This window comes from Scyliorhinus torazame, chromosome 1 (genome assembly GCF_047496885.1).
Source record: "Scyliorhinus torazame isolate Kashiwa2021f chromosome 1, sScyTor2.1, whole genome shotgun sequence".
NCBI lineage: Eukaryota > Metazoa > Chordata > Chondrichthyes > Carcharhiniformes > Scyliorhinidae > Scyliorhinus > Scyliorhinus torazame.
Genome location: NC_092707.1, coordinates 414,515,730 through 414,803,470, shown reverse-complemented (window position 1 = coordinate 414,803,470; position 287,741 = coordinate 414,515,730). Strand labels below are relative to the sequence as shown.

General features: G+C 53.0%; 3 protein-coding genes across 5 annotated transcripts; 2 read left to right on the top strand and 1 right to left on the bottom strand.

Moving 5' to 3' along the window:
- The first annotated feature begins 62,767 nt into the window (after positions 1-62,767).
- LOC140411822 (interleukin-17F-like) lies at positions 62,768-68,715 on the top strand. The gene is made up of 3 exons (XM_072500778.1): positions 62,768-62,857; positions 66,343-66,569; positions 66,948-68,715. The coding sequence occupies exons 1-3, from the start codon at positions 62,825-62,827 to the stop codon at positions 67,183-67,185; spliced, it is 498 nt and encodes a 165-aa protein (XP_072356879.1). The 5' UTR covers positions 62,768-62,824; the 3' UTR covers positions 67,186-68,715.
- A 46,342-nt stretch (positions 68,716-115,057) lies between these two features.
- On the bottom strand, positions 115,058-163,939 carry mcm3 (minichromosome maintenance complex component 3). 3 transcript variants are annotated; one of them, XM_072515129.1, is made up of 17 exons: positions 163,763-163,939; positions 160,006-160,118; positions 156,331-156,539; positions 153,249-153,379; positions 147,327-147,565; positions 147,006-147,114; positions 146,337-146,490; positions 145,493-145,624; positions 143,334-143,542; positions 141,694-141,868; positions 138,575-138,701; positions 126,369-126,519; positions 121,282-121,422; positions 119,494-119,588; positions 119,014-119,126; positions 117,354-117,444; positions 115,058-116,517 (listed from the first exon to the last, which is right to left on the bottom strand). In XM_072515129.1, the coding sequence occupies exons 1-17, from the start codon at positions 163,829-163,831 to the stop codon at positions 116,319-116,321; spliced, it is 2,457 nt and encodes an 818-aa protein (XP_072371230.1). In that variant the 5' UTR covers positions 163,832-163,939; the 3' UTR covers positions 115,058-116,318. The 3 variants fall into 3 exon arrangements, with proteins under 3 accessions (XP_072371230.1, XP_072371240.1, XP_072371248.1); XM_072515139.1 differs by lacking the exon at positions 163,763-163,939 and adding an exon at positions 160,212-160,428; XM_072515147.1 differs by lacking the exons at positions 156,331-156,539; positions 163,763-163,939.
- A 4,851-nt stretch (positions 163,940-168,790) lies between these two features.
- LOC140411705 (membrane progestin receptor beta-like) lies at positions 168,791-222,601 on the top strand. Its single transcript, XM_072500736.1, has 2 exons — positions 168,791-168,894; positions 221,394-222,601. Exon 2 carries the CDS (start codon positions 221,403-221,405, stop codon positions 222,486-222,488), a length of 1,086 nt encoding a protein of 361 aa, XP_072356837.1. The 5' UTR covers positions 168,791-168,894; positions 221,394-221,402; the 3' UTR covers positions 222,489-222,601.
- Positions 222,602-287,741: the final 65,140 nt, after the last annotated feature.

Sequence of the window (287,741 nt, the reverse complement as noted above, 5' to 3'; positions counted from 1 at the left end):
GTTGGGTGAGTGAGGGAGTTGGGTGATTGAGGGAGTTGGGTGAGTGAGGGTGTTGAGTGAGTGAGGGTGTTGGGTGAGTGAGGGTGTTGGGTGAGTGAGGGTGTTGGGTGAGTGAGGGTGTTGGATGAGTGAGGCAGTTGGGTGAGTGAGGGTGTTGGGTGAGTGAGGGTCTTGATTGAGTGAGGGTGTTGGGTGAGTGAGGGAGTTGGGTGAGTGAGGGAGTTGAGTGAGTGAGGGAGTTGGGTGAGTGTGGGTGTTGGGTGAGTGAGGGAGTTGGGTGAGTGAGGGAGTTGGGTGAGTGAGGGTGTTGAGTGAGTGAGTTGGGTGAGTGAGGGTGTTGAGTGAGTGAGGGTGTTGAGTGAGTGAGGATGTTGGGTGAGTGAGGGTGTTGAGTGAGTGAGAATGTTGTGTGAGTGAGGGAGTTGAGTGAGTGAGGGTGTTGGGTGAGTGAGGGAGTTGGGTGAGTGAGGGAGTTGGGTGAGTGAGGGAGTTGTGTCAGTGAGGGTGTTGAGTTAGTGAGGGTGTTGGGTGAGTGAGGGAGTTGGGTGAGTGAGGGTGTTGGGAGAGTGAGGGTGTTAGGTGAATGAGGGAGTTGGGTGACTGAGGGAGTCGGGTGAGTGAGGGTGTTGGGTGAGTGAGGGAGGTGGGTGAGTGAGGGTGTTGGGTGAGTGTGGGTGTTGGGTGAGTGAGGGTGTCGAGTGAGTGAGGGTGTTGGGTGAGTGAGGGAGTTGGGTGAGTGAGGGAGTTTGGTGAGTGAGGGTGTTGGGTGAGTGAGGGAGTTGGGTGAGTGAGGGAGTTGGGTGAGTGGGGGAGTTTGGTGAGTGAGGGTGTTGGGTGAGTGAGGGAGTTGGGTGAGTGAGGGTGTTGGGTGTGTGAGGGTGTAGGATGAGTGGGGGAGTTTGGTGAGTCAGTGTGTTGGGTGAGTGAGGGAGTTTGGTGAGTGAGGGAGTTGGGTGTTGTGTGAGGGAGGGTGTTTGGTGTGTGGGGGTGTTGGGCGAGTGAGGGTGTTGGGTGAGTGTGGGTGTTGGGTGAGTGAGGGTGTTGGGTGAGTGAGGGAGTTGGGTGATTGAGGGAGTTGGGTGAGTGAGGGTGTTGAGTGAGTGAGGGTGTTGGGTGAGTGAGGGTGTTGGGTGAGTGAGGGAGTTGGGTGAGTGAGGGTGTTGGGTGAGTGAGCGTCTAGAGTGGGTGAGGGTGTTGGGTGAGTGAGGGAGTTATGTAAGTGAGGGTGTAGCGTGAGTGAGGGTGTTGGGTGAGTGAGGGTGTTGGGTGAGTCAGGGAGTTGGGTGAGTGAGGGGGTTGGGTGAGTGAGGGTGTTGAGTGAGTGAGGGAATGGGTGAGTGAGGGTGTTGGGTGAGTGAGGGAGTTGGGTGTGTGAGGATGTTGAGTGACTGAGGGTGTTGGGTGAGTGAGGGTGTTGGGTGGGTGAGGGTGTTGGGTGAGTGAGGGTGTTGGGTGAGTGAGGGAGTTGGGTGATTGAGGGAGTTGGGTGAGTGAGGGTGTTGAGTGAGTGAGGGTGTTGGGTGAGTGAGGGTGTTGGGTGAGTGTGGGTGTTGAGTGAGTGAGGGTGTTGGGTGAGTGAGGGAGTTTGGTGAGTGAGGGTGTTGGGTGAGTGAGGGTGTTGAGTGAGTGAGGGTGTTGGGTGAGTGAGGGTGTTGGGTGAGTGAGGGAGTTTGGTGAGTGAGGGAGTTGGGTGAGTGAGGGAGTTGGGTGAGTGAGGGTGTTGTGTGAGTGAGGGAGTTTGGTGAGTGAGGGTGTTGAGTGAGTGAGGGTGTTGGGTGAGTGAGGGTGTTGGGTGAGTGAGGGTGTTGGGTGAGTGAGGGTGTTGGGTGAGTGAGGGAGTTGGGTGATTGAGGGAGTTGGGTGAGTGAGGGTGTTGAGTAAGTGAGGATGTGGGGTGAATGAGGGTGTTGGGTGAGTGAGGGTGTTGGGTGAGTGAGGGAGTTGGGTGAGTGATGGTGTTGGGTGAGTGAGGGTGTTGGGTGAGTGAGGGTGTTGGGTGAGTGAGGGAGTTGGGTGAGTGAGGGTATTGGGTGAGTGAGGGTCTTGAGTGAGTGAGGGTGTTGGGTGAGTGAGGGAGTTGAGTGAGTGAGGGTGTTGGGTGAGTGAGGGAGATGGGTGAGTGAGGGTGTTGGGTGAGTGAGGGAGTTGGGTGAGTGAGGGTGTTGGGTGAGTGAGGGAGTTTGGTGAGTAGCGGAGTTGGGTGAGTGAGGGTGTTGGGTGAGTGAGGGTGTTGGGTGAGTGAGGCAGTTGGGTGAGTGAGGGTGTTGGGTGAGTGAGGGTCTTGAGTGAGTGAGGGTGTTGGGTGAGTGAGGGAGTTGGGTGAGTGAGGGAGTTGGGTGAGTGAGGGAGTTGGGTGAGTGTGGGTCTTGGGTGAGTGAGGGAGTTTGGTGAGTGAGGGAGTTTGGTGAGTGAGGGTGTTGAGTGAGTTAGGGTGTTGGGTGAGTGAGGGAGTTGGGTGAGTGAGGGAGTTGGGTGAGTGAGGGTGTTGGGTGAGTGAGGGAGTTGGTTGAGTGAGGGAGTTGGGTGAGTGAGGGTGTTGGGTGAGTGAGGGTGTTGGGTGAGTGAGGCAGTTGGGTGAGTGAGGGTGTTGGGTGAGTGAGGGAGTTTGGTGAGTGAGGGCGTTGGGTGAGTGAGGGAGATGGGTGAGTGAGGGAGTTGGGTGAGTGAGGGTGTTGGGTGAGTGAGGGAGTTTGGTGAGTAGCGGAGTTGGGTGAGTGAGGGTGTTGGGTGAGTGAGGGTGTTGGGTGAGTAAGGGAGTTTGGTGAGTGAGGGAGTTGGGTGAGTGAGGGAGTTGGGTGAGTGAGGGAGTTGGGTGAGTGAGGGTCTTGGGTGACTAGGAGAGTTTGGTGAGTGAGGGTGTTGGGTGAGTGAGGGTGTTGGGTGAGTGAGGGTGTTGGGTGAGTGAGGGAGTTTGAGTGAGGGTGTTGGGTGAGTGAGGGAGTTTGGTGAGTAGCGGAGTTGGGTGAGTGAGGGTGTTGGGTGCGTGAGGGTGTAGGATGAGTGGGGGAGTTTGGTGAGTGAGGGTGTTTAGTGAGTGAGGGTGTTTGGTGAGTGAGGGAGTTGGGTGAGTGAGGGTGTTCGGTGAGTGAGGGAGTTGGGTGGGTGAGGGTTTTGGGAGAGTGAGGGTTTTGGGTGAGTGAGGGTGTTGAGTGAGTGAGGGTGTTGGGTGAGTGAGGGAGTTGGGTGAGTGAGGGATTTGGGTGAGTGAGGGTGTTGAGTGAGTGAGGGTGTTGGGTGAGTGAGGGTGTTGGATGAGTGAGGCAGTTGGGTGAGTGAGGGTGTTGGGTGAGTGAGGGTCTTGATTGAGTGAGGGTGTTGGGTGAGTGAGGGAGTTGGGTGAATGAGGGAGTTGAGTGAGTGAGGGAGTTGGGTGAGTGTGGGTGTTGGGTGAGTGAGGGAGTTGGGTGAGTGAGGGAGTTGGGTGAGTGAGGGTGTTGAGTGAGGGAGTTGGGTGAGTGAGGGTGTTGAGTGAGTGAGGGTGTTGAGTGAGTGAGGGTGTTGGGTGAGTGAGGGTGTTGAGTGAGTGAGAATGTTGTGTGAGTGAGGGAGTTGAGTGAGTGAGGGTGTTGGGTGAGTGAGGGAGTTGGGTGAGTGAGGGAGTTGGGTGAGTGAGGGAGTTGTGTCAGTGAGGGTGTTGAGTTAGTGAGGGTGTTGGGTGAGTGAGGGAGTTGGGTGAATGAGGGTGTTGGGTGAGTGAGGGAGTTGGGTGAGTGAGGGAGTTGGGAGAGTGAGGGTGTTAGGTGAATGAGGGAGTTGGGTGACTGAGGGAGTCGGGTGAGTGAGGGTGTTGGGTGAGTGAGGGAGGTGGGTGAGTGAGGGTGTTGGGTGAGTGTGGGTGTTGGGTGAGTGAGGGTGTCGAGTGAGTGAGTGTGTTGGGTGAGTGAGGGAGTTGGGTGAGTGAGGGAGTTTGGTGAGTGAGGGTGTTGGGTGAGTGAGGGAGTTGGGTGAGTGAGGGAGTTGGGTGAGTGGGGGAGTTTGGTGAGTGAGGGTGTTGGGTGAGTGAGGGAGTTGGGTGAGTGAGGGTGTTGGGTGTGTGAGGGTGTAGGATGAGTGGGGGAGTTTGGTGAGTCAGTGTGTTGGGTGAGTGAGGGAGTTTGGTGAGTGAGGGAGTTGGGTGTTGTGTGAGGGAGGGTGTTTGGTGTGTGGGGGTGTTGGGCGAGTGAGGGTGTTGGGTGAGTGTGGGTGTTGGGTGAGTGAGGGTGTTGGGTGAGTGAGGGAGTTGGGTGATTGAGGGAGTTGGGTGAGTGAGGGTGTTGAGTGAGTGAGGGTGTTGGGTGAGTGAGGGTGTTGGGTGAGTGAGGGAGTTGGGTGAGTGAGGGTGTTGGGTGAGTGAGCGTCTAGAGTGGGTGAGGGTGTTGGGTGAGTGAGGGAGTTATGTAAGTGAGGGTGTAGCGTGAGTGAGGGTGTTGGGTGAGTGAGGGTGTTGGGTGAGTCAGGGAGTTGGGTGAGTGAGGGGGTTGGGTGAGTGAGGGTGTTGAGTGAGTGAGGGAATGGGTGAGTGAGGGTGTTGGGTGAGTGAGGGAGTTGGGTGTGTGAGGATGTTGAGTGAGTGAGGGTCTTGGGTGAGTGAGGGAGTTGAGTGAGTGAGGGTGTTGGGTGAGTGAGGGAGTTGGGTGAGTGAGGGAGTTGGGTGAGTGAGGGTGTTGAGTGAGTGAGGGTGTTGGGTGAGTGGGGAAGTTGGGTGAGTGAGGGTGTTGGGTGAGTGAGGGTGTTGGGTGAGTGAGGGAGTTGGGTGAGTGAGGGTGAGTGAGGGTGTTGAGTGAGTGAGGGTGTTGGGTGAGTGAGGGTGTTGGGTGAGTGAGGGAGTTAGGTGAGTGAGGGTGTTGGGTGAGTGAGGGTGTTGGTTGAGTGAGGAAGTTGGGTGAGTGGGGGAGTTTGGTGAGTGAGGGAGTTGGGTGAGTGAGGGTGTTGGGTGAGTGAGGGAGTTGGGTGAGTGAGGGTGTTGGGTGAGTGAGGGTGTTGGGTGAGTGAGGGAGTTGAGTGAGTGAGGGTGTTGTGTGAGTGAAGGAGTTTTTCTGAGTGAGGGTGTTGGGTGAGTGAGGGTGTTGAGTGAGTGAGGGTGTTGTGTGAGTGAGGGAGTTGGGTGAGTGAGGGTGTTGGGTGAGTGAGGGTGTTTGGTGTGTGGGGGTGTTGAGTGAGTGAGGGAGTTGGGTGAGTGAGGGTGTTGAGTGAGTGATGGTGTTGTGTGAGTGAGGGAGTTTGGTGAGTGAGGGTGTTGGGTGAGTGAGGGTGTTGAGTGCCTGAGGGTGTTGGGTGAGTGAGGGTGTTGGGTGAGTGAGGGTGTTGGGTGAGTGAGGGAGTTGGGTGATTGAGGGAGTTGGGTGAGTGAGGGTGTTGAGTAAGTGAGGGTGTTGGGTGAGTGAGGGTGTTGGGTGAGTGAGCGTGTTGGCTGAGTGAGGGAGTTGGGTGAGTGATGGTGTTGGGTGAGTGAGGGTGTTGGGTGAGTGAGGGTGTTGGGTGAGTGAGGGAGTTGGGTGAGTGAGGGTATTGGGTGAGTGAGGGTCTTGAGTGAGTGAGGGCGTTGGGTGAGTGAGGGAGTTGAGTGAGTGAGGGTGTTGGGTGAGTGAGGGAGTTGGGTGAGTGAGGATGTTGGGTGAGTGAGGGAGTTGGGTGAGTCAGGGTGTTGGGTGAGTGAGGGAGTTTGGTGAGTAGCGGAGTTGGGTGAGTGAGGGTGTTGGGTGAGTGATGGAGTTTGGTGAGTCAGGGTGTTGCTTGAGTGAGGGAGTTTGGTGATTGAGGGAGTTTTGTGAGTGAGGGTGTTTGGTGAGAGAGGGAGTTGCGTGAGTAAGGGTGTTGGGTGAGTGAGGGTGTTGTGTGAGTGAGGGTGTTGGGAGAGTGAGGGTGTTGGGTGAGTGAGGGTGTTGAGTGAGTGAGGGTGTTGGGTGATTGAGGGAGTAGGGTGAGTGAGGGAGTTGGATGAGTGAGGGTGTTGAGTGAGTGAGGGTGTTGGGTGAGTGAGGGTGTCGGGTGAGTGAGGCAGTTGGATGAGTGAGGGTGTTGGGTGAGTGAGGGTCTTGAGTGAGTGAGGGTGTTTGGTGAGTGAGGGAGTTGGGTGAGTGAGGGTGTTGGGTGAGTGTGGGTCTTGGGTGAGTGAGGGAGTTTGGTGAGTTAGGGAGTTTGGTGAGTGAGGGTGTTGAGTGAGTGAGGGTGTTGGGTGAGTGAAGGAGTTGGGTGAGTGAGGGAGTTGGGTGAGTGAGGGTGTTGGGTGAGTGAGGGAGTTGGGTGAGTGAGGGTGTTGGGTGAGTGAGGGTGTTGGGTGAGTGAGGCAGTTGGGTGAGTGAGGGTGTTGGGTGAGTGAGGGTGTTGGGTGAGTGAGGGAGTTTGGTGAGTAGCGGAGTTGGGTGAGTGAGGTTGTTGGGTGAGTGAGGGTGTTGGGTGAGTAAGGGAGTTTGGTGAGTGAGGGAGTTGGGTGAGTGAGGGAGTTGGGTGAGTGAGGGAGTTGGGTGAGTGAGGGTCTTGGGTGACTGGGGGAGTTTGGTGAGTGAGGGAGTTGGGTGATTGATGGTGTTGGGTGAGTGAGGGTGTTGGGTGAGTGAGGGAGTTTGGTGAGTGAGGGTGTTGAGTGAGTGAGGGAGTTTGGTGAGTAGCGGAGTTGGGTGAGTGAGGGTGTTGGGTGCGTGAGGGTGTAGGATGAGTGGGGGAGTTTGGTGAGTCAGGGTGTTGGGTGAGTGAGGGAGTTTGGTGAGTGAGGGAGTTTGGTGAGTGAGGGTGTTTAGTGAGTGAGGGTGTTTGGTGAGTGAGGGTGGTGGGTGAGTGAGGGTGTTGGGTGAGTGAGGGAGTTGGGTGAGTGAGGGAGTTGGGTGAGTGAGGGTGTTGGGTGAGTCAGGGAGTTGGGTGAGTGAGGGGGTTGGGTGAGTGAGGGTGTTGAGTGAGTGAGGGAATGGGTGAGTGAGGGTGTTGGGTGAGTGAGGGAGTTGGGTGTGTGAGGATGTTGAGTGAGTGAGGGTCTTGGGTGAGTGAGGGAGTTGAGTGAGTGAGGGTGTTGGGTGAGTGAGGGAGTTGGGTGAGTGAGGGAGTTGGGTGAGTGAGGGTGTTGAGTGAGTGAGGGTGTTGGGTGAGTGGGGAAGTTGGGTGAGTGAGGGTGTTGGGTGAGTGAGGGTGTTGGGTGAGTGAGGGAGTTGGGTGAGTGAGGGTGAGTGAGGGTGTTGAGTGAGTGAGGGTGTTGGGTGAGTGAGGGTGTTGGGTGAGTGAGGGAGTTAGGTGAGTGAGGGTGTTGGGTGAGTGAGGGTGTTGGTTGAGTGAGGAAGTTGGGTGAGTGGGGGAGTTTGGTGAGTGAGGGAGTTGGGTGAGTGAGGGTGTTGGGTGAGTGAGGGAGTTGGGTGAGTGAGGGTGTTGGGTGAGTGAGGGTGTTGGGTGAGTGAGGGAGTTGAGTGAGTGAGGGTGTTGTGTGAGTGAAGGAGTTTTTCTGAGTGAGGGTGTTGGGTGAGTGAGGGTGTTGAGTGAGTGAGGGTGTTGTGTGAGTGAGGGAGTTGGGTGAGTGAGGGTGTTGGGTGAGTGAGGGTGTTTGGTGTGTGGGGGTGTTGAGTGAGTGAGGGTGTTGGGTGAGTGAGGGTGTTGGATGAGTGAGGCAGTTGGGTGAGTGAGGGTGTTGGGTGAGTGAGGGTCTTGATTGAGTGAGGGTGTTGGGTGAGTGAGGGAGTTGGGTGAATGAGGGAGTTGAGTGAGTGAGGGAGTTGGGTGAGTGTGGGTGTTGGGTGAGTGAGGGAGTTGGGTGAGTGAGGGAGTTGGGTGAGTGAGGGTGTTGAGTGAGGGAGTTGGGTGAGTGAGGGTGTTGAGTGAGTGAGGGTGTTGAGTGAGTGAGGGTGTTGGGTGAGTGAGGGTGTTGAGTGAGTGAGAATGTTGTGTGAGTGAGGGAGTTGAGTGAGTGAGGGTGTTGGGTGAGTGAGGGAGTTGGGTGAGTGAGGGAGTTGGGTGAGTGAGGGAGTTGTGTCAGTGAGGGTGTTGAGTTAGTGAGGGTGTTGGGTGAGTGAGGGAGTTGGGTGAATGAGGGTGTTGGGTGAGTGAGGGAGTTGGGTGAGTGAGGGAGTTGGGAGAGTGAGGGTGTTAGGTGAATGAGGGAGTTGGGTGACTGAGGGAGTCGGGTGAGTGAGGGTGTTGGGTGAGTGAGGGAGGTGGGTGAGTGAGGGTGTTGGGTGAGTGTGGGTGTTGGGTGAGTGAGGGTGTCGAGTGAGTGAGGGTGTTGGGTGAGTGAGGGAGTTGGGTGAGTGAGGGAGTTTGGTGAGTGAGGGTGTTGGGTGAGTGAGGGAGTTGGGTGAGTGAGGGAGTTGGGTGAGTGGGGGAGTTTGGTGAGTGAGGGTGTTGGGTGAGTGAGGGAGTTGGGTGAGTGAGGGTGTTGGGTGTGTGAGGGTGTAGGATGAGTGGGGGAGTTTGGTGAGTCAGTGTGTTGGGTGAGTGAGGGAGTTTGGTGAGTGAGGGAGTTGGGTGTTGTGTGAGGGAGGGTGTTTGGTGTGTGGGGGTGTTGGGCGAGTGAGGGTGTTGGGTGAGTGTGGGTGTTGGGTGAGTGAGGGTGTTGGGTGAGTGAGGGAGTTGGGTGATTGAGGGAGTTGGGTGAGTGAGGGTGTTGAGTGAGTGAGGGTGTTGGGTGAGTGAGGGTGTTGGGTGAGTGAGGGAGTTGGGTGAGTGAGGGTGTTGGGTGAGTGAGCGTCTAGAGTGGGTGAGGGTGTTGGGTGAGTGAGGGAGTTATGTAAGTGAGGGTGTAGCGTGAGTGAGGGTGTTGGGTGAGTGAGGGTGTTGGGTGAGTCAGGGAGTTGGGTGAGTGAGGGGGTTGGGTGAGTGAGGGTGTTGAGTGAGTGAGGGAATGGGTGAGTGAGGGTGTTGGGTGAGTGAGGGAGTTGGGTGTGTGAGGATGTTGAGTGAGTGAGGGTCTTGGGTGAGTGAGGGAGTTGAGTGAGTGAGGGTGTTGGGTGAGTGAGGGAGTTGGGTGAGTGAGGGAGTTGGGTGAGTGAGGGTGTTGAGTGAGTGAGGGTGTTGGGTGAGTGGGGAAGTTGGGTGAGTGAGGGTGTTGGGTGAGTGAGGGTGTTGGGTGAGTGAGGGAGTTGGGTGAGTGAGGGTGAGTGAGGGTGTTGAGTGAGTGAGGGTGTTGGGTGAGTGAGGGTGTTGGGTGAGTGAGGGAGTTAGGTGAGTGAGGGTGTTGGGTGAGTGAGGGTGTTGGTTGAGTGAGGAAGTTGGGTGAGTGGGGGAGTTTGGTGAGTGAGGGAGTTGGGTGAGTGAGGGTGTTGGGTGAGTGAGGGAGTTGGGTGAGTGAGGGTGTTGGGTGAGTGAGGGTGTTGGGTGAGTGAGGGAGTTGAGTGAGTGAGGGTGTTGTGTGAGTGAAGGAGTTTTTCTGAGTGAGGGTGTTGGGTGAGTGAGGGTGTTGAGTGAGTGAGGGTGTTGTGTGAGTGAGGGAGTTGGGTGAGTGAGGGTGTTGGGTGAGTGAGGGTGTTTGGTGTGTGGGGGTGTTGAGTGAGTGAGGGAGTTGGGTGAGTGAGGGTGTTGAGTGAGTGATGGTGTTGTGTGAGTGAGGGAGTTTGGTGAGTGAGGGTGTTGGGTGAGTGAGGGTGTTGAGTGCCTGAGGGTGTTGGGTGAGTGAGGGTGTTGGGTGAGTGAGGGAGTTGGGTGATTGAGGGAGTTGGGTGAGTGAGGGTGTTGAGTAAGTGAGGGTGTTGGGTGAGTGAGGGTGTTGGGTGAGTGAGCGTGTTGGCTGAGTGAGGGAGTTGGGTGAGTGATGGTGTTGGGTGAGTGAGGGTGTTGGGTGAGTGAGGGTGTTGGGTGAGTGAGGGAGTTGGGTGAGTGAGGGTATTGGGTGAGTGAGGGTCTTGAGTGAGTGAGGGCGTTGGGTGAGTGAGGGAGTTGAGTGAGTGAGGGTGTTGGGTGAGTGAGGGAGTTGGGTGAGTGAGGATGTTGGGTGAGTGAGGGAGTTGGGTGAGTCAGGGTGTTGGGTGAGTGAGGGAGTTTGGTGAGTAGCGGAGTTGGGTGAGTGAGGGTGTTGGGTGAGTGAGGGAGTTTGGTGAGTCAGGGTGTTGCTTGAGTGAGGGAGTTTGGTGATTGAGGGAGTTTTGTGAGTGAGGGTGTTTGGTGAGAGAGGGAGTTGCTTGAGTAAGGGTGTTGGGTGAGTGAGGGTGTTGTGTGAGTGAGGGTGTTGGGAGAGTGAGGGTGTTGGGTGAGTGAGGGTGTTGAGTGAGTGAGGGTGTTGGGTGATTGAGGGAGTAGGGTGAGTGAGGGAGTTGGATGAGTGAGGGTGTTGAGTGAGTGAGGGTGTTGGGTGAGTGAGGGTGTTGGGTGAGTGAGGCAGTTGGATGAGTGAGGGTGTTGGGTGAGTGAGGGTCTTGAGTGTGTGAGGGTGTTTGGTGAGTGAGGGAGTTGGGTGAGTGAGGGTGTTGGGTGAGTGTGGGTCTTGGGTGAGTGAGGGAGTTTGGTGAGTGAGGGAGTTTGGTGAGTGAGGGTGTTGAGTGAGTGAGGGTGTTGGGTGAGTGAAGGAGTTGGGTGAGTGAGGGAGTTGGGTGAGTGAGGGTGTTGGGTGAGTGAGGGAGTTGGGTGAGTGAGGGTGTTGGGTGAGTGAGGGTGTTGGGTGAGTGAGGCAGTTGGGTGAGTGAGGGTGTTGGGTGAGTGAGGGTGTTGGGTGAGTGAGGGAGTTTGGTGAGTAGCGGAGTTGGGTGAGTGAGGTTGTTGGGTGAGTGAGGGTGTTGGGTGAGTAAGGGAGTTTGGTGAGTGAGGGAGTTGGGTGAGTGAGGGAGTTGGGTGAGTGAGGGAGTTGGGTGAGTGAGGGTCTTGGGTGACTGGGGGAGTTTGGTGAGTGAGGGTGTTGGGTGATTGAGGGTGTTGGGTGAGTGAGGGTGTTGGGTGAGTGAGGGAGTTTGGTGAGTGAGGGTGTTGAGTGAGTGAGGGAGTTTGGTGAGTAGCGGAGTTGGGTGAGTGAGGGTGTTGGGTGCGTGAGGGTGTAGGATGAGTGGGGGAGTTTGGTGAGTCAGGGTGTTGGGTGAGTGAGGGAGTTTGGTGAGTGAGGGAGTTTGGTGAGTGAGGGTGTTTAGTGAGTGAGGGTGTTTGGTGAGTGAGGGTGGTGGGTGAGTGAGGGTGTTGGGTGAGTGAGGGAGTTGGGTGAGTGAGGGAGTTGGGTGAGTGAGGGTGTTGGGTGAGTCAGGGAGTTGGGTGAGTGAGGGGGTTGGGTGAGTGAGGGTGTTGAGTGAGTGAGGGAATGGGTGAGTGAGGGTGTTGGGTGAGTGAGGGAGTTGGGTGTGTGAGGATGTTGAGTGAGTGAGGGTCTTGGGTGAGTGAGGGAGTTGAGTGAGTGAGGGTGTTGGGTGAGTGAGGGAGTTGGGTGAGTGAGGGAGTTGGGTGAGTGAGGGTGTTGAGTGAGTGAGGGTGTTGGGTGAGTGGGGAAGTTGGGTGAGTGAGGGTGTTGGGTGAGTGAGGGTGTTGGGTGAGTGAGGGAGTTGGGTGAGTGAGGGTGAGTGATGGTGTTGAGTGAGTGAGGGTGTTGGGTGAGTGAGGGTGTTGGGTGAGTGAGGGAGTTAGGTGAGTGAGGGTGTTGGGTGAGTGAGGGTGTTGGTTGAGTGAGGAAGTTGGGTGAGTGGGGGAGTTTGGTGAGTGAGGGAGTTGGGTGAGTGAGGGTGTTGGGTGAGTGAGGGAGTTGGGTGAGTGAGGGTGTTGGGTGAGTGAGGGTGTTGGGTGAGTGAGGGAGTTGAGTGAGTGAGGGTGTTGTGTGAGTGAAGGAGTTTTTCTGAGTGAGGGTGTTGGGTGAGTGAGGGTGTTGAGTGAGTGAGGGTGTTGTGTGAGTGAGGGAGTTGGGTGAGTGAGGGTGTTGGGTGAGTGAGGGTGTTTGGTGTGTGGGGGTGTTGAGTGAGTGAGGGAGTTGGGTGAGTGAGGGTGTTGAGTGAGTGATGGTGTTGTGTGAGTGAGGGAGTTTGGTGAGTGAGGGTGTTGGGTGAGTGAGGGTGTTGAGTGACTGAGGGTGTTGGGTGAGTGAGGGTGTTGGGTGAGTGAGGGTGTTGGGTGAGTGAGGGAGTTGGGTGATTGAGGGAGTTGGGTGAGTGAGGGTGTTGAGTAAGTGAGGGTGTTGGGTGAGTGAGGGTGTTGGGTGAGTGAGGGTGTTGGCTGAGTGAGGGAGTTGGGTGAGTGATGGTGTTGGGTGAGTGAGGGTGTTGGGTGAGTGAGGGTGTTGGGTGAGTGAGGGAGTTGGGTGAGTGAGGGTATTGGGTGAGTGAGGGTCTTGAGTGAGTGAGGGTGTTGGGTGAGTGAGGGAGTTGAGTGAGTGAGGGTGTTGGGTGAGTGAGGGAGTTGGGTGAGTGAGGATGTTGGGTGAGTGAGGGAGTTGGGTGAGTCAGGGTGTTGGGTGAGTGAGGGAGTTTGGTGAGTAGCGGAGTTGGGTGAGTGAGGGTGTTGGGTGAGTGAGGGAGTTTCTTGAGTCAGGGTGTTGCTTGAGTGAGGGAGTTTGGTGATTGAGGGAGTTTTGTGAGTGAGGGTGTTTGGTGAGAGAGGGAGTTGCGTGAGTAAGGGTGCTGGGTGAGTGAGGGTGTTGTGTGAGTGAGGGTGTTGGGAGAGTGAGGGTGTTGGGTGAGTGAGGGTGTTGAGTGAGTGAGGGTGTTGGGTGATTGAGGGAGTAGGGTGAGTGAGGGAGTTGGATGAGTGAGGGTGTTGAGTGAGTGAGGGTGTTGGGTGAGTGAGGGTGTTGGGTGAGTGAGGCAGTTGGATGAGTGAGGGTGTTGGGTGAGTGAGGGTCTTGAGTGAGTGAGGGTGTTTGGTGAGTGAGGGAGTTGGGTGAGTGAGGGTGTTGGGTGAGTGTGGGTCTTGGGTGAGTGAGGGAGTTTGGTGAGTGAGGGAGTTTGGTGAGTGAGGGTGTTGAGTGAGTGAGGGTGTTGGGTGAGTGAAGGAGTTGGGTGAGTGAGGGAGTTGGGTGAGTGAGGGTGTTGGGTGAGTGAGGGAGTTGGGTGAGTGAGGGTGTTGGGTGAGTGAGGGTGTTGGGTGAGTGAGGCAGTTGGGTGAGTGAGGGTGTTGGGTGAGTGAGGGTGTTGGGTGAGTGAGGGAGTTTGGTGAGTAGCGGAGTTGGGTGAGTGAGGGTGTTGGGTGAGTGAGGGTGTTGGGTGAGTAAGGGAGTTTGGTGAGTGAAGGAGTTGGGTGAGTGAGGGAGTTGGGTGAGTGAGGGAGTTGGGTGAGTGAGGGTCTTGGGTGACTGGGGGAGTTTGGTGAGTGAGGGTGTTGGGTGATTGAGGGTGTTGGGTGAGTGAGGGTGTTGGGTGAGTGAGGTAGTTTGGTGAGTGAGGGTGTTGGGTGAGTGAGGGAGTTTGGTGAGTAGCGGAGTTGGGTGAGTGAGGGTGTTGGGTGCGTGAGGGTGTAGGATGAGTGGGGGAGTTTGGTGAGTCAGGGTGTTGGGTGAGTGAGGGAGTTTGGTGAGTGAGGGAGTTTGGTGAGTGAGGGTGTTTAGTGAGTGAGGGTGTTTGGTGAGTGAGGGAGGTGGGTGAGTGAGGGTGTTCGGTGAGTGAGGGACTTGGGTGGGTGAGGGTGTTGGGAGAGGGAGGGTGTTGGGTGAGTGAGGGTGTTGGGTGAGTGAGGGTTTTGGGTGAGTGAGGGTGTTGAGTGAGTGAGGGTGTTGGGTGAGTGAGGGAGTTGGGTGAGTGAGGGAGCTGGGATAGTGAGCGTGTTGAGTGAGTGAGGGTGTTGGGTGAGTGAGGCAGTTGGGTGAGTGAGGGTGTTGGGTGAGTGAGGGTCTTGAGTGAGTGACGGTGTTGGGTGAGTGAGGGAGTTGGGTGAGTGAGGGAGTTGGGTGAGTGAGGGAGTTGGGTGAGTATGGGTGTTGGGTGAGTGAGGGAGTTGGGTGAGTGAGGGAGTTGGGTGAGTGAGGGTGTAGAGTGAGGGAGTTGGGTGAGTGAGGGTGTTGGGTGAGTGAGGGAGTTTGGTGAGTAGCGGAGTTGGGTGAGTGAGGGTGATGGGTGAGTGAGGGTGTTGGGTGAGGAAGGGAGTTTGGTGAGTGAGGGAGTTGGGTGAGTGAGGGAGCTGGGTGAGTGAGGGAGTTGGGTGAGTGAGGGTCTTGGGTGACTGGGGGAGTTTGGTGAGTGAGGGTGTTGGGTGAGTGAGGGTGTTGGGTGAGTGAGGGTGTTGGGTGAGTGAGGGAGTTTGGTGAGTGAGGGTGTTGGGTGAGTGAGGGAGTTTGGTGAGTAGCGGAGTTGGGTGAGTGAGGGTGTTGGGTGCGTGAGGGTGTAGGATGAGTGGGGGAGTTTGGTGAGTGATGGTGTTTAGTGAGTGAGGGTGTTTGGTGAGTGAGGGAGTTGGGTGAGTGAGGGTGTTCGGTGAGTGAGGGAGTTGGGTGGGTGAGGGTGTTGGGAGAGTGAGGGTTTTGGGTGAGTGAGGGTGTTGAGTGAGTGAGGGTGTTGGGTGAGTGAGGGAGTTGGGTGAGTGAGGGATTTGGGTGAGTGAGGGTGTTGAGTGAGTGAGGGTGTTGGGTGAGTGAGGGTGTTGGGTGAGTGAGGCAGTTGGGTGAGTGAGGGTGTTGGGTGAGTGAGGGTCTTGATTGAGTGAGGGTGTTGGGTGAGTGAGGGAGTTGGGTGAGTGAGGGTGTTGAGTGAGTGAGGGTGTTGGGTGAGTGGGGAAGTTGGGTGAGTGAGGGTGTTGGGTGAGTGAGGGAGTTGGGTGAGTGAGGGTGTTGAGTGAGGGAGTTGGGTGAGTGAGGGTGTTGAGTGAGTGAGGGTGTTGAGTGAGTGAGGGTGTTGGGTGAGTGAGGGTGTTGAGTGAGTGAGAATGTTGTGTGAGTGAGGGAGTTGAGTGAGTGAGGGTGTTGGGTGAGTGAGGGAGTTGGGTGAGTGAGGGAGTTGGGTGAGTGAGGGAGTTGTGTGAGTGAGGGTGTTGAGTTAGTGAGGGTTTTGGGTGAGTGAGGGAGTTGGGTGAGTGAGGGTGTTGGGTGAGTGAGGGAGTTGGGTGAGTGAGGGAGTTGGGAGAGTGAGGGTGTTAGGTGAATGAGGGAGTTGGGTGACTGAGGGAGTCGGGTGAGTGAGGGTGTTGGGTGAGTGAGGGAGGTGGGTGAGTGAGGGTGTTGGGTGAGTGTGGGTGTTGGGTGAGTGAGGGAGTTGGGTGAGTGAGGGTGTTGAGTGAGGGAGTTGGGTGAGTGAGGGTGTTGGGTGAGTGAGGGAGTTTGGTGAGTAGCGGAGTTGGGTGAGTGAGGGTGTTGGGTGAGTGAGGGTGTTGGGTGAGTAAGGGAGTTTGGTGAGTGAGGGAGTTGGGTGAGTGAGGGAGTTGGGTGAGTGAGGGAGTTGGGTGAGTGAGGGTCTTGGGTGACTGGGGGAGTTTGGTGAGTGAGGGTGTTGGGTGAGTGAGGGTGTTGGGTGAGTGAGGGTGTTGGGTGAGTGAGGGAGTTTGGTGAGTGAGGGTGTTGGGTGAGTGAGGGAGTTTTGTGAGTAGCGGAGTTGGGTGAGTGAGGGTGTTGGGTGCGTGAGGGTGTAGGATGAGTGGGGGAGTTTGGTGAGTGATGGTGTTTAGTGAGTGAGGGTGTTTGGTGAGTGAGGGAGTTGGGTGAGTGAGGGTGTTCGGTGAGTGAGGGAGTTGGGTGGGTGAGGGTGTTGGGAGAGTGAGGGTTTTGGGTGAGTGAGGGTGTTGAGTGAGTGAGGGTGTTGGGTGAGTGAGGGAGTTGGGTGAGTGAGGGATTTGGGTGAGTGAGGGTGTTGAGTGAGTGAGGGTGTTGGGTGAGTGAGGGTGTTGGGTGAGTGAGGCAGTTGGGTGAGTGAGGGTGTTGGGTGAGTGAGGGTCTTGATTGAGTGAGGGTGTTGGGTGAGTGAGGGAGTTGGGTGAGTGAGGGAGTTGAGTGAGTGAGGGAGGTGGGTGAGTGTGGGTGTTGGGTGAGTGAGGGAGTTGGGTGAGTGAGGGAGTTGGGTGAGTGAGGGTGTTGAGTGAGGGAGTTGGGTGAGTGAGGGTGTTGAGTGAGTGAGGGTGTTGAGTGAGTGAGGGTGTTGGGTGAGTAAGGGTGTTGAGTGAGTGAGAATGTTGTGTGAGTGAGGGAGTTGAGTGAGTGAGGGTGTTGGGTGAGTGAGGGAGTTGGGTGAGTGAGGGAGTTGGGTGAGTGAGGGAGTTGTGTGAGTGAGGGTGTTGAGTTAGTGAGGGTTTTGGGTGAGTGAGGGAGTTGGGTGAGTGAGGGTGTTGGGTGAGTGAGGGAGTTGGGTGAGTGAGGGAGTTGGGAGAGTGAGGGTGTTAGGTGAATGAGGGAGTTGGGTGACTGAGGGAGTCGGGTGAGTGAGGGTGTTGGGTGAGTGAGGGAGGTGGGTGAGTGAGGGTGTTGGGTGAGTGTGGGTGTTGGGTGAGTGAGGGTGTCGAGTGAGTGAGGGTGTTGGGTGAGTGAGGGAGTTGGGTGAGTGAGGGAGTTTGGTGAGTGAGGGTGTTGGGTGAGTGAGGGAGTTGGGTGAGTGAGGGAGTTGGGTGAGTGGGGGAGTTTGGTGAGTGAGGGTGTTGGGTGAGTGAGGGAGTTGGGTGAGTGAGGGTGTTGGGTGTGTGAGGGTGTAGGATGAGTGGGGGAGTTTGGTGAGTCAGTGTGTTGGGTGAGTGAGGGAGTTTGGTGAGTGAGGGAGTTGGGTGTTGTGTGAGGGAGGGTGTTTGGTGTGTGGGGGTGTTGGGTGAGTGAGGGTGTTGGGTGAGTGTGGGTGTTGGGTGAGTGAGGGTGTTGGGTGAGTGAGGGAGTTGGGTGATTGAGGGAGTTGGGTGAGTGAGGGTGTTGAGTGAGTGAGGGTGTTGGGTGAGTGAGGGTGTTGGGTGAGTGAGGGAGTTGGGTGAGTGAGGGTGTTGGGTGAGTGAGCGTCTAGAGTGGGTGAGGGTGTTGGGTGAGTGAGGGAGTTATGTAAGTGAGGGTGTAGCGTGAGTGAGGGTGTTGGGTAAGTGAGGGTGTTGGGTGAGTCAGGGAGTTGGGTGAGTGAGGGGGTTGGGTGAGTGAGGGTGTTGAGTGAGTGAGGGAATGGGTGAGTGAGGGTGTTGGGTGAGTGAGGGAGTTGGGTGTGTGAGGATGTTGAGTGAGTGAGGGTCTTGGGTGAGTGAGGGAGTTGAGTGAGTGAGGGTGTTGGGTGAGTGAGGGAGTTGGGTGAGTGAGGGAGTTGGGTGAGTGAGGGTGTTGAGTGAGTGAGGGTGTTGGGTGAGTGGGGAAGTTGGGTGAGTGAGGGTGTTGGGTGAGTGAGGGTGTTGGGTGAGTGAGGGAGTTGGGTGAGTGAGGGTGAGTGAGGGTGTTGAGTGAGTGAGGGTGTTGGGTGAGTGAGGGTGTTGGGTGAGTGAGGGAGTTAGGTGAGTGAGGGTGTTGGGTGAGTGAGGGTGTTGGTTGAGTGAGGAAGTTGGGTGAGTGGGGGAGTTTGGTGAGTGAGGGAGTTGGGTGAGTGAGGGTGTTGGGTGAGTGAGGGAGTTGGGTGAGTGAGGGTGTTGGGTGAGTGAGGGTGTTGGGTGAGTGAGGGAGTTGAGTGAGTGAGGGTGTTGTGTGAGTGAAGGAGTTTTTCTGAGTGAGGGTGTTGGGTGAGTGAGGGTGTTGAGTGAGTGAGGGTGTTGTGTGAGTGAGGGAGTTGGGTGAGTGAGGGTGTTGGGTGAGTGAGGGTGTTTGGTGTGTGGTGGTGTTGAGTGAGTGAGGGAGTTGGGTGAGTGAGGGTGTTGAGTGAGTGATGGTGTTGTGTGAGTGAGGGAGTTTGGTGAGTGAGGGTGTTGGGTGAGTGAGGGTGTTGAGTGACTGAGGGTGTTGGCTGAGTGAGGGTGTTGGGTGGGTGAGGGTGTTGGGTGAGTGAGGGTGTTGGGTGAGTGAGGGAGTTGGGTGATTGAGGGAGTTGGGTGAGTGAGGGTGTTGAGTGAGTGAGGGTGTTGGGTGAGTGAGGGTGTTGGGTGAGTGTGGGTGTTGAGTGAGTGAGGGTGTTGGGTGAGTGAGGGAGTTTGGTGAGTGAGGGTGTTGGGTGAGTGAGGGTGTTGAGTGAGTGAGGGTGTTGGGTGAGTGAGGGTGTTGGGTGAGTGAGGGAGTTTGGTGAGTGAGGGAGTTGGGTGAGTGAGGGAGTTGGGTGAGTGAGGGTGTTGTGTGAGTGAGGGAGTTTGGTGAGTGAGGGTGTTGGGTGAGTGAGGGTGTTGAGTGAGTGAGGGTGTTGGGTGAGTGAGGGTGTTGGGTGAGTGAGGGTGTTGGGTGAGTGAGGGTGTTGGGTGAGTGAGGGAGTTGGGTGATTGAGGGAGTTGGGTGAGTGAGGGTGTTGAGTAAGTGAGGGTGTTGGGTGAGTGAGGGTGTTGGGTGAGTGAGGGTGTTGGGTGAGTGAGGGAGTTGGGTGAGTGATGGTGTTGGGTGAGTGAGGGTGTTGGGTGAGTGAGGGTGTTGGGTGAGTGAGGGAGTTGGGTGAGTGAGGGTATTGGGTGAGTGAGGGTCTTGAGTGAGTGAGGGTGTTGGGTGAGTGAGGGAGTTGAGTGAGTGAGGGTGTTGGGTGAGTGAGGGAGATGGGTGAGTGAGGGTGTTGGGTGAGTGAGGGAGTTGGGTGAGTGAGGGTGTTGGGTGAGTGAGGGAGTTTGGTGAGTAGCGGAGTTGGGTGAGTGAGGGTGTTGGGTGAGTGAGGGTGTTGGGTGAGTGAGGCAGTTGGGTGAGTGAGGGTGTTGGGTGAGTGAGGGTCTTGAGTGAGTGAGGGAGTTGGGTGAGTGAGGGAGTTGGGTGAGTGAGGGAGTTGGGTGAGTGTGGGTCTTGGGTGAGTGAGGGAGTTTGGTGAGTGAGGGAGTTTGGTGAGTGAGGGTGCTGAGTGAGTTAGGGTGTTGGGTGAGTGAGGGAGTTGGGTGAGTGAGGGAGTTGGGTGAGTGAGGGTGTTGGGTGAGTGAGGGAGTTGGGTGAGTGAGGGAGTTGGGTGAGTGAGGGTGTTGTGTGAGTGAGGGTGTTGGGTGAGTGAGGCAGTTGGGTGAGTGAGGGTGTTGGGTGAGTGAGGGAGTTTGGTGAGTGAGGGAGTTGGGTGAGTGAGGGAGGTGGGTGAGTGAGGGAGTTGGGTGAGTGAGGGTGTTGGGTGAGTGAGGGAGTTTGGTGAGTAGCGGAGTTGGGTGAGTGAGGGTGTTGGGTGAGTGAGGGTGTTGGGTGAGTAAGGGAGTTTGGTGAGTGAGGGAGTTGGGTGAGTGAGGGAGTTGGGTGAGTGAGGGAGTTGGGTGAGTGAGGGTCTTGGGTGACTGGGGGAGTTTGGTGAGTGAGGGTGTTGGGTGAGTGAGGGTGTTGGGTGAGTGAGGGTGTTGGGTGAGTGAGGGAGTTTGGTGAGTGAGGGTGTTGGGTGAGTGAGGGAGTTTGGTGAGTAGCGGAGTTGGGTGAGTGAGGGTGTTTAGTGAGTGAGGGTGTTTGGTGAGTGAGGGAGTTGGGTGAGTGAGGGTGTTCGGTGAGTGAGGGAGTTGGGTGGGTGAGGGTGTTGGGAGAGTGAGGGTTTTGGGTGAGTGAGGGTGTTGAGTGAGTGAGGGTGTTGGGTGAGTGAGGGAGTTGGGTGAGTGAGGGATTTGGGTGAGTGAGGGTGTTGAGTGAGTGAGGGTGTTGGGTGAGTGAGGGTGTTGGGTGAGTGAGGCAGTTGGGTGAGTGAGGGTGTTGGGTGAGTGAGGGTCTTGATTGAGTGAGGGTGTTGGGTGAGTGAGGGAGTTGGGTGAGCGAGGGAGTTGAGTGAGTGAGGGAGTTGGGTGAGTGTGGGTGTTGGGTGAGTGAGGGAGTTGGGTGAGTGAGGGAGTTGGGTGAGTGAGGGTGTTGAGTGAGGGAGTTGGGTGAGTGAGGGTGTTGAGTGAGTGAGGGTGTTGAGTGAGTGAGGGTGTTGGGTGAGTGAGTGTGTTGAGTGAGTGAGAATGTTGTGTGAGTGAGGGAGTTGAGTGAGTGAGGGTGTTGGGTGAGTGAGGGAGTTGGGTGAGTGAGGGAGTTGGGTGAGTGAGGGAGTTGTGTCAGTGAGGGTGTTGAGTTAGTGAGGGTGTTGGGTGAGTGAGGGAGTTGGGTGAGTGACGGTGTTGGGTGAGTGAGGGAGTTGGGTGAGTGAGGGAGTTGGGAGAGTGAGGGTGTTAGGTGAATGAGGGAGTTGGGTGACTGAGGGAGTCGGGTGAGTGAGGGTGTTGGGTGAGTGAGGGAGGTGGGTGAGTGAGGGTGTTGGGTGAGTGTGGGTGTTGGGTGAGTGAGGGTGTCGAGTGAGTGAGGGTGTTGGGTGAGTGAGGGAGTTGGGTGAGTGAGGGAGTTTGGTGAGTGAGGGTGTTGGGTGAGTGAGGGAGTTGGATGAGTGAGGGAGTTGGGTGAGTGGGGGAGTTTGGTGAGTGAGGGTGTTGGGTGAGTGAGGGAGTTGGGTGAGTGAGGGTGTTGGGTGTGTGAGGGTGTAGGATGAGTGGGGGAGTTTGGTGAGTCAGTGTGTTGGGTGAGTGAGGGAGTTTGGTGAGTGAGGGAGTTGGGTGTTGTGTGAGGGAGGGTGTTTGGTGTGTGGGGGTGTTGGGCGAGTGAGGGTGTTGGGTGAGTGTGGGTGTTGGGTGAGTGAGGGTGTTGGGTGAGTGAGGGATTTGGGTGATTGAGGGAGTTGGGTGAGTGAGGGTGTTGAGTGAGTGAGGGTGTTGGGTGAGTGAGGGTGTTGGGTGAGTGAGGGAGTTGGGTGAGTGAGGGTGTTGGGTGAGTGAGCGTCTAGAGTGGGTGAGGGTGTTGGGTGAGTGAGGGAGTTATGTAAGTGAGGGTGTAGCGTGAGTGAGGGTGTTGGGTGAGTGAGGGTGTTGGGTGAGTCAGGGAGTTGGGTGAGTGAGGGGGTTGGATGAGTGAGGGTGTTGAGTGAGTGAGGGAATGGGTGAGTGAGGGTGTTGGGTGAGTGAGGGAGTTGGGTGTGTGAGGATGTTGAGTGTGTGAGGGTCTTGGGTGAGTGAGGGAGTTGAGTGAGTGAGGGTGTTGGGTGAGTGAGGGAGTTGGGTGAGTGAGGGAGTTGGGTGAGTGAGGGTGTTGAGTGAGTGAGGGTGTTGGGTGAGTGGGGAAGTTGGGTGAGTGAGGGTGTTGGGTGAGTGAGGGTGTTGGGTGAGTGAGGGAGTTGGGTGAGTGAGGGTGAGTGAGGGTGTTGAGTGAGTGAGGGTGTTGGGTGAGTGAGGGTGTTGGGTGAGTGAGGGAGTTAGGTGAGTGAGGGTGTTGGGTGAGTGAGGGTGTTGGTTGAGTGAGGAAGTTGGGTGAGTGGGGGAGTTTGGTGAGTGAGGGAGTTGGGTGAGTGAGGGTGTTGGGTGAGTAAGGGAGTTGGGTGAGTGAGGGTGTTGGGTGAGTGAGGGTGTTGGGTGAGTGAGGGAGTTGAGTGAGTGAGGGTGTTGTGTGAGTGAAGGAGTTTTTCTGAGTGAGGGTGTTGGGTGAGTGAGGGTGTTGAGTGAGTGAGGGTGTTGTGTGAGTGAGGGAGTTGGGTGAGAGAGGGTGTTGGGTGAGTGAGGGTTTTTGGTGTGTGGGGGTGTTGAGTGAGTGAGGGAGTTGGGTGAGTGAGGGTGTTGAGTGAGTGATGGTGTTGTGTGAGTGAGGGAGTTTGGTGAGTGAGGGTGTTGGGTGAGTGAGGGTGTTGAGTGACTGAGGGTGTTGGGTGAGTGAGGGTGTTGGGTGAGTGAGGGTGTTGGGTGAGTGAGGGAGTTGGGTGATTGAGGGAGTTGGGTGAGTGAGGGTGTTGAGTAAGTGAGGGTGTTGGGTGAGTGAGGGTGTTGGGTGAGTGAGGGTGTTGGCTGAGTGAGGGAGTTGGGTGAGTGATGGTGTTGGGTGAGTGAGGGTGTTGGGTGAGTGAGGGTGTTGGGTGAGTGAGGGAGTTGGGTGAGTGAGGGTATTGGGTGAGTGAGGGTCTTGAGTGAGTGAGGGTGTTGGGTGAGTGAGGGAGTTGAGTGAGTGAGGGTGTTGGGTGAGTGAGGGAGTTGGGTGAGTGAGGATGTTGGGTGAGTGAGGGAGTTGGGTGAGTCAGGGTGTTGGATGAGTGAGGGAGTTTGGTGAGTAGCGGAGTTGGGTGAGTGAGGGTGTTGGGTGAGTGAGGGAGTTTGGTGAGTCAGGGTGTTGCTTGAGTGAGGGAGTTTGGTGATTGAGGGAGTTTTGTGAGTGAGGGTGTTGGGTGAGTGAGGGTGTTGGGTGAGTGAGGGAGTTGGGTGAGTGAGGGTATTGGGTGAGTGAGGGTCTTGAGTGAGTGAGGGTGTTGGGTGAGTGAGGGAGTTGAGTGAGTGAGGGTGTTGGGTGAGTGAGGGAGTTGGGTGAGTGAGGATGTTGGGTGAGTGAGGGAGTTGGGTGAGTGAGGGTGTTGGGTGAGTGAGGGAGTTGGGTGAGTGAGGGTGTTGGGTGAGTGAGGGTGTTGGGTGAGTGAGGCAGTTGGGTGAGTGAGGGTGTTGGGTGAGTGAGGGTGTTGGGTGAGTGAGGGAGTTTGGTGAGTAGCGGAGTTGGGTGAGTGAGGGTGTTGGGTGAGTGAGGGTGTTGGGTGAGTAAGGGAGTTTGGTGAGTGAGGGAGTTGGGTGAGTGAGGGAGTTGGGTGAGTGAGGGAGTTGGGTGAGTGAGGGTCTTGGGTGACTGGGGGAGTTTGGTGAGTGAGGGTGTTGGGTGAGTGAGGGTGTTGGGTGAGTGAGGGTGTTGGGTGAGTGAGGGAGTTTGGTGAGTGAGGGTGTTGGGTGAGTGAGGGAGTTTGGTGAGTAGCGGAGTTGGGTGAGTGAGGGTGTTGGGTGCGTGAGGGTGTAGGATGAGTGGGGGAGTTTGGTGAGTCAGGGTGTTGGGTGAGTGAGGGTGTTGGGTGAGTGAGGGTGTTGGGTGAGTGAGGCAGTTGGGTGAGTGAGGGTGTTGGGTGAGTGAGGGTCTTGAGTGAGTGAGGGTGTTGGGTGAGTGAGGGAGTTGGGTGAGTGAGGGAGTTGGGTGAGTGAGGGAGTTGGGTGAGTGTGGGTCTTGGGTGAGTGAGGGAGTTTGGTGAGTGAGGGAGTTTGGTGAGTGAGGGTGCTGAGTGAGTTAGGGTGTTGGGTGAGTGAGGGAGTTGGGTGAGTGAGGGAGTTGGGTGAGTGAGGGTGTTGGGTGAGTGAGGGAGTTGGGTGAGTGAGGGAGTTGGGTGAGTGAGGGTGTTGTGTGAGTGAGGGTGTTGGGTGAGTGAGGCAGTTGGGTGAGTGAGGGTGTTGGGTGAGTGAGGGAGTTTGGTGAGTGAGGGAGTTGGGTGAGTGAGGGAGGTGGGTGAGTGAGGGAGTTGGGTGAGTGAGGGTGTTGGGTGAGTGAGGGAGTTTGGTGAGTAGCGGAGTTGGGTGAGTGAGGGTGTTGGGTGAGTGAGGGTGTTGGGTGAGTAAGGGAGTTTGGTGAGTGAGGGAGTTGGGTGAGTGAGGGAGTTGGGTGAGTGAGGGAGTTGGGTGAGTGAGGGTCTTGGGTGACTGGGGGAGTTTGGTGAGTGAGGGTGTTGGGTGAGTGAGGGTGTTGGGTGAGTGAGGGTGTTGGGTGAGTGAGGGAGTTTGGTGAGTGAGGGTGTTGGGTGAGTGAGGGAGTTTGGTGAGTAGCGGAGTTGGGTGAGTGAGGGTGTTTAGTGAGTGAGGGTGTTTGGTGAGTGAGGGAGTTGGGTGAGTGAGGGTGTTCGGTGAGTGAGGGAGTTGGGTGGGTGAGGGTGTTGGGAGAGTGAGGGTTTTGGGTGAGTGAGGGTGTTGAGTGAGTGAGGGTGTTGGGTGAGTGAGGGAGTTGGGTGAGTGAGGGTTTTGGGTGAGTGAGGGTGTTGAGTGAGTGAGGGTGTTGGGTGAGTGAGGGTGTTGGGTGAGTGAGGCAGTTGGGTGAGTGAGGGTGTTGGGTGAGTGAGGGTCTTGATTGAGTGAGGGTGTTGGGTGAGTGAGGGAGTTGGGTGAGCGAGGGAGTTGAGTGAGTGAGGGAGTTGGGTGAGTGTGGGTGTTGGGTGAGTGAGGGAGTTGGGTGAGTGAGGGAGTTGGGTGAGTGAGGGTGTTGAGTGAGGGAGTTGGGTGAGTGAGGGTGTTGAGTGAGTGAGGGTGTTGAGTGAGTGAGGGTGTTGGGTGAGTGAGTGTGTTGAGTGAGTGAGAATGTTGTGTGAGTGAGGGAGTTGAGTGAGTGAGGGTGTTGGGTGAGTGAGGGAGTTGGGTGAGTGAGGGAGTTGGGTGAGTGAGGGAGTTGTGTCAGTGAGGGTGTTGAGTTAGTGAGGGTGTTGGGTGAGTGAGGGAGTTGGGTGAGTGACGGTGTTGGGTGAGTGAGGGAGTTGGGTGAGTGAGGGAGTTGGGAGAGTGAGGGTGTTAGGTGAATGAGGGAGTTGGGTGACTGAGGGAGTCGGGTGAGTGAGGGTGTTGGGTGAGTGAGGGAGGTGGGTGAGTGAGGGTGTTGGGTGAGTGTGGGTGTTGGGTGAGTGAGGGTGTCGAGTGAGTGAGGGTGTTGGGTGAGTGAGGGAGTTGGGTGAGTGAGGGAGTTTGGTGAGTGAGGGTGTTGGGTGAGTGAGGGAGTTGGATGAGTGAGGGAGTTGGGTGAGTGGGGGAGTTTGGTGAGTGAGGGTGTTGGGTGAGTGAGGGAGTTGGGTGAGTGAGGGTGTTGGGTGTGTGAGGGTGTAGGATGAGTGGGGGAGTTTGGTGAGTCAGTGTGTTGGGTGAGTGAGGGAGTTTGGTGAGTGAGGGAGTTGGGTGTTGTGTGAGGGAGGGTGTTTGGTGTGTGGGGGTGTTGGGCGAGTGAGGGTGTTGGGTGAGTGTGGGTGTTGGGTGAGTGAGGGTGTTGGGTGAGTGAGGGAGTTGGGTGATTGAGGGAGTTGGGTGAGTGAGGGTGTTGAGTGAGTGAGGGTGTTGGGTGAGTGAGGGTGTTGGGTGAGTGAGGGAGTTGGGTGAGTGAGGGTGTTGGGTGAGTGAGCGTCTAGAGTGGGTGAGGGTGTTGGGTGAGTGAGGGAGTTATGTAAGTGAGGGTGTAGCGTGAGTGAGGGTGTTGGGTGAGTGAGGGTGTTGGGTGAGTCAGGGAGTTGGGTGAGTGAGGGGGTTGGGTGAGTGAGGGTGTTGAGTGAGTGAGGGAATGGGTGAGTGAGGGTGTTGGGTGAGTGAGGGAGTTGGGTGTGTGAGGATGTTGAGTGTGTGAGGGTCTTGGGTGAGTGAGGGAGTTGAGTGAGTGAGGGTGTTGGGTGAGTGAGGGAGTTGGGTGAGTGAGGGAGTTGGGTGAGTGAGGGTGTTGAGTGAGTGAGGGTGTTGGGTGAGTGGGGAAGTTGGGTGAGTGAGGGTGTTGGGTGAGTGAGGGTGTTGGGTGAGTGAGGGAGTTGGGTGAGTGAGGGTGAGTGAGGGTGTTGAGTGAGTGAGGGTGTTGGGTGAGTGAGGGTGTTGGGTGAGTGAGGGAGTTAGGTGAGTGAGGGTGTTGGGTGAGTGAGGGTGTTGGTTGAGTGAGGAAGTTGGGTGAGTGGGGGAGTTTGGTGAGTGAGGGAGTTGGGTGAGTGAGGGTGTTGGGTGAGTAAGGGAGTTGGGTGAGTGAGGGTGTTGGGTGAGTGAGGGTGTTGGGTGAGTGAGGGAGTTGAGTGAGTGAGGGTGTTGTGTGAGTGAAGGAGTTTTTCTGAGTGAGGGTGTTGGGTGAGTGAGGGTGTTGAGTGAGTGAGGGTGTTGTGTGAGTGAGGGAGTTGGGTGAGAGAGGGTGTTGGGTGAGTGAGGGTTTTTGGTGTGTGGGGGTGTTGAGTGAGTGAGGGTGTTGGGTGAGTGAGGGTGTTGGGTGAGTGAGGGTGTTGGGTGAGTGAGGGAGTTGGGTGATTGAGGGAGTTGGGTGAGTGAGGGTGTTGAGTAAGTGAGGGTGTTGGGTGAGTGAGGGTGTTGGGTGAGTGAGGGTGTTGAGTGACTGAGGGTGTTGGGTGAGTGAGGGTGTTGGGTGAGTGAGGGTGTTGGGTGAGTGAGGGAGTTGGGTGATTGAGGGAGTTGGGTGAGTGAGGGTGTTGAGTAAGTGAGGGTGTTGGGTGAGTGAGGGTGTTGGGTGAGTGAGGGTGTTGGCTGAGTGAGGGAGTTGGGTGAGTGATGGTGTTGGGTGAGTGAGGGTGTTGGGTGAGTGAGGGTGTTGGGTGAGTGAGGGAGTTGGGTGAGTGAGGGTATTGGGTGAGTGAGGGTCTTGAGTGAGTGAGGGTGTTGGGTGAGTGAGGGAGTTGAGTGAGTGAGGGTGTTGGGTGAGTGAGGGAGTTGGGTGAGTGAGGATGTTGGGTGAGTGAGGGAGTTGGGTGAGTCAGGGTGTTGGGTGAGTGAGGGAGTTTGGTGAGTAGCGGAGTTGGGTGAGTGAGGGTGTTGGGTGAGTGAGGGAGTTTGGTGAGTCAGGGTGTTGCTTGAGTGAGGGAGTTTGGTGATTGAGGGAGTTTTGTGAGTGAGGGTGTTGGGTGAGTGAGGGTGTTGGGTGAGTGAGGGAGTTGGGTGAGTGAGGGTATTGGGTGAGTGAGGGTCTTGAGTGAGTGAGGGTGTTGGGTGAGTGAGGGAGTTGAGTGAGTGAGGGTGTTGGGTGAGTGAGGGAGTTGGGTGAGTGAGGATGTTGGGTGAGTGAGGGAGTTGGGTGAGTGAGGGTGTTGGGTGAGTGAGGGAGTTGGGTGAGTGAGGGTGTTGGGTGAGTGAGGGTGTTGGGTGAGTGAGGCAGTTGGGTGAGTGAGGGTGTTGGGTGAGTGAGGGTGTTGGGTGAGTGAGGGAGTTTGGTGAGTAGCGGAGTTGGGTGAGTGAGGGTGTTGGGTGAGTGAGGGTGTTGGGTGAGTAATGGAGTTTGGTGAGTGAGGGAGTTGGGTGAGTGAGGGAGTTGGGTGAGTGAGGGAGTTGGGTGAGTGAGGGTCTTGGGTGACTGGGGGAGTTTGGTGAGTGAGGGTGTTGGGTGAGTGAGGGTGTTGGGTGAGTGAGGGTGTTGGGTGAGTGAGGGAGTTTGGTGAGTGAGGGTGTTGGGTGAGTGAGGGAGTTTGGTGAGTAGCGGAGTTGGGTGAGTGAGGGTGTTGGGTGCGTGAGGGTGTAGGATGAGTGGGGGAGTTTGGTGAGTCAGGGTGTTGGGTGAGTGAGGGAGTTTGGTGAGTGAGGGAGTTTGGTGAGTGAGGGTGTTTAGTGAGTGAGGGTGTTTGGTGAGTGAGGGAGGTGGTTGAGTGAGGGTGTTCGGTGAGTGAGGGACTTGGGTGGGTGAGGGTGTTGGGAGAGGGAGGTTGTTGGGTGAGTGAGGGTGTTGGGTGAGTGAGGGTTTTGGGTGAGTGAGGGTGTTGAGTGAGTGAGGGTGTTGGGTGAGTGAGGGAGTTGGGTGAATGAGGGAGTTGGGATAGTGAGCGTGTTGAGTGAGTTAGGGTGTTGGGTGAGTGAGGGTGTTGGGTGAGTGAGGCAGTTGGGTGAGTGAGGGTGTTGGGTGAGTGAGGGTCTTGAGTGAGTGACGGTGTTGGGTGAGTGAGGGAGTTGGGTGAGTGAGGGAGTTGGGTGAGTGAGGGAGTTGGGTGAGTATGGGTGTTGGGTGAGTGAGGGAGTTGGGTGAGTGAGGGAGTTGGGTGAGTGAGGGTGTTGAGTGAGGGAGTTGGGTGAGTGAGGGTGTTGTGTGAGTGAGGGTGTTGGGTGAGTGAGGGTGTTGAGTGAGTGAGAATCTTGTGTGAGTGATGGAGTTGAGTGAGTGAGGGTGTTGGGTGAGTGAGGGAGTTCGGTGAGTGAGGGAGTTGGGTGAGTGAGGGAATTGGGTGAGTGAGGGTGTTGAGTTAGTGAGGGTGTTGGGTGAGTGAGGGAGTTGGGTGAGTGAGGGTGTTGGGTGAGTGAGGGAGTTGGGTGAGTGAGGGAGTTGGGTGAGAGAGGGAGTTGGGTGACTGAGGGTGTTGGGTGAGTGAGGGTGTTGGGTGATTGAGGGTGTTGAGTTAGTGAGGGTGTTGGGTGAGTGAGGGAGTTGGGTGAGTGAGGGTGTTGGGTGAGTGAGGGAGTTGGGTGAGTGAGGGAGTTGGGAGAGTGAGGGTGTTAGGTGAATGAGGGAGTTGGGTGACTGAGGGAGTCGGGTGAGTGAGGGTGTTGGGTGAGTGAGGGAGTTGGGTGAGTGAGCGTGTTGGGTGAGTGTGGGTGTTGGGTGAGTGGGGGTGTTGAGTGAGTGAGGGTGTTGGGTGAGTGAGGGAGTTGGGTGAGTGAGGGAGTTGGGTGAGTGAGGGTGTTGGGTGAGTGAGAGAGTTGCGTGAGTGAGGGAGTTGGGTGAATGGGGGAGTTTGGTGAGTGAGGGTGTTGGGTGAGTGAAGGGAGTTAGGTGAATGGGGGTGTTTGGTGAGTGAGGGTGTTGGGTGAGTGAGGGAGTTGGGTGAGTGAGGGCGTAGGGTGAGTGAGGGTGTAGGATGAGTAGGGGAGTTTGGTGAGTCAGTGTGTTTGGTGAGTGAGGGAGTTTGGTGAGTGAGGGAGTTTGGTGAGTGAGGGTGTTGGGTGAGGGAGGGTGTTTGGTGTGTGGGGGTGTTGGGTGAGTGAGGGTGTTGAATGAGTGAGGGTGTTGGGTGAGTGGGGGAGCTTGGTGAGTGAGGGCGTTGGGTGAGTGAGGGAGTTGGGTGAGTGAGGGTGTTGGGAGAGTGAGGGTGTTGGGTGAGTGTGGGTGTTGGGTGAGTGAGGGTGTTGGGTGAGTGAGGGAGTTGGGTGATTGAGGGAGTTGGGTGAGTGAGGGTGTTGAGTGAGTGAGGGTGTTGGGTGAGTGAGGGTGTTGGGTGAGTGGGGAAGTTGGGTGAGTGAGGGTGTTGGGTGAGTGAGGGTGTTGGGTGATTGAGGGAGTTGGGTGAGTGAGGGTGTTGGGTGAGTGAGGGTGTTGAGTGAGTGAGGGTGTTGGGTGAGTGATGGTGTTGGGTGAGTGAGGGAGTTAGTTGAGTGAGGGTGTTGGGTGAGTGAGGGTGTTGGTTGAGTGAGGGTGTTGGGTGAGTGAGGGTGTTGGGTGAGTGAGGATGTTGGGTGAGTGAGGGAGTTGGGTGAGTGAGGGAGTTGGGTGAGTGAACGGGTTGGGTGAGTGAGGGTGTTGGGAGAGTGAGGGTGTTGGGTGAGTGAGGGTGTTGGGTGTGTGAGGGTTTTGGGTGAGTGAGGGTGTTGAGTGAGTGAGGGTGTTGGGTGAGTGAGGGAGTTGGGTGAGTGAGGGTGTTGAGTGAGTGAGGGTGTTGGGTGAGTGAGGGTGTTGGGTGAGTGAGGCAGTTGGGTGAGTGAGGGTGTTGGGTGAGTGAGGGTCTTGATTGAGTGAGGGTGTTGGGTGAGTGAGGGAGTTGGGTGAGTGAGGGTGTTGGGTGAGTGAGGGAGTTGGGTGAGTGAGGGAGTTGGGAGAGTCAGGGTGTTGGGTGAGTGAGGGAGTTTGGTGAGTGAGGGAGTTTGGTGAGTGAGGGTGTTTGGTGAGTGAGGGTGTTTGGTGTGTGGAGGAGTTGGGTGAGTGAGGGTGTTGAGTGAGTGAGGGTGTTGGGTGAGTGGGGGAGTTTGGTGAGTGAGGGTGTTCGGTGAGTGAGGGAGTTGGGTGAGTGAGGGAGTTGGGTGAGTGAGGGTGTTGAGTGTGTGAGGGTGTTGGGTGAGTGAGGGTGTTGGGTGTGTGAGGCAGTTGGGTGAGTGAGGGTGTTGGGTGAGTGAGGGTCTTGAGTGAGTGAGGGTGTTGGGTGAGTGAGGGAGTTGGGTGAGTGAGTGTGTTGGGTGAGTGAGGGTGTTGGGTGAGGGAGGGTGTTGGGTGAGTGAGGGAATTGGGTGAGTGAGGGAGTTGGGTGAGTGAGGGTGTTGAGTGAGTGAGGGAGTTGGGTGAGTGAGGGTGTTGAGTTAGTGAGGGTGTTGGGTGAGTGAGGGAGTTGGGTGAGTGAGGGTGTTGGGTGAGTGAGGGAGTTGGGTGAGTGAGGGAGTTGGGAGAGTGAGGGTGTTAGGTGAGTGAGCGAGTTGGGTGAGTGAGGGAGTTGTGTGAGTGAGGGTGTTGGGTGAGTGAGGGAGTTGGGTGATTGAGGGTGTTGGGTGAGTGAGGGAGTTGGGTGAGTGAGGGTGTTGGGTGAGTGTGGGTGTTGGGTGAGTGACGGAGTTGGGTGAGTGAGGGTGTTGGGTGAGTGTGGGAGTTGGGTGAGTGAGGGAGTTGGGTGAGTGAGGGTGTTGGGTGAGTGAGGGTGTTGGGTGAGTGAGGGAGATGGATGAGTGAGGGTGTTGGGTGAGTGAGGGTGTTGAGTGAGTGAGGGTGTTGGGTGAGTGAGGGTGTTGGGTGAGTGAGGGAGTTAGGTGAGTGAGGGTCTTGGGTGAGTGAGTGTGTTGGGTGAGTGAGGGTGCTGGGTGAGTGAGGGTGGTGGGTGAGTGAGGGTGTTGGGTGAGTGAGGGTGTTGGGTGAGTGAGGGAGTTGGGTGAGTGAGGGAGTTGGGTGAGTGAGGGTGTTGGGAAAGTGAGGGTGTTGGGTGAGTGAGGGTGTTGGGTGAGTGAGGGTTTTGGGTGAGTGAGGGTGTTGAGTGAGTGAGTGTGTTGGGTGAGTGAGGGAGTTGGGTGAGTGAGGGAGTTGGGTGAGTGAGGGTGTTGAGTGAGTGAGGGTGTTGGGTGAGTGAGGGTGTTGGGTGAGTGAGGCAGTTAGGTGAGTGAGGGTGTTGGGTGAGTGAGGGTCTTGAGTGAGTGAGGGTGTTGGGTGAGTGGGGGGAGTTGGGTGAGTGAGGGTGTTGGGTGAGTGAGGGTCTTGAGTGAGTGAGGGTGTTGGGTGAGTGAGGGAGTTGGGTGAGTGAAGGTGTTGGGTGAGTGAGGGAGTTGGGTGAGTGAGGGAGTTGGGTGAGTCAGGGTGTTGGGTGAGTGAGGGAGTTTGGTGACTGAGGGAGTTTGGTGAGTGAGGGTGTTTGGTGAGTGAGGGTGTTTGGTGTGTGGGGGAGTTGGTTGAGTGAGGGTGTTGTGTGAGTGTGGGTGTTGGGTGATTGGGGGAGTTTGGTGAGTGAGGGTGTTGGGTGAGTGAGGGTGTTGAGTGAGTGAGGGTGTTGGGTGAGTGAGGGTGTTGGCTGAGTGAGGCAGTTAGGTGAGTGAGGGTGTTGGGTGAGTGAGGGTCTTGAGTGAGTGAGGGTGTTGGGTGAGTGGGGGGAGTTGAGTGAGTGAGGATGTTGGGTGAGTGAGGGTCTTGAGTGAGTGAGGGTGTTGGGTGAGTGAGGGAGTTGGGTGAGTGAAGGTGTTGGGTGAGTGAGGGAGTTGGGTGAGTGAGGGTGTTGAGTGAGTGAGGGAGTTGGGTGAGTGAGGGTGTTGAGTTAGTGAGGGTGTTGGGTGAGTGAGGGAGTTGGGTGAGTGAGGGTGTTGGGTGAGTGAGGGAGTTGGGTGAGTGAGGGAGTTGGGAGAGTGAGGGTGTTAGGTGAGTGAGGGAGTTGGGTGAGTGAGGGAGTTTTGTGAGTGAGGGTGTTGGGTGAGTGAGGGTGTTGGGTGAGTGAGGGAGTTGGGTGAGTGAGGGAGTTGGGAGAGTGAGGGTGTTAGGTGAGTGAGGGAGTTGGGTGAGTGAGGGAGTTTTGTGAGTGAGGGTGTTGGGTGAGTGAGGGAGTTGGGTGATTGAGGGTGTTGGGTGAGGGAGGGAGTTGGGTGAGTGAGGGAGTTGGGTGAGTGAGGGGGTTGGGTGAGTGAGGGAGTTGGGTGAGTGAGGGAGTTTTGTGAGTGAGGGTGTTGGGTGAGTGAGGGAGTTGGGTGATTGAGGGTGTTGGGTGAGTGAGGGAGTTGGGTGAGTGAGGGAGTTGGGTGAGTGAGGGTGTTGGGTGAGTGAGGGAGTTGGGTGAGTGAGGGTGTTGGGTGAGTGTGGGTGTTGGGTTGGTGAGGGAGTTGGGTGAGTGAGGGTGTTGAGTGAGTGAGGGAGTTGGGTGAGTGAGGGTGTTGAGTTAGTGAGGGTGTTGGGTGAGTGAGGGAGTTGGGTGAGTGAGGGTGTTGGGTGAGTGAGGGAGTTGGGTGAGTGAGGGAGTTGGGAGAGTGAGGGTGTTAGGTGAGTGAGGGAGTTGGGTGAGTGAGGGAGTTTTGTGAGTGAGGGTGTTGGGTGAGTGAGGGAGTTGGGTGATTGAGGGTGTTGGGTGAGTGAGGGAGTTGGGTGAGTGAGGGAGTTGGGTGAGTGAGGGTGTTGGGTGAGAGAGGGAGTTGGGTGAGTGAGGGTGTTGGGTGAGTGTGGGTGTTGGGTGAGTGACGGAGTTGGGTGAGTGAGGGAGTTGGGTGAGTGAGGGTGTTGGGTGAGTGTGGGAGTTGGGTGAGTGAGGGAGTTGGGTGAGTGAGGGCGTAGGGTGAGTGAGGGTGTAGGATGAGTAGGGGAGTTTGGTGAGTCAGTGTGTTTGGTGAGTGAGGGAGTTTGGTGAGTGAGGGAGTTTGGTGAGTGAGGGTGTTGGGTGAGGGAGGGTGTTTGGTGTGTGGGGGTGTTGGCTGAATGAGGGTGTTGAATGAGTGAGGGTGTTGGGTGAGTGGGGGAGCTTGGTGAGTGAGGGCGTTGGGTGAGTGAGGGAGTTGGGTGAGTGAGGGTGTTGGGAGAGTGAGGGTGTTGGGTGAGTGTGGGTGTTGGGTGAGTGAGGGTGTTGGGTGAGTGAGGGAGTTGGGTGATTGAGGGAGTTGGGTGAGTGAGGGTGTTGAGTGAGTGAGGGTGTTGGGTGAGTGAGGGTGTTGGGTGAGTGGGGAAGTTGGGTGAGTGAGGGTGTTGGGTGAGTGAGGGTGTTGGGTGATTGAGGGAGTTGGGTGAGTGAGGGTGTTGGGTGAGTGAGGGTGTTGAGTGAGTGAGGGTGTTGGGTGAGTGATGGTGTTGGGTGAGTGAGGGAGTTAGTTGAGTGAGGGTGTTGGGTGAGTGAGGGTGTTGGTTGAGTGAGGGTGTTGGGTGAGTGAGGGTGTTGGGTGAGTGAGGATGTTGGGTGAGTGAGGGAGTTGGGTGAGTGAGGGAGTTGGGTGAGTGAAGGGGTTGGGTGAGTGAGGGTGTTGGGAGAGTGAGGGTGTTGGGTGAGTGAGGGTGTTGGGTGTGTGAGGGTTTTGGGTGAGTGAGGGTGTTGAGTGAGTGAGGGTGTTGGGTGAGTGAGGGAGTTGGGTGAGTGAGGGTGTTGAGTGAGTGAGGGTGTTGGGTGAGTGAGGGTGTTGGGTGAGTGAGGCAGTTGGGTGAGTGAGGGTGTTGGGTGAGTGAGGGTCTTGATTGAGTGAGGGTGTTGGGTGAGTGAGGGAGTTGGGTGAGTGAGGGTGTTGGGTGAGTGAGGGAGTTGGGTGAGTGAGGGAGTTGGGAGAGTCAGGGTGTTGGGTGAGTGAGGGAGTTTGGTGAGTGAGGGAGTTTGGTGAGTGAGGGTGTTTGGTGAGTGAGGGTGTTTGGTGTGTGGAGGAGTTGGGTGAGTGAGGGTGTTGAGTGAGTGAGGGTGTTGGGTGAGTGGGGGAGTTTGGTGAGTGAGGGTGTTCGGTGAGTGAGGGAGTTGGGTGAGTGAGGGAGTTGGGTGAGTGAGGGTGTTGAGTGAGTGAGGGTGTTGGGTGAGTGAGGGTGTTGGGTGTGTGAGGCAGTTGGGTGAGTGAGGGTGTTGGGTGAGTGAGGGTCTTGAGTGAGTGAGGGTGTTGGGTGAGTGAGGGAGTTGGGTGAGTGAGTGTGTTGGGTGAGTGAGGGTGTTGGGTGAGGGAGGGTGTTGGGTGAGTGAGGGAATTGGGTGAGTGAGGGAGTTGGGTGAGTGAGGGTGTTGAGTGAGTGAGGGAGTTGGGTGAGTGAGGGTGTTGAGTTAGTGAGGGTGTTGGGTGAGTGAGGGAGTTGGGTGAGTGAGGGTGTTGGGTGAGTGAGGGAGTTGGGTGAGTGAGGGAGTTGGGAGAGTGAGGGTGTTGGGTGAGGGAGGGTGTTTGGTGTGTGGGGGTGTTGGCTGAATGAGGGTGTTGAATGAGTGAGGGTGTTGGGTGAGTGGGGGAGCTTGGTGAGTGAGGGCGTTGGGTGAGTGAGGGAGTTGGGTGAGTGAGGGTGTTGGGAGAGTGAGGGTGTTGGGTGAGTGTGGGTGTTGGGTGAGTGAGGGTGTTGGGTGAGTGAGGGAGTTGGGTGATTGAGGGAGTTGGGTGAGTGAGGGTGTTGAGTGAGTGAGGGTGTTGGGTGAGTGAGGGTGTTGGGTGAGTGGGGAAGTTGGGTGAGTGAGGGTGTTGGGTGAGTGAGGGTGTTGGGTGATTGAGGGAGTTGGGTGAGTGAGGGTGTTGGGTGAGTGAGGGTGTTGAGTGAGTGAGGGTGTTGGGTGAGTGATGGTGTTGGGTGAGTGAGGGAGTTAGTTGAGTGAGGGTGTTGGGTGAGTGAGGGTGTTGGTTGAGTGAGGGTGTTGGGTGAGTGAGGGTGTTGGGTGAGTGAGGATGTTGGGTGAGTGAGGGAGTTGGGTGAGTGAGGGAGTTGGGTGAGTGAAGGGGTTGGGTGAGTGAGGGTGTTGGGAGAGTGAGGGTGTTGGGTGAGTGAGGGTGTTGGGTGTGTGAGGGTTTTGGGTGAGTGAGGGTGTTGAGTGAGTGAGGGTGTTGGGTGAGTGAGGGAGTTGGGTGAGTGAGGGTGTTGAGTGAGTGAGGGTGTTGGGTGAGTGAGGGTGTTGGGTGAGTGAGGCAGTTGGGTGAGTGAGGGTGTTGGGTGAGTGAGGGTCTTGATTGAGTGAGGGTGTTGGGTGAGTGAGGGAGTTGGGTGAGTGAGGGTGTTGGGTGAGTGAGGGAGTTGGGTGAGTGAGGGAGTTGGGAGAGTCAGGGTGTTGGGTGAGTGAGGGAGTTTGGTGAGTGAGGGAGTTTGGTGAGTGAGGGTGTTTGGTGAGTGAGGGTGTTTGGTGTGTGGAGGAGTTGGGTGAGTGAGGGTGTTGAGTGAGTGAGGGTGTTGGGTGAGTGGGGGAGTTTGGTGAGTGAGGGTGTTCGGTGAGTGAGGGAGTTGGGTGAGTGAGGGAGTTGGGTGAGTGAGGGTGTTGAGTGAGTGAGGGTGTTGGGTGAGTGAGGGTGTTGGGTGTGTGAGGCAGTTGGGTGAGTGAGGGTGTTGGGTGAGTGAGGGTCTTGAGTGAGTGAGGGTGTTGGGTGAGTGAGGGAGTTGGGTGAGTGAGTGTGTTGGGTGAGTGAGGGTGTTGGGTGAGGGAGGGTGTTGGGTGAGTGAGGGAATTGGGTGAGTGAGGGAGTTGGGTGAGTGAGGGTGTTGAGTGAGTGAGGGAGTTGGGTGAGTGAGGGTGTTGAGTTAGTGAGGGTGTTGGGTGAGTGAGGGAGTTGGGTGAGTGAGGGTGTTGGGTGAGTGAGGGAGTTGGGTGAGTGAGGGAGTTGGGAGAGTGAGGGTGTTAGGTGAGTGAGCGAGTTGGGTGAGTGAGGGAGTTGTGTGAGTGAGGGTGTTGGGTGAGTGAGGGAGTTGGGTGATTGAGGGTGTTGGGTGAGTGAGGGAGTTGGGTGAGTGAGGGAGTTGGGTGAGTGAGGGTGTTGGGTGAGTGAGGGAGTTGGGTGAGTGAGGGTGTTGGGTGAGTGTGGGTGTTGGGTGAGTGACGGAGTTGGGTGAGTGAGGGTGTTGGGTGAGTGTGGGAGTTGGGTGAGTGAGGGAGTTGGGTGAGTGAGGGTGTTGGGTGAGTGAGGGTGTTGGGTGAGTGAGGGAGATGGATGAGTGAGGGTGTTGGGTGAGTGAGGGTGTTGAGTGAGTGAGGGTGTTGGGTGAGTGAGGGTGTTGGGTGAGTGAGGGAGTTAGGTGAGTGAGGGTCTTGGGTGAGTGAGTGTGTTGGGTGAGTGAGGGTGCTGGGTGAGTGAGGGTGGTGGGTGAGTGAGGGTGTTGGGTGAGTGAGGGTGTTGGGTGAGTGAGGGAGTTGGGTGAGTGAGGGAGTTGGGTGAGTGAGGGTGTTGGGAAAGTGAGGGTGTTGGGTGAGTGAGGGTGTTGGGTGAGTGAGGGTTTTGGGTGAGTGAGGGTGTTGAGTGAGTGAGTGTGTTGGGTGAGTGAGGGAGTTGGGTGAGTGAGGGAGTTGGGTGAGTGAGGGTGTTGAGTGAGTGAGGGTGTTGGGTGAGTGAGGGTGTTGGGTGAGTGAGGCAGTTAGGTGAGTGAGGGTGTTGGGTGAGTGAGGGTCTTGAGTGAGTGAGGGTGTTGGGTGAGTGGGGGGAGTTGGGTGAGTGAGGGTGTTGGGTGAGTGAGGGTCTTGAGTGAGTGAGGGTGTTGGGTGAGTGAGGGAGTTGGGTGAGTGAAGGTGTTGGGTGAGTGAGGGAGTTGGGTGAGTGAGGGAGTTGGGTGAGTCAGGGTGTTGGGTGAGTGAGGGAGTTTGGTGACTGAGGGAGTTTGGTGAGTGAGGGTGTTTGGTGAGTGAGGGTGTTTGGTGTGTGGGGGAGTTGGTTGAGTGAGGGTGTTGTGTGAGTGTGGGTGTTGGGTGATTGGGGGAGTTTGGTGAGTGAGGGTGTTGGGTGAGTGAGGGTGTTGAGTGAGTGAGGGTGTTGGGTGAGTGACGGTGTTGGGTGAGTGAGGCAGTTAGGTGAGTGAGGGTGTTGGGTGAGTGAGGGTCTTGAGTGAGTGAGGGTGTTGGGTGAGTGGGGGGAGTTGAGTGAGTGAGGATGTTGGGTGAGTGAGGGTCTTGAGTGAGTGAGGGTGTTGGGTGAGTGAGGGAGTTGGGTGAGTGAAGGTGTTGGGTGAGTGAGGGAGTTGGGTGAGTGAGGGTGTTGAGTGAGTGAGGGAGTTGGGTGAGTGAGGGTGTTGAGTTAGTGAGGGTGTTGGGTGAGTGAGGGAGTTGGGTGAGTGAGGGTGTTGGGTGAGTGAGGGAGTTGGGTGAGTGAGGGAGTTGGGAGAGTGAGGGTGTTAGGTGAGTGAGGGAGTTGGGTGAGTGAGGGAGTTTTGTGAGTGAGGGTGTTGGGTGAGTGAGGGTGTTGGGTGAGTGAGGGAGTTGGGTGAGTGAGGGAGTTGGGAGAGTGAGGGTGTTAGGTGAGTGAGGGAGTTGGGTGAGTGAGGGAGTTTTGTGAGTGAGGGTGTTGGGTGAGTGAGGGAGTTGGGTGATTGAGGGTGTTGGGTGAGGGAGGGAGTTGGGTGAGTGAGGGAGTTGGGTGAGGGAGGGGGTTGGGTGAGTGAGGGAGTTGGGTGAGTGAGGGAGTTTTGTGAGTGAGGGTGTTGGGTGAGTGAGGGAGTTGGGTGATTGAGGGTGTTGGGTGAGTGAGGGAGTTGGGTGAGTGAGGGAGTTGGGTGAGTGAGGGTGTTGGGTGAGTGAGGGAGTTGGGTGAGTGAGGGTGTTGGGTGAGTGTGGGTGTTGGGTGAGTGAGGGAGTTGGGTGAGTGAGGGTGTTGAGTGAGTGAGGGAGTTGGGTGAGTGAGGGTGTTGAGTTAGTGAGGGTGTTGGGTGAGTGAGGGAGTTGGGTGAGTGAGGGTGTTGGGTGAGTGAGGGAGTTGGGTGAGTGAGGGAGTTGGGAGAGTGAGGGTGTTAGGTGAGTGAGGGAGTTGGGTGAGTGAGGGAGTTTTGTGAGTGAGGGTGTTGGGTGAGTGAGGGAGTTGGGTGAGTGAGGGTATTGGGTGAGTGTGGGAGTTGGGTGAGTGAGGGAGTTGGGTGAGTGAGGGTGTTGAGTGAGTGAGGGAGTTGGGTGAGTGAGGGTGTTGAGTGAGTGAGGGTGTTGGGTGAGTGAGGGTGTTTGATGAGTGAGGGTGTTGGGTGAGTGAGGGAGTTGGGTGAGTGAGTGTGTTGGGTGAGTGAGGGAGTTGGGTGAGTGAGGGAGTTGGGAGAGTGAGGGTGTTAGGTGAGTGAGGGAGTTGGGTGAGTGAGGGAGTTGTGTGAGTGAGGGTGTTGGGTGAGTGACGGAGTTGGGTGATTGAGGGTGTTGGGTGAGTGAGGGAGTTGGGTGAGTGAGGGAGTTGGGTGAGTGAGGGTGTTGGGTGAGTGAGGGAGTTGGGCGAGTGAGGGTGTTGGGTGAGTGTGGGAGTTGGGTGAGTGAGGGAGTTGGGTGAGTGAGGGTGTTGGGTGAGTGAGGGTGTTGGGTGAGTGAGGGAGTTGGATGAGTGAGGGTGTTGGGTGAGTGAGGGTGTTGAGTGAGTGAGGGTGTTGGGTGAGTGAGGGTGTTGGGTGAGTGAGGGAGTTAGGTGAGTGAGGGTCTTGGGTGAGTGAGTGTGTTGGGTGAGTGAGGGTGCTGGGTGAGTGAGGGTGGTGGGTGAGTGAGGGTGTTGGGTGAGTGAGGGTGTTGGGTGAGTGAGGGAGTTGGGTGAGTGAGGGAGTTGGGTGAGTGAGGGTGTTGGGAAAGTGAGGGTGTTGGGTGAGTGAGGGTGTTGGGTGAGTGAGGGTTTTGGTTGAGTGAGGATGTTGAGTGAGTGAGGGTGTTGGGTGAGTGGGGGAGTTGGGTGAGTGAGGGAGTTGGGTGAGTGAGGGTGTTGAGTGAGTGAGGGTGTTGGGTGAGTGAGGGTGTTGGGTGAGTGAGGCAGTTAGGTGAGTGAGGGTGTTGGGTGAGTGAGGGTCTTGAGTGAGTGAGGGTGTTGGGTGAGTGGGGGGGGTTGGGTGAGTGAGGGTGTTGGGTGAGTGAGGGTCTTGAGTGAGTGAGGGTGTTGGGTGAGTGAGGGAGTTGGGTGAGTGAAGGTGTTGGGTGAGTGAGGGAGTTGGGTGAGTGAGGGAGTTGGGTGACTGAGGGAGTTTGGTGAGTGAGGGTGTTTGGTGAGTGAGGGTGTTTGGTGTGTGGGGGAGTTGGGTGAGTGAGGGTGTTGAGTGAGTGCGGGTGTTGGGTGATTGGGGTAGTTTGGTGAGTGAGGGTGTTGGGTGAGTGAGGGTGTTGGGTGAGTGAGGGTGTTGGGTGAGTGAGGGTTTTGGGTGAGTGAGGATGTTGAATGAGTGAGGGTGTTGGGTGAGTGAGGGAGTTGGGTGAGTGAGGGAGTTGGGTGAGTGAGGGTGTTGAGTGAGTGAGGGTGTTGGGTGAGTGAGGGTGTTGGGTGAGTGAGGCAGTTGGGTGAGTGATGGTGTTGGGTGAGTGAGGGTCTTGAGTGAGTGAGGGTGTTGGGTGAGTGAGGGAGTTGGGTGAGTGAGGGTGTTGGGTGAGTGAGGGTATTGGGTGAGTGTGGGAGTTGGGTGAGTGAGGGAGTTGGGTGAGTGAGGGTGTTGAGTGAGTGAGGGAGTTGGGTGAGTGAGGGTGTTGAGTGAGTGAGGGTGTTGGGTGAGTGAGGGTGTTTGATGAGTGAGGGTGTTGGGTGAGTGAGGGAGTTGGGTGAGTGAGTGTGTTGGGTGAGTGAGGGAGTTGGGTGAGTGAGGGAGTTGGGAGAGTGAGGGTGTTAGGTGAGTGAGGGAGTTGGGTGAGTGAGGGAGTTGTGTGAGTGAGGGTGTTGGGTGAGTGACGGAGTTGGGTGATTGAGGGTGTTGGGTGAGTGAGGGAGTTGGGTGAGTGAGGGAGTTGGGTGAGTGAGGGTGTTGGGTGAGTGAGGGAGTTGGGCGAGTGAGGGTGTTGGGTGAGTGTGGGAGTTGGGTGAGTGAGGGAGTTGGGTGAGTGAGGGAGTTGGGTGAGTGAGGGTGTTGGGTGAGTGTGGGAATTGGGTGAGTGAGGGAGTTGGGTGAGTGAGGGAGTTGGGTGAGTGAGGGTGTTGGGTGAGTGAGGGAGTTGGGTGAGTGAGGGTGTTGGGTGAGTGTGGGAGTTGGGTGAGTGAGGGAGTTGGGTGAGTGAGGGAGTTGGGTGAGTGAGGATGTTGGGTGAGTGAGGGTGTTGGGTGAGTGAGGGTGTTGGGTGAGTGAGGGAGTTGGGTGAGTGAGGGTGTTGGGTGAGTGAGGGTGTTGGGTGAGTGAGGGAGTTGGGTGAGTGTGGGAATTGGGTGAGTGAGGGAGTTGGGTGAGTGAGGGTGTTGGGTGAGTGAGGGAGTTGGGTGAGTGAGAGAGTTGGGTGAGTGAGGGAGTTGGGTGAGTGATGGAGTTGGGTGAGTGTGGGAATTGGGTGAGTGAGGGAGTTGGGTGAGTGAGGGTGTTGGGTGAGTGAGGGTGTTGGGTGAGTGAGGGAGTTGGGTGAGTGAGGGTGTTGGGTGAGTGAGGGTGTTGGGTGAGTGAGGGAGTTGGGTGAGTGAGGGAGTTGGGTGAGTGAGGGAGTTGGGTGAGTGAGGGTGTTGGGTGAGTGAGGGAGTTGGGTGAGTGAGGGTGTTGGGTGAGTGAGGGAGTTGGGTGAGTGAGGGTGTTGGGTGAGCGAGGGTGTTGGGTGAGTGAGCGAGTTGGGTGAGTGAGGGAGTTGGGTGAGTGAGGGAGTTGGGTGAGTGAGGGTGTTGGGTGAGTGAGGGAGTTGGGTGAGTGAGGGTGTTGGGTGAGCGAGGGTGTTGGGTGAGTGAGGGTGTTGGGTGAGTGAGCGAGTTGGGTGAGTGAGGGAGTTGGGTGAGTGAGGGAGTTGGGTGAGTGAGGGTGTTGGGTGAGTGAGGGAGTTGGGTGAGTGAGGGAGTTGGGTGAGTGAGGGAGTTGGGTGAGTGAGGGTGTTGGGTGAGTGAGGGTGTTGGGTGAGTGAGGGTGTTGGGTGAGTGAGGGTGTTGGGGGAGTGAGCGAGTTGGGTGAACCGTGCTGGGAACAGAGTTCTTGTGAGCTGCATAATAAGGAAAGTGGAGAGAGTTTTAAACTGAACAGTGGCAGATAGGGATCAAATTAGGGAAGATGTAAACCAAAGAGTAGAGACAAGGCAGGAGAGAATGATGTAAATGTGTTAGAACTAGTTGACTGAAGGTTCACTAGACTAATACCAGAATGAACGGGTTGTCTTCTGAGGAAAGGTTGGAGAGGTTTGGTTTGTATCGACTGGAGTTATGTGAGTAAGATGTAACTTGGTTGAAACTTTAAGATCCTGAGGGGTATTGACAGCGTCGATGTGGAGAGGACGTTTCCTCATGTGGGAGGATTTGAAACTCGTTTAAAAATAAGGGATCGCTCATTTAGGGCAGCGGTGAGGAGAAATATTTCTCTCAGACAGTTGAGAGTTTCTGGAACTCTCGTCCTCAAAAGGCAGTCATGATGTGGAGATGCTGGCGTTAGGCTGGGCTGGGCACCAGTCTTACACCAGGTTAAAGTCCAACACGTTTGTTTCAAACACTAGCTTTCGGAGCGCTGCTCCTTCCTCAGGTGAATATTTCTAAGGCAGAGTTTGATAGATTCTCGATTGACAAGTGGGTGAAAGGTTATTGGTGGGTGAGGCAGGAATCCTGAGTGTCTCTCTGCTCAAACATGATCTCATGCGATTTTCCAACTACTGCTCCGAATTTGTATATATGTTGACCCGTTTACTTTCTGTGCTTTGCCACGAGCTTGCAACACGCAAAGCACATCTCCGTCTTTGATGTAACGTCACGGTGACATCCTGGCTGCCTGGCAGATCACTCTGTAGTTCAGCTTTCTTTCTAAGAATGTTATTGTCAGGTGATGGCAAGAGGTGAATCAGCAGATTATTCTGGGCCAATGCCCAGACATGGGCAGCTTGTTACAAATCGAAGATAACGGCACAAAGTATAAGTGAAAGGTGTGCTGTAGATCAGGTACAGCACCAAATGCTCATCCACAGATTGAAGCTAAACAAGTTTCGCCATTAACTCTCTCAAACCTTTCCAGAACTTTGTCCAGTTCTTTCACATTCTCCCCTCACCTCCTTGGCTCCACTGAACACTGCCTTCGCGTCAGAAGCCGCTTGTTTCGGGTTTATTCTTGTTTTTATATTCAAACTGCACGGGGACATTGATACGATATGGAAATTCAGTGCCAATCATGATTAGGTGAGAGCGCCGCCCACTGTGACCCAGCTCTCCACTTTGGGCGAGTTGGGCAGAGGGAGAGACACATGGATACGTAGAAGATAGGAGCAGGAGGAGGCCTTTTGGCCCTTCGAGCCGGCTCCGCCATTCATCACGATCGTGGCTGATCATCCAACTCAATAGCCTAATCCTGCTTTCTCCCCATAGCCTTTGATCCCATTCTCCCCAAGTGCTATATCCAGCCGCCTCTTGAATATATTCAATGTTTTAGCATCAACTACTTCCTGTGGTAATGAATTCCACAGGCTCACCACTCTCTGTGTGAAGAAATGTCTCCTTATCTCTGTCCGAAATAATTTACCCTGAATCCTCAGGCTGTGACCCCTGGTTCTGGACACACCCATCATTGGTAACATCTTCGCTGCATCTCCCCTGTTTGTCCTGTCAGAATTTTATAAATCTCTTTGAGGTCCCCTCGCATTCTTCTGAACTCCAGCGAGAACAATCCCAACCTCGTCAATGACAGTCCCGCCATCCCTGGAATCACTCTGGTAAACCTTCGCTGCTCTCCCTCGAGAGCAAGAACATCCTTCCTCAGAGAAGGAGACCAAAACTGCCCACAATACTCCAGGTGTGTCCTCACCAAGGCCCTGTACAATTGCAGCAACATATCCCTGCTTCTGTACTCGAAACCTCTCGCAATGAAGGCCAACATGCCATTCGCCTCCTTTACCACCTGCTGTACCTGCATGCTTACCTTCAGCGAATGGTGCACAAGGACACCCAGGTCCCGCTGCACACTCCCCTCTCCCAATTTACAACCATTCAGGGAGAAATCTGCCTTCCTGTTTTTGCTTCCTCACACTTATCCAAATTATACTGCATCTGCCATTGATTTGCCCACTCGCCCAACCTGTCCAGATCTTGCTGGATGTGGAACAGTATCAGGAAGTGCAGACACCACCACCTTCTCAAGAGCGATTGGGGATGGGGAACAAATGCTGGCTTCGCATCTCTGGAAGAATAAACACAAGGGGCGGGATTCCCCCCTACCCGGCGGGGCGGTAGGGTCCCGGCGCGACGGAGTGGCGTGAACCACTCCGGCGTCGGGCCGCCCCAAAGGTGCGGCTGCTGACGTCATCCCCGCGCATGCGCGGGAGGGGTTCACCTACGCGTCGGCCATGGCGGAGGCTGATGGTCGGCGCGTCGGAAAAGAGTGCCCCCATGGCACAGGTCCGCCTGCGGATCGGTAGGCCCCCATCATGGGCCAGGCCACCGTGGGGACCGCCCCCCGGGGCCAGATCGCCCCGCGACCCCCCCGGACCCTGAAGCCCGCCTGCGCCGACAGGTCCCGCCGGTAAGGGACCTGGTTCAATTCACGCCGGCGGGACTGGCATAGAGGCAGCGGGACTTCTGCCCATTGCGGGCCGGAGAATCGCTGCGGGGGGGAGGGGGATGGGGGAGGGGGCGCCGACCGGGGCTGCACGATTCCCGCCCCCGCCGAATCTCTGGTGCCGGAGAATTCGGTGGCCGGTGGGGGCGGGATTCACGCCGCCCCCCCCCCCCACCCCCGGTGATTCTACGACCCGGAGGGTGGTTGGAGAATCCCGACCCCAGTCCTTTGAAAAGTCCAGGGTCAGGGCAATTGGGCGATGGGGGAGCTGACTGGAATTGGCTGTTGGTTTCAATATGGAACCTGGAGGAACACTCATTCCTCCCAGCTCCACAAAAAAGCTCAGCAAAGAAATAAACATCTCAGGAGGTAGCCGCTAGTGGTCCCTTTAAGGACCCCTGGTCTGGCTGTCAACCACTTGACGAAAATGGTTGTGGTGTCTACTGAGTACCGTTCACTCGGTCACGGACGGGTTTTGGAAATTGGGCCTCACCCTATTCACAGAGACAAAGAGACCAACCCTGATCTCAGTCACACATGCTGGAGTGCTACAGAGCAGTCCTAACCAACCACGGGGTGGGGCTGAGTGTGGGCACATCATTGCATTGGACCATCAGTGACCCATTTAACGCCAATCCGGTTTCTAGGTCACAGAGCAGATCGCAAAGAGGCTACCTTGACAATATTGTGAAGTAAGTCAAAATGCTGCAGATGTTGGAAATCTGAAAGAAAAACAGAAAATGTGGAGAGCCCGGCAGGGTGTTGGGTGAGTGAGGGAGTTGGGTGAGTGAGGGAGTTGGGTGAGTGAGGGTGTTGGGTGAGTGAGGGAGTTGGGTGAGTGAGAGAGTTGGGTGAGTGAGGGAGTTGGGTGAGTGAGGGAGTTGGGTGAGTGAGGGAGTTGGGTGAGTGAGGGAGTTGGGTGAGTGAGGGTGTTGGGTGAGTGAGGGTGTTGGGTGAGTGTGGGAATTGGGTGAGTGAGGGAGTTGGGTGAGTGAGGGAGTTGGGTGAGTGAGGGTGTTGGGTGAGTGAGGGAGTTGGGTGAGTGTGGGAATTGGGTGAGTGAGGGAGTTGGGTGAGTGAGGGAGTTGGGTGAGTGAGGGAGTTGGGTGAGTGAGGGAGTTGGGTGAGTGAGGGTGTTGGGTGAGTGAGGGAGTTGGGTGAGTGAGGGTGTTGGGTGAGTGAGGGAGTTGGGTGAGTGAGGGAGTTGGGTGAGTGAGGGTGTTGGGTGAGTGAGGGAGTTCGGTGAGTGAGGGAGTTGGGTGAGTGAGGGTGTTGGGTGAGTGAGGGTGTTGGGTGAGTGAGGGTGTTGGGTGAGTGGGGGTGTTGGGTGAGTGAGGGAGTTGGGTGAGTGAGGGTGTTGGGTGAGTGAGGGAGTTGGGTGAGTGAGGGTGTTGGGTGAGTGAGGGTGTTGGGTGAGTGAGGGTGTTGGGTGAGTGAGGGAGTTGGGTGAACCGTGCTGGGAACAGAGTTCTTGTGACCTGCATAATAAGGAACGTGGAGAGAGTTTTAAACTGAACAGTGGCAGATAGGCTCAAATTAGGGAAGATGTAAACCAAAGAGTAGAGACAAGGCAGGAGAGAATGATGTAAATGTGTTAGAACTAGTTGACTGAAGGTTCACTAGACTAATACCAGAATGAACGGGTTGTCTTCTGAGAAAAGGTTGGAGAGGTTTGGTTTGTATCGACTGGAGTTATGTGAGTAAGATGTAACTTGGTTGAAACTTTAAGATCCTGAGGGGTATTGACAGCGTCGATGTGGAGAGGACGTTTCCTCATGTGGGAGGATTTGAAACTCGTTTAAAAATAAGGGATCGCTCATTTAGGGCAGCGGTGAGGAGAAATATTTCTCTCAGACAGTTGAGAGTTTCTGGAACTCTCGTCCTCAAAAGGCAGTCATGATGTGGAGATGCTGGCGTTAGGCTGGGCTGGGCACCAGTCTTACACCAGGTTAAAGTCCAACACGTTTGTTACAAACACTAGCTTTCGGAGCGCTGCTCCTTCCTCAGGTGAATATTTCTAAGGCAGAGTTTGATAGATTCTCGATTGACAAGTGGGTGAAAGGTTATTGGTGGGTGAGGCAGGAATCCTGAGTGTCTCTCTGCTCAAACATGATCTCATGCGATTTTCCAACTCCTGCTCCGAATTTGTATATATGTTGACCCGTTTACTTTCTGTGCTTTGCCACGAGCTTGCAACACGCAAAGCACATCTCCGTCTTTGATGTAACGTCACGGTGACATCCTGGCTGCCTGGCAGATCACTCTGAAGTTCAGCTTTCTTTCTAAGAATGTTATTGTCAGGTGATGGCGAGAGGTGAATCAGCAGATTATTCTGGGCCAATGCCCAGACATGGGCAGCTTGTTACAAATCGAAGATAACGGCACAAAGTCTAAGTGAAAGGTGTGCTGTAGATCAGGTACAGCACCAAATGCTCATCCACAGATTGAAGCTAAACAAGTTTCGCCATTAACTCTCTCAAACCTTTCCAGAACTTTGTCCAGTTCTTTCACATTCTCCCCTCTCCTCCTTGGCTCCACTGAACACTGCCTTCGCGTCAGAAGCCGCTTGTTTCGGGTTTATTCTTGTTTTTATATTCAAACTGCACGGGGACATTGATACGATATGGAAATTCAGTGCCAATCATGATTAGGTGAGAGCGCCGCCCACTGTGACCCAGCTCTCCACTTTGGGCGAGTTGGGCAGAGGGAGAGACACATGGATACGTAGAAGATAGGAGCAGGAGGAGGCCTTTTGGCCCTTCGAGCCGGCTCCGCCATTCATCACGATCGTGGCTGATCATCCAACTCAAAGCCCAATCCTGCTTTCTCCCCATAGGCTTTGATCCCATTCTTCCCAAGTGCTATATCCAGCCGCCTCTTGAATATATTCAATGTTTTAGCACCAACTACTTCCTGTGGTAATGAATTCCACAGACTCACCACTCTCTGTGTGAAGAAATGTCTCCTTATCTCTGTCCGAAATAATTTACCCTGAATCCTCAGACAGTGACCCCTGGTTCTGGACACATCCACCATTGGGAACATCTTCGCTGCATCTCCCCTGTTTGTCCTGTCAGAATTTTATAAATCTCTTTGAGATCCCCTCGCATTCTTCTGAACTCCAGCGAGAACAATCCCAACCTCGTCAATGACAGTCCCGCCATCCCTGGAATCAGTCTGGTAAACCTTCGCTGCTCTCCATCGAGAGCTAGAACATCCTCCCTCAGAGAAGGAGACCAAAACTGCCCACAATACTCCAGGTGTGGCCTCACCAAGGCCCTGTACAATTACAGCAACATATCCCTGCTTCTGTACTCGAAACCTCTCGCAATGAAGGTCAACATGCCATTCGCCTCCTTTACCACCTGCTGTACCTGCATGCTTACCTTCAGCGAATGGTGCACAAGGACACCCAGGTCCCGCTGCACACTCCCCTCTCCCAATTTACAACCATTCAGGGAGAAATCTGCCTTCCTGTTTTTGCTTCCTCACACTTATCCAAATTATACTGCATCTGCCATTGATTTGCCCGCTCGCCCAACCTGTCCAGACCTTGCTGGATGTGGAACAGTATCAGGAAGTGCAGACACCACCACCTTCTCAAGAGCGATTGGGGATGGGGAACAAATGCTGGCTTCGCATCTCTGGAAGAATAAACACAAGGGGCGGGATTGCCCCCTACCCGGCAGGGCGGTGGGGTCCCGGCGCGATGGGAGTGGCGTGAACCACTCCGGCGTCGGGCCGCCCCAAAGGTGCGGCTGCTGACGTCATCCCCGCGCATGCGCGGGAGGGGTTCACCTACGCGTCGGCCATGGCGGAGGCTGATGGTTGGCGCGGAGGAAAAGAGTGCCCCCACGGCACAGGTCCGCCTGCGGATCGGTGGGCCCCCATCATGGGCCAGGCCACCGTGGGGGCCCGCCCCCCGGGGCCAGATCGCCCCGCGACCCCCCCGGACCCCGAAGCCCGCCTGCGCCGACAGGTCCCGCCGGTAAGGGACCTGGTTCAATTCACGCCGGCGGGACTGGCATAGAGGCAGCGGGACTTCTGCCCATTGCGGGCCGGAGAATCGCTGCGGGGGGGGAGGGGGATGGGGGAGGGGGCGCCGACCGGGGCTGCACGATTCCCGCCCCCGCCGAATCTCTGGTGCCGGAGAATTCGGTGGCCGGTGGGGGCGGGATTCACACCGCCCCCCCCCCACCCCCGGTGATTCTACGACCCGGAGGGGGGTTGGAGAATCCCGCCCCCGGTCCTTAGAAAAGTCCAGGGTCAGGGCAATTGGGCGATGGGGGAGCTGACTGGAATTGGCTGTTGGTTTCAATATGGAACCTGGAGGAACACTCATTCCTCCCAGCTCCACAAAAAAGCTCAGCAAAGAAATAAACATCTCAGGAGGTAGCCGCTAGTGGTCCCTTTAAGGACCCCTGGTCTGGCTGTCAACCACTTGACGAAAATGGTTGCGGTGTCTACTGAGTACCGTTCACTCGGTCACGGACGGGTTTTGGAAATTGGGCCTCACCCTATTCACAGAGACAAAGAGACCAACCCTGATCTCAGTCACACATGCTGGAGTGCTACAGAGCAGTCCTAACCAACCACGGGGTGGGGCTGAGTGTGGGCACATCATTGCATTGGACCATCAGTGACCCATTTAACGCCAATCCGGTTTCTAGGTCACAGAGCAAATCGCAAAGAGGCTACCTTGACAATATTGTGAAGTAAGTCAAAATGCTGCAGATGTTGGAAATCTGAAAGAAAAACAGAAAATGTGGAGAGCCCGGCAGGGTGTTGGGTGAGTGAGGGAGTTGGGTGAGTGAGGGAGTTGGGTGAGTGAGGGTGTTGGGTGAGTGAGGGAGTTGGGTGAGTGAGAGAGTTGGGTGAGTGAGGGAGCTGGGTGAGTGAGGGAGTTGGGTGAGTGAGGGAGTTGGGTGAGTGAGGGAGTTGGGTGAGTGAGTGTGTTGGGTGAGTGAGGGTGTTGGGTGAGTGAGGGAGTTGGGTGAGTGAGGGAGTTGGGTGAGTGAGGGTGTTGGGTGAGTGAGGGAGTTGGGTGAGTGAGAGAGTTGGGTGAGTGAGGGAGTTGGGTGAGTGAGGGAGTTGGGTGAGTGAGGGAGTTGGGTGAGTGAGGGAGTTGGGTGAGTGAGTGTGTTGGGTGAGTGAGGGTGTTGGGTGAGTGAGGGAGTTGGGTGAGTGAGGGTGTTGGGTGAGTGAGGGTGTTGGGTGAGTGAGGGAGTTGGGTGAGTGAGGGTGTTGGGTGAGTGAGGGAGTTGGGTGAGTGAGGGAGTTGGGTGAGTGAGGGAGTTGGGTGAGTGAGGGTGTTGGGTGAGTGAGGGTGTTGGGTGAGTGAGGGTGTTGGGTGAGTGGGGGTGTTGGGTGAGTGAGGGAGTTGGGTGAGTGAGGGTGTTGGGTGAGTGAGGGAGTTGGGTGAGTGAGGGTGTTGGGTGAGTGAGGGAGTTGGGTGAGTGAGGGAGTTGGGTGAGTGAGGGTGTTGGGTGAGTGAGGGTGTTGGGTGAGTGAGGGTGTTGGGTGAGTGAGGGTGTTGGGTGAGCGAGGGTGTTGGGTGAGTGAGCGAGTTGGGTGAGTGAGGGAGTTGGGTGAGTGAGGGAGTTGGGTGAGTGAGGGAGTTGGGTGAGTGAGGGAGTTGGGTGAGTGAGGGTGTTGGGTGAGTGAGGGAGTTGGGTGAGTGAGGGAGTTGGGTGAGTGAGGGTGTTGGGTGAGCGAGGGTGTTGGGTGAGTGAGCGAGTTGGGTGAACCGTGCTGGGAACAGAGTTCTTGTGAGCTGCATAATAAGGAAAGTGGAGAGAGTTTTAAACTGAACAGTGGCAGATAGGGATCAAATTAGGGAAGATGTAAACCAAAGAGTAGAGACAAGGCAGGAGAGAATGATGTAAATGTGTTAGAACTAGTTGACTGAAGGTTCACTAGACTAATACCAGAATGAACGGGTTGTCTTCTGAGGAAAGGTTGGAGAGGTTTGGTTTGTATCGACTGGAGTTATGTGAGTAAGATGTAACTTGGTTGAAACTTTAAGATCCTGAGGGGTATTGACAGCGTCGATGTGGAGAGGACGTTTCCTCATGTGGGAGGATTTGAAACTCGTTTAAAAATAAGGGAGCGCTCATTTAGGGCAGCGGTGAGGAGAAATATTTCTCTCAGACAGTTGAGAGTTTCTGGAACTCTCGTCCTCAAAAGGCAGTCATGATGTGGAGATGCTGGCGTTAGGCTGGGCTGGGCACCAGTCTTACACCAGGTTAAAGTCCAACACGTTTGTTTCAAACACTAGCTTTCGGAGCGCTGCTCCTTCCTCAGGTGAATATTTCTAAGGCAGAGTTTGATAGATTCTCGATTGACAAGTGGGTGAAAGGTTATTGGTGGGTGAGGCAGGAATCCTGAGTGTCTCTCTGCTCAAACATGATCTCATGCGATTTTCCAACTCCTGCTCCGAATTTGTATATATGTTGACCCGTTTACTTTCTGTGCTTTGCCACGAGCTTGCAACACGCAAAGCACATCTCCGTCTTTGATGTAACGTCACGGTGACATCCTGGCTGCCTGGCAGATCACTCTGTAGTTAAGCTTTCTTTCTAAGAATGTTATTGTCAGGTGATGGCGAGAGGTGAATCAGCAGATTATTCTGGGCCAATGCCCAGACATGGGCAGCTTGTTACAAATCGAAGATAACGGCACAAAGTCTAAGTGAAAGGTGTGCTGTAGATCAGGTACAGCACCAAATGCTCATCCACAGATTGAAGCTAAACAAGTTTCGCCATTAACTCTCTCAAACCTTTCCAGAACTTTGTCCAGTTCTTTCACATTCTCCCCTCACCTCCTTGGCTCCACTGAACACTGCCTTCGCGTCAGAAGCCGCTTGTTTCGGGTTTATTCTTGTTTTTATATTCAAACTGCACGGGGACATTGATACGATATGGAAATTCAGTGCCAATCATGATTAGGTGAGAGCGCCGCCCACTGTGACCCAGCTCTCCACTTTGGGCGAGTTGGGCAGAGGGAGAGACACATGGATACGTAGAAGATAGGAGCAGGAGGAGGCCTTTTGGCCCTTCGAGCCGGCTCCGCCATTCATCACGATCGTGGCTGATCATCCAACTCAATAGCCTAATCCTGCTTTCTCCCCATAGCCTTTGATCCCATTCTCCCCAAGTGCGATATCCAGCCGCCTCTTGAATATATTCAATGTTTTAGCACCAACTACTTCCTGTGGTAATGAATTCCACAGACTCACCACTCTCTGTGTGAAGAAATGTCTCCTTATCTCTGTCCGAAATAATTTACCCAGAATCCTCAGACTGTGACCCCTGGTTCTGGACACACCCACCACTGATAACATCTTCCCTGCATCTACCCTGTCCAGTCCTGTTAGAATTTTATAAATCTCTTTGAGATCCCCTCGCATTCTTCTGAACTCCAGCGAGAACAATCCCAACCTCGTCAATGACAGTCCCGCCATCCCTGGAATCAGTCTGGTAAACCTTCGCTGCTCTCCATCGAGAGCTAGAACATCCTCCCTCAGAGAAGGAGACCAAAACTGCCCACAATACTCCAGGTGTGGCCTCACCAAGGCCCTGTACAATTGCAGCAACATATCCCTGCTTCTGTACTCGAAACCTCTCGCAATGAAGGCCAACATGCCATTCGCCTCCTTTACCACCTGCTGTACCTGCATGCTTACCTTCAGCGAATGGTGCACAAGGACACCCAGGTCCCGCTGCACACTCCCCTCTCCCAATTTACAACCATTCAGGGAGAAATCTGCCTTCCTGTTTTTGCTTCCTCACACTTATCCAAATTATACTGCATCTGCCATTGATTTGCCCGCTCGCCCAACCTGTCCAGATCTTGCTGGATGTGGAACACTATCAGGAAGTGCAGACACCACCACCTTCTCAAGAGCGATTGGGGATGGGGAACAAATGCTGGCTTCGCATCTCTGGAAGAATAAACACAAGGGGCGGGATTGCCCCCTACCCGGCAGGGCGGTGGGGTCCCGGCGCGATGGGAGTGGCGTGAACCACTCCGGCGTCGGGCCGCCCCAAAGGTGCGGCTGCTGACGTCATCCCCGCGCATGCGCGGGAGGGGTTCACCTACGCGTCGGCCATGGCGGAGGCTGATGGTCGGCGCGTAGGAAAAGAGTGCCCCCACAGCACAGGTCCGCCTGCGGATCGGTGGGCCCCCATCATGGGCCAGGCCACCGTGGGGGCCCGCCCCCCGGGGCCAGATCGCCCCGCGACCCCCCCGGACCCCGAAGCCCGCCTGCGCCGACAGGTCCCGCCGGTAAGGGACCTGGTTCAATTCACGCCGGCAGGACTGGCATAGAGGCAGCGGGACTTCTGCCCATTGCGGGCCGGAGAATCGCTGCGGGGGGGGAGGGGGATGGGGGAGTGGGCGCCGACCGGGGCTGCACGATTCCCGCCCCCGCCGAATCTCTGGTGCCGGAGAATTCGGTGGCCGGTGGGGGCGGGATTCACGCCGCCCCCCCCCCACCCCCGGTGATTCTACGACCCGGAGGGGGGTTGGAGAATCCCGCCCCCGGTCCTTAGAAAAGTCCAGGGTCAGGGCAATTGGGCGATGGGGGAGCTGACTGGAATTGGCTGTTGGTTTCAATATGGAACCTGGAGGAACACTCATTCCTCCCAGCTCCACAAAAAAGCTCAGCAAAGAAATAAACATCTCAGGAGGTAGCCGCTAGTGGTCCCTTTAAGGACCCCTGGTCTGGCTGTCAACCACTTGACGAAAATGGTTGTGGTGTCTACTGAGTACCGTTCACTCGGTCACGGACGGGTTTTGGAAATTGGGCCTCACCCTATTCACAGAGACAAAGAGACCAACCCTGATCTCAGTCACACATGCTGGAGTGCTACAGAGCAGTCCTAACCAACCACGGGGTGGGGCTAAGTGTGGGCACATCATTGCATTGGACCATCAGTGACCCATTTAACGCCAATCCGGTTTCTAGGTCACAGAGCAGATCGCAAAGAGGCTACCTTGACAATATTGTGAAGTAAGTCAAAATGCTGCAGATGTTGGAAATCTGAAAGAAAAACAGAAAATGTGGAGAGCCCGGCAGGGTGTTGGGTGAGTGAGGGAGTTGGGTGAGTGAGGGAGTTGGGTGAGTGAGGGTGTTGGGTGAGTGAGGGAGTTGGGTGAGTGAGAGAGTTGGGTGAGTGAGGGAGTTGGGTGAGTGAGGGAGTTGGGTGAGTGAGGGAGTTGGGTGAGTGAGGGAGTTGGGTGAGTGAGGGTGTTGGGTGAGTGAGGGTGTTGGGTGAGTGAGGGAGTTGGGTGAGTGAGGGTGTTGGGTGAGTGAGGGAGTTGGGTGAGTGAGGGAGTTGGGTGAGTGAGGGTGTTGGGTGAGTGAGGGAGTTGGGTGAGTGAGGGAGCTGGGTGAGTGAGGGTGTTGGGTGAGTGAGGGTGTTGGGTGAGTGAGGGAGTTGGGTGAGTGAGGGTGTTGGGTGAGTGAGGGAGTTGGGTGAGTGAGGGTGTTGGGTGAGTGAGGGTGTTGGGTGAGTGAGGGTGTTGGGTGAGTGAGGGAGTTGGGTGAACCGTGCTGGGAACAGAGTTCTTGTGAGCTGCATAATAAGGAAAGTGGAGAGAGTTTTAAACTGAACAGTGGCAGATAGGCTCAAATTAGGGAAGATGTAAACCAAAGAGTAGAGACAAGGCAGGAGAGAATGATGTAAATGTGTTAGAACTAGTTGACTGAAGGTTCACTAGACTAATACCAGAATGAACGGGTTGTCTTCTGAGAAAAGGTTGGAGAGGTTTGGTTTGTATCGACTGGAGTTATGTGAGTAAGATGTAACTTGGTTGAAACTTTAAGATCCTGAGGGGTATTGACAGCGTCGATGTGGAGAGGACGTTTCCTCATGTGGGAGGATTTGAAACTCGTTTAAAAATAAGGGATCGCTCATTTAGGGCAGCGGTGAGGAGAAATATTTATCTCAGACAGTTGAGAGTTTCTGGAACTCTCGTCCTCAAAAGGCAGTCATGATGTGGAGATGCTGGCGTTAGGCTGGGCTGGGCACCAGTCTTACACCAGGTTAAAGTCCAACACGTTTGTTTCAAACACTAGCTTTCGGAGCGCTGCTCCTTCCTCAGGTGAATATTTCTAAGGCAGAGTTTGATAGATTCTCGATTGACAAGTGGGTGAAAGGTTATTGGTGGGTGAGGCAGGAATCCTGAGTGTCTCTCTTCTCAAACATGATCTCATGCGATTTTCCAACTACTGCTCCGAATTTGTATATATGTTGACCCGTTTACTTTCTGTGCTTTGCCACGAGCTTGCAACACGCAAAGCACATCTCCGTCTTTGATGTAACGTCACGGTGACATCCTGGCTGCCTGGCAGATCACTCTGAAGTTCAGCTTTCTTTCTAAGAATGTTATTGTCAGGTGATGGCGAGAGGTGAATCAGCAGATTATTCTGGGCCAATGCCCAGACATGGGCAGCTTGTTACAAATCGAAGATAACGGCACAAAGTATAAGTGAAAGGTGTGCTGTAGATCAGGTACAGCACCAAATGCTCATCCACAGATTGAAGCTAAACAAGTTTCGCCATTAACTCTCTCAAACCTTTCCAGAACTTTGTCCAGTTCTTTCACATTCTCCCCTCACCTCCTTGGCTCCACTGAACACTGCCTTCGCGTCAGAAGCCGCTTGTTTCGGGTTTATTCTTGTTTTTATATTCAAACTGCACGGGGACATTGATACGATATGGAAATTCAGTGCCAATCATGATTAGGTGAGAGCGCCGCCCACTGTGACCCAGCTCTCCACTTTGGGCGAGTTGGGCAGAGGGAGAGACACATGGATACGTAGAAGATAGGAGCAGGAGGAGGCCTTTTGGCCCTTCGAGCCGGCTCCGCCATTCATCACGATCGTGGCTGATCATCCAACTCAAAGCCCAATCCTGCTTTCTCCCCATAGGCTTTGATCCCATTCTTCCCAAGTGCTATATCCAGCCGCCTCTTGAATATATTCAATGTTTTAGCACCAACTACTTCCTGTGGTAATGAATTCCACAGACTCACCACTCTCTGTGTGAAGAAATGTCTCCTTATCTCTGTCCGAAATAATTTACCCTGAATCCTCAGACTGTGACCCCTGGTTCTGGACACATCCACCATTGGGAACATCTTCGCTGCATCTCCCCTGTTTGTCCTGTCAGAATTTTATAAATCTCTTTGAGATCCCCTCGCATTCTTCTGAACTCCAGTGAGAACAATCCCAACCTCGTCAATGACAGTCCCGCCATCCCTGGAATCAGTCTGGTAAACCTTCGCTGCTCTCCATCGAGAGCTAGAACATCCTCCCTCAGAGAAGGAGACCAAAACTGCCCACAATACTCCAGGTGTGGCCTCACCAAGGCCCTGTACAATTGCAGCAACATATCCCTGCTTCTGTACTCGAAACCTCTCGCAATGAAGGCCAACATGCCATTCGCCTCCTTTACCACCTGCTGTACCTGCATGCTTACCTTCAGCGAATGGTGCACAAGGACACCCAGGTCCCGCTGCACACTCCCCTCTCCCAATTTACAACCATTCAGGGAGAAATCTGCCTTCCTGTTTTTGCTTCCTCACACTTATCCAAATTATACTGCATCTGCCATTGATTTGCCCGCTCGCCCAACCTGTCCAGACCTTGCTGGATGTGGAACAGTATCAGGAAGTGCAGACACCACCACCTTCTCAAGAGCGATTGGGGATGGGGAACAAATGCTGGCTTCGCATCTCTGGAAGAATAAACACAAGGGGCGGGATTGCCCCCTACCCGGCAGGGCGGTGGGGTCCCGGCGCGATGGGAGTGGCGTGAACCACTCCGGCGTCGGGCCGCCCCAAAGGTGTGGCTGCTGACGTCATCCCCGCGCATGCGCGGTTGGGGTTCACCTACGCGTTGGCCATGGCGGAGGCTGATGGTTGGCGCGGAGGAAAAGAGTGCCCCCACGGCACAGGTCCGCCTGCGGATCGGTGGGCCCCCATCATGGGCCAGGCCACCGTGGGGGCCCGCCCCCCGGGGCCAGATCGCCCCGCGACCCCCCCGGACCCCGAAGCCCGCCTGCGCCGACAGGTCCCGCCGGTAAGGGACCTGGTTCAATTCACGCCGGCGGGACTGGCATAGAAGCAGCGGGACTTCTGCCCATTGCGGGCCGGAGAATCGCTGCGGGGGGGGAGGGGGATGGGGGAGGGGGCGCCGACCGGGGCTGCACGATTCCCGCCCCCGCCGAATCTCCGGTGTCGAAGAATTCGGCGGCCGGTGGGGGCGGGATTCACGCCGCGCCCCCCCACCCCCCCCCGGCGATTCTACGACCCGGAGGGGGGTTGGAGAATCCCGACCCCGGTCCTTAGAAAAGTCCAGGGTCAGGGCAATTGGGCGATGGGGGAGCTGACTGGAATTGGCTGTTGGTTTCAATATGAAACCTGGAGGAACACTCATTCCTCCCAGCTCCACAAAAAAGCTCAGCAAAGAAATAAACATCTCAGGAGGTAGCCGCTAGTGGTCCCTTTAAGGACCCCTGGTCTGGCTGTCAACCACTTGACGAAAATGGTTGCGGTGTCTACTGAGTACCGTTCACTCGGTCACGGACGGGTTTTGGAAATTGGGCCTCACCCTATTCACAGAGACAAAGAGACCAACCCTGATCTCAGTCACACATGCTGGAGTGCTACAGAGCAGTCCTAACCAACCACGGGGTGGGGCTGAGTGTGGGCACATCATTGCATTGGACCATCAGTGACCCATTTAACGCCAATCCGGTTTCTAGGTCACAGAGCAAATCGCAAAGAGGCTACCTTGACAATATTGTGAAGTAAGTCAAAATGCTGCAGATGTTGGAAATCTGAAAGAAAAACAGAAAATGTGGAGAGCCCGGCAGGGTGTTGGGTGAGTGAGGGAGTTGGGTGAGTGAGGGAGTTGGGTGAGTGAGGGTGTTGGGTGAGTGAGGGAGTTGGGTGAGTGAGAGAGTTGGGTGAGTGAGGGAGTTGGGTGAGTGAGGGAGTTGGGTGAGTGAGGGAGTTGGGTGAGTGAGTGTGTTGGGTGAGTGAGGGTGTTGGGTGAGTGAGGGAGTTGGGTGAGTGAGGGAGTTGGGTGAGTGAGGGTGTTGGGTGAGTGAGGGAGTTGGGTGAGTGAGAGAGTTGGGTGAGTGAGGGAGTTGGGTGAGTGAGGGAGTTGGGTGAGTGAGGGAGTTGGGTGAGTGAGGGAGTTGGGTGAGTGAGTGTGTTGGGTGAGTGAGGGTGTTGGGTGAGTGAGGGAGTTGGGTGAGTGAGGGTGTTGGGTGAGTGAGGGTGTTGGGTGAGTGAGGGAGTTGGGTGAGTGAGGGTGTTGGGTGAGTGAGGGAGTTGGGTGAGTGAGGGAGTTGGATGAGTGAGGGTGTTGGGTGAGTGAGGGAGTTGGGTGAGTGAGGGAGTTGGGTGAGTGAGGGTGTTGGGTGAGTGAGGGTGTTGGGTGAGTGAGGGTGTTGGGTGAGTGGGGGTGTTGGGTGAGTGAGGGAGTTGGGTGAGTGAGGGTGTTGGGTGAGTGAGGGAGTTGGGTGAGTGAGGGTGTTGGGTGAGTGAGGGAGTTGGGTGAGTGAGGGAGTTGGGTGAGTGAGGGTGTTGGGTGAGTGAGGGTGTTGGGTGAGTGAGGGTGTTGGGTGAGTGAGGGAGTTGGGTGAGTGAGGGAGTTGGGTGAACCGTGCTGGGAACAGAGTTCTTGTGAGCTGTATAATAATGAAAGTGGAGAGAGTTTTAAACTGAACAGTGGCAGATAGGGATCAAATTAGGGAAGATGTAAACCAAAGAGTAGAGACAAGGCAGGAGAGAATGATGTAAATGTGTTAGAACTAGTTGACTGAAGGTTCACTAGACTAATACCAGAATGAACGGTTTGTCTTCTGAGGAAAGGTTGGAGAGGTTTGGTTTGTATCGACTGGAGTTATGTGAGTAAGATGTAACTTGGTTGAAACTTTAAGATCCTGAGGGGTATTGACAGCGTCGATGTGGAGAGGACGTTTCCTCATGTGGGAGGATTTGAAACTCGTTTAAAAATAAGGGAGCGCTCATTTAGGGCAGCGGTGAGGAGAAATATTTCTCTCAGACAGTTGAGAGTTTCTGGAACTCTCGTCCTCAAAAGGCAGCCATGATGTGGAGATGCTGGCGTTAGGCTGGGCTGGGCACCAGTCTTACACCAGGTTAAAGTCCAACACGTTTGTTTCAAACACTAGCTTTCGGAGCGCTGCTCCTTCCTCAGGTGAATATTTCTAAGGCAGAGTTTGATAGATTCTCGATCGACAAGTGGGTGAAAGGTTATTGGTGGGTGAGGCAGGAATCCTGAGTGTCTCTCTGCTCAAACATGATCTCATGCGATTTTCCAACTCCTGCTCCGAATTTGTATATATGTTGACCCGTTTACTTTCTGTGCTTTGCCACGAGCTTGCAACACGCAAAGCACATCTCCGTCTTTGATGTAACGTCACGGTGACATCCTGGCTGCCTGGCAGATCACTCTGAAGTTCAGCTTTCTTTCTAAGAATGTTATTGTCAGGTGATGGCGAGAGGTGAATCAGCAGATTATTCTGGGCCAATGCCCAGACATGGGCAGCTTGTTACAAATCTAAGATAACGGCACAAAGTATAAGTGAAAGGTGTGCTGTAGATCAGGTACAGCACCAAATGCTCATCCACAGATTGAAGCTAAACAAGTTTCGCCATTAACTCTCTCAAACCTTTCCAGAACTTTGTCCAGTTCTTTCACATTCTCCCCTCACCTCCTTGGCTCCACTGAACACTGCCTTCGCGTCAGAAGCCGCTTGTTTCGGGTTTATTCTTGTTTTTATATTCAAACTGCACGGGGACATTGATACGATATGGAAATTCAGTGCCAATCATGATTAGGTGAGAGCGCCGCCCACTGTGACCCAGCTCTCCACTTTGGGCGAGTTGGGCAGAGGGAGAGACACATGGATACGTAGAAGATAGGAGCAGGAGGAGGCCTTTTGGCCCTTCGAGCCGGCTCCGCCATTCATCACGATCGTGGCTGATCATCCAACTCAATAGCCTAATCCTGCTTTCTCCCCATAGCCTTTGATCCCATTCTCCCCAAGTGCGATATCCAGCCGCCTCTTGAATATATTCAATGTTTTAGCACCAACTACTTCCTGTGGTAATGAATTCCACAGACTCACCACTCTCTGTGTGAAGAAATGTCTCCTTATCTCTGTCCGAAATAATTTACCCAGAATCCTCAGACTGTGACCCCTGGTTCTGGACACACCCACCACTGATAACATCTTCCCTGCATCTACCCTGTCCAGTCCTGTTAGAATTTTATAAATCTCTTTGAGATCCCCTCGCATTCTTCTGAACTCCAGCGAGAACAATCCCAACCTCGTCAATGACAGTCCCGCCATCCCTGGAATCAGTCTGGTAAACCTTCGCTGCTCTCCATCGAGAGCAAGAACATCCTTCCTCAGAGAAGGAGACCAAAACTGCCCACAATACTCCCAGTGTGGCCTCACCAAGGCCCTGTACAATTGCAGCAACACATCCCTGCTTCTGTACTCGAAACCTCTCGCAATGAAGGCCAACATGCCATTCGCCTCCTTTACCACCTGCTGTACCTGCATGCTTACCTTCAGCGAATGGTGCACAAGGACACCCAGGGTTTTGGAAATTGGGCCTCACCCTATTCACAGAGACAAAGAGACCAACCCTGATCTCAGTCACACATACTGGAGTGCTACAGAGCAGTCCTAACCAACCACGGGGTGGGGCTGAGTGTGGGCACATCATTGCATTGGACCATCAGTGACCCATTTAACGCCAATCCGGTTTCTAGGTCACAGAGCAGATCGCAAAGAGGCTACCTTGACAATATTGTGAAGGAAGTCAAAATGCTGCAGATGTTGGAAATCTGAAAGAAAAACAGAAAATGTGGAGAGCCCGGCAGGTCTGACAGCCTGTGGAGAGGGAAGCAGAGTTAAGGTTCCGAGTTCACTTCAGAACTCATTCATACACTCAAAACGATAGCTCTGTTTCTCTCTCCAGAGGCCTTGTTGGGTTTCCCCACATTTTCCGTCTATTATTAAAAATGTTGTGCCCAGTTTTGAGGAGGACATTGGAAATGGTGCCAAGAGAATTTGCAAAGGTGAGGAATCGGGGTGACAAGTTTTAGTTCCGAAGCGACACTAAAGAAACTGGGGAGCATGGCACGGTGGCGCAGTGGTTAGCACAGCTGCCTCACAGCGCCAGGGACCCGGGTTCGATTCCAACCTTGGGTGACTGTCTGTGTGGAGTTTGCACTTTCTCCCCGTGTCTGCGTGGGTCTCACTCCTCACAAAACCCTGAGACTGGCAGGGTAGGTGGATTGGCCACGCTAAGTTGCTCCTCCATTGGGAAACAAAGTGAATTGGGTACTCAAAATGTTTCAAAATAAAAAGAAAGCAGGGTTCTCTCACTGGGACATAGAAGATAGAACATTACAGCGCAGTACGGGCCCTTCAGCCCTCGATGTTGCGCCAATCTGTGAAACCACTCTAAAGCCCATTTACTCTATTCCCTTATCGTCCATATGTCTATCCAATGACCATTTGAATACCCTTAGTGTTGGCGAGTCCACTACTGTTGCAGGCAGGGCATTCCACGCCCTTACTACTCTCTCAGTAAAGAACCTACCTCTGACGTCTGTCTTCTATCTATCTCCCCTCAATTTAAAGCTATGTCCCCTCGTGCTAGACATCACCATCCGAGGAAAAAGGCTCTCACTGTCCACCCTATCCAATCCTCTGATCATCTTGTATGCCTCAATTAAGTCACCTCTTAACCTTCATCTCTCTAACGAATACTCTAAATGCGGCCGTACCAGAGTGCTGGAAAGCTGCAACATGACCTCATGGCTCCGAAACTCAATCCCTCTACCAATAAAAGCTAACACACCGTACGCCTTCTTAACAACCCTCTCAACCGGAGTGGCAATTTTCAAGGATCTATGTACATGGACACCGAGATCTCCCTGCTCATCCACACTACCAAGAATCTTACCATTAGCCCAGTACTCTGTCTTCCTGTTATTCCTTCCAAAATGAATCACCTCACCATTTTCTGCATTAAACTCCATTTGCCACCTCTCAGCCCAGCACTGCAGCTTATCTATGTCCCTCTGTAACTTGTAACATCCTTCCGCACATTCCAGAACCCCACCGACTTTAGTGTCATCTGCAAATTTACTCACCCATCCTTCTATGCCCTCCTCCAGGTCATTTATAAAAATGACAAACAGCAGTGGCCCCAAAACAGATCCTTGTGGTACACCACTAGTAACTGGACTCCAATCTGAACACTTCCCATCAAAAGCTCGAGAGGAGATCCGATCAAGATGCTGAAGTGCTACGACAATCATACGTGAGGAAAAATATTTCAATTTGTCCTGAACCAGGGGCCATGAATTTAAGATTACCGTAATGGGACAAAAGATGAGGAGAGTATGTATCAGCATATGAGGCCTCGGTTTAACATTTCACCTGAAAAGATTACATCGCCCACAGCCAATTTTCCCTCAGAACTGTACTGATGTATCAACTTAGATTTTGTACTCGCGCCTCCGAAATGGGGTTGAGGACATGCAAATGCAGAGAATAGGAACAGGAGGAGGCCATTCGGCCCTTCAAGCCTATGAGGGTCAGTGCATGACGGAGGTGCTCCTCAACGTCCATCAGAAGGCCCCTCTCCCCATCGCCGTGCAAACCCTGCCCCCCCCATCAGATAATATTCTGCCTTTGTGTTTTTGCTGCCACAATGGATAACAGTTATCCTCACATTTGTCCACAATTTACTGCAGCTGCCATGTATTTGCCCACTCAGCCTGTCCAAATCCCACTGAAGCATCTCTGCATCCTCCTCACAGCTCACCCTCCCACCCAGCTTTGTGTCATCTGCAAATTTGGAGATATGGCATTCCTTCATCTAAATCATGAATATATCTTGTGAATAGCTGGGGGTCCTAGATTCGAACCCTGCTGTCCCCCAGTATACACTGCCTGCCATTTGGAAAATGACCCATTTATTCCTACTCTTTGTTTCCTGTCTGCCAACCAGTTTACTCTCCGTCTCACCCCACTACCCTCAATCCCATGCGCTTTAAATTTACTCGCTAATCTCTTATGTGGGATTTTGTAGAAATCCTTCTGAAAGTCAAAATATACCACACCCACTGGCTTCCCCTCATCAACTCTACTAGCTACATCCTCGAAGAATTTCAGTCGATTTGTCAAGCATGATTTCCCTTTTGTAAATCCATGCTGACTCTGTCCGATCCTGCCACTGTTTTTTAAGTGCTCTGCTATTAAATCTTTGATAATGGATTCTAGAATTTTCCCCACTACCTACGTCAGGCTGACTAGTCTATAATTCCCTGTTTTCTCTCTCTCTCTCTTTTTAAATAGGGGAGTTACGTTATCTGCCCTCCAATCTGCAGGAACTATTGGGGAGTCTATAGAATCCCGGAAGATGACCACCAATGCATCCATTATTTCTAGAGCCACTTTCTTAAGTTCTCTGGGATGTAGATTCTCAGGCCCTGGGGATTTATCAGCCTTCAATCCCATCAATTTCCCCAACACTATTTGATGTCCTTCCATTCCTCCCTCTCACTAAACCCTGCATTCCCCAACATTTCTGGTATCTGATTTGTGTCCTCATTTGTGAAGAGAGGTCGAACGTATGTGTTTTGTTGCTCAGCCATTAATAATAATAATAATAATAATAATCTTTATTGTCACAAGTAGGCTTACATTACCACTGCAATGAAGTTACTGTGAAAAGCCCCTAGTCGCCACATTCGGGCACCTGTTCGGGTACACAGAGGGAGAATTCAGAATGTCCAATTCACCTAACCTGCACATCTTTCGGGACTTCTGGGAGGAAACCGGAGCATGCGGAGGAAACCCACGCAGACACGGGGAGAACATGCAGATTATGCACAGACAGTGACCCAAGTCGGGAATCAAACCTGGGCCCCTGCGCTGTGACGCAAAGTGCTAACCGCTGTACCTCCGTGCCGCCCTATTTTCCTAGTCCCCTATTATACATTCCCCTGTTTCTGACTGTAAGGGACCTACATTTATCTTCACCAATCTTTTTCTCTTCACATACTTATAGACATTTTTTGAAAATAAATTTAGGGTGCCCAATTATTTTGTTTCCAATTAAGGAGCAATTCAGCGTGGCCAATCCACCTAGCCTGCACGTCTTTTTGGGTTGTGGGGGTGAGACTCCCCGCAGACACGGGGAGAATGTGCAAACTCTCCACGCACAGTGACATGGGGCCTGGGATCGAACCCGGGTCCTCAGCGCCGTGAGGCAGCAGTGCTAGCCGCTGTATCACCGTGCTGCCATACCTCTGGAAACCTTTACGGTCAGTTGTTATTTTCCCGCAAGCTGACGAGTGACAAACATGTGAATCAGGGACCGTAACGTCACCACTTGACGCCTGTGGTTCGGAATAGCCAGGGTCATCAGATAGCAGTGGGGTTTAGAAATGTTGATAAATCTGCCTCTCTTGCCTGATGAAACCTAATTAAATGAGCACAAATCAGGGTCAAATCTGGGACACTAGTAGTCCGTGCAATCCGAACAATGCATCAATGATTCCTATTGCTCAGTATGAGGTTGCATAAACCAAACAGCATGTGTCCCAATGAAACAAGGCAACCATCAATACTTCCAGACGCGAGCTGCAAAATGCTAATGAATCATTTTCTGCTACCCGGTCACACCGGTTGCAGTGCAGATCCAGCCTCTGTAAAGTAGGTTAGATGTGGTTTCCAGATAAGTTGTGCTGTAAAATCATTAGAAAGAAGAAGGAAAGTCCATAAGCCTGGAGAACCTGCCAGAATCAACCACCTGACTCAGTCTTTCAGTGATATCATTTTCCGTGTGAAGAGGTAGGAAACCCCTGAGCCTATGCCAGTAACCTGCGGCAAACCACAGGTGGATGTTGCCCTGTATAAAAGAGGCCGACTCCAGGCACAAGGGGCAATCAGATTCGAGAGCGATCACAGAGCAACACAGTCCGGTTCGAGTTAGAACGACTCTGCGAGATAATCCTGCCGAAAGCCAGCAAGAAACGAGAAGATGCTCTGCAAATTCAGACCGAGATCCCTGATGGTGAGTAAATGGATGTTAAAACAGGATGTATGAGTGGCAGATTGAGGCAGAAGTGTCAGGAGCATGTTTTGGGTAGGCAATTCCAACCATGGACAGCCACCGAAACATTTGGGGCAGCACGGTAGCCTTGTGGATAGCACAATTGCTTCACAGCTCCAGGGTCCCAGGTTCGATTCTGGCTTGGGTCACTGTCTGTGCGGAGTCTGCACGTCCTCCCCGTGTGTGCGTGGGTTTCCTCCGGGTGCTCCGGTTTCCTCCCACAGTCCAAAGATGTGCGGGTTAGGTGGATTGGCCATGATAAATTGCCCTTAGTGTCCAAAATTGCCCTTAGTGTTGGGTGGGGTTACTGGGTTGTGGGGCTGGGATGGCGGTGTTGACCTTGGGTAGGGTGCTTTTTCCAAGAGCCGGTGCAGACTCGATGGGCTGAATGGCCTCCTTCTGCACTGTAAATTCTATGATTCTATGATTATCGTTCCTGCGTTGTGCAGCTGACTGAGATTCTACAGATTTGGCTTTCAATTAACAGCCAGTAAAATATTTCAATTATCAGATTGTGAGCTGAGGACTGACATACAGTTGTCGAGTGGTGACATCGGCTGGTGCTCCAACCAAAACGGCACTCCGATTTCACATGGTAGTGTTTTATTCAAATGTCCAATAATTTGAAAACATTCAACAGGGGCCGGCATTAAGTATGAAGTTAATGTGACAAGCCCCTAGTCACCACAGTCCGGCACCTGTTCGGGGAGGCCGGTACGGGAATTGAACCCGCGCTGCTGGTCTTGTTCTGCATGACAAACCAGCTGTCTGGCCCACTGAGCTAAACCGGCCCATTTGTTGATTAAATGGGTGGGTAGAGTGTACATGGCTGTGCAAAGAGATTAAATGGGTGTGTAGAGTGTACATGGGGTGTGCAAAGAGATTAAATGGGTGTGTAAAGTGTACATGGGCTGTGCGAGGAGATTAAATGGGTGGGTAGAGTGTACATGGGGTGTGCAAAGAGATTAAATGGGTGTGTAAAGTGTACATGGGCTGTGCGAGGAGATTAAATGGGTGGGTAGAGTGTACATGGGGTGTGCAAAGAGATTAAATGGGTGTGTAAAGTGTACAGGGGCTGTGCGAGGAGATTAAATGGGTGGGTAGAGTGTACATGGGGTATGCAAAGAGATTAAATGGGTGTGTAGAGTGTACATGGGGTGTGCGAGGAGATTAAATGGGTGAGTAAAGTGTACGTGGGGTGTGCAAGGAGAGGGCAGCACGGGAGCACAGTGGTTAGCACAATTGCTTCACAGCTCCAGGGTCCCAGGTTCGATTCCGGCTTGGGTCACTGTCTGTGTGGAGTCTGCACATCCTCCCCGTGTCTGCGTGGGTTTCCTCCGGGTGCTCCGGTTTCCTCCCACAGTCCAAAGATGTGCAGGTTAGGTGGATTGGCCATGATAAATTGCCCTTAGTGTCCAAAATTGCCCTTAGTGTGGGGGGGGGGTTACTGGGATAGGTTGGAGGTGTTGACCGTGGGTAGGGTGCTCTTTCCAAGAGCCGGTGCAGACTCAACGGGCCGAATGGCCTCCTTCTGCACTGTAAATTCTATGAAATGAGTGTAAAATGTACATGGGGTGTGCAAGGAGATTAAATGCAGGCAACACAAAGTCACACTAACAGCAAAAAGGCAGAAAGCCAGAGAATCTATTTTTGCTCATTGAGGGTTAAACATTGGCCAGGACACCCGGGTAGCATGGCTGCAGTGGCCTTGTGATCTTTCCCATCCGTCTGTCAAGCCATTCAGGGGCATGGCTGAATCGCTCACTGAAAAGGCAATGACCATCTCTGACAGTGTCACGCTCTGGTGTCAGCCGACATGATGAGCTCAAGGTGCTGGTGTGCTCCCAACTGAGCAAATGCCCAAGGAAGTGAGGGAATTCTCATACAAGATATCCCTGCAATTGGTGGAGGTGTGTGCATGAGTGGTTATTTAGTGAGTAAACTCAATTCACCTCCGGATTATGGCCCTGGCAGACAGAAGTGCCTGAACACCAAACCAATGTCTTTAGGAAGGGTTTTTAAATAAAGGGCAAGGTTTTATTGATGATTAGATTGCTCTGCACCCACTCTACATGTTGCACCTGAAAGGTTAAAGAGCAGGGCTGTGAAATAAATTGTGATTGTGCCAGTGCAGTTAGACACCGAGGTCGAACGCGTTCTTCCCTGTTGCCCTGTTACCGCACACGGTGCCCTGTGTAATTGGCACTGCCATTATCCAGTTCCACAATGACTGGCTCTTCAGTGAGAGAGGGGAAAGAACCAACTGGGAATGAACAATAACAACACGGTGAAAAGTCTGACCCAAGAGACGGAGGACTGTTTATCAGCACAGCTTCCGATTGCAAAAGTGAAAAGACACTTACAGGTTTTTTTAAATTTGTTTATGGGACGTGGGCATCGCTGGCCGGGCCAGCATTTATTGCTCATCCCTGAGGGCATTTTAGAGTCAACCACATTGCTGTGGGTCTGGAGCCACATGTAGGCCAGACCGGGTAAGGGCGGCAGATTTCCTTCCCTAAAGGACATTAGTGAACCTGATGCGTTTTTATGACAATCAGCAATGGTCTCATGGTTGCATTTTAGACTTTTAATTCCAGGTTTTTATTAATTCAAATACCACCATCTGCCCCGGTGGGATTCGAACCAGGGTCTCCAGATCACTTCCCTGGGTCTCTGGATTACTCGTCCAGCGACAACACCTCTACGCTACCGCCTTCCAAAGTTCAATGCCCATGACTTTCAAAAGGAAAAGAATTCCAGTGATATCATAGATTATCATAGAATTTACAGTGCAGAAGGAGGCCATTTGGCCCATCGAGTCTGCACCGGCTCTTGGAAAGAGCACCCTACCCAAGGTCAACACCTCCCCCCTATCCCCATAACCCAGTAACCCCACCCAACACCAAGGGCAATTTTGGACACTAAGGGCAATTTATCATGGCCAATCCACCTAACCTGCACATCTTTGGACTGTGGGAAGAAACCGGAGCTCCCGGAGGAAACCCACGCAGACACGGGGAGAACGTGCAGACTCCGCACAGACAGTGACCCAAGCCGGAATCGAACCTGGGACCCTGGAGCAGTGAAGCAATTGTGCTATCCACAATGCTACCGTGCTGCCCCTATAAAGAAAGAATAGGGACAAAGGAGCTACCATGTGATGGGCCAAATGGCCTCCTTTTGTTTTCTGGTTAACAAAGTGGGCAGTGAGCGAGGAGGTAAGATCTGTAAAAGGTGGAAACCGAGCCAATGCTAAAAGACGAGCACAAAATAGTGGATATCCTGAAGGATCGTTTCCTCCAATAATTCACAAGGCAAGACTTGAGCAACGTGTGATCTCAGAGATGACAAACTGAGGCAGACGCCCTGGTCAGGCTAGATGTGCTGAAGGTGAATTCATTCCCAATGATTGATGCTTTCTTTAACAAAGGTCTGGTTTTCTTCAGGTCTCTGCAGTGGTGTGCATCGTTGTGCTCACCATCCTGGCAGCCACCACCTCTGCAGCAAAAGGGAGGTATAGGGAATCAAAGACGGAACGTCCATGTTTGAAGAGAGCCACAAGATACGTGCTGGACTCGGAGAACATCAAACTGCTATTTCCCCCTGTGCCACACCACTGGAAAACCTATAATGGTGGCTTCAATAATCGCTCCCTGTCCCCCTGGATTTACAAGTAAGTTCAACCTGTTTCCCTCGCCTCTATCCTATTCTCAAAATGCCACCTCCCCCATCAAAGCTGTTTACCCTCACCCTTATCCCACCTCTCATGACGGTATCGCTGCCTAACTGCCTCTTTCCATCTCACTGCTCCATCATGCTGTGCCACTGACGGGCAATTGTTTGTGTTTAAGGTTCCTTGCTGTCTGGGTGTTGCTGGCCTCATTCTCTTGTCAGTGTGGGGTTGTGATAAGTAGCCCCTTTCCATTCAGGAGGTGCCAAATTAAGCCGTGTAACTGGCATTCCGCCCCCGGACGGCTCTGACCAGCAAACGAAGCAGAGAATCTGCCAATGCGTTGTTTTACTATTCACCCTTTCCTTTCTCTTGTTTCAGGGAGGACTATGACGACAATCGCTACCCTCGCTCCATCTTTAAAGCTGAATGCGTGAGTCAGCACTGCCTGAACAGCAGAGGGTTACAAGATCTCAGTCTCAACACGCACCTTGTCCGACAGGATATGATTATTCTGAAGAGGAAACATGAACCTGATTGCAAGGTCACCTTCCATGCAGAGAAGATGATGGTGCCTGTCGCTTGTGTCTGTGTCCGCCCGGATGTTGTGACTGTTTAAAGAGATTAACATAGCCCCAACCATTTTAAGCAAAGCCCAACTGAATATGCTCTTTATTATTGTTAATCCCCAGTTCAGAGCGAGTAAGGAGAGCATCCAAATCAAGGGCCATCAGAAAGTCATCAGTATTGTTTTGAGGCACTAGCTTGTACACACTCCCCCTCCCCCCTCCCACCCCACCCACCCCCAGATTAACAGGTTTTGACAGAAATAAACCTCCTGATGGACTTGGCCCCTCAGGAGACTTATACTCAGTCAGAGAGGTAAATGTTCCATAAACTCCAGTTGTTGGGATGCTGGTGTTTTCCAAATCTTTTATTCCCCCGTACGATAAGGAAACTCCCTGAAAATGTCATACCCGGAAAAATATTCAAGCAATGTTAAATCCTCGGTGTATTAGGTTAACCCGGGTGGAGGCAGGATGCTTTCTTCGCTCTCTCCACACCCAAATTATTGTGACAGATGGTGACTGTGGGGAATCATTTCCCTCAGTCTGATATAACCTGTGTTAGAATCAGCTCTGGTGCCTTTCTCTGACCCAGTGGGAAAGAGCTGGGGTCCTGATCCAATATTCATTCTGGGAGCACTGCCTGTGCTCCGTCCTCTTCTGGAGATAATCCCTCTATTTACAGAATGGATCTTCACCTGTCCAACACCTTTCAAAGTCAGATCTCTTTTTAATCCAGATTAGGCAAAGCAAAGGTATGCGTTTGCAATATTTGGGATCTTGCTGTTTGTGGTTCTCAGCTGCTGTGAGGTCTCCCACTGGCTAACGGTGTGTGTGTGCAGTGGTCAAAGACACAGCAAGCCGTTCCCTTGGAGTGGTGGCTTCTCAGGGTAAGCACTGAGCGAGGGGCTCCCTGTGTCTTCTCCACATTGCCGACATGGTAGCACAGTGGTTAGCACAGTTGCAGCGCCGCTCCAGGGTCCCAGCTTCGATTCCCGGCTTTAGGTCACTGTCTGTGCGGAGCCTGCACGTTCTCCCCGTGTCTGCGTGGGTTTCCTCCGGGTGCTCCGGTTTCCTCCCACAGTCCGAAGGTGTGCAGGTTAGGTGGACTGGCCATGCTAAATTGCCCTTAGCGTCCAAAAAAAAGGTTAGGTGGAGTTACTGAGTTAAGGGGTGGAGGTGTGGGCTTAAGTAGGGTGCACCAAGGGCCGGTGGAGATTCGATGGGCCGAATGACCTCCTTCTGCACTGTTTATTCCATGATTCTCCCGTGCAGCTTACAGAATGACGACATAACATTCTATGAATGAAATAGGGAAATGGGGCGCGACTTGCGAATGTGCTGGATGCACGCCAATCATCCAGGAACAGGACAGAGAAGCGAGCTTGGTGTAAACTGGGTTTTTGTTTGGACACGGCAGGGGCTGTGGAAAAGTAACCAGTTCTGAGTGTAGCAGATGACCAAAGTACTGACTATGTCAGAGGCAAGGTGGAACTTGATGGTACCTCGCCTGTGTTAGCTTGCGCTGAAATATTTGAATATTTGCTTTGATTGAGCTCCTTGTGGCTTTGCATTTTTTGTGGAAATCGGGGGGGGGGGGGGGGGGGGTGGGTGGGGGGGGGGGGGTGGGGGGGGGTTGGGGGGGGGGTGTTAAGACTGTGGTTGGCTGAATTTGAGGATTGCTTCCTCTGCCATTTCTTCCATGACTGGCAGACAGCCGCGGGAGCAGTGACAGCGGTTCCAATTCACCCGGCCGGTGCCAGCTTGCCAACAATCAATTAACCGCAATATTGGATCAGCCGCATTCTAATAATTCTTTGAATAGTTTTGATAGTTGTTCAGTACAAACCGCAACTCCTCAGGCTGGTGGGGCGGCGCAATCCCGATACTGGCCCAGCATGATTCGCTCGGTGTAACAGCGTGCCCCAGCGGTCAGAGCTTTGTTAGGATGGGGAGGGGGTTCTGCGAGCGATCTTACCGAGCTCCCAAACTGCACTCTGAGTTGCCACGATCGGGAAAGTAATGGAAAGTTGGAAGTAAGCACATTCGACCTCAGCAAATGAATTAATGTCAGGTTGCATGTTCAAGCTGAATTGTGAGAATGTATTAATCGTGTTAATTTATTAAGTTATTTTTATATATTTATATAAGGATAAAATATGCCTCATCTGTGCATTTTGATTTTAAATAAAGATTCATGTATCAATATTTCACTGGTTCTGCCTTTGAGCATTTGAATTCACCACCAGGGTAAAGAAATTAATCCAGACTGACGCACGCCCCTCGTCACAAACTAAACACAGAAACACTTTTTACAACTGACCTCTCCTAGTAACAATCCAATGGACAGCCAACAATCCCAGACAGTTCGGGGTCTGCCAGTGAGAGATCTTTATTCGTTCATGGCTGGGCTGGGCCAGCGTTTATTGTCCATCCCTGAGGCCAATTAAGAGCCAACCACATTGCTGTGGGTCTGGAGTCACCTGTAGGCCAGACCGGGTAAGGACGGCAGATTTCCTCCCCTAAAGGACATTAGCGAACCAGATGGTTTTTACGACAGTCGACAATGGTTTCATGGTCATCGTTAGACTTTTAATTCCAGATTATTTCTTTTAAAAGATAATTTATTGAAAGGATATCCAGAAAATACACAAAAATACAAAAACAGGTACAGTTAATATCACAAAACAATACTGAATAATCCACAACATATTAACAGAGCACAAAACACGAAAGCAATGTAACACATCTGAAACACCCCATATATACAAATAACCCCCCAAAACTTTGAAAGCAAAATAAAGTACTCCCTACCCCATAATAACCAATCTTTACTGTACCCCGTCACCCTCCCCCACTTCCCCCCTCCCCCGCTGATATTCTAATACTTCTTGGAAAAGTCGATGAACAGCTTCCACCTCGCGGAGAATCCCTCATCTCTACTTCTAATGGTGAACTTCACTCTCTCCAAATGAAGAAACTCGGCCCTGATGGGTCCGTTAGCAGCGACACCCCCAATCCCATCCCGTCCCTCGGCTGACCTATTTCCCTCTGTTGCAGCCGTTTGTTTCCTCAGTTGGTGAGTGAGTATCCTGCCAGCCTTCTCTCCATATTCGTACACAAACCCTCTACCACTGTGCTGTTATCTCACTGCCTTCCCCGGAGTGACCAGATTAAACTCCATCTGGAGCCTCTGGCGCTCCTTCAACAACACCTCATCATGTAATTCCAGATAACTGAAATCGAATGCCAAGATCGCCTCCACCAATCCTGTTTCCTCCTCTCGTTCCACCCTCAGTCTGTGGGCCTGGATCGAGAGGAGTTCTTCCCTAACCACAGCCTTCAGTGTCACCCACAGCACCCTGGCAGAGACCGTTCCCGTGTCGTTCTGATCCACATAGTTACGGATAGCCCCTTCCGACCTCTCACATATTCTCCTCTCCGCAAGGGAACTAACGTCCAGTCTCCACTGGGATCTGCTTTTCCTCCCGCAGGTCCACCCAGTGCGGAGCGTGCTTAGACACCACGATTGCCGAGTACCCTGTCCCCGCTGTAGAGGGTTCCATCTCTGCTACTCCACTACTGGGCCGATATCTGGGGTTTGAGTATCTGTGTGTGTCTCTCTCCAGCTGGCACTGAAACTTCAGAGGCCAGGGGATGCCGCACTGGGACACCTCCACGGAAGAGAGCACTGAATCAAGCCTGTCGTTTATCCCTAACCGGAAGCCTGAGGCTTATATCACACAGATATCCAGACCCCCACCAATGCCCAGGTGATTCTCTCTCTTGCCGGTGGTACAACACCCACCCGATTCCTACTTCGCTGGAGTAGCTTTCCCAAGAGAGAGAATAGGACACTGCTGTTTATTACCTAACCAGCAGCCTGTCCTGAGTGAACGGGTTCGAATCGTTCAAGATGACCCCAGATTCTCGACCCCGGAATTAAGGTGAGGAATATCTTAACAATGACTTGGTCAGAGATCGCTGGTGAGAGATTGAAGAATTTAAACGACTCCAATTATCAGCAAATCGAGGTTTATTGCAAAACCCAGGTCAAAATCATCAAACAGAAGAAATTATAATAAAATCTTAAGCTCTAACACAAACTAAGTCTATTCAGGAAGTACTATAACGGACACAACGTAAAATCTTATTGTTACACAAGTTTAGCAATGGCACAAAACACAAATCAAGCCCCCTGCCCCAAAGTCTCAACCACTATCAAAGTCAAGGGAGTTTTGCAAGCTGCTGCAGGGTACTTACGGTCACAGGCTGCAGGAGGTCAAGTCAAAGGTGGAGAGGTCAAGCCAAGAGACCCTCAATCGAAACACAGCCCCTTTTATATCCGTTTTACCTGGCTTTTTCCTGTGTTCGGCCAGCCCCTTTTGCATTGAATTGGTAAGGTTTAAAGTTCCCGCTGGTCCCGCCCCCTTTGAGCCGGTCAGACCTGTCGAATTCTGGGTTCTCCTTGCAGGTCCGCTCCTTCCAGCCAGGCAGACCTGTCCCGATTTGAATTTGGCGCCGACTCCGCCCCCTCCACCCAGTGAGTTCCTGCCGGTGGCTTCTGTCAGGATTGGAGTACCTCCCCCAGGTCCGCCTCCAACTTGTTTTTTTCTACCATTTATCTTTCCGGGCTTTTCCAGCGCAATATACTAAGCCCAGGCAGTCTGCTCTTTGAGATAACAAGGTTAAGCTCCCTTGTGAAGATTTTCAAAGTCTTCCATCTGCTCCGGTGATCGCTGCTATTCTCACCTTGCTATGTTGATGGGGTGTTGATTGGATTCTGTTCTGGTGGAGGCAAAGTCATTTACATCTGATGGGGCTATGACCATCCCATTGTCCTGCTTGCAGGCAGGCCCCCTGTGTATTCCCGTGCCCCTTTGTCTGTGTTTTAATCTTATCTAGTTGTCTGGCTCCTTCTTCCTTGTAGCTCCTGGGGTGGGGGGGTTTGGAAGTATCCATACACCTACCCAGCTCAGCAGGCCAAGCCTGCTGGGAAATTTGGTTATGTTCCAGTCTCTGGATTTTACTCTTGAACAGTCCAAAAAGGGCCGAATTGCCCGAAAACCTTACACCGCCACTGGTGAAATCAACGTCTTATCTAAAACAAAAAGTCTATCCAAGAATAACACTTGTGAACGTGTGAAAAGAAAGAAAACTCCTTCATCCCAGTCCTCCAAAAGTGCCATGGGTCCACGCCGCTCATAAGCCGCATGGATCTCTCCAGCTTCCCAGCCGCTATCCTCCCGGATCGAGGGCATGAGCGGGTCCCAGACTGTGTTGAAGTCCCCCCCCCCCACCCCCACCGAGGATCAATCTGTGCGTATCCTGATCTGGCACAATGGACATTAACCTCGTCACAAAATCCACATCGTCCCGGTTTGGGGCGTACACATTGCACAGTACCACCGGGGAACCCCCCAACCGCCCACTCACCAACAGAAATCTACCACTCGGATCAGCAGTGAACTTATTCATTGAGAAAGACACCCTCTTACTTATTAACACAGCACTCTGTGTGCACGATCAACCTTGGGGGGGCTGAAAATATTCTCACCTCCCAGCTCCTGCAGCACCTGTGCGATGTACTCTGGAGATTGCGAGCCCCGGTCTTCCGGTTGCGGCGATGCGGAGCTAAGCCGCACATTTCGGCAGCTCCTGCTAGAACGGACTTTTGGTCTCTCCGGAAGAGCCCCAACGGCACTTTTTTGATTCCATCCCGTGTGGGAAGGTGAAGTAAGGTCTCCCTTCCATCGTGTATGGAGGGGACTGGAAGTGGAGTGACAAAAAAAAGAGGCTTTGGAGCAGCGGCAGAAACGAGGGGGAGAAAACAAGATGGCGGAGGGTGGAGATCGAGCAGCATGGGAGCCGGACCAGCAGGAGTTTCTCAGACGCTGTGTGGAGGAGCTTAAAAAGGAGGTGCTGGCGCGCCGATGCTGTTGGCGATTGAGGGGCTGAAGGAGACCCAGAAGGCCCAGGCGGTAGAGCTCCGAGAGGTGAAGGAAAAAACTAATGAGAACGAGGACGAGATCTTGGGCCTGGCGGTGAAGATGGAGGCGCACGAGGCGCTGCACAAGCGGTGGGCCGAGAGATTCGAAGTCCTGGAGAAAAGATCGCGGAGGAAGAATCTCCGGATTCTGGGTCTCCCCGAAGGAGTGGAGGGGGCTGATTCTGGGGCGTATGTGAGCACGATGCTCCATTCGCTGATGCGTGCGGAGGCCTCTCCGAGCCCCCTGGAGCTAGAAGGGGCTCACCGGGTCCTGGCGAGGAGACCCAAGGCTGGCGAGCCGCCAAGGGCGATAGTGGCGAGGTTCCATCGCTTCGCGGACAGAGAGTGTGTCCTGAGATGGGCCAAGAAGGTACGGAGCAGTAGATGGGAGAATGCGGTGATCCGAGTCTACCAGGACTGGAGAACGGAGGTGGCAAACAGGAGAGTTGGCTTCAATCGGGCCAAGGCGGTGCTGCATAAAAAAAGGGTGAGGTTCAGAATGCTGCAGCCAGCGTGGGTCACGTACCAGGACCGACACCACTATTTTGAAACGCCAGAAGAGGCTTGGACCTTTATCCAAATGGGAAAATTGGACTCAAACTGAGGGGCTGTGGTAGTGGGGGAGATGTTGACTGATACAGGGTTGTAAATATGGGTAAAGAATGTTTTACGGGTGGGACAATGGATGGGGATGGGGGAACAGTTTTTGAATGTAGGCGTCAGTGCTGGAGGGAGGTGAGACTCGGGGATGGGGGAATTAGGATAAGGCCGCAACAGGAGCTGCGCCACAGGGGGCGGGGCTGGCTTAGGAAACCAGGGCAGATGGTGGAATTAGGCTTTTTCCCACGCTAGGGAGGATGGGGATGGAGGAGCGCAAGGAGGAGGGATTTCCACACGGGGGGGGGGGCGGGTCAACAGGAAGGCGGGGGAAGCCGGGGTCAGCAGGAGTCAGCTGACTTACGGAAGTATTATGGGGGGAGCAAAAGAGCTAGATTTGGATCTAGCGGGGAGGGGGGGGGGGGAGAGGGCGGGGAACAATAGGGTTGCTGCTGCAATGGCCGAGGGGGAACTGAAAACGGAAGAGGTGGTCGGGGCGGGGGTTCCCCGTCTGGGGGACTGGAGGGAGCGGGAGACGCGGGCACGGGACTGGCCTAAAGTAGGAGATGGCTAGTCGGCAAGGGGGGGGGGCGCCCACCAATCCGGCTGATCACGTGGAATGTGAGAGGCCTAAATGGCCCGGTTAAGAGGGCCCGAGTGTTCGCGCACTTAAAGGGACTGAAGGCAGACGTGGTCATGCTTCAGGAGACACATCTGAAGGTGGCAGATCAGGTCAGGTTAAGAAAAGGATGGGTGGGACAGGTGTTTCATTCGGGGCTGGATGCGAAGAATAGAGGGGTGGCAATACTGGTGGGGAAGCGGGTGTCGTTTGAGGCCAAGAACATAGTGGTGGACAACGGAGGCCGATACGTGATGGTGAGTGGTAGGTTGCAGGGGACGGGGGTGGTATTGGTAAATGTATACGCCCCGAATTGGGACGACGCTGGATTCATGAAACGTATGTTGGGGCGTATTCCGGACTTGGAGGTAGGAAGTTTGATAATGGGTGGGGACTTCAACACGGTGTTGGACCCAGCACTGGATCGCTCCAGATCCAGGACCGGAAAGAGGCCAGCTGCAGCCAAGGTGCTCAGGGGGTTTATGGACCAGATGGGGGGAGTAGTTCCGTGGAGATTTGCCAGGCCTTTGGCCAGAGAATTCTCTTTTTTCTCCCATGTACACAAGGCCTACTCCTGGATAATTTTTTTGTTCTGGGCAGGGCATTGATCTCGAAAGTGGAGGGGACGGAGTATTCGGCCATAGCCGTCTCAGACCACGCCCCGCACTGGGTGGAATTAGAGCTGGGGGAGGAGAGGGACCAACGCCCGCTGTGGCGGTTAGATGTGGGACTGCTGGCAGACGAGGAAGTGTGCGGGAGGGTGCGGGGGTGCATCGAAAGGTATCTGGAGGCCAACGACAACGGGGAGGTGCAGGTGGGAGTAGTATGGGAGGCGCTGAAGGCGGTGGTTAGGGGAGAGTTAATCTCCATCAGGGCTCATTGGGAGAAGAGAGAGGGCAGGGAAAGGGAGAGGTTAGTGGGGGAGATTTTAAGGGTGGATAAGAGATATGCAGAGGCCCCTGATGGGGGACTACTTAGGGAGAGGCGAAGTCTCCAGACGGAGTTCGACCTGTTGACCACAGGGAAGGCAGAGGCACAGTGGAGGAAGGCACAGGGGGTGATGTATGAATATGGGGAGAAGGCGAGCCGGATGCTGGTACATCAGTTCCGTAAGAGGATGGCAGAAAGGGAAATAGGTGGAGTCAAGGATGGCAGGGGAACTACGGTGCGGAGTGCGGTGAAAGTGAATGAGGCATTCAAGGCCTTCTACGAGGAGCTGTATAGGTCCCAGTCCCCAGGGGGAAAAGAGGGGATGTGACGATTCTTGGACCAACTGAGGTTCCCGAGGGTGGAGGAGCAGGAGGTGGTTGGTTTGGGGGCGCCAATTGGGGTGGAGGAGCTGGTTAAAGGACTGGGGAGCATGCAGGCAGGGAAGGCCCCGGGACCGGATGGGTTCCCGGTGGAGTTCTATAGAAAGTATGTAAATCTGTTCGCCCCGTTGCTGGCAAGGACTTTCAATGAAGCAAGGGAGGGGGGGACCCTGCCCCCGACAATGTTGGAGGCGACGATCTCTTTGATCCTGAAGCAGGATAAGGACCCACTGCAATGCGGGTCGTATAGGCCGATCTCGCTCCTCAACGTAGATGCTAAGTTGTTGGCAAAAGTGTTAGCTACGAGGATTGAGGACTGAGTCCCGGGGGTGATTCACGAGGACCAGACGGGATTTGTAAAGGGCAGGCAGCTAAACACCAATGTGCGGAGGCTACTGAATGTGATTATGATGCCATCGGTGGAGGAAGAGGCGGAGATAGTGGCAGCTATGGACGCGGAGAAGGCCTTTGACCGAGTAGAGTGGAAGTATCTCTGGGAAGTGTTGAGGAGGTTTGGGTTTGGGGGAGGGTTTATTAGTTGGGTTAAGCTCCTGTATAGAGCCCCGGTGGCGAGTGTGGTCACGAACCGGCGGAGGTCGGAGTATTTCCGGCTGTATCGAGGGACGAGGCAGGGGTGCCCCCAGTCCCCTCTGCTGTTTGCATTAGCAATTGAACCTTTGGCCATGGCGTTAAGGGAGTCGGGGAAATTGAAGGGGGTGGTCCGAGGGGGAGAGGAACATTGAGTGTCGCTGTACGCAGACGACCTGTTGCTGTATGTGGCGGATCCAGTGGAGGGGGTGGTTGAGTTCATGCAGATCCTAAGGGAGTTTGGGGACCTCTCGGGCTATAAGCTCAATGTGGGAAAGAGTGAGCTCTTTGTGGTGCATCCAGGGGATCAGGGAAGAGGGATAGACGACCTACCGTTGAGGAGGGCGGAAAGGAGCTTTCGATACTTGGGGATCCAGGTAGCTCGGAGCTGGGGGACATTGCACAAACTTAATTTGACGCGGCTGGTGGAACAGATGGAGGAGGACTTTAAAAGGTGGGACATGTTGCCACTCTCGCTGGCGGGCAGGGTACAGTCGATTAAAATGGTGGTCCTCCCGAGGTTTCTTTTTGTATTCCAATGCCTCCCAATTGTGATTACCAAGGCCTTTTTTAAGAGGGTAAGCAGGAGCATTATGGGATTTGTGTGGGCGAGCAAGACCCTGAGGGTAAGGAGGGGGTTCCTGGAGCATAGCAGAGATAGAGGAGAGTTGGCGTTGCCGAATCTGGGTGGCTACTACTGGGCAGCCAACGTGGCGATGATCTGTAAGTGGTGATGGAGGGAGAGGGGGCGGCGTGGAAGAGGTTGGAGATGGCGTCCTGCAAAGGAACGAGCCTGGGGGCGCTGGTGACGGCACCGCTGACGCTCTTGCCAACAAGGTACACCATGAGCCCGGTGGTGGTGGCAACGCTAAAGATCTGGGGGCAGTGGAGACAACATAGGGGCGCGATGGGAGCCTCGGTGTGGTCCCCGATCAGAGATGACCATCGGTTTGTCCCAGGAAGGATGGACAGGGGGTTTCAGAGCTGGCATCGGGCAGGGATTAGAAGAATGGGGGACCTGTTCATCGATGGGACGTTTGCGAGCTTAGGGGCGCTGGTGGAGAAATTTGGACTACCCCCGGGAAATGCCTTCAGGTACATGCAAGCGAGGGCGTTTGTGAGGCGGCAGGTGAGGGAATTCCCGCTGCTCCCGGCACAGGCGATTCAAGACAGTGTGATTTCGGGTGTATGGGTCGGAGAGGGCAAGGTGTCGGCGATATACCAGGAGATGAAAGAAGAGGGGGAGGCTTTGGTAGAGGAGCTGAAGGGTAAATGGGAAGAGGAGTTGGGGAAGGAGATTGAGGAGGGTCTATGGGCTGATGCCCTAAGTAGTGTTAATTTCTCTTCCTCGTGTGCCAGGCTTAGCCTGATACAATTTAAGGTGGTTCATAGAGTGCATATGACGGGGGCGAGTCTGAGTAGGTTCTTTGGGGTGGAGGACAGATGTGGGAGGTGCTCAGGAAGCCCGGCGAACCATGTCCATATGTTTTGGTCATGCCCGGCACTGGATGGGTTCTGGAGGGGAGTTGCGAGAACAGTATCTAAGGTGGTGAAAGTCCAGGTCAAGCCAAGCTGGGGGCTAGCACTATTTGGAGTAGCAGACGAGCCGGGAGTGCAGGAGGCGAAAGAGGCCGGCATTCTGGCCTTTGCGTCCCTGGTAGCCCGGCGAAGGATCTTGTTAGGGTGGAAGGAGGCGAAGCCCCCCCAGCGTGGAGGCCTGGATAAATGATATGACAGGGTTTCTCAGGTTGGAAAGGATAAAGTTCGCCTTGAGAGGGTCTGTGCGCAGGGGTTCTCCAGGCGGTGGCAACCGTTCCAAGACTATCTCGCGGAGCGTTAGATGGAGTTCGGTCGACAACAGCAGCAACCCGGGGGGGGGGGGGGGGGGGGTGGAGACGGACGACATCTCCTTCTGGGGGGGGGGGGAGGGGAAGAGGGAGGATAGGGCGGGGGGGGGGGGTTTCTCCGGGGGGGCATCTGAGCAAGAAAAACATAAACGATCCGGAAATCTGATATGTACGGGGGGAATCCAATGTACAAAGTTCTGTATCATATTGATTTGCCATGTTTATGGCTTGCTATGCGAGGTTTTTCTTCTTTTTTGTTACGGGGGGGGGGGGGGGGAATAAAAGAGATTGCGAGCCCTCCAGCCCCTTCAGCAGGCTCACTATGCAGATATTTTGCCGACACCTTCGATTCTCCAACTCGTCCACTCTATCCCTCGCCTTTCTGAAGGCCGTCAGCCATCCAGGAAAGCTCTGCTTCCACTGAGGCCAGCCGGTCCTCGCGGTCAGCGACAGACTCCTCCGTTTCCTGGACCAACGCGCCCCGAACCTCCAAACGCCGCTCAGCTCTCTCCACAGTTCCAACCTCTGCTTCCGGAACTGAGCAGTGGAGCATTGGGCCGGAAGAGCCGACTCCCAGGCCGCCGCCACCATCCCACCTCCAAGGCCGCTATCCAGCACCTCGCAATCGGCTGGCAGCCGCTTCTTTTCCCCCCCATTGCTCTTTGCCGCGTGCCTTCCAGATCCGGCACAAAAAACTGCCATCACCTGCGGGTATCGGGACCACATTCAAAGGTCCGACTGGGATTAATGAGTCACCAGGTGCACGTCGCTTAGCGCATGATCGTCACTGGAACAATTCCAGGTTTTTTATCGAATTCAAGTTTCACCACCTGCCACGGCAGGATTCGAAACCGGGTCCCCAGAGCATGTCACTGGGTCTCTGGATTACTACTCCAGCAACAATACCACTTCACCACTGCCTCCGCATAGCGAGCTGCCTTCTTGAGCTGCTGCTGCTCCCAGAGGTGTAGGTACACCCATTGTGCTGTTAGAGAGGGAGTTCCAGGATGTTGCCCCAGCGACAGTGAAGGAACGCCGATATATTTCCCAGTCAGGGTGGTGAGTGACTTGGAGGGGAACCTCCAGGTGGTGGGGGTTCCCAGGTATCTGCTGCTCTCGTCTTTCTAGATGGTAGTGGTCATGTATTTGGAAGGTGTTAACAATGGAGGCTTGGTGAGTTGCTGCAGTGGGTCTTGTCGATGTTACACACTGTAGCAAAGATGCACCAGTAGTACCTGAGCTGCCAATTAAACAGGTGATGGATGGTGTTGAGCTATGTTTAAAAACATTTTTAGAGTATTCAATTATTTATTTTCCAATTAACGGCCAATTTTAGTGTGGCCACTTCATCAACTGAAGTTAAAAAACTCACCACTATTCTTATAATTCCCCCTATACCAAAAAGGGCCGACATTCTAAATGGTGAACAGGGATTCTCACTCCCCGACTCCGATGCAGACTTTGGTGGGTGCTCTTCGGGTCAAACTATATTTTCAAGTTATCCCCCGGTATAACCCATATCTTCATAGACAAATTTTATCTACTTACCACTTAGTAGCATCGATCCTGGGTCCCGCATTGCTAAGTAAGTAATGTAGACTTTGTAATAACCACTGTTTCAGGTTAAAACTTTAAGTTATTTTATTATTATCTGGTTTCTTTTAAAAGATGCAATCTCTGTCTTTACAGAAAAGTAAAAAGATCTTGCTTCTGGATTCTCCTGGTTGGTTGAAAAGACCTTCAGGTCCACCTTGACAATCTCTCTTCTATAGCTTTTGGTCTTCCTCAAATGGATTCGCTGTTCTGCTCGGTTGATACGTTCTATTCTTCCCATGACCGAGCTATGAGAGCTGACTCTGCTGGCTGGCCCCTTTTTTAGGGTTTATATACCTCTAGTTTATATGACATTGTCGTAAAGTAACTTTATTTACTCTTGATTGTACAAGATACCTTTAATCTGAATTGTTTCTAACACAACTATGTAATCATATTGAGCATGACTTCAGCTCATCGAACTCCAATTACATTGTTTCCTTTGTGATGTTCAAAATTGCTTTGATCCCAGATGGGTGTTACGTCTGGTTCCTATCATTACTAAAGTTGCTTTATTATCAAATAGTGCCCCCAGCTCAGAATTATGACTCAGATTTGGGGATAACCTGTGTTCCTGTGGACACATTGTCTCCAGTTTCCCATATTCACCTGGTGTCAGCAGAATTTCACACCTAAACATGCGTCACCCAATTCAACTGAAATTCCTAGCCATTCTTTTCTAGCTGCTTACTAAAACAATTAACTTCAAAGCAGGTGCAAAATATTGCTTTTTTCCATATAACTAAAAGTTCAATCTGCTTTGACTTGTAAGACATGCGTCAGTTTTACAGCTTGAATAGTCACAGGCTGTTTTCTTAACGTCTGTTTGATAAAGGCTTTCTGCATTTCAAAACCTTCTTTTGCAGCTCCTGTTAACCCTTTGTGGGATTTTTCCCTACATTCTCTCATGTACCCTCAGGTCAGGTATTGCCAGACTTCCATGTTTCAAATGACATATTTTCCCAATTTTTTCTTTTACACAACCCTGCACATCAGTTGGGTTGTGAGGGTGAGACCTATGCAGACATGGGGAGAATGCTCAAACTCCACACGGAGAGTGGTCCGGGGCCGGGATCGAACCTGGATCCTCAGCACTGTAGCCACCTAAATTGGTCAACTCCCGATTTAAAATGGCGAACGGCAAAGGCTGATGGGAAAGTCAGCCAACAAGACAGAAACCAGCAGCTGTAGGTTTGCTGTGTATTTACCTCTGCAAAAGCCAGACAACATCGATACCAGCGGCCATCAGCATAACAAAGTAGCAGCCATCTGCACACTGATGAGCAATCCCCGGGAACAATAAGTAACATTTTGGACACACAAAGCAAAGCCAGACTCCTCGGCGCCAGCAGGAGCCAACACAAAGGAGGTGAACGAGCACCTCGAGACCGCCCATCGAACAGGGAACCGCTCCAGTATTGGAGAAAATCAAACCAAGCGATTTGGGACAAAGTCCAATCACTTGGGACCAGGTACAGGGTCCGCCCCGAAAGGCGGGAAGCCCCTGGGGATTATAAGAGTTGAGCCCCAAGTTCAAATCGCTCTCTTCACCTCTTCGTCCTGCCCGGGTCACCCAGCAACACGAACCAACATTGACCGTGACTGGTGCAGTGATCGTCGACTGACGTAAGTCTTAATTCAACGCTCGCTACGAGATAGGCGCTCCTAGCTACCAATCCGTACCAACTTCGAATCCCGCAGGCTCAGAACCCGAACGAAAGGCCATTTGTTCCCCTGACCTAGTGGGCCAGTCCGAAGTTAAGTATAGGCCTGTTAGTTGTAGAAGTAGCTTAGACGTAGAATTTGTGCATGAGTAGCGATTACTGTGTATAATAAATGGTCTTTGATTTAAATCTTACTAATCGGTGTATTGGGTTATTGATCATTACTCGGACTTGAACCTCGTGGCGGTATCATAAAGATACCTGGCGACTCGAGAGCAAAGGTAATAAAACAGAACAATTGAACCAAGGAGAAAATCAGCAACATTATTTGGTGACATCTGACGGGACCCGATCTAGAAGTGGAAAACCACTCCGGGAGAACCCGGAATTTGAATTAGAGTTCCAATTGGAAACAGAAAACCACAAGCGTTCAAGCAGTTCTGATCAATACTCATAATTCGGAAGTGTGTGTATGCATGCGTAACTAACAGGTAAAACTGATAGATTTTTTGTTGCAACAAAACTGTCGGAAGTTTGTATTTCAGAAAGTAGCGAAAGCCGTACCCGTATTAACAGCACCGCCTTAATACCCCTGTCCCAAATTTGAAGAGCAGCATTCGGATTAATACCCCTGTCCCAAATTTGAAGAGCAGCATTCGGATAGGAAAGATGGCAATGCAGCGCCTAATGAACCCCGAGGAATTTGCGGTCGCAGCGACCAGCAGCAGTAGAGTGGGACAGTGTCCCATTTGGGAGGAAGAGATCAGGAAATATCTCAATGGGAAAGGATGGCCCCTTTGGAATGAATTCTGTAACAACGAGGAAACAGGTCCCGGGAGTATAGGACATACTTGGTGGGAGAACCTGACCGAGATCCACAAAAAGAGCTTAGGGAAAGCTCGCAAGCCGATGGCAATCGTGTCCTGCTTGGCACAATTGCGAAGCACAGAGGAGGTCGTTAGGACGCTCTGGAAAGAAGTTGAGGGCATACATCGAATGAGCAAGGTCGATGTAAGCAAGGTAGAAAAGGAGAATTTGGAATTAAGAAGGAGGTTGGCAGCAAAAGATGGAGAGGTGGAAGATACCAAAAGGGCTCACCAGTCTTGTCTGGCGCACTTAAGCAGCTTCCAGTCTCAATATGAAAAGGCCTATCAGGACACGCAACGGGCAGTCCTGGTACGAGAAGAAACAGAAAAGCAGGTCGAAGCATTACAGAGACAGTGTAGCGATCTAAAGCAGCATTAAGAGCACTCCATGCTGCCACCACAGAACAAAGACAAAGCACACTAGATCACGCAAAGTGCCGGAAGCAGATTGCATAGCTGCAATCGCTGCTTTCAGTTCAGAAAGGCTTCCAGGAAACCTTTGGAGCGAAATTAGATCAGGAAGACGGCCCTGATTGGGAAGAATTGAATGAAACAGTGCAGAGATATGTTCAGGGAACATGTGCGCAGGGAAAGCCCCAAAAGAGGAAAGCGCCCCAACCCCCCACAGAGCAGATAGGTCACTCTCCAATGAACCCAGTCACCACCCACCGCACAGCCACATCGGACGATGCGGAATTTCTATACTCCACCCCCTTAACAGTGATCCAATTATGGGACGCGTGCGATAAGATCACACCGTTCCTCCCCACCTCAGACCCCCACCATTTCTTTGCCAGTCAAGCATCAGGTGACCATGTACGGCCTGGATGAGCGAGAGCATGTAAAGCTCACAGTTTTAAGTTTAGACCCTTCAGTAGCAGCAGCCCTTCCCGACCCACAGAATGTAGGAGGAGGCATCCTTGCAGAAATGCATACCGCGATCCTGGATGCGATCGGGTATAACCGGGGTGACCCCATAGATGGCCTCAACAAATGTAGGCAAAAGAAATCCGAGCACCCCGCAGTTTACTGGACGCCTGTGGATCCACTTTGCAGCAGTCTTTGGAGACTTAGACCGTGCCCATTTGTCCCCAGACAACATGGCCAAATGGACCCGCACCCTTATCTCCCATGCCACAGAAACAGGACAGAAAGCTTGCACGAGTTATGATCCCTCAGAGGAGGCCCATAACGAGAAGTGGGTCGTGAAAAGATTGTCCCGTGCTTGGGAGCAATCTATACAAAGCAAACCCGCAGTCAGGAATCCCGAAGAAAAGCAGGCCGACGCAGATATACAGGCAGTAAAAACACACCAGAACCCCGCATGGGTGAATGAAGGAAAGAACAGCCCCCCATCCAAGTCACAGGAGTGTTACAACTGTGGACAGTTGGGACACTTTGCAAGAGAGTGCAATGCCCCATGAACGCCACAGAGAGCCCAGCAGACGGGCACTCTGAGTAAAAAGAAGACAGAGCCTATTCATAGTGTTAGCACCCGTTCAGATCAGACGGACTTGACCGGAACGGACTGACGGTGTACGGGCTCCCCCAGTTGGGTCTGCGACACCCTTTGGTATAGGTTCCGACGATCGGTAGTTGCAGCGAGAATTCGGGGACAGCCCATCGAATTTCTCTGGGACACAGGAGGGTCCCGCACCACGATAAATTCCTCCACCCTGTTTCAAAAGGACACGTGGCCCACTACAACCACTATCACCCTCAGCGGCTTTACAGGCCACTCACAGCAGGGACACATCACAGCCCCTGTACCCATTCAAATCGGAACCATCACCACCAAGCACCCCGTTGTTTTAGTTGACCTGCCCCACACAGCAGAACACATTCTAGGAATAGACTTCATGAATTCCCACAACTTATCATTTGATCCAATCAACCAGTGTGTCTGGAAGATGGCAAAATCCGCAAGAGCCCCCGCAACGCTCAACATAGGAGAGTACGCGAACAAAATTAGCGCCGTAGACGAATTTTGGTTCATCCCGACCACGCTTAGTACGGACAAGCAGGTTAGGGCAGTTCTACAAAAGAACAGGGCAGCATTGGCGACCCACAAGCACGACTGTGGACGGTTGACTGGCTCCGTACAAATAACAAGACCTGACTCTAGACCCCCAAAACAGTATGGATTTCCCCAAGAGGCAGAGGGAGAAATCTCAAAGGTAATAGAAAGCTTATTAGAGCAGGGTGTACTTAGATCAGTAGCCTCCACTAATAATGCCCCGATTTGGCCAGTGAGAAAGCCCGATGGATCATGGCGACTGACCATCGATTACCGGGAACTCAACAAAATCACCCCCGCAGCAGCCCCCACAGTAGCAACAAGTCCCGAGACCATGCTCAAGCAGGGACTCAATTCCCGATTCTTTACGGTTTTGGATGTCAGTAATGGATTCTGGTCCATTCCATTGGCAAAGGCGTGCCAGTACAAATTTGCCTTCACCTTTAAAAATCAGCAGTACACGTGGACATGCCTTCCACAAGGATTCCACAACTCCCCCTCCATTTTCCACCAACAGCTGGCAAATGGTTTAGCCAAATTCTCTCGCCCCGAATGTCTGGTACAGTATGTAGACTACCTACTACCGCAGACAGACACCAAGGAAGAGCACATCAAGCTTCTGTCCGAACTCCTGGAACTCTGACACTCAATTGGTTGTAAAGTCAACCCCAAAAAGGCCCAGATTTTGGAAGATAAGGTGATATATTTGGGAGCAATTATCACACATGGTAAACGCGAGATCGAACATAAAAGGATTTACTCGATTGCTAAATTGCCCCTTCGCCAGAACGTTTCAGCCCTCCGGTCGTTTTTTGGACTGGTTGGCTACTGCCGAAACCACATTGACGGTTTCGCCAGCAAGGCAGCGCCCCTCTCAGACCACCTAAAGAAAGGAGCCCCCTGGGAGTGGCTTCCGCAGCATACGGATGCTGTGGACGCTTTAAAACAGGCACTCATAGCAGCCCCCGCACTACAAGTTCCAGACCCGCTTTCCCCTTACGCTTTAGAGGTAGCAACCACAGACCGCACCCTTTCGGCCGTGCTCCTCCAGGAACGGCACAACCAGTTAAGGCCCGTAGCTTACGCCTCCAGAATTTTAGATGCTGTGGAGCAGGGATTGTCAGCCTGTGAGAGGCACCTGCTCGCAGTATTTTGGGCAGTGCAGTATTTTTCATACATTACCGGACTGAACCCCATCACAATTCTCACCGAACACCCAACTTTTACTGGACGGACGACTCAAGGACGGTACAGTAAGCCAGATTAGAGCAGCGAGATGGACCCTTCTCTTGCAGGGACGGGACATCACTGTTAAATGGACAAAGACGCACACCTTTTTAGCCGACAACTTACAGTACCCCGGAACCCCCCCATGAATGCAAAATTATCTCTCCACACCACGACACAGGCCCCTTTATTGCTAAGACACCCCCCAGGAAGATAGGTAGTTCAACCCAGAGCCCCCAGCACACAGACACGTGTGAGCCCATAAAGATCTATGTGGATGGATCTTCCACAGTATTGGATGGGAAGTGCATAACAGGTTGCGGTATTTATGTCGAAGACGCGCAGGGACGCGCCCCACAGGAAATATCGTTAAAGGTTCCAGGCCACTTAGGCGGGCAGGCAGCAGAGCTTGCGGCCATCGTGTATATAGTGGAACACCCAGATTCCTTCCCCAGCCCAGCAGACATATACTCGGACAGCCTCTGTCTGCAACAGCCTCATGGTATTCCTGCCCCTGTGGAAAGCAAGAGGATTTGTTTCCGCAGACGGAAAATCCCTCCCCTCAGCCCCATTGCTCCGTCACATTTTAGAGACAGCACAGAAGAGGGCTTTGGGATAGTCAAGGTTCGTAGTCACCATCATTCCTCCCCCCCTGGAAATGTGAAAGCCGACGCACTGGCTAAGGCAGGTTCCAGGCATGGATATTTTTGGACACCCCCCGAAAGCGCACCAGTGAGTGCAGTTCAGGTCTCACAGACAAAGATCGAGGATCTAGTGGAGGCCCAGAAGCAGGACAGCAATCTCAGGGAGATTGTAAAAGGGAAATATCCAGCACCCTATGAGAGGTTCAAAAATGCACTGACCACACATGACGGTGTGGTGTTAAAAGACACTCTCTATGTGGTTCCTGAACAGGACAGGAATCAACTGATTTGTTTGTTCCATGACGGTCATGGACATCAGGGAATCGATCCCACTACAGCCCATCTCAAGCAGCTTTGTTGGTGGCCGAATTTAAAGGATGATGTAAACCACTACATCGAGAATTGTCTTATCTGTGCCCAGAATAATCCGGACAGACATGCCAAAAAGGCTCAACTCAGCCACACCCAACCCGTTAATGGCCCCTGGACTAACCTCCAGATCCATTTTATAGAACCATTGCCCCCTTGCAGGAATGGCTATGAATATGTACTCGTGGTGATTGACACATTTACAAAATGGGTGGAAGCATTCCCAGCCCGCACCAACACTGCAAAAACCACAGCCAAGATTTTGACCCACCACATCTTTACAAGATGGGGACACCCCTGCAGCATTGAATCTGACCAAGGCTCCCATTTTACGGGACGTGTCATGCAGAACGTCCTCACAATATTTGGCATCACCCAAAAATTGCACATAGCATACCACCCACAGTCGAGTGGTATCGTGGAGCGCATGAATTGGACCCTAAAATCCACCCTCAGAAAAATGGTCTAGCAAAACAACACCACTTGGGACTCAGTCCTCCTTTTCGCGCTGATGTTTTTGCGTAACACAATTTCAACTTCCACAGGTTACACCCCACACACCCTCATGACCGGACGCCCCATGAAAGGCACAGAATTTTTGTTAGGTTTAGACTTGACCAGCCCCGAGGTGACGGCCCTCACACACGAGAAAGCAGTAGAGCAATTAGTGGAGAATGTTAAAACGGCTCAGCTAGCAGCCGCAGTGAAATTGGGCACCAGAAAGAAACAGAGCCAGGCTTGTTTCGACAAGACAGTGCATGCGACTGAGTACAGTATAGGATAGCAAGTCATGCTCTCCATATACAACCCCAGCACATTCCTGTCACCAAAATACTCGGGTCCGTACTCCATTGCGGACAAAGTAAGCCCTTCCGTATATAAAATAAAGTATCCCAACGGTAAGACTGCGTGGTTCCATATCAACCAGCTGAAGGTATACGGAACACACTCACACCACTTCATGCTCAACGCAGCACACCACACCCCGCCAACAGCCAATGTAACCCTACCATCCCCAACACGTCCAGCCCAGCCACGGACTCGACCTCGACTCCACCCCCGAAATATACACTCCGCCCCGGAACGCCCACAGACTGCAGCAGCAGAGACAGCGACTGTGACTCGGACGATAGCCACAGCACGCCCCCCTACTATCCCCATGCAATAGGACCCACACCCAGCAAGTCCAACTACGATCCGAGTGATTCCTTCATGATCACTTTCCAAAACAAACCTCACCACCGACCACCGAACTACCATGACGACCGCGATTCTGTCCCCACACAACTAGACACCAACTATTGGCACCGAGATAACTCGTTCCGACTCGTCCGCAACGACGAGAGCGACCCCACCTCACACCATGCAGCCCTGATACACTCAAGAGTTTGGCACCCGGGAGAAGATGATGACCTTGTGTCTGACTCCCAAAACAAGAACCCCTTTGCGACCCTGTTCGCAACCGATAACTGAGGTGTCCAGATGATGTTTTAAAAGGAACCGCTTGGGAGAAACGGTGTCCTTTCTGATGGAACCTGCCGCATGTTTTATGTTGTTTGTTAAATGTTGTTTGTCAGACCGAAAAACAATTCACGGCCCCACGCCTTTTCGGCCGAAACCTCTGAGGACTGAGCCCACAGAGATTTGCTATTGGCCAGACGCTAGTTCAGCGGAACTAGTTTGTCTGCAGAGACTTGTTAAGGTCCCAGACGCCAGTTCAGTGGATCTCGTCTGTCGACGGTAACCCAGACCCCCGTTCATAACTGCTCTTCTGGTTCAAGGAAGGAACCAATACGGCAACCCCACCACGATGACTACATTTCTTGCCCGTTCTTGTCGGTTGTTCAAGCAGTGGAGAAACGGCTTGGGACCCGCCCTGGCTGGGAACCCCCCCTCTGGTCAACTACGCTCGGGTAGGGGGGGGACACGGCATTGGTAGCCGTCCTACCCGGGGACTCCATCCAACTCGTACCCGTCACGGCCAATACCCACCTCATTTTGGAAATTTTAGTTCAAAAAGTTGTTTTGTTTTGTTTCAGGTAACTCTTAGCTTGCCAACCACATGCTATTTACATCCTGAAACATTTGGATGGTAAATTGCACAGTCTGCGAGACGGCTCGCACTGGTTCATTATTTGGAAGTGTGTCTAGTCCAAAATTCGTTTTTTGAAAAAGAAATGAGGCAGTCACACATAGTGACCAATTATAAAGGGAGTAATTGGCACTAAGGGACAGGCAGACTATCGTACAAGATATTAAACAAAGATAGTTACAGACACTATGCTTGTTTCCCCAGAACTCCAGAAGCTCCAGGACCGGAGAAGAGAAGGAAAGAGAAGAGCCACGAGGACTTCCTCCACATGGGTCATCACCATAATAATGAACATTTGGTTGCGAGTGAACGCGAACCCAATGACCTCAAGCCCCCCAGCCATTAATGTTTCACTTCCCCACAGTACCCAGCGCCCAGTCACCAGCGACGCCACACCATCTTGGTGTGCCAGGTTTATAACCTGGTACTCTCTGTCATATGTAATAGAAACCTTACTAGTATTAGCGATACTCTGCTGCATCGTGCAGACTATGCGTCTCAGGAAATGGAGAAGGAGAGCCTACCGCGCTCGAACCCCGGTATATAGGATCAGATCCCCTATTTTCGGATACGACCAGACCCCCGACCCCCGCGATCTATAATAAAGAGCATTCATTTGCGGTTTTATTGTAAATAAAGAAATGTAAAGAAATGTTCATGACCAAATTGTACGATCCTGAGCTTGACTGCCAAGCCAGGAAAAATGTGTATAAACTGCTATGATTCTGTTTGTATGGTTGAGGAAGGTAGAATAATGAAATGTTTAAGTGAGTGTAGTGTATTAAGAATAGTTAGAGGTTCCCATTTTTATTGTTTTGTAATGCATGTCCCTGTTTGACATAGCGCCCCTTAGAATTGTCAGTAAAAAATTTTTTGCATAGTTATGGTCAGTGTAGAGGCCATGAAAGAAGTGCCCCCCAGGTCAGGGAATGGAAATCAACATAGTTATGTGATCCTTCACACTTCGCGTTAGGATCACAAGGAGGGAATGTAGCCACCTAAATTGGCCAACTCCCGATTTAAAATGGCGAACGGCAAAGGCTGATGGGAAAGTCAGCCAACATAGACAGAAACCAGCAGCTGCAGGTTTGCTGTGTATTTACCTCTGCAAAAGCCAGACAACATCGATACCAGCGGCCCTCAGCATAACAAAGTAGCAGCCATCTGCATACTGATGAGCAATCCCCGGGAACAATAAGTAACATTTTGGACACACAAAGCAAAGCCAGACTCCTCAGCGCAGCAGGAGCCAACACAAAGGAGGTGAACGAGCACCTCGAGACCGCCCATCGATCAGGGAACCGCTCCAGTATTGGAGAAAATCGAACCAAGCGATTGGGACAAAGTCCAATCACTTGGGACCAGGTACAGGGTCCGCCCCGAAAGGCGGGAAGCCCCTGGGGACTATAAGAGTTGAGCCCCAAGTTCAAATCGCTCTCTTCACCTCTTCTTCCTGCCCGGGTCACCCAGCAACACGAACCAACATTGACCATGACCGGTGCAGTGATCGTCGACTGACGCAAGTCTTAATTCAACGCTCACAACGAGATAGGCGCTCCTAGCTACCAATCCGTACCAACTTCGAATCCCGCAGACTCAGAACCAGAACGAAAGGCCATTTGTTCCCCTGACCTGGTGGGCCAGTCCGAAGTTAAGTATAGGCCTGTTAGTTGTAGAAGTAGCTTAGACGTAGAATTTGTGCATGAGTAGCGATTACTGTGTATAATAAATGGTCTTTGATTTAAATCTTACTAATCGGTGTATTGGGTTATTGATCATTACTCGGACTTGAACCTCGTGGCGGTATCATAAAGATACCTGGCAACTCGAGAGCAAAGGTAATAAAACAGAGCAATTGGACCAAGGAGAAAATCAGCAACAGCACCATGAGGTGTTGAGCTTTCAGTGTTGTTGGATCTGCACTCGTCAGAGCATGTTAGAAGTGTTCCATCAGACTCCTTACCTGTGCCATGGCGAGTCAGGAGGTGAGTTACTCGCCACAAGATTCCTAGCCTTTGACCAGCTCTGGTAGCCACAGTATTTACTTTGCAGGTCAAATCAGTTTCTGATCAATGTTATCCACCAGGATGTTGATTGTGGGGGAATTCAGCGATGGTGATGCCATTGAATGTCAAGGGGCGATGGTTAGATCCTCTCTTGTAGGAGATGGTCGTTGCCTGGCAGTTTGGGTCTTCTTCTTAAGCTATCAACGACTGAAGCCATCCAGCGTCCATCCCTCTTTCTTCAGCAAGTACACCGCAGTAACGATCAACTTTCAAAACTTCACAAGTCTCTTCATGGAGATGCGCTTAATGCCTTCCATGGTGAGCCAGGCAATGGCTGGCCGGCATAATGATACCCTGGGTATTGTCCCAACGCTCTTCCTGTGCCACTTTGCTCTGCCTTTACTCAGTCACTGGTCACATTTTCTTCTGTCGCACATGGCCCACAGACCCAGACCTTGCGGCATTTGGAAGTGGACTGTATCATCTGACGAGTTGCGAATGGTGCTGAACATTGTGCTGTAAACTGCGAACATCCCATATCTGACCTTATGATGGAAGGCAGGTTGTTGATGAAGCAGCTGAAGATGGTTGGGCGGAGGACACTACCCTGGGGAACTCCCGCAGCGATGTCCTGGAGCTGAGAGGATTGATCTCCAACCATCACAACCATCTTCCTTTGTGCCGGGTACGATTCCAACCAGCGGAGAGTTTCCCCCGGATTCCCATTGACTCCAGTTTAGCTCGGGCTCCTTGATGCCGCACTCGGTCAAATCCTACCTGATCACCAAAAGCAGTCATTCCCATATCACCCCTGGAGCTCAGCTCTTTTCTCCATGTGTGAGCCAAGGCTGTAACAAGGACAGGAGCTGAATGGTCCTGGAGGAACCCAAGCTGAGCGTCAGTGAGCAGGTGCCACTGGCTGGCCCTGTCGAAGACATCCTCCACCACTTTATTGATGATTCGGAGCAGACAAAGGGAAGTTAATTGTTCAGATTGGCTTTATCTCGGTTTCTTTGTGGACAGGTAGATACCAATGTTGTGGTCGTGCTGCAATAGCTTGGTTGTGTGCATGGCTAGTTCAGAGCATGTGCCTTCAGTCCTATAGTCTTTGCTGTAACCAATGCATTCGGATGTTTTTGATATCCCATGCAGTGAATCAATTTGATTGACGTTTGGCATCTCGGAGGCCGGATCCTCATAAGGAGGCAGAGATGGATTATCTGCTTTGCACTTCTGTCTGAAGATGGTTGTAAATGCTTCTGCTTACTGATGTATTGTCACTTTAATCACAGTGATTACATTTAATTTTCAATTTTCTTTTACCCTTACCTGCAGTAGAATGAGGATTTGTCTTATGTCATGCCATAAGATCATAGCCCCAAATTAGGGGCATTGTGAACTTTTAATGTGTTTGAAAAAAAGAGCTACAAGTTAAAGGTGGCTGCGAATTCTGAGAAAGTAACTCAGTGACTGCCTGGAAGACCCAAGAGAGACCATGGTACCTTTTTCAGACAAAAGCACTTCAAAGGAAGAGATGTGATGCAAAAGCTGAACTGTAATCTCCTGTGGAGATAATGGAAGCGGATTACCATCTCAGCAGAAACCATCTCCTGTGGGTTACATCCCAGACTGTGGACATTATGCAAGTTGAAAGAAAGCAATTCTGGGTGAAAGATATGTTTATGTTTATCTCTGCCCAGGAATACACAAGAAAAGGGTTAAAATAAACAACTGCAACCCTGGTCTCTGTGTGTGTTTGTCTAGTGTTCCAGTTTTACTATACTAGTGTGTGCTGTAAAGGTCACAGCTGAAGAACATCCACTCGACACTTCTGCGTTTGAAGGTTAAAAATACTCAAGTCACAACCCAGCAAATCCTCTCAGTCACAGAATAACAGAAAAACACAATGCCGAAGAGGCCCTTTGTAAAGGGTGCCATCTCCGCTACTCCACTACTGGGCCGATATCTGGGGTTTGAATATCTGTGTGTGTCTCTCTCCAGCTGGCACTGAAACTTCAGAGGCCAGGGGATGTCGCACTGGGACACTTCCACTGAAGAGAGCACTGATTCAAGCCTGCCGTTTATTCCTAACCGACAGCCTGAGCCTTATATCACACAGATCTCCAGACCCCTACCAATACCCAGGTGATTCTCTCTCCTGCCGGTGGTACAACACCCACCCGGTTCCTACTCCACTAGAGTAGCTTTCCCAAGAGAGAGAATAGGACACTGCTGTTTATTTCCTAACCAGCAGTCTGTCCTGAGTGAATCGCTCAAGATGACCCTCGATTCCTGAACCCGGAATTAAGGTGAGGAGTATTTTAACAATGACTTGGTCAGAGATCGCTGGTGAAGGATTGAAGAATTTAAACGACTCCAATTAGCATCAAATCAAGATTTATTGTAAAACCCAGGTCAAAATCATCAACAGAAGAAACACAATAAAATCTTATGCTCTAATATACACTATGTCTATTCAAAAGTAATATAGCGGACACAACGAAAATTCTTATGCTTACACAGGTTTTAGCAATATCACAAGGCACAAAAACAAGTTCCCTTCCCCAAAGCCTCAACCACTATTAAAGTCAAGGGAGTTTCGTAAGCTGCTGCGGAGTACTTACGGTCACAGGCTGCAGAGGTCAAGTCAGGGGTGCAGAGGTCGAGCCACGAACGAAGAGACCCCTACTCGAAAACACAGCCCCTTTTATATAGTTATACCTGGCTTTGTTCTGTGATCGGCCAGCCCCTTTTGCATTGAAAAGGTAAGTTTTTAAAGTTCCCGCTGGTCCCGCCCCCTTTGAGCCGGTTAGAGCTGTATGTTTCCGGGTATTCCTTGCAGGTCCGCTTCTTCCAGCTAGGCAGACCTGCGCGATTTGAATTTGGCGCTGGCTCCGCCCCCTTCTTTCAGTGAGTTTCTGCCGGCAGCTTCTGTCAAGCTTGGAGTACCTCCCCCAGGTCCGCCTCCAACTTGGTTTTTCTGCCGGTAGCTTCTGTCAAGCTTGGAGTACCTCCCCCAGGTCCGCCTCCAACTTGGTTTTTTTCAGACCTGCGCGATTTGAATTTGGCGCTGGCTCCGCCCCCCTCCTCCCAGTGAGTTTCTGCCGGTAGCTCCTGTCAAGATTGGAGTACCTCCCCCAGGTCCGCCTCCAACTTGGTTTTTCTCTACCGCTGATTTTCTAGGGGCTTTTCCAGCGCAATATGCTGAACTCAGACAGTCTGATTTCTAGGATAACGAGGTTAGGCTCTTTTGTGGAGAATTTCAGTGTCTTCCAGCTGCTCCGGAGATGGCTGCTATTCTCACCTCGCTATGTTGATGGGGTGTTAATTAGATTCTGCTCTGGTGGAGGCCAGGTCATTTACATTTGCATGGGGCTATGACCATCCCATTGTCCTGCTTGCATGCAAGCCTCCTGTGTATTCCCGTGCCCCTTTGTCTGTGTCTTGATGTTATCTTGTTGTCTGGCTCCTTCTTCCTTGTAGCTCCTAGGGGGGGTGTTTGTGAATATTCTCTCTCTATGTCCCTACTCAGCTCAGCGGGCCAAGCCTGCTGGGAAAACTGGTTCTGTTCCCTTGGCTGGAAAGTCAGTTTACAGTCTCTGAGTTTCTCCAAAAGGGCCGAATTGCCCGAAAACCTTACAGATGCCCCTTCGATACGTCCCTACCTGCTTGGACCGTATCGACACAGGTGAAGGGCAATTGTTTCCCTTTGTGTGGACCGTAGGTCCCCCCCCCCAACAACATGCGAAACTACAAGTCCCAAGACAGTTCCCTTAATCTAGGCTACCCCTGATTTTAATGAAAGGAAAAGACAAGACCATACTTAATTCAAGCAGACAGTAACATATACACATTTCACCGGAACCCCAAACGTAAGGGTCCCTGTACATATATCACAATCAAGTACACATTTCACCGGAACCCCAAACGTAAGGGTCCCTGTAACCCGCGAATCCATACAACTATTTATAATTGCATCTGTTTATTTCACCAAGGATCCTCCTTTCTTGGCTGCACTTCGCTTCTTCCCGATGAGGGCTCTTCATTTACTCTCCATCGTCGATACCTGCAGCTGAGAGGTTTAGTCCAACTGAGGCGACAGCACAATGTACCCCCTGTACAACATTTCCTTTGTGGGGCAAACATTAAACCATTCTCAGGCCCCCCCCTGGTGGTGATCGGACAGTTGTGAGGGTCGATCGGTTGGGCTGTGGGCAGGGGTCGCTTTACCTGAACCAGCAGTTCGGTAGCTTCTACAGTCATCCCTTCCCTGGGCGTTACACATCCCTCCCCACTGTGGTCAATTTATCCCGTTCCCTGGGTTCTGCCACCACCTTACAAAAGTGATTAATGCCCCTTGTGGGCATGCCTTGGTAGATCCCCATGAACACAAATAAATGCCCTGGTCAGAAGCCCACCCCTTATCCCCGCAAACGGTGATCCTACCCGGTGACCCCGTGATGGTCCGGTAGGTGTTGTCCAGTCCGTTCCCAGTCCGAGGACCGATCCCTCATGTCCAGCATCCCCCTCACAGGTTGAACACTCCCGCCTGCCCTCAGTCACCCTAACCCGGTCAGTCGAAGGACTCTTCTGTCTCGCCTCTGCGGAGTTCTCCCGGTCCCATCATCGCCAAGATCATCAAACTCCACATCGTCCGGTGTCCCATCTGTAAAAACCAAAACACATTCTTGCCTCTACAGCCCTACCTACCTTAAAGTGCATGGGTTCTATCCAGTGGCAGCAGCAGCTCCCGCTTTGAAGTTGCCGCAGCCTGTCTGGGATTCTGTGTTTACAGCCCGGCTGCACCAGGGTCCTAGTGCCTGGTGCTTCATCATTATACCCTTGCACCAGGCGCTTCTGTGTTCCCACGATCCTAAATACTTCACACACAACTACACACTAATTAGAACTAGCAGGGGGAAAGAAAAAGGAATATGATATATACAATGCCACCCGTCTCCGGGTGGCCAAATTAAAACTGTGCCCCGCTAAACTGGGGCAGTCCACCTGTTTGGTCCAACGGCTCGGGCCAGACCGTCCCCTCCCGGGGGTTCGGGCTGCCCCTTGCCTCTCCTTTCCCAACAGGGTTCGGTGATCCCTCATCGCTCCCTTCTACTCGGGCCCCCTTACTGCGGGACCGGGTGACAGGGAGGTGTGATGGGGACCATCTTACCGGGGGCTTGGAGACCCGATTTCTCCTTCGTCCCCTGACTGGTTCCCAAACCCAAGGTGATACCTCCACTTCCTCCGCCTCCTTAGCCTCTATACTAAGGCAGGCCACCTGACCCACAGGTAAGGGCTTGGGAATCGTTCCTGTCCCTGGGCTGGGTGCTTGCAGCACTGTCGGTCTCTTTGGGACTGCCCCTTCGGGACAGCACCTTGTCACCGGTTGTGTGACCGTGGAGTCAGGGACCTCCCCCACCGTCGTTAATTCTACGGGGGGTTTCTCCACTACCACCCCCCCGTCTTCCCCCCACCTTGCTCTTTTTTGTCCTTATGGGGTGGAACAATTTAAATTGACTGATGTGGCGTTCGCATGGGTCCCACCTTAAGGGATTTAAACTGCAAATAGCCCCTGAGGCAGCCTCCAGAATGGGACCCTGCACCTGGACCGGACCAGGGTCTGGGGCTAGAACTACCCCTGCGCTCCCTTTTTCCTGAGGCTGCTCCCTGGGTAGTCATACGGGTTCTTGTGGTGTGGGTGCGGGCAGGCCCTGGCCCGTTGCCATTGCCACCTGTCCTGAGCCTTGCAAAAGGGCTAAAATTTTACTTATCTCGATGGTTCCCGGGGCAGCTGCTCCTACCGCCGGGGTCTGACTCTCTACTGCGGGAGCCCTCTCCTGCTTGCTAGGGTTTCTACATTCCCTCTTGAAATGCCCGGCCTTCCCACACCCATAGCATACCGGTTTCTCGTCGGAGGTCCGGGTGCCCTCATGCTTCCACTCTCTCTTAGGGGCTGCTGGCGCGATTTCATGCACCCTACCCTTAAGGGGCTTGTCCTCACCCCTCTCCCCATTACGATATGCGAGGGTAAGTTTCCTAAGGACCTCTGCCTCATTAAGGTCCGGACTCTGCGGGTCGAACCAGTGTTCGGCCTTTGCCCTAATGTGAGGGAGACAGTTAGCTACGAGGGTCTTCAGCCAGTGGGCTGTTCTCTCATCTAAATTCTGCCTATCCGCGGGAGCCCCACACGCCTCCACATAGACAGTCCACAGCCTGTCTGCGAACATAGTGGGAGATTCCCCTGGTTGCTGCTTGGTTTCCCCCACCCTCATGAAAGGGCTCCCCAGATTCAAGCCCATTGCCTCCAGAACAGCAGTCTGTGCTGCCGCCCAGGTGTCAGGTCTTCCCCCATTCCCAGAGGTCACTGTCCTGCATAGCTGGGCATCTAGGGTTATCAGGAGCATCTTTATTTGCTCCCCTTCGTCGCAGTCATTGATGTTGGCAGCCTGTTCCACCTCCATAAAATGCAGCGACGGATCCCCCTTTGGAGTTAGTCTGGGAACGTGGGCCACCATCCCCCTGAGCGCGGATGCCCCATGAGGAACGATAATGTCGCCCTCAACCGGTCCCCTGTTTGCCATCCCCGCCGGGGGACCATACCTTCTTTGTCTGACAGGGCACATCCGCCCTTCCTGGGGTTCCTGCTCCTCCTCCCCACTGTCCAGCTCTCTTGCCCCGTTGGGTAGCCCCCCTGTCCCCGGGCTAACTACCCATATAGGAGACGCCGCTATCTGGGGATACACCACTGACCCCCCTTGGACCTGCCCCTGACCGGGCGGTCCAAACCCTACCTGCTGACCCGGCCCCATCACCGGCATCCCAGGCAGCGGTCTGTCCCCATCCCATGGGGACCCACATACGAAACCAGGCGGACACGCCGCCAGCTGGGGGTACCCTGCCGACCCCCCTTGGACTTGCCCCTGAACGTGCAGTCCGATCCCCCCCTGCCGACTCGGACACAATCCCGGTGCCTCAGGAGGCGGTCTATTCCCCTTGGCCTTTGGGGAATCATCCGCTGCGAGGAGCACCTTGCCCCTAGGGAACCCCCCTGGACCTACCAGGTGTATCTGTCCCCTGAACCTGGACAAGGTCTCCTCCAACTCCGTTATTCGTGCCTGGCACGGCCCATGGGCACAGTCCCCTACTTCCTCGCGAGCCACTCGGTACGCTGCCTGGATGTCCCGGAACTTCCCCTCCAGCTTCCTACACTGCTCTGTACTCCGAGCATAGAGTTCCTGGAGCCTCCGTTCCTTTTCTTTACCCTCCACTATCTGGCAGTGGAGATAGTCCTTCTCACACCGGTTAGACTCGCTTTCCTGTTTCATTTCTGCCATTTCTTCCCGCAGTCGTTCCGCTACACTCTCACTGTCCTGTTTAATTCCTGCCAATTCCTCCCGCAGTCGTTCCGCTGCGCTAGCGCTGTCCCCTGCGCTGGCCCTCACTTCTCTCAACTCCTGCTCTAACTCTTCGACCCTATCCTCTGTCTTGACTACCTGCTCGGACAGGCAAACCAGCCAAACTGCCTTCTCCAAGTGCCTTTTGTGCGCCTTACTGTCTGTCCATGCAGCCGCTGCCATTACCGGTTGCTCCGCATTGATCAATTCTGAGACCCAAGGTTTGGTGAGGTTGACCTCTTGCCACAAATATGAGGATATTCTCTCCTCCATTTTGCTTCGTTCCCTCACCCCCTCTGCCAAGTCACATACTCCAAACCACCGGGCTCCTGCCCCGGTCGCCATTGTAAAGGGTGCCATCTCCGCTACTCCACTACTGGGCCGATATCTGGGGTTTGAATATCTGTGTGTGTCTCTCTCCAGCTGGCACTGAAACTTCAGAGGCCAGGGGATGTCGCACTGGGACACTTCCACTGAAGAGAGCACTGATTCAAGCCTGCCGTTTATTCCTAACCGACAGCCTGAGCCTTATATCACACAGATCTCCAGACCCCTACCAATACCCAGGTGATTCTCTCTCCTGCCGGTGGTACAACACCCACCCGGTTCCTACTCCACTAGAGTAGCTTTCCCAAGAGAGAGAATAGGACACTGCTGTTTATTTCCTAACCAGCAGTCTGTCCTGAGTGAATCGCTCAAGATGACCCTCGATTCCTGAACCCAGAATTAAGGTGAGGAGTATTTTAACAATGACTTGGTCAGAGATCGCTGGTGAAGGATTGAAGAATTTAAACGACTCCAATTAGCATCAAATCAAGATTTATTGTAAAACCCAGGTCAAAATCATCAACAGAAGAAACACAATAAAATCTTATGCTCTAATATACACTATGTCTATTCAAAAGTAATATAGCGGACACAACGAAAATTCTTATGCTTACACAGGTTTTAGCAATATCACAAGGCACAAAAACAAGTTCCCTTCCCCAAAGCCTCAACCACTATTAAAGTCAAGGGAGTTTCGTAAGCTGCTGCGGAGTACTTACGGTCACAGGCTGCAGAGGTCAAGTCAGGGGTGCAGAGGTCGAGCCACGAACGAAGAGACCCCTACTCGAAAACACAGCCCCTTTTATATTGCTTTACCTGGCTTTGTTCTGTGATCGGCCAGCCCCTTTAGCATTGAAAAGGTAAGTTTTTAAAGTTCCCGCTGGTCCCGCCCCCTTTGAGCCGGTTAGAGCTGTATGTTTCCGGGTATTCCTTGCAGGTCCGCTTCTTCCAGCTAGGCAGACCTGCGCGATTTGAATTTGGCGCTGGCTCCGCCCCCTTCTTTCAGTGAGTTTCTGCCGGCAGCTTCTGTCAAGCTTGGAGTACCTCCCCCAGGTCCGCCTCCAACTTGGTTTTTCTGCCGGTAGCTTCTGTCAAGCTTGGAGTACCTCCCCCAGGTCCGCCTCCAACTTGGTTTTTTTCAGACCTGCGCGATTTGAATTTGGCGCTGGCTCCGCCCCCCTCCTCCCAGTGAGTTTCTGCCGGTAGCTCCTGTCAAGATTGGAGTACCTCCCCCAGGTCCGCCTCCAACTTGGTTTTTCTCTACCGCTGATTTTCTAGGGGCTTTTCCAGCGCAATATGCTGGACTCAGACAGTCTGATTTCTAGTTTAACGAGGTTAGGCTCTTCTGTGGAGAATTTCAGTGTCTTCCAGCTGCTCCGGAGATGGCTGCTATTCTCACCTCGCTATGTTGATGGGGTGTTAATTGGATTCTGCTCTGGTGGAGGCCAGGTCATTTACATTTGCATGGGGCTATGACCATCCCATTGTCCTGCTTGCATGCAAGCCTCCTGTGTATTCCCGTGCCCCTTTGTCTGTGTCTTGATGTTATCTTGTTGTCTGGCTCCTTCTTCCTTGTAGCTCCTAGGGGGGGTGTTTGTGAATATTCTCTCTCTATGTCCCTACTCAGCTCAGCGGGCCAAGCCTGCTGGGAAAACTGGTTCTGTTCCCTTGGCTGGAAAGTCAGTTTACAGTCTCTGAGTTTCTCCAAAAGGGCCGAATTGCCCGAAAACCTTACACCTTCAGCCCATCGAATCTGCACCAACACAAGAAAAACACCTGACCTCCCTACCTAATCCCATTTGCCAGCACTTGGCATAACATTCAAGGCTATGGGCCAAATGCCCATCCAGGTACATTTTAAAGGATGTGAGGCAACCCGCCTCTACCACCCTCCCAGGCAGCGCATTCCAGACCCTCACCACCCTCCCAGGCAGCGCGTTCCAGACCGTCACCACCCTCCCAGGCAGCGCGTTCCAGACCGTCACCACCCTCACAAAATGCAGGACCAAGAATCTCCAAACCAATTGCTCAATTGCCAAGGTCCGTGCTACTAGGATCACCCAACTTAACGCCCGCAACATTTCATTTACTGCTCACAGACAAGCCGATGGCTGGTTTGTATATATTTTTAACCTTTATTTTTCGGCACACTTCCCATTTCTAATCTCTGCCCGTGATTCTCCGACCGCATTGGGTGGTCAAGATTAGTGCAGGGTGGCCCTCTGGCCCTCCCCCTGGAACGTGGGCACCTTGGCACTACCACCCTGACACTGCCAAGGTGCTTGGGTGCGACTGCCAAGCCAGCAGGAGCACTGCCTGGGTGTCAGTGCCAGGGTGGCACTGCCAAGGATCATGGGGCAAGGGGAGCCATCACCATGAAACAAGGGTGGAGGGGAATTTAAAGGGCAGAGGCAGAAGTCGGGGGTGGTTTTGGGGGGGTCTTAAAAGGGAGGGGGTGCTATAAAGCGGGCTTGGGGAGCCAAAGGGGGACCACCAGGTACCCGGTAGTGGGATGTCTGCATTTGGGGGGGGGGGGGGTTAGTGTCCATGTGTGTGGGGTGGGGGTGGCATTGTACATGGATGGGGGCTGAAGCACACTTAGAGATCGGGGCACCTTTCAAAATGGCTGCCTGATCTCAGAGTTCAGTGTGGGCTAAACTGGTGAGAAACATCCCAGGGTCCAGAAAAGTAACTAAGTGTCCTTGAATCGCGGTGGGGAACTCGCCGGCAGAGCCAGCGGGAAACTCCCTGAAAACCCGCCACAAATTAACTGAGAATGTTTTGGGAGAATTGGGCCCTGTGTAAATGTTGCGATTCCGTTATTTTTCTTTTCACGGTGATGCGCTATCAATTACGACGAAACGAGGGTAGAATGTAATCGAGGCTTTGTTACACAGAGATGTGTGGCCTCCTACAGCAGCTTTCGAAATGGCTGCAGTTCGGAGAGCACACACATTTATACTCCGCCTCCTGGGCGGAGCCAGCAGGCAGGGATCTACCCCCGTACCTGTAGTACAGGGGCCTTACCTTAATACCCATATATACAATATAATACATCAGTGGTGACTACCACATTCACCCCCTGTTAAAAATGAGTCCAGCGGGGGTGGTGGAAAACTATATACATACAGATTGTATTTTTTAAAACCAGAGGTTACAAATTTAGACGATCGGGCGCCTTGATCTGTCGTTGAGAGCGCCGCAGTGCTGGTGGCGACTCAGGCGTCAGCTTGGTCTTCGGTGACTCCGGGAGCGTGTCGACATCCTCCTCATCCCCGGGCGGGAGCAGGGGGAGGACGGATTGTCCTGGAGCAGGGGCTGCGGTGGGGTGCGCAGGGGGAGGGGAAGGTGGCGCCAAGGCGGGGGGGGTGGGGGGACGGGACCCAGCTGGTGCCATTTCCGAGGGAGACTGTGTCTTGGCAGCCGTCGGGGTACGCTGCGTAGGCGTACTGCGGGTTGGCGTGGAGTAGCTGTACTCTCTCAACCAACGGGTCCTCCTTGTGGAGCCGCACGTGCTTGCGGAGGAGAACGGGTCCTGGAGCTGCCAGCCACGTTGGGAGTGAAACCCCGGAGGTGGACTTCCTGGGGAAGGCAAAGAGACGTTCATGGGGGGTTTCGTTAGTCGCGGTGCACAGGAGCGACCGAATGGAGTGAAGTGCGTCGGGGAGGATCTCCTGCCAGTGGGAGGCTGGGAGATTTCTGGACCATAGGGCCAGCGGGACGGCCATCCAGACCGTCCCATTCTCCCGCTCCACCTGCCCGTTTCCCCGGGGGCTGTAGCTGGTCGTCTTGCTCGAGGCAATGCCCCTGTTGAGCAGGTATTGGCGCAGCTCATCGCTCATAAATGAGGATCCCCGGTCGCTGTGGCCCCCGGCATGGGATGGCGAAGGGGAATCGTGAATACTCGTCGACCACATTAAGAAAGTACGTGTTGCAGTCATGGAGGGGAGGGGCCGTTTGAAGTCCATGCTGAGGCGGTTAAAGGAGCGGGAGACCTTCACCAGGTGCGCTTTGTCTGGCCGGTGGAAGTGCGGTTTACACTCCGCGCAGACCTGGCAGTCCCTGGTGATAGCCCTGGCTTCCTCGATGGAGTAGGGCAGATTGAGGGCCTTAATGAAGTGGTAAAAGCGGGTGACTCCCGGGTGACCGAGATCGTCGTGCAGGGCCCGGAGTCGGTCCACTTGCGCGCTAGCACATGTATCTCAAGACAGGGCATCGGGGGGCTCGTTGACCTTACAGACGCGATACAAAATCTCGTAATTGCAGGTGGAGAGCTCGATCCTCCACCTCAAGATTTTATCATTTTTGATCTTACCCCGCTGAGTGTTGTTAAACATGAAGGCAACCGACCATTGATCAGTGAGGAGAGTGAATCTCCTGACGGCCAGGTAATGCTTCCACAGCTTCAACGATCGCTTGGGCCTTCTTTTTGACGGAGGAGTGCCGAATTTCAGAGGCATGGAGGGTGCGGGAAAAGAATGCCACTGGCTTGCCAGCCTGGTTGAGGGTGGCGGCCAGAGCGACGTCTGATGCATCGCTCTCGACTTGGAAGGGGAGGGTCTCGTCGACCACGTGCATCGCGGCCTTGGCGATGTCGTCCTTGATACGGTTGAAGGCCTGGTGAGCCTCGGCCGTCAGTGGGAAAGCGGTGGATTGAATGAGTGGGCGGGCCTTGCCCGCATAGTTTGGGACCCACTGGGTGCAATACGAAAAGAACCCCAGGCATCGTTTGAGGGCCGTGGGGCAGTGGGGAAGGAGGAGATCCATGAGGGGGCGCATGCGATCGGGGTCGGGCCCTAGAACTCCGTCTGAACCATAAAGCCGAGGATGGCTAATCGGTTCGTGCTGAACACACTTCTCCTTGTGGTAAGTTAGGTTGAGGAGTGTGGCTGTGTGGAGAAATTTGGAAAGGTTAGCGTCGTGGTACTGCTGGTCGTGGCCGCAGATGGTGACGTTTTCCAGGTACGGGAAAGTGGCCCGCAGCCCGTACCGGTCAAACATTCGGTCCATCTCCCGTTGGAAGACCGAGACTCCGTTAGTGATGCCGAAGGGAACCCTAAGGAAATGGTAAAGGCGGCCGTCTGCTTCAAACGCAGTGTATGGGCGGTCCGCCTTGCAGATGGGGAGCTGGTGGTAGGTGGATTTCAGGTCCACTGTCGAGAAGAACCGGTACTGTGCAATCTGATTGACCATATCAGATAAGCGTGGGAGGGGGTGCGCGTCGAGCTGCGTGTACCGATTGATGGTCTGACTGTAGTCAATGACCATCCAGTTTTTCTCCCCGGTTTTCACCACTGCCACTTGGGCTCTCCAGGGGCTGTTGCTGGCCTCGATGATACCTTCGCCCAGCAGTCGCTGGACCTCAGACCTGATGAAGGTCCTGTCCTGGGTGCTGTACCGTCTGCTCCTGGTGGCGGTGGGTTTGCACTCCGGGGTGAGGTTTGCAAATGGGGAAGGCGGATCAACCTTAAGGGTCGCGAGGCCGCAAACAGCAAAGGGTGGTAGGGGCCTGCTGAATTTCAGGGTTAGGCTCTGGAGGTTGCACTGGTCCAGGCCGAGTAGCAAGGCAGCTCAGAGGTTGGGGAGGACGTAGAGCCGGAAGCCGCTGAACTCCACACCATGGACGGTGAGGGTGGCGATGCAGTATTCCCGGATCGCCATGGAGTGGGATCCGGAGGCCAGGGAGATTCTTTGGTTAGCGGGGTGTACTGCGAGAGAGCAGCGCTTTACCTTATTGGGGTGGATAGGATGGCAGAAGGCAGGATATCTCGTGCCCGTCGACCTTCACCTTTGTTGAAGCGGTCGCGAGGTTGTGCGGTCGAGACTGGTCGATCGTGACCGAGGCGAGACGCGGCTGGTCGTCGGCGGGTGCAGGCGATGAGCGGCCCGGGTGCCCGACGGGCAGGGGTCCTGAGGGGGGTAAGATGGTTGCGCCCACGGGCCGCACGTGATCTGGGGCAGGCAAGATGGCGGTGCCCATTGGTTCTGAGCCAAGCAAGATGGTGGCGCCCATGGGCCGCATGTGGTCTGAGGGGAAGATGGCAGCGCCCACTGGCCGCACGTGGGGGGGGGGGTGCCGGGACAATAGCGGCGATTGAGCAGGCCTGGCACACTGCAGCGAAATGTCCCTTCTTGCCACAGGCCTTGCAGAGCGCGCTCCTCACCGGGCAGCGTTGCCGGGGGTGTTTTGTCTGTCTGCAGAAGTAGCACTTGGGTCCCCCGGGGTTGGTTGGCTGCCGCGGGCCCAGGCGTGGGGTTGGCTGAGGGTGGTCGCTGATGGGGTCCACGATGGGGGGTGGCAGCTGGCGGGGTCCACGATGCACAGGGGGGGGGCGTGCGGTAGGGGGCATAAGCCTGGACGTTGCTTGAGCGAGAGTGCGAGTTTCATGGTCACCGCGAGGTCAAGCGTGGCCCCTTCTAAGAGGTGCTGGCGGATGTAGTCAGACCCTATGCCCGTAACGAACGCGTCTCTCATTAGCAGGTTCGAATGTTCAGTGGCCGAAACGGCCTGGCAGTCAGTCTCTCGGGCGAGCAGGGCACGCCAGAAATCTTCCACAGACTCACCGGGAAGTTGGTGCCGCGTGGACAGGAGGTGGCTGGCGTAGATCTCGTTGGTCTGCTAAGCGTAATTCTCCTTCTGTAGCGCCATGGCCTCTGCGTGGGTCGGCGCGTCCTGGACGAGGGGAGAAATGTTGGAGCTCAGCCGCGTGTACAGAATCTGGAGCTTCTGAGATTGGGTCTGGCGCAGACCCGGTGTATGCTTCAAGCAAGCCAGCCAATGTTGGATGTCCTTTTTGGCGTTGTCTGCTTGAGGATGCAACTGCAGGCGATCCGGCTTGATGCGGAGGTCCATCTCTGAAAAATCTGTGTAATAAATTGATGCACTATCAATTACGACGGGACGAGAGTAGAGAGTAATCGAGGCTTTATTACTCAGAGATGTGTGGCCTCCTACAGCAGCTTTCGAAATGGCTGCAGTTCGGAGAGCATGCACATTTATACTCCGCCTCCTGGGCGGAGCCAGCAGGCAGGGATCTACTCCCGTACCTGTAGTACAGGGGCCTTACCGTAATACCCATATATACAATATAATACAACAGTGGGGACTACCACATACAGTTCATTAACCAATAAACTCACTCTTTCTTTAAGTCAAGGAAGCCTGGTTCAATTGGCTCCTTTTTAAAAAACATTAATACGTCCAGACTGGGAGAAGGTATCCAAGAGGAGCTGGATCCTCTGTAAATGAACCTTGTTGCAGCAAACCAAGGATGTTGAATAAAGAAGGGAAGCCTGTCCCCCCCCCCCCCGGGAGAACATCAGCTTGAGGGGGGGGGCTTCCCCCAGGGACGGACCGTGACACTCGCTGCACCTAAACGCCACTACTTTCGTCCGCCTCTCGGGCAGATAGAAACTGGCTGCAGCTGGGGCAGGTAACGTGCAGGCCACGGGCTGTGTGAAGTGAGGTGGAAATTTAAAAAAGTGAGATTGCAAAGCAGTTATTGAGATGCAGCAGATTTAGGAAGTGGAGTTCAATGATTGTGATGACTGTGATGCAAACCATCACAGTACCTGTCTGTGAGCACGTAAGCTTGTGTCACTATTCGGCACATTTATAAGGTAAGAACCCTCATTTCTGGTGCATTCGTAAAGAGCCTGTCTATTCTTAGTCTCAAATATCAAAGGGGAGAAAAAGGTTCAAGATAACCACCAAGCCCAATGACTGCATGAACGCAGATAACAGCAAACAAGATCAGCCTTTGATAACATGATTAAACTCACAGAGGTAAAGTCTAAATTCATTAAAAGGCAGTAGCAAATATCTGAGGCCATCTTACAAGATCAAAGTTGCCTGCTGCATCGGACAGAAATGCTGCAAACGATCTAAACGCCACATTTCAGCCCAAGTGCTTTTGTTCTACCTGCTTACATATTGGCAGCAGGGTTTGCACTGTGCTCAACAATCTACGTGTGTTTCCATTCTTCAATCGCCCGTCCCTGGCAAGCTCCTCATTCCCTGCACACCTGCTCAAAAAGTTGGAGGGAGCTCGGGAAGGGGATAATGGAAAGGAGTAGCCCGTCAAGTTTGCCTTCGTTTGGGTCTGTTCGCTAAAAAAGGAAAGTTTGGAGGAGGCGATGGACTTGAGTTAATCCTCGGGAGATACAGGTTCAAATCCCATCATGCCAACGACTGGAATTTAAAATCAATTAATTAATAGATCTAGAGCATAAAAAAGATATACCCCAGTAATGACTGGCACGGTAGCTCCTGGGTCCCAGGTTCGATTCCCGGCTTGGATCACTGCCTGTGCGGAGTCTGCACATTCTCCCCATTTCTGCGTGGGTTTCCTCCGGGAGCTCCGGTTTCCTCCCACAAATCCTGAAAGACATTCTGAATTCTCCCTCAGTATAGCCGAACAGGGGACGGAATGTGGCGACGAGGGGCTTTTCACAGTAACTTCACTGCAGTGTTAATGTAAGCTGACTTGTGACAATAATAAAGATTATTATTAAAGAGGAAACATTCGTTTGATAGAGTCAAGTATTGCTGAAAAGGGGCAAATGTTGTGGAAGCTTTTTGTCTTGAATCCATCAGGACATGTTCTTTCTGTCTGCAAGGCCCTGCAGATTAATATCGCACGCACACGATTAATATCGCACACACACGATTAACATAGCACGCACACACGTGACATGGTGAGTGCAACGGATAATCTTCAATTGGTTTTGAGTCCACTTCTTAGCACAGCCACTGTTTAGTGAATGGACTCCTATCTAATGTCCTGTCCTTTGCAGAACTCGTCAGCTTTTCAATAGAATGATTTCCTCACTTTCTTACTCTTTTCCTTTTTAAATATCTGTCGTAACCTTGGGCTGGATTCTCCGCCGTCGGGATTCTCTCCTGCCGGGATTCACCGCCGTTGGGATTCTGTCCCGTCGGGATACCCTGCTGCCTTAATTCTCAGCCGTCGGGATTCTCGCCTGACGGGATTCTGCGCTCTCGGGATTCCCCACCGTCGGGATTCTGCGCTCTCGGGATTCCCCACCGTCGGGATTCTGTGCTCTCGGGATTCCCCACCGTCGGGATTCTGTGCTCTCGGGATTCTGCGCTCTCGGGATTCCCCGCCTTCGGGATTCTGCGCCCTCGGGATTCCCCGCCGTCGGGATTCTGCGCTCTCGGGATTCCCCGCCGTCGGGATTCTGCTCTCTCGGGATTCCCCGCCGTCGGGATTCTGCGCTCTCGGGATTCCCCGCCGTCGGGATTCTGTGCTCTCGGGATTCTGCGCTCTCGGGATTCCCCGCCTTCGGGATTCTGCGCCCTCGGGATTCCCCGCCGTCGGGATTCTGCGCCCTCGGGATTCCCCGCCGTCGGGATTCTGCGCTCTCGGGATTCCCCGTCGGGATTCTGCGCTCTCGGGATTCTGCTCTCTCGGGATTCTGCGCCCTCGGGATTCCCCGCCGTCGGGATTCTGCGCCCTCGGGATTCCCCGCCGTCGGGATTCTGCGATCTCGGGATTCCCCGCCGTCGGGATTCTGTGCTCTCGGGATTCTGCTCTCTCGGGATTCTGCGCTCTCGGGATTCCCCGCCGTCGGGATTCTGCGCTCTCGGGATTCCCCGCCGTCGGGATTCTGCGCTCTCGGGATTCCCCGCCGTCGGGATTCTGCGCTCTCGGGATTCCCCGTCGTCGGGATTCTGCGCTCTCGGGATTCCCCGTCGGGATTCTGCGATCTCAGGATTCCCCGCCGTCGGGATTCTGTGCTCTCGGGATTCTGCTCTCTCGGGATTCCCCGCCGTCGGGATTCTGTGCTCTCGGGATTCCCCGCCGTCGGGATTCTGTGCTCTCGGGATTCCCCGCCGTCGGGATTCTGCGCTCTCGGGATTCCCCGCCGTCGGGATTCTGCGCTCTCGGGATTCCCCGCCGTCGGGATTCTGCGCTCTCGGGATTCCCCGCCGTCGGGATTCTGCGCTCTCGGGATTCCCCGCCGTCGGGATTCTGCTCTCACGGGATTCCCCGCCGTCGGGATTCTGCGCTCTCGGGATTCCCCGCCGTCGGGATTCTGCTCTCTCGGGATTCCCCGCCGTCGGGATTCTGTGCTCTCGGGATTCCCCGCCGTCGGGATTCTGCGCTCTCGGGATTCCCCGCCGTCGGGATTCCGCGCTCTCGGGATTCTGCTCTCTCGGGATTCCCCGCCGTCGGGATTCTGCGCTCTCGGGATTCCCCGCCGTCGTGATTCTGTGCTCTCGGGATTCCCCGCCGTCGGGATTCTGTGCTCTCGGGATTCTGCTCTCTCGGGATTCCCCGCCGTCGGGATTCTGCGCTCTCGGGATTCCCCGCCGTCGGGATTCTGCGCTCTCGGGATTCTGCGCTCTCGGGATTCCCCGCCGTCGGGATTCTGCGCTCTCGGGATCCCCGCCGTCGGGATTCTGTGCTCTCGGGATTCTGCTCTCTTGGGATTCCCCGCCGTCGGGATTCTGCTCTCTCGGCATTCCCCGCCGTCGGGATTCTGCGCTCTCGTGATTCCCCGCCGTCAGGATTCTGCGCTCTCGGGATTCCCCGCCGTCGGGATTCTGCTCTCTCGGGATTCCCCGCCGTCGGGATTCTGCTCTCTCGGGTTTCCCCGCCGTCGGGATTCTGCGCTCTCGGGATGCCCCGCTGTCGGGATTTTCCAGTCGGGATTCACCACTGTCGGGGTTCCCCGCCATCGAGACGGTCTTCTGTCGGGATTCTCTCCTGTCAGGCCTCTCCGCTGTCAGGATTCTCCGTTGCACCAGGAGCCCGGGGATTTCTCGACGGCGTGGGGCTGCCCACAATGGGATATCCCATTGGCCAGCTGGCGAGACGGGGAATCCCACCCCCTTACTATGTTTTTTAAATATTTCTAGATTTCTCTCATACTCAATAGCTCACTCCACGATCTCCTCTCAATTCTTCAACCCGAGCAGCCGGCCACTTCATTTAACTTCTTTGCAATATCATTCCTTGTCCACAAATGCAGCAAATCATTTTAGCCAGAATGCTCCAGGACAACCTAACATTCTCCACCTTTTGGGTCGTCAGCAGCAAGTGACCAAAACTGGAGAGAAGCAGTGGGGTAGTGGTATTGTCACTGGACTAACAGTTCAGAAACCCAGGACCATGCGCTGGGGACCCATGTTCGAATCCTGCCACTGCATTCAATTAAAAATTTAATTTAAAATACCTGGAATTATAAGTCTAATGATGACCATGAAACCATTGCCGATTATCATAAAAACCCATCTGGTTCACTAATGTCCTTTAGGGGAGGAAATCTGCAGTCCTTACCTGGTCTGGCCTACATGTGACTGCAGGCCCATTGCAATGTGGTTGGCTCTTAACCTCCCTCAGTGAGGGGCAATGAATGCGGGCCCAACCAGCATCGCCCACATCCCATGAATAATAAAAAATTGGAAAAAGGGTAAGTTGTTTCTCCATCTGTTACCGTTGAGGGTGTATTTTTCAGAATGAAAATGGAAGAAATGTCACGAGTGGGAGAGGGCCCAGAGTAACCAACCACCTAGGAATCATAGAATTTACAGTGCAGAAGGTGGCCCATCGAGCACTTGGAAGGAGCATCCGACCCAAGCCCACACCTCCACCCTATCCCCGTAACCCCACCTAACCCTTTTGGACACTGAGGGCAATTTAGGCTGGACAATTCACCCAATAGTCAGCACCTGCGAGAAGGCGCCCGGGCTCTCGACCAGGAGACACCCGAGACTGGTTCAACGCAGGATCCCCCCCTTGACCGCAAACGCAAGGCGTTCCTGAACTGGCCGTTCCACCAAAACCCGAGTGAGAGGAAACAAGACGACGGGCAATGGAGGGCCAAGGAGCAACAAAGGACCCGCGACCTGAAGAACAGATGGTGCGTGGAAAGAGGGCAGGAGACTCAGCAACTCACCAACAACCATGGTGCGCGCGGCTTCGTCAGCACAATCCAAACCATCTCCGGTCCTGGTACCCAGGGACCCTCCCCACTGAGAGCCAAAAACGGAGAGGGGCTCATCAAAGACAGAGGGGCAGCCAATGCCTGTTGGAGCGAGCACTTAGAGAACCTCCTCAATCAGGACATGGACTTCGACGCAAGCGTCCTCGATCCAATCCCGCAACACGCTACCCGCCACTATCTCAGCACAACCCCAACTCGCCGTGAAGGCAAAAAGCCATTCAACAGCTGAAGAACAACAAGGCCTCTCTGGGGCAGGTGGAATCCCCAGAAATATTAAACTACGACAAGAATCCACAACCACATCACCCTTCTCTGGGAGGATAGGAGCATGCCGGGTAATCTCAGACATGTTAATTGTGGTCATCTTCAAGAAAGGAGACAGGTCCAACTAAGGAAATTACAGAGGGATTTCCTTATTCGCATCCACGGGAAAGGTCTTCATGAGTCTCCTTCTCAACTGCCTCCACCCAGTGGCTGAAGAGTTCCTCCACGAGTCTGAGGTTCAATGGACATGATCTTCAGCATGTTAAAATCCAGGAAAAGTGCAGGGAGCAGCATCAACCTCTACACATGGTTTTTAATCTCGCAGAGTCCTTCCACTCTGTCAACCCGGAGGGATTGTGGAACCTGCTCCTCAAATCCAGCTCCCACAGAAATTCGGCACCATCCTCCCCCTGCTCCACGATAACACGCAAGCCGCGATCCTCACCAACGGAACCACTACCCAAAACGTGCGCAAACTGGGGTCAAACAGGAATCGGCCGTCACACCAAAGCTCTTCTCCATCTTCCTCGCAGCAGCTCCCCACCCAGTCACCCTGAAACTCCTCGCTGTAGTGGAGCTTACCTACCCGACAAGCGGGAATCTGTTCAACCTCCGACGCCTCCAGGCCAGAACCGAGACCATCCCAACCTCTGCCATCGAGCTGCAGTACGCAGACGATGCGTGTGTGTGCACACACTGAGGCCGAGCTACAAACCATCGCCGACACATTCACCTGGGTATCTGAGAGAATGGGCACCAGATTAAACATCCGGAAAACAAAGGTTCTCTACCAGACGGCTCCTGCCGCACGAAACTGCCCCCCGAACATCAGGGTCCACGGTGAGTCCCTGGACAATGTGGATCATTTCCCATCCATCAGGAGCCTTATCTGGGCGCGACCATGCATCGATGATTAAATCCAGCATCGACTCCAATGCGCCAGTGCAGTCTTCAGATGCCTGAGGAACAGAGCATTCGAACACCTCAATCCAGCACCAAGCTCATGGTCTACAGAGCAGCCGAGGTCCCCGGCCTCCTGTGTGCATCAGAAACACGGACAATGTACAGCAGACACCTCAAATCCTTGGAGAGATATCGCCAACGTCGCCTCGGCAAAATCCTGCAAATCCACTGGCAGGACAGGCGTACCAAGTCTCCTAGTATTGAGCCACTGGTCACACTAATCAGTTGTGATGGGTGGGCCTCATTGCTCGCATGCACAACCCAAGACTTTCAAAACAAGCGCTCTACTTGGAGCTATTATAGCAGGAGGGCAGAGGAAATGCTACAAGGATACTCTGAAAGGCTCCCTAAATAAATGCAACATCCCCATCGGCAAATGGGAATGGTCTGCCTTAGAACGCACAAACTGGAGAAATACCATCCCGCCGAGGGCAGCAACCACCTCGAGCGTCGCATTGGACTACTCGTCACCACAGAACCCACCTCCCCGGATTGGAAACAATCCTTCATGCCGAGGGACAAGAGCAAAGACCGGGTGTAGTATTGAGAGTATGTCAGAAAGGTACCGCGCAATCATGGGTCATTTTAAACTACATAGATTAGACAAATCAGTTTGGAAAAGGTAGCCAGGATGATGAACATAATTTTCGGAACAGTTTCTCAGAGCGGCACCAGAGAACAGGCTAAACTCAGTCTGGTGTTGTACATTCAGGATTAATTAATGCAAAGGCACCATTATGAAAAATGAAATAAAAATCGCTTGTCACAAGTAGGCTTCAAATGAAGTTACTGTGAAAAGCCCCTAGTCGCCATATTACGGCGCCTGTTCGGGGAGGCTGGTACAGGAATTGAACCGTGCTGCTGGCCTGCCTTAAAAGCTAGCTATTTAGCCCTGTGCTAAACCAGCCCCTTCGGTAGCAATGATCATAATATGATTGAACTTCACATTGAGTTTGAGGGGGAGGGGACTGGATCTAATACTAGTGTTTTAAACTTAAATAATTATGAGGACATGAAGGCAGAGCAGTTTAAACTGAACTTGGAAATTAAGTTGGGAGATAGGGGAGTAGAGATGCAATGACACAAGGAGATATTTCCAAATACTCAAGCGATAACATCCCAGTAGGAAAGACTCCACAAGGGAAGGTCAAAGCATCGGTGGATAACTGAAGTTAAAGATAGTATTAAATTGAAAGGAAAAGTGCATAATTTCCCAAATGAGGTCAGCAGATCGAACAAAATATATATATATATATAAATATATGCAAAGAATGACTAAAATATTAATAAGGAGGGTGAGATTAGAGTATGAGAGAAGTCTAGCTAGAAATATAAAAAAGATAGTAAGAGCTTCTATAATTATTTATGGAAAAAGGTGAGTACTGGTCCCGAGTGACAATGAGGAATTAAACACAGAAGCGAAGGAAATAGCAGATGAAGTGACAGATAATTTGCATCTGTCTTTATTATAGCAGCTACAATAAACATCCCAGAAATTATTAATTTGTAAAGGCAGTAAAAGGTAGGGACCCGAAACAATATCACCAGGGAAAGGGGACAGAGAACATTATTAGAACTACGAGTTGACAAGTCACAGATCCTGATGATCTCATCCTCTGGTCTAAAAAGCAGCTGCTGCGATTGTAGACGCATTGATTTTAATTTTCTAAAAATTCCCTAGATTCTGCAAATATTCCTTCAGATATGAAAAAGCAAATGTGCCTCCTCTATTCAAGGGGAGACAGAAAACAGGAAACTACAGACCAGTTAGCTTAACATCTGCCATAAGGAAATTGCTGGAATCCATTCAGGTTAGTCTGGGGCACTTGGAAAATCTCAATGCAGTTAAGCACAGTCAACCTGGTCGAATCCTTTAAGATCCTGATGGGTATTGACGGCCTGGATGTGGGGAGGATGTTTCCTATTGTCGAGAACTAGGGATCACTGTTTAAAAATAAGGAGCCATTCATTTTTTTTGAAAAGTTTTTCCATTTTATGGCACTGGCAAAGAAAATCTCAACATATGCAGGTACCGAGGAGGGCACAGATGCAGAGGGCACAGATTGAGGATTAGGGGTAAACCTTTTAGGACTGATGTGAGGAGAAATTTCTTCACCCAGAGAGTGTTGAATCTGTGGAACTCACTACCACAGAAAGTAGCTTGAGGCCAAAACGTGTAATTTCAAGAAGGAATGAGATTTCGCTCTTGGGGCTAAAGGGATATGGGGGATGGCGGGGTCAGGATACTGAACTTGATGCTCCGCCATGATCGTGATGAATGGCGGAGCAGGCTCGAAGAGCCTCCTCCTAGGTTTCCTCATTCAGCTGCAAGTTCCCTGGTGTCTGATTCAATTCCAATAAGCTGTTTCGAAGTCTCCCTCACATTAGTTTTCAGGTAGCACTGGTCCTTGGCGTTCAAAGATTTGCTGATGTGTTTTTTCTGTTTTATGCTAACCATTTGCATCACGAGCTTCCCACAACTCTACTCCTCTTTCACCTCTCCCCGCACAGCAGATCTCTCACCCTGAAACCATTGCAAACGTATCTGGTGCACAGCTCGGAAAGCTCATCGTCTTCTGACTCTTGTATGCAACCCAACCCATAATTATTTTCCAGGAAGACTTGATGCTTTGAAAAGCTGCTGCTCCGAATACTCTCGCCAGCTCTATTTGGTGCAACTGACTGATCCAGTGTTCCACCTTCATAAAGTTGGCCACCACCCAACAATGACACTCAAAAAGAAATAATCCAGAACTAACATTTTTGGTGATGAGAAACAAAAAAATTGCTATTCCGCACTCTGCGTACCTTCGCCAATTACTCAAGACAAGTTTTGGACCTTTCACTGACTCATAGCATCAAATTGAACATTTAGAAAATGTGTTTGATTTCAGATGAAAGGTTTCCCAATGTGTCTCCCATGTGCTTGAGGAATTGTGAGATTTGTGACAGCTCTGTCAATTCTCCTCTCATTGCAGAACATAGGGATCGAGTAATTTGGACGTTCTGAATTCTCCCTCAGTGTACCCGAACAGGCGCCGGAATGTGACGACTAGGGGCTTTTCAGTGACAATGTAAGATTACTTGTGACCATAAAGATTGTTATTATGCTTGCTATAATCCAGCAACATTCCTGCTTTTCCAAAAGGAAGTGAGAATGAAGCGTCACCAGTAGAATGGCAGGATTCCCAAAACCTGGAGAAGTTAGAGAACACCATTGGTCATGACATGGAGTTTGGCCTGAGATTTCCCTCTTCTCACCCTGCTCAATGTTAAGTTTGATCATCTGCGAGGACAGCTGCTCTGAAAACATAACTCCAAAATAGAAAAGCAAGAAAAAAAAGACCAAACCGCACATTACAGATGAACTGTGAAGAGGCGAATCAGTATAACCCAGGCAGAATTCAGCAAAGTAGAACAGAAAAACAAGGTCAATAAACCTTGCTGCCGGAGCGAGACACACATTTATTTCCATCGTGTTCTTGCACGCTGCTTTTGCAAATAGAATTTCTCATATTGAAACCGGACATAGCAACTTCTTGTTTGAACAAAATAGCCTCCACAAAGAACAAAAAAAAGAGCAAAAACTCAGCTTTATTATAGAAAAACACAAGACGTTTGTCAGAAAACAGTCAATACAAATTTAGCAGGTGGCAAATTTCCTCATTCGCTCGCCCATCCTGCAGTGTGAATTCACCGTTTGGTTCAACCGAGCGTGGCATTCATTGCTGAACACATGTTGAGGTTAGTTCCTATAGTTAGAGAGTATTCAATAACATCTGGCCAGTAAAGTCAGGGTCTCTGCTGCCAATGGATGCTGAGGAAGCTAGATGGGTTACATGGACCTCCTGCAAAGATGTGCCTTCCATGTAAAATAACCCACTACCGAAGAGCAGGGGGGGGGCAGGTCAATCAGGTACAAGTGAAAAAGTGCTGCCACTCTGCTGGATGCAACGCGCTAATGCAAGCTAAACACAAACCAAACACATCAGATAGCAGAATTCCACTTCTCCAGCGTCCAAACCTGCAGACTGATCCCACACACTGCAGACTGATCCCACACCAGTGGGTGGGTAGCTGGCGATCGGGGGTGTGTGTGTGTGTACGTGTGCGTGTGTGGTGTCCTACGCAATAACATCCAATTTAAAATATCGACCAAGAGAGCAAGACAACATTTACAAAAGAACAAAACGCAGCCTGTGGTACATGCATCATTATCAATAACCCAGCGTATAGCACCTCCATTTCAATGCAGATTAACATCAACCCCAGCCACCCCTTCCCGACCACAAGACCAGCTCTGATATAGTTGCTGATTGTTACAAAAAAATAAACTCAAGCATAATCTTCTGTCAAAGGCGTATGCCACCCACCCTCCCCGCCCCAAACTCTGGTTCAACGCTCCAACATTCGGCTCAAATGTTCAGTCTAATGTAATCAGTCAGTTTCCACTGCACTTGGCCACAGCCCTTAACCCAATTAGCTTGTCCACAAAGGTCAGAGAGTATTACTTTCTTCAATTAGTCAAAGCTCAAAGGCATTCATCTGTAATTTAATCTCCTCAGTCATTATTCACAATATTAAACATCAAACAAGGTGCTATGTGGTGGTGAGTTCAGACTCGGGTTTGAAGAGGTGATGTGGGGAAAGTGAGGTAACCAGGGGCTGGAAGGATATTGCAAAAGGCTAATTTATACACAAAGAAATTGGGTGCATTAAACGGTAGCATGTTCTTTCATCACCGGCTACAGTTTTGAAAGAGTCTTAATGCAGTTTGATAAGACTCAGGTCACACACACAGTGTCCCTTTCCTAAGTCGACAAACGGCACCTCATCAGATGAGAAAGATGATGTGATCGGACACCATGATCTGGTTGTCCTCTTGCATCTTGTCCAGGGCAGTCTGCACCTCCACATCGGAGAATGGCTCCTTGTTATCTTTGTTGATTGATGCCATCAGGGTCTGCATCCCGAGGGACTGCGCATGCGCAGACTTGAAAGCATCCAACAGAGCAGCTTTGAATTCTTTCAACCTGCGCCAGGATTAAAGACAGGGTTAGAGCCACAGGGAGCATAGATACCTTCACGGTAATCAAAGACCAGTCATCCAATCCAGACCCCACCCCCCCAACCCTGCCAATTCTTGTGTTCTCATATTCACAAACTAAAGGTGCTGAGAGAGGAGCTACATTAGGCCCAGCTTGTTCAGGTTCCAGCTGCCTGATGCTGAATTCTCAATTCAATTATTTCAGTATTACACTCTGTGCGCTATGATGTGATCACATGATCCCATAACTTGGACAGAGAAACCAGAGGGCAAGTCCCCTTTCTGACACGATGGCAAAAGGACTCAGGCACAACTGAGTCTATAAGATCTGTAAACAGATTCTATCCAATTCTATTTCTCTTTGTCAGTTGCCTCCAATTTTCAATCTCTCCTCCCAGCTGACTTGTCCAAAGTTATATTCCCTCTGCAATTAACCAATACCCTAACGAATCAACATGTTTAACTGGAGGTTACATTGGTCCCCAGTGTTCATTCATTCAGGCCGAGACAAACACCCTCCTGTTTAAGATTACGTTGTACCTGCCCAAGGCAACCCGGAATGTTCAAAGAACTGCAGCAGTTTGTCGAAAACCGGTGGAAACAACAAGCCACTTCCAATCACTTACCCATATTCCCGAACACCCGATAAGCCAGCGCAAAATACTCTAAACCTAAATAGCACAAAGCTGCTCCATATTGTTCACAGCGGAGGGAAAAACGGAATGGAGAGAAGTGACTGCGCATCCAGAGACTGCATTGCTCCAAACTGGATACACAGCTGTAAAGCGGAGAATGAGGTTTCAGCCTGCTCGTAAGACTCACCTCTGGTCACTCAGCACAGGCTTCTTCACAGCTCCGTCATCGGTATCCATCCGCTCCTCTGCTTCCGGGGTCTTTGGAGTGCGGGGTGGGACTGAGGGGGGGGGAAATAACATCAGATTGTTTTACCAACTTTGTTGCATACGGTCCCCGTCTAAAGCAGATGCTGGTCATGTCTTAAATAACCGCTTCCTTGTTTGGGATGGTAACATACACACCCCTGCAGAGGCTTTACATGTTCCAAGTTCCTCATCGGAGCTGCAGCCGACAGGGTCTGCGGCAAAAGGGGGGAGACCATACAGCCGACTGACCCTGCTCCGCCATTCTATACCACCAGGAAGCGTGGACTTTAACTCCACTTTTCTGTCCACTCCCCATATCTCAATTCCAAGACACCAAAAATCCACAACCCACTGAGGTAAGAGAATTCCAGAGACCGAGTGAATCCTCCCAAGATTCTCCCTTTACCCCAAGGCTGCTTCCCAGCGTTCTCCCCAGCCAAGGCAATTTTCTCCCTCTCCTTTAATCTTTCATGCGATGGTTGCCCATCCCTAAGTGTCCTTGAACTGAGTGGCTTGCTGGGCCATTTCAGAGGGCAGTTTAAGAGTCAACCACAGTAGTGGTGAGTCTGCCCAGACCAGGCAGGGACCGCAGATTTCCTTCACTAAAGGACATTAAGTGAACCATATGGAGGCTTACAACAGTCGACGATGGTCGTCAAGGTCACCATTACGGAGACTAGCTTTAAATCCCAGATTCATAATGGGCGGCGCGGTGGTTAGCACTGCTGCTTCACAGCGCCAGGGACCCGGGTTCTATTCCGGCCTTGGATTACTGACCAACAATTTGGGGGGTCTGGCCCAGGGCTCATAACAAGTTTGAAAGATGTGGTCAGAGTTACATCATTTAAATTGGGCACCCATACTCCAGGGAAGAAACAGAAATCTTCAAACTCAAACACTCACGCTCTCTCTTTTTTTCTTCTTATAAATTTAGTATACCCATTCATGTTTTCCAATTAAGGGGCAATTTAGCGAGTCCAATCCGCACATCTTTGGGTTGTGGGGGCCGAAACCCACGCAGACACGGGGAGAATGCGCAAACTCCACACGGACAGTGACCCAGAGCCAGGATCGAACCTGGGACCTCGGCCCCGTGAGGCGGCAGTGCTAACCACTGCGCCACCGTGCTGCCCTCAGTCACGCTATCACAAGTTTCAATTCATTGAAATGCTTCATGGAAGGGGCATTAATAACCAGCGTAAATCTCAGACTCAAGAGTTTTTGAACTATCCACAACTGTGCAGGAACACATTCTTTCTGTAATTTCTTCGTTCCCATTATGGATCCATTGCCGTGGCTCAATTGGATTTCTAATTTTAGATAACTGCGCTACCACATTTATTAGTCAATCGCCACTATTTAGGATATTGGTTATTATCTCAAAGTGTAAACCACTAATCCAACCGCTCAAAGTTACAATGACCAACTGTCAGCCTCTTGTGAAAACAAAACTGAACAGGAAGTTAGTCAGTCTCTCCACTAAACACACGGCTTTCACACACCGCGCGGAGAGTCAGCAGTAAACCCACTCACTGCCGTCGCCCCCAGACATACTCTGCACCAAGATCAATCTTCACAAGAGCCCGAATACGGGGACTTACTATCGGGAGTCTCTCCCTCAGCATCACTGAAGTCGTAGGGGTCATACTGCTCGCCCTCCTTCAGCTCCCGTCTCCGCTTCCTGCCTTTGCCGTCTTCAGTTTGAGCTTTTCGCCTATGGGGAGGGAGCAGAGTGTCAACGCAATGGATCGCGAACAAGGAACTGTCCCCCAGTCAGTGTCCTCGCCAACGGAGGTAAGGCGGTGGGTGGCGATTATTAGTGAGAGAAGAAAACATGGGCATCGATCCTCAAGCGAACGATCACATTGGTCTTGCACCAGCCTGAAAAACGGCCATTTTGTTAACATTTAGATTGCCGAGCGGGGAGTCATTTCATTCTTAAACTCAAGGCTGCCTTCACAGGGTGGAGCCTCTCCAGGAACAGTCAGCTCCTGCACAATGTAGCAGCCGAGGACAGGAAACATTCCCATCAGTGACTGGGACACCTTGTCATTGACACGCACAGGCACTCGCACCCTTACCTCTTCTTGCTGTCTCCATCCTCCTGGCTCATCTCTTCCTCCTCAGTTTCGACATCACTCTCCTCTTTATGCCGTTTCTTCCCTTTCTCCAAAACCTAAACAAAACAAACTAACGTTAGAGCTCCGTGACTTGTTGGAAACGTTACAGCGGGGCCTCCTTTGCAGTCAGGAGTACGGCTGGGTAGACAGTGTGTTCAGCCTGCTCCTGTTAACATGAAGCAGCAAGCCATGGAGAGGAGAATAGTGGCCATCTCTCTAGCATGCTCACACGCAGCTCAATGGTTCGACCCAGATCCTTCTTCCATAATGATGGCACGATGATGAAGCAGCACGTGCTGCTCCCAGACATGCACCAACTCCCTCTATTGGCACACCACCAGCCTGTTGAGCTGAGCTTATTGGGACAGGATAAAAAACTCCACTGATGAGATTCTGAACCATGTTCTATCTCCGCGTGCTGCAAGAATAAACCCCAAATGCTTCTGTATTGTCAGCTACCATCTTTACAAAGAAACAGAGCTACTTTGAAGCCAAAACAATTGATTGGCCCCCCCAACAGTGGTTTTGGAACAGGGCATGTCTGACTGAAGTGGCAGGTCTGACAGAAACACTGGGCCTTTGCACAGTCCCAGAAGTTTAAAATTTCCATTGGAACCAGGGTGCCCAACCATCCCGGACTTCAGGGACTGTCTTGTAATTGTCATTTCCACCCTGGGAAAAAGCCTCCGACTGTTCACCCTCTCTATACCCCTCATAATTCTATAAACTTCTATCAGGTCGCCCCTCAGCCTCCGTCTCTCTCCAGGGAGAACAATCCCAGTTTATTCAATTTCTCCTCATAGCTAATACCCTCCAGTGCAGGCAACATCCTGGTAAACCTTTTCTGTACTCTCTCCAAAGCCTCCACGTCCTTCTGGTAGTGTGGGGACCAGAATTGGACACAAGTGTTCCAAATGTGGCCTAACTAAATTTCTATGGGTTGGGTGTTTGTCCTGCATGTGTCCTGCAGGGCGGGGGCACCGCACGATGCCAGCAGTATCAGACATGGTCAGTTAGAACCCCACCCACTCCCACGGCACCACCACCCCCTGCCTTCGGCCAAGAGCTCCTATTTTTCCTCACCCGCAGTCAGTCACCTTGGGTGGAACCTGCGCGGGGAGGAATTTCCTAGTCTGGGAATCTCCTCAGGCAGATGCAAGATACTCCGATCTCAACCCAATATCACAAACTCTTACAACGGGAACTAGTGTTCGAAAAGAGAAATCAGAGATTTAAACTTAGGGTGAGAATGGATGGCTGGACGCAGACAGCCTCTTGGGATTCCATTGACAAACAGAAATAGAACCATCGGCAACGTTAACCTCAGCGACGGGGCTTAAATCATTAGAGAAAGGTGGTTGTTGATCACGTGATCTCAAGACTCATTCACACGACGTGTACGTGAACCTCAAACTGCGTCAGTGAGAGGAAAAGCAGAGTGCGAGCATTTATAGATCGCAGATTGCTTCACTTGGCAATTGTACGGAGAGCATTTACCCGTTTTGACTGAAGTGTCTCTACTGAAATGAGTGCACATGATTGGACTAGGGTCACCTTAGCACTAGATTATAATAGGCCCAGTTACTGACTGCCGTTCAAGAAGATCATGGCTGGTCTGATCTTGGCCTCAACTCCACCCTGCTGTCTGTTTTCGATCTGTATGTTATCAGCACAGTCGGAGACAAAGGCCCCAGTAACGGTGGAGCGCACGGTTAGTCTGTGCTACCCGCCCGCACACCTCATTCTCACCTTCTTGAAATACGCAAACTGCACCAGCTCAATTGCTGCTTCGGAATCTTGCAGGTCGATGGTCTTGCTCATGCGAGCTTTGGCATGAGCCGTGGACAGTCTGATCAAGGTTTCCAGAGTTCGGGCTGTGACAGGTGAAGTCTGAAGGTGTGTTGGGGGGGGTTGGGGGAGGAGGAGGAAAACACAACTCGTTACAAAATCCTCAACTAGATGGCAACATTAAATCAGTGCAGGAGCGACTTCCCCACTGAGCAGAACCTCACCACTGTGTCGAACACAGGCCGACTATTTACGCAGGGGCGGTTAGGTTAGATGGAGGAGGAGGAAATTAAATGCGCTGACATTTTACTTTGAAACCATTCACCTTTTAAGTCGAATGGGAACAAAGCAGCTTCGCAACCACAATTCTTTAGAAGGGTGGTTTGTACCCGATCTTAAAAGGGTGAAACTCAAGATTGCTGTCACCAATCTGTTACTGACACAGAGGTATTGACAGGCGAGCAGGAGCAGCCGTCCCAACGCCAGTTTAACACCAATGCAGATGGCTCAGGATCCCTACCCCATGCTCCATCACCCATATGGCCCCCAGTGCAAGCAGCCCATGGCCAAATATCTGGCTGTGCAGTCAGGATGTGCTGTGATCACATGAGTAGGCAACGTGTGACTGAATGGTCACTTGCAACTCCATAAGACATAGGAGCAGAATTAGGCTACTCGGCCCATCAAGTCTACTCCGCCATTCAATCATGGCTGATATTTTCTCATCCCCATTCTCCTGCCTTCTCCCCGTAACCCCTGATTCCCTTATTAATCAATAACCTTTCTATCTCTGTCTTAAAGACACTCAGCGATTTGGGGCGGGATTCTCCGACCCCCCGCTAGGTCGGAGAATCACCGGGGGCTGGCATGAATCCCGCCCCCGCCGTGTCCCGAAGTCTCCGCCACCAGAGATTCGGCGGGGGCGGGAATCGCGCAGAGCCGGTCGGCGGGGGCGGGAATCGCGCCGCGCCGTTCGGCAGGTCCACCCCCGCCGATTCTCCGGCCCGCGATGGGCCGAAGTCGCACTGCTGGAATGCCTGTCCCACCAGCGTGGATTAACCACCTTTTGAACAGCGGGACAAGACGGCGCGGGCAGGCTCCGGGGTCCTGGGGGGACGCGGGCCGATCTGGCCCCGGGGGGTGCCCCCTCGGTGGCCTGGCCCACCGATCCACGGGCGGGCCTGTGCCGTGGGGGCACTCTTTATCTACCGCCTTCGCCATGGTCTTCACTGTGGCAGAGGCAGAAGAGACCCCCTCCCCTGCACATGCGCGGGGATGACGTCGGCAGCCGCTGACGCTCCCGCACATGCGTCGCCCGGTGAAGACCTTTCGGCGCCGGCTGGCGTGGCGCCAAAGGCCTTTCCCGCCAGCTGGCGGAGCGCAAACCACTCCGGTGCGGGCCTAGCCCCTCAAGGTGAGGGCTTGGCCCCTAAAGGTGCAGAGACCACCGCACCTTTGGGGCGGCCCGACGCCGGAGTGGTTCCCGCCACTCCATCCCGCCGGAACCCCCCCGCCCTGCCGGGGAGGGGAGAATCCCGCCCCTTGTCTCCACAGCCTTCTGCGGCAACGAGTTTCACAGATTCACCACCCTCTGGCTGAAGAAATTCCTACTCATCTCTAGGATCGTCCCTTTAGTCTGAGATGGTGTCCTCTGCTTCTAGTTTTTCATACAAGAGGAAACATCCTCTCCACGTCCACTCTATCCAGGCCTCGCAGTATCCTGTAAGTTTCAATAAGATCCCCCCCTCATCCTTCTGAACTCCAACGAGTACCGACCCAGAGTCCTCAACCGTTCCTCATACGAAAAGTTCTTCATTCCAGAGATCATTCTTGTGAACCTCCTCTGGACCCTTTCCAAGGCCAGCACATCCTTCCTTAGATATGGTGCCCAAAACTGCTCACAATACTTCAAATGGGGTCTGACCAGAGCCTTGTACAGCCTCAAAAGTACATCCCTGGTCTTGTATTCTAGCCCTCTTGACATGAATGCGAACATTGCATTTGCCTTCTTAACTGCTGACGGAACATGCACATTAACCTTAAGAGAATTGTGAACAAGGACTCCCTAGTCCCTTTGTGCTTCTGATTTCCTAAGTATTTCCCCATTTAGAAAATAGTCTATGCCTCCATTCCTCCCTCCAAAGTGCATAACTTCACACTTTTCCACACTGTATTCCATCTGATGCATGTAGAAATGGTACAGCAGTTATCATGGGGGATTTTAATCTACATGTCGATTGGTTTAACCAGGTCGGTCAAAGCAGCCTTGAGGAGGAGTTTATAGAATGTATCCGCGATAGTTTCCTAGAACAGTATGTAATGGAACCTACGAGGGAACAAGCGGTTCTAGATCTGGTCCTGTGTAATGAGACAGGATTGATTAATGATGTCATAGTTCGGGATGCTCTCGGAAGGAGCGATCACAATATGGTGGAATTTAAAATACAGATGGAGGGTGAGAAGGTAAAATCAAGCACTAGTGTTTTGTGCTTAAACAAAGGAGATTACAATGGGATGAGAGAAGAGCTAGCTAAGGTAGGCTATGAGCAAAGACTTTATGGTGAAACAGTTGGGGAACAGGGGAGACCCTTCAAAACGATTTTTCACAGTGCTCAGCAAAGGTTTATACGAACGAAAAGGAAGGACGGTAGGTAGAAAGAGGGAAAATTGACCGTGGATATCTAAGGAAATAAGGGAGAGTATCAAATTGAAGGAAAAAGCATACAAAGTGGCAAAGATTAGTGGGAGACTAGAGGACTGGGAAATCTTTAGGGGGTAACAGAAAGCTACTAAAAAAGCTATAAAGATAAAGAAAATATATAAAACAAAAAAGAGTGGCTAAGGTAAATATTGGTCCTTTAGAGGATGAGAAGGGGGATTTAATAATGGGAGATGAGGAAATGGCTGAGGAACTGAAAGGGTTTTTTGGGTCGGTCTTCACAGTGGAAGACACAAATAACGTGCCAGTGACTGATCGAAATGAGGCTATGACAGGTGAGGACCTTGAGAGGATTGTTATCACTAAGGAGGTAGTGATGGGCAAGCTAATGGGGCTAAAGGTAGACAAGTCTCCTGGACCTGATGGAATGCATCCCAGAGTGCTAAAGGAGATGGCTCGGGAAATTGCAAATGCACTAGTGATAATTTACCAAAATTCACTAGACTCTGGGGTGGTCCCGGCGGATTGGAAATTAGCAAACGTGACACCACTGTTTAAAAAAGGAGGACGGCAGAAAGTGGGTAATTATAGGCCAGTGAGCTTAACATCGGTAGTCGGGAAGATGCTAGAATCTATCATCAAGGAAGAAATAGTGAGGCATCTTGATGGAAATTGTCCCATTGGGCAGACGCAGCATGGGTTCATAAAGGGGCAGGTCGTGCCTAACTAATTTAGTGGAATTTTTTGAGGACATTAATAGTGCGGTAGATAACGGGGAGCCAATGGATGTGGTATATCTGGATTTCCAGAAAGCCTTTGACAAGGTGCCACACAAAAGGTTGTTGCATAAGTTAAAGATGCATGGCATTAAGGGGAAAGTAGTAGCATGGATAGAGGATTGGTTAATTAATAGAAAGCAAAGAGTGGGGATTAATGGGTGTTTCTCTGGTTGGCAATCAGTAGCTAGTGGTGTCCCTCAGGGATCAGTGTTGGGCCCACAACTGTTCACAATTTACATCGATGATTTGCAGTTGGGGACCAAGGACAATGTGTCCAAGTTTGCAGACGACACCAAGAGGAGTGGTAAAGCAAAAAGTGCAGAGAATACCGGATGTCTGCAGAGGGATTTGGATAGGCTAAGTGAATGGGCTAGGGTCTGGCAGATTGAATACAATGTTGACAAATGTGAGGTTATCCATTTTGGTAGGAATAACAGCAAAAGGGATTATTTAAATGATAAAATATTAAAACATGCTGCTGTGCAGAGACCTGGGTGTGCTAGTGCATGAGTCGCAAAAAAGTCGGTTTACAGGTGCAACAGGTGATTAAGAAGGCAAATGGAGTGTTGTCCTTCATTGCTAGAGGGATGGAGTTTAAGACTAGGGAGGTTATGCTGCAATTGTATAAGGTGTTACTGAGGCCACACCTGGAGTAGTGTGTTCAGTTTTGGTCTCCTTTTCTGAGAAAGGACATACTGGCACTGGAGGGTGTGCAGAGGAGATTCACTAGGTTAATCCCAGATCTGAAGGGGTTGGATTACGAGAAGAGGTTGAGTAGACTGGGGACTGTACTCGTTGGAATTTATTGGGGGATCTTACAGAAACAGATAAGATTATGAAGGGAATAGATAGGATAGATGCGGGCAGGTTGTTTCCACTGGCGGGTGAAAGCAGAACTAGGGGGCATAGCCTCAAAATAATGGAAGTAGATTTAGGACTGAGCTTAGGAGAAACATCTTCACCCAAAGGGTTGTGAATCTATGGAATTCCTTGCCCAGTGAAGCAGTTGAAGCTCCTTCATTAAATGTTTTTAAGATAAAGATAGATAGTTTTTGAAGAATAAAGGGATTAAGGGTTATGGTGTTCGGGCCGGAAAGTGGAGCGGAGTCCACAAAAGATCAGCCATTATCTCATTGAATGGTGGAGCAGGCTCGAGGGGCCAGATGGCCTACTCCTGCTCCTCGTTCTTATGTTCTTATCTGCCAATTCTTTGCCCACTCTCCCAGCCTGTCCAAGTCCTTCTGCAGCCCCCCTGCTTCCTCAATACTACCTGTCCCTCTCCAGACCTTTGTATCATCTGCAAACTTAGCAACAGTGCCTTCAGTTCCTTCTTCCAGGTCATTAATGTATATTGTGAAAAGTTGTGGTCCCAGCACCGACCCCTGAGGCACACCACTAGTCACCGGCTGCCACCCTGAAAAAGACCCCTTTATCCCCACTCTCTGCCTTCTGCCAGTCAGCCAATCCTCTATCCATGCCGGGATCTTACCTTTAACACCATGGGCTCTTAACTTATTTAAAGATTGTGTGAATATGAACTAAAATAAATAACGTTACAGAAATGGTTTGCGAAAAGCTAATGATTTAAAAGAAACCAGAAGTGCACAAACCCGAGCGACATCGGAACTCATCTGATCCTGGCTGCGAAGGCTGGAGTACTCCTCCGCAATGTGATTCGCCGCCTCAGACGTGAGCGCAGGTTTGATAATCTTTGCTACGTGGATGTACTTGCGCATGAACTCCATACTGACAATCTTCTCTCTGCAGCACAAGACAATTAGAAAGGTAATTTAGTTATCCAAGCAGATAAGGTTTATAATTTTAATAATCTTTATTGTCACAAGTAGGCTTACATGAACACTGCAATGAAGTTACTGTGAAAAGCACAGACACCATGTATGCACTGGCGATGGGAGCAACAATGAAGAGAAAATGTTCACTGCCCATCTCCAGTTGCCTGGGGCATTACAAGTGACCAGTCTGGGACCGGATCACATCAAGCTGGCAGCTTCCTTTATTTGAGTCAGTCGGGGAATTTTAGAACATTCTGATAACTCTTTCACGGTTACACTCTTCGGGTGCCAGCTCAGGAGAATCAACACAATGGGATTATGGACAAGGGTCGCAAACAGAGGGAACACCACCCCCTGCAAATTCCCATCCAAGCCACACACCATCCTGATTTGGAAATATATTGGTGTTCCTTCACTGTCACAAAATTGTGGATCTTAACAGCAGTGTGGATGTACCTACCCCCACAGGGACTGCAACGGTTCAAGACGGCAGCTCACCATAACCTTCTCAAGGGCAATTAGGGATGGGTAATACACGCTGGCCTAGCCAGCAGCACTCGTCCCATAAAGGATTGAGGAAAGTGTATCAGTATTTCACATGTTGAGGAGACGAGAGTAGGAATACAAATATTACTAAGGCGCACTGCTGCCTCACGGCGCCGAGGTCCCAGGTTCGATGCCGGCTCTGGGTCACTGTCCGTGTGGAGTTTGCACATTCTCCCCGTGTTTGCATGGGTTTCGCCCCCACAACCCAAAGATGTGCAGGGTAGGTGGATTGGCCACAGTAAATTGCCCCTTAATTGAAAAAAATTAATTGGGCACTTTAATTTTTTTTTTTAAAAAAGTCTTTTCAGGCAACATTGAGATCACATGGGCCAGTGAGGGGGTCCAAAGCACATTTTTTAAATTGCATTTCTGATTAGTCAGTAGTCTCACCTGGATTCTCAATTAGTCACATCTGGATACTGGTTAAACAACACTGCTTTATTATCGATTAGTGACTTCTTAAACCTTTCTTTTGTTAGGAAAATGACAATATAGCCCAGCTAACATAAGCAATGATATTCACTCTCGCTTCATTGGCACGAGGGTGATATTTCTCTCAGTAGCAACTCCAAATCCTCGGATTAATACTACTACACTCTGAACTTGTGTAAAGTCAATAAGAGCTTTTTCCACACAAAATGTAGTGGAAATCTCAAACAGGATTCCCAAAGGCAATGTACGCGGAGGCTTTGAAACGTCCAAGACTCTCATCCAACAGAGGACTCGCAACATTGTCTGCTTTTTGTTTTAAGCATTTTGTTAAACAAGGAGGATGAGGCGTGTGGAGCAAAAGCAGGAAAAGGAGACTGAACACAGATGAAAATGAAAATCGCTTATTGTCACAAATAGGCTTTAAATGAAGTTACTGTGAAAAGCCCCTAGTAGCCACATTCCGGTGCCTGTTCGGGGAGGCTGGTACGGGAATTGAACCGTGCTGCTGGCCTGCTTTAAAAGCCAGCGATTTAGCCCAGTGTGCTAAACAGCTCCTAACCTAACAGAACGGCAGTAAAGGATCGAGGGGCAGATATAAAGGACTATTATTCCGAAGCGCCGGAGATCTTTGTTCTGTGGGCAGCGCGGTAGCACAGTGGTTAGCACTGTTGCTTCACAGCTCCAGGGTCCCAGGTTCGATTCCCACCTTGGGTCACTGTCTGTGCGGAGTCTGCACGTTCTCCCCGCGTGTGCGTGGGTTTCCTCCGGGTGCTCCGGTTTCCCACAAGTCCCGAAAGACGTGCTGTTAGGTGAATTGGACATTCTGAATTCCCCCTCCGTGTACCTGAACAGGTGCCGGAATGTGGCGACTAGGGGCTTTTCACAGTAACTTCATTGCAGCGTTAATGTAAGTTTACTTGTGACAATAAAGATTATTATTATTATTAGGAAGCATGGGCTGGGGGGTGAGTTAATTGCAATTTGTACGGGGTTTTTAGGGAGGGCATGTGGTTATGGGGAATTGTTGGGGTTTCTTGCACATGTTTGTCTTTTCCAGTTTTTGTGTGGGAGGGGTGCTTTTCTTTCATTATTGAAGTTGGACGTGGGCGGGACTGGTTGTCATGGTTATTTATTTGTCTTTACTCCAGGCGGGGGCCGTCCTGCTAGCTGAAAGGTTAGCTAACGGAAGCAAAGTGGTCGTGGTAAATGCAGCTCATTATTTTATTGTAATTTTCGATAATGCTTTTAGGGTTTGTTTGGAGTTAGGGGGTAGTTGAATTAGGGACTGGGGGTTTTCACTCACCTTTTGCTGTTTGTTGATTTATTTGGGCGTGGTGTTGGGGAGGCAGGGATAGTTTTCAGATGGTTTTGATTAATAAAAAGGCTCCTTCTTAGGCTGCTAACATTTTGGCGGACCTGAACGGGTTCAGTGGATCTTTGGCGGGTACCTCAGTGGTCCTAGTTAATGTGTATAATCCAAACTGGGATGATACGATGTTGATTAACAAGCTACTGGCTTCTAGTGGTGAACAGGGCGCATCTGACCAAAGTGAGGGTGATTGCTTTTTTTCTCCGGGGGTGGAGGATGTGTGAAAATTGTTCTGGGGTGGGGGGGGGGGGGGGGGGGGCGCAATCATACCCACATGTTCTGGTTGTGTCCTAAACTTGTCAACTTCTGGGCGTCCTTCTGGATCCAGCATGGACCCCAGAGATCAATTTGTCTTCTTCGCGTGAGACTGATCCATTAGTAGCCCCTTCCAGCCAGCTACCGTCATTGGTATATTCATTCAGTCCAGGTGGAAACTCAGTTAATGACCCCCCGAATCCCGACTTTCACCAAACGGGCAGCTACTTTGAATCATTTCTAACTGGATGTCAATTACTTATTCTGAAGCAAGGCTCCGATGACCAGACAACCCGAGAGAGTTGGCAGCCAGTCAATGTCGTAGTAACCCACTGCCCAGAACGCAAAGTGACTCAGCCTGCCCTGCAGGTCCAGAGGATGTATAATTACCTATTCTGCACTTTACAATCTGATAAGTAGATGCAGACTGTGCTTCTATTGAAACCACAGTGCAGATTAGTGGCTTAGATGCCATTGCTGCAGACAACACTATATGCAGAGGAAGTCTCAGCATCTCAGCACCTGTACCTAAATTAATCATCCAACACAAATTAATTATCCTTCCTGCTCTCTTCAAGTGATGCAAGGTGTAATTAAATGTCAAACGAGCGCATCAACAACCCAGTAATGTTCCCAAAACTTTAATACGCATCAAAATTACTGATTAAGGGGCGGCACGGTGGCACAGTGGTTAGCACAGCTGCCTCACAGCATCAGGCACCCGAGTTCGATTCCAGTCTGTCTGGAGTCTGCACCTCCTCTCCGCGTCTGCGTGGGTGGGTTTCCTCCGGGTGCTCCGGTTTCTCCCACAGTCCAACAGTGCAGATGGATTGGCCATGATCAACGCGCTCAGTTACGGGGATAGGACAGGGAAGTGGGCCTAGGTTAGGGAGCTCTTTCAGGGGGTTGGTGCAGTCCTGATGGGCCGAATGGCCTCCTTCTGCACTGTAGGGATTCTCTGGATTCTACCGGTAGATAAAATCAATGAAATCCTTTTAACGACGAGTAAATCAGCTGGAATATCAGTCGGTAAAACTAAATTCTTTAATGCAGACAAAGGGAGAAACATTATATACTCTCATTTCAAGAGGATAGACGCGGTAATTAGAGCCAAGTTGGTCAATCGATGAGCATTAGAACTGCATGGGTTAGTCAAGGATAGTTAGCACAGGAATATTAAAGGCCAGATGTGTTTGCCAAGTGTGCGCGTGTGTTTTAAATGGGAACGGGCTAGAACAAGGAATGTCGTAGATGGGAAATACATGGATTTTTTGTAAAGAGGATGTTCAATAAACTATCACAAAGAGGCCGGTTCGCAAAACTGAAGCAAATGCAAATGTTTGTTGGCGGCCAAGGAACAGGGTGAGGGCGAAATGGATGTTAACCAGGTTCAAAAGATAGAACATACAGTGCAGAAGGAGGACATTCGGCCCATCGAGTCTGCACCGACCCACTTTAAGCCCTCACTTCCACCCTATCCCAATAACCCCTCCTACCCTTTTTGGACACTAAGGGCAATTTTAGCATGTCCAATCCACCGAACCTGCATGTCTTTGGACCTGGAAAATTAAACACTTCATTTGGTGAGAGACGACGACAGAGAAAACACTTTGAATTTGCTCTGTAAGAAGCTTCAATACCACTGAATATGCTCATGTACATCACCGAGTTCCAGGAAGCTTTCCTATTGCATCATACCACCGCACAATCACACTCCATCCACTACCTTAACCACTGCAACCTATGTTGGCAACATTATCCAGCATGAGACATCACCGAGCCAAGACAAGAGCACCAAATCTGTACTTGTGAACTTTCTTCCTGTGAACTGCCAAGTAGGATTCCCTCTGCCACCCCTCCCCTCGCCTTTAGTATTCTTTACCAAAGGAACTATTTAATTGCCCTTCTAAAATACATTGGATTGGATTTGTTTATATCATAGAATTTGCAGTGCCGAAGGAGGCCATTCGGCCCATCGAGTCTGCACCGGCTCTTGGAAAGAGCACCCTACCCAAGGTCCACACCTCCACCCTATCCCTATAACCCAGTAACCCCATCCAACACTAAGGGCAATTTTGGACACTAAGGGCAATTTAGCATGGCCAATCCACCTAACCTGCACATCTTTGGACTGTGGGAGGAAACCGGTTTATTGTCACGTGTACCGAGGTACAGTGAAAAGTATTTTTCTGCGAGCAGCTCAACAGATCATCAAGTACATGAGAAGAAAAGGGAATAAAAGAAAATACATAATAGGGCAACACAACATATACAATGTAACTACATAAGCACTGGCATCGGATGAAGCATACAGGGTGTAGTGTTAATGAGGTCAGTCCATAAAAGGGTCATTTAGGAGTCTGGTAACAGTGGGGAAGAAGCTGTTTTTGAGTCTGTTCGTGCGTGTTCTCAGCCTTCTGCATCTCCTGCCCGATGGAAGAAGTTGGAAGAGTGAGTAAGCTGGGTGGGAGGGATCTTTGATTATACTGCCCGCTTTCCCCAGGCAGCGGGAGGTGTAGATGGAGTCAATGGATGGGAGGCAGGTTCGTGTGATAGACTGGGCGGTGTTCACGACTCTCTGAAGTTTCTTGCGGTCCTGGGCAGAGCAGTTGCCATACCAGGCTGTGATGCAGCCCGATAGGATGCTTTCTATGGTGCATCTGTAAAATTGGTAAGGGTTAATGTGGACATGCCGAATTTCCTTAGTTTCCTGACAAAGTATAGGCGCTGTTGTGCTTTCTTGGTGGTAGCAACGACGTGGGTGGACATGGACAGATTTTTTGAGATGTGCACCCCTAAGAATATGCTCATGTACATCACCGAGTTCCATCACAGGGAAGGTTACAGAAATCCAGCAGAATGTAAAACAGGTTGTTCCTTGAAGTTGGCACTTTCAGTTGTTGCAATTGCAAAGTGAAAAAGCATTGATCAGAATAAGACACACAGACGCACACACAGAGACCACACAAAGATACAGAAAACGCCACAGCAGTGATAGGATAAGCTTTGAAATGTGAAAAATAGGTGCGAAATTAAAACGGAAACATTCAGAAATGAGTGATGTAGCCAAGGAGTACAGTTATTAAAAAGCAGCAAGGTTTTTTGTTTTTTTACAGCCTTGTTTATAGGGCATCAAAGTCATATCAGTCACTGAATGATTTCACTGCTTGGCAGGCAAATGTAGCACACCAAGGTTCCATAGACGAAATGAATAAGCTGTTAATAGTTTGGGCATTGGTTAAGGGATGAATGTCAACCAGGGACTCAATTCTGCCGTGTCTCGGCGCTGAACTGGGAAGGTCAGCCCAGGAGTAGAGTCAGGTTTGAATTCATGAACCTGATTCACGGAGAATGGAGACGCCCGAGAAATTAAAGCCAATTTTACTGAAAAAGGTTAGGGTGTTCTGCGAGAACAGAACAGTAAGGGCACAAATTTAATCGCAAGGGATTAGAAACTAGTCTGCAAGTCATGTGGTTGGATTCATTCTACCACAAGCTATTACTCAGTTAAAATTACTTTCACAATCAGATACTTGAACAGTGATTGGCCCAAACTCAGTAAATTCGGAAGAATATTACTATCCAAATGGGCTGTTTCCCAGCTATAATATTCTATAATTCTAGCAATAGCTACCCTCATTAAAACATAGGAACTAGGAGCAGAGAACTTCCAGCCTTTCGAGCCTGTCCGCCATTCAACATGATCATGGCCGATCCTCGATCTCAACTCCATATTCCCGCACTCTCCCCATACCCTTCGACACCTTTAGAGTCTCGAAATCTGTTTCCTTGTTAAAGATGTTCAGTGACTCGGCCTCCACAGCCCCGCGTGGTCGAGAATTCCACAGGGTCACCGTGCCCAGAGTGAAGACGTTTCTTCTCATCTCAGTCCTCGATACCGTGACCCCTCGTTCTGGACCATCCAACCGGTATGTCCAGCCCCGTCAGAATTTTATACATTTCAATCAGATCCCCTTCTCATTCTTACAAATTCCGATTGACCCAATCTCTCCTCACACGACAATCCTGCCACCCCAGGAATCAGTCTGGTGAACCTTCGCTGCACTCCCTCACTGGCAAGTTTGTCCTTTCTTAGAGACGGAGACGAAAACTGCACACGATACTCCAGGTGTGGCCTCACCGAGGCCCTGTACAGCTGCAGTAAGACATCCCTGCTCCTGTACTCGAGTCCTCTTGCAGTGAAGACCAACACCTTCTTACCTGCTTGCTGTACCTGCCCGCTTGCTTCCAGTGACTGGTGTACAAGGAATCCAGGTCGCTTTGTACGTTAACATTTCCCAATCCATCACCATTTAAATAACACTCTGCCATTCCGTTTCTCTGTCCGAAGTGGATATTTTCACATTTAGCGCCACATAGTTCACCTCATGTGGCTTAACATTAGGTTCAGTTAAGTGTTCCAAACCAGCCACCTCTACCATCTAGAAGGACAGGAGCAGCAGATACCTGGGAACCCCACCACCTGGAGGTTCCCCTCCAAGTCACTCACCACCCTGACTTAGAAATAAATTGTTTGTTCCTTCACTGTCACTGGAGCAATCATCCTGGAACTCCAAAGATGTGCAGGTTAGGTGGATTGGCCGTGCTAAATTGCCCTTAAGTGTCCAAAATTGCCCTTAGTGTTGGGTGGGGTTACTGGGTTATGGGGATAGGGTGGAGGTGTGGACCTTGGGTTGGGTGCTCTTTCCAAGAGCCAGTGCAGACTCGATGGGCCGAATGGCCTCCTTCTGCACTGTAAATTCTATGAAATCTCTCCCTCACAGCACAGTGGCTGTACCTACGCCCCAGGGACTGCAACGGTTCAAGGCAGCAACTTCCCTCCACCCAGGGTAATTACGGATTGGCAACAAGTGCTGGACGAACCAGCGATACCCATCTCCCTTGAACGAATAAACTACTTTCAGATCCAGTGCGCAGGTGGTAATTCTCTCTCGCTCAAACCAAAAGCTTCCTTCAGAAGTTTGAGATCTTGAAATCTGCTCATACCCGGGTGACTAGCGCACTCATCAATACCAACCAGAGCAGAGTCTAAACTTGCAATGTCGCCTCACTGGCCTTGACTCTGTCTTGTGTAGGGACATGCGAGTGCTGTGAGGGTGCATGGGGCGATTACAATTAAAAACATATTTATCGAACAGTGTAAATGAGGTTCCATCCTGTGCTGCTGCCCGTCAGTGTCATCTGCAGAAGGTTCAAGTGGAAAATCTTAACCTAATAATAATCTTTGTCACAAGTAGGCTGACAGAAACAGTGCAATGAAGCTACTGTGAAAAGCCCCTAGTCGCCACATTCGGGCGCCTGTTCGGGTACACAGAGGGAGAATTCAGAATGTCCAATTCACCTAACAGCACGTCTTTCGGGACTTGTGGGAGGAAATCGGAGGAGCTTATAAATTAGGAGCTTTATCGGAACATACGAATGAGGAGAAGTCGTCAGCAATTCAGCCCTTTGAGCCTGCTCCACCATTCAATCAGATCATGACGGATCTCTTCCTGGTCTCAAATCCACCTCCCACCTGTTCCGCAGATCCCTTTAACCCTTTATTTTGACAAAGAGTCACCCAGACTGGAAACATTAGCTTCTTTCTCTCTCCACAGATGCTGTCAGACCTGCTGAGATTGTCCAGTATTTTCTGTTTGTGCCATAAATTGGGTCCATGTTCTGATTAGTAAGTTTGCGGACGACACAAAGGTTGGTGGAATTGCAGATGGCGATGAGGACTGTCAGAGGATACAGCAGGATTTAGATTGTTTGGAGACTTGGGCGGAGAGATGGCAGATGGAGTTTAATCCGGACAAATGGGAGGTAATGCATTTTGGAAGGTCTAACGCAGGTAGGGAATATACAGTGAATGGCAGAACCCTCAAGAGTATTGAAAGTCAGAGAGATCTAGGTGTACAGGTCCACAGGTCACTGAAAGGGGCAACACAGGTGGAGAATGTAGTCAAGAAGGCATACGGCATGCTTGCCTTCATTGGCCGGGGCATTGAGTATAAGAATTGGCAAGTCATGTTGCAGCTGTATAGAACCTTAGTTAGGCCACACTTGGAGTATAGTGTTCAATTCTGGTCGCCACACTACCAGAACGATGTGGAGGCTTTAGAGAGGGTGCAGAAGAGATTTACCAGGATGTTGCCTGGTATGGAGGGCATAAGCTATGAGGAGAGGTTGAAGGAACTCGGTTTGTTCTCACTGGAATGACGGAGGTTGAGGGGCGATCTGATATAGGTATACAAGGTTATGAGGGCACAGAGTGCAGAGTCAGAGACTTTTTCCCAGGGTGCAGGGGTCAATTACTAGGGGACATAGGTTTAAGGTGCGAGGGGCAAGGTTTAGAGTAGATGTACGAGGCAAGATTTTTACACAGAGGCTAGTGTGTGCCTGGAACTCGCTGCCTGAGGAGGTGGTGGAAGCAGGGACGATAGTGACATTTAAGGGGCATCTTGACAAATACGTGAATAGGATGGGACGAGAGGGATACGGACCCAGGAAGTGTAGAAGATTTTAGTTTAGACGGGCAGCATGGTCGGCGTGGGCTTGGAGGGCCTGTTCCTGTGCTGTACTTTTCTTTGTTCTTTATGACATGACAATGGCCCCGACCGCCACATCTATAATCATCGTACGTATCGTCTGCTAAAACCCTCGTCAGGGGGTCAGTCATTCCCAGGCTCGGTGCAGCCCAGTATTCCACCCATCCTGCCCTCATTGCCCTGCAGCACATCCCATTCAACCATCAGTACTATTGCTCATGCACCTCCGCAATCTCTTACCACCCCCCCTTCGCAATCCCTCAAATCTAACATTCTCAGCCTCGAGTGGATCCCTCCGCAAGCTCATCCTACCCGATCTCTGAACAGGAATCTCTCCCCTCTCCCTGCACTGTCCATTGCTCAGACTCTGTCTAACCTCCCTCCCATCACTCCACTGGGACCTTGTCTTCAGTCACTGGGACCCCAGGGTTTAAGATTTGCCTCTTTAAACAGCAGTATCTTAACCCAATCTCTCTCACGTCGCAGTTGCCGGAATTTGAATGATTTGCCACTGAAGTTATAAAATACAAGCTGGTCTAATGCCCTGGAATCCACTCAACTAAGCAGAAGCAGATGATTTGTCACTGCAGCTAGACTGGCGAAGGGTTAGGAAGCTCAGTGAAGGTACAGGTTTGATACAGAAATCCGCTCCAAATGCGCCCATGCTGCGCTCGACACTGCCAGACAGCTGCCTGATTGTACTGCATACCATCATTACCCTGCAATTCACAATCAAATAAACCTCATGCCCACAAAGTACTGTCAATCTAAAATCAGTTACAATTATGCCTTTCGCTAATGAAATACAGCTCCTGGTAAGTTGCAAATATCGCGCCTCGAGGCAGGCTGTGCACAAATCATTTCACTTCACTATTAGACAGGGAGCCCAGCTGAAGGGAGATCTATCAAAGTCTGTGGTGTATCAGTATTACAAAGGTCTTTATTGTGGTTTCTTCATTAGTCACGTTTCATTATTTGAGGCAAAACAGAACTCACGGAAGAGAGTCTGTATCACAGCCTGTGTGTTTTACGAGCTGAAACACCAACATTCGAAAGCTCATGTACTCTCCTCGCAATAATCGAAGAGGCCAGTGAACGTTCAACAACAGCTTTTCACACATTGAGGGGAAGTAAACAAATTCGACAAATTCAGCCAACATCTCAAAACGAGCATCACAGTCAGCCCAGATTGTTCAAACGTTCAACCCATGGGAACCAATCCCGCCGGGACCCCACGGGAGAGAAGAAACCATTCAGCTCGCCAAATCCTCCGTTTTGGTGACAATTCGCAGCCTGCAGGGGGACGGGGGACGGGAGGGGGGGGGGGACTCTGGTCAATCCAATGGGAGTGCCGAGCAAAGGTTCTCTGAAGCACCCTCCCCCCCGTGTCCAAAGACAAGTCAAAAAGCGGCTTGGATCCATCAAACTCCATATCCTGGACATTAGTCAGAAGGTATCACATTCCACGCAGCATCCTGCAGACAATCGTCGCTCTGCTCATTCTGACAACCCCCGGAACACCATTCCCCATCAATATTCACCAACCTCCTCTCCCCCAAGTGGGACGAGAAACTTCAGTCGCTCGTATTAGAAGGAAGAGTTTTTCTCAAATCTCTGATCACATTTCCTCCCAAAAGTTCAGAGTAAAGAGAGTTCAGTTCAGTGATATCTCCATGGAAAGGCTTCTGGTACGAGAAATGCCCTCAGCATTGCCCTGACCAATTGCGAGCGACAGAAAGCAGAATGGGCTAAGATGGTCTTACTCGCAGGTGAGCCAAAGACTTGAACCAATTTCCGTGGCCAGCGAAATGGCTCCAGTTCCAGGTAAACATTCAAATATCTACCGATACCAGGTCACTCGCTCTCAGATGGTCAGTATTAACATCTAACTCCCAATCTTCTCTCCCGCACATAATCACGCCATTATACACTGCTCTTTCCCGCTACTGCATCTCCTAAATTACATACAAGAGTATCATTCCTTAGTCCAAAGATGTGCCAGTTAGGTGGATTGGCCATGATAAATTGCCCATTAGTGTCCAAAAAACGTTGGGTGGGGTTACACGGATAGGGTGGTGGCGTGGGCTTTGGTAGGGTGCTCTTTCCAAGGGCTGGTGCAGACTCAATGGGCCGAATGGCCTCCTTCTGCACTGTATATTCTATGATCACTCTCTCTCCTTCCTAACATCACACAGATTTCTAGGAATTTTAGTTCATCAGTTTGCACGGTGGTGCAGTGGTTAGCACTGCTCCCTCACTGTACTGAGGTCTCAGGTTCTATCCCGGCCCCGGGTCACTGTCCGTGTGGATTTTGTACATTCTCCGCGTGTCTGCGTGGGTCTCACACCCACAACCCAAAGATATGGAGGGCAGGTGAATTGGCCACGCTAAATTACCCCTTCATTAGAAAAAAAATTGGATACTCTAAATTTATTTTAAAGGATCAATTAGCATGGGATTTGAGCCCAGGTATTAAAGAGTTTGAGTTGTTTCAGTTAGTGATAGTCTGCTTCCCACGACAATACCAGCCACTTAGAAACAAGAGTGACATCTAGTGGGATCCTTATAAAACACCAAACAACAACCTGTTCACTCAACTCCAAACGTTAACCTTTCTTTCTCCACAGATGCTGCCAGCTTGTCGAGCATTTCCAATAATTCCAGTTTTGTATTTTGGTTATCCTCCAGGAGGGGTTGCAGCTTATCTGGTAAAACCGGATGGTGAGCTTTACAACCTCCAAAACAGGAGGGAGACCTCAGACAACCTTTCCTCGGCAGGCCAATTGGATTGGCAGAGTTCCACCCTGCAGGTTGCGACCGACACCCACTGCTGCCCGCACAGCATGCGAGCAATTCCTGCCGGGACTTACTTGCGTCTCTTGGCTCCATGCAGGAGGTTGTCGTGCTTTTCGTAAATCTGCAGTTCCTGTTCCTCTTCCTGTGTGGTATCAGGATCCTCTGTCGCCAGGATATCAACAGCACTCCCCAGGGGCAAGGCTAGAAGGTACCAACATACATCAGTTTTGATATCAGCAGTGTTGAATCAAGACATTCTGGTCATTAAACCAGCAATTACAAACCGTCATTAACACAATCCTCAAGACATAGGAGCAGAATTAGGCCACTCGGCCCATTGAGCCTGTTCTACCATTCAATCATGGCTGATATTTTTCTCATCTCCTGCCTTCTCCCCATAACCCCTGATCCCCTTATTAATCAAAACCATATCTATCTCTGCCTTTAGTCTGAGATTGTGTCCTCTGCTTCTAGTTTTCCCTACAAGTGGAAACATCCTCTCCACGTCCACTCTATCCAGGCCTCGCAGTATCCTGTAAGTTTTTCATAAGATCCCCCCTCATCCTTCTAAACTCCAACGAGTACAGACCCAGAGTCCTCAACCGTTCCTCATACGACAAATTCTTCATTCCAGGGATCATTCTTGTGAACCTCCTCTGGACCCTTTCCAAGGCCAGCACATCCTTCCTTAGATACGGGGCTCAAAACTGCTCACAATACTCCAAATGGGGTCTGACCAGAGCCTTATACAGCCTCAGAAGTACGTCCCTGGTCTTGTATTCTAGCCCTCTCGACATGAATGCTAACATTGCATTTCCCTTCCTAACTGCCGACTGAACCTGCATGTTAACCTCAAGAGAATCATGAACAAGGACTCCCAAGTCCCTTTGTGCTTCTGATTTCCCAAGCATCTTCTCATTTATAAAATAGACCATGCCTCCATTTCTCCTTCCAAAGTGCATAACCAAAGGCCTGCTAGGGGGCCTGCACACAAGTCCCACCAGGTTCTTTTCCCCTTTGCGATTCCTCAACTCTACACGCACACAGATTCTATGCGTTCTGACCCTATATCGCTCCTTGCTATCGATTTAATTTCATTCCTTACTAACAATACAACCGTCCCCGCACCGCCCCCCCGCCCCCCCACTGCATATCTGCTTGTCATTTTGATATCCTTATAACATCCTTGGATATTTAGATCCTAGCCGTGATCCCCTTGCAGTCACGTTTCTGTGATGCCCACAACATTGTACCGGCCAATTTCAATGTGCGCAACAAGCTCATTTATCTTGTTTTGTATACTGCGCGCATTTAGGTACAACACTCTCGGTCCTTTGTTGGCCGCCCCCCTTCTCTCATAGGTGTCTACTTTTTTTGCTCTGCCTGAAGTTAGATTCCTGCCGCTTTCTATACTCTCTGTTCTATTAAGTGTTCTGGAAACTTTACTAACCTCGTCCCATCAGAACAGCTCCCCCCTTCTCCAGTACTGGTGCCAAAGACCCATTAATTTGAACCCATTTTTCCCACACCAACCTTTGAACCACGCATTTACCTCTTTAATCATTCCGCTTTTTAATTTAGCCCCGAGTTGCTCATATTCCTTCAGCAGACGCTCTGTCCTTGTTCTATCTATGCCTTTCGTTGCTCTGCAGCCCAGGTGAGATATCCCGAACCCGAGCATCAGGCAGGCAACACAACCTTCGGGACCCTCGATCCTGGTCACGGAGAACAGTGTCTGTGCCCCGAACTACACAATCCCCAATTACGTCTACACAGCCCGTAGTCCATACCAGCTTCTGACAGACGTGACAAGTACCAAGAAACCTGGAAGCTCATGGGGATGGGGCAGTATGAGGGACAGTGGAGTAGTGGTAATGTCACCGGACTAGTAATCCAGGTTAATGCGCTGTGTCACAGGTTCAAATCCCATCAGTTAATAATTCTGGAATTGAAAGCTAGTCTCGGTCATGACGACCGCAAAACCATTGTTGTAAAATACCACCTGGTTCACTATCGGCCCACAGGGAAGGAAATCTGCCATCTGTACCCCGCCTGGCCTACATGTGACTCCAGGCCCACTGGATCAAACGCCTCGAACTTCCTCCCTAACAGCACTGTGGGTGTACCTACACCACACGGGACTGCAGTGGTTCATGGCGAGGGTTCACCCCACACCTTCTCAAGGGCAATTAGGGATGGGTAATAGATTCTGGCCTCGCCAGAAATTAATGAAAAAGCCCCCCTTGCAGTTAAAGGCCAACATGGCAGTTGCTTTTCTACCTGCTTGCCGTACCTGCACGTTACCCGAGCTTCATAGATTATCATAGAATTTACAGTGCAGGAGGCCATTTGGCCCATCGAGTCTACACCGGCTCTTGGAAAGAGCACCCTACCCAAGGTCCACACCTCCACCCGATCCCCATAACCCAGTAACCCCACTCAACACTAAGGGCAATTTTGGACACTAAGGGCAATTTATCATGGCCAATCCACCTAACCCGCACATCTTTGGACTGTGGGAGGAAACCGGAGCACCTGGAGGAAACCCACGCAGACACGGGGAGAACGTGCAGACTCCGCACAGACAGTGACCCAAGCCGGAATCGAACCTGGGACCCTAGAGCTGTGAAGCAATTGTGCTATCCACAATGCTACCGTGCTGCCCGTACATTGTACATTGACCCACAAATCCATCTGAACATTAACTGTTCAATTTCTCACTCGTTACAATATTTTTCAATAGCCTCAGATTTCCCCACATTATATACTCCATCGGCCACCTTCTTTCCCACTTATATGTTCTACATTGCAGTCGTCTCCTCCTCGTAGCTCGCATTCACACCTTGTCTCTCAGTTTCCAAATTCCAACTTAATATAAGCTACGAATACCGAAACCCCAGTACTGATCCTTGCATCACTCCACTATGGAAAGCCTGCCAACCCTCCTTTAACTAAGCCACCATCCATGCTATTATCCTCAACCCCAAGGGCCCTCATCTTAGGCGACAGCCTTTCATGTGGAACCCAATCAGATGTCTTCTGAAAATCCAAAATATACCAAATCCAGTGGTTCCCTTTTATCTGCCCTGCTGGTTAGATCCTCAAAAAAACATTTTTTTGATCAAACAAGGCTTCGCAAAATCACGCTGAGTCAATGATTTCCTAAGTGTCTGTTACCGTGTCTTGAACTTACCGTCACCATCCTGTTCCCCTGCAGCCCGGTACCGGTGCATTCGCAACACGTGTTCAGAAACTGCCCGATCCTGTTCTGGGTCCATCTGGTCCAACATGATGAAAAGCAGATCGAAACGGGAGAGCAGGGAATCCTGGAGGCCAATGTTCTCCATCGGAGTTTTATACTGATTGTACTGGGCGGGTAAAAGAAGGCACAGAATGAGCAATCTGGCTGAGAGGGTCAAACATTGATATACCAACACGGTCAAACATCCACCATGACAAGATGGAGAGGAGACAGACAGGTGGCAGACCAGGATTATCCTCATGACTTCATACAAGACATACGGTCAGAGACAGGGGAATTTGCAATGGGGAACAAATGGGGAACTAACACACTTGGTTGTCTTTACAAAGAACACAAATATAATACCAAAAATTTGGGGGAACACAGGGTTTAGTGAGAGGGAGGAACTGAAGGAAATCAGGTTTAGAAGGAAAATGATGTTGGGGAAATTGATGGGATTGAAGGCTGATAAATCCCCAGGGTCTGATAATCTACATCCCAGAGAACTTAAGAAAGTGGTCCCTAGAAATAGTGGATGCATCGGTAGTCATCTTCCGGGATTCTATAGATTCTGGAACCGTTCCTGCAGATTGGAGGGTGGCTAACGTTGATACTGGTAAAATTCTAGAGTTCGTTATCAAAGATTTTATAGCTGAGCACTTAGAAAGCAGAGGGATGATCAGACAGAGTCAGCATGGATTTCTGAAGGGGAAATCATGCTCGACAAATCTACTGGAATACTCCGAGGATGTTGATAAAGGGGAACCAGTGGATGTGGTTTATTTGGACTTTCAGAAGGCTTTTGACAAAGTTCCACATAAAAGATTCGCGTGTAAAATTAAAGTGCATTGGATTAGGTATAATGCGCCGAGTTGGATAGAAAACTGGTTGGCAGACAGGAAACAGAGTAGGAACTAACAGGTCTTTATGCGAATGGCAGGCAGTGACTAGTGGGGCACCGCAGGAACTAGTTGAGGCCCAATTATTGTGTAATTTCAAGGGAGTTAGATATAGCTCTTGGAGCAAAGGAAATGGGGGGAGGGATGCGAGAACAGGTTACCGAGTTGGATGATCAGCCATGATCATAATGAATGGCGGAGCAGGCTCGAAGGGCCGAATGGCCTCCTCCTGTCTACGTTTTTATGACAGAGTCAATACAAACCCCTCTGCACGGTTTTCGATCAGATATCCTGAACTGAAGGTACAGGAGGGATCATCTCCCCAAACAATCATAGTTCCCATGACCCCTCCGAACCACAAATCTTCACTGATCTGAAAGATTAACCGAGTTTCTCCCTCTACAGATGTTACCTGACCCAGAGTATTTCGAGCACTTTGTTTTTAATTTCAGGATTCCAGCTTCCACAATATATTGCTTCAACATTAACATGCTGACTCTGGTCAGGTACAAAGCTTAACAGCATCAGCCATTTGATCAGAGATTATCGAAATCTCAATCAGCATACAAAACAGAGAGAAATTAGATCAGACACACTGACTGAGAAACTAACAAACTCTACAATTCAGTGAACACGTCCGATGGTGCCAATCCCAATACGCACTGACCCCTTGCCCACAGCTCATATCCTCACCTTTCCATAGACAGGATTAGCGGCGGCCAACACACTGCACCTGGCATTCAGCCTGGCATGAATGCCCGCTTTAGCGATGGTCACACGGCCCTGCTCCATCACTTCATGAATAGCCGTACGGTCCAAGTCAGACATCTTGTCAAACTCGTCGATACAGACGACTCCTCGGTCCGCCAGAACCATAGCTCCAGCCTCGAGCCGTCGCTCTCCTAGCAGAGAGAGAGGGAGGATGGACAATCAGAAACCTCCTTTTACACAACACACTCGCACTGTGTCCAGGACCAAATTTCTTACCGAGTGCCGGAAAGGAAGCTTCCCTAGAACTCGCACAAATGGAACAACAAATCACTCAGACCAGAAACCATTCACTACGCACAAATTACTGAAGCCAGCACGGTGTATTTGAGGAACCCTTCAGTTTAGGTCATACTGTATGACTGTACTGTGTCCGCAGTATTTCCCCAATTCACACTAAATACTCGGAGGAGTTATTTTCAAAGCGATATCGGAGGCCAGCTGAGACATCCTAATGGCAAAGAACAATACAGCACAGGAACAGGCCCTTCGGCCCTCCAAACCTGTACCGGTCATGATACCACCCTTGGACAAAACCCTCAGAACTTCCTAGTGCCGTGTCCCTCTTTACCCATCCTATCCATGTGTTTGTCAAGATGCCTTTTGAACGCCGTTAATGTATCTGTTTCCACAGCCTCCCCTGGCAACGCGTTCCAGACACTCTCCCCGTGTAAAAAACCTGCCTCACACATCTCCTCTAAACTTTGCCCCACGGACCTTAAACCTAGGCCCCCTGGTGACTGACCCCTCCACCCTGGGAAAGAGTGCTCGCCCATCCACGCCCCTCATAATCCTGTAGACCTCCATCAGGTCACCCCTCAATCTCCGTCTTTCTAATGAAAACAGTCCGAGTCTATTCAGCCTCTCCAGAGCTAACACCCTCCAGACCAGGCAACATCCTGGTAAACCTCCTCTGCACCCTCACCAAAACCTCCACATCCTTCTGGTAGTGTGGCGACCAGAATTGTGTGCAATATTTTAAAAAAAAATACATTTAGAGTACCCAATTCATTTTATCCAATTAAGGGGCAATTTAGCATGGCCAATCCACCTAGCCTGCACATCTTTGGGTTGTGGGGGCGAAACCCACGCAAACACGGGGAGAATGTGCAAACTCCACACGGACAGTGACCCAGAGCCGGGATTGAACCTGGGATCTCAGCGCCGTGAGGCAACAGGGCTAACCCACTGCGCCACCGTGCTGCGAATTGTACACAATATTCCAAGTGCGGCCTTACCAAGGTTCTATACAACTGCAGCATGACTTGCCAGTTTTTATACTCGATGCCCCGTCCAATGAAGGCAAGCATTCCGTCTGCTTTCTTGACTACCTTGTCCACTTGTGTTGCCACTTTCAAAGACCTGCATGCCCAATATGGCAGAGTAGGAACACCCATCTCCACCACAGACACAATCCGTTAATATGGTGCACAGGACACTTTCGCCTTGCAATTTCAATTAGTTTCCCCAACCGCAGGATAAATTAGATTTTTTTTTTTTTAAAATAAACTCAAAACTGAAAGCATCCTTGTCTAAAAGAGTCGCTCTCCTTTCTATGAAATTGCACTACTCGCATTACCACGTACAAGTCCTAAACCTGCGCACGGCCCCCTCTCCCGGACAAAGTTAGCCGGTTGAAGGAACATGAAATGGTGAACAGGTTGGACTAAACTAACTGAGCATGCTGCACCCTGATTCGTGGCAACAGGCAGTGCAATGTGGATGTGGGGTGCAGCCCCCTGTCTGCCAATACCCAGCCCCCTACCCCACACCAGCTGTGAGGCAATGGACTGAATCCGCGTTCCAATTCGAGAAATGGCGCCCCTCTGGCAGAAAGAAGCTTCACAAATATTGGAAATTAGCCTCAAAATGCATCCTGAACGAAACTCAAAAAAACAGAGCACCGCTTTTCCAACAGGCGAGTGCGGTGGCCCGAGACACACTACACCAAGCGACATTTCAAAACGGAGCGGAGGTTCACACTCCCGCACGCTCCCTCAACACAGCCACCTTCATCACACAATCCCCCACCTCACTACAGGCTCCAGCTGTATCTGCACCATGCGCTGAGCATCAACTCTTACCGGTTTCTTGGTCAGTGGTGACTGCAGCAGTTAACCCCACTCCAGTGGAGCCTCGGCCAGTGGTTGGAATTGCACGTGGAGCACTGAACAGGACGTAACGCAGAAGCTGCGACTTAGCCACAGATGGATCACCTATAAAAAGAACAGGATCACAAGTTGCATTTTCTTAGTGTCATGTTTTGGTATTGCCCATCCCTAGTTGCCCTTCAGAAGGTGGGGGTGAGCTGCCTTCTTGAACCTCTGCAGTCCCAGAGGTGTAGGTACACCCACTGTGCTGTTAGGGAGGGAGTTCCCGGGATGTTGCCCCAGCGACAGTGAAGGAACGGCCGATATATTTCCCAGTCAGGATGGTGAGTGACTTGGAGGGGAACCTCCAGCTGGTGGGGTTCCCAGGTATCTGCTGCTCTTGTCCTTCTAGATGGTAGTGGTCGTGGGTTTGGAAGGTGCTGTCTGATGAGTTCCTGCAGTGCATCTTATAGACGGTACACACGGCTGCCACTGTGCGTCGGTGGTGGAGGGTTTGAATGTTTGTGGAAAGGGGGAGCAATCAAGCGGGGCTGCTTTGTCCTGGATGGACTTCTTGAGTGTTGTTGGAGCGGCACTCACCCAGGCAAGTGGAGAGTATTTGATCACACTCCTGACTCTTGTAGATGGTGGACGGGCTTTGTGGTGGTGGGGTGGGGGCAGCGTCACCAAGGCAAAGGCCAAACAGGAGGAAACCAGAGATAAATATTAACAGAATCTGTGATGGGAGACATGAAGATTATAAATCACCCATCAGTTTAATGCAATTACAAAGAGGGTGGAACATTCACCAGCACTCGGCACAGTTTGCATTCCGCACCTATTAACAGGACGTTGATATCACCACGAATCCGGCTCCCGTTCTCCAGAACTTTCTCCGACCCACCCAACAAGAGGCAGAGGATTGCCTTCTTGATGTACTCATTGCCATGAATACTGGGAGCCAGGGACCTGGCGAGCTGTTCGAAGATATCCTGGAAATGAGAGCAGAGGAGAACAGTGTGAATGGCCGAGAACAGGAGTAGGCGACAAAGCAGAGGGCTGTGAAAGGATGGAGCAAAGTAAAACTCTGATTAGTTAACAGCGACTCCTCAAAAGATTTAATCAGCTTGGACTCAGACCTTAGGGAAATAACACGCACAATATCCTGACAAAATATTGAAACAAATGAAAAGTTGAGATCAGACTCTCCAGAGTAAAGTTTTGCAACAAAGTGAAATACTGGCTTATATTGAAGAAGTACTCAATGTTCTGAAGGTTTTCTTTATTGCTGGACAGACAGACAGACAGGCATGTTTTCCTCACGCAGATGAAAAACTTCAGCAACTTGTCTCTCTTTTCAGCAACATCCAAATCCAGCAAGTGACTAAAGATAACTTGGGATGTGTGGCATTACAGGTCGTCCAAGATCGTGGCCAAACACACACGGTATCAGTGACCTCCCCAGTTTAGCATCACCGATTCCATCGCCGCACTCAACGAATCCTACCTTGGAGCGCGATTTGCTGAATTTCTTGATCTTGGCCACATCATCTGCAGAAAACATCGGCGACACCTCCTTGCTCATCAACTTGACGTGGCAAGCAATCAGGATTGTCCTGGGGGAAAAACAAGAGTCTCGTTACACCCCTTCTACCGCCACAAAGCACATCCAGGCCATTCCCGTTAATTATTCACGGGATTAGCATCGACTTCGCCAGACAATCCCACATGATGCAGGCCATTAAATTCCTTCATCTCTCCAATTCCCCCGGTGGTGATATGAAAGGACCAAGTCAATGATTACGGCACCAAGTCACACCAGACATACCTAAACGTTCCCGAGGTGTAGCCGTTCTTCTTCCCAGGCAGACAGCGGTAGGTGCCGATGACCTGCACCCGGTCACCAGGCTTCACGACATCCACTAGGTCATTGTCCAGAATCACGTCGACGGAGCGGGGAAGCTGGCCGGCAGGAGCTTTCTCCGGCATCTCCTGGATGGTTATGGTTTGGTGATCTTTGTACAAGGACAGCCCGAACTCCGTCTCCAGGGGATTATTCTCCTCGTCCTGAGATTTAATAAACACACAAGATTACACGACTGAACCAGAGGCGGTGTTAACATGCTCTCCAATACCCTTTAACTCTGATAAATAGATCTACAGCATTCAGACTTAGTTTACAGAAAAGGAGTAACACCAAATTCATCAGCAAAATGTCCAGGCCCATCCTACAAAGTCATTAAAAGACTTGGTGACAATATCTGTTCATTTACCCCACCACAGATTTCGGACTTGCAAGCTGAAGGGAAAGAAAAATTGGATTTGTTTATTGTCACGTGTACAGAGGTACAGTGAAAAGTATTGTTCTGCGAGCAGCTTAGACTGATTATTCCGTACATGAAAAGAAAATACTTATCAGGCAAACATAAAATACACAATGTAAATACATAGACACAGGCATCGGGTGAAGCATATAGGGGTGTAGTATTAATCAGATCAATCCAGAAGATGGTCATTCAGAAGTCTGGTAACTGTGGGGAAGAAGCTGTTTCTTAATTGGTTTGTGCGTGCTCTCAAGAGTTTTGTATCTCCTGCCCGATGGAAGAAGTTGGAAGAGTGAGTAAGCCGGGTGGGAGGGATCTTTGATTATGCTGCCCGCTTTCCCCAGGCAGCGGGAGGTGTAGAGTCAATGAATGGAAGGATTTGTGTGATGGGCTGGGCGGTGTTCACGACTCTCTGTAGTTTCTTGCGGTCCTGGGCCGAGCAGTTGCCATACCAGGCTGTGATGCAGCCCGATAGGAAAAGGGGAGTCTTGACGCTGACATTACAAGCACTTTAATGGAAAAGATTACTACACCAATGAATAGGTAAAATAAACAAATTCAATCTGTTTACAGTCTTGAAATAGTAGCCGAGAGCAGATTGCTCCTAGGGTGCGGGCTGGTAGGAAAATGCATGTTTAGCAGGATCAATGCAGGGAGCTCGTGCACTGGGGAAACCGCAGAGGGTGAAACCAAAACCCTGGAGGTTTAACATGCTGTGGGCCCGGGGCACGCGGCAGGTTACACCTGAGCGAGCTATAACCACCACAACTAAACCATGCTCAGCTGACATGCTGTATCCCTTCGAAAAAGATACACGTTTCCCCATTCATTGTGCCAGGTCATCGCGCTGTACAGATGGGCTTCTCCAGAATCACTGTCTGTGCGGAGTCTGCACGTCCTCCCCGTGTGTGCGTGGGTTTCCTCCGGGTGCTCCGGTTCCCTCCCACAGTCCAAAGATGTGCGGGTTAGGTGGATTGGCCATGATAAATTGCCTATAGTGTCCAAAATTGCCCTTAGTGCTGGGTGGGGTCACTGGGTTGCGGGGATTGGGTGGAGGTGTGGACTTGGGTAGGGTGCTCTTTCCAAGAGCCGGTGCAGACTCGATGGGCCGAATGGCCTCCTTCTGCACTGTAAATTCTATGTAATTCAATCCAATGTGAAAAGATGCCAGTGATATTTAAGAGGCGAGGCGGGGTCTGTATGGCATCAATTACAGAACAGAAACATACAAATGGACAGAGCGCCCTCAAGAGGAACTCACTTGATCCTACTCTCAAAACAAAAACACCATGTCCTGTAAATTTAATATCAGCGTTACAATGACTTCTGTGCTTGTTCACCAGACAAACAAGCAAAACAGATTCAAAGTAATTGACTGCAGAAGACACCCAAAATTCAACTAAATAAGCTGGAGAAATGTGTCAGAGAGAGATGCCCGGGAATGCTGAAAACACACATGAAGAAAGCTAGTGTTTCCAGGCTTCACAAACCATCAGGAAAGCACCGTCCTGTCCATTCACATCTACACGGTCTCATAACACACAGGTTTTGACGGAGCTGTAGCTAAAACACAACTGTTGTCAACCTAGCTGCAAAGGATACAGCTCCACTCCCGGCAGAGCGCCAACAAGCTCGTACTGGGCTGACAAACTCAGGTTCAGATCTTAACGTTATAAATTTGCTGTGAGCAACGTCAAATCCACTGGTAAAGTCTTCATCCTCTCCGAGCTGCCAGCTCAGGAGGATTGGGACCATCGGTATGTCCCGAATGGCAGTGACAGATCCGTTAGCAGCAGACAATTTAAGCATGCTGGAGACAGAAATGGAGTGAACAGCTCTGCTAGGCGATAAACTATCAACGCTGTCAGTAGGGTGACATGTGGGGACATCAATGCTTTTGGGGGGAAATTAATTTGATTCCTTTCCTGGAAAAGTCAGTGGAAGTGCCCGGAAGCCCACTTACAGAAACGCCCATCACACCAGAGTTATCCCACATCAAAATACTTCAGTCCCTTTGGACACTTGTGGTAGGATCAAGTTTATTCTCAAGATGATGAGGTGAAATTGGATAGCGGAATATCAGGTGCTCCCACAGATCGAAGCCCCCCCCCTTGCTTTCACTCGACCCCAGCCTAACCCCCATTTTCACCTCTCCCCCAGCATCCCCCCATCGAATCTCTGGCATAAATTGGGCACATGCTGTAGCCATTTAAAATGGCCACCTGCAAAGGACCATGGGAATTGCGGTCAATTTGGGACACAAACAAGTACACAGCCTGTGTATTGTGCAAAGAAACTAGACCTGATAAGAAACTCCCAGTTCATTAAAGATCGATCACCATTTCCCCCAAGACAATAGCATTCACATTAAGGACCATCAACAATAGCAGACTAACCGGGCCACCACCCACCACTTATTTGGAAAGGCCTACGTGCCTGGGACAATGATAACTAGGACCCGCCCAGCCATCGTGGTATCCGCCCCCTAATTGGCTAAGATCGATGAGGGTGATCGAAACCCTATTGATCCATTGGTGATCCATTAGGGGCAGCACGGTAGCATTGTGGATCGCACAATTGCTTCACAGCTCCAGGGTCCCAGGATCGATTCCGGCTTGGGTCACTGTCTGTGCGGAGTCTGCACATCCTCCCAGTGTGTGCGTGCGTTTCCTCCGGGTGCTCCGGTTTCCTCCCACAGTCCAAAGATGTGCAGGTTAGGTGGATTGGCCATGATAAATTGCCTTTACAGTGTCCAAAATTGCCCTTAGTGTTGGGTGGGGTTACTGGGTTATGGGGATAGGGTGGAGGTGTTGACCTTGGGTAGGGTGCTCTTTCCAAGAGCCGGTGCAGACTCGATGGGCTGAATGGCCTCCTTCTGCACTGTAAATTCTATGATCTAAGAAACCCTATCTTACCTGCAGTAAGGACCGCCCAAAAGGGCACGAAAGAGACAAAGGATAAAAAGCCCTGCGCACTAGAGATCGGCCTCTTTTGGGACTGACCTGTGCGCGACCAACTGCAGCAGAGCAACCAAGTTCAAGGACCCACGACCATTCCTGAAGTACGAGCCCAGCTGAGACAAACCCAACAACGTGGATCCAGATCAAGGCCTTATCTCGCACAGTGCCGGTCACTCGAAGTTAAGGTCACCTTCGTTGCTAGGTGTTGTTTAGTACGGAGCCGTGTGTATTATTGCATAGAGATACAAGTCTTGTGTTATTAATAAACTGTGTTTTGAGCTAACATACTGGTTGTGTGGTCATTTGGTCAATATAAGAAACAGCTTGTGGTTCACATAAAGGGTAAAAAGGCAACAATGGGCAATAGTTAATCCTGTCTGACACTACCTCCATTCATGGCTCCTAGATCCCCAAAACATAGAAAACAGAAGCAGGAGGCCATTCGGCCCTTCGAGCCTGCTCCACCATTCATTATGGTCATGGTTGATCATCCAACTCAATGCCCTAATCCCACTTGTCCCAAATCCTTTGATCCCCTTTACCCTAAGTGCTGTGTCTAACTGCTTCTTGAAACAATACAATGTTTTGGCCTCAACTACTTCCTGTGGGAGTGAATTCCACAGGCCGACCACTCTCTGGGTGAAGAAATGTCTCCTTATCTCGGTCCGAAATGGTCTCCCCCGTATCCTCAGACTGTGCCCCCTGGTTCTGGACACACCCACCATCAGGAACATCCTTCCTGCATCTACCCTGTCCAGTCCCCCCCACCATCGGGAACATCCTTCCTGCATCTACCCCGTCCGGTCCTGTTAGAATTTTATGGGTTTCTATGAGATCATAGAATTTACAGTGCAGAAGGAGGCCATTCGACCCATCGAGTCTGCACCGGCCCTTGGAAAGAGCACCCTACTTAAACTCACACCTCCACCCTATCCCCGTAACCACACCTAATCTTTTTGGACACCAAGGGCAATTTAGCATGACCAATTCACCTAACCTGCACATCTTAGAATGTGGGAGGAAACCGGAGCACCCGGAGGAAACCCACAGACACAATCCCTCCTCATTCTGCTGAACTCAAGCAAATAAAATCCTTTCTGACTCAATCTCTCCTGATGCGCCAGTCCCACCACCCCAGGTATCGCCTCAGAGCAAGAACATCCTTCCTCAGATAAGATGAACACTGCCCACAATACTCCAGGTGTGGCCTCACTAAGGCCCCGTACAATTGCAGCAACACATCCCTGCTCCTGTACTCGAAACCTCTCGCAATGAAGGCCAACATACCATTAGCCTTATTTACCGCCTGCTGCACCTGCATGCTTACCTTCAGTGACTGGTGTACGAGGACACTCAGGTCTCATTCACATTCCCCTCTCCTAATTTATGGCCATTCAGATAATAGTCTGTCTTCTCGTTTCTGCGACCAAAATGAATAACCTCGTATTTATCCAAATTATACTGTATCTGCCATTGATTTGCCCACTCACTCAACTTGCCCGAATCACACTGAAGGATCTCTGCATCCTCCTCACAGCTCACCCTCCCACCCAACTTGGTGTCATCTGCAAATCTGGAGATATGACATTTTGTTCCCTCATCTAAATCATTAATATATATTGTGAATAGCTGGGGTCCCAGCACCGATCCCATTGGTTCTTGCCTGCCAATTTGAAAAAGACCGGTTAATCCCTACTCTTTGTTTCCTCTCTGCCAACCAGTTTTCTATCCATCTCAATACATTTCCCCCAATCGCATACGCTTTATGCGGGACTTTGTCTAAAGCCTTCTGAAAGTCCAAATATCACATCCATTGGTTTCCCCCTCGTCAACTGTACTGGTTACATCCTCGAAGAATTCCAGTAGGTTTGCCAAGCATATTTCCCCTTCATAAATCCACACTGACTCTGTCTGATCCTCCCACTGTTTTCTAAGTGCTCTGCTATGAAATCTTTGATTATGGATTCTAGAATTCCCCCCCACTATCGACGTCAGGCTGACTGGTCGGTAATTCCGTTTCCTCTCCCCTTCCTTTTTAAAGAGGTGTGGGGTGGCCGTTTGTAACCAAGAATACAACTGAGACCTCAGAGAAAATTCCGCAATTATAATAAAAAGGTTGAGCACATCCCAAGTAACGAGTATCCACATCGTCACTTCACAGCTCAGAATGTATCTGGGGCTGGTTTAGCACACTGGGCTAAATCGCTGGCTTTTTAAGACGACCAAGTCAGGCCAGCAGCACGGTTCAATTCCCGTACCAGCCTTCCCGAACAGGCGCCGGAATGTGGCGACTAGGGGCTTTTCACAGTAAACTTCATTGAAGCCTACTTGTGACAATAAGCAATTTTCATTTCATTTTTCATTCGTGTGGTGAACGGGGATACACTGAACCCCAGAGGGCCAAGTATACTTTGTGTAACTCAAACCAGTTCATCCCCCCTCTGTGTTGTGCTTCAGAAGCCTCACCTTGGTCGGGTAGATAGCACTGGAGGGGAAGGCTTCCAGAGATGTCATGTCTGTGTACTTGCGTTCAATGGTTTTCTTTGTGGCAGGACAGTAGTGGACACTGCGAACCACCTTGGGGCGCACGAGTGAACCTGCAACAAAAACCAACAGCGGTCGTGAGAAATCTTACCAAGCCGCGATTCCCTTCAGCTGGCCATGGTCTCTGTGGGAGATTACACAGCCACATTAGATAGATAGATAATCGCTTGTCACAAATAGGCTTCAATGAAGTTACTGTGAAAAGCCCCGAGTCGTCACATTCCGGCGCCTCTTCGGGGAGGCCGGTACGGGAATTGAACCCACGCTGCTGGCATGGTTCTGCATTACAAGTCAGCTGTTTAGCCCACTGTGCTAAACCAGAAAGAAATAGATCTACATATATGCCGTACTTCATCATGCCCCTCGAAAACAAACTACCTAACGCAGCCTTGTGCGGCAAGCAAGATCTCCCAACCAGCAACTATCAATCAGCTTTTGACTGCACTGAACAGCCAATGTTGTTCCTTTGTTTAAGGGTAGCAAGGATAATGCAGGGAACTACAAGCCGGTAAGCCTTACATCAGTGGTAGGGAAATTATAGGAGAGGATTCTTCGGGACAGGATTTACTCCCACTTGGAAACAAATTGACTTATTAGCGAGAGGCAGCATGGTTTTGTGAAGGGCTCACTAAGTTGATCCGAGTTTTTTGAGGCAGTGACAAAGATGATTGATGACGGTAGGGCAGTGGATGCTGTCTTCATGGACTTCAGTAACATCTTTGACAAGGTCCCTCAGGGCAGACTGGTACAGAAGCTGATGTCACACGGGATCAGAGGTGAGTTGGCAAGATGGATACAGAACTGGCTAGGTCACAGAAGGCAGAGGGTATCAGTAGAAGGGTGCGTTTCTGAATGAAGGACTAGTGGTGTTCCGCAGGGGTCAATGCTGGGACCTCTGCTGTTTGGAGGAAAATGTAACTGGTTTACGGACGACACAAAGGTTGGTGGAATTGCGGATAGCGATGAGGACTGTCAGCAGGATATAGATCGGTTGGAGACTTGGTCAGAAAGATTTAATCCGGACAACTGTGAGGTAATGCATCTTTGAAGGCCTAATACAGGTGAGCAATAGAATTTCAATTCCAGATTTTGTTATTGAATTCAAATTCCACTATCAGTCCTGATGAGATTTTAACCCAGGTTTCCAGAGCATTTCCCTGGGTCTCTGGATTACTAGTCCAGCGACACCACTACCCCACTGCCTCCCCCTTCGTATAAACATTGGCAAGTCATGATGCAGCTGCACAGAACCTTAGTTAGGCCACACTTGAAATATTGCGCACAATTCTGGTCGCCACACTACCAGAAGGACGTGGAGGCTCTGGGGAGGGTACAGAAGACATTTACCAGGATGTTGCCTGGTATGGAGGGCATTAGCTATGAGGAGAGGTTGGACAAACTTGGACTACTATCACTGGAATGACGGAGATTGAGGGGCGACCTGATAGACGTCTACAAAATTATGAGTGGCATAGACAGAATGGATAGTCAGGTGCTCTTTCCTAGGGTGGGAGAGTCAATTACTAGGGGGCATAGGTTTAAGGTGAGAGGGGCAAGGTTTAGAGGAGATGTGCGAGGGAAGTTTTTTTTTTTTTTTACAGTGGTAGTGGGTGCCTGGAACTCGCTGCGGGAGGAGGTGGTGGAAGCAGGGACGATAGTGACGTTTAAGAGGCATCTTGACAAATACATGAATAGGATGGGAACAGAGGGATACGGACCCCGGAGGTGTAGAAGGTTTTAGGTTAGACGACAGCATGGTCGGCACAGGTTTGGAGGGCTGAAGGGCCTGTTCCTGTCCTTTGACTGAGGGGGAAAGTTGAAAGGGGCTTCAAGAGAACTCGCTGCCTCTTCAAATGGTGCCATGTGATCTTTAAAAAAAAAAAAGAGGGCAGCACGGTGGCGCAAGTGGTTAGCACGGTTGCCTCACAGCGCCGAGGTCCCAGGTTCGATCCCGGCCCTGGGTCACTGTCCGTGTGGAGTTTGCACATTCTCTCCGTGTCTGCGTGGGTTTCGCCCCCACAACCCAAAAGATGTGCAGGGTAGGTGGATTGGCCACGCTAAGTTGCCCCTTAATTGAAAAAAATGAATTGGATACTCTAAATTTATTTTTAAAAACATCTGAACCACACGAATTAACAGTTTTGCTTTAATTTCACATCTTCAATATAGTTTTCACAGCAAAATACTGAGGATGCTGCAAATCTGACATGAAAACAGAAAGTGCTGGAAAAGCTCAGCAAGTCCGGCAGCATCCGTGAAGAGAGAAACAGAGTTAACATTGAGTCAAATAGGACTCGACTTCGGAACACTCTGGGAGTCGTACGCACTAGAAACGTTATCTGTTGTTTTTTTCTCTCTCTCTCCAGATGCTGCCAGGCCTGAGCTTTTCCAGATCTCTCTGTTGTTATTGCTGTTGGGTGCATAGGAAATAGTTTATTGAGAGGTTGAGAAGATTGGGCCTGTTCTCATCAGAGCTCAGCAGAATGAGGCAACCTTATTGAGACATATCGGATTCTCAGAGGGCATGACAGGGGAGATGCTGAGGTCGCTTCCCTCTTGTGGGAGTCTAGGACCAGACGGCACAATCTCAGAGTAAGACAGAGATGAGGAGGGATTTCTTTTCGAAGGGGGTAATGAATCTGTGGAATTCTTTACCACAGAGGGCTGTCGAGGGTGGGTGGTTAAAGTATGTTCAAGGCTGAGATAAGACAGGTTTTTTAAATCAGTGAGGGAATGAAGGAATGTGGGGATAAGGATGGAAAGTGGAGTTGAGATTAATATGATCCCCCGAACGACAAAGTAGACTCGATGGGCCGAATTCTCTCAACATCGTATGGTAGTGCTATGCAAATTATCAACTTATATTTATGGTGCTCACTTGCCCCACTGCCTAGAGTCCGGGTGAGCTGCCACTAACTGAAAAAAAGTTAAAAGCAACATTACAAACCACATCTTACAGGGATCTGCCCACCCAGCATCGTCCAGTCTCACCCCAAAGACTCACATTTGATGACGATCCCCTCCACACAGACAACGTTGCTGAGGAAACGAGAGGTCAAGGTTCGCGGGCTGACATGATTGGACCCGAAGCTGCCTTCTAGTCCGACATAGAAGTCCTCGAACTGCTTGGCATAGGTAGCATCAATGGCAGCAACAAAATCCTTCAATGCCCGCTGAAAGGCCACAAGTTCTTCGAAGGAATTGTTCAGCAGCCTGCGAGAGGGTCAGACAGAGTTAGCAGGCTCACCTTTCAGCACTGGGTTTGCGAAGTTAAAGGTTAACCCCCTCCCCAAAGAGGAGAATTTCTCAAACAAGATGATAAACATCCTGCTTCCACCTCACTGACAGTCACTGTAGGCCACCAGGTGACCTGTGCTTGGGGTTCTGCCCCACCAATGGGGACACTGCGCCGACGGGGGACGTGACGCGGATCGGGCTGTACAGGACCTCTGCTCTTCCACAAGTTTTTTAAAAAATCTGTTCACGGGATGTGGGAGTCGCTGGCTGGGCCAGTTACTGTATATCCCTAACTTTGGGATGGCTTGGCATGCTGCGGGTCTGGACTCACATGTAGGCCAGACCGGGTAAGGACAGCAGATTTCCATTGTTGAACCAGATGGGTTTTTACAACCATAAGGGCATAAGATATAGGAGCAGAATTAGGCCACTCGGCCCATCGAGTCTGCTCCGCCATTCAATCATGGCTGAAATACTGTGTGCAGTTTTGATCTCCTGTTCACAGGGAGGATATTAATGCCATACAGGGATTGCAATGAAGGTTCACCAAACTTGTTCCCAGGATGGTGGGACTGTCCTATAATGGGCCTGCATTCTCGAGAGTTCCAAAGAGTGAGAGACGATCTCATTGGAACTAGAAAATACTTGTCCTTCCCCTGTATTGGGGTGTCCAGAACCAGGGGACACAATTTCTAAATAAAGGGGGGGAAGCCACTTTGAACTGAGCGGAGGGAAAAATGCTTTACAGAGAATTGTGAATCTTCGGAATTTTCTACCAGAGGCTGCGAAGCTCAGTCACGGTGCACGTTTAAAAGTAAGACAGATAGATTTCGAAACAGCAATGATGTAAAGGGATATGGGGATAATGCGGGGAATAGGCCTGGAGTTGGGATGATCCGATATGATTATACCGAATAATGGAGCAGGCTCAACAGCGCGGTAGCAGAGTGGTTAGCACTGTTACTTCACAGCGCCAGGGTCCCAGGTCCGATTCTCGGCTTGGGTCACTGTATGTTTAGAGTCTGCACGTCCTCCCCATGTGTGTGTGGGTTTCCTCCGGGTGCTCCGGTTTCCTCCCACAAGTCCCGAAAGACGTGCTTGTTCGGTGAATTAGACATTTTGAATTCTCCCTCTGTGCACCTGAACAGGCGCCAAAGTGTGGCGACCAGGGGCTTTTAGGTGGCGACGTGGGGCTGGTTTAGCTCATTGGGCTAAGATAGCTCGTTTGTAATGCAGAACAAGGCCAGCAGCGCGGGTTCAAATCCCGTACCAGTCTCCCCGGACAGGCACCGGAATATGGTGATTAGGGGATTTTCACAGTAACTTCATTGCAGTGTTAATCTAAGCCTACTTGTGACACTAATAAAGATTATTATTATTACAGGTCGAATGGCCTCCACCTATCTTTGTATTGTGGGGTTTGATCCTCCTCCCCCCCCCCCCCCCAAATTTACTCTGTTTCCAGTGACCTAGGGACAGAGATTTAAAAGAACCAGTGAAATAACCAAGAAGATATGAGGGTTGTTTTTGTTGGTTTAATTGGATACTCTCCGAAAGAGCCAGTACTTGGGACAATAGGCCGAATCGCCTGCTCTGGGTTTGAGAACAGGAGATCATTGGTCCAGAAGCAGGCTTGGATCACACAGCCACGTCCAAAAGACTGCGTGAAATTCAAGCAGAAATGTCTTGACTTCGAGGATGCTGAATCTGTGGAGCTCTGCCCCTCCCAGAGCTGCGGTTGCCTCGTTGCGTACTGCGAACTTCGAACAGGAAAGTGGAATTGATTCAGAAGATTAGTCATTATTTTACTGAGGTGGCTGGATAGACCCAGGAAGCCTACAGTCCGTCTGCCTCCCTCCTCCTGTTTTGTAGGTTTAATATACTCTGGCAACAATGTTTATTTTGGATTCACCTACGGGACGTGGACGTCGCTGGTTAGGCCAGCATTTATTGCCAGTCCTTCGTTGCCCTTGAGAAGGTGGTAGGTGCTGCCTTCTTGAACCGCTGCAGTTGCTGAGTCTTTAATAACGCGAGCTAACGCTGAGGAATAGGTGCTGAAGCGGTCACTATAAGACCATAAGACATAGGAGCGGAAGGCCATTCGGCCCATTGAGTCCACTCCACCATTCAATCATGGCTGATTTCAACTCCATTTACCCACTCTCTCTCCATAGCCCTTAATTCCTCGAGAAATCAAGAATTGATCAACTTCTGGCTTAAAGACACTCAACGTCCCGGCCTCCACCACCCTCTGTGGCAATGAATTCCACAGACCCACCACTCTCTGGCTGAAGAAATTTCTCCTCATCTCTGTTCTAAAGTGACTCCCTTTTATTCTAAGTCCGTGCCCCCGGGTCCTAGTCTCCCCTGCTAATGGAAACAATTTCCCTACGTCCACCCTATCTAAGCCATTCATTATCTTGTAAGTTTCTATTAGATCTCCCCTCAACCTCCTAAACTCCAATGAGTATAATCCCAGGATCCTCAGATGTTCATCGTACGTTAGGCCTACCATTCCTGGGATCATCCGTGTGAATCTCCGCTGGACCCGCTCCAGTGCCAGTATGTCCTTCCTGAGGTGTGGGGCCCAAAATTGCTCACAGTATTCTAAATGGGGCCTAACTAATGCTTTATAAAGCTTCAGAAGTACATCCCTGCTTTTATATTCCAAGCCTCTTGAGATGAATGACAACATTGCATTTGCTTTCTTAATTACGGACTCAACCTGCAAGTTTACCTTTAGAGAATCCTGGACTAGGACTCACAAGTCTCTTTGCACTTCAGCATTAGGAATTTTGTCACCGTTTAGAAAATAGTCCACGCATCTATTCTTTTTTCCAAAGTGCAAGACCTCACACTTGCCCATGTTGAATTTCATCAGCCATTTCTTGGACCACTCTCCTAAACTGTCTAAATCTTTCTGCAGCCTCCCCACCTCCTCCATACTACCTGCCCCTCCACCTATCTTTGTATCATCGGCAAATTTAGCCAGAATGCCCCCAGTCCCGTCATCTAGATCGTTAATATATAAAGAGAACAGCTGTGGCCCCAACACTGAACCCTGCGGGACACCACTCGTCACTGGTTGCCATTCCGAAAAAGAACCTTTTATCCCAACTCTCTGCCTTCTGCCTGACAGCCAATCGTCAATCCATGTTAGTACCTTGCCTCGAATACCATGGGCCCTTATTTTACTCAGCAGTCTCCCGTGAGGCACCTTATCAAAGGCCTTTTGGAAGTCAAGATAGATAACATCCATTGGCTCTCCTTGGTCTAACTTATTTGTTATCTCTTCAAAGAACTCTAACAGGTTTGTCAGGCACGACCTCCCCTTACTAAATCCATGCTGACTTGTCCTAATCCGACCCTGCACTTCCAAGAATTTAGAAATCTCATCCTTAACGATGGATTAGAGAATCTTGTAACTATTCAAGATACTTACTGGGTTGCTCTTTTCTCATTCTTCCTGCGCAGATCATTGACGTTGACAATCAGTCGATACAAGTTCTCGCTGATCATGTCCCTCACCTTACCCTGGTAAATCCCCTGATCTTGCTGTGGATTAAAAAAACAATCAAAACGTCAATCTGTTGTTTACAACAGGAACACTTCACAAACCTGGGACCAGCGCAGAACTCCGAGGGTTACCTGGAGCAACTGGGGAAATTCTCAGCAGGTACAGGGGACTGTTGGACTGACTAGGTAAATTTCCCCCATGAACGAGGACTGTGATGGAAGATCCCAAACATTTACTTTTGAGTTATGAATGGAGGGGATGGAGAATTGCACCAATACCACTGGCTGTCGCTAAGCAACAGGGAGAGGTGAAAGGATAAAGGTCAGAGGGCACCAAACAGGTTTAGATTAATGTTAATGTGTGCCGAGGTGCACTGCGTACCCCCTTCTCCCGCTCAACCCTAGTCACACACACTCCCTTGCATTGAGTCTTGACAGATCGTTCCACAGATGAAAAACGGAAGAACATACGATAAATACATGAGGACACATGCCCTACCCCCCCTCTCTCTGCCCTACCACCCTCTCTCTGCCCTTACCCCCCTCTCTCTGCCCTTACCCACCCCTCGCTCTCTGCCCTACCCCCCTATCTCGCTCTCTGCCCTACCCCCCCCCTCTCTCGTTCTCGGCCCTACCCCCCCCTCTCGTTCTCTGCCCTACCCCCCCCTCTCTCGCTCTCTGCCCTACCCCCCCTCTGCCCTACCCCCCTCTCTGCCCTACCCCCCTCCCCCTCTCTCTGCCCTACCCCCCCTCCCCTACCCCCTCTCCCCTACCCCACCCCCCTCCCTCTCTCTGCCCTACCCCACCCCCTCTCTGCCCTACCCCACCCCCTCTCTCTGCCCTACCCCACCCCCTCTCTCTGCCCTACCCCACCCCCTCTCTCTGCCCTACCCCACCCCCTCTCTGCCCTACCCCACCCCCTCTCTGCCCTACCCCACCCCTCTCTCTGCCCTACCCCACTCCCTCTGCCCTACCCCACCCCCTCTCTCTGTCCTACCCCACCCCCTCTCTCTGCCCTACCCCCCTCTCTCTCTCTCTGCCCTTACCCCCCTCTCTCTCTCTCTGCCCTTACCCCCCTCTCTCTCTCTCTGCCCTTACCCCCCTCTCTCTCTCTGCCCTTACCCCCCTCTCTCTGCCCTACCCCACTCTCTCGCTCTCTGCCCTACCGCCCTCTCTCTCGTTCTCTGCCCTACCCCCCCTCTCTCTCGCTTTCTGCCCTACCCCCCTCTCTCTCGCTTTCTGCCCTACCCCCCCTCTCTCTCGCTCTCTGCCCTACCTCCCCTCTCTCTCGTTCTGTCCTACCCCCCCTTCTGCCCTACCCCACCCCCCTCTCTGCCCTACCCCACCCCCTCTCTCTGCCCTACCCCACCCCCTCTCTCTGCCCTACCCCACCCCCTCTCTCTGCCCTACCCCACCCCCTCTCTCTGCCCTACCCCACCCCCTCTCTCTCTGCCCTACCCCACCCCCTCTCTCTCTGCCCTACCCCACCCCCTCTCTCTCTGCCCTACCCCACCCTCTCTCTCTGCCCTACCCCACCCCTTCTCTCTCTGCCCTACCCCACCCCCTCTCTCTGCCCTACCCCACCCCCTCTCTCTGCCCTACCCCACCCCCTCTCTCTCTGCCCTACCCCACCCCCTCTCTCTCTGCCCTACCCCCCTCCACCACCCCCTCTCTCTCTGCCCTACCCCCCTCCCCCACCCCCTCTCTCTCTGCCCTACCCCCCTCCCCCACCCCCTCTCTCTGCCCTACCCCCCTCCCCCACCCCCTCTCTCTGCCCTACCCCCTCCCCCACCCCCTCTCTCTGCCCTACCGCCCTCCCCCACCCCCTCTCTCTGCCCTACCCCCCTCCCCACCCCCTCTCTCTGCCCTCCCCCCTCCCCCACCCCCTCTCTCTGCCCTCCCCCCTCCCCCCTCCCCCACCCCTCTCTCTGCCCTACCCCCTCCCCCACCCCTCTCTCTGCCCTACCCCCTCCCCCACCCCCTCTCTCTGCCCTACCCCCCCCCTCTCTCTGCCCTACCCCACCCCCTCTCTCTGCCCTACCCCACCCCCTCTCTCTGCCCTACCCCACCCCCTCTCTGCCCTACCCCACCCCCTCTCTCTGCCCTACCCCACCCCCTCTCTCTCTGCCCTACCCCACCCCCTCTCTCTCTGCCCTACCCCACCCCCTCTCTCTGCCCTACCCCACCCCCTCTCTCTGCCCTACCCCACCCCCTCTCTCTGCCCTACCCCACCCCCTCTCTCTGCCCTACCCCACCCCCTCTCTCTCTGCCCTACCCCCCTCCACCACCCCCTCTCTCTCTGCCCTACCCCCCTCCCCCACCCCCTCTCTCTCTGCCCTACCCCCCTCCCCCACCCCCTCTCTCTGCCCTACCCCCCTCCCCCACCCCCTCTCTCTGCCCTACCCCCCTCCCCCACCCCCTCTCTCTGCCCTACCCCCTCCCCCACCCCCTCTCTGCCCTACCGCCCTCCCCCACCCCCTCTCTCTGCCCTACCCCCCTCCCCACCCCCTCTCTCTGCCCTACCCCCCTCCCCACCCCCTCTCTCTGCCCTCCCCCCTCCCCCACCCCCTCTCTCTGCCCTCCCCCACCCCTCTCTGCCCTACCCCCTCCCCCACCCCCTCTCTCTGCCCTACCCCCCTCCCCCACCCCCTCTCTCTGCCCTACCCCCCTCCCCCACCCCCTCTCTCTGCCCTACCCCCCTCCCCCACCCCCTCTCTCTGCCCTACCCCCCTCCCCCACCCCCTCTCTCTGCCCTCCCCCACCCCCTCTCTCTGCCCTCCCCCACCCCCTCTCTCTGCCCTACCCCACCCCCTCTCTCTGCCCTACCCCACCCCCTCTCTCTCTGCCCTACCCCACCCCCTCTCTCTGCCCTACCCCCCTCCCCCACCCCCTCTCTCTGCCCTACCGCCCTCCCCCACCCCCTCTCTCTGCCCTACCCCCCTCCCCACCCCCTCTCTCTGCCCTACCCCCCTCCCCACCCCCTCTCTCTGCCCTCCCCCCTCCCCCACCCCCTCTCTCTGCCCTCCCCCACCCCCTCTCTCTGCCCTACCCCCCTCCCCCACCCCCTCTCTCTGCCCTACCCCCCTCCCCCACCCCCTCTCTCTGCCCTACCCCCCTCCCCCACCCCCTCTCTCTGCCCTCCCCCACCCCCTCTCTCTGCCCTCCCCCACCCCCTCTCTCTGCCCTCCCCCACCCCCTCTCTCTGCCCTCCCCCACCCCCTCTCTCTGCCCTCCCCCACCCCCTCTCTCTGCCCTCCCCCACCCCCTCTCTCTGCCCTCCCCCACCCCCTCTCTCTGCCCTCCCCCACCCCCTCTCTCTGCCCTCCCCCACCCCCTCTCTCTGCCCTCCCCCACCCCCTCTCTCTGCCCTCCCCCACCCCCTCTCTCTGCCCTCCCCCACCCCCTCTCTCTGCCCTCCCCCACCCCCTCTCTCTGCCCTCCCCCACCCCCTCTCTCTGCCCTCCCCCACCCCCTCTCTCTGCCCTCCCCCACCCCCTCTCTCTGCCCTCCCCCACCCCCTCTCTCTGCCCTCCCCCACCCCCTCTCTCTGCCCTCCCCCACCCCCTCTCTCTGCCCTACCCCACCCCCTCTCTCTGCCCTACCCCACCCCCTCTCTCTGCCCTACCCCACCCCCTCTCTCTGCCCTACCCCACCCCCTCTCTCTCTCTGCCCTCTCCCCGTACCTCATCATCCAGGAAGTCCAGGTACTGCCGCTGCGCCTCCCGGGCCGCGGGATCCTGTTCCAGCGCCATTCCCGTTGCCGCTCCGCTTGGCGCCAAAACAGTCACGTGGGATCGGCTTTCGCGGGTAAAACCCGGGACCAATCAGGTGGCGTGGACCGGGCCAGACGCCCCGCCCCCCGCTCTCGGCCCCTCCCCCCGTTCCCCGCCACTCCCCGGGCCCCGCCCACCGATCCAAAGCCCCGCCCACCGAGCCCGGCCCGCCGAGCCCGGACCCGCCCACCGAGCCAAGGCCCCGCCCCCCGCCCCGCAGCCGGTCCCGCCCCTCCCCTCCCCTCCCCGCTGCCGGCCCCGCCCCCGAGCCCAGGCCCCGCCCACCGGGCCCCGCCCCCTGAGGAAGCTGACAGTGGCCCTGATGTGGAGGGTGGGCGGGGCTGGTGTGGACTCAGCACCAACAGCCTCCAGCGGGCCGAATGGCCTGTTTCAGCGCTGCCAGTCCCGGCTGGAGCTCCAGCAGTGATACAGACACTATTCCCTGCGTTCACAGCGTCGCAGCCAGGGGGTTGACGTTGAGCAGGCCCACGCGGCAGGGTGACTGGCCAATATCGATGCTCCTTCGCACCCCAGACACCTTCACTTTCAAAAACCCGAACGCCGCCCACAGAAAAGCCGGCGAGCGGCTGGTTTGCGAAGTCGCGCGTGCGCAGTTGCGGAAAGAGCGCGCAGTAAAGGAACCTCGGCGCGCGCGTGCGCAATTGAGTCCTGCGCGTGACGTCACGAGCGGCATGACGTCAGAGCCGCCCGGACCACTTAAAGGGGAAATGTCCGAAACTGAAATAGAAGAGTTTTGAAACAACAGAGTCCCCGACTCCACACAGACAGCGATGACAGACTCCACAATGGAAGCAACTCAAGGCTCCATAGTGAAGTCCATGCATGAACAAGACCATGAAGGTCTATCAGAGCAACCAGCAGCAGCCTCCGACAGTCACTTAACCAACAAGAAGACACTGAGTGTCTACCCACTGTCGACATTCAGTCTAACAACCGACAGAATACCCTTCGTCGTCCAGTACTTCCCCGGAGCGGAGAAACTACGTCATCTTCACAGCCTTCAACACGTCATTGATGACGATGACCATCTTGCCAAGGTCATCCCCACACCCCCACTACTTGCCTTCAAACAACCGCGCAACCTCAAACGAACCATTGTTTGCAGCAAACTACCCAGCCTTCAGAACAGAGACCACGACACCACACAACCCTGCCATGGCAATCTCTGCAAGACGTGCCAGATCATCGACATGGATACCACTATTACACGTGAGAACACCACCCACCAGGTACGCGGTACATACTCGTGCGACTCGGCCAATGTTGTCTACCTCATACGCTGCAGGAAAGGATGTCCCGAAGCGTGGTACATTGGCGAGACCATGCAGACGCTGCGACAACGAATGAACGGCCATCGCGCAACAATCACCAGGCAGGAATGTTCCCTTCCAGTCGGGGAACACTTCAGCAGTCAAGGGCATTCAGCCTCTGATCTCCGGGTAAGCGTTCTCCAAGGCAGCCTTCAGGACGCGCGACAACGCAGAATCGCCGAGCAGAAACTTATAGCCAAGTTCCACACACATGAGTGCGGCCTCAACCGGGACCTGGGATTCATGTCGCATTACATTCATCCCCCACCATCTGGCCTGCGAAATCCTACCAACTGTCCTGGCTTGGTACAATTCACACCTCTTTAACCTGGGGTTACCCCATCTCTGGATCTGTAAAGATTTAATCACCTGCTAATGCTCGCATTCCAAGCATTGTTTGGCATCTTAGAATCTGTCTATATATGTGTTTCTGGAACAGACCTCTTCATTCACCTGAGGAAGGAGCAGCGCTCCGTAAGCTAGTGACATCGAAACAAACCTGTTGGACTTTAACCTGCTGTTGTAAGACTTGGTACTGTACCCACTGTTTGTGAGACAAGTGACGAAGAAATCACAATTCCCATACAGGATATGCAAGATCACAGCGAGACTGACAGATCTCAGCTCGTATGTACAGAGGCACTCAACAATCAAAGTGAAACTACTCTTGAGTCCAGTGAGACATCATCAATTAAAACCTCATCCACTCGAGCCTATCCACAAGAAAATGAAATCTTGAAGATTTTGACTCCAGACGAGGAGCATCAAGAAACCAAAGATGATTCAAGTGAACCAGAAATGACTCCAGAAGAGGAGCACCAAGGAATCAAAGAGGAATCACATCAACCACAAAGGAGTGATGTCACCAAGCCCAATGCAACATCCGGTCATTCCCACAATCCTCAAGAAGAAACGCTCAATGAAGCATCAGATACCACAAAGGACACTGACACAAGTAACTTTGAGAATGACTCTAATTATCCACACGGAACCGTCATTGAGCGCGACAAGCACGACAAAAACAGCAACAATGAAACAACAACTTGTACGACATGGTACAACTCTGCACATGGAGGACAATGTAACAGCACAGCTCAAAACAACGGCAAGAGTACAAAGGGTTGATTATCAGCAACATCACACACTAGCACATGGCCGAGAGCAAGCTTGTATAGTTAGCAGAATAGACTGAGTTACTAGACGCAGATTAGTAGAGAGTCAAACTCATTTAGGAGCATTGTTAATCGTTCAATAAATACGTTAAACTTCTCTCCGAGTCTGGGGCATCTTTCAGCAGAGCCGACATCAAGTAGCAGCTTATGTTACTGACAATAACATAACACAACAGGTGATTGGGCACACGCGGCAGGGTGTTTGGGCACACGCGGCAGGGTGTTTGGGCACACACACGGCAGGGTGATTGGGCACACACGGCAGGGTGTTTGGGCACACACACGGCAGGGTGTTTGGGCACACGCGGCAGGGTGTTTGGGCACACACACGGCAGGGTGTTTGGGCACACACACGGCAGGGTGTTTGGGCACACACACGGCAGGGTGTTTGGGCACACGCGGCAGAGTGTTTGGGCACACACACGGCAGGGTGTTTGGGCACACACACGGCAGGGTGTTTGGGCACACACACGGCAGAGTGTTTGGGCACACGCGGCAGGGTGTTTGGGCACACGCGGCAGGGTGTTTGGGCACACACGGCAGGGTGTTTGACCAAATTGATGCTCCTTCACATCCCAGGCATCTTCAGTTTCAAAAACCCTAACATTTCCCATCGCATTTCTTTCCATCGAATCCCTACGGTGCACATAGAGGCCATTCGGCCCATTGAGTCTGCACTGACCCTCTGAAAGAGCTCCCTACCCAGGCCCACTCCCCGCCCTATCCCTGTAATCCCACCTAACCTGTGGGAGGAAACCGGAGCACCCGGAGGAAACCCACGCAGACACGGGGAGAATGTGCAGACTCCGCACGGACAGTGACCAAAGGCTGGAATCAAACCTGACGCTGTGAGGCGGTAGTGCTAACCACTGTGCCACCAAGTGTGAAATCCCTGTTCGAAAGCTGTGTGCAGGGAGTTGTGAGGTTTGTATTTTTGTACAGTCTGGAGACTGTACAAGAGGCTAACTGCTGCTGTTGCTGCTGCACATTGAACAGTGTGGGGCCCTGGGCCCAGCATTCCCTCCATCCGCTCCTAACATTGAGCAGTGTGGGGCCCTAGGCCCAGCATTCCCTCCATCCGCTCCTAACATTGAGCAGTGTGGGGCCCTGGGCCCAGCATTCCCTCCATCCGCTCCTAACATTGAGCAGTGTGGGGCCCTGGGCCCAGCATTCCCTCCATCCGCTCCTAACATTGAGCAGTGTGAGGCCCTGCAACAAAGTTACTGTGAAAAGCCCCCAGTCGTCACATTCCGGCGTCTATTCCGGTACACAGAGGGAGAATTCAGAATGTCTAATTCACCTAACAACACGTCTTTCGGGACTTGTGGGAGGAAACCGGAGCACCCGGAGGAAACCCACGCAGACACTGGGAGAAACATGCAGTCTCCGCACAGACAGTGACCCAAGCCGGGAATCGAACCTGGGACCCTGGAGCTGTGAAGCAACAGTGCTAACCACTGTGCTACCGCGCTTTAACCTCTAACTTGGTGAGTTCTATATTCTGTAACATTTCCAGCTGTTGTCCAGCTCCTTGCACACACACATTTCCATTGCTTCCCAGTCATGTCACTGGGCTATTGACCAAATGAGGTATCAGTGACAAGCGAAGGTGACCCTGTGATCTCACCTGTCAGTATCAGCTCCGGCCAGATTGGACTGCCCGGGGCTGGGGCTGCCCGGGACTGGGGCTGCCCGGGGCTGGGGCTGCCCGGGGCTGGGGCTGCCCGGGGCTGGGGCTGCCCGGGACTGGGGCTGCCCGGGGCTGGGGCTGCCCGGGACTGGGGCTGCCCGGGGCTGGGACTGCCCAGGGCTGGGGCTGCCCGTGGCCCAGCACTCAACGGCGCTCGCCCGACATCCCCGAGGTGAGCGGGTTAGATCGCGCGCCTTGGTTAGATCTCGGGAACGCACATCAGAGTGAGACCAGCTCTCTCGGTCCCGGATGCAGATTTGCCAGAAAGTGAGGCCGCCCACAATGGGGCCAGATTCACATCGTGTTGGCGACGTGACGGGCCGGTCCGATCCCGTAATCCCCCGCCATCTACCGGCCGCGTTACGCCAATCCACGCTGCTTTTTGGGTGGTCGGTATGTCCGCCCGCTGGGTAGTTTCCCCTGCGGTACCCCCTGTCTAAGGATTGTTTGTGCAGCTCTGGATCAATTCCACACTGATTCATAACCTCCTGAGATTTACAGCAGCTCCCACACAGGCCAACCTTTCTCAATCCTCTTGTGTAAAGTCACAAGCCTGTGATTATTGCTCGCGTGTGTTTAGATTCGGCTTTCCGCTAAAAGCACGTGATTGTAAAGTGTTTTTAGTGAGAGGTTTAAACGGCAGGAGCACTAAGTGATGTTGCTTTGTGATGTCAAGTTGTGACTGTGATGTCAGGCAGTAGAAATGTGATATTTTGCAACGTGAATCCAGCCTGGACCGAGTCTGTATTTCCCGCTGCTAACCTTGTTATCAATGTGCATCAAACCACGTGTTCCTGGAAACTGCCGTTTGGTCCCACCCGGATCAAGTCTCGCTTTCCCTGGAAATAGGTGCGTCTTCATCCCTCTGAGCAAATGTGTTTTAAGCTCCACAATTCTCCTGGTCAGAATGTGAGGGCTGGGCAAAGGGGAATGTCACGGAGCAACCGAGGGTAGCGATTCCAACAGAACACTCGTGCTTTATAATTATGCTGGAACAGGAATCAGGTTATGCCTCTGAGCGGGAGGAGGCTCTGAAGTGGAGCAGAATGTTTTGATGTGTGCACTGCATATTTAGCCGCGAGAATGGGTGTCAGTGTGTGTTAGTGTTTAGTGTGTGTGAGAGTGCTTGCATGTGTGTGTTTGCCTGTGAGTGCGTTTGTGTTGTCTGCTTGAGTTTGTGTGTTTGAATGAGTGTGTGTGAGCATTTGTGAGCGTCTATGAGTGTGTGTGTGTTTGAGTGTGTGAGTATATGCATGTATGTGTGTGTGTCTGAGGGTATATGTGAATGTGTGTATGAGGGTATCTGTGTGTGTGGGTGTAATCCATGGCCCTAGGCTAATGCTCTGGGGTGATCCGAACACCTCCTCTGTCTGATGGATGATTGGGGGTGCCAGAAACTGCTAAAATTGGTTGTCCCAAGCTGTCCAGACTATCAATGGAGCCCTGATCCAGCCTATCCATAGCCTAGAACTCTGTGAAACTGCTTTGAAGCAAACACTGAACCACAGAGTGGGGAGGGAAAGGACAGAACAGCTAGAAAGATTAGTTGCTGACCCTCGAGCTTACATTGGACTTCACTGCAGCAGGCCGAGGACAGAGAGATTGGAGTGATAATGGAACAGGCTGAATGGAGGGTGATGCGACCATCAATTCACACGAGACGGAGAGTTGAAGTGAACAGTGGTTCTAATCAGCTAGAACTGTGACTGCCCTGTACAGATTGCCGCCTATATACGGCAGCTCTATATACCTCCCCCGAGGGGGCGGAGCCCACAAGGGCATCAACATAATAGAATGTACTGTAATGTAATACAATGGTGAAAAGTCGCAGTAATACATTCACCACATTCACCCCCTCTTAAAAATTGAAGTCCAGCGGGGGTGAAGTGGGATCACAGGTTGAGTCTGTCCGGCGCCTTGATCGTTTGCTGCGATCGCCTGTACTCTGGTTTCGCTGCGGGCACGGGTGTTGGACTCGTCGCTGCGGGCACGGGTGTTGGACTCGTCGCTGCGGGCACGGGTGTTGGTACATCGCTGTGGGCACGGGTGTTGGACTCGTCGCTGTGGGCACGGGTGTTGGACTCGTCGCTGTGGGCACGGGTGTTGGACTCGTCACTGCGGGTACGGGTGTTGGACTCGTCACTGCGGGCACGGGTGTTGGACTCGTCACTGCGGGCACGGGTGTTGGACCCGTCACTGCGGGCACGGGTGTTGGACTCGTCACTGCGGGCACGGGTGTTGGACTCGTCGCTGTGGGCACGGGTGTTGGACTCGTCACTGCGGGTACGGGTGTTGGAGACGTCGCTGCGGGCACGAGTGTTGGACACGTCGCTGCGGGCACGGGTGTTGGACTCGTCACTGCGGGTACGGACGTTGGACTCGTCGCTGTGGGCACGGGTGTTGGAGACGTCGCTGTGGGCACGGGTGTTGGACTCGTCGCTGTGGGCACGGGTGTTGGACTCGTCACTGCGGGCACGGGTGTTGGACTCGTCGCTGCGGGCACGGGTGTTGGACGCGTCGCTGTGGGCACGGGTGTTGAACTCGTCGCTGTGGGCACGGGAGTTGGACTCGTCGCTGCGGGCACGGGTGTTGGACACGTCGCTGTGGGCACGGGTGTTGGACTCGTCGCTGTGGGCACGGGTGTTGGACACGTCGCTGTGGGCACGGGTGTTGGACACGTCGCTGCGGGCACGGGTGTTGACCTCGTCGCTGTGGGCACGGGTGTTGGACACATCGCTGTGGGCACGGGTGTTGGACTCGTCGCTGTGGGCACGGGTGTTGGACTCGTCACTGCGGGTACGGGTGTTGGACTCGTCACTGCGGGCACGGGTGTTGGACTCGTCACTGCGGGCACGGGTGTTGGACTCGTCACTGCGGGCACGGGTGTTGGACCCGTCACTGCGGGCACGGGTGTTGGACCCGTCACTGCGGGCACGGGTGTTGGACTCGTCGCTGTGGGCACGGGTGTTGGACTCGTCACTGCGGGTACTGGTGTTGGAGACGTCGCTGCGGGCACGAGTGTTGGACACGTCGCTGCGGGCACGGGTGTTGGACGCGTCGGTGTGGGCACGGGTGTTGGACTCGTCACTGCGGGTACGGACGTTGGACTCGTCGCTGTGGGCACGGGTGTTGGAGATGTCGCTGTGGGCACGGGTGTTGGACTCGTCGCTGTGGGCACGGGCATTGGACTTGTCACTGCGGGCACGGGTGTTGGACGCGTCGCTGTGGGCACGGGTGTTGAACTCGTCGCTGTGGGCACGGGAGTTGGACTCGTCGCTGCGGGCACGGGTGTTGGACACGTCGCTGTGGGCACGGGTGTTGGACTCGTCGCTGTGGGCACGGGTGTTGGACATGTCGCTGTGGGCACGGGTGTTGGACACGTCGCTGCGGGCACGGGTGTTGAACTCGTCGCTGTGGGCACGGGAGTTGAAATCGGTGCGGCGGGCACGGGTGTTGAACTCGTCGCTGTGGGCACGGGTGTTGAACTCGTCGCTACGGCCACGGGTGTTGAACTCGTCGCTGTGGGCACGGGTGTTGAACTCGTCGCTGCGGGCACGGGTGTTGAACTCGTCGCTGTGGGCACGGGTGTTAGACTCGTCGCTGTGGGCACGGGTGTTGAACTCGTCGCTACGGCCACGGGTGTTGAACTCGCTGTGGGCACGGGTGTTGAACTCGTCGCTGCGGGCACGGGTGTTGAACTCGTCGCTGTGGGCACGGGTGTTGAACTCGTCGCTGTGGGCACGGGTGTTGAACTCGTCGCTGTGGGCACGGGTGTTGAACTCGTCGCTGTGGGCACGGGTGTTGGACTCGTCGCTGCGGGCACGGGAGTTGGACTCGTCGCTGCGGGCACGGGTGTTGGACACGTCGCTGTGGGCACGGGTGTTGGACTCGTCGCTGTGGGCACGGGTGTTGGACACGTCGCTGTGGGCACGGGTGTTGGACACGTCGCTGCGGGCACGGGTGTTGACCTCGTCGCTGTGGGCACGGGTGTTGGACACATCGCTGTGGGCACGGGTGTTGGACTCGTCGCTGTGGGCACGGGTGTTGGACTCGTCACTGTGGGTACGGGTGTTGGACTCGTCACTGCGGGCACGGGTGTTGGACTCGTCACTGCGGGCACGGGTGTTGGACTCGTCACTGCGGGCACGGGTGTTGGACCCGTCACTGCGGGCACGGGTGTTGGACCCGTCACTGCGGGCACGGGTGTTGGACCCGTCACTGCGGGCACGGGTGTTGGACTCGTCACTGCGGGCACGGGTGTTGGACTCGTCGCTGTGGGCACGGGTGTTGGACTCGTCACTGCGGGTACGGGTGTTGGAGACGTCGCTGCGGGCACGAGTGTTGGACACGTCGCTGCGGGCACGGGTGTTGGACGCGTCGGTGTGGGCACGGGTGTTGGACTCGTCACTGTGGGTACGGACGTTGGACTCGTCGCTGTGGGCACGGGTGTTGGAGATGTCGCTGTGGGCACGGGTGTTGGACTCGTCGCTGTGGGCACGGGCGTTGGACTTGTCACTGCGGGCACGGGTGTTGGACTCGTCGCTGCGGGCACGGGTGTTGGACGCGTCGCTGTGGGCACGGGTGTTGAACTCGTCGCTGCGGGCACGGGTGTTGGACTCGTCGCTGTGGGCACGGGTGTTAGACTCGTCGCTGCGGGCACGGGTGTTGAACTCGTCGCTTTGGGCACGGGCGTTATGATCGTCGCTGCGGGCACGGGTGTTATGCTCGTCGCTGCGGGCACGGGTGTTGGACCCGTCGCTGAGGGCACGGGTGTTGAACTCGTCGCTGTGGGCACGGGTGTTGAACTAGTCGCTGTGGGCACGGGTGTTGAACTCGTCGCTTCAGGCACAGGTGTTGAACTCATCGCGGCGGGCACGGGTGTTAGACTCGTCGCTTCGGGCACGGGTGTTGAACTCGTCGCTTCAGGCACAGGTGTTGAACTCGTCGCTGTGGGCAAGGGTGTTGAACTCGTCGCTGCGGGCACGGGTGTTGAACTCGTCGCTGTGGGCACGGGTGTTAGACTCGTCGCTTCGGGCACGGGTGTTGAACTCGTCGCAGCGGGCACGGGTGTTGAACTCGTCGCTACGGCCACGGGTGTTGAACTCGTCGCTGTGGGCACGGGTGTTGAACTCGTCGCTGCGGGCACGGGTGTTGAACTCGTCGCTGTGGGCACGGGTGCTAGACTCGTCGCTGTGGGCACGGGTGTTGAACTCGTCGCTGTGGGCACGGGTGTTGAACTCGTCGCTGTGGGCACGGGTGTTGGACTCGTCGCTGCGGGCACGGGAGTTGGACTCGTCGCTGCGGGCACGGGTGTTGGACACGTCGCTGTGGGCACGGGTGTTGGACTCGTCGCTGTGGGCACGGGTGTTGGACACGTCGCTGTGGGCACGGGTGTTGGACACGTCGCTGCGGGCACGGGTGTTGACCTCGTCGCTGTGGGCACGGGTGTTGGACACATCGCTGTGGGCACGGGTGTTGGACTCGTCGCTGTGGGCACGGGTGTTGGACTCGTCACTGTGGGTACGGGTGTTGGACTCGTCACTGCGGGCACGGGTGTTGGACTCGTCACTGCGGGCACGGGTGTTGGACCCGTCACTGCGGGCACGGGTGTTGGACCCGTCACTGCGGGCACGGGTGTTGGACCCGTCACTGCGGGCACGGGTGTTGGACCCGTCACTGCGGGCACGGGTGTTGGACTCGTCACTGCGGGCACGGGTGTTGGACTCGTCGCTGTGGGCACGGGTGTTGGACTCGTCACTGCGGGTACGGGTGTTGGAGACGTCGCTGCGGGCACGAGTGTTGGACACGTCGCTGCGGGCACGGGTGTTGGACGCGTCGGTGTGGGCACGGGTGTTGGACTCGTCACTGTGGGTGCGGACGTTGGACTCGTCGCTGTGGGCACGGGTGTTGGAGATGTCGCTGTGGGCACGGGTGTTGGACTCGTCGCTGTGGGCACGGGCGTTGGACTTGTCACTGCGGGCACGGGTGTTGGACTCGTCGCTGCGGGCACGGGTGTTGGACGCGTCGCTGTGGGCACGGGTGTTGAACTCGTCGCTGCGGGCACGGGTGTTGGACTCGTCGCTGTGGGCACGGGTGTTAGACTCGTCGCTGCGGGCACGGGTGTTGAACTCGTCGCTTTGGGCACGGGCGTTATGATCGTCGCTGCGGGCACGGGTGTTATGCTCGTCGCTGCGGGCACGGGTGTTGGACCCGTCGCTGAGGGCACGGGTGTTGAACTCGTCGCTGTGGGCACGGGTGTTGAACTAGTCGCTGTGGGCACGGGTGTTGAACTCGTCGCTTCAGGCACAGGTGTTGAACTCATCGCGGCGGGCACGGGTGTTGGACTCGTCACTGCGGGCACGGGTGTTGGACTCGTCACTGCGGGCACGGGTGTTGGACCCGTCACTGCGGGCACGGGTGTTGGACCCGTCACTGCGGGCACGGGTGTTGGACTCGTCGCTGTGGGCACGGGTGTTGGACTCGTCACTGCGGGTACTGGTGTTGGAGACGTCGCTGCGGGCACGAGTGTTGGACACGTCGCTGCGGGCACGGGTGTTGGACGCGTCGGTGTGGGCACGGGTGTTGGACTCGTCACTGCGGGTACGGACGTTGGACTCGTCGCTGTGGGCACGGGTGTTGGAGATGTCGCTGTGGGCACGGGTGTTGGACTCGTCGCTGTGGGCACGGGCATTGGACTTGTCACTGCGGGCACGGGTGTTGGACGCGTCGCTGTGGGCACGGGTGTTGAACTCGTCGCTGTGGGCACGGGAGTTGGACTCGTCGCTGCGGGCACGGGTGTTGGACACGTCGCTGTGGGCACGGGTGTTGGACTCGTCGCTGTGGGCACGGGTGTTGGACATGTCGCTGTGGGCACGGGTGTTGGACACGTCGCTGCGGGCACGGGTGTTGAACTCGTCGCTGTGGGCACGGGAGTTGAAATCGGTGCGGCGGGCACGGGTGTTGAACTCGTCGCTGTGGGCACGGGTGTTGAACTCGTCGCTACGGCCACGGGTGTTGAACTCGTCGCTGTGGGCACGGGTGTTGAACTCGTCGCTGCGGGCACGGGTGTTGAACTCGTCGCTGTGGGCACGGGTGTTAGACTCGTCGCTGTGGGCACGGGTGTTGAACTCGTCGCTACGGCCACGGGTGTTGAACTCGCTGTGGGCACGGGTGTTGAACTCGTCGCTGCGGGCACGGGTGTTGAACTCGTCGCTGTGGGCACGGGTGTTGAACTCGTCGCTGTGGGCACGGGTGTTGAACTCGTCGCTGTGGGCACGGGTGTTGAACTCGTCGCTGTGGGCACGGGTGTTGGACTCGTCGCTGCGGGCACGGGAGTTGGACTCGTCGCTGCGGGCACGGGTGTTGGACACGTCGCTGTGGGCACGGGTGTTGGACTCGTCGCTGTGGGCACGGGTGTTGGACACGTCGCTGTGGGCACGGGTGTTGGACACGTCGCTGCGGGCACGGGTGTTGACCTCGTCGCTGTGGGCACGGGTGTTGGACACATCGCTGTGGGCACGGGTGTTGGACTCGTCGCTGTGGGCACGGGTGTTGGACTCGTCACTGTGGGTACGGGTGTTGGACTCGTCACTGCGGGCACGGGTGTTGGACTCGTCACTGCGGGCACGGGTGTTGGACTCGTCACTGCGGGCACGGGTGTTGGACCCGTCACTGCGGGCACGGGTGTTGGACCCGTCACTGCGGGCACGGGTGTTGGACCCGTCACTGCGGGCACGGGTGTTGGACTCGTCACTGCGGGCACGGGTGTTGGACTCGTCGCTGTGGGCACGGGTGTTGGACTCGTCACTGCGGGTACGGGTGTTGGAGACGTCGCTGCGGGCACGAGTGTTGGACACGTCGCTGCGGGCACGGGTGTTGGACGCGTCGGTGTGGGCACGGGTGTTGGACTCGTCACTGTGGGTACGGACGTTGGACTCGTCGCTGTGGGCACGGGTGTTGGAGATGTCGCTGTGGGCACGGGTGTTGGACTCGTCGCTGTGGGCACGGGCGTTGGACTTGTCACTGCGGGCACGGGTGTTGGACTCGTCGCTGCGGGCACGGGTGTTGGACGCGTCGCTGTGGGCACGGGTGTTGAACTCGTCGCTGCGGGCACGGGTGTTGGACTCGTCGCTGTGGGCACGGGTGTTAGACTCGTCGCTGCGGGCACGGGTGTTGAACTCGTCGCTTTGGGCACGGGCGTTATGATCGTCGCTGCGGGCACGGGTGTTATGCTCGTCGCTGCGGGCACGGGTGTTGGACCCGTCGCTGAGGGCACGGGTGTTGAACTCGTCGCTGTGGGCACGGGTGTTGAACTAGTCGCTGTGGGCACGGGTGTTGAACTCGTCGCTTCAGGCACAGGTGTTGAACTCATCGCGGCGGGCACGGGTGTTAGACTCGTCGCTTCGGGCACGGGTGTTGAACTCGTCGCTTCAGGCACAGGTGTTGAACTCGTCGCTGTGGGCAAGGGTGTTGAACTCGTCGCTGCGGGCACGGGTGTTGAACTCGTCGCTGTGGGCACGGGTGTTAGACTCGTCGCTTCGGGCACGGGTGTTGAACTCGTCGCAGCGGGCACGGGTGTTGAACTCGTCGCTACGGCCACGGGTGTTGAACTCGTCGCTGTGGGCACGGGTGTTGAACTCGTCGCTGCGGGCACGGGTGTTGAACTCGTCGCTGTGGGCACGGGTGCTAGACTCGTCGCTGTGGGCACGGGTGTTGAACTCGTCGCTGTGGGCACGGGTGTTGAACTCGTCGCTGTGGGCACGGGTGTTGGACTCGTCGCTGCGGGCACGGGAGTTGGACTCGTCGCTGCGGGCACGGGTGTTGGACACGTCGCTGTGGGCACGGGTGTTGGACTCGTCGCTGTGGGCACGGGTGTTGGACACGTCGCTGTGGGCACGGGTGTTGGACACGTCGCTGCGGGCACGGGTGTTGACCTCGTCGCTGTGGGCACGGGTGTTGGACACATCGCTGTGGGCACGGGTGTTGGACTCGTCGCTGTGGGCACGGGTGTTGGACTCGTCACTGTGGGTACGGGTGTTGGACTCGTCACTGCGGGCACGGGTGTTGGACTCGTCACTGCGGGCACGGGTGTTGGACCCGTCACTGCGGGCACGGGTGTTGGACCCGTCACTGCGGGCACGGGTGTTGGACCCGTCACTGCGGGCACGGGTGTTGGACCCGTCACTGCGGGCACGGGTGTTGGACTCGTCACTGCGGGCACGGGTGTTGGACTCGTCGCTGTGGGCACGGGTGTTGGACTCGTCACTGCGGGTACGGGTGTTGGAGACGTCGCTGCGGGCACGAGTGTTGGACACGTCGCTGCGGGCACGGGTGTTGGACGCGTCGGTGTGGGCACGGGTGTTGGACTCGTCACTGTGGGTGCGGACGTTGGACTCGTCGCTGTGGGCACGGGTGTTGGAGATGTCGCTGTGGGCACGGGTGTTGGACTCGTCGCTGTGGGCACGGGCGTTGGACTTGTCACTGCGGGCACGGGTGTTGGACTCGTCGCTGCGGGCACGGGTGTTGGACGCGTCGCTGTGGGCACGGGTGTTGAACTCGTCGCTGCGGGCACGGGTGTTGGACTCGTCGCTGTGGGCACGGGTGTTAGACTCGTCGCTGCGGGCACGGGTGTTGAACTCGTCGCTTTGGGCACGGGCGTTATGATCGTCGCTGCGGGCACGGGTGTTATGCTCGTCGCTGCGGGCACGGGTGTTGGACCCGTCGCTGAGGGCACGGGTGTTGAACTCGTCGCTGTGGGCACGGGTGTTGAACTAGTCGCTGTGGGCACGGGTGTTGAACTCGTCGCTTCAGGCACAGGTGTTGAACTCATCGCGGCGGGCACGGGTGTTAGACTCGTCGCTTCGGGCACGGGTGTTGAACTCGTCGCTTCAGGCACAGGTGTTGAACTCGTCGCTGTGGGCAAGGGTGTTGAACTCGTCGCTGCGGGCACGGGTGTTGAACTCGTCGCTGTGGGCACGGGTGTTAGACTCGTCGCTTCGGGCACGGGTGTTGAACTCGTCGCAGCGGGCACGGGTGTTGAACTCGTCGCAGCGGGCACGGGTGTTGAACTCGTCGCTACGGGCACGGGTGTTGGACTCGTCGCCGCGGGCACGGGTGTTGAACTCCTCGCCGCGGGCACGGGTGTTGAACTCGTCGCTTCAGGCACGGGTGTTGAACTCGTCGCTACGGGCACGGGTGTTGAACCCCTCGCTGCGGGCACGGGTGTTGAACTCGTCGCAGCGGGCACGGGTGTTGAACTCGTCGCTACGGGCACGGGTGTTGAACTCGTCGCTGCGGGCACGGGTGTTGAACTCGTCGCTGCGGGCACGGGTGTTGAACTCGTCGCTGTGGGCACGGGTGTTGAACTCGTCGCTGTGGGCACGGGTGTTGAACTCGTCGCTGTGGGCACGGGTGTTGAACTCGTCGCTGTGGGCACGGGTGTTGAACTCGTCGCTGCGGGCACGGGTGTTGAACTCGTCGCTGTGGGCACGGGTGTTAGACTCGTCGCTGTGGGCACGGGTGTTAGACTCGTCGTTGTGGGCACGGGTGTTGAACTCGTCGCTTTGGGCACGGGTGTTAGACTCGTCGCTGTGGGCACGGGTGTTGAACTCGTCGCTACGGCCACGGGTGTTGAACTCGTCGCTGTGGGCACGGGTGTTGAACTCGTCGCTGCGGGCACGGGTGTTGAACTCGTCGCTGTGGGCACGGGTGTTAGACTCGTCGCTGTGGGCACGGGTGTTAGACTCGTCGTTGTGGGCACGGGTGTTGAACTCGTCGCTTTGGGCACGGGTGTTAGACTCGTCGCTTCGGGCACGGGTGTTGAACTCGTCGCTTCAGGCACAGGTGTTGAACTCGTCGCAGCGGGCACGGGTGTTGAACCCCTCGCTGCGGGCACGGGTGTTGAACTCATCGCAGCGGGCACGGGTGTTGAACTCGTCGCTGCGGGCACGGGTGTTGGACTCGTCGCTGTGGGCACGGGTGTTAGACTCGTCGCTGCGGGCACGGGTGTTGAACTCGTCGCTTTGGGCACGGGCGTTATGATCGTCGCTGCGGGCACGGGTGTTATGCTCGTCGCTGCGGGCACGGGTGTTGGACCCGTCGCTGAGGGCACGGGTGTTGAACTCGTCGCTGTGGGCACGGGTGTTGAACTAGTCGCTGTGGGCACGGGTGTTGAACTCGTCGCTTCAGGCACAGGTGTTGAACTCATCGCGGCGGGCACGGGTGTTAGACTCGTCGCTTCGGGCACGGGTGTTGAACTCGTCGCTTCAGGCACAGGTGTTGAACTCGTCGCTGTGGGCAAGGGTGTTGAACTCGTCGCTGCGGGCACGGGTGTTGAACTCGTCGCTGTGGGCACGGGTGTTAGACTCGTCGCTTCGGGCACGGGTGTTGAACTCGTCGCAGCGGGCACGGGTGTTGAACTCGTCGCTACGGCCACGGGTGTTGAACTCGTCGCTGTGGGCACGGGTGTTGAACTCGTCGCTGCGGGCACGGGTGTTGAACTCGTCGCTGTGGGCACGGGTGCTAGACTCGTCGCTGTGGGCACGGGTGTTGAATTCGTCGTTGTGGGCAGGGGTGTTGAATTCGTCGTTGTGGGCACGGGTGTTGAACTCGTCGCTTTGGGCACAGGTGTTGAACTCGTCGCAGCGGGCACGGGTGTTGACCCCCTCGCTGCGGGCACGGGTGTTGAACTCGTCGCAGCGGGCACGGGTGTTGAACTCGTCGCTACGGGCACGGGTGTTGGACTCGTCGCCGCGGGCACGGGTGTTGAACTCCTCGCCGCGGGCACGGGTGTTGAACTCGTCGCTTCAGGCACGGGTGTTGAACTCGTCGCTACGGGCACGGGTGTTGAACCCCTCGCTGCGGGCACGGGTGTTGAACTCGTCGCAGCGGGCACGGGTGTTGAACTCGTCGCTACGGGCACGGGTGTTGAACTCGTCGCTGCGGGCACGGGTGTTGAACTCGTCGCTGCGGGCACGGGTGTTGGACTCGTCGCTGTGGGCACGGGTGTTGGACATGTCGCTGTGGGCACGGGTGTTGGACACGTCGCTGCGGGCACGGGTGTTGAACTCGTCGCTGTGGGCACGGGAGTTGAAATCGGTGCGGCGGGCACGGGTGTTGAACTCGTCGCTGTGGGCACGGGTGTTGAACTCGTCGCTACGGCCACGGGTGTTGAACTCGTCGCTGTGGGCACGGGTGTTGAACTCGTCGCTGCGGGCACGGGTGTTGAACTCGTCGCTGTGGGCACGGGTGTTAGACTCGTCGCTGTGGGCACGGGTGTTGAACTCGTCGCTACGGCCACGGGTGTTGAACTCGCTGTGGGCACGGGTGTTGAACTCGTCGCTGCGGGCACGGGTGTTGAACTCGTCGCTGTGGGCACGGGTGTTGAACTCGTCGCTGTGGGCACGGGTGTTGAACTCGTCGCTGTGGGCACGGGTGTTGAACTCGTCGCTGTGGGCACGGGTGTTGGACTCGTCGCTGCGGGCACGGGAGTTGGACTCGTCGCTGCGGGCACGGGTGTTGGACACGTCGCTGTGGGCACGGGTGTTGGACTCGTCGCTGTGGGCACGGGTGTTGGACACGTCGCTGTGGGCACGGGTGTTGGACACGTCGCTGCGGGCACGGGTGTTGACCTCGTCGCTGTGGGCACGGGTGTTGGACACATCGCTGTGGGCACGGGTGTTGGACTCGTCGCTGTGGGCACGGGTGTTGGACTCGTCACTGTGGGTACGGGTGTTGGACTCGTCACTGCGGGCACGGGTGTTGGACTCGTCACTGCGGGCACGGGTGTTGGACTCGTCACTGCGGGCACGGGTGTTGGACCCGTCACTGCGGGCACGGGTGTTGGACCCGTCACTGCGGGCACGGGTGTTGGACCCGTCACTGCGGGCACGGGTGTTGGACTCGTCACTGCGGGCACGGGTGTTGGACTCGTCGCTGTGGGCACGGGTGTTGGACTCGTCACTGCGGGTACGGGTGTTGACCTCGTCGCTGTGGGCACGGGTGTTGGACACATCGCTGTGGGCACGGGTGTTGGACTCGTCGCTGTGGGCACGGGTGTTGGACTCGTCACTGTGGGTACGGGTGTTGGACTCGTCACTGCGGGCACGGGTGTTGGACTCGTCACTGCGGGCACGGGTGTTGGACTCGTCACTGCGGGCACGGGTGTTGGACCCGTCACTGCGGGCACGGGTGTTGGACCCGTCACTGCGGGCACGGGTGTTGGACCCGTCACTGCGGGCACGGGTGTTGGACTCGTCACTGCGGGCACGGGTGTTGGACTCGTCGCTGTGGGCACGGGTGTTGGACTCGTCACTGCGGGTACGGGTGTTGGAGACGTCGCTGCGGGCACGAGTGTTGGACACGTCGCTGCGGGCACGGGTGTTGGACGCGTCGGTGTGGGCACGGGTGTTGGACTCGTCACTGTGGGTACGGACGTTGGACTCGTCGCTGTGGGCACGGGTGTTGGAGATGTCGCTGTGGGCACGGGTGTTGGACTCGTCGCTGTGGGCACGGGCGTTGGACTTGTCACTGCGGGCACGGGTGTTGGACTCGTCGCTGCGGGCACGGGTGTTGGACGCGTCGCTGTGGGCACGGGTGTTGAACTCGTCGCTGCGGGCACGGGTGTTGGACTCGTCGCTGTGGGCACGGGTGTTAGACTCGTCGCTGCGGGCACGGGTGTTGAACTCGTCGCTTTGGGCACGGGCGTTATGATCGTCGCTGCGGGCACGGGTGTTATGCTCGTCGCTGCGGGCACGGGTGTTGGACCCGTCGCTGAGGGCACGGGTGTTGAACTCGTCGCTGTGGGCACGGGTGTTGAACTAGTCGCTGTGGGCACGGGTGTTGAACTCGTCGCTTCAGGCACAGGTGTTGAACTCATCGCGGCGGGCACGGGTGTTAGACTCGTCGCTTCGGGCACGGGTGTTGAACTCGTCGCTTCAGGCACAGGTGTTGAACTCGTCGCTGTGGGCAAGGGTGTTGAACTCGTCGCTGCGGGCACGGGTGTTGAACTCGTCGCTGTGGGCACGGGTGTTAGACTCGTCGCTTCGGGCACGGGTGTTGAACTCGTCGCAGCGGGCACGGGTGTTGAACTCGTCGCTACGGCCACGGGTGTTGAACTCGTCGCTGTGGGCACGGGTGTTGAACTCGTCGCTGCGGGCACGGGTGTTGAACTCGTCGCTGTGGGCACGGGTGCTAGACTCGTCGCTGTGGGCACGGGTGTTGAACTCGTCGCTGTGGGCACGGGTGTTGAACTCGTCGCTGTGGGCACGGGTGTTGGACTCGTCGCTGCGGGCACGGGAGTTGGACTCGTCGCTGCGGGCACGGGTGTTGGACACGTCGCTGTGGGCACGGGTGTTGGACTCGTCGCTGTGGGCACGGGTGTTGGACACGTCGCTGTGGGCACGGGTGTTGGACACGTCGCTGCGGGCACGGGTGTTGACCTCGTCGCTGTGGGCACGGGTGTTGGACACATCGCTGTGGGCACGGGTGTTGGACTCGTCGCTGTGGGCACGGGTGTTGGACTCGTCACTGTGGGTACGGGTGTTGGACTCGTCACTGCGGGCACGGGTGTTGGACTCGTCACTGCGGGCACGGGTGTTGGACCCGTCACTGCGGGCACGGGTGTTGGACCCGTCACTGCGGGCACGGGTGTTGGACCCGTCACTGCGGGCACGGGTGTTGGACCCGTCACTGCGGGCACGGGTGTTGGACTCGTCACTGCGGGCACGGGTGTTGGACTCGTCGCTGTGGGCACGGGTGTTGGACTCGTCACTGCGGGTACGGGTGTTGGAGACGTCGCTGCGGGCACGAGTGTTGGACACGTCGCTGCGGGCACGGGTGTTGGACGCGTCGGTGTGGGCACGGGTGTTGGACTCGTCACTGTGGGTGCGGACGTTGGACTCGTCGCTGTGGGCACGGGTGTTGGAGATGTCGCTGTGGGCACGGGTGTTGGACTCGTCGCTGTGGGCACGGGCGTTGGACTTGTCACTGCGGGCACGGGTGTTGGACTCGTCGCTGCGGGCACGGGTGTTGGACGCGTCGCTGTGGGCACGGGTGTTGAACTCGTCGCTGCGGGCACGGGTGTTGGACTCGTCGCTGTGGGCACGGGTGTTAGACTCGTCGCTGCGGGCACGGGTGTTGAACTCGTCGCTTTGGGCACGGGCGTTATGATCGTCGCTGCGGGCACGGGTGTTATGCTCGTCGCTGCGGGCACGGGTGTTGGAGCCGTCGCTGAGGGCACGGGTGTTGAACTCGTCGCTGTGGGCACGGGTGTTGAACTAGTCGCTGTGGGCACGGGTGTTGAACTCGTCGCTTCAGGCACAGGTGTTGAACTCATCGCGGCGGGCACGGGTGTTAGACTCGTCGCTTCGGGCACGGGTGTTGAACTCGTCGCTTCAGGCACAGGTGTTGAACTCGTCGCTGTGGGCAAGGGTGTTGAACTCGTCGCTGCGGGCACGGGTGTTGAACTCGTCGCTGTGGGCACGGGTGTTAGACTCGTCGCTTCGGGCACGGGTGTTGAACTCGTCGCAGCGGGCACGGGTGTTGAACTCGTCGCAGCGGGCACGGGTGTTGAACTCGTCGCTACGGGCACGGGTGTTGGACTCGTCGCCGCGGGCACGGGTGTTGAACTCCTCGCCGCGGGCACGGGTGTTGAACTCGTCGCTTCAGGCACGGGTGTTGAACTCGTCGCTACGGGCACGGGTGTTGAACCCCTCGCTGCGGGCACGGGTGTTGAACTCGTCGCAGCGGGCACGGGTGTTGAACTCGTCGCTACGGGCACGGGTGTTGAACTCGTCGCTGCGGGCACGGGTGTTGAACTCGTCGCTGCGGGCACGGGTGTTGAACTCGTCGCTGTGGGCACGGGTGTTGAACTCGTCGCTGTGGGCACGGGTGTTGAACTCGTCGCTGTGGGCACGGGTGTTGAACTCGTCGCTGTGGGCACGGGTGTTGAACTCGTCGCTGCGGGCACGGGTGTTGAACTCGTCGCTGTGGGCACGGGTGTTAGACTCGTCGCTGTGGGCACGGGTGTTAGACTCGTCGTTGTGGGCACGGGTGTTGAACTCGTCGCTTTGGGCACGGGTGTTAGACTCGTCGCTGTGGGCACGGGTGTTGAACTCGTCGCTACGGCCACGGGTGTTGAACTCGTCGCTGTGGGCACGGGTGTTGAACTCGTCGCTGCGGGCACGGGTGTTGAACTCGTCGCTGTGGGCACGGGTGTTAGACTCGTCGCTGTGGGCACGGGTGTTAGACTCGTCGTTGTGGGCACGGGTGTTGAACTCGTCGCTTTGGGCACGGGTGTTAGACTCGTCGCTTCGGGCACGGGTGTTGAACTCGTCGCTTCAGGCACAGGTGTTGAACTCGTCGCAGCGGGCACGGGTGTTGAACCCCTCGCTGCGGGCACGGGTGTTGAACTCATCGCAGCGGGCACGGGTGTTGAACTCGTCGCTGCGGGCACGGGTGTTGGACTCGTCGCTGTGGGCACGGGTGTTAGACTCGTCGCTGCGGGCACGGGTGTTGAACTCGTCGCTTTGGGCACGGGCGTTATGATCGTCGCTGCGGGCACGGGTGTTATGCTCGTCGCTGCGGGCACGGGTGTTGGACCCGTCGCTGAGGGCACGGGTGTTGAACTCGTCGCTGTGGGCACGGGTGTTGAACTAGTCGCTGTGGGCACGGGTGTTGAACTCGTCGCTTCAGGCACAGGTGTTGAACTCATCGCGGCGGGCACGGGTGTTAGACTCGTCGCTTCGGGCACGGGTGTTGAACTCGTCGCTTCAGGCACAGGTGTTGAACTCGTCGCTGTGGGCAAGGGTGTTGAACTCGTCGCTGCGGGCACGGGTGTTGAACTCGTCGCTGTGGGCACGGGTGTTAGACTCGTCGCTTCGGGCACGGGTGTTGAACTCGTCGCAGCGGGCACGGGTGTTGAACTCGTCGCTACGGCCACGGGTGTTGAACTCGTCGCTGTGGGCACGGGTGTTGAACTCGTCGCTGCGGGCACGGGTGTTGAACTCGTCGCTGTGGGCACGGGTGCTAGACTCGTCGCTGTGGGCACGGGTGTTGAATTCGTCGTTGTGGGCACGGGTGTTGAATTCGTCGTTGTGGGCACGGGTGTTGAACTCGTCGCTTTGGGCACAGGTGTTGAACTCGTCGCAGCGGGCACGGGTGTTGACCCCCTCGCTGCGGGCACGGGTGTTGAACTCGTCGCAGCGGGCACGGGTGTTGAACTCGTCGCTACGGGCACGGGTGTTGGACTCGTCGCCGCGGGCACGGGTGTTGAACTCCTCGCCGCGGGCACGGGTGTTGAACTCGTCGCTTCAGGCACGGGTGTTGAACTCGTCGCTACGGGCACGGGTGTTGAACCCCTCGCTGCGGGCACGGGTGTTGAACTCGTCGCAGCGGGCACGGGTGTTGAACTCGTCGCTACGGGCACGGGTGTTGAACTCTTCGCTGCGGGCACGGGTGTTGAACTCGTCGCTGCGGGCACGGGTGTTGAACTCGTCGCTGTGGGCACGGGTGTTGAACTCGTCGCTGTGGGCACGGGTGTTGAACTCGTCGCTGTGGGCACGGGTGTTGAACTCGTCGCTGTGGGCACGGGTGTTGAACTCCTCGCCGCGGGCACGGGTGTTGACTCCATTTTCCGCGACATATCCGAGTATGGCCAGTCGGGCTGTGCGGGAAACGCATTTCTCCTGGTTATTGGTGAGGTTGAGGGCTGGGGCGGTTTGGAAAAACTTCTGAAGGTTGGCGTCGTGGTCCTGCTGGTCGTGGCCGCAGATGGTGACCTTGTCCAAGTACGGAAATGAGCCCCGAAGCCCGTACTGGTCCACCACTCGGTTCATCGTTCTTTCGAAGACCGAGGATTGGGAGCTGATGGTATGCGGACTTCAGATCTACCGTGGAGAACACCCGGTAGTGTGCAATCTGATTCACCATGTCCGCTATCCGGGGAAGGGGGTACGCATCAAGTTGCGTGTACTGATTTATGGTCTGGCTGTAGTCGACAACCATCCGGTTCTTTTCCCCGGTCCTGACGACCACCACTTGGGTTCTCCAGGGGCTATTGCTGGCCTCGATGACCCCCTCCCTCAAGGGCCGCTGGACCTCGGACTTGATTAAAGTCCTGTCCTGGGCACTGTACCGCCTGCTCCTGGTGGCGACGGGTTTACAGTCGGCGGTGAGGTTCGTGAAGAGTGGGGAGGGGTGACCTGAAGGGTCGCGAGGCTACATACAGTGAGAGGGGGTAGGGGCCCGCCGAACTTCAGGGTCAGGATCCTGAGGTTGCACTGGAAGTGCAGTCCCAACAGGAGAGGAGCGCAGAGGTTGGGGAGGACATATAGTTTGAAATTGCCGTACTCGGCGCCCTGTATTGTGAGGTTCGCGACACAGTACCCCCATGAATGCGATCCGGAAACGAGGGAGATTGTTTGGAATGCGGGGGAAATTTGGAGAGAACAGCGCCTTAACGTGTCTGGATGTACAAAGCTCTCTGTGCTCCCAGAGTCAAACAGGCAGGGCGTTTTGTGCCCATTGACCTGGACGGTCATCATCGAGTTCCTGAGGTGCTTGGGTCGAGGGTGGCAGCGCCGAGCTGCGGGTAGCTCGGAGGTGGTCCCAAGATGGCTGCCCCCGTCGGTCGCACGTGTCGGGCGGCGTTGGAGATGGCGGCCAAGATGGCGGCCCCCATGAGTCGCATGTGTTGGGTAGGGTTAAAGGTGGCTGCCCCCATGGACAGCACAGGGCTGATGACGCGTCCGAAGGGGGCGGTACCGGCAGGCACGCAGCCACGCTGCGGGGTCTGCGGGCCTGTGAGTCTGTTAGCCGGGCCTATGATTTAGGAGCTGTGGGCCTGGCCAGGCAGACTTTGGCAAAGTGTCCTTTCTTGCCGCAGTCGCTACAGGTCGCGTTCCGAGCCGGGCAGCGCTGCCTGGGGTGCTGGTTCTGGCCACAGAAATAGCAGGGCAGCCCCCCGGGTTGGGCGGCACAGGCCTGGGGCACCCTCTGGTTGGGTGTCCGCGAGGGAATCGCGTGGGCGGAGGGGAAAGCATTGAGGCTCTGGAAAGCTACTTCTAAGGAGGTGGATAGTTTTACCGTCTCTTCTAGGTCGAGGGGGCCCTTTTCGAGCAAGCGCTGTCTGACGTAGTTGGACCGGACTCCCGCCACATAGGCGTCCCGGATGGCGAGTTCCATGCGCTGCGAGGCCGTGACGTCCATGTAGTTGCAGTTTCGAGTGGAGGAGACTCAGTTTCTGTGCCTCTGTGATGGCGGGCGAGGAGGAGGCGACGAGGTAGGCCTCAAAACAGCGGAGCCAGTGCGAAAAAATTCCTTTGGCTCCAGCTGCCTGTGGGTCGAGTTCCAGTCGATCAGGTTTGAGGGCGGCTTCCATAGCGATATTGTAGCTGATTAATTTGATGCGACCATCAATTCACACGAGACGGAGAGTTGAAGTGAACAGTGGTTTTAATCAGCTAGAACTTTGCCTGCCTGCGACTGCGCTGTACTGAGTGCCGCCTACAGGCTGCAGCGCTATATACCTCCCCAAGGGGGCGGTGCCAGGGGCGGAGCCCACAAGGGCACCAACATAATACTGTAGAAGTCTATTTTCCTGCTTTGACTGTGGTAAAGACTCAACAATAGATTGTTATGGTAAAATAACAAGGCTTTGTTTACGAAACGACCGCATGCAGTTTTGGCTGAAGGTTGAGGTCGGAGAGCAGTGACTACCACTGCTGATTCCTACTCAACTCCGCGCTTTTACAGAGAATCAGTTCAGTATTTACACATTATCATTATCAAGATTGCGTGACTACAGCTTAGTCAGGAATTCGATCGGAAGTAGAAACGTAAGCAATGTCATGAAACAGGCATGACCTGTTGATCTTCTCGGACTCTTTGTCTCCTCCCTCATACCTTTATCTTGTCCCTTGATAGAACATTAAAAGGTCGGAGGAGACTCATCCATCCCTTATCTTGTCTGATTCATACTGCCCTGGGTTATGACGAGTTAGCCTTATCAGAAATTACAAAGGTCAGGCATTTTGGAATAGCTTGACCTTCTCTGATCTTAGTAAGAAGTCTTACAACACCAGGTTAAAGTCCAACAGGTTTGTTTGGAATCACTAGCTTTCGGAGCGCTGCTCCTTCCTCAGGTGAATGAAGAGGTATGTTCCAGGGTTCCTGAGCTGGAGGCTGTCCGGACCGTGGCATTACAAAATCGACTGGCTTTGGAACGAGGTATGTTTCTGGAACCTGGTGTTGTAAGACTTCGTACTGTGCCCACCCCAGTCCAACGCCGGCATCGCCACATCACCTTCTCTGATCTTGTTCATGCTTTAGGTTCTGGTATATTGGAATGGCCAGGTCAGCTTTTCTTACATTGTACCGAATGGTTGACCAGTTTTCCCATCATGCCATTACTTAATTTGTACAACACCACATTCCCTCCTTTTGTCATATCATGACAACTAGTTAAATAGGTATATCCATGACTCGATTGAAAATGCATTTACACAAGCAACCAAGCAATCCTATCCCTAGTAGCATTAGTAGTCGAAAGAAGGCCTTAAAGATCCAATCAAATAATCCGTGACCCAACCATCGCAGCCAACCCGGTGGGTTCTCGTGTGAAATTCACTGCCAATCTCTTGAATTTGATCAGCCTGTCTCTTAATGTGGTCGGCCAGGTTAGTGATATTTTCAGAGCCATCTGGAATATAAGTACAGCACTCCTGACCAACAAGAGCGCACGTTCCTCCCTGCGAGGCTAACAGATAATCCAAAGCCAGTCGATTTTGTAATGCCACAGTCCGGACAGCCACCAGCTCAGCTGAGACCTCGACCAGCGCCTGTCCAGTTCCCCTGGCTTCTGCTGCTGTTGCGTTCGCCAGTTGTTCCAATGCTGAGGCCACGTGGATCAGTTCGGTGGATGCCTTGCCCATTCCGTACAAGAGAAAGGCCATCATGAAGAACTGTTCCGTTTTAGTAATAGTCCTTTTGGCTGGCGAGGGGTAGTGCTTAAGGGTGGGTAGGTGACGCATTTGGGGTACGACATATCCCAGGTAACAGGATCCTGTCCAATCAATGGGGAGCAGCAAATATGCTTTTGTGCCGCATATGAAATAGGTCCCATTATAGGCCATAAAATCATCAGCTGATGTCATCCAGGGGATTGGGGATGTCTGTCCCCATGAACTGTTAGAGGTTATATTCCATACTCTGGACCAATCACAGTTAAACATGCCCTTGTGGGATATGCTTGGTACCGGTCCTTGCCAGTCAACTGTAAGGTTGCACCTACTTTGCCCCATTAACTTTCCTTTCCCTGATTTATTAGAGCACATGGAACCTTGAACATTATACGAGTGGACAGTGAGGGAGGGTGGAGTCAAGGCATGATTATAGGCAGGTTAATACAAAGCTGAAAATTTAGTCATGTCATAGCCAGCAGATCTCCATATTTCCATATCCCCCCTATCTCCCCTGATCCCTGTTTGATTTTGTCGTAAAATCCATTCAACTGTCTCTGCGATATGAAAGGGGAGGGATTGGAGAGGTATTCCTTCCCTCGAATGGACGGGGATGTGGGTGCAAACCCAACACTTGCTTACATTCAATTTTTCAGCATAAAGATATGATATATATAAATAGGTATTGGCATGCAGTTCCCGGGTAGTCCGTTTTTTTTTACTACCGAGTGGCCATTAAGGCTAAATAGTCCAGAGAGTCCAAAAATTATAATGAAGATCTTCATCCTGTTTTCGCATCTGGGTTGGAGACTATCTTCTTGCAATCGGATAGATGTGTCCAACTTGAACGTCCTTCAAGCTTGACAGAAGTCGGTGTAGTCAGTAGTACGAGGGAAGGTCCGCTCCAGCGTTGTCCTAGTTTCTTTCTGTCCCAGTTCTTTACCACTATGTAGTCTCCGGGTTCGATCACTGGATATCGAGGGACGGCTGTCCCTGCTGTCACTGGGAGATGAGCCTGTTTCACCTGTGATTGGAGAAACTTCAGAGAAAGTGTTAATTGCTTCAAATAGTTCTGCATCTGTTCCCCCATCACGTGGAGGTCTACTCCCTCTAGGGGTTTTTCATGGGCATCCCAGGGAGTCTTCATTGGCCGACCATAGACTATCTCTGCAGCTGACAGTCCGGTCCGCGAATGTGGAGTCACCCGCATTTGAAACAGTGCCAAGGGTAATACCTTTAGCCAATTTAACCCAGTTTCTTCAGTCAATTTAGATAATTTTTCTTTTAAAGTCCCGTTGGCTCTTTCCACAATTCCTGCTGCCTGCGGGTGATACGCGCAGTGCAGTTGCTGTTTAATTACGAGTGCTTCGATATCATTCAGTATTGATCCGAGCCACAAAATGTGGTCCATTTTCTGAGCTCACCATTTTGGGTATCCCAAAACGAAGAATAACTTCTGTTAACAACAACTTCACCACCGTATGTGCAGTACAATTCGTGGTGGGGAAGGCATTTATTAAACACATCGATTATTACTCAACAATATTTATAGCACTGTACTTTTGGTAATTCAATAAAATCAAGCTGTATACAGGCAAAAGGGCCACCTGGCAAGGGAGTGGTTCCTGGAGGGCATTTAATGCCTTTACCCTTATTATGTTTCATGCAAATGACGCATCGATCCAGCCGCGTTTGCGCTGCTGTATTCAGATCTGGGTGTCACCAAGTTATCAGGAGTAGCTGTACCTTTCCCTCCTTGCCAAGATGGGTACAAGAATGCAAATAATCAATAAACACCGGCAATAAAGAATTCGGAACACAAACTTGACCAACTGGAGTAAGCCAGAGGTCCCGTGTCAACGAGTGCGAACACCCCATTGACTTCCATAGTGCGCGCTCAGAATCAGAGGCATCCCTCTGTAAATTCTGAACCTCAGTTATCTCTGGCATGCCCTTCGTTCCTAATGCAGGTACCTGATTTAGAGCCTGATTAGCCCCACTGGGAACAATCAGAGAGGCTGATGTAGGCGCAGCCTTAGCAGCTGAATCAGCACGGGCATTCCCTAATTGAACAGGAGTGTCCCCCTTTGTGTGCGCAGCACATTTAATAATTGCCAATTGATGAGGAAGCTGAATAGCATAGAGGAGATTTTTAACCCAAAGAGCGTTTTGAATGGGAGCTCCCGCAGAGGTGAGAAAGCCTCGTTGTTGCCAAAGGCGGCCAAAATCATGGGTCACGCCAAAGGCATACCTAGAATCGGTGTAAACGTTTGCACTTTTATCTGCGGCCAAAATACATGCTCGAGTAAGGGTGAATAGCTCGGCTTTTTGTGCAGAGACAGAGGCTGGAAGGCTGCTGCTTCCCGAACGTCAGTGTCTGTTACAACGGCATAGCCCGACTGTGGGATGCCAGTGAGAGAAATGGAGGAACTGCCATCAACATAAAAAATTCGATCTGGATTATCAATAGGCCAGTCCATTAAATCCGGGCGAGGATCGGTAAGGAAGTGATTCCTAAGCAAACAATCGTGCGGTGGGTCAGCAAAGTTATTGGGGGGCTGCTCGAGGAAGACAGCAGGATTTAAGGTTGAACAGTAATGAAAAGAGAGGTAGGGGTTCTGCAATAGTGAGCCCTCATAGCGGCTCAAGCGAGCTTGAGTCAGATGCTGGGTTTGCTGAGACGTTAGGAGAGCCACAATAGAGTGCGAGGTATGCACTTGTACTGGCTGGTGAAGGGTCAGATTAGAGGCCGCCTGCGCGAACAAATGGACAGCCGTAAGAATTTGGGTGCAGGGAGGCAATTTAGTAGAATAGTAGGCAACCGGGCGACGCCGGTCACCGTGCTCTTGTGTTAGAACACCAGTGGCACATTCATCAAGAACATTAACGTACAACTGAAAGGGTCTGTCATACATAGGTCGTCCTAGCGCTGGGGCGGTAGCCAGGACGTCTTTGAGAGTAACAAAAGATTGCTTCGCCGAATCGGGGAGTTCAAACTTAAATGGAGCATTTTGAGAGGAGTACGGAGTTAAATCTTTACTATGGACAGTGACATTCATAATCCATTGTCTGCAAAAGTTGACCAATCCTAAAAAGGCTCGCACCTGCTTGGGCGAGGTAGGAAATGGGGTCCGCAGTATAGGAGTAATGCGTTCCTGAGTAAGGGAACGATCAGTTGCACTTATTAGGACACCCACAAATGTGACCTGCCGTTGGCCTTTATGAACTTTAGTGGGCGGGATCACACATCCCCACGAATGGAGACGGATGAGCAGGTAAATGGTGTCATGCTGGTTAGCGTTGAAGTCAGGCTGGCAAGGAGTAAGTCATCAACATATTGGATGATGGTGCAGCCACCAGGAGTTGATAATGTCGCTAACTGGGAGTGCAATGCTTGTGAGAAAAGGGTTGGAGAATGAATGAAGCCCTGCGAGAGCCTAGTCCACGTGTACTGGTTGCCCTTAAATGTAAAGGCAAACAAATACTGTGATTCAGGGGCGAGGGGTATCGCAAAAAAGGCATGTTGTAAATCAACAAGGGTGAAAACAGTCGCTTCCGGTGGGACATTACTCAGGCTTGTCGCCGGGTTTGGGACAATAGGATGTAATGGTTCCACGATCTGATTGATACGTCGGAGGTCTTGGACCAAACGCCATTCAGATGGTCTTCCTATCTTAGGAACTGGAAGAATCGGGGTGTTACAGGGCGATTGGCATGGTTTCAAAATTCCCTGTTGAAGGAAAGATTGAATCATGCCCGAGACTCCTTCTTCAGCCTCGGGGCGTAACGGGTACTATGAAATGGAGGGCAAGGGCATCTCAGGTTTGACTTTAGTGATGATGGGAGGTCCACCAGTGAGACCAGCTTCGTGTTTGGAAGGCGGCCATAAATCTGCAGGGACTCCCGAAATCGGAGACTGGACTGATCGATGGTGGTGCAATGTACCATTGAGACAAAATGGTTGGGGAAAATATTCTAAAGTGCCTTCGGGGAATGTTTGCCATCTGGTAAAGAAAGGATCAGCTTGTCCTCGTAGTGCAGCTGCCAGAAATCCCAAGGATTTGGCACTGTAGCCTTTGTTGGCAGTAAGGGTCACGTGGGGTGACACGAGTCCCGACTGATGCCAGAGCCCGTGGGGTACCTCAACAAGAAAGGCAGAACCTTCTTTTCTCTTAGCGAGGCCAACAAAGGAAACGGATTGTAGAGAACCGAGGGCCTCTTGGTAAATGCTCTCCAATTCAGTCGAGCATCCCGTGTGATCGTAGCAAAGAGTCACATGTGGATCGGGAATATCTAAGGGAGGTGAAAAGTGGGAGGGATCAACATCAACCGACCACCACTGTGGAGCAGTGAAAAGGGGAAAATTTTGAAGCTGGGCCTGCGGGATAGCTGATATTGTAATGCCATTATCAAGGCCAACAATTTCCACCTGCAAGGGACACAGCAAGTCACGTCCGGCCAGGTTGACACCGAGGACGCGGGTGCAACATTCCCGGCCCTCAAATTGTACAGAGAGCGGCTTCATAAGTGGATAAACAGCACCTTCCCCCATGAAACCAGCATGTTCCACACGCTTATCAGAGAGGGGAATTCTGAATTAATGACCAGTCTAACGTAGAATTAGTCGCGCCGATGTCAATCAAGAAGGGGATGGGCATGCCCTCTATGTAAATCGTAGCCTTGGGCTTGTCAGAGTGGTCCGCGGAGAGGACCGGAAAGTTCGATCGGGCTAGTCAGTAGGGGTTAGAGACAGTGAAGGGTGTCTGCCGATGGGGTTGAAATCTACCTTGTCGTCGGGGTGCTGGACAATCCCTAGCGTAGTGCCCTGTCCGTTGACAGTTGAAGAAGTGACATTATATTTAGCTGGAGGATGACGCGGAGGAACATTGTCGAAATCCTCCGGGTGTGGATTGCAGGGGTAAGAAGCCTGTGGGCGGTAACCAAATTCAGGAGGGTCCGTGCAATCTGGGCGATAGTAGCGTGAATCTGTCTGAGAGTTCTGACCTTTAGGAGGTTTTCTTTGAGAGGGACGTTGGACAAATTCGGACTTAATTCTAGGCATAGTTTCTTTGTAACAGGCCTCACGGTTGCGGCCATTGCTCAAATAATAAGACACAGCACGTTTCATTTGAGGTTTAGAATTGTCAGACCAGTCCATGTTGTTAGTTTTAATACTGGATGCTACCCGGTCGGGCAAAACCTGCATTAATAGTGCATTAAATTGGGGAGACTGTGTGCCTGCATTGAAAGCAATGTCCCCGGAGTAAAGAGTGTACACGCCACAAAAGCGGTCAAAAAATTCTGAACCATCTTCCTTAGAAGTGGGGGTACATTCAAGGAGTTTGGAAATGTCCACAGGCTTACGGAGAGCCCGTTTCAGTGCAGGGAACATTAAAGTGCGTTGATCGTCCTCCGTTCGGTGTGCGGCGCTGAAGGCCGTCCGTGTCTCCCCATGAAGTCCCAAATCATTTTTCTACCTTTCCCCTAACTCTGGGGGAAGTGATGAAAAATGAGTGAATACTGATCACGTGCGGTAGCCCCGTACGTGGTCGCAGTTCGTCTCAAAGATTCAGTAAACCCCTCTGGGTTGTCTTTACAGGAAGGACATTGGGCCATGATCAAACATAGTTCCTGAGGTTTAAAAGCCTGCCACATCTCAATGAATGGTTTGTCAGTATCACCAGCGTGGGGGTTGATAATACTCCTAATGGGATAATTTGCGGGGGGGAGGTGGTGGCAGAAAAGCTTCCTCCTCCTTAGGTTGAAGTGATAAATGAAGAAGAGCCTGATTGGCAGAGGTAAAGGGTTGTTCCATATTCAGGGGTTGCGTTTGTGACCGGGTGAGTGATGCAACGGGAGAAGCGGCAGTGAGATCATAAGCGAGGGGCTGGTTTAGCACAGCGCTAAATCGCTGGCTTTGAAAGCAGACCAAGGCAGGCCAGAAGCACGGTTCAATTCCCGTACCGGCCTCCCCGAACAGGCGCCGGAATGTGGCGACTAGGGGCTTTTCACAGTAACTTCATTTGAAGCCTACTTGTGACAACAGGCGATTTTCATTTCATTTCATAAGGGGGAGGCTGGACTTGGGATGGTGGCAATGAAGCAGCGGGGGGCGCTGGATAAAGGGGAGTTCTCGGAGCCAACTGCTCCTCTTCCTCCGTATCGCCTGAATAGGGAATCATCGGCATGCCAGGGCAACTGGGAGGATCCTCCTGTTGTTTAATCTGATGGGCTAGCCCGAACTGTCGATTACTTGGCGATTTCTTATTACTTTAAAGTTTCCCATTCTTTGATTTACACGTCCACACACTCATCAATACCTTTTTTACGGGCGTTATCCCTCCAACTCATTAATAGTGATTGTTCGTGGCGCCTAGTCGACTCTTTTTCCCATTTTGAAATTAAAGTTTTCCACTTGGAACCTGCATTCTTTGACCAAATAGCTTTTTTCTGCCGCAGTGCAATTTTCCAAGTTCCATCTGCCACCTAGTGGCCAAATATCTTTACCTAATTTACTGTGCAGCAGATAATCGACGGTAATTACGTTCTTGAGAAGGGGTCTCTGAATACATAAAAAGCAAAGGAGAATTGCCCCCTGTTTTGTCTAAACTCTGTCCCATAACATCAGTATACTGTGCCCCTGGCAAAAATTCCTGGTACCAAAATCAAATCGCAGGGTCCCTGACCCAAACTTAAGCCTGTATAAACCTGATCTGGATTGAAAACGAGATCAAGAGGTCCTTGACCTAAGGCTAACCGCAGTCGGGTCCCTGACCCTAAACACTCTACTCACAGTCCAATTTAGATTTGAGTACCGTCACCTGCTAGTTTCCTCCATCAGGGACGAGGGGTCGTACCACCGATCCGAGAGAGAGGGAGACCAAGGTGAATCTTACCTTGTGCCGGTCCGTCTCTTACATCCGGGTCGTGGCTCGATCACTTCTTCAGTCTCCCACGGAATTCACTCAGGGTATTGGTATCTGCTCGCTTGCGCCAAATGTAGAAGTCAATATTTTCCTGCTTCATTGACTGTGGTAAAGACTCAACAATAGATTGTTATGGTAAAATAACATGGCTTTGTTTACGAAACGACCGCATGCAGCTTTGGCTGAAGGTTGATGTCGGAGAGCAGTGACTACCACTGCTGATTCCTACTCAACTCCACGCTTTTACCGAAAATCAGTTCAGTATTTACTCATTATCAAGATTGCGTGACTACAGCTTAGTCAGGAATTCGATCGGAAGTAGAAACGTAAGCAATGTCATGAAACAGGCATGACCTGTTGATCTTCTCGGACTCTTTGTCTCCTCCCTCATACCTTTATTTTGTCCTTTGATAGAACATTAAAAGGTCGGAGGAGACTCATCCATCCCTTATCTTGTCTGATTCATACTGCCCTGGGTTATGACGAGTTAGCCTTATCAGAAATTACAAAGGTCAGGCATTTTGGAATAGCTTGACCTTCTCTGATCTTGTTCATGCTTTATGTTCTGGTTTCTTGGAATGGCCAGGTCAGCTTTTCTTACATTGTACCGATTAGTTGACCAATTTTCCCATCATGCCATTACTTAATTCGTACAACATCACAATACAATGTAATGTAATGTAATACAATGGTGAATGGTCGCAGTAATCCATTCACCACAGAGGTATTGTGCACAGCAGTCATCCAGTCTGTGTTTGGTCTGCGCTGAGCGTGTTGAACAATGAATACACAATAAACTGAGACAAGTACAAATATATCACTGCTTCGCCGGAAAGGAGTGTCGCCCGACCTTGGGGAGAGCGGAGATAACCAGACGGCTGTTTCACCTGCTGAGTTTGGATGGGCATGTGCCGCAGGGAAAGGTGGTAACCGAGGAGTGGGCCAGAATGTCACAGAGTGAGCAGTCCCTTCAGAATGCTGACAGGGAGGGGAAGGTGTGGTTTGTGTCGGCGCCGTACTGGAGGTGGAGGTTGGTGAGGTGGGGGCGGAGGACAAGGTGAACCCTATCCCGGTCCTGGGAGCGAGGGGAAGGGCTGAGAATGGAAGTGACGGAAAAGGGACAGGACAAGGTGGAGGACCCTTGTCAATCAGGTGGGAGAGAGATTCTGAGTCAAGAAAATTGAAGATACAAAGAAAGATACGGAAGAGAAAGTTGAATTATCGGAACTGACATAGACAAAAAAGGAACGTGGAATAGAGTTCTTACCAGAAGCAGATTGGGACGAAGAGTCGAGTCAATGGGCTGGGATTAGTTACTGATGGATAGCCTGTCCCCTCCCCTCCCCTCGAATAACCTGACTCTGTAACGGGGTGGTCTGAGTGGGTTCCCATCTCCAACTCATTTGACTTCCACCACTACGGTATGATACAATGATCATAGGGTCATTGACCAATGGCAATGATTAATTTGCACCATTGAGTCTACTAGAAGCAGACAGGACATGAGGAAGACCCCCAGTGGGGGAGAGCTATGGGAATCAGAGCTCCAATGTCACCTGTCCCCCCACCCCCCCACTGAGCGCGTTACACACACCAGGGGTGTGATCTAACAGAATGATTTCAGTGCCATTTCAGGTGGGTTTGGCTGGGAATCTATCCCTGGTTCTGTTGGCGAGTTCCCCACCGCGCTCTAACCACACTTGTGGTTATTTTTCTGGGCCTTGGGGAGTTCCTGCCCGGTCTAGCCCACACTTAGAAGGCTCGATTTAATGGAAAAGTTTCTAAATGTGGTAGCGAGCGGGACCCGCGAGGCCTTCACCGGTGTCAAACGGTAATTGGTCCACTTAAGGACGCCCCACGGACTTCATGCAGCAAAGATGGTCCCGGCGGCTGATTCACCGGGACGGCGCACGCCAGCTCCCTGCCAACAAGGGGGAGCAGCAGGTAAACCAACCCGGCAGAGCAAACCCCACACAGCACGGAGCCACCGAGGAGACCATCCCCACCCCCACCCTGCTCCCCAGCCCCCACCCCGCTCCCACCCCCCACCCCGCTACCCACCCCCACCCCCCACCTCCACCCCCACCCCCCAACCCCACCCTGCTCCCCAGCCCCCACCCCCACCCCGCTCCCACCCCCACCCTGCTCCCACCCCCCACCCCCACCCCGCCGGTGGGGAGCGTCACTCCAGCAGGTCCCTATCTGATTGGAGGAGTCCCAGAGGCTACGGATGCAGGACATGGTGCCAGCAATGCGTGGCACCAAGGCCAACACTGCGAGGGGGTGACCGCAGTGGGAGCCTGGTGCACGACGTTGGCAGGTGAAGGTGTCCGAGGCGTGGCTCAGTCAGTGAGCGCCGTGTCTGAGAGGCTCATCAGCACGTCCCAGACGCTGGAGGACGTGTCTCTGACGCAGGTGGGCATTGCTGAGACGCTCCAGAGCATGTCCCGCTCGCTGAGGACCATGTCAGAGAGACAGGTGGACATTGGCGAGGCATTGCAGAGAATGGCACGCTCACAGAGGGGCATCGCTGAGGGCATCGACACCATGGTGCACACAGTGGGGAGCCGCCAGAGCCAGAGGACGCAGGGGCATCCGGAGCTCAATCCAGCTGCCCCTCCGCCCGAGGGGAACCCCGGGCCCTATGGGCACTGACCAGGAGGAGAGAGCACTGGATGCCAACCCGGAGCCTCCTTATGGGGTGGCGACGGCGGTCAGCAACTGCCCTGAGTTACACCCCCCTGACAACGACGTGTCTCAGAGTCAGCAGCCGAATCAGGACGGCACGGCGGGAAATCTGCACCGCTAAGTGGCTGGGGCCCCGGCGCGAGGGGCAGTCGGGTTATCATCACTCCCCTGCCTTCGCCATGGACCCGCTGACAGGGCCGACACTGTCCCAGTACCCCGGAGTGGTTACAGAGACCCTGGGAGGATGGACCAGGGTGATGGGGGCGGGGGTGGGGGGTGGGGGGGTGACAGACTAAGCCACGTCCATTGTGAAGCGGGCGTGGGGGAGGGCCTACCTGGCCTTCCAGGCTTGCCGGACCCTCACCGTTCTACCTGTCCTCCACCCTCCGGCTGGTCCTCCAGCCCCTCCTCATCCGCCTTGGGGGTGGCCGCACGTTCCTCCCCCTCCACCGCGTCGCCCCACTGCTGTGCTGGAGGGCAAAACAGATCACCCCAAAGCAGACGGCCCTCCGGGCGGTGTACTGCAGGGCACCACCAGAGCGGTCGATAATAATAATCTTTATTATTGTCACAAGTGGGCTCACATTAACACTGCAATGAGGTTACTGTGAAAATCCCCTAGACGCCACATTCGGGCGCCTGTTCGGGTCACAGAGGGAGAATTCAGAATGTCCAATTCACCTAACAGCACGTCTTTCGGGACTTGTGGGAGGAAACCGGAGCTCCCGGAGGAAACCCACGCAGACACGGGGAGGACGTGCAGACTCCACACAGACAGTGACCCAAGCCGGGAATCGAACCCGGGTCCCTGGAGCTGTGAAGCAACAGTGCTAACCACTCTGCTACGGTACTGTTGTGGCATTGGAACCGCATTTTCAGTAGTCCGATGCCCCGCTCAATGACAGCCCGGGTGGCCACATGGGCCTCGTTATATCGGGTCTCTGCCTCGGTCTCCGGCCTCTGCACTGGCGTCATTAGCCAGGGCCTCAGCGGGTACCCCTTATCCCCCAAGAGCCAACCTTTCACCCTGGGGTGTCCCTCAAAGATGTCGGGGATGCCTGACTGCCCCAGGATGCAGCTGTCGTGCACACTCCTGGGGAAGTGTGCACACACGAGCACGATCTCCATGTGGTGGTCGCTCACAAGTTAGGTTCAGGGAGGCAGCACAGTAGCACAGTGGTTAGCACTGCTGCCTCACAACTCTAGGGTCCCAGGTTCAGCTTGGGTCACTGTCTATGCGGAGTCTACACGTTCTCCCCACGTCTGCGTCATCTGTTCGAAAGACCAGTGACGCCTGTCCACCCTGGGCCATCGCCGGCCTCCCCCTCAGCGTCCCTCCCTGGCCTGATGTGCGGCCGGGTCCTCAGGATGTGGGGTGGGGCCCTGTACATGGGCTGGCACCTCGAACCTCTGTCGGCATTGCTGCCACCGGCTCCTCCAGCGTCTGGCAGCCCGGCCTGTCGGCAGCACCTTGAGGGCATCTTCCACAGGGTCCAGGACATCATTCATGCTGTGTAATATCTGTGAGGAATTGGAGAGAGTGTGTCTCCCGGGAACCTCTATTCCTACCCCCCAACACATCCCCTACCATCGACACGCCCAGGTCACACATCTCCGGCCACAGCCCCGGCCCCCCTTCACCGGACCCCACACCCTTACCCCAGACACCAGCGTGTAACGTTCCCTGGACTGGGTGCTGGTTCCCTACCCGGTCTGTGTGGAGTTTGCATTTTTGCCCCTTGTCTGCGTGGGCTTTCTCTGAGTGCTCCCTCCCACAGTCCAAAGATGTGCAGGGTAGGTGGATTGGCCACGTTAAATTGCCCCTTTATTGGAAAAAAATGAATTGGGTACTCGAAATTTATAAAAATAATAACGGGTACACACAATCGAGGGGGTGGCGTATCCCTGGGCGGTGAGACCCTCCTCAAGCCCAGGGGAAGCCCCAACAGCAATGGGAAAGAGAGTGGAATAGGGGGAGGGAGGGATGGAGGGAAAAGAGATTGGAAGGGAAAGAGAGTGGGAGGAAGGAAAGAAAAGAGGAATGGAATGAGGGAAGGAGGGTTTTGTAAAGGCCATGAAGAATCCAGCACGAGTTTTAAGGATACAAAGTAATAACATTTATTTACGATAACATACATACATAACAGTAGCAGTAACTTCCCTTGCTACATACTGCTTCCTGCTGGTTCCTGAACTGGCCAGCTTTATTTATACTAGGAGTTTCTCCACCCCCCTCATTGGGGAAGCTCATACTCCCACAGGATTGTGGGATAGTCATTAGTCCCCAGCCAATGGTAAGTAGGCAGGTTATAACATCCCTCCCCCCCAAAGTCCAAGGAATCCACCGAAGACCCTGGCGAAGGAGGGCGTCAGACTCGTTTGGCTGCAGGCCGGACGGCATTTGCACATGGCGCTGGATCAGGCGGCGTGTAACGAGATGGAGACCGGCGCTTCTGCAATGAACGGTGCCCGTGGGCCCGAGGATTCCCCCTCAGATGTGTCTCCATCTCGGAGTCAGAGTCTGCTGCCTCCATCATGTCAGCGTCTCTATCTCCATTTGGTCCCGTAACGACCTGCGCAGGCTTCGAGTGAGGCACCAGTGGAAGATTTTGAGGACTACCTTCCCTTGTCTCTGGTCTCTGCGGCTGTTGAAATGAGCTCCGGGGGCGGGGAATCTTTTGAGGGGATGATCTTCTGGACCGAACGTGGTCTACATGTTTGTGCTGGAGACGACCCTGGGCTTGCACCTGGTAAGATATAGGGCCCGTTTGGCGAAAGATTACACCAGGAACCCATTGGGCACCACCAGCAAAATTCCGAACGAATACTGGGTCACCGGGCGCAAACTGCCGAATCGGACGATGCCGAGAAAATCCCTGTCCCTGCCGTTCTTGTGTGCGGCGTACTTTTGCGCCAATGTCCGGGAAGACCATACTAAGGCGGGTGCGAAGTCTCCGGCCCATTAGGAGTTCTGCGGGAGCTACCCCAGTCACTGCATGGGGGGTGGTCCTGTACGTAAACAAAAAGCGAGCCAGTCTCGTGTCCATTAATCCAGAAGACTGCTTCTTTAGGCCTCTTTTGAATGTCTGCACTGCGCACTCTGCCAACCCATTTGAAGCCGGGTGGTAAGGGGCAGTGCGGATATGGCAGATGTCGTTCATCTTTGTGAACCTAGCAAACTCCTCACTCGTGAATGGAGTGCCGTTATCCGTGACCAGCACCTCGGGGAGGCCATGCGTACTAAACTATAAACGCATCTTTTCAATTGTTGCGCAGGACGTTGTCCCCTGCATCTTATGCACCTCTAGCCATTTGGACTGGGCGTCAATTAGTAGAAGGAACATGGATCCCTGAAAAGGGCCTGCGAAATCTGCATGCAAGCGTGCCCAAGGCCGCCCTGGCCATTCCCAGTGATGTAGGGGCCCGGCCGGCGGAAGCTTCTGATGCTCCTGGCAAATGGAGCAGTTTTGGGCCACCTTCTCAATGTCGGTGTCGAGGCCTGGCCACCAGACATAACTCCGGGCCAACATTTTCATTTTGGTCACACCTAGATGCCCATTGTGCAAGTCTGTTAGTATCAGCTCCTGGCCTTTTTCCGGGACAATCACACGCGTCCCCCACAAGAGGATGCCGTCTTCCACCCTGAACTCTGACAGCTTGGAGGAAAATGCCCGCATCTCGCCTGGGAGCTGTCTATGCTGCCCACCACACAGGACTATGTGCCGAACCTTTGACAGGACTGGCTCCGTCTGGGTCCACTCATGGATCTGTGATGCCGTGACAGGCAAGGTGTCCATAAAATTTAGGGTTGCAATCACCTCACCGGTCGTGGGGGTCGACATGGGGCCGGTCGATAAAGGCAATCGGCTCAGTGCGTCGGCATTTGCTATCTGCGTACCTGGTTTGTGCTCCAGAGAATACTCGTATGCAGCAAGCAACAAAGCCCAGCGCTGGATCCGTGCAGAAGCAATGGGCGGTATTGGCTTATCCTCTCTGAAAAGTCCCAGCAGGGGCTTATGATCAGTCACGATAGTGAAATGGCGGCCGTACACGTACTGGTGGAAGCGTTTCACCGCGAAAACCACTGCCAGGCCCTCCTCGATCTGCGCGTACTTTTTCTCCGCTGCAGTCAATGTGCGGGAGGCAAAAGCTATCGGTCGCTCGGCCCCGTTCTCCATCTTGTGGGACAGGACAGCCCCAATACCATACGGGAATGCATCACATGTGACGAGCAAAGGCTTTCCAGGATCATAGTGGGTTAGTAACCCAGACAACGACAATTGTTGCTTTACCCGCCGGAAAGCGGTTTCTTGCGGCTGACCCCAAACCCAGGTGTGATTTTTCTTTAGCAGAAGGTGCAAAGGGGCCAGCGTAGTTGCCAGATTGGGGAGGAACTTCCCGTAATAGTTTACAAGACCGAGAAAAGAACGAAGATGCGAAGTGTCAGTCGGGGTGGGGGCATGTTGAATTGCACGCACCTTCTCTGCGACGGGGTGCAGACCCTCGCGGTCCACCCGATAACCTAGGTAGACTACTTCCTTTGCCTGAAATACACACTTTGTGCGACGTAAACGGACTCCAGCCTCCGAAAGGCGTCGAAGGACAGCCTCCAGATTTTCCAAATGTTCTTGCTCCGACGTCCCTGTAATCAAAACGTCATCTAGGTAGACAGCCACACGTGGTAAACCTCTCAAAATGCCCTCCATAACACGTTGAAAAATTGCGCAGGCAGAGGATACTCCAAAGGGTAACCGTGTATATTCATACAGGCCCCGGTGTGTATTAATCGTTACATATGGTCGGGAGGCAGGGTCCAGCTCCAACTGCAGGTAGGCGTGACTCATACCTAATTTTGTGAACGAGTCCACCTGCAAGGTTCGCGTAGAGATCCTCTATGCGAGGCATTGGATATCGGTCGAGTCGGGAAACTGTATTCACTGTAAGTTTATAGTCGCCACACAAGCGAACTGTGGCATCTGGCTTCATTACAGGTACAATTGGTGCTGCCCAGTCAGCAAAACGGACGGGCCTGATAATACCCAAACTCTCCAAACGAGTGAGCTCCCCTTCTACCTTCTCGAGAAAGGCGTAAGGCACTGGGCGCACCCGGAAATAGCGCGGCGTGGCTCCTGGTTCAACTTGGATATGGGCTACGGCCCCTTTTATTTTCCCCAAACCAGGCTGGAATACATCTGGGTATCGTCCTAGCACCTCAGTCAACCCTTCAGAAACTGTTTGGAGGATGTGCTGCCATTGCAACCGCAAATGGCGCAACCAGTCCCGACCCAACAGGCTGGGCCCATGGCCGCGCACCACGATAAGTGGGAAACGCCTCTCCTGGCGTCCATAGACAACAGGGGTCATTGTAGTTCCTGCAATGTCCAGTGGTTCCCCTGTGTAGGTGGCCAACCTGGCCTGTGAGTCGGTTAATGTAAGGGTCTGTATACCCTGCTTGATGCGGTCGAATGTCCTCTGGGCGATCACGGAGACCGCTGCGCCAGTATCCAACTGCATCTCCAGCGGGTGACCATTGACCCGTACTGTCACCTTAATGGGGGCCACACGGGGAGCTGCCACACAATGCAGCTGCAGGCAGTCGTCCTCCGTCTCCACGTCCTCAGGAGTAGTCATCCGCAGGTTCATCCACATGGAAGGTACGGCCTCTGGGCTGGTCCCAGTTACGGCCCCTGGGCTGGTCCCAGTTTTGGTCGGAACGACGGCACCTCTGGCGTCCCCAGGACCGCCGTCCGCGACGGGGTCGGCGCCTACAAGTCTGACACGGACATGGCTCCTCATCCATTGGCTCTGGAGAAGGCATGTCTGATGGCCACTGGCGTCGGTCCGGACGTTGCCTCGCCCAAGGTACCGCAGGAGTGCGGGGGGACGTTTTTGGATGGAAAGGGTTGCGCCCCAAGGCATGCACTTACATTCCCTGTAACTCCTGTACTCCTCGCTCTCTCGGGACAATACTATTTGAATGGCCTGTTGAAAAGTCAATGTTGGCTCCGCTAACAACTTTCTCTGGGTGGCCGCATTGTTAATACCGCAAACCAAACAGTCGCGTAACATTTCTGACAAGGTCTCACCATAGTCACAGTATTCCGCAATCCTGCGTAGCCTGGATAGAAAATCGGCAAGGGATTCTCCAGGGGTCCTCTCAGCGGTATTAAACCGGTAACGCTGGACTATCGTGGACGGGGTTGGGTTAAAGTGATGCCCCACTATATTCACAAGTTCATCAAACGTTTTGGTGTCCGGCGCAGCTGGGTACGTCAGGCTCCTAATCACCCCAAACGTATGCGGGCCGCAGGCGGTGAGCAATATGACCACCTGGCTCTCGTTTTCGGTGATATTGTTTGCCCGGAAATAGTGACGCATCCGTTGTGTGTACTGGTTCCAGCTTTCCAGCGCAGCATCAAAAACATCCAAACGTCCGTACAGAGGCATGGTATAATAGAAAACAACTTCCAACCTGTATCCAACAAAAATCCAGGGAGGTGGCTTCAGCAGTGTAGACAGCTATTCACTTTTACCTTCGTCGCCAGTTTTGTAAGGGCCACGAAGAATCCAGCACGAGTTTAAGGATGCAAAGTAATAACATTTATTTACGATAACATATATACATAACAGGAGCAGTAACTTCCCTTGCTACATACTCCTTCCTGCTGGTTCCTGAACTGGCCATCTTATTTATACCAGGAGTTAACTAGTGGTTTCTCCGCCCCCCTCATTGGGGAATCTCATACTCCCACAGGATTGTGGGATAGTCATTAGTCCCCAGCCAATGGTAAGTAGGCAGGTTATAACAGAGGGAAAGAGAGAGGAGGAGGGAGGGAAAGAGGCAGAGGGAGAAAGGGGGGGGATGGAAAGAGGGGAGTGAGGGAGGAAAGAGGGGAGTGAGGGAGTGAAGGAGGGAAGGGGGGGGAGGGAGGGGAGTGAGGGAGGGGACTGAGGGAGGGGACTGAGGGAGGGGGAGTGAGTGATGGATTGAGGGAGGGAAAGAGGGGAGTGAGGGAAAAGGGGAGGGAGGGGAGTGAGGGGGGAGTGAGGGGGTGAGGAAAGGGAGGGGGTGAGGGAGGGGAAGGGGAGTGAGGGAGGGGGAGTGAGGAAGGGGAGGGAAAGTGAGGGAGGGGAGGGAAAGTGAGGGAGGGGAGGGGGAATGAGGGAGGGGAGAGGGAGCGAGGGGGGGGGGCTGGGGAGTGAGGGAGGGGAGGGGGAATGAGGGAGGGGAGAGGGAGTGAAACAATGTCAGGAATCCCGGCAGCAGCAGTGATTCCTGCTCTGCTCCAGGGAAATCTCCCTCTTCTCACCCACATGGAATTCCTGTCCTCCAGAAACATGCCGAATCCACCGAAACAGATCAGCGTCAGCACACTGAGATTGAGAATGTGCGGAGTCCTCCCAGCTCTGTACCAGCCCTGGGTACCAGCTCTTTGCCAACCCCGGGTCCCAGCTCTGTGCCAGCCCCGGGTCCCAGCTCTGTACCAGCCCTGGGTACCAGCTCTTTGCCAACCCCGGGTCCCAGCTCTGTGCCACCCCCGGGTCCCAGCTCTGTGCCAGCCCCGGGTCCCAGCTCTGTACCAGCCCTGGGTACCAGCTCTTTGCCAACCCCGGGTCCCAGCTCTGTGCCAACCCCGGGTCCCAGCTCTGTGCCACCCCCAGGTCCCAGCTCTGTGCCACCCCCGGGTCCCAGCTCTGTGCCACCCCCGGGGTCCCAGCTCTGTGCCACCCCCGGGCCCCAGCTCTGCCTCACCCCCCGGGTTCCCAGCTCTGCCTCACCCCCCCGGGCCCCAGCTCTATGCCACCCCCAGATCCCAGCACTGTCTCCCCCCGGGTGCCAGCTCTGTACCACCCCCCCCGGTGCCAGCACTGTCCCCCCCCCGGGGTGCCAGCACTGTCTCCCGCCCCCCCCCCCCCCCCCCCCCCCCCCCGGCTGCCAGCTCTGTGCCTCTCCCGGGCCCCAGCTCTGTGAAGTCTTCTTTGCCGTTTGTTTATGTTCTGATTGTCACCAGGGAGAGAGAGGCTTTTCCATTGACAAAGCTTCCTGTTTGTCCATCAACTCAGAGTTGTATTGGAGACACCAGGAGACAGAGAGAGGAGGAGAGAGTGTGCCGCACATTCCAGCAGCTCAGTAACACTAGGATGGCCAGTGTGTGTCAGCCTGGCCAGTGCCACACACTCTGCATTGACCCAGGAACCCAGCCAGTAACACTGGGATGGCCAGCTCTGTCTCACCCCCGGGCCCAGTGTCACACACTCTGCATTGATCCAAGATGAGAGTGTGTGACTGACTTGGCTCTATCCTAAACAGCCCCTGACAGAGAGAAGAGAGAGCAAACCAGTGCCTTCCCTCTTCCACACATTGCTCAGGAGGGGAGAGTGGTCACTGATTTATTTGCTGGGTCAGTTTTTCTGTAACATCCCACAAGACGGGACACCGCCAAGTGGATTAATGAAGACCTGTTATTAAAGTAAGTAACTATGTATAGAGAGTGAGACAACAGCTCCCGTATTCCAAGATTCGAAACTCCCGGCTAAGTGGGAACACTGGGGTCAGTCCCCAGGGCTGGCACCTCTCTGGCCCAATCGGGCCGTTCAGTCCGCATGACCCTCCAGTGATGTCGCCCCCTTAAAGGGGCAGGCTGCCACACTTCCCTCTATTTCCAGCCGGCCATGGTTATAATAGGATAAGTCCCGAGCCAGCCAAAGTGGACTTGGAGCAGTTTCTTGTCGGAAAATCCACATCATAGCAATGGGGGTCATTCAAAAAGCGAAATAGAGAGAGCACAGGGCCAACATGTTTCCCACATAGAGAAGGGTGGGGGCAGTAAGCCCAGAGAACATGAATAAATAAATCCTTATAATTGTCACAAGTAGGCTTACATTAACACTGCAATGAAGTTACTGTGAAAAGCCCCTAGTCGCCACATTCCGGCACCTGTTCGGGTACACTGAGGGAGAATTCAGAATGTCCAATTCACCTACCAGCATGTCTTTCGGACTTGTGGAGGAGACCGCAGGCGCGGGGAGGACGTGCCGACTCCGCACAGACAGTGACCCAAGCCGGGAATCGAACCCGGGACCCTGGCACTGTGAAGCAACAGTGCTAACCACTATGCCACCGCGCTGCCCTGTAGAAACAAATAAACGGGGCCTGAAAAAGCACTGGCAGGAATAATAATAATAACCTTTATTCGTATCAAAGTAGGCTTACATTATCACTGCCATGAAGTTACTGCAAATATCCCCTAGGAAAATCCAAGGAGTATTAGAAGTATTATAAGGCCAAGAAGGTAACCGGAAAAGAGCAGAGCCTATTAAGGTTCAAAGTGGCAACCTGTGTGTGGAGAGCGGGTGGTTAGCACGGCTGCCTCACAGCTCCAGGGCCCCAGGTTCGATTCCCCGCTGGGTCACTGTCTGTGCGGAGTCTGCACGTCTCCCCGTGTCTGCGTGGGTTTCCTCCGGGTGCTCCGGTTTCCTCCCACAGTCCAAAGATGTGCGGGTTAGGTGGATTGGCCGTACTAAATTGCCTCTTAGTCTTCAGAGCTGTGCAGGTTAGGTGGGGTTTTGGTGATGGGGTAGGGACGCGGGCCTGATGGGCTGAATGGCCTCATTTGGCCATATCGGGATTCTATGGTTCAATGGAGCTGAAAGACACGGGTGGGGTTTTAAATGAATACTTTGGATCTGTGTTCACTATGGCAAAGGAATGGTAGGTATGGAAATCAGTCATTGGGGCTGTGATATAATTGAACAGATTAGCATTGAGAGGGAGGAGGTGTTAACGGTTTTAGCAGGCTTAAAAATGGCTAAACCTCCAGGCCGAGGTGAGATGTTGCTGTGTGAGGAACGAGAGAAGATTGCGGGGGCTCTGATGGTAATTTTCAAATCTTCTCTGGCCACAGGAGAGGTGCCAGAGGACTGGAGGACAGCTGATGTGGTGGCATTATTCAAGGTTTGGAAAAACCAGGTCATCACAGGCCAGTGAGTCTAACATCAGTGGCAGGGAAATTATTAGAAACATTTCTGAGGGACAGAATTCACCAGCATTTGGAGAGACAGGGATTGATCAAGGCTAGTCAGCATGGCTCTGTCAGGGAGAGATAATGGGCGGGATTCTCCGCAATCGGCGCGATGTCCGCCGACCGGCGCCAAAAGCGGCGCGAATCAGTCCGGCATCGCGCCGCCCCAAAGGTGCGGAATTCTCCGCATCTTGAGGGGCCGAGCCCTCACCTTGAGGGGCTAGGCCCGCGCCGGACTGATTTCCGCCCCACCAGCTGGCGGGAAAGGCCTTTGGTGCCCCGCCAGCTGGCGCGGAAATGACTTTGCCGAGCGGCGCATGCGCGGGAGCATCAGCGGCCTCTCACGGCATCCCCGTGCATGCGCAGTGGAGGGGGTCTCTTCCGCCTCCGCCATAGTGGAGACCGTGGCGAAGGCGGAAGGAAAAGAGTGCCCCCACGGCACAGGCCCGCCCGCGGATCGGTGGGCCCCGATCGCGGGCTAGGCCACCGTGGGGGCATCCCCCGGGGCCAGATCGCCCCGCGCCCCCCACCAGGACCCCGGAGCCCGCCCGCGCCACCTTGTCCCGCCGGTAAGAGAGGTGGTTTGATTCTCGCCGGCGGGACAGGCATTCCAGCAGCGGGACTTCGGCCCATCGCGGGTCGGAGAGTCGCCGAGGGGGGGGCCCGCCAACCGGCGCGCGCGATTCCCACCCCCGCCGAATATCCGGTGTCGGAGAATTCGGCAACCGGCGGGGGCGGGATTCACGCCCGCCCCCGGCGATTCTCCGACCCGGCGGGGGGTCGGAGATTCCCGCCCCTGCTGTAACAGATTTGGTTACATTTTTTGAACAAGTGACCAGGTGTGTAGATGAGGGTAGTGTAGTTGATGTAGTCTATGTAGTTGATATGTGTACTTCAGTTTAGCTTTTGACAAAGTGCCACACGGGAGGCTGATGAAGAAGGTAAGAGCCCATGGGATCCAGAGCAATTTGTCAAACTGGATCCAAACCTGGCTCAGTGGTAGGAGGCAGAGGGTGATGATTGAAGGTTGTTTTTGTGACTGGAAATCTGTTTCCAGTGATGTTCCACAGGGATCGGTGCTGGGTCCCTTGTTGTCTGTTGTGTACATCAATGATCTGGGTGTGAATGTGGGAGGTATGAAAGTAAGTTCACAGATGACCCAGAAAGTGGTGGAGTGGTAAATAGTGAGGAGCAAGGGCCGAGATTACAGGATGATGCAGACGGGCTGGTTAGATGGACAGAAGAGTGGCAAATGGAATTGAACCATGAAAAGTGTGAGGTGATGCATTTTGGGAGGACTAACAAGGCCCAGGAATATCCAATGACTGGTCGGATCCTGGGAAGTAGAGAGGATCAAAGGGACCTTGGTGTGCAGGTTCACAGATCTCAGAAGACAGCAGGAACGGTTGATAAGGTGGTTAAGAAGGCCAATGGGATTCTTGTCTTTATTAACCGAGGCATTGAATAGAAGAGCAGGGAGGCTATGCTGGAGCTGTATAAAACGCTGGCCAGTCCCCAGCTGGAGTACTGTGTGCAGTTCTGGTCACCACACTATAGAAAAGAAGTGATTGCTCTGGAGAGGGTGCAGAGGAGATTCCCCAGGATGGTGCCTGGGCTGGAGCGTTTCAGCTACCAACAGATTGGATAGGCTGGGGTTGTTTCCCTGGAGCAGAGAGGCTGAGGGGGAACCTGATTGAGGTGAATAAAATTGTGAGGGACAAAGAGAGGGCGGACAGGAAGGTACTTTTTCCCTGAGCGGAGGGGTCAATAATCAAGGGGCACAGGGTTAAGGTCAGGGCAGGAGGTTTAGAGGAGATGTGAGGAAAAACATTCCCACCCAGAGGGTTGTGGGAGTCTGGTCGCTGCCTGAAAGGGGGGTAGAGGCGAAACCCTCACAACTTTCAACAAGTGTTTCGATCAGCTGTTGAAATGCCGCAGATACAAGGCGACGGACCAGGTGCTGGAGAATGGGATCAGAATAGATGCTTGATGGTCAGCACAGACGTGATGGACTGAAGGGCCACATTCTGTGCTGTAAAATCTATGTCTTTTTGCTGTGTGAAACCTGGGTTGGTGGGCGGCACGGGAGCACAGGGGTTAGCACAGTTTCTTCACAGCTCCAGGGTCCCAGGTTCAATTCCCAGATTGAGTCACTGTCTGTGCGGAATCTGCACATCCTCCCCATGTCTGCGTGGGTTTCCTCCGGGTGCTCCGGTTTCCTCCCACAGTCCAAAGACCTGCAGGTTATGTGGATTGGCCATGATCAATTGCCCTTGGTGTCCACATGGTTAGGAGGGGATACTGGGTTATGGGGGTAGGGTGGAGGCGTTGGGCTTAAGTAGCGTGCTCTTTCCAAGAGCCGGTGCAGACTCAATGGGCCGAATGGCCTCCTTCTGCACTGCATATTATATGAAACTATGATTCTGTGATATTACACAGGGATATAGAGTGTATGGATGGGAGTGGGATATTACACAGGGGTGGAGAGTGTATGGGTGGGAGTGGGATATTACACAGGGGTGGAGAGTGTATGGGTGGGAGTGGGATATTACACAGGGATATAGAGTGTATGGATGGGACTGGGATATTACACAGGGGTGGAAAGTGTATGGATGGGACTGGGATATTACACGGGTGTAGAGTGTATGGATGGGACTGGGATATTACACAGGGGTGGAGAGTGTATGGGTGGGAGTGGGATATTACACAGGGATATAGAGTGTATGGATGGGACTGGGATATTCCACAGGGGTGGAGAGTGTATGGGTGGGAGTGGGATATTACACAGGGATATAGAGTGTATGGATGGGACTGGGATATTACACAGGGGTGGAAAGTGTATGGATGGGACTGGGATATTACACGGGTGTAGAGTGTATGGATGGGACTGGGATATTACACAGGGGTGTAGGGTGTATGGATGGGAGTGGGATATTACACAGGGGCGTAGAGTGTATGGATGGGAGTGGGATATCACACAGGGGTGGAGAGTGTATGGATGGGAGTGGGATATTACACAGGGATGTAGAGTGTATGGATGGGAATGGGATATTACACAGGGGCGTAGAGTGTATGGATGGGAGTGGGATATTACACAGGGGTATAGAGTGTATGGGTGGGACTGGGATATTACACAGGGGTGTAGGGTGTATGGATGGGAGTGGGATATTACACAGGGGTGTAGAGTGTTTGGATGGGAGTGGGATATTACACAGGGGTGTAGGGTGTATGGATGGGAGTGGGATATTACACAGGGGTGTAGAGTGTATGGATGGGAGTGGGATATCACACAGGGGTGGAGAGTGTATGGATGGGAGTGGGATATTACACAGGGATGTAGAGTGTATGGATGGGAGTGGGATATTACACAGGGGTGTAGAGTGTATGGATAGGAGTGGGATATTACACAGGGGTGTAGGGTGTATGGATGGGAGTGGGATATTACACACGGGTGTAGAGTGTATGGGTAGGAGTGGGATATTACACAGGGGTGTAGGGTGTATGGATGGGAGTGGGATATCACACAGGGGTGGAGAGTGTATGGATGGGAGTGGGATATTACACAGGGGAGTAGAGTGTATGGATGGGAGTGGGATATTACACAGGGATGTACTGTGTGCAGTTTTGGTCACCACACTATAGAAAATAAGTGATTGCTCTGGAGAGGGTGCAGAGGAGATTCCCCAGGATGGTGCCTGGGCTGGAACATTTCAGCTACCAACAGATTGGATAGGCTGGGGTTGTTTTCCCTGGAGCAGAGAGGCTGAGGGGGAACCAGATTGGAGTGAATAAAATTGTGAGGGACAAAGTGTATGGATAGGAGTGGGATATTACACAGGGGCGTAGAGTGTATGGATGGAAGTGGGATATTACACAGGGGTATAGAGTGTATGGGTGGGAGTGGGATATTACACAGTGATGTAGGGTGTATGGATGGGAGTGGGATATTACACAGGGGTGTAGAGTGTATGGATGGGAGTGGGATATTACACGGGTGGAGAGTATATGGGTGGGAGTGGGATATTACACAGGGGTGGAGAGTGTATGGATGGGAGTGGGATATTACACAGGGGTGGAGAGTGTATGGGTGGGAGTGGGATATTACTCAGGGGTGTAGAGTGTATGGATGGGAATGGGATATCACACAGGGGTGGAGTGTGTATGGGTAGGAGTGGGATATTACACAGGGATATAGAGTGTATGGATGGGGCTGGGATATTACACAGGGGCGTAGATGTATGGGTGGGAGTGGGATATTACACAGGGGTGGAGAGTGTATGGGTGGGAGTGGGATATTACACAGTGGTGTAGAGTGTATGGATGGGAGTGGGATATTACACAGGGGTATAGGGTGTATGGATGGGAGTGAGAGATTACACAGGGGTGTAGAGTGAATGGATGGGAGTGGGATATTACACAGGGGTGGAGAGTGTATGGGTGGGAGTGGGATATTACACAGTGGTGTAGAGTGTATGGATGGGAGTGGGATATTACACAGGGGTGTAGGGTGTTTGGACGGGAGTGGGATATTACACAGGGGAGTAGAGTGTATGGATGGGAGTGGAATATTACACAGGGATGTAGAGTGTATGGATGGGAGTGGGATATTACACAGGGGCGTAGAGTGTATGGATGGGAGTGGGATATTACACAGGGGTATAGAGTGTATGGGTGGGACTGGGATATTACACAGGGGTGTAGGGTGTATGGATGGGAGTGAGAGATTACACAGGGGTGTAGAGTGTATGGATGGGAGTGGGATATTACACAGGGGTGTAGGGTGTATGGATGGGAGTGGGATATTACACAGGTGTGTAGGGTGTATGGATGGGAGTGGGATATTACACAGGGGTGGAGAGTGTATGGATGGGAGTGGGATATTACACAGGGATGTAGAGTGTATGGATGGGAGTGGGATATCACACAGGGGCGTAGAGTGTATGGATGGGAGTGGGATATTACACAGGGGTATAGAGTGTATGGATGGGAGTGGGATATTACACAGGGGTGTAGAGTGTATGGATGGGAGTGGGATATTACACAGGGGTGTAGGGTGTATGGATGGGAGTGGGATATTACACACGGGTGTAGAGTGTATGGGTGGGAGTGGGATATTACACAGGGGTGTAGGGTGTATGGATGGGAGTGGGATATCACACAGGGGTGGAGAGTGTATGGATGGGAGTGGAATATTACACAGGGGAGTAGAGAGTATGGATGGGAGTGGGATATTACACAGGGATGTAGAGTGTATGGATGGGAGTGGGATATCACACAGGGGTGGAGAGTGTATGGGTGGGAGTGGGATATTACACAGGGGAGTAGAGTGTATGGATGGGAGTGGGATATTACACAGGGATGTAGAGTGTATGATTGGGAGTGGGATAGTACACAGGGGCGTAGAGTGTATGGATGGGAGTGGGATATTACACAGGGGTATAGAGTGTATGGGTGGGAGTGGGATATTACACAGGGATGTAGGGTATATGGATGGGAGTGGGATATTACACAGGGGTGTAGAGTGTATGGATGGGAGTGGGATATTACACGGTTGGAGAGTGTATGGGTGGGAGTGGGATATTACACAGGGGTGGAGAGTGTATGGATGGGAGTGGGATATTACACAGTGTTGGAGAGTGTATGGGTGGGAGTGGGATATTACACAGGGGTGTAGAGTGTATGGATGGGAATGGGATATCACACAGGGGTGGAGAGTGTATGGGTAGGAGTGGGATATTACACAGGGATATAGTGTGTATGGATGGGGCTGGGATATTACACAGGGGCGTAGATGTATGGGTGGGAGTGGGATATTACACAGGGATGTAGAGTGTATGGATGGGACTGGGATATTACACAGGGGCGTAGAGTGTATAGATGGGAGTGGGATATTACACAGGGATGCGGAGTGTATGGATGGGAGTGGGATATTACATAGGGGAGTAGAGTGTATGGATGGGAGTGGCATATTACACAGGGATATAGAGTGTATGGATGGGAGTGGGATATTACACAGGGATGCGGAGTGTATTGATGTGAGTGGGATATTACACAGGGGTGTAGAGTGTATGGATGGGAGTGGGATATTACACAGGGGTGTAGAGTGTATGGATGGAACTGGGACATTACACAGGAGTGTAGGGTGTATGGATGGGAGTGGGATATTACACAGGGGTGTAGGGTGTATGGATGGGAGTGGGATATTACACAGGGGTGTTGAGTGTATGGATCGGAGTTGGATATTACACAGGGGTGTAGAGTGTATGGATGGGACTGGGATATTACACAGGGGTGTAGAGTGTATGGATGGGAGTGAGATATTACACGGGTGTAGGGTGTATGGATGGGAGTGGGATATTACACAGGGGTGTAGAGTGTATGGATGGGACTGGGATATTACACAGGGGTGGAGAGTGTATGGATGGGACTGGGATATTACGCAGGGGTGTAGAGTGTATGGGTGGGAGTGGGATATTACACAGGGGTATAGAGTGTATGGATGGGACTGGGATATTACACAGGGGTATAGAGTGTATGGATGGGACTGGGATATTACACCGGGGTATAGAGTGTATGGATGGGACTGGGATATTACACAGGGATATAGAGTGTATGGATGGGACTGGGATATTACACAGGGGTGGAGAGTGTATGGGTGGGAGTGGGATATTACACAGGGATATAGAGTGTATGGATGGGACTGGGATATTCCACAGGGGTGGAGAGTGTATGGGTGGGAGTGGGATATTACACAGGGATATAGAGTGTATGGATGGGACTGGGATATTACACAGGGGTGGAAAGTGTATGGATGGGACTGGGATATTACACGGGTGTAGAGTGTATGGATGGGACTGGGATATTACACAGGGGTGTAGGGTGTATGGATGGGAGTGGGATATTACACAGGGGCGTAGAGTGTATGGATGGGAGTGGGATATCACACAGGGGTGGAGAGTGTATGGATGGGAGTGGGATATTACACAGGGATGTAGAGTGTATGGATGGGAGTGGGATATTACACAGGGGCGTAGAGTGTATGGATGGGAGTGGGATATTACACAGGGGTATAGAGTGTATGGGTGGGACTGGGATATTACACAGGGGTGTAGGGTGTATGGATGGGAGTGGGATATTACACAGGGGTGTAGAGTGTTTGGATGGGAGTGGGATATTACACAGGGGTGTAGGGTGTATGGATGGGAGTGGGATATTACACAGGGGTGTAGAGTGTATGGATGGGAGTGGGATATCACACAGGGGTGGAGAGTGTATGGATGGGAGTGGGATATTACACAGGGATGTAGAGTGTATGGATGGGAGTGGGATATTACACAGGGGTGTAGAGTGTATGGATAGGAGTGGGATATTACACAGGGGTGTAGGGTGTATGGATGGGAGTGGGATATTACACACGGGTGTAGAGTGTATGGGTGGGAGTGGGATATTACACAGGGGTGTAGGGTGTATGGATGGGAGTGGGATATCACACAGGGGTGGAGAGTGTATGGATGGGAGTGGGATATTACACAGGGGAGTAGAGTGTATGGATGGGAGTGGGATATTACACAGGGATGTACTGTGTGCAGTTCTGGTCACCACACTATAGAAAAGAAGTGATTGCTCTGGAGAGGGTGCAGAGGAGATTCCCCAGGATGGTGCCTGGGCTGGAGCATTTCAGCTACCAACAGATTGGATAGGCTGGGGTTGTTTTCCCTGGAGCAGAGAGGCTGAGGGGGAACCAGATTGGAGTGAATAAAATTGTGAGGGACAAAGTGTATGGATAGGAGTGGGATATTACACAGGGGCGTAGAGTGTATGGATGGAAGTGGGATATTACACAGGGGTATAGAGTGTATGGGTGGGAGTGGGATATTACACAGTGATGTAGGGTGTATGGATGGGAGTGGGATATTACACAGGGGTGTAGAGTGTATGGATGGGAGTGGGATATTACACGGGTGGAGAGTATATGGGTGGGAGTGGGATATTACACAGGGGTGGAGAGTGTATGGATGGGAGTGGGATATTACACAGGGGTGGAGAGTGTATGGGTGGGAGTGGGATATTACTCAGGGGTGTAGAGTGTATGGATGGGAATGGGATATCACACAGGGGTGGAGTGTGTATGGGTAGGAGTGGGATATTACACAGGGATATAGAGTGTATGGATGGGGCTGGGATATTACACAGGGGCGTAGATGTATGGGTGGGAGTGGGATATTACACAGGGGTGGAGAGTGTATGGGTGGGAGTGGGATATTACACAGTGGTGTAGAGTGTATGGATGGGAGTGGGATATTACACAGGGGTATAGGGTGTATGGATGGGAGTGAGAGATTACACAGGGGTGTAGAGTGTATGGATGGGAGTGGGATATTACACAGGGGTGGAGAGTGTATGGGTGGGAGTGGGATATTACACAGTGGTGTAGAGTGTATGGATGGGAGTGGGATATTACACAGGGGTGTAGGGTGTTTGGACGGGAGTGGGATATTACACAGGGGAGTAGAGTGTATGGATGGGAGTGGAATATTACACAGGGATGTAGAGTGTATGGATGGGAGTGGGATATTACACAGGGGCGTAGAGTGTATGGATGGGAGTGGGATATTACACAGGGGTATAGAGTGTATGGGTGGGACTGGGATATTACACAGGGGTGTAGGGTGTATGGATGGGAGTGAGAGATTACACAGGGGTGTAGAGTGTATGGATGGGAGTGGGATATTACACAGGGGTGTAGGGTGTATGGATGGGAGTGGGATATTACACAGGTGTGTAGGGTGTATGGATGGGAGTGGGATATTACACAGGGGTGGAGAGTGTATGGATGGGAGTGGGATATTACACAGGGATGTAGAGTGTATGGATGGGAGTGGGATATCACACAGGGGCGTAGAGTGTATGGATGGGAGTGGGATATTACACAGGGGTATAGAGTGTATGGATGGGAGTGGGATATTACACAGGGGTGTAGAGTGTATGGATGGGAGTGGGATATTACACAGGGGTGTAGGGTGTATGGATGGGAGTGGGATATTACACACGGGTGTAGAGTGTATGGGTGGGAGTGGGATATTACACAGGGGTGTAGGGTGTATGTATGGGAGTGGGATATCACACAGGGGTGGAGAGTGTATGGATGGGAGTGGAATATTACACAGGGGAGTAGAGAGTATGGATGGGAGTGGGATATTACACAGGGATGTAGAGTGTATGGATGGGAGTGGGATATCACACAGGGGTGGAGAGTGTATGGGTGGGAGTGGGATATTACACAGGGGAGTAGAGTGTATGGATGGGAGTGGGATATTACACAGGGATGTAGAGTGTATGATTGGGAGTGGGATAGTACACAGGGGCGTAGAGTGTATGGATGGGAGTGGGATATTACACAGGGGTATAGAGTGTATGGGTGGGAGTGGGATATTACACAGGGATGTAGGGTATATGGATGGGAGTGGGATATTACACAGGGGTGTAGAGTGTATGGATGGGAGTGGGATATTACACGGTTGGAGAGTGTATGGGTGGGAGTGGGATATTACACAGGGGTGGAGAGTGTATGGATGGGAGTGGGATATTACACAGTGTTGGAGAGTGTATGGGTGGGAGTGGGATATTACACAGGGGTGTAGAGTGTATGGATGGGAATGGGATATCACACAGGGGTGGAGAGTGTATGGGTAGGAGTGGGATATTACACAGGGATATAGTGTGTACGGATGGGGCTGGGATATTACACAGGGGCGTAGATGTATGGGTGGGAGTGGGATATTACACAGGGATGTAGAGTGTATGGATGGGACTGGGATATTACACAGGGGCGTAGAGTGTATAGATGGGAGTGGGATATTACACAGGGATGCGGAGTGTATGGATGGGAGTGGGATATTACATAGGGGAGTAGAGTGTATGGATGGGAGTGGCATATTACACAGGGATATAGAGTGTATGGATGGGAGTGGGATATTACACAGGGATGCGGAGTGTATTGATGTGAGTGGGATATTACACAGGGGTGTAGAGTGTATGGATGGGAGTGGGATATTACACAGGGGTGTAGAGTGTATGGATGGAACTGGGACATTACACAGGAGTGTAGGGTGTATGGATGGGAGTGGGATATTACACAGGGGTGTAGGGTGTATGGATGGGAGTGGGATATTACACAGGGGTGTTGAGTGTATGGATCGGAGTTGGATATTACACAGGGGTGTAGAGTGTATGGATGGGAGTGGAATATTACATAGGGCTGTAGAGTGTATGGATGGGAATGGGATATTACACAGGGGTGTAGAGTGTATGGATGGGAGTGAGATATTACACGGGTGTAGGGTGTATGGATGGGAGTGGGATATTACACAGGGGTGTAGAGTGTATGGATGGGACTGGGATATTACACAGGGGTGGAGAGTGTATGGATGGGACTGGGATATTACGCAGGGGTGTAGAGTGTATGGGTGGGAGTGGGATATTACACAGGGGTATAGAGTGTATGGATGGGACTGGGATATTACACAGGGGTATAGAGTGTATGGATGGGACTGGGATATTACACAGGGGTATAGAGTGTATGGATGGGACTGGGATATTACACAGGGGTATAGAGTGTATGGATGGGACTGGGATATTTCACAGGGATTGAGGCAAATTCAGTAAATGAGAAATACAATGACAGATAGAGTTGGGCTTGGAGATGTGTGAGCTCATCCCCCCCGGGAATGGAGAAAACCAAATTGGAATTCTTTTCTAACCGTGACAGATGAAGAAATGTGGAAAAGCAAAGGGATTTGCATATGCTTTTGCACAAAATATTAAAACTTGTGCACAGGTACAGGAAGTACATCTGATGCAATATTGGCCTTAACCTCACAGGGACCAAGTTCTGCTTCAGTTCCGATGACTTTTGGTCAGTTCTGAATAATTGTTTTCAGTTCTGGACACTTCACCTCAGGAAGAGGACTTGCTGCACTGGCATCGACATACCGGTGGTGTTCCCGCTCAGGGGTGGGGTGGCTGCGTGGGGGGGCGACTGCCGGGGGGGGGGGGGGTGCAGCTGTGGGGGGTGGGACCGGTGAGTGTCCGGAGGGGTGGCGGGAGGGGGCATACCAGAACAAAGGGCTAAATCAGGAAGCATTTCTTTACATGCAGGGCTGCGTAAACCCGCAACTCTCTCCCGAAAGGTCTGTAGGAGATGTGGGGTCAATCAAAACTTTATAAGATTGGGGGAGGTTTTTGTCGTTAAGGGTCATGGAGTGAAGGTAGGAAAGTGTTGTTGAGAAACTATCACCAATTGTCTGATAGGATGGTGGAACAGATGCTTGCGAATGACTGACCTCTTCCTGGTGTTGTTGGGAAAGAGGCTGAAATATCTTTTAGTGAGTCAATTAAATTAGTAATTCAGAACAGTGCAAGAGGCTACCGAAGGGGCGAGGAAGTGGGATTGGAGTCGACAGCCCAAACAGCGAGGATGCACACAGGTGTAATGGGCCCAAGTGGCCTCTTCCCCTGTCAGGAATTCTCACAGTCAAAGAACATAGAAAAGTGCAGTAAGAACTCTTACAACACCAGGTTAAAGTCCAGCAGGTTTGTTTCGATGTCACTAGCTTTTGGAGCGCTGCTCCTTCCTCAGGTGAATGAAAAGTACAGCACAGGAACAGGCCCTTCGGCCCTCCAAACCTGTACCGATCATGATGCCCCAACTAAAAAAAAAACGTCTGCCCTTACTCGGTCCGTATCCCTCTGTTTCCTCCCCATTCATGTATCCATCCAAATATCTCTTAAATGTTGCTATTGTGCCTGCTTGCACCACACCCTCTGGCAGCACGTTCCAGGCACCCACCACTCTCTGCCTGAAAACTTACCCTGCACATCTCCCTTAATCGTTTCCCCTCTCACCTTGAACCTGCACCCCCTCAGAATTGACACTTCCACCCTTGGAAAAAGCCTCTGACTATCCGCCCTGTCTCTGCCTCTCGTAATCTTGCGGACCTCAATCAGGTCTCCCCTCAGCCTCCGTCTTTCCAGTGAAAACAATCTTAGTTTATTCAACCTCTCCTCATAGCCAACACCCTGGAGACCAGGCAACACGACAGTTGTTGTGTTCTGTGATCCAGCCGTTGTAGTGATGAATTCAGTAAACTCTCCAGGAACTACTATAAATTAGACTATCCATGTCTCGGTAATTGCAATTGCATCATAGCTCCATGCAGTAATCCAGGCTCTCAGTTCATCCGTTTTACCTGTTATACTTCGTGCATTGAAGCAAACGCACTCCAGACCTACAGTCCCTGCTGAGCCCTGCATCCTCCCTCAGTCTGCTCTTACTCTGCACTCTGTTTATCACACTATTTTTCCCCACTCTCAACGCTTATTGGCATTCTCATCCCCCCCCCCACACTAGTTTAAATCCTCCGCGCACGGGGGTGCAGTGGTTAGCACTGCTATCTCACGGCGCTGAGGACCCGGGTTCCATCCCAGGTCACTGTCTGTGTGGAGGTTGCATATTCTCCCCGTGTCTGCGTGGGTCTCACTCCCACAACCCAAAGGTGTGCAGGTGGATTGGCCACGCAAAAAATTGCCCCTTAATTGGCGGGGGAGTTATTAATTTAAAAAAGGAATGCTCTGAGTCTTTATGAAGTGGGTCGTTGGGCCTGCGGTGGGGGGGGGGGGGGGGGGGGGGGGGGGGGGAGGTGTTGGCTTTGGTCCAAATCACTGGGTGGTGTTAAACCTGTTTCTTTCTGTCTCAGGTGGTCCAAATGGTTTGTGAAATGAAAGTGAAGAATTCTCTCGGTGGGAATGTAGTTGCCGGTTTCCTCGATAAACTCAGCACCATCACCATCAGCCCTCAGCAGATTCTGGAGGATGTCCTGTCGAGGGTCCCCAGCACCGTGAGGGCGGCGGATGTCCCCAAACTCTTTCGGGAGCCTTACATCCAGAGTGGTTACCGGCTGGTGGAGCAGGATTGGAGGTACTACCTGCTCAGCCTCTTCCAGCAACACAATGAATCCCTCAACGTCTGGACTCACCTGCTGGCTGCCCTGGTGCTCCTCATCCGCTTCCGAGCATTCCTGGAGATGACCTCACCAATCCCCACCATCTACGGCCTGCCACTGTACTTCTTTGTCATTGCGTGCCTGACCTACCTGTCCTGCAGCGTCCTCGCCCATCTCTTCCAGTCCAAATCTGAACTGGCTCATTACTCATTCTACTTCCTTGACTATGTTGGCGTGGCTGCCTATCAGTACGGCAGCGCCCTGGCACATTACTACTACTGCACCCAGCCTGAGTGGTACCAGCTGACCCATCACTTCTTCCTGCCCACTGCTGCTCTCCTGGGCTGGCTCTCCTGCATGGGCTGCTGTTTCTCGAAGATCCACTTCCAGCGCCCTTACCCCATCCGTCGGAAGATCTGCCAGGTGGCACCTGCCTTCCTGGCCTATGTGCTGGACATCAGTCCCATTGTCCACCGGATTGCCAGCTGCTGGGCCACGGGCTGCACGGACCATGCCATCTGGTACCACTGCTGGCAGATTGTTCTGTTTGTCATCGCATCGGCTTTCTTCTCCTCTCCGGTGCCGGAGAAGTATTCCCCGGGAAGGTTCGACATTGTGGGGCACGGCCACCAGATATTCCACATCTTTTTGTCGCTCTGCACACTGGCCCAGCTGGAGGCTGTGCTGATAGACTACAGGAACCGGCGCGAGATTTTCTTCACGCGAGGTGACAAAGACACCGTCTACGCTTCCTGCATTAACTTTATCTTCCTGATCCTGTTCAGCAGCTTTTCAGCTCTGTACCTGCGAGGGATCATCAAACGCAAACTCAGCAGGAGACGGGACTGAGGGCCAGCCCGCGGACTCCACCTTCACTCCGGCCTATCTCCCAGAAGCTGCCTGATGTGCTCTAACAAAAGTTCATGATTTTTCTTTCAATATATGCAGATGTCCAGGCCCAACATGACTGCAGGGTTCTGTTTGTGTTTACTTGTTGGTGAAGGTCCTGGAAAGGGAGGTGGGGTGGGCTGGCGTGACCTGCTCTCCTCGTTGATGGGGGTCTCTCTGCCTCGCCGTCACAGGGTGGTGGGTTTCGGTCAGCAGGACAAGAGGCTGATGCGGGCACTGCTATAGGAGCCAGCTCGCTGATCCACCGTTTTGAGGTCAGAAGGTATGGTCTGGGACAGCTGCCCAAACTGGGAAAATCTCCGCTGTTGAGCACAGCTGGAATAAGGAGAGGGTGAGGAGAAGGAAAGAATGACTGGCAGGAAGTGCACACAGCAGCATAACTAGAATTTATCACGTCCCAGGTCCCAGAATAGAAACAATCTGATATCCAAATGGAGTCAAATAGCAAACTTGATATCAAACCCGTGCTGTCCCTGTCCTGGGAGTGTTTGATGGGGACAGTGTAGAGGGAGCTTTACTCTGTATCTAACCCCGTGCTGTACCTGTCCTGGGAGTGTTTGATGGGGACAGGGTAGAGGGAGCTTTACTCTGTATCTAACCCCGTGCTGTACCTGTCCTGGGAGTGTTTGATGGGGACAGTGTAGAGGGAGCTTTACTCTGTATCTAACCCCGTGCTGTACCTGTCCTGGGAGTGTTTGATGGGGACACTGTAGAGGGAGCTTTACTCTGCATCTAACCCCGTGCTGTACCTGTCCTGGGAGTGTTTGATCCGGACACTGTAGAGGGAGCTTTACTCTGTATCTAACCCCGTGCTGTAGCTGTCTTGGGAGTGTTTGATGGGGAAAGTGTCGAGGGAGCTTTACTCTGTATCTAACCCCGTGCTGTACCTGTCCTAGGAGTGTTTGATGGAGACAGTGGAGAGGGAGATTTACTCTGTATCTAACCCCGTGCTGTACCTGTCCTGGGAATGTTTGATGGGGACAGTGTCAAGGGAGCTTTATTGTGTATCTAAGCCCGTGCTGTACTTGTTCTGGGAGTGTTTGATGGGGACAGTGTAGAGGGAGCTTTACTCTGTATCTAACCCCATCCTGTTCCTATCCTGGAAGTGTTTGTTGGGGACAGTGTAGAGGGAGATCAACTCAGTTGGAGTTTCAGCGGGAGCGGAGTGCAGAGGCTGCTGGTGGGTGAGTATTGAAGTTTAAATTAACTTACCTTACAGGAGCATCTCTTGGAGTTTCAGCAGGAGCGGAGTGCGGGGGCTGCTGCTGGGTGAGTATTTAAGTAAACACTAACCTGGTCCCGTTTCTGTCCCTCTTTGCTGTTGTTTTATTTTTTTTAATTTTATTTTTTAAGGCGGGAACAGGAAGTTCGACCCGCGGACTTCTGGGAAGCGGAGTGCAGGGGTTGCCGGTAGGTGAGTATTTAGGTTTAAAATAACTTACCTTACAGGGGCATCACTTGGAGTTTCAGCGGGAGCGGAGTGCAGAGGCTGCTGCTGGGTGAGTATTGAAGTTTAAATTAACTTACCTTACAGGAGCATCTCTTGGAGTTTCAGCGGGAGCGGAGTGCGGAGGCTGCTGGTGGGTGAGTATTTAAGTAAACACTTACCTGGTCCCGTTTCTGTCCCTCTTTGCTATTGTTTTTTTTAAATTTTATTTTTTAAGGCGGGAACAGGAAGTTCGACCCGCGGACTTCTGGGAAGTCCCTCACCAATAAATTCTGGTGGAGAGGAAACCCGAGACACTACACGTGTAGTGTCTCCTCCTCTAACCTAATAATAAAACCCATTGGTGTGAGGTAAGTACCATATTGTATTATTATTATTTTTTAATTTTTTTTAAATTTAGTTGTTAGCCAGATCTTGGTAGAAAGTTAGAGGGTTGGCAGGGAAGGGAGTGCAATGTTCCTCCTGCAGGATGTTTGAGGTGAGGGATGCCGTTAGTGTCCCTGCTGATTTTACCTGCAGGAAGTGCTGCCATCTCCAGCTCCTCCAAGACCGAGTTAGGGAACTGGAGCTGGAGTTGGAAGAACTTCGGATCATTCGGGAGGCAGAAGGGGTCATAGATAGCAGCTTCAGGGAATTAGTTACACCAAAGATTGGAGATAGATGGGTAACTGTAAGAGGGACTGGGAAGAAGCAGTCAGTGCAGGGATCCCCTGCGGTCGTTCCCCTGAGAAACAAGTATACCGCTTTGGATACTTGTGGGGGGGACGACTTACCAGGGGTAAGCCATGGGGTACGGGCCTCTGGCACGGAGTCTGTCCCTGTTGCTCAGAAGGGAAGGGGGGAGAGGAGCAGAGCATTAGTAATTGGGGACTCGATAGTCAGGGGCACAGATAGGAGATTTTGTGGGAGCATGAGAGACTCACGTTTGGTATGTTGCCTCCCAGGTGCAAGGGTACGTGATGTCTCGGATCGTGTTTTCCGGGTCCTTAAGGGGGAGGGGGAGCAGCCCCAAGTCGTGGTCCACATTGGCACTAACGACATAGGTAGGAAAGGGGACAAGGATGTCAGGCAGGCTTTCAGGGAGCTAGGATGGAAGCTCAGAACTAGAACAAACAGAGTTGGTATCTCTGGGTTGTTGCCCGTGCCACGTGATAGTGAGATGAGGAATAGGGAGAGAGAGCAATTAAACACGTGGCTACAGGGATGGTGCAGGCGGGAGGGATTCAGATTTCTGGATAACTGGGGCTCTTTCTGGGGAAGGTGGGACCTCTACAGACAGGATGGTTTACATCTGAACCTGAGGGGCACAAATATCCTGGGGGTGAGATTTGTTTGTGCTCTTTGGGGGGGTTTAAACTAATGCAGCAGGGGCATGGGAACCTGGATTGTAGTTTTAGGGTACGGGAGAATGAGAGTATAGAGGTTAGGAGCACAGATTTGACGTCGCAGGAGGGGGCCAGTGTTCAGGTAGGTGGTTTGAAGTGTGTCTACTTCAATGCCAGGAGTATACGAAATAAGGTAGGGGAACTGGCAGCATGGGTTGGTACCTGGGACTTCGATGTTGTGGCCATTTCGGAGACATGGATAGAGCATGGACAGGAATGGATGTTGCAGGTTCCGGGGTTTAGGTGTTTTAGTAAGCTCAGAGAAGGAGGCAAAAGAGGGGGAGGTGTGGCGCTGCTAGTCAAGAGCAGTATTACCGTGGCGGAGAGGATGCTAGATGGGGACTCATCTTCCGAGGTAGTATGGGCTGAAGTTAGAAACAGGAAAGGAGAGGTCACCCTGTTGGGAGTTTTCTATAGGCCTCCAAATAGTTCTAGGGATGTAGAGGAAAGGATGGCGAGGATGATCCTGGATAAGAGCGAAAGTAACAGGGTAGTTATTATGGGAGACTTTAACTTTCCAAATATTGACTGGAAAAGATATAGTTCGAGTACATGAGATGGGTCGATTTTCGTACAGTGTGTGCAGGAGGGTTTCCTGACACAATATGTTGACAGGCCAACAAGAGGCGAGGCCACATTGGATTTGGTTTTGGGTAATGAACCAGGCCAGGTGTTGGATTTGGAGGTAGGAGAGCACTTTGGGGACAGTGACCATAATTCGGTGACGTTTACGTTAATGATGGAAAGGGATAAGTATACACCGCAGGGCAAGAGTTATAGCTGGGGGAGGGGCAATTATGATGCCATTAGACGTGACTTGGGGGGGATAGGTTGGAGAAGTAGTCTGCAAGTGTTGGGCACACTTATTAAGTGGAGCTTGTTCAAGGATCAGCTACTGCGTGTTCTTGATAAGTATGTACCGGTCAGGCAGGGAGGAAGGCGTAGAGCGAGGGAACCGTGGTTTACCAAAGAAGTGGAATCTCTTGTTAAGAGGAAGAAGGAGGCCTATGTGAAGATGAGGTGTGAAGTTTCAGTTGGGGCGATGGATAGTTACAAGGTAGCGAGGAAGGATCTAAAGAGAGAGCTAAGACAAGCAAGGAGGGGACATGAGAAGTATTTGGCAGGTAGGATCAAGGAAAACCCAAAAGCTTTCTATAGGTATGTCAAGAATAAGCGAATGACTAGGGTAAGAGTAGGACCAGTCAAGGACAGGGATGGGAAGTTGTGTGTGGAGTCTGAAGAGATAGGCGAGATACTAAATGAATATTTTTTGTCAGTATTCACTCAGGAAAAAGATAATGTTGCGGAGGAGAATGCTGAGACCCAGGCTATTAGAATAGATGGCATTGAGGTATGTAGGGAAGAGGTGTTGGCAATTCTGGACAGGCTGAAAATAGATAAGTCCCCGGGGCCTGATGGGATGTATCCTAGGATTTTCTGGGAGGCCAGGGAAGAGATTGCTGGACCTTTGGCTTTGATTTTTATGTCATCATTGGCTACAGGAATAGTGCCAGAGGACTGGAGGATAGCAAATGTGGTCCCTTTGTTCAAAAAGGGGAGCAGAGACAACCCCGGCAACTATAGACCGGTGAGCCTCACGTCTGTAGTGGGTAAAGTCTTGGAGGGGATTATAAGAGACAAGATTTATAATCATCTAGATAGGAATAATATGATCAGGGATAGTCAGCATGGCTTTGTGAAGGGTAGGTCATGCCTCACAAACCTTATCGAGTTCTTTGAGAAGGTGACTGAACAGGTAGACGAGGGTAGAGCAGTTGATGTGGTGTATATGGATTTCAGTAAAGCGTTTGATAAGGTTCCCCACGGTAGGCTATTGCAGAAAATACGGAGGCTGGGGATTGAGGGTGATTTAGAGATGTGGATCAGAAAATGGCTAGCTGAAAGAAGACAGAGGGTGGTGGTTGATGGGAAATGTTCAGAATGGAGTTCAGTTACAAGTGGCGTACCACAAGGATCTGTTCTGGGGCCGTTGCTGTTTGTCATTTTTATCAATGACCTGCTGGAAGGCGCAGAAGGGTGAGTGAGTAAATTTGCAAACGACACTAAAGTCGGTGCTGTTGTCGACAGTGTGGAAGGATGTAGCAGGTTACAGAGGGATATAGATAAGCTGCAGAGCTGGGCTGAGAGGTGGCAAATGGAGTTTAATGTAGAGAAGTGTGAGGTGATTCACTTTGGATGGAATAACAGGAATGCGGAATATTTGGCTAATGGTAAAGTTCTTGGAAGTGTGGATGAGCAGAGAGATCTAGGTGTCCATGTACATAGATCCCTGAAAGTTGCCACCCAGGTTGATAGGGTTGTGAAGAAGGCCTATGGAGTGTTGGCCTTTATTGGTAGAGGGATTGAGTTCCGGAGTCAGGAGGTCATGTTGCAGCTGTACAAAACTCTGGTACGGCCGCATTTGGAGTATTGCGTACAACTGGTCACCGCATTATAGGAAGGACGTGGAGGTTTTGGAGCGGGTGCAGAGGAGATTTACCAGGATGTTGCCTGGTATGGAGGGAAAATCTTATGAGGAAAGGCTGATGGACTTGAGGTTGTTTTCGTTGGAGAGAAGAAGGTTAAGAGAAGACTTAATAGAGGCATACAAAATGATCAGGGGGTTAGATAGGGTGGACAGTGAGAGCCTTCTCCCACGGATGGAAATGGCTAGCACGAGGGGACATAGCCTTAAACTGAGGGGTAATAGATATAGGACAGAGGTCAGAGGTAGGTTCTTTACACAAAGAGTGGTGAGGCCGTGGAATGCCCTACCTGCAACAGTAGTGAACTCGCCAACATTGAGGGCATTGAAAAGTTTATTGGATAAGCATATGGATGATAATGGCATAGTGTAGCTTAGATGGCTTTTGTTTCGGTGCAACATCGTGGGGCGAAGGGCCTGTACTGCGCTGTATCGTTCTATGTTCTATGTATCTAACCCCGTGCTGTACCTGTCCTGGGAGCGTTTGATGGGGACAGTGTAGAGGGAGCTTTACTCTGTATCTAACCCCGTGCTGAACCTGTCCTGGGCGTGTTTGATGGGGACAGTGTAGAGGGAGCTTTACTCTGTATCTAACCCTGTGCTGTACCGGTCCTGGGAGTGTTTGATGGGGACAGTGTAGAGGGAGCTTTACTCTGTATCTAACCCCGTGCTATACCTGTCCTGGGAGTGTTTGATGGGGACAGTGTAGAGGGAGCTTTACTCTGTATCTAACCCTGTGCTGAACCTGTCCTGGGCGTGTTTGATGGGGACAGTGTAGAGGGAGCTTTACTCTGTATCTAACCTGCGCTGTACCTGTCCTGGGAGTGTTTGATGGGGACAGTGTAGAGGGAGCTTTATTCTGTATCTAACCCCGTGCTGTACCTGTCCTGGGTGTTTTTGATGGGGACGGTGTAGAGTGAGCTTTAATCTGTACCTAACCCCGTGCTGTACCTGTCATGAGAGTGTTTGATGAGGACAGTGCAGAGGGAGCTTTACTCTGTATCTAATCCCGTGCTGTACCTGTCCATGGAATGTTTGATGGGGACAGTGTAGAGGGAGGTTTACTCTGTATCTAACCCCGTGCTGTAGCTGTCTTGGGAGTGTTTGAGGGGGACAGTGTAGAGGGAGCTTTACTCTGTATCTAACCCCGTGCTGTACCTGTCCTGGGAGTGTTTGATGGGGACAGTGTAGAGGGAGCTTAACTCTGTATCTAACACCATGCTGTACCTGTCCTGGGAGTGTTTGATGGGGTCAGTGTAGAGGGAGCTTAACTCTGTATCAAACCCCGTGCTGTACCTGTCCTGGGAGTGTTTGATGGGGACAGTGTAGAGGGAGCTTTACTCTGTATCTGACCCCGTGCTGTACATGTCCTGGGTGTGTTTGATGGGGACAGTGTAAAGGGAGCTTTACTCTGCACCTATCCCCGTGCTATACCTGTCCTGAGAGTCTTTGATGGGGAAAGTGTAGAGGGAGCTTTACTCTGTATCTAACCCCGTGCTGTACCTGTCCTGAGAGTGTTTGATGAGGACAGTGCAGGGGGAGCTTTAGTCTGTATTTAACTCCGTGCTGTACCTGCCCTGCGATTGTTTGATGGGGACAGTGTCGAGGGAGCTTTACTCTGTATCTAACCCCGTGCTGTACCTGTCCTGGGAGTGTTTGACGGGCACAGTGTAGAGGGTGCTTTACTCTGCATTTAATCCCGTGCTGTACCTGTCCTGGGAGTGTTTGATGGGGACAGTGCGGAGGGAGCATTACTCTGTATCGAACCCCGTGCTGTACCTGTCCTGGGAGAGTTTGATCCGGACAGTGTAGATGGAGCTTTACGCTGTATCTAACCCCGTGCTGGAGCTGCCTTGGGAGTGCTTGATGGAGACAGTGTAGAGGGAGCTTTACTCTGTATCCAAACCCGTGCTGTACCTGTCCTGGGAGTGTTTGATGGAGACAGTGTAGAGGGAGCTTTACACTGTATCTAACCCCTGTGCTGTACCAGTCCTGGGAGAGTTTGATGGGGACAGTGTCGAGGGAGCTTTACTCTGTACCCAACCCCGTGCTGGACCTGTCTTGGGAGTGTTTGATGAGTACAGTGTAGAGGGCGCTTTACTCTGTATCTAACCCCGTGCTGTACATGTCCTGGGAGTGTTTGATGAGTACAGTGTAGAGGGTGCTTTACTCTGTATCTAACTCCGCGCTGTTCCTGCCCTCGGATTGTTTGATGGGGACAGTGTCGAGGGAGCTACACTCTGTATCTAACCCTGTGCTGTACCTATCCTGGGAAAGTTTGGTGAGCACAGTGTAGAGGCAGCTTTACTCAGTATCTCACTCCTTGCTGTAGCTGTCCTGGGAGTGTTTGATGGGGACAGTGTAGCGGGAGCTTGACTCTGTATCTAACCCTGTGCTGTACATGTCCTGGGAGTGTTTGATGGGGACAGTGTAGAGGGAGCTTTACTCTGTATCTAACCCCGTGCTGTACATGTCCTGGGAGTGTTTGATGAGTACAGTGTAGAGGGTGCTTTACTCTGTATCTAACCCCGTGCTGTACCTGTCCTGGGAGTGTTTGATGGGGACAGTGTAGAGGGAGCTTTACTCTGTATCTAACCCCATGCTGCATCTTCCCTGGGTGTGCTTGATGGGGACAGTGTAGAGGGAGCTTTACTCTGTATCTAACCCCGTGCTGTACCTGTCCTGAGAGTGTTTGATGGGGACTGTGTGGAGGGAGCTTTACGCTGTATCTAACCCCGTGCTGTACCTGTCCTGGGAGTGTTTGATGGGGACAGTGTCGAGGGAGCTTTACTCTGTATCTAACCCCGTGCTGTACCTGTCCTGGGAGTGTTTGATGGGGACAGTGTAGAGGGAGCTTTACTCTGTATCCAACCCAGTGCTGTACCTGTCCTGGGAGTGTTTGATGGGGACAGTGTAGAGGGAGCTTTACTCTGTATCTAACCCCGTGCTGAACCTGTCCTGGGCGTGTTTGATGGGGACAGTGTAGAGGGAGCTTTACTCTGTATCTAACCCTGTGCTGTACCGGTCCTGGGAGTGTTTGATGGGGACAGTGTAGAGGGAGCTTTACTCTGTATCTAACCCCGTGCTATACCTGTCCTGGGAGTGTTTGATGGGGACAGTGTAGAGGGAGCTTTACTCTGTATCTAACCCTGTGCTGAACCTGTCCTGGGCGTGTTTGATGGGGACAGTGTAGAGGGAGCTTTACTCTGTATCTAACCTGCGCTGTACCTGTCCTGGGAGTGTTTGATGGGGACAGTGTAGAGGGAGCTTTATTCTGTATCTAACCCCGTGCTGTACCTGTCCTGGGTGTTTTTGATGGGGACGGTGTAGAGTGAGCTTTAATCTGTACCTAACCCCGTGCTGTACCTGTCATGAGAGTGTTTGATGAGGACAGTGCAGAGGGAGCTTTACTCTGTATCTAATCCCGTGCTGTACCTGTCCATGGAATGTTTGATGGGGACAGTGTAGAGGGAGGTTTACTCTGTATCTAACCCCGTGCTGTAGCTGTCTTGGGAGTGTTTGAGGGGGACAGTGTAGAGGGAGCTTTACTCTGTATCTAACCCCGTGCTGTACCTGTCCTGGGAGTGTTTGATGGGGACAGTGTAGAGGGAGCTTAACTCTGTATCTAACACCATGCTGTACCTGTCCTGGGAGTGTTTGATGGGGTCAGTGTAGAGGGAGCTTAACTCTGTATCAAACCCCGTGCTGTACCTGTCCTGGGAGTGTTTGATGGGGACAGTGTAGAGGGAGCTTTACTCTGTATCTGACCCCGTGCTGTACATGTCCTGGGTGTGTTTGATGGGGACAGTGTAAAGGGAGCTTTACTCTGCACCTATCCCCGTGCTATACCTGTCCTGAGAGTCTTTGATGGGGAAAGTGTAGAGGGAGCTTTACTCTGTATCTAACCCCGTGCTGTACCTGTCCTGAGAGTGTTTGATGAGGACAGTGCAGGGGGAGCTTTAGTCTGTATTTAACTCCGTGCTGTACCTGCCCTGCGATTGTTTGATGGGGACAGTGTCGAGGGAGCTTTACTCTGTATCTAACCCCGTGCTGTACCTGTCCTGGGAGTGTTTGACGGGCACAGTGTAGAGGGTGCTTTACTCTGCATTTAATCCCGTGCTGTACCTGTCCTGGGAGTGTTTGATGGGGACAGTGCGGAGGGAGCATTACTCTGTATCGAACCCCGTGCTGTACCTGTCCTGGGAGAGTTTGATCCGGACAGTGTAGATGGAGCTTTACGCTGTATCTAACCCCGTGCTGGAGCTGCCTTGGGAGTGCTTGATGGAGACAGTGTAGAGGGAGCTTTACTCTGTATCCAAACCCGTGCTGTACCTGTCCTGGGAGTGTTTGATGGAGACAGTGTAGAGGGAGCTTTACACTGTATCTAACCCCTGTGCTGTACCAGTCCTGGGAGAGTTTGATGGGGACAGTGTCGAGGGAGCTTTACTCTGTACCCAACCCCGTGCTGGACCTGTCTTGGGAGTGTTTGATGAGTACAGTGTAGAGGGCGCTTTACTCTGTATCTAACCCCGTGCTGTACATGTCCTGGGAGTGTTTGATGAGTACAGTGTAGAGGGTGCTTTACTCTGTATCTAACTCCGCGCTGTTCCTGCCCTCGGATTGTTTGATGGGGACAGTGTCGAGGGAGCTACACTCTGTATCTAACCCTGTGCTGTACCTATCCTGGGAAAGTTTGGTGAGCACAGTGTAGAGGCAGCTTTACTCAGTATCTCACTCCTTGCTGTAGCTGTCCTGGGAGTGTTTGATGGGGACAGTGTAGCGGGAGCTTGACTCTGTATCTAACCCTGTGCTGTACATGTCCTGGGAGTGTTTGATGGGGACAGTGTAGAGGGAGCTTTACTCTGTATCTAACCCCGTGCTGTACATGTCCTGGGAGTGTTTGATGAGTACAGTGTAGAGGGTGCTTTACTCTGTATCTAACCCCGTGCTGTACCTGTCCTGGGAGTGTTTGATGGGGACAGTGTAGAGGGAGCTTTACTCTGTATCTAACCCCATGCTGCATCTTCCCTGGGTGTGCTTGATGGGGACAGTGTAGAGGGAGCTTTACTCTGTATCTAACCCCGTGCTGTACCTGTCCTGAGAGTGTTTGATGGGGACTGTGTGGAGGGAGCTTTACGCTGTATCTAACCCCGTGCTGTACCTGTCCTGGGAGTGTTTGATGGGGACAGTGTCGAGGGAGCTTTACTCTGTATCTAACCCCGTGCTGTACCTGTCCTGGGAGTGTTTGATGGGGACAGTGTAGAGGGAGCTTTACTCTGTATCCAACCCAGTGCTGTACCTGTCCTGGGAGTGTTTGATGGGCACAGTGCAGAGGGTGCTTCACTCTGTATTTAATCCCGTGCTGTACCTGTCTTGGGAGTGTTTGATGGGGACAGAGTGGAGGGAGCATTACTCTGTATCTAACCCCGTGCTGTACCTGTCCTGGGAGTGTTTGATCCGGACAGTGTAGAGGGAGCATTACGCTGTATCTAACCCCGTGCTGGAGCTGCCTTGGGAGTGCTTGATGGAGACAGTGTAGAGGGAGCTTTACTCTGTATCCAAACCCGTGCTGTACCTGTCCTGGGAGTGTTTGATGGAGACAGTGTAGTTGGAGCTTTACACTGTATCTAACCCCCGTGCTGTACCAGTCCTGGGAGTGTTTTATGGGGACAGTGTAGAGGGAGTTTTACTCTGTATCTAACCCCGTGCTGTACCTGTCCTGGGAGTGTTTAATGAGGACAGTGTTGAGGGAGCTTTACTCTGTATCTAACCCCGTGCTGTACCTGTCCTGGGAGTGTTTGATGGGGACAGTGTAGAGGGAGCTTTACTCTGTACCCAACCCCGTGCTGGACCTGTCCTGGGAGTGTTTGATGGGGACAGTGTAGAGGGTGCTTTACTCTGTATCTAACTCCGTGCTGTTCCTGCCCACGGATTGTTTGAAGGGGACAGTGCCAAGGGAGCTACACTCTGTATCTAACACTGTGCTGTACCTCGCCTGGGAAAGTTTGGTGAGCACAGTGTAGAGGCAGCTTTACTCAGTATCTCACTCCTTGCTGCAGCTGTCCTGGGAGTGTTTGATGGGGACAGTGTAGCGAGAGCTTGACTCTGTATCTAACCCTGTGCTGTACATGTCCTGGGAGTGTTTGATGGGGACAGTGTAGAGGGAGCTTTACTCTGTATCTAACCCCGTGCTGTACATGTCCTGGGAGTGTTTGATGAGTACAGTGTAGAGGGTGCTTTACTCTGTATCTAACCCCGTGCTGTACCTGTCCTGGGAGTGTTTGATGGGGACAGTGTAGAGGGAGCTTTACTCTGTATCTAACCCCATGCTGTATCTTCCCTGGGTGTGCTTGATGGGGACAGTGTAGAGGGAGCTTTACTCTGTATCTAACCCCGTGCTGTACCTGTCCTGAGAGTGTTTGATGGGGACAGTGTGGAGGGAGCTTTACGCTGTATCTAACCCCGTGCTGTACCTGTCCTGGGAGTGTTTGATGGGGACAGTGTCGAGGGAGCTTTACTCTGTATCTAACCCCGTGCTGTACCTGTCCTGGGAGTGTTTGATGGGGACAGTGTAGAGGGAGCTTTACTCTGTATCCAACCCAGTGCTGTACCTGTCCTGGGAGTGTTTGATGGGCACAGTGCAGAGGGTGCTTCACTCTGTATTTAATCCCGTGCTGTACCTGTCTTGGGAGTGTTTGATGGGGACAGAGTGGAGGGAGCATTACTCTGTATCTAACCCCGTGCTGTACCTGTCCTGGGAGTGTTTGATCCGGACAGTGTAGAGGGAGCATTACGCTGTATCTAACCCCGTGCTGGAGCTGCCTTGGGAGTGCTTGATGGAGACAGTGTAGAGGGAGCTTTACTCTGTATCCAAACCCGTGCTGTACCTGTCCTGGGAGTGTTTGATGGAGACAGTGTAGTTGGAGCTTTACACTGTATCTAACCCCCGTGCTGTACCAGTCCTGGGAGTGTTTTATGGGGACAGTGTAGAGGGAGTTTTACTCTGTATCTAACCCCGTGCTGTACCTGTCCTGGGAGTGTTTAATGAGGACAGTGTTGAGGGAGCTTTACTCTGTATCTAACCCCGTGCTGTACCTGTCCTGGGAGTGTTTGATGGGGACAGTGTAGAGGGAGCTTTACTTTGTACCCAACCCCGTGCTGGACCTGTCCTGGGAGTGTTTGATGGGGACAGTGTAGAGGGTGCTTTACTCTGTATCTAACTCCGTGCTGTTCCTGCCCACGGATTGTTTGAAGGGGACAGTGCCAAGGGAGCTACACTCTGTATCTAACACTGTGCTGTACCTCGCCTGGGAAAGTTTGGTGAGCACAGTGTAGAGGCAGCTTTACTCAGTATCTCACTCCTTGCTGCAGCTGTCCTGGGAGTGTTTGATGGGGACAGTGGAGAGGGAGCTTGACTCTGGACCTAACCCTGTGCTGTACGTGTCTTGGGAGTGTTTGAGCGGACAGTGTAGAGGGAGCTTTACTCTGTATCTAACCCCGTGCTGTACATGTCCTGGGAGTGTTTGATGGGGACAGTGTAGAGGGAGCTTTACTCTGTATCTAACCCTGTGCTGTACCTATCCTGGGAAAGTTTGGTGAGCACAGTGTAGAGGCAGCTTTACTCAGTATCTCACTCCTTGCTGTAGCTGTCCTGGGAGTGTTTGATGGGGACAGTGCAGCGGGAGCTTGACTCTGTATCTAACCCTGTGCTGTACATGTCCTGGGAGTGTTTGATGGGGACAGTGTAGAGGGAGCTTTACTCTGTATCTAACCCCGTGCTGTACCTGCCCTGGGAGTATTTGATGGGGACAGTGTAGAGGGAGCTTTACTCTGTATCTAACCCCGTGCTGTACCTGTCCTGGGAGTGTTTGATGAGGACAGTGTAGAGGGAGCTTTACTCTGTATCTAACCCCGTGCTGTACCTGCCCTCGGATTGTGTGATGGGGACAATGTAGAGGGAGCATTACTCTGTATCTAACCCCGTGCTGTCGCTTTCTTGCGAGTGTTTGATGGGGACAGTGTAGAGGGAGCTTTACTCTGTATCTAACCCCATGCTGTACCTGTCCTGGGAGTGTTTGATGAGGACAGTGTAGAGGGAGCTTTACTCAGTATCTAACCCCGTGCTGTACCTGTCCTGGGAGTGTTTGATGGGGACAGTCTAGTGGGATATTTACTCTGTATCTAACCCCGTGCTGTACCTGTCCTGGGATTGTTTGATGGGGACAATGTTGCGGGAGCTTTACTCTGTATCTAACCCCGTGCTGTACCTGTCCTGGGAGTGTTTGATGGGGACAGTGTAGAGGGAGCTTTACTCTGTATCTAACCCCGTGCTGTATCTTTCCTGGGTGTGTTTGATGGGGACAGTGTAGAGGGAGCTTTACTCTGTACCTATCCCCATGCTATACCTCTCCTGAGAGTCTTTGATGGCGAAAGTGTAGAGGGAGCTTTACTCTGTATCTAACCCCGTGCTGTACCTGTCCTGAGAGTGTTTGATGGGGACAGTGTGGAGGGAGCTTTACGCTGTATCTAAGCCCGTGCTGTACCTGTCCTGGGAGTGTTTGATGGGGACAGTGTAGAGGGAGCTTTACTCTGTATCTAACCCCGTGCTGTATCTTCCCTGGATGTGTTTGATGGAGACAGTGGAGAGGGAGCTTTACGCTGTATCTAACCCCGTGCTGTACCTGTCCTGAGAGTGTTTGATGGGGACAGTGTGGAGAGAGCTTTACGCTGTATCTAACCCCGTGCTGTACCTGTCCTGGGAGTGTTTGATGGGGACAGTGTCGAGGGAGCTTTACTCTGTATCTAACCCCGTGCTGTACCTGTCCTGGGAGTGTTTGATGGGGACAGTGTAGAGGGAGCTTTACTCTGTATCCAACCAAGTGCTGTACCTGTCCTGGGAGTGTTTGATGGCCACAGTGCAGAGGGTGCTTCACTCTGTATTTAATCCCGTGCTGTACCTGTCCTGGGAGTGTTTGATGGGGACAGAGTGGAGGGAGCATTACTCTGTATCTAACCCCGTGCTGCACCTGTCCTGGGAGTGTTTGATCCGGACAGTGTAGAGGGAGCATTACGCTGTATCTAACCCCGTGCTGGAGCTGCCTTGGGAGTGCTTGATGGAGACAGTGTAGAGGGAGCTTTACTCTGTATCCAAACCCGTGCTGTACCTGTCCTGGGAGTGTTTGATGGAGACAGTGTAGAGGGAGCTTTACACTGTATCAAACCCCCGTGCTGTACCAGTCCTGGGAGTGTTTGATGGGGACAGTGTAGAGGGAGTTTTACTCTGTATCTAACCCCGTGCTGTACCTGTCCTGGGAGTGTTTAATGAGGACAGTGTTGAGGGAGCTTTACTCTGTACCCAACCCCGTGCTGGACCTGTCCTGGGAGTGTTTCATGGGGACAGTGTAGAGGGAGCTTTACTCTGTATCTAACTCCGTGCTGTTCCTGCCCACGGATTGTTTGAAGGGGACAGTGCCAAGGGAGCTACACTCTGTATCTAACCCTGTGCTGTACCTATCCTGGGAAAGTTTGGTGAGCACAGTGTAGAGGCAGCTTTACTCAGTATCTCACTCCTTGCTGTAGCTGTCCCGGGAGTGTTTGATGGGGACAGTGGAGAGGGAGCTTGACTCTGGATCTAACCCTGTGCTGTACCTGTCTTGGGAGTGTTTGATGCGGACAGTGTAGAGGGAGCTTTACTCTGTATCAAACCCCGTGCTGTACCTGTCCTGGGAGTGTTTGATGGGGACAGTGGAGAGGGAGCTTGACTCTGGATCTAACCCTGTGCTGTACCTGTCTTGGGAGTGTTTGATGAGTACAGTGTAGAGGGAGCTTTACTCTGTATTTAACTCCTTGCTGTACCTGCCCTCGGATTGTTTGATGGGGACAGTGTCGAGGGAGCTACACTCTGTATCTAACCCTGTGCTGTACCTATCCTGGGAATGTTTGATAAGCACAGTGTAGAGGGAGCTTTACTCAGTATCTCACTCCTTGCTGTAGCTGTCCTGGGAGTGTTTGATGGGGACAGTGTACAGGGAGCTTGACTCTGTATCTAACCCTGTGCTGTACCTGTCCTGGGAGTGTTTGTTGGGGACAGTGTGGAGGGAGCTTTCATCTGTATCTAACCCGTGCTGTACATGTCCTGGGAGTGTTTGATGGGGACAATGTAGAGGGAGCATTACTCTGTATCTAACCCCGTGTTGTCGCTTTCTTGCGAGTGTTTGATGGGGACAGTGTAGAGGGAGCTTTACTCTGTATCTAACCCCGTGCTATACCTGTCCTGGTGGTGTCTGATGGGGACAGTGTAGAGGGATCTTTACTCTGTATCTAACCCCATGCTGTACCTGTCCTGGGAGTGTTTGATGGGGACAGTGTGGAGGGAGCTTTACTCAGTATCTAACCCCGTGCTGTACCTGACCTGGGGGTGTTTGAGGGGACATTGTCGAGGGAGCTTTACTCTGTTTCTAACCCCGTGCTGTACCTGTCCAGGGAGTGTTTGATGGGGACAGTCTAGTGGGATATTTACTCTGTATCTAACCCCGTGCTGTACCTATCCTGGGAATGTTTGTTAAGCACAGTGTAGAGGCAGCTTTACTCAGTATCTAATCCCGTGCTGTACCTGTCCTGGGAGTGTTTGATGGGGACAGTGTAGAGGCAGCTTTACTCAGTATCTAACCCGTGCTGTACATGTCCTGGGAGTGTTTGATGGGGACAATGTAGAGGGAGTATTACTCTGTATCTAACCCCTTGCTGTCTCTTTCTTGCGAGTGTTTGATGGGGACAGTGTAGAGGGAGCTTTACTCTGTATCTAACCCCGTGCTGTAGCTGTCTTGGGAATGTTTGGTGGGCACGGGGGCAATAGGTCAGAAGGTGAGAGCATTGAGGGAGAACTAGGGAATAGGACAGTGTGGCTCTGAGGCAGAGCAGACGGGGAGAAGTTGCTGAACACAGCGGGTGTGGTGGCCTGAAGTGCATATGTTTTAATGCAAGGAGCATTACGGGTAAGGCAGATGAACTTAGAGCTTGGATTAGTACTTGGAACTATGATGTTGTTGCCATTACAGAGACCTGGTTGAGGGAAGGGCAAGATTGGCAGCTAAACGTTCCAGTATTTAGATGTTTCAGGCGGGATAGAGGGGGATGTAAAAGGGGAGGTGGAGTTGCGCTGCTTGTTCGGGAGAATATCACAGCTGTACTGCGAGAGGACACCTCAGAGGGCAGTGAGGCTCTATGGGTAGAGATCAGGAATAAGAAGGGTGCAGTCACAATGTTGGGGGTGTACTACAGGCCTCCCAACAGCCAGCGGGAGATAGAGGAGCAGATAGGTAGACAAATTTTGGAAAAGAGTAGAAACAACAGGGTTGTGGTGATGGGAGACTTCAACTTCCCCAATATTGACTGGGACTCACTTAGTGCCAGGGGCTTAGACGGGGCGGAGTTTGTAAGGAGCATCCAGGAGGGCTTCTTAAAACAATATGTAGACAGTCCAACTAGGGAAGGGGCGGTACTGGACCTGGTATTGGGGAATGAGCCCGGCCAGGTGGTAGATGTTTCAGTAGGGGAGCAATTCGGTAACAGTGACCACAATTCAGTAAGTTTTAAAGTACTGGTGGACAAGGATAAGAGTGGTCCGAGGATGAATGTGCTAAATTGGGGGAAGGCTAATTATAACAATATTAGGCGGGAACTGAAGAACATAGATTGGGGGCGGATGTTTGAGGGCAAATCAACATCTGACATGTTGGAGGCTTTCAAGTGTCAGTTGAAAGGAATTCAGGACCGGCATGTTCCTGTGAGGAAGAAAGATAAATACGGCAATTTTCGGGAACCTTGGATGACGAGTGATATTGTAGGCCTCGTCAAAAAGAAAAAGGAGGCATTTGTCAGGGCTAAAAGGCTGGGAACAGACGAAGCCTGCGTGGAATATAAGGAAAGTAGGAAGGAACTTAAGCAAGGAGTCAGGAGGGCTAGAAGGGGTCACGAAAAGTCATTGGCAAATAGGGTTAAGGAAAATCCCAAGGCTTTTTACACGTACATAAAAAGCAAGAGGGTAGCCAGGGAAAGGGTTGGCCCACTGAAGGATAGGCAAGGGAATCTATGTGTGGAGCCAGAGGAAATGGGCGAGGTACTAAATGAATACTTTGCATCAGTATTCACCAAAGAGAAGGAATTGGTAGATGTTGAGTCTGGAGAAGGGGGTGTAGATAGCCTGGGTCACATTGTGATCCAAAAAGACGAGGTGTTGGGTGTCTTAAAAAAATATTAAGGTAGATAAGTCCCCAGGGCCTGATGGGATCTACCCCAGAATACTGAAGGAGGCTGGAGAGGAAATTGCTGAGGCCTTGACAGAAATCTTTGGATCCTCGCTGTCTTCAGGGGATGTCCCGGAGGACTGGAGAATAGCCAATGTTGTTCCTCTGTTTAAGAAGGTTAGCAAGGATAATCCCGGGAACTACAGGCCGATGAGCCTTACTTCAGTGGTAGGGAAATTACTGGAGAGAATTCTTCGAGACAGGATCTACTCCCATTTGGAAGCAAATGGATGTATTAGTGAGAGGCAGCACGGTTTTGTGAAGGGGAGGTCGTGTCTCACTAAATTGATAGAGTTTTTCGAGGAGGTCACTAAGATGATTGATGCAGGTAGGGCAGTAGATGTTGTCTATATGGACTTCAGTAAGGCCTTTGACAAGGTCCCTCATGGTAGACTAGTACAAAAGGTGAAGTCACACGGGATCAGGGGTGAGCTGGCAAGGTGGATACAGAACTGGCTAGGCCATAGAAGTCAGAGAGTAGCAATGGAGGGATGCTTTTCTAATTGGAGGGCTGTGACCAGTGGTGTTCCACAGGGATCAGTGCTGGGACCTTTGCTCTTTGTAGTATATATAAATGATTTGGAGGAAAATGTAACTGGTCTGATTAGTAAGTTTGCAGACGACACAAAGGTTGGTGGAATTGCGGATAGCGATGAAGACTGTCGGAGGATACAGCAGGATTTAGATTGTCTGGAGACTTGGGCGGAGAGATGGCAGATGGAGTTTAATCCGGACAAATGTGAGGTAATGCATTTTGGAAGGTCTAATGCAGGTAGGGAATATACAGCGAATGGTAGAACCCTCAAGAGTATTGAAAGTCAAAGAGATCTAGGAGTACAGGTCCACAGGTCATTGAAAGGGGCAACACAGGTGGAGAAGGTAGTCAAGAAGGCATACGGCATGCTTGCCTTCATTGGCCGGGGCATTGAGTACAAGAATTGGCAAGTCATGTTGCAGCTGTATAGAACCTTAGTTAGGCCACACTTGGAGTATAGTGTTCAATTCTGGTCGCCACACTACCAGAAGGATGTGGAGGCTTTAGAGAGGGTGCAGAAGAGATTTACCAGAATGTTGCCTGGTATGGAGGGCATTAGCTATGAGGAGCGATTGAATAAACTCGGTTTGTTCTCACTGGAACGAAGGAGGTTGAGGGGAGACCTGATAGAGGTATACAAAATTATGAGGGGCATAGACAGAGTGGATAGTCAGAGGCTTTTCCCCAGGGTAGAGGGGTCAATTACTAGGGGGCATAGGTTTAAGGTGAGAGGGGCAAGGTTTAGAGTAGATGTACGAGGCAAGTTTCTTACGCAGAGGGTAGTGGGTGCCTGGAACTCGCTACCGGAGGAGGTAGTGGAAGCAGGGACGATAGGGACATTTAAGGGGCATCTTGACAAATATATGAATAGGATGGGAATATAAGGATACGGACCCAGGAAGTGTAGAAGATTGTAGTTTAGTCGGGCAGCATGGTCGGCACGGGCTTGGAGGGACGAAGGGCCTGTTCATGTGCTGTACATTTCTTTGTTCTTTGACTGTGTAGAGGGAGCTTTACTCTGTATCTAACCCCGTGCTGTACCTGTCCTGGGAGTGTTTGATGGGGACAGTGTAGAGGGAGCTTTACTCTGTATCTAACCCCATGCTGTACCTGTCCTGGGAGTGTTTGATGAGGACAGTGTAGAGGGAGCTTTACTCAGTACCTAACCCCGTGCTGTAACTGTCCTGGGAGTGTTTGATGGGGACAGTGTAGTGGGAGCTTTATTCTGTATGTAACCCCGTGCTGTACCTGTCCTCGGAGTGTTTGATGGGGACAGTGTAGAGTGAGCTTTACTCTGTATCTAACCCGTGCTGTGCCTGTCCTGGGAGTGTTTGATGAGGACAGTGTCGTGGGATATTTACTCTGTATCTAACCCCGTGCTGTACCTGTCCTGGGAGTGTTTGATGGGGACAGTGTAGAGGGAGCTTTACTCTGTATCTAACCCCGTGCTGTACCTGTCCTGGGAGTGTTTGATGGGGACAGTGTAGAGGGAGCTTTACTCTGTATCTAACCCCGTGCTGTGCCTGTCCTGGGAGTGTTTGATGGGGACAGTGTCCTGGGATATTTACTCTGTATCTAACCCCGTGCTGTACCTGTCCTGGGAGTGTTTGATGGGGACAGTGTAGAGGGAGCTTTACTCTGTATCTAACCCCGTGCTGTACCTGTCCTGGGAGTGTTTGATGGGGACGGTGTCGTGGGATATTTACTCTGTTTCTAACCCCGTGCTGTGCCTGTCCTGGGAGTGTTTGATGGGGACAGTGTAGAGGGAGCTTTACTCTGTATCTAACCCCATGCTGTACCTGTCCTGGGAGTACTTGATGGGGACAGTGTAGAGGGAGCTTTACTCTATATCTAACCCGTGCTGTTCCTGTCCTGGGAGCGTTTGATGGGGACAGTGTAGAGGGGGCTTTACTCTGTATCTAACCCCGTGCTGTACCTGTCCTGGGAGTGTTTGATGGGGTCAGTGTAGAGGGGTTTTTACTCTGCATCTCACCCCGTGCTGTGCCTGTCCTGGGAGTGTTTGATGGGGACAGTGGCTGAAATCTGAATTTAAATGTTTTGAAAATGAATGAACTGTCTCTATACTGTACGTGTAAAATTTAAAAGCTGCTGAGTATGATTAATGAGTGGCAGGGAAGTTAATGCCTGAGCCCCGTTTCGCTGTTTGATTTGAATTGTGTTTGTTTCTCTGTGATATAATATAATTTTGTATAAACATGCAGTGTCTGTTTCCAGCAGCAGGCGGCAGGATTTCTATTGGAAGTAACCGAGCTGGAGTTGGCCTGAGAATCATCGCTCTGTTCACAGACACACAACCTTCAATTAGTTTTTGTTTGCTGTGATTTGTTTGGTTTCAGCCCAAGCGGAGTGAATTGGTGTTGGGGAAATCAGGCGGGCTGGAGTAACGGCGAGAGCTGGGAGGTGATGAGTAATGATTGGTTAATTGAGTTTGCAGGAGCTGGACAGTGTCAAAGATGCAGGAGGGTGGATGAAGATTGGGGATTTTCCCCCATTATCTTTGCGGGGCAGGCAATGTTCGCTCTGAACCTCCACTCGGACCGGGACCTTCCATCCGGCTTCAATCAGGGTCTCATTTCCATGAGAGGCTTTAACATCAGTTTTAACTGTTCTCTTAGAATCCCCCCCAATCTCCCATCAAAGCTGTAGGAGAAAAGCCACAAAGGAATTTGGTTTGAACGCGCTCTTGGGATTGGAGCGGCACAGAGTCCATCCCGAGACACTGCCAAACCCAATCAAACTGGGTTTGCAGAGCAACATTATACATGTATTGTGAGAATATCCTGCACGTCGGAAGCTTTGCTGCGTCCAATTGCCAGATTGTTGAATTTAACATCACCGATTGTCATGGTGGAATTGAACCCTGCACTCTGGGTGTATGTCTCTGTAATCTGCCTCACTGTTCACTCTGTGCAAATAGTCAATTTAAACAAAGCTGTTCAGCTATTTTCACTGATACATCTCTAGTTACTGTCTATAGAAATGCTATTAAAGGTACTACATCAATACAATTTGTTGTTGCTGTAAGTCCAGTACCATTGGCCAAGACTGCAGAGTAGTAGGGGAGAGGGTACATGGGGCTGTTTGGATGTTCAATGGGGGAGAGGGTGCATGGGGCTGTTGGAGGTTCAATGGGGGAGAGGGTACATGGGGCTGTTGGAGGTTCAATGGGGCCAGAGACAGCGACGGGGGAGAGGGTACATGGGGCTGTTGGATGTTCAATGGGGGGGATGGTACATGGGGCTGATGGAGGTTCAATGGGGGGGAGGGTACATGGGGCTGATGGAGGTTTATTGGGGGAGCGGGTGCATGGGGCTGTTGGAGGTTCAATGGGGGGGGATGGTACACGGGGCTGATGGGGGTTCAATGGGGGGGAGGGTACATGGGGCTGATGGAGGTTTATTGGGGGAGCGGGTGCATGGGGCTGTTGGAGGTTCAATGGGGGAGAGGGTGCATGGGGCTGTTGGAGGTTCAATGGGGGGGATGGTACATGGGGCTGTTGGAGGTTCAATGGGGGAGTGGGTGCATGGGACTATAGGAGGTTCATGGGGGAGAGGGTGCATGGGGCTGATGGTGGTTCAATGGGGGGATGGTACATGGGGCTGTTGGAGGTTCAATGGGCGAGTGGGTGCATGGGACAATAGGAGGTTCATGGGGGAGTGGGTACATGGGGCTGATGGGAGGTTCAATGGGGGAGAGGGTGCATGGGGCTGATGGTGGTTCAATGGGGGGATGGTACATGGGGCTGTTGGAGGTTCAATGGGCGAGTGGGTGCATGGGACAATAGGAGGTTCATGGGGGAGTGGGTACATGGGACTGATGGAGGTTCAATGGGGGAGAGGGTACATGGGGCTGTTGGATGTTCAATGGGGGGATGGTACATGGGGCTGATGGAAGTTCAATGGGGGGAGGGTACATGGGGCTGATGGAGGTTTATTGGGGGAGTGGGTGCATGGGACTATAGGAGGTTCATGGGGGAGAGGGTGCATGGAGCTGTTGGAGGTTCAATAGGGGGGAGGGTACATGGGGCTGATGGAGGTTCAATGGGGGGAGGGTAGATGGGGCTGATGGAGGTTTATTGGGGGAGTGGGTGCATGGGACTATAGGAGGTTCATGGGGGAGAGGGTGCATGGAGCTGTTGGAGGTTCAATAGGGGGGAGGGTACATGGGGCTGATGGAGGTTCAATGGGGGGAGGGTAGATGGGGCTGTTGGAGGTTCAATGGGGGAGTGGGTGCATGATACTATAGGAGGTTCATGGGGGAGAGGGTACATGGGGCTGATGGAGGTTCAATGGGGGAGAGGGTGCATGGGGCTGTTGGATGTTCAATGGGGGGGATGGTACATGGGGCTGATGGAGGTTCAATGGGGGGGAGGGTACATGGGGCTGTTGGAGGTTCAATGGGCGAGTGGGTGCATGGGGCTATAGGAGGTTCATGGGGGAGTGGGTGCATGGGGCTGATGGAGGTTCAATGGGGGGGGATGGTACATGGGGTTGATGGAGGTTCAATGGGGGGGAGGGTACATGGGGCTGATGGAGGTTTATTGGGGGAGCGGGTGCATGGGGCTGTTGGAGGTTCAATGGGGGAGAGGGTGCATGGGGCTGTTGGAGGTTCAGTGGGGGAGAGGGTGCATGGGGCTGTTGGAGGTTCAATGGGGGAGTGGGTGCATGGGACTATAGGAGGTTCATGGGGGAGAGGGTGCATGGGGCTGATGGAGGTTCAATGGGGGAGAGGGTGCATGGGTCTGTTGGAGGTTCAATGGGGGAGTGGGTACATGGGGCTGTTGGATGTTCAATGGGGGGGATGGTACATGGGGCTGATGGAGGTTCAATGGGGGAGTGGGTGCATGGGACTGTAAGAGGTTCATGGGGGAGAGGGTGCATGGGACTGGTGGAGGTTCAATGGGGGAGAGGGTGCATGGGGCTGTTGGATGTTCAATGGGGGGGATGGTACATGGGGCTGATGGAGGTTCAATGGGGGGAGGGTACATGGGGCTGATGGAGGTTTATTGGGGGAGCGGGTGCATGGGGCTGATGGAGGTTTATTGGGGGAGAGGGTGCATGGGGCTGTTGGAGGTTCAATGGGGGGAGGGTACATGGGGCTGATGGAGGTTTATTGGGGGAGTGGGTGCATGGGACTATAGGAGGTTCATGAGGGAGAGGGTGCATGGTTGTTCAATGGGGTCAGAGTCAGCGATGGGGGAGAGGATTCATGGGGTTGATGGAGGTTCAATAAGGGGCAGAGCCAGGGATTGGGGAGAACGTACATGGGGCAGTTGGAGGTTCAATGGGGGCCAGAGTCCGTGATGGGGGAGAGGGTGCATGGGGCTGTTTGATGTTCGATGGGGAGAGGGTACATGGGACGATTGGAGGGTCAATGTAGGGGAGAGCCAGTTATGGGTGAAGAGGGTACATGGGGCTCTTGGCGGTTCAATGGGGTCAGAGTCGGTGATTGGGGAGAACATACATGGGGCTGATGGAGATTCGATGGGTGCCAGAGGTGGAGATTGGGGAGAAGGTACATGGGGCTGATGGAGGTTCACTGGAGGACACGTCAGTGATGGGAAAGGGGGCACATGGGGCTGTTAGGAAATAGACGCACTGAGAGTGACCAACAGACTCTGATCCCATGGGGAATGGACAGACTGAGAGTGACCAACAGACTCTGACCCCATGGGGAAAGGACAGGCTGAGGGAGTGACCAACACACTCTGACACCATAGGGAATGGACAGACTGAGAGAGTGACCAACACACTCTGACCCCATGGGGAATGGACACACTGAGAGAGTGACCTACACACTCTGACCCCATCGGGATTGGACAGACAGAGAGTGACCAACACACTCTGAACCCATGGGAAATGGACAGACCGAGAGTGACCTACACACTCTGACCCCATGGGGAAAGGACACACTGAGAGTGACCAACACACTCTGATCCCATGGGGAATGGACAGACTGAGAGTGACCAACAGACTCTGACCCCATGGGGAAAGGACAGCCTGAGAGAGTGACCAACACACTCTGACGCCATAGGGAATGGACAGACTGAGAGAGTGACCAACACACTCTGACCCCATGGGGAATGGACACACTGAGAGTGAACTACACACTCTGACCCCATGGAGAATGGACACACTGAGAGAGTGACCTACACACTCTGACCCCATGGGGAATGGACACACTGAGAGTGACCAACACACTCTGACCCCATGGAGAATGGACAGACTGAGAGAGTGACCTACACACTCTGACCCCATGGGGAATGGACACACTGAGAGTGACCTACACACTCTGACCCCATGGGGAATGGACACACTGAGAGTGACCAACACACTCTGACCCCATGGAGAATGGACAGACTGAGAGAGTGACCAACACACTCTGACCCCATGGGGAATGGACACACAGAGAGGGTGACCAACCCACTCTGACCCATGAGGAATGGAAACACTGAGAGAGTGACCAACACACTCTGACACCATGGGGAATGGACACACTGAGAGAGTGACCAACACACTCTGACCCCATGGGGAAAGGACCCCATGGGGAATGGACACACTGAGAGAGTGGCCTACACACTCTGACCCCATGGGGAATGGACACACTGAGAGAGTGACCAACACACTCTGACCCCATGAGGAATGGACACACTGAGAGTGACCAACACATTCTGACACCATGGGGAATGGACACACTGAGAGTGACCAACACACTCTGACCCCATGGGGAATGGACACACTGAGCGTGACCAACACACTCTGACACCATGGGGAATGGACACACTGAGAGTGACCTACACACTCTGGCCCCATGGGGAATGGACACACTGAGCGTGACCAACACACTCTGACCCCATAGGGAATGGACACACTGAGAGTGATCAACACTCTCTGACCCCATGGGGAATGGACACACTGAGAGTGACCAACACACTCTGACCCCATGGGGAATGGACACACTGAGAGTGACCAACACACTCTGACCCCATGGGGAATGGACACACTGAGAGTGATGTTGAAACACTCGGAGCAGACGGGAAACGATCTGTCACTTTGACCTCTTTCCTTCCAGGTACAGTTTGCGTGATCTCCGCAGACAATCCAGGAGCTGCCTCTTTGTCTGAAGTCGCTGCCGGTTTAACAGTAGTGATGGAGCCCAGAGCTCTCACTGCAATTTCCCCTTGATATAAACCACACTGCAGCGATCTCTAACGTAACTCTCTCTATCGCAGCCTCGCAGTGTCGCTCTCTAGTATAACTGCTCCTCCTGACTATCTATCCCACTGGCACAGTTTGCTGAGCTTGGCCTTGTTTGGTGTATCTATCTGGAATTTTTCATGCGCATGACAACACTTTCCTGCGGCCGCAATTCCAGTTGGTTGACTCCAGCTTCATGTTTGACGAATTCATACGAAGTCAGACTTGTTTGCAGAGTGTGGTAGGCACGGAGGGGTGGCGTGGGCTCAGTGCTGTATTGAGGGAGTGCCGCCCTGCCGGAGAAACGGGACGCGGACCTACTGAAAAGAAATAGAGTCCATTCTGGGCTGGATTATTGTTAGTGCCCCAGCGGGGAACACTCCCCCTGCCCCCGGGGACAAACTCAGCATCATTTCCTGCACTGAGGAGCTTCAACCATCTCATGGCGCCCTGGTGTCACCCCAGATTCCCCCTGCACCCCAACGCGCCAGTAACGGGGTCCCCCCCCACCTCACATGCACAAGTCAGGCCCAGGCCTGATCCCAGCATGGTTAAAATTCCAGCTGGCACCTTGGCACTGCCCGCTAACACCCTGCTGGGGATTTGCCAGGGTGCCGAAATGGCACAAGTGGTTCCAGGATGCCACCCCGCCTGGGAGTCCAACACCCGGGGCCTCCAATCTGAGAGATACCCCAGGACCAGCACTGAACCAACACACTCTGACCCCATGGGGAATGGTCCGTCTGAGATTGACCAACACACTCTGACCCCAAGGGGAATGGACACACTGAGAGTGACCAACACACTCTGACCCCATGGGGAATGGACACAGGAAGAGTGACCAACACACTCTGACCCCACGGGGAATGGACACACTGAGAGAGTGACCTACACACCCTGACCCCATGGGGAATGGACACACTGAGAGTGTGACCTACACACTCTGACCCTATGGGGAATGGACACACTGAGAGTGTGACCTACACACTCTGACCCCATGGGGAATGGACACACTGAGAGTGACCTACACACTCTGACCCCATGGGGAATGGACACACTGTGAGATTGACCAACACACTCTGACCCCATGGGGAATGGGCACACTGAGAGTGACCTACACACTCTGACCCCATGGGGAATGGACACACTGTGAGATTGACCAACACACTCTGACCCCATGGGTAATGGACACACTGAGACTGACCAACACATTCTGACCCCATGGGTAATGGACACACTGAGACTGACCAACACACTCTGACCCCATGGGGAATGGACACACTGAGAGTGACCAACACACTCTGACCCCATGGGGAATGGACAGACTGAGAGATTGACCAACACACTCTGACCCCATGGGTAATGGACACACTGAGACTGACCAACACAGTCTGACCCCATGGGTAATGGACACACTGAGACTGACCAACACACTCTGGCACCATGGGGAATGGACACACTGAGAGTGATCTGCACACTCTGACCCCATGGGTAATGGACACACTGAGACTGACCAACACACTCTGACCCCATGGGGAATGGACACACTGAGAGTGACCAACACACTCTGACCCCATGGGGAATGGACACACTGAGAGTGACCAACACACTCTGACCCCATGGGGAATGGACAGACGTAGCGTGACCAACACACTCTGACCCCATGGGGAATGGACAGCCTGAGAGAGTGATCAACACACTCTGACCCCATGGGGAATGGTCACACTGAGAGAGTGACCAACACACTCTGACCCCATGGGGAATGGTCACACTGAGAGAGTGACCAACACACTCTGACCCCATGGGAAAAGGAAAGACTGAGCGTGACCAACACACTCTGACCCCATGGGGAATGGACAGCCTGAGAGAGTGATCAACACACTCTGACCCCATGGGGAATGGTCACACTGAGAGAGTGACCAACACACTCTGACCCCATGGGGAATGGTCACACTGAGAGAGTGACCAACACACTCTGACCCCATGGGGAATGGACACACTGAGAGTGACCAACACACTCTGACCCCATGGGGAATGTACACACTGAGAGTGACCAACACACTCTGACCCCATGGGGAATGGACAGCCTGAGAGAGTGACCAACACACTCTGACCCCATGGGGAATGGACAGCCTGAGAGAGTGATCAACACACTCTGACCCCATGGGGAATGGTCACACTGAGAGAGTGACCAACACACTCTGACCCATGGGGAATGGACACACTGAGAGTGACGAACACACTCTGATCCCATGGGGAATGGACACACTGAGAGTGACCAACACACTCTGACCCCATGGGGAATGGACACACTGAGAGTGACCAACACACTCGGACCCCATGGGGAATGGACACACTGAGAGTGACCTACACACTCTGACCCCATGGGGAATGGACACACTGTGAGATTTACCAACACACTCTGACCCCACGGGGAATGGACACACTGTGAGATTTACCAACAGACTCTGTCCCATGGGGAATGGACACACTGAGAGTGACCTACACACTCTGACCCCATGGGGAATGGACACACTGTGAGATTTACCAACACACTCTGACCCCATGGGGAATGGACACACTGTGAGATTTACCAACACACTCTGACCCCATGGGGAATGGACACACTGTGAGATTTACCAACACACTCTGACCCCATGGGGAATGGACACACTGTGAGATTTACCAACACACTCTGACCCCATGGGGAATGGACACACTGTGAGATTTACCAACACACTCTGTCCCATGGGGAATGGACACACTGAGAGTGACCAACACACTCTGACCCCATGGGGAATGGACACACTGAGAGTGACCAACACTCTCTGACCCCATGGAGAATGGACACACTGAGAGTGACCAACACACTCTGACCCCATGGGGAATGGACACACTGAGAGTGACCAACACACTCTGACCCCATGGGGAATGGACACACTGAGAGTGACCAACACACTCTGACCCCATGGGGAATGGACACACTGAGAGTGACCTACACACTCTGACCCCATGGGGAATGGACACACTGTGAGATTTACCAACACACTCTGACCCCATGGGGAATGGACACACTGAGAGTGACCTGCACACTCTGACACCATGGGTAAGGGACACACTGAGACTGACCAACACACTCTGGCAACATGGGGAATGGAAACTCTGAGAGTGACCAACACACTCTGACCCCATGGGGAATGGACACACTGAGAGTGACCAACACACTCTGATCCCATGGGGAATGGACAGACTGAGAGATTGACCAACACACTCTGACCCCATGGGGAATGGACACACTGAGAGTGACCTGCACACTCTGACCCCATGGGGAATGGAAACTCTGAGAGTGACCTGCACACCCTTACCCCATGGGGAATGGACACACTGAGAGTGACCAACACACTCCGACCCCATGGGGAATGGACACACTGAGAGTGACCAACACACTCTGACCCCATGGGGAATGGACACACTGAGAGTGACCTACACACTCTGACCCCATGGGGAATGGACACACTGTGAGATTTACCAACACACTCTGACCCCATGGGGAATGGACACACTGAGAGTGACCTGCACACTCTGACACCATGGGTAATGGACAGCCTGAGTGAGTGATCAACACACTCTGACCCCATGGGGAATGGACACACTGAGAGTGACCTGCACACTCTGACCCCATGGGGAATGGAAACTCTGAGAGTGACCTGCACACCCTTACCCCATGGGGAATGGACACACTGAGAGTGACCAACACACTCTGACCCCATGGGGAATGGACACACTGAGAGTGACCAACACACTCTGACCCCATGGGGAATGGACACACTGAGAGTGACCTACACACTCTGACCCCATGGGGAATGGACACACTGTGAGATTTACCAACACACTCTGACCCCATGGGGAATGGACACACTGAGAGTGACCTGCACACTCTGACACCATGGGTAATGGACACACTGAGACTGACCAACACACTCTGGCAACATGGGGAATGGAAACTCTGAGAGTGACCAACACACTCTGACCCCATGGGGAATGGACACACTGAGAGTGACCAACACACTCTGATCCCATGGGGAATGGACAGACTGAGAGATTGACCAACACACTCTGACCCCATGGGGAATGGACACACTGAGAGTGACCTGCACACTCTGACCCCATGGGGAATGGAAACTCTGAGAGTGACCTGCACACCCTTACCCCATGGGGAATGGACACACTGAGAGTGACCAACACACTCTGACCCCATGGGGAATGGACACACTGAGAGTGACCAACACACTCTGACCCCATGGGGAATGGACAGACGTAGCGTGACCAACACACTCTGACCCCATGGGGAATGGACAGCCTGAGAAAGTGACCAACACACTCTGACCCCATGGGAAAAGGACAGACTGAGCGTGACCAACACACTCTGACCCCATGGGGAATGGACAGCCTGAGAGAGTGATCAACACACTCTGACCCCATGGGGAATGGTCACACTGAGAGAGTGACCAACACACTCTGACCCCATGGGGAATGGTCACACTGAGAGAGTGACCAACACACTCTGACCCCATGGGGAATGGAAACTCTGAGAGTGACCTGCACACTCCTACCCCATGGGGAATGGACACACTGAGAGTGACCTGCACACTCTGACACACGGGGAATGGACACACTGAGAGTGACGAACACACTCTGATCCCATGGGGAATGGACACACTGAGAGTGACCAACACACTCTGACCCCATGGGGAATGGACACACTGAGAGTGACCAACACACTCTGACCCCATGGGGAATGGACACACTGAGAGTGACCACAACACACTCTGACCCCATGGGGAATGGACAGCCTGAGAGAGTGATCAACACACTCTGACCCCATGGGGAATGGTCACACTGAGAGAGTGACCAACACACTCTGACCCATGGGGAATGGACACACTGAGAGTGACGAACACACTCTGATCCCATGGGGAATGGACACACTGAGAGTGACCAACACACTCTGACCCCATGGGGAATGGACACACTGAGAGTGACCAACACACTCGGACCCCATGGGGAATGGACACACTGAGAGTGTGACCTACACACTCTGACCCCATGGGGAATGGACACACTGAGAGTGACCTACACACTCTGACCCCATGGGGAATGGACACACTGTGAGATTTACCAACACACTCTGACCCCATGGGGAATGGACACACTGTGAGATTTACCAACACACTCTGTCCCATGGGGAATGGACACACTGAGAGTGACCTACACACTCTGACCCCATGGGGAATGGACACACTGTGAAATTTACCAACACACTCTGACCCCATGGGGAATGGACACACTGTGAGATTTACCAACACACTCTGACCCCATGGGGAATGGACACACTGTGAGATTTACCAACACACTCTGACCCCATGGGGAATGGACACACTGTGAGATTTACCAACACACTCTGACCCCATGGGGAATGGACACACTGTGAGATTTACCAACACACTCTGTCCCATGGGGAATGGACACACTGAGAGTGACCAACACACTCTGACCCCATGGGGAATGGACACACTGAGAGTGACCAACACTCTCTGACCCCATGGAGAATGGACACACTGAGAGTGACCAACACACTCTGACCCCATGGGGAATGGACACACTGAGAGTGACCAACACACTCTGACCCCATGGGGAATGGACACACTGAGAGTGACCAACACACTCTGACCCCATGGGGAATGGACACACTGAGAGTGACCTACACACTCTGACCCCATGGGGAATGGACACACTGTGAGATTTACCAACACACTCTGACCCCATGGGGAATGGACACACTGAGAGTGACCTGCACACTCTGACACCATGGGTAATGGACACACTGAGACTGACCAACACACTCTGGCAACATGGGGAATGGAAACTCTGAGAGTGACCAACACACTCTGACCCCATGGGGAATGGACACACTGAGAGTGACCAACACACTCTGATCCCATGGGGAATGGCCAGACTGAGAGATTGACCAACACACTCTGACCCCATGGGGAATGGACACACTGAGAGTGACCTGCACACTCTGACCCCATGGGGAATGGAAACTCTGAGAGTGACCTGCACACCCTTACCCCATGGGGAATGGACACACTGAGAGTGACCAACACACTCTGACCCCATGGGGAATGGACACACTGAGAGTGACCAACACACTCTGACCCCATGGGGAATGGACACACTGAGAGTGACCTACACACTCTGACCCCATGGGGAATGGACACACTGTGAGATTTACCAACACACTCTGACCCCATGGGGAATGGACACACTGAGAGTGACCTGCACACTCTGACACCATGGGTAATGGACAGCCTGAGAGAGTGATCAACACACTCTGACCCCATGGGGAATGGACACACTGAGAGTGACCTGCACACTCTGACCCCATGGGGAATGGAATCTCTGAGAGTGACCTGCACACCCTTACCCCATGGGGAATGGACACACTGAGAGTGACCAACACACTCTGACCCCATGGGGAATGGACACACTGAGAGTGACCAACACACTCTGACCCCATGGGGAATGGACACACTGAGAGTGACCTACACACTCTGACCCCATGGGGAATGGACACACTGTGAGATTTACCAACACACTCTGACCCCATGGGGAATGGACACACTGAGAGTGACCTGCACACTCTGGCAACATGGGGAATGGAAACTCTGAGAGTGACCAACACACTCTGACCCCATGGGGAATGGACACACTGAGAGTGACCAACACACTCTGATCCCATGGGGAATGGACAGACTGAGAGATTGACCAACACACTCTGACCCCATGGGGAATGGACACACTGAGAGTGACCTGCACACTCTGACCCCATGGGGAATGGAAACTCTGAGAGTGACCTGCACACCCTTACCCCATGGGGAATGGACACACTGAGAGTGACCAACACACTCTGACCCCATGGGGAATGGACACACTGAGAGTGACCAACACACTCTGACCCCATGGGGAATGGACAGACGTAGCGTGACCAACACACTCTGACCCCATGGGGAATGGACAGCCTGAGAGAGTGACCAACACACTCTGACCCCATGGGAAAAGGACAGACTGAGCGTGACCAACACACTCTGACCCCATGGGGAATGGACAGCCTGAGAGAGTGATCAACACACTCTGACCCCATGGGGAATGGTCACACTGAGAGAGTGACCAACACACTCTGACCCCATGGGGAATGGTCACACTGAGAGAGTGACCAACACACTCTGACCCCATGGGGAATGGAAACTCTGAGAGTGAACTGCACACTCCTACCCCATGGGGAATGGACACACTGAGAGTGACCTGCACACTCTGACACACGGGGAATGGACACACTGAGAGTGACGAACACACTCTGATCCCATGGGGAATGGACACACTGAGAGTGACCAACACACTCTGACCCCATGGGGAATGGACACACTGAGAGTGACCAACACACTCTGACCCCATGGGGAATGGACACACTGAGAGTGACCACAACACACTCTGACCCCATGGGGAATGGACACACAGAGAGTGACCACAACACACTCTGACCCCATGGGAAATGGGCACACTGAGAGTGACCTGCACACTCTGACCCCATGGGGAATGTACACACTGAGAGTGACCAACACACTCTGACCCCATGGGGAATGGACACACTGAGAGTGACCTACACACTCTGACCCATGGGGAATGGACACACTGAGAGAGTGACCTACACACTCTGACCCCATGGGGAATGGACACACTGAGAGTGACCAACACACTCTGACCCCATGTGGAATGGTCACACTGAGTGTGACCAACACACTGTGACCCCATGGGGAATGGTCAGACTGAGAGTGACCAACACTCTCTGACCCCATGGGGAATGGACACACTGAGAGTGACCAACACACTCTGACCCCATGGGGAATGGACACACTGAGAGTGACCAACACACTCTGAACTCATGGGGAATGGACACACTGAGAGTGACCTACACACTCTGACCCCATGCGGAATGGACACACTGAGAGTGACCACAACACACTCTGACCCCATGGGGAATGGACACACAGAGAGTGACCACAACTCACTCTGACCCCATGGGAAATGGGCACACTGAGAGTGACCTGCACACTCTGACTCCATGGGGAATGTACACACTGAGAGTGACCAACACACTCTGACCCCATGGGGAATGGACACACTGAGAGTGACCTACACACTCTGACCCATGGGGAATGGACACACTGAGAGAGTGACCTACACCCTCTGACCCCATGGGGAATGGACACACTGAGAGTGACCAACACACTCTGACCCCATGTGGAATGGTCACACTGAGTGTGACCAACACACTGTGACCCCATGGGGAATGGTCAGACTGAGAGTGACCAACACTCTCTGACCCCATGGGGAATGGACACACTGAGAGTGACCAACACACTCTGACCCCATGGGGAATGGACACACTGAGAGATTGACCAACACACTCTGAACCCATGGGGAATGGACACACTGAGAGTGACCTACACACTCTGACCCATGGGTAATGGACACACTGAGAGTGTGACCTACACACTCTGACCCCATGGGGAATGGACACACTGAGAGTGACCAACACACTCTGACCCCATGGGGAATGGTCACACTGAGTGTGACCCACAGTCTGTGACCCCATGGGGAATGGTCACACTGAGAGTGACCAACACTCTCTGACCCCATGGGGAATGGACACACTGAGAGTGACCAACACACTCTGACCCCATGGGGAATGGACACACTGAGAGATTGACCAACACACTCTGACCCCATGGGGAATGGACACACTGAGAGTGACAACAACACACTCTGACCCCATGGGGAATTGTCACCCTGAGAGTGACCTACACTCTGACCCCATGGGGAATGGATACACTGAGAGTGACCAACACACTCTGACCCCATGGGGAATGGACACACTGTGAGTGACAACAACACACTCTGACCCCATGGGGAATGGTCACCCTGAGAGTGACCTAAACTCTGACCCCATGGGGAATGGACACACTGAGAGTCACTAAGACAGTCTGACCCCATGGGGAATGGTCACACTGAGAGACTGACCTACACACTCTGACCCCATGGGGAATGGACACACTTAGAGTGGCCTACACACTCTGACCCCATGGGGAATGGACACACTGAGAGTGACCAACACACTCTGGCCCCATGGGGAATGGACACACTGAGAGTGACCTACACACTCTGACCCCATGGGGAATGGACATACTGAGCGTGACCAACACACTCTGACCCCATGGGGAATGGACACACTGAGAGTGACCAACACACTCTGACCCCATGGGGAATGGACACACTGAGAGTGACCTACACACTCTGACCCCATGGGGAATGGACACACTGAGAGAGTGACCTACACACTCTGGCCCCATGGGGAATGGACACACTGAGAGTGATCAACACTCTCTGACCCCATGGGGAATGGACACACTGAGAGTGACCAACACACTCTGACCCCATGGGGAATGGACATACTGAGCGTGACCAACACACTCTGACCCCATGGGGAATGGACACACTGAGAGTGACCAACACACTCTGACCCCATGGGGAATGGACACACTGAGAGTGACCTACACACTCTGACCCCATGGGGAATGGACACACTGAGCGTGACCAACACACTCTGACCCCATAGGGAATGGACACACTGAGAGTGATCAACACTCTCTGACCCCATGGGGAATGGACACACTGAGAGTGACCAACACACTCTGACCCCATGGGGAATGGACACACTGAGAGTGACCAACACACTCTGACCCCATGGGGAATGGACACACTGAGAGTGATGTTGAAACACTCGGAGCAGACGGGAAACGATCTGTCACTTTGACCTCTTTCCTTCCAGGTACAGTTTGCGTGATCTCCGCAGACAATCCAGGAGCTGCCTCTTTGTCTGAAGTCGCTGCCGGTTTAACAGTAGTGATGGAGCCCAGAGCTCTCACTGCAATTTCCCCTTGATATAAACCACACTGCAGCGATCTCTAACGTAACTCTCTCTATCGCAGCCTCGCAGTGTCGCTCTCTAGTATAACTGCTCCTCCTGACTATCTATCCCACTGGCACAGTTTGCTGAGCTTGGCCTTGTTTGGTGTATCTATCTGGAATTTTTCATGCGCATGACAACACTTTCCTGCGGCCGCAATTCCAGTTGGTTGACTCCAGCTTCATGTTTGACGAATTCATACGAAGTCAGACTTGTTTGCAGAGTGTGGTAGGCACGGAGGGGTGGCGTGGGCTCAGTGCTGTATTGAGGGAGTGCAGCCCTGCCGGAGAAACGGGACGCGGCCCAACTGAAAAGAAATAGAGTCCATTCTGGGCTGGATTATTGTTAGTGCCCCAGCGGGGAACACTCCCCCTGCCCCCGGGGACAAACTCAGCATCATTTCCTGCACTGAGGAGCTTCAACCATCTCATGGCGCCCTGGTGTCACCCCAGATTCCCCCTGCACCCCAACGCGCCAGTAACGGGGTCCCCCCCACCTCACATGCACAAGTCAGGCCCAGGCCTGATCCCAGCATGGTTAAAATTCCAGCTGGCACCTTGGCACTGCCCGCTAACACCCTGCTGGGGATTTGCCAGGGTGCCGAAATGGCACAAGTGGTTCCAGGATGCCACCCCGCCTGGGAGTCCAACACCCGGGGCCTCCAATCTGAGAGATACCCCAGGACCAGCACTGAACCAACACACTCTGACCCCATGGGGAATGGTCCGTCTGAGATTGACCAACACACTCTGACCCCAAGGGGAATGGACACACTGAGAGTGACCAACACACTCTGACCCCATGGGGAATGGACACAGGAAGAGTGACCAACACACTCTGACCCCACGGGGAATGGACACACTGAGAGAGTGACCTACACACCCTGACCCCATGGGGAATGGACACACTGAGAGTGTGACCAACACACTCTGACCCTATGGGGAATGGACACACTGAGAGTGTGACCTACACACTCTGACCCCATGGGGAATGGACACACTGAGAGTGACCTACACACTCTGACCCCATGGGGAATGGACACACTGTGAGATTGACCAACACACTCTGACCCCATGGGGAATGGGCACACTGAGAGTGACCTACACACTCTGACCCCATGGGGAATGGACACACTGTGAGATTGACCAACACACTCTGACCCCATGGGTAATGGACACACTGAGACTGACCAACACATTCTGACCCCATGGGTAATGGACACACTGAGACTGACCAACACACTCTGACCCCATGGGGAATGGACACACTGAGAGTGACCAACACACTCTGACCCCATGGGGAATGGACAGACTGAGAGATTGACCAACACACTCTGACCCCATGGGTAATGGACACACTGAGACTGACCAACACAGTCTGACCCCATGGGTAATGGACACACTGAGACTGACCAACACACTCTGGCACCATGGGGAATGGACACACTGAGAGTGATCTGCACACTCTGACCCCATGGGTAATGGACACACTGAGACTGACCAACACACTCTGACCCCATGGGGAATGGACACACTGAGAGTGACCAACACACTCTGACCCCATGGGGAATGGACACACTGAGAGTGACCAACACACTCTGACCCCATGGGGAATGGACAGACGTAGCGTGACCAACACACTCTGACCCCATGGGGAATGGACAGCCTGAGAGAGTGATCAACACACTCTGACCCCATGGGGAATGGTCACACTGAGAGAGTGACCAACACACTCTGACCCCATGGGGAATGGTCACACTGAGAGAGTGACCAACACACTCTGACCCCATGGGAAAAGGACAGACTGAGCGTGACCAACACACTCTGACCCCATGGGGAATGGACAGCCTGAGAGAGTGATCAACACACTCTGACCCCATGGGGAATGGTCACACTGAGAGAGTGACCAACACACTCTGACCCCATGGGGAATGGTCACACTGAGAGAGTGACCAACACACTCTGACCCCATGGGGAATGGACACACTGAGAGTGACCAACACACTCTGACCCCATGGGGAATGTACACACTGAGAGTGACCAACACACTCTGACCCCATGGGGAATGGACAGCCTGAGAGAGTGACCAACACACTCTGACCCCATGGGGAATGGACAGCCTGAGAGAGTGATCAACACACTCTGACCCCATGGGGAATGGTCACACTGAGAGAGTGACCAACACACTCTGACCCATGGGGAATGGACACACTGAGAGTGACGAACACACTCTGATCCCATGGGGAATGGACACACTGAGAGTGACCAACACACTCTGACCCCATGGGGAATGGACACACTGAGAGTGACCAACACACTCGGACCCCATGGGGAATGGACACACTGAGAGTGTGACCTACACACTCTGACCCCATGCGGAATGGACACACTGAGAGTGACCTACACACTCTGACCCCATGGGGAATGGACACACTGTGAGATTTACCAACACACTCTGACCCCATGGGGAATGGACACACTGTGAGATTTACCAACACACTCTGTCCCATGGGGAATGGACACACTGAGAGTGACCTACACACTCTGACCCCATGGGGAATGGACACACTGTGAGATTTACCAACACACTCTGACCCCATGGGGAATGGACACACTGTGAGATTTACCAACACACTCTGACCCCATGGGGAATGGACACACTGTGAGATTTACCAACACACTCTGACCCCATGGGGAATGGACACACTGTGAGATTTACCAACACACTCTGACCCCATGGGGAATGGACACACTGTGAGATTTACCAACACACTCTGTCCCATGGGGAATGGACACACTGAGAGTGACCAACACACTCTGACCCCATGGGGAATGGACACACTGAGAGTGACCAACACTCTCTGACCCCATGGAGAATGGACACACTGAGAGTGACCAACACACTCTGACCCCATGGGGAATGGACACACTGAGAGTGACCAACACACTCTGACCCCATGGGGAATGGACACACTGAGAGTGACCAACACACTCTGACCCCATGGGGAATGGACACACTGAGAGTGACCTACACACTCTGACCCCATGGGGAATGGACACACTGTGAGATTTACCAACACACTCTGACCCCATGGGGAATGGACACACTGAGAGTGACCTGCACACTCTGACACCATGGGTAATGGACACACTGAGACTGACCAACACACTCTGGCAACATGGGGAATGGAAACTCTGAGAGTGACCAACACACTCTGACCCCATGGGGAATGGACACACTGAGAGTGACCAACACACTCTGATCCCATGGGGAATGGACAGACTGAGAGATTGACCAACACACTCTGACCCCATGGGGAATGGACACACTGAGAGTGACCTGCACACTCTGACCCCATGGGGAATGGAAACTCTGAGAGTGACCTGCACACCCTTACCCCATGGGGAATGGACACACTGAGAGTGACCAACACACTCCGACCCCATGGGGAATGGACACACTGAGAGTGACCAACACACTCTGACCCCATGGGGAATGGACACACTGAGAGTGACCTACACACTCTGACCCCATGGGGAATGGACACACTGTGAGATTTACCAACACACTCTGACCCCATGGGGAATGGACACACTGAGAGTGACCTGCACACTCTGACACCATGGGTAATGGACAGCCTGAGTGAGTGATCAACACACTCTGACCCCATGGGGAATGGACACACTGAGAGTGACCTGCACACTCTGACCCCATGGGGAATGGAAACTCTGAGAGTGACCTGCACACCCTTACCCCATGGGGAATGGACACACTGAGAGTGACCAACACACTCTGACCCCATGGGGAATGGACACACTGAGAGTGACCAACACACTCTGACCCCATGGGGAATGGACACACTGAGAGTGACCTACACACTCTGACCCCATGGGGAATGGACACACTGTGAGATTTACCAACACACTCTGACCCCATGGGGAATGGACACACTGAGAGTGACCTGCACACTCTGACACCATGGGTAATGGACACACTGAGACTGACCAACACACTCTGGCAACATGGGGAATGGAAACTCTGAGAGTGACCAACACACTCTGACCCCATGGGGAATGGACACACTGAGAGTGACCAACACACTCTGATCCCATGGGGAATGGACAGACTGAGAGATTGACCAACACACTCTGACCCCATGGGGAATGGACACACTGAGAGTGACCTGCACACTCTGACCCCATGGGGAATGGAAACTCTGAGAGTGACCTGCACACCCTTACCCCATGGGGAATGGACACACTGAGAGTGACCAACACACTCTGACCCCATGGGGAATGGACACACTGAGAGTGACCAACACACTCTGACCCCATGGGGAATGGACAGACGTAGCGTGACCAACACACTCTGACCCCATGGGGAATGGACAGCCTGAGAGAGTGACCAACACACTCTGACCCCATGGGAAAAGGACAGACTGAGCGTGACCAACACACTCTGACCCCATGGGGAATGGACAGCCTGAGAGAGTGATCAACACACTCTGACCCCATGGGGAATGGTCACACTGAGAGAGTGACCAACACACTCTGACCCCATGGGGAATGGTCACACTGAGAGAGTGACCAACACACTCTGACCCCATGGGGAATGGAAACTCTGAGAGTGACCTGCACACTCCTACCCCATGGGGAATGGACACACTGAGAGTGACCTGCACACTCTGACACACGGGGAATGGACACACTGAGAGTGACGAACACACTCTGATCCCATGGGGAATGGACACACTGAGAGTGACCAACACACTCTGACCCCATGGGGAATGGACACACTGAGAGTGACCAACACACTCTGACCCCATGGGGAATGGACACACTGAGAGTGACCACAACACACTCTGACCCCATGGGGAATGGACAGCCTGAGAGAGTGATCAACACACTCTGACCCCATGGGGAATGGTCACACTGAGAGAGTGACCAACACACTCTGACCCATGGGGAATGGACACACTGAGAGTGACGAACACACTCTGATCCCATGGGGAATGGACACACTGAGAGTGACCAACACACTCTGACCCCATGGGGAATGGACACACTGAGAGTGACCAACACACTCGGACCCCATGGGGAATGGACACACTGAGAGTGTGACCTACACACTCTGACCCCATGGGGAATGGACACACTGAGAGTGACCTACACACTCTGACCCCATGGGGAATGGACACACTGTGAGATTTACCAACACACTCTGACCCCATGGGGAATGGACACACTGTGAGATTTACCAACACACTCTGTCCCATGGGGAATGGACACACTGAGAGTGACCTACACACTCTGACCCCATGGGGAATGGACACACTGTGAACTTTACCAACACACTCTGACCCCATGGGGAATGGACACACTGTGAGATTTACCAACACACTCTGACCCCATGGGGAATGGACACACTGTGAGATTTACCAACACACTCTGACCCCATGGGGAATGGACACACTGTGAGATTTACCAACACACTCTGACCCCATGGGGAATGGACACACTGTGAGATTTACCAACACACTCTGTCCCATGGGGAATGGACACACTGAGAGTGACCAACACACTCTGACCCCATGGGGAATGGACACACTGAGAGTGACCAACACTCTCTGACCCCATGGAGAATGGACACACTGAGAGTGACCAACACACTCTGACCCCATGGGGAATGGACACACTGAGAGTGACCAACACACTCTGACCCCATGGGGAATGGACACACTGAGAGTGACCAACACACTCTGACCCCATGGGGAATGGACACACTGAGAGTGACCTACACACTCTGACCCCATGGGGAATGGACACACTGTGAGATTTACCAACACACTCTGACCCCATGGGGAATGGACACACTGAGAGTGACCTGCACACTCTGACACCATGGGTAATGGACACACTGAGACTGACCAACACACTCTGGCAACATGGGGAATGGAAACTCTGAGAGTGACCAACACACTCTGACCCCATGGGGAATGGACACACTGAGAGTGACCAACACACTCTGATCCCATGGGGAATGGACAGACTGAGAGATTGACCAACACACTCTGACCCCATGGGGAATGGACACACTGAGAGTGACCTGCACACTCTGACACCATGGGTAATGGACAGCCTGAGAGAGTGATCAACACACTCTGACCCCATGGGGAATGGACACACTGAGAGTGACCTGCACACTCTGACCCCATGGGGAATGGAATCTCTGAGAGTGACCTGCACACCCTTACCCCATGGGGAATGGACACACTGAGAGTGACCAACACACTCTGACCCCATGGGGAATGGACACACTGAGAGTGACCAACACACTCTGACCCCATGGGGAATGGACACACTGAGAGTGACCTACACACTCTGACCCCATGGGGAATGGACACACTGTGAGATTTACCAACACACTCTGACCCCATGGGGAATGGACACACTGAGAGTGACCTGCACACTCTGGCAACATGGGGAATGGAAACTCTGAGAGTGACCAACACACTCTGACCCCATGGGGAATGGACACACTGAGAGTGACCAACACACTCTGATCCCATGGGGAATGGACAGACTGAGAGATTGACCAACACACTCTGACCCCATGGGGAATGGACACACTGAGAGTGACCTGCACACTCTGACCCCATGGGGAATGGAAACTCTGAGAGTGACCTGCACACCCTTACCCCATGGGGAATGGACACACTGAGAGTGACCAACACACTCTGACCCCATGGGGAATGGACACACTGAGAGTGACCAACACACTCTGACCCCATGGGGAATGGACAGACGTAGCGTGACCAACACACTCTGACCCCATGGGGAATGGACAGCCTGAGAGAGTGACCAACACACTCTGACCCCATGGGAAAAGGACAGACTGAGCGTGACCAACACACTCTGACCCCATGGGGAATGGACAGCCTGAGAGAGTGATCAACACACTCTGACCCCATGGGGAATGGTCACACTGAGAGAGTGACCAACACACTCTGACCCCATGGGGAATGGTCACACTGAGAGAGTGACCAACACACTCTGACCCCATGGGGAATGGAAACTCTGAGAGTGAACTGCACACTCCTACCCCATGGGGAATGGACACACTGAGAGTGACCTGCACACTCTGACACACGGGGAATGGACACACTGAGAGGGACGAACACACTCTGATCCCATGGGGAATGGACACACTGAGAGTGACCAACACACTCTGACCACATGGGGAATGGACACACTGAGAGTGACCAACACACTCTGACCCCATGGGGAATGGACACACTGAGAGTGACCACAACACACTCTGACCCCATGGGGAATGGACACACAGAGAGTGACCACAACACACTCTGACCCCATGGGAAATGGGCACACTGAGAGTGACCTGCACACTCTGACCCCATGGGGAATGTACACACTGAGAGTGACCAACACACTCTGACCCCATGGGGAATGGACACACTGAGAGTGACCTACACACTCTGACCCATGGGGAATGGACACACTGAGAGAGTGACCTACACACTCTGACCCCATGGGGAATGGACACACTGAGAGTGACCAACACACTCTGACCCCATGTGGAATGGTCACACTGAGTGTGACCAACACACTGTGACCCCATGGGGAATGGTCAGACTGAGAGTGACCAACACTCTCTGACCCCATGGGGAATGGACACACTGAGAGTGACCAACACACTCTGACCCCATGGGGAATGGACACACTGAGAGTGACCAACACACTCTGAACCCATGGGGAATGGACACACTGAGAGTGACCTACACACTCTGACCCCATGCGGAATGGACACACTGAGAGTGACCACAACACACTCTGACCCCATGGGGAATGGACACACAGAGAGTGACCACAACTCACTCTGACCCCATGGGAAATGGGCACACTGAGAGTGACCTGCACACTCTGACTCCATGGGGAATGTACACACTGAGAGTGACCAACACACTCTGACCCCATGGGGAATGGACACACTGAGAGTGACCTACACACTCTGACCCATGGGGAATGGACACACTGAGAGAGTGACCTACACCCTCTGACCCCATGGGGAATGGACACACTGAGAGTGACCAACACACTCTGACCCCATGTGGAATGGTCACACTGAGTGTGACCAACACACTGTGACCCCATGGGGAATGGTCAGACTGAGAGTGACCAACACTCTCTGACCCCATGGGGAATGGACACACTGAGAGTGACCAACACACTCTGACCCCATGGGGAATGGACACACTGAGAGATTGACCAACACACTCTGAACCCATGGGGAATGGACACACTGAGAGTGACCTACACACTCTGACCCATGGGTAATGGACACACTGAGAGTGTGACCTACACACTCTGACCCCATGGGGAATGGACACACTGAGAGTGACCAACACACTCTGACCCCATGGGGAATGGTCACACTGAGTGTGACCCACACTCTGTGACCCCATGGGGAATGGTCACACTGAGAGTGACCAACACTCTCTGACCCCATGGGGAATGGACACACTGAGAGTGACCAACACACTCTGACCCCATGGGGAATGGACACACTGAGAGATTGACCAACACACTCTGACCCCATGGGGAATGGACACACTGAGAGTGACAACAACACACTCTGACCCCATGGGGAATGGTCACCCTGAGAGTGACCTACACTCTGACCCCATGGGGAATGGATACACTGAGAGTGACCAACACACTCTGACCCCATGGGGAATGGACACACTGAGAGTGACAACAACACACTCTGACCCCATGGGGAATGGTCACCCTGAGAGTGACCTACACTCTGACCCCATGGGGAATGGACACACTGAGAGTCACTAAGACAGTCTGACCCCATGGGGAATGGTCACACTGAGAGACTGACCTACACACTCTGACCCCATGGGGAATGGACACACTTAGAGTGGCCTACACACTCTGACCCCATGGGGAATGGACACACTGAGAGTGACCAACACACTCTGGCCCCATGGGGAATGGACACACTGAGAGTGACCTACACACTCTGACCCCATGGGGAATGGACATACTGAGCGTGACCAACACACTCTGACCCCATGGGGAATGGACACACTGAGAGTGACCAACACACTCTGACCCCATGGGGAATGGACACACTGAGAGTGACCTACACACTCTGACCCCATGGGGAATGGACACACTGAGAGAGTGACCTACACACTCTGGCCCCATGGGGAATGGACACACTGAGAGTGATCAACACTCTCTGACCCCATGGGGAATGGACACACTGAGAGTGACCAACACACTCTGACCCCATGGGGAATGGACATACTGAGCGTGACCAACACACTCTGACCCCATGGGGAATGGACACACTGAGAGTGACCAACACACTCTGACCCCATGGGGAATGGACACACTGAGAGTGACCTACACACTCTGACCCCATGGGGAATGGACACACTGAGAGAGTGACCTACACACTCTGACCCCATGGAGAATGGACACACTGAGAGTGACCAACACACTCTGACCCCATGGAGAATGGACACACTGAGAGTGACCAACACACTCTGACCCCATGGAGAATGGACACACTGAGAGAGTGACCTACACACTCTGACCCCATGGGGAATGGACACACTGAGAGTGACCAACACACTCTGACCCCATGGGGAATGGACACACTGAGAGTGATGTTGAAACACTCTCGGAGCAGACGGGAAACGATCTGTCACTTTGACCTCTTTCCTTCCAGGTACAGTTTGCGTGATCTCCGCAGACAATCCAGCAGCTGCCTCCTTGTCTGAAGTCGCTGCCGGTTTAACAGTAGTGATGGAGCCCAGAGCTCTCACTGCAATTTCCCCTTGATATAAACCACACTGTAGCGATCTCTAACGTAACTCTCTCTATCGCAGCCTCGCAGTGTCGCTCTCTAGTATAACTGCTCCTCCTGACTATCTATCCCACTGGCACAGTTTGCTGAGCTTGGCCTTGTTTGGTGTATCTATCTGGAATTTTTTCATGCGCAAGACATCACTTTCCTGCGGCAGCAATTCCAGTTGGTTGACTCCAGCTTCATGTTTGGCGAATTCATACGAAGTCAGACTTGTTTGCAGAGTGTGGTAGGCACGGAGGGGTGGCGTGGGCTCAGTGCTGTATTGAGGGAGTGCAGCCCTGCCGGAGAAACGGGACGCGGCCCAACTGAAAAGAAATAGAGTCCATTCTGGGCTGGATTATTGTTAGTGCCCCAGCGGGGAAAACACCCCCTGCCCCCGGGGATTACTCAGCATCATTTCCTGCACTGAGGAGCTTCAACCATCTCATGGCGCCCTGGTGTCACCCCGGATTCCCCCTGCACCCCAACTAGCCAGTAACGGGGTCCCCCCCACCTCACATGCACAAGTCAGGCCCAGGCCTGATCCCAGCATGTTTAAAATTCCAGCTGGCACCTTGGCACTGCCCGCTAACACCCTGCTGGGGCTTTGCCAGGGTGCCGAAATGGCACAAGTGGTTCCAGGATGCCACCCCGCCTGGTAGTCCAACACCCGGGGCCTCCAATCTGAGAGATACCCCAGGACCAGCACTGAACCAACACACTCTGACCCCATGGGGAATGGTCCGTCTGAGATTGACCAACACACTCTGACCCCACGGGGAATGGACACACTGAGAGTGACCAACACACTCTGACCCCATGGGGAATGGACACAGGAAGAGTGACCAACACACTCTGACCCCACGGGGAATGGACACACTGAGAGAGTGACCTACACACTCTGACCCAATGGGGAATGGACACACTGAGAGTGTGACCTACACACTCTGACCCCATGGGGAATGGACACACTGAGAGTGTGACCTACACACTCTGACCCCATGGGGAATGGACACACTGAGAGTAACCTACACACTCTGAGCCCATGAGGAATGGACACACTGAGAGAGTGACTTACACACTCTGACCCCATGGGGAATGGACACACTGAGAGTGACCAACACACTCGGACCCCATGGGGAATGGACACACTGTGAGATTGACCAACACACTCTGACCCCATGGGGAATGGGCAAACTGAGAGTAACCTACACACTCTGACCCCATGGGAATGGACGGCCTGAGAGAGTCACCAACACACTCTGACCCCATGGGGAATGGTCACACTGAGAGAGTGACCAACACACTCTGTCCCATGGGGAATGGACACACTGAGAGTGACCAACACACTCTGACCCCATGGGGAATGGACACACTGAGAGTGACCACCACACTATAACCCCATGGGGAATGGACAGACTGAGAGATTGACCAACACACTCTGACCCCATGGGGATTGGGCACACTGAGAGTGACCTGCACACTCTGACCCCATGAGTAATGGACACACTGAGACTGACCAATACACTCTGGAACCATGGGGAATGGACACACTGAGAGTGATCTGCACACTCTGACCCCATGGGTAATGGACACACTGAGACTGACCAAGACACTCTGACCCCATGGGGAATGGAAACTCTGAGAGTGACCTGCACACTCCTACCCCATGGGGAATGGACACACTGAGAGTGACCAACACGCTCTGACCCCATGGGGAATGGACACACTGAAAGTGACCAACACACTCTGACCCCATGGGGAATGGACAGACGTAGCGTGACCAACACACTCTGACCCCATGGGGAATGGACAGCCTGAGAGAGTGACCAACACACTCTGACCCCATGGGAAAAGGACAGACTGAGCGTGACCAACACACTCTGACCCCATGGGGAATGGACAGCCTGAGAGAGTGATCAACACACTCTGACCCCATGGGGAATGGTCACACTGAGAGAGTGACCAACACACTCTGACCCCATGGGGAATGGACACACTGAGAGTGACCAACACACTCTGACCCCATGGGGAATGGTCACACTGAGAGAGTGACCAACACACTCTGACCCCATGGGGAATGGAAACTCTGAGAGTGAACTGCACACTCCTACCCCATGGGGAATGGACACACTGAGAGTGACCTGCACACTCTGACACACGGGGAATGGACACACTGAGAGTGACGAACACACTCTGATCCCATGGGGAATGGACACACTGAGAGTGACCAACACACTCTGACCCCATGGGGAATGGACACACTGAGAGTGACCAACACACTCTGACCCCATGGGGAATGGACACACAGAGAGTGACCACAACACACTCTGACCCCATGGGAAATGGGCACACTGAGAGTGACCTGCACACTCTGACCCCATGGGGAATGGACACACTGAGAGTGACCTACACACTCTGACCCATGGGGAATGGACACACTGAGAGAGTGACCTACACACTCTGAACCCATGGGGAATGGACACACTGAGAGTGACCAACACACTCTGACCCCATGTGGAATGGTCACACTGAGTGTGACCAACACACTGTGACCCCATGGGGAATGGTCAGACTGAGAGTGACCAACACTCTCTGACCCCATGGGGAATGGACACACTGAGAGTGACCAACACACTCTGACCCCATGGGGAATGGACACACTGAGAGTGACCAACACACTCTGACCCCATGGGGAATGGACACACTGAGAGTGACCTACACACTCTGACCCCATGGGGAATGGACACACTGAGAGAGTGACCTACACACTCTGACCCCATGGAGAATGGACACACTGAGAGTGACCAACACACTCTGACCCCATGGAGAATGGACACACTGAGAGTGACCAACACACTCTGACCCCATGGAGAATGGACACACTGAGAGAGTGACCTACACACTCTGACCCCATGGGGAATGGACACACTGAGAGTGACCAACACACTCTGACCCCATGGGGAATGGACACACTGAGAGTGATGTTGAAACACTCTCGGAGCAGACGGGAAACGATCTGTCACTTTGACCTCTTTCCTTCCAGGTACAGTTTGCGTGATCTCCGCAGACAATCCAGCAGCTGCCTCCTTGTCTGAAGTCGCTGCCGGTTTAACAGTAGTGATGGAGCCCAGAGCTCTCACTGCAATTTCCCCTTGATATAAACCACACTGTAGCGATCTCTAACGTAACTCTCTCTATCGCAGCCTCGCAGTGTCGCTCTCTAGTATAACTGCTCCTCCTGACTATCTATCCCACTGGCACAGTTTGCTGAGCTTGGCCTTGTTTGGTGTATCTATCTGGAATTTTTTCATGCGCAAGACATCACTTTCCTGCGGCAGCAATTCCAGTTGGTTGACTCCAGCTTCATGTTTGGCGAATTCATACGAAGTCAGACTTGTTTGCAGAGTGTGGTAGGCACGGAGGGGTGGCGTGGGCTCAGTGCTGTATTGAGGGAGTGCAGCCCTGCCGGAGAAACGGGACGCGGCCCAACTGAAAAGAAATAGAGTCCATTCTGGGCTGGATTATTGTTAGTGCCCCAGCGGGGAAAACACCCCCTGCCCCCGGGGATTACTCAGCATCATTTCCTGCACTGAGGAGCTTCAACCATCTCATGGCGCCCTGGTGTCACCCCGGATTCCCCCTGCACCCCAACTAGCCAGTAACGGGGTCCCCCCCACCTCACATGCACAAGTCAGGCCCAGGCCTGATCCCAGCATGTTTAAAATTCCAGCTGGCACCTTGGCACTGCCCGCTAACACCCTGCTGGGGCTTTGCCAGGGTGCCGAAATGGCACAAGTGGTTCCAGGATGCCACCCCGCCTGGTAGTCCAACACCCGGGGCCTCCAATCTGAGAGATACCCCAGGACCAGCACTGAACCAACACACTCTGACCCCATGGGGAATGGTCCGTCTGAGATTGACCAACACACTCTGACCCCACGGGGAATGGACACACTGAGAGTGACCAACACACTCTGACCCCATGGGGAATGGACACAGGAAGAGTGACCAACACACTCTGACCCCACGGGGAATGGACACACTGAGAGAGTGACCTACACACTCTGACCCAATGGGGAATGGACACACTGAGAGTGTGACCTACACACTCTGACCCCATGGGGAATGGACACACTGAGAGTGTGACCTACACACTCTGACCCCATGGGGAATGGACACACTGAGAGTAACCTACACACTCTGAGCCCATGAGGAATGGACACACTGAGAGAGTGACTTACACACTCTGACCCCATGGGGAATGGACACACTGAGAGTGACCAACACACTCGGACCCCATGGGGAATGGACACACTGTGAGATTGACCAACACACTCTGACCCCATGGGGAATGGGCAAACTGAGAGTAACCTACACACTCTGACCCCATGGGAATGGACGGCCTGAGAGAGTCACCAACACACTCTGACCCCATGGGGAATGGTCACACTGAGAGAGTGACCAACACACTCTGTCCCATGGGGAATGGACACACTGAGAGTGACCAACACACTCTGACCCCATGGGGAATGGACACACTGAGAGTGACCACCACACTATAACCCCATGGGGAATGGACAGACTGAGAGATTGACCAACACACTCTGACCCCATGGGGATTGGGCACACTGAGAGTGACCTGCACACTCTGACCCCATGAGTAATGGACACACTGAGACTGACCAATACACTCTGGAACCATGGGGAATGGACACACTGAGAGTGATCTGCACACTCTGACCCCATGGGTAATGGACACACTGAGACTGACCAAGACACTCTGACCCCATGGGGAATGGAAACTCTGAGAGTGACCTGCACACTCCTACCCCATGGGGAATGGACACACTGAGAGTGACCAACACGCTCTGACCCCATGGGGAATGGACACACTGAAAGTGACCAACACACTCTGACCCCATGGGGAATGGACAGACGTAGCGTGACCAACACACTCTGACCCCATGGGGAATGGACAGCCTGAGAGAGTGACCAACACACTCTGACCCCATGGGAAAAGGACAGACTGAGCGTGACCAACACACTCTGACCCCATGGGAAATGGACAGCCTGAGAGAGTGATCAACACACTCTGACCCCATGGGGAATGGTCACACTGAGAGAGTGACCAACACACTCTGACCCCATGGGGAATGGACACACTGAGAGTGACCAACACACTCTGACCCCATGGGGAATGGTCACACTGAGAGAGTGACCAACACACTCTGACCCCATGGGGAATGGAAACTCTGAGAGTGAACTGCACACTCCTACCCCATGGGGAATGGACACACTGAGAGTGACCTGCACACTCTGACACACGGGGAATGGACACACTGAGAGTGACGAACACACTCTGATCCCATGGGGAATGGACACACTGAGAGTGACCAACACACTCTGACCCCATGGGGAATGGACACACTGAGAGTGACCAACACACTCTGACCCCATGGGGAATGGACACACAGAGAGTGACAACAACACACTCTGACCCCATGGGAAATGGGCACACTGAGAGTGACCTGCACACTCTGACCCCATGGGGAATGGACACACTGAGAGTGACCTACACACTCTGACCCATGGGGAATGGACACACTGAGAGAGTGACCTACACACTCTGACCCCATGGGGAATGGACACACTGAGAGTGACCAACACACTCTGACCCCATGTGGAATGGTCACACTGAGTGCGACCAACACACTGTGACCCCATGGGGAATGGTCAGACTGAGAGTGACCAACACTCTCTGACCCCATGGGGAATGGACACACTGAGAGTGACCAACACACTCTGACCCCATGGGGAATGGACACACTGAGAGATTGACCAACACACTCTGAACCCATGGGGAATGGACACACTGAGAGTGACCTACACACTCTGACCCCATGCGGAATGGACACACTGAGAGTGACCACAACACACTCTGACCCCATGGGGAATGGACACACAGAGAGTGACCACAACACACTCTGACCCAATGGGAAATGGGCACACTGAGAGTGACCTGCACACTCTGACTCCATGTGGAATGTACACACTGAGAGTGACCAACACACTCTGACCCCATGGGGAATGGACACACTGAGAGTGACCTACACACTCTGACCCATGGGGAATGGACACACTGAGAGAGTGACCTACACCCTCTGACCCCATGGGGAATGGACACACTGAGAGTGACCAACACACTCTGACCCCATGTGGAATGGTCACACTGAGTGTGACCAACACACTGTGACCCCATGGGGAATGGTCAGACTGAGAGTGACCAACACTCTCTGACCCCATGGGGAATGGACACACTGAGAGTGACCAACACACTCTGACCCCATGGGGAATGGACACACTGAGAGATTGACCAACACACTCTGAACCCATGGGGAATGGACACACTGAGAGTGACCTACACACTCTGACCCATGGGTAATGGACACACTGAGAGTGTGACCTACACACTCTGACCCCATGGGGAATGGACACACTGAGAGTGACCAACACACTCTGACCCCATGGGGAATGGTCTCACTGAGTGTGACCCACACTCTGTGACCCCATGGGGAATGGTCACACTGAGAGTGACCAACACTCTCTGACCCCATGGGGAATGGACACACTGAGAGTGACCAACACACTCTGACCCCATGGGGAATGGACACACTGAGTGATTGACCAACACACTCTGACCCCATGGGGAATGGACACACTGAGAGTGACAACAACACACTCTGACCCCATGGGGAATGGTCACCCTGAGAGTGACCTACACTCTGACCCCATGGGGAATGGATACACTGAGAGTGACCAACACACTCTGACCCCATGGGGAATGGACACACTGAGAGTGACAACAACACACTCTGACCCCATGGGGAATGGTCACCCTGAGAGTGACCAACACTCTGACCCCATGGGGAATGGACACACTGAGAGTCACTAAGACAGTCTGACCCCATGGGGAATGGTCACACTGAGAGACTGACCTACACACTCTGACCCCATGGGGAATGGACACACTTAGAGTGGCCTACACACTCTGACCCCATGGGGAATGGACACACTGAGAGTGACCAACACACTCTGGCCCCATGGGGAATGGACACACTGAGAGTGACCTACACACTCTGACCCCATGGGGAATGGACATACTGAGCGTGACCAACACACTCTGACCCCATGGGGAATGGACACACTGAGAGTGACCAACACACTCTGACCCCATGGGGAATGGACACACTGAGAGTGACCTACACACTCTGACCCCATGGGGAATGGACACACTGAGAGAGTGACCTAAACACTCTGGCCCCATGGGGAATGGACACACTGAGAGTGATCAACACTCTCTGACCCCATGGGGAATGGACACACTGAGAGTGACCAACACACTCTGACCCCATGGGGAATGGACATACTGAGCGTGACCAACACACTCTGACCCCATGGGGAATGGACACACTGAGAGTGACCAACACACTCTGACCCCATGGGGAATGGACACACTGAGAGTGACCTACACACTCTGACCCCATGGGGAATGGACACACTGAGAGAGTGACCTACACACTCTGACCCCATGGAGAATGGACACACTGAGAGTGACCAACACACTCTGACCCCATGGAGAATGGACACACTGAGAGTGACCAACACACTCTGACCCCATGGAGAATGGACACACTGAGAGAGTGACCTACACACTCTGACCCCATGGGGAATGGACACACTGAGAGTGACCAACACACTCTGACCCCATGGGGAATGGACACACTGAGAGTGATGTTGAAACACTCTCGGAGCAGACGGGAAACGATCTGTCACTTTGACCTCTTTCCTTCCAGGTACAGTTTGCGTGATCTCCGCAGACAATCCAGCAGCTGCCTCCTTGTCTGAAGTCGCTGCCTGTTTAACAGTAGTGATGGAGCCCAGAGTTCTCACTGCAATTTCCCCTTGATATAAACCACACTGTAGCGATCTCTAACGTAACTCTCTCTATCGCAGCCTCGCAGTGTCGCTCTCTAGTATAACTGCTCCTCCTGACTATCTATCCCACTGGCACAGTTTGCTGAGCTTGGCCTTGTTTGGTGTATCTATCTGGAATTTTTTCATGCGCAAGACATCACTTTCCTGCGGCAGCAATTCCAGTTGGTTGACTCCAGCTTCATGTTTGGCGAATTCATACGAAGTCAGACTTGTTTGCAGAGTGTGGTAGGCACGGAGGGGTGGCGTGGGCTCAGTGCTGTATTGAGGGAGTGCAGCCCTGCCGGAGAAACGGGACGCGGCCCAACTGAAAAGAAATAGAGTCCATTCTGGGCTGGATTATTGTTAGTGCCCCAGCGGGGAAAACACCCCCTGCCCCCGGGGATTACTCAGCATCATTTCCTGCACTGAGGAGCTTCAACCATCTCATGGCGCCCTGGTGTCACCCCGGATTCCCCCTGCACCCCAACTAGCCAGTAACGGGGTCCCCCCCACCTCACATGCACAAGTCAGGCCCAGGCCTGATCCCAGCATGGTTAAAATTCCAGCTGGCACCTTGGCACTGCCCGCTAACACCCTGCTGGGGCTTTGCCAGGGTGCCGAAATGGCACAAGTGGTTCCAGGATGCCACCCCGCCTGGTAGTCCAACACCCGGGGCCTCCAATCTGAGAGATACCCCAGGACCAGCACTGAACCAACACACTCTGACCCCATGGGGAATGGTCCGTCTGAGATTGACCAACACACTCTGACCCCACGGGGAATGGACACACTGAGAGTGACCAACACACTCTGACCCCATGGGGAATGGACACAGGAAGAGTGACCAACACACTCTGACCCCACGGGGACTGGACACACTGAGAGAGTGACCTACACACTCTGACCCAATGGGGAATGGACACACTGAGAGTGTGACCTACACACTCTGACCCCATGGGGAATGGACACACTGAGAGTGTGACCTACACACTCTGACCCCATGGGGAATGGACACACTGAGAGTAACCTACACACTCTGAGCCCATGAGGAATGGACACACTGAGAGAGTGACTTACACACTCTGACCCCATGGGGAATGGACACACTGAGAGTGACCAACACACTCGGACCCCATGGGGAATGGACACACTGTGAGATTGACCAACACACTCTGACCCCATGGGGAATGGGCAAACTGAGAGTAACCTACACACTCTGACCCCATGGGAATGGACGGCCTGAGAGAGTCACCAACACACTCTGACCCCATGGGGAATGGTCACACTGAGAGAGTGACCAACACACTCTGTCCCATGGGGAATGGACACACTGAGAGTGACCAACACACTCTGACCCCATGGGGAATGGACACACTGAGAGTGACCACCACACTATAACCCCATGGGGAATGGACAGACTGAGAGATTGACCAACACACTCTGACCCCATGGGGATTGGGCACACTGAGAGTGACCTGCACACTCTGACCCCATGAGTAATGGACACACTGAGACTGACCAACACACTCTGGAACCATGGGGAATGGACACACTGAGAGTGATCTGCACACTCTGACCCCATGGGTAATGGACACACTGAGACTGACCAAGACACTCTGACCCCATGGGGAATGGAAACTCTGAGAGTGACCTGCACACTCCTACCCCATGGGGAATGGACACACTGAGAGTGACCAACACGCTCTGACCCCATGGGGAAAGGACACACTGAAAGTGACCAACACACTCTGACCCCATGGGGAATGGACAGACGTAGCGTGACCAACACACTCTGACCCCATGGGGAATGGACAGCCTGAGAGAGTGACCAACACACTCTGACCCCATGGGAAAAGGACAGACTGAGCGTGACCAACACAATCTGACCCCATGGGGAATGGACAGCCTGAGAGAGTGATCAACACACTCTGACCCCATGGGGAATGGTCACACTGAGAGAGTGACCAACACACTCTGACCCCATGGGGAATGGACACACTGAGAGTGACCAGCACACTCTGACCCCATGGGGAATGTACAGCCTGAGAGAGTGACCAACACACTCTGACCCCATGGGGAATGGGCACACTGAGAGAGTGACCTGCACACTCTGACCCATGGGGAATGGACACACTGAGAGTGACCTGCACACTCTGACCCCATGGGGAATGGACACACTGAGAGTGACCAACACCCTCTGACCCCATGGGGAATGGACACACTGAGAGTGACCAACACACTCTGACCCCATGGGGAATGGACACACTGAGAGTGACCAACACCCTCTGACCCCATGGGGAATGGACACACTGAGAGTGACCAACACACTCTGACCCCATGGGGAATGGGCACACTGAGAGTGACCTGCACACTCTGTCCCCATGCGGAATGTACACACTGAGAGTGACCAACACACTCTGACCCCATGGGGAATGGACACACTGAGAGTGACCTACACACTCTGACCCATGGGGAATGGACACACTGAGAGAGTGACCTACACACTCTGACCCCATGGGGAATGGACACACTGAGAGTGACCTGCACACTCTGACCCCATGGGGAATGGACACACTGAGAGTGACCACAACACACTCTGACCCCATGGGGAATGGTCACCCTGAGAGTGACCTACACTCTGACCCCATGGGGAATGGACACACTGAGAGGGACTAAGACAGTCTGACCCCATGGGGAATGGTCACACTGAGAGACTGACCTACACACTCTGACGCCATGGCGAATGGACACACTGAGAGTGGCCTACACACTCTGACCCCATGGGGAATGGACACACTGAGATTGACCAACAAACTCTGACCCCATGGGGAATGGACACACTGAGAGTGACCAACACACTCTGACCCCATGGGGAATGGTCACACTGAGAGTGACCAACACACTCTGACCCCATGGGGAATGGACACACTGAGAGTGACCAACACACTCTGACCCCAAGGGGAATTGACACACTGAGAGTGACCAACAGAATCTGACCCCATGGGGAATGGTCACACTGAGAGTGACCAACACACTCTGACCCCATGGGGAATAGTCACACCGAGAGTGACCAATACACTCTGACCCCATGCGGAATGGATTCACTGAGAGTGACCAACACACTCTGACCCCATGGGGAATGGACACACTGAGACTGACCAACATACTCTGACACCATGGGGAATGGACACACTGCGAGTGACCAACACACTCTGACCCCATGGGGAATAGTCACACTGGGAGTGACCAACACACTCTGACCCCATGGGGAATGGACACACAGAGAGTGACCAACACACTCTGACCCCATGGGGAATGGTTACACTGAGAGAGTGACCAACACACTCTGACCCCAAGGGGAATGACCAGACTGCGAGAGACCAACACTCTGACCCATGGAGAATGGACACACTGAGAGTTACCAACACACTCTGAACCCATAGGGAATGGACACACTGAGAGTGACCAACACACTTTGACCCCATGGGGAATGGACACACTGAGAGTGACCAACACACTCTGACCCCATGGGTAATGGACACACTGGGACTGACCAACAAACTCTGACCCCATGGGGAATGGGCACACTGAGAGATTGACCAACACACTCTGACCCATGGGGAATGGACACATTGAGAGAGTGACCACAACACACTCTGACCCATGAGGAATGGACACACTGAGAGTGACCAACACACTCTGGCCCCATGGAGAATGGACACACAGAGAATGTGACCTACACATTTTGACCCCATGGGGAATGGACACACTGAGAGTGTGACCAACACACTGTGACCCCATGGGGAATGGTCACACTGAGAGTGACCAACACACTCTGACCCCATGGGGAATGGTCACACTGAGAGTGACCAACACACTCTGACACCATAGGGAATGGACACACTGAGAGATTGACCAACACACTCTGACCCTATGGGGAATGGACACACTGAGAGTGACCACAACACACTCTGACCCCATGGGGAATGGTCACACTGAGAGTGACCTACACTCTGACCCCATGGGGAATGGACACACTGAGAGTGACCACAACACACTCTGACCTCATGGGGAATGGGCACACTGAGAGTGACCTACACCCTCTGACCCCATGGGGAATGGACACACTGAGAGTGACCAACACACTCTGATCCATTGGGAATGGACACACTGAGAGAGTGACCTACACACTCTGACCCGATGGGGAATGGACACACTGAGAGTGACCAACACACTCTGACCCCATGGGGAATGGACACACTGAGAGTGACCTACACACTCTGACCCCATGGGGAATGGACACACTGAGAGTGACCTACACACTCTGACCCATTGGGAATGGACACACTGAGAGAGTGACCTACACACTCTGACCCGATGGGGAATGGACACACTGACAGTGACCAACACACTCTGACCCCATGGGGAATGTACACACAGAGAGTGACCAACACACTCTGACACCATGGGGAATGGACACACTGAGAGTGACCTACACACTCTGACCCCATGGGTAATGGACACACTGGGACTGACCAACAAACTCTGACCCCATGGGGAATGGGCACACTGAGAGATTGACCAACACACTCTGACCCATGGGGAATGGACACATTGAGAGAGTGACCACAACACACTCTGACCCATGAGGAATGGACACACTGAGAGTGACCAACACACTCTGGCCCCATGGAGAATGGACACACAGAGAATGTGACCTACACACTGTGACCCCATGGGGAATGGACACACTGAGAGTGTGACCAACACACTGTGACCCCATGGGGAATGGTCACACTGAGAGTGACCAACACACTCTGACCCCATGGGGAATGGTCACACTGAGAGTGACCAACACACTCTGACACCATAGGGAATGGACACACTGAGAGATTGACCAACACACTCTGACCCTATGGGGAATGGACACACTGAGAGTGACCACAACACACTCTGACCCCATGGGGAATGGTCACACTGAGAGTGACCTACACTCTGACCCCATGGGGAATGGACACACAGAGAGTGACCACAACACACTCTGACCTCATGGGGAATGGGCACACTGAGAGTGACCTACACCCTCTGACCCCATGGGGAATGGACACACTGAGAGTGACCAACACACTCTGACCCATTGGGAATGGACACTCTGAGAGAGTGACCTACACACTCTGACCCGATGGGGAATGGACACACTGAGAGTGACCAACACACTCTGACCCCATGGGGAATGGACACACTGAGAGTGACCTACACACTCTGACCCCATGGGGAATGGACACACTGAGAGTGACCTACACACTCTGACCCATTGGGAATGGACACACTGAGAGAGTGACCTACACACTCTGACCCGATGGGGAATGGACACACTGACAGTGACCAACACACTCTGACCCCATGGGGAATGTACACACAGAGAGTGACCAACACACTCTGACACCATGGGGAATGGACACACTGAGAGTGACCTACACACTCTGACCCATGGGGAATGGACACACTGAGAGTGACCTACACACTCTGACCCATGGGTAATGTACACACTGAGAGAGTGACCTACACACTCTGACCCCATGGGGAATGGTCACACTGAGAGTGACCAACACTCTCTGACCCCATGGGGAATGGACACACTGAGAGTGACCAACACACTCTGACCCCATGGGGAATGGACACACAGAGATATTGACCAAGACACTCTGACCCCATGGGGAATGGACACACTGAGAGAGTGTCCAACACACTCTGACCCATGGGGAATGGACACATTGAGAGAGTGACCACAACACACTCTGACCCATGGGCAATGGGCCCACTGAGAGTGACCAACACCCTCTGACCCCATGGGGAATGGACACACTGAGAGTGACCAACACACTCTGGCCCCATGGAGAATGGACACACAGAGAATGTGACCTACACACTCTGACCCCATGGGGAATGGACACACTGAGAGTGTGACCAACACACTCTGACCCCATGGGGAATGGACACACTGTGAGATTGACCAACGCACTCTGTCCCCATGGGGAATGGGCACACTGAGAGTGACCACAACACACTCTGACCCCATGGGGAATGGGCACACTGAGAGTGACCTACACACTCTGACCCCATGGGGAATGGACACACTGTGAGATTGACCAACGCACTCTGACCCCATGGGGAATGGGCACACTGAGAGTGACCACAACACACTCTGACCCCATGGGGAATGGACACACTGAGAGTGACCTGCACACTCTGACCCCATGGGGAATGTCCACACTGAGAGTGACCAACACACTCTGACCACATGGGGAATGGACATACTGAGAGTGACCAACACACTCTGACCCCATGGGGAATGGACACACTGAGAGTGACCTGCACACTCTGACCCCATGGGGAATGCCCACACTGAGAGTGACCAACACACACTGACCCATGGGGATTGGACACACTGAGAGAGTGACCTACACACTCTGACCCGATGGGGAAAGGACACACTGACATTGACCAACACACACTGACCCCATGGGGAATGTACACACTGAGAGTGACCAACACACTCTGACACCATGGGGAATGGACACACTGAGAGTGACCTGCACACTCTGACCCATGGGGAATGGACACACTGAGAGTGACCTACACACTCTGACCCCATGGGGAATGGACACACTGAGAGTGACCACAACACACTCTGACCCCATGGGGAATGGTCACACTGAGAGTAACCTACACTCTGACCCCATGGGGAATGGACACACTGAGAGTGACTAAGACAGTCTGACCCCATGGGGAATGTTCACACTGAGAGACTGACCTACACACTCTGACCCCATGGGGAATGGACACACTGAGAGTGGCCTACACACTCTGACCCCATGGGGAATGGACACACTGAGAGTGACCAACACACTCTGACCCCATGGGGAATGGACACACTGAGAGTGACCAACACACTCTGATACCAAGGGGAATGGTCACACTGAGAGACTGACATACACACTCTGACCCCATGGGGAATGGACACACTGAGAGTGATCTACACACTCTGACCCCATGGGGAATAGACACACTGAGCGTGACCAACACACTCTGACCCCATGGGGAATGGACACACTGAGAGTGACCAACACACTCTGACCCCACGGGGAATGGTCACACTGAGAGTGACCAACACACTCTGACACCATGGGGAATGGACACACTGAGAGTGACCAACACACTCTGACCCCAAGAGGAATGGACACACTGAGAGTGACCAATACAATCTGACCCCATGGGGAATGGACACACTGAGACAGTGACCAACACACTCTGACCCCATGGGGAATGGTCACACTGAGAGTGACCTACACACTCTGACCCCATGGGGAATGGTCACACTGAGAGTGACCAACACACTCTGACCCCATGGGGAATGGTCACACCGAGACTGACCAACATACTCTGACACCATGGGGAATGGACACACTACGAGTGACCAACAAACTCTGAGCCCATGGGGAATGGACACACAGAGAGTGACCAACACACTCTGACCCCATGGGGAATGGTCACACTGAGAGAGTGACCAACACACTCTGAACCCAATGGGAATGACCAGACTGAGAGAGACCAACACTCTGACCCATGGAGAATGGACACACTGAGAGTTACCAACACACTCTGACCCCATGGGGAACGGACACACTGAGCGTGACCAACACGCTCTGACCCCATAAGGAATGGACACACTGAGAGTGACAAACACACTCTGAGCCCATGGGGAATGGATACACTGAGAGTGACCAACACACTCTGACCACATGGGGAATGGTCACACTGAGAGAGCGACCAACACACTTTGACCCCATGGGGAATGGACACACTGAGAGTGACCAACACACTCTGACCCCATAGGGAATGGACACACTGAGAGTGACCAACACACTCTGAGCCCATGGGGAATGGACACACTGAGAGTGACCAGCACACTCTGACCCCATGGTGAATGGACACACTGAGAGTTACCAACACACTCTGACCCCATGGGTAATGGACTCACTGGGACTGACCAACAAACTCTGACCCCATGGTGAATGGGCACACTGAGAGTGACCTGCACACTCTGACCCCATGGGGAATGGACACATGAGAGTGACCGCAACACACTCTGACCCCATGGGGAATGGTCACACAGAGAGTGACCAACACACTCTGACCCCATGGGGAATGGACACACTGAGAGAGTGACCAACACACTCTGACCCCATGGGGAATGGGCACACTGAGAGTGACCTGCACACTCTGACCCCATGGGGAATGGACACATGAGAGTGACCGCAACACACTCTGACCCCATGGGGAATGGTCACACTGAGAGTGACCTACACTCTGACCCCATGGGGATAGGACACACTGAGAGTGACCACAACACACTCTGACCCCATGGGGAATGGGCACCCTGACAGTGACCTGCACACTCTGACCCCATGGGGAATGTACACACTGAGAGTGACCAACAAACTCTGACCACATGGGGAATGGACACACTGAGAGTGACCTACACACTCTGACCCATGGGGAATGGACACACTGATAGAGTGACCTACACACTCTGACCCGATGGGGAATGGACACACTGAGAGTGACCAACACACTCTGACCCCATGGGGAATGTACAAACTGAGAGTGACCAACACACTCTGACCCCATGGGGAATGGACACATTGAGAGTGACCTACACACTCTGACCCATGGGGAATGGACACACTGAGAGTGACCTACACACTCTGACCCATGGGTAATGGACACACTGAGAGAGTGACGTACACACTCTGACCCCATGGGGAATGTTAACACTGAGACTGACCAACACACTCTGACCCCATGGGAAATGGACACACTGAGAGTGACCAACACACTCTGACCCCATGGGGAATGGACACACTGAGAGATTGACCAAGAAACTCTCACCCCATGGGGAATGGACACACTGAGAGTGACCTACACACTCTGACCCATGGGTAATGGACACACTGAGAGAGTGACCTACACACTAAGACCCCATGGGGAATGGACACACTGAGAGTGACCAACACACGCTGACCCCATGGGGAATGGTCACACTGAGTGTGACCAACACACTGTGCCCCATGGGGAATGGTCACACTGAGAGTGACCAACACTCTCTGACCCCATGGGGAAGGGACACACTGAGAGTGACCAACACACTCTGACCCCATGGGGAATGGACACACTGAGAGATGGACCAACACACTCTGACCCCATGGGGAATGGGCACACTGAGAGTGACCTGCACACTCTGACCCCATGGGGAATGGACACACTGAGAGTGACCACAACACACTCTGACCCCATGGGGAATGGCCACACTGAGAGTGACCTACACTCTGACCCCATGGGGAATGGACACACTGAGAGTGATTAAGACAGTCTGACCCCATGGGGAATGTTCACACTGAGAGACTGACCTACACACTCTGACCCCATGGGGAATGGACACGCTGAGAGTGGCCCACACACTCTGACCCCATGGGGAATGGACACACTGAGAGTGACAAACACACTCTGACCCCATGGGGAATGGACACACTGAGAGTGACCAACACACTCTGACCCCATGGGGAATGGTCACACTGAGAGACTGACATACACACCCTGACCCCATGGGGAATGGACACACTGAGAGTGATGTACACACACTGACCCCGTGGGGAATAGACACACTGAGCGTTACCAACACACTCTGACCCCATGGGGAATGGACACACTGAGAGTGACCAACACACTCTGACCCCACGGGGCATGGTCACATTGAGAGTGACCAACACACTCTGACCCCATGGGGAATGGACACACTGAGAGTGACCAACACACTCTGAACCCAAGAGGAATGGACACGCTGAGAGTGACCAACACAATCTGACCCCATGGGGAATGGACACACTGAGACAGTGACCAACACACTCTGACCACATTGGGAATGGTCACACTGAGAGTGACCTACACACTCTGAACCCATGGGGAATGGTCACACTGAGAGTGACCAACACACTCTGACCCCATGGGGAATGGTCACACCGAGAGTGACCAATACACTCTGACCCCATGCGGAATGGATTCACTGAGAGTGACCAACACACTCTGACCCCATGGGGAATGGACACACTGCGAGTGACCAACACACTCTGACCCCATGGGGAATGGTCACACTGAGACTGACCAACATACTCTGACACCATGGGGAATGGACACACTGCGTGTGACCAACACACTCTGAGCCCATGGGGAATGGACACACAGAGAGTGACCAACACACTCTGACCCCATGGGGAATGGTCACACTGAGAGAGTGACCAACACACTTTGACCCCAAGGGGAATGACCAGACTGAGAGAGACCAACACTCTGACCCATGGAGAATGGACACACTGAGAGTTAACAACACACTCTGACCCCATGGGGAACGGACACACTGAGCGTGACCAACACGCTCTGACCCCATAGGGAATGGACACACTGAGAGTGACAAACACACTCTGAGCCCATGGGGAATGGACACACTGAGAGTGACCAACACACTCTGACCCCATAGGGAATGGACACACTGAGAGTGACAAACACACTCTGACCCCATGGGGAACGGACACACTGAGCGTGACCAACACGCTCTGACCCCATAGGGAATGGACACACTGAGAGTGACAAACACACTCTGAGCCCATGGGGAATGGACACACTGAGAGTGACCAACACACTCTGACCCCATAGGGAATGGACACACTGAGAGTGACAAACACACTCTGAGCCCATGGGGTATGGACACACTGAGAGTGACCAACACACTCTGACCACATGGGGAATGGACACACTGAGAGTTACCAACACACTCTGACCCCATGGGTAATGGACACACTGGGACAGACCAACAAACTCTGACCCCATGGGGAATGGGCACACTGAGAGATTGACCAACACACTCTGACCCCATGGGGAATGGACACACTCAGAGAGTGTCCAACACACTCTGACCCATGGGGAATGGACACATTGAGAGAGTGACCACAACACACTCTGACCCATGGGGAATGGGCACACTGAGAGTGACCAACACACGCTGACCCCATGGGGAATGGACACACTGAGAGTGACCAACACTCCCTGACCCCATGGGGAATGGACACACTGAGAGTGACCTGCACACTCTGACCTTTAGGGGAATGGACACACTGAGAGCAACCCCAACACACTCTGACCCCATGGGGAATGGTCACACTGAGAGTGACCTACACTCTGACCCCATGGGGAATGGACACACTAAGAGTGACCACAACACACTCTGACCCCATGGGGATTGGGCACACTGAGAGTGACCTGCAAACTCTGACCCCATGGGGAATGTACACACTGAGAGTGACCAACACACTCTGACCCATGGGGAATGGACACACTGAGAGAGTGACCAACACACTCTGACCCCACGGGGCATGGTCACACTGAGAGTGACCAACACACTCTGACCCCATGGGGAATGGACACACTGAGAGTGACCAACACACTCTGACCCCAAGAGGAATGGACACACTGAGAGTGACCAACACAATCTGACCCCATGGGGAATGGACACACTGAGACAGTGACCAACACACTCTGACCACATTGGGAATGGTCACACTGAGAGTGACCTACACACTCTGACCCCATGGGGAATGGTCACACTGAGAGTGACCAACACACTCTGACCCCATGGGGAATGGTCACACCGAGAGTGACCAATACACTCTGACCCCATGCGGAATGGATTCACTGAGAGTGACCAACACACTCTGACCCCATGGGGAATGGACACACTGCGAGTGACCAACACACTC

What these genes read in the sequence shown, in the direction of transcription:
- LOC140411822 (XM_072500778.1), top strand. Translation starts at nt 62,825, where the DNA reads ATGCTCTGCAAATTCAGACCGAGATCCCTGATG. An exon ending in TCAGACCGAGATCCCTGATG is followed by an intron (nt 62,858 to 66,342) that starts GTGAGTAAATGG and finishes GGTTTTCTTCAG; the next exon opens with GTCTCTGCAGTGGTGTGCAT. An exon ending in CTGTCCCCCTGGATTTACAA is followed by an intron (nt 66,570 to 66,947) that starts GTAAGTTCAACC and finishes CTCTTGTTTCAG; the next exon opens with GGAGGACTATGACGACAATC.
- mcm3 (XM_072515129.1), bottom strand. Translation starts at nt 163,831, where the DNA reads ATGGCGCTGGAACAGGATCCCGCGGCCCGGGAGGCGCAGCGGCAGTAC. An exon ending in AGTTTGCGTATTTCAAGAAG is followed by an intron (nt 119,589 to 121,281) that starts GTGAGAATGAGG and finishes TGTTTTGTTTAG; the next exon opens with GTTTTGGAGAAAGGGAAGAA. An exon ending in GATGGAGACAGCAAGAAGAG is followed by an intron (nt 119,127 to 119,493) that starts GTAAGGGTGCGA and finishes CCCTCCCCATAG; the next exon opens with GCGAAAAGCTCAAACTGAAG.
- LOC140411705 (XM_072500736.1), top strand. Translation starts at nt 221,403, where the DNA reads ATGGTTTGTGAAATGAAAGTGAAGAATTCTCTCGGTGGGAATGTAGTT.